We start from the raw sequence: 288,358 nt of genomic DNA on the forward strand, positions 1-288,358 counted from the left end.
ATAATATACGCCGCAATAAGGGCAAATAAAATGTGAATTTAAACTTAATAGTCCTTATATATACATATGTATACGTACATTTTAGTATATGTATAACGCAGAATTATGTTTACGTTAAGAATTTAAAGCGATTGTTATAATATTACAGCAGCATGGTGTGAAAACTAGCTTGACAGTTTTATAAAATATTGCATGTGACAAAAAAAAATTAATTGTGCAAACATTTGTGAATCAGAAATATTTTTAAATTTATACTTTTTCCCACACATACATAAATATTCGTATACAAATACATATACAGCTATCGGTTTTTCGTGTGCAAGATTTGTGCAAAATTAAATTTTTTGTAGAGCTGAATTAGGTTCGCATCACTTTAATTTAACCATCCCATCTTTAAATTTTTAGGCGCAAACAAAAAAACAAAAGGGAAATAAGAGCTTTGGGAAAATGCCTGCTTTCTGCGCTTCCTTTGTAGTGTTTTATTTACAAAAACACTTTTTCAATTATATACAATACTATTTTTTTTAAATTCAAAAAATTTAGTGTGTCGTTTAGATGACCAACCAGAAAGTCAGAAGTAGGAATTTCAGCGATTTTTTTTCTACTTTGAAAATTCAAGTTTGAATTTGCTATGACAATTTTAAGGACTTTTGAAACAGTTGGCGCAAATCAATCTAGTTTAATGAATTTTTACATTATTGACTTTCTCATGCAAAAGTACTAATGAGATAAGTGAAACAAACATTCAAAATTTTTTCAAATTGATTCCTTTTTTTTTAAATTTGTACTTTGAGTTTATAGACTTTGCAAAAAGTGCTTATTAATTTTACTCTTTTCGTTTTTCCGTTCATCTGCAAGATCGTCTTTAAATCTGTCCATTTATTAAATCACTATACTCTTTGAGATCGAAAGCCGAAATTTAAATACAAATACATCTTTGGAAAAAAACCTGTCCCTTCAAATTCTTTTCTCTACCTTTTTCCCGTCTTACTCTCCCTCTTCATATATAGACCCTCTGTGTGTATTGACAACGAAGAACGCCTTCTAAAAGTCATTTAAACTTCCTGTATTTCTCCTCGAGTTGAAATCTCTTTTTCTTTATGTTCTCCTTCATCTGAGCTTGCGTCCAACGTTATTCCCAGGTACTTCGCCGTGCTTGCGAAGGCCAATTATCCGAACCGAAAATGAATTGTCAATTTTCCTATCGGAGAAATTCACGTGTACTGATTTCACCTCGTTCAGTTTTATATTCCGCTTTCAATTCTATATTATATTCCATTTTGAGATCATCACTGGCCTTCTGTAATTTTTGTGTAGATTCATCTTTTCATTTCGTCCTATTGCGATAACTGCTGTATCATCAGGAAATGTAGCTCTTCTCACTCCTTCCGATTCAGTAATATCGCACATGTATGGCGAATGTAATATCGGGCGCAATATACTCCCTTGATGAACGTAGCAAAATTAGTTTTTGAGTTATCTTTTGGGATGGACAGACAGTCAGACATGCTTAAATCGACTCAGAATTCGGAGCTAATCAAAAACATACACTTATGTCTATATCTCGTACCGTTATTTTTTAGCGTTACAAACGGTAAGGCAAATTTAGTATACCCTTCGAACATACATAATTAACAAAATTGTTAGTGTAAAAGCTTTTTTAAAATAAAAGAGACTATTGAAATATATGAAAGTCTTCAAAATATCATTTTTCCAAAGTCATGCATTATTTCACTGCTTTATAGCATATATGTAATGCAGAGTTATGCCATTTTTCTCTCAAAATATTAATAAAATATCATCCAGGATATTACTTAATATTGGTCAACTTTTGGATATGTCAGTACCCAGCAAGTTTATTACGGGCTAGCTTTACGTTTTTAACCATTTATAAGAAAATAATTAACAAATTTTTTGAAAATTTTAAACTCATTATATTAATAACTCACACGCTTGGCTTTTTAAAAAATTGCAAAGAAATAGAGGAAACTTTACAAACAAGTTTACAGAAGTATGTACAAAAATATAAGAGATAAAGAGCAACATGTAATTTTGTTTAATAAAACCATAAAAGTTCTTAAGAAAATCAAAGTACTAAGGACCGACTATACATTTTGCATCAAATGTGAGGAATAATTAATGAAATTTCATGAAATTTAATTATTGACAGAGCTCAATTGTTAGCGAAATTAACTCAAACATTTTTCACGGGAATCCAATTATATAGGAAATGAGTTAAGATCCAAAATTACATTTTTGGTGGCACATTAACGTTACTTATTAATTAAAACTGGAAGTTAGTGTTTAAAGGACAGTCCCAGAATCTTGTGCAAAGTTGTCCTTCCAAATAATAAGTGTTGATGGGTACGTTATTTCTTAATATTATTCAGAAAATATGAATTACTAACGGTTATGTGCTGGTGACATCAGATTTTTTTTCTTAATGTAAGGTTTAGCAAAAATATAAATATTACGTATGACGCATAGAAACTCTACCCCATTTTCCTTTAATGCTGCAAGACCTAAAAAACAAATTTTTATAGCATCTTCTTCTGTAATTTTTGAAAAAAAAAAGTTTCATATGAGTTTACCGGGCATATAAGAAAAATACAACTGATTTGAGGATTACTCTTAAATTTATTACCGATGAATTTCGTTTTCCTTACTTTTATTAAAAGAAAATTTTAATGAAAAAACCATGTATCGACATAGTACACGTAGAATTCAAATAGGTATTAATAAATTTTGCCAAAAGACGTAAGAGAATGATCTCATATGTCCAGTTTGTATTGTTATATAATATGAATTTTATACTAAACAAAACTTTAAAAAAAGTTTTTGAATATCATAATGTGTTTTGCAAAGTTTTGGAGAGATAATATGATAGAATCACATACATACAAACATACTTGAATTAAATTTATGGCGAGTTTTAAAATTATTTACAGAAGACTGGTTAGAAAAATGTCAGCTGGGACATTACTTTTATACACATAAAGTAATTAAAATTAATTATGTGGCATATTTACGACTCTGAAAATTGTTATTATTAATTATTTTCAAAATTGGTTTAAAAGTTTTTCATAATAAAAGCATAATAATAAATAAAAAAAGTTTTACTCAAGAAAGTTCTAAAAAGAAAGTACATAATTAGAGATGACTTTCTTTTGGTCTCCCTTTTTAAATAACATTTCTTAAGTATATTTGTATGTGTATGTATTACACAAAGGTAAAATATTCCTTTTAGATAACGTTGTCTAAAGAAAACTTCTCTTAGTTTAGCTGCTGCTTGCGTATATTCATGATGCATATGTATATATATAAGCCTTCATAAGCAATCTGTGTATTGTGGTCTCTTTAAAAGAAAAAGAAAATATTTTGTTAGTAAAAAAATTGTAGAATTAAATTTGTAAATGTATAAAAGATAAAATGAGAAAAGATATAGTTGACCGTGCCAACTTTTTGATACGTACAAAAGCTTTACTAGAGTTATTTGACATCTGACAGAAGAGTTTATAGAGTGTAAACATTTTTTGAGAATAGGACGCTTCTTTCTTTTCGCAACACGATTATGAAAATTTGAGTACTGTATATATGTAATGCCTAGTTTCTGAGATATGACCAAATTATTTTTAGAGTTATTATAGCAGCTATTGTTAAATTTTTACAATCACAATCAAACTTGAACTAGTGCATTAATACTTTTTAGCACTTTTCCAAAAAATTTTTGAAAAAAAGTGCTTATTAGTTTCACTCCATCCGTCCGTCCGTCCGTCTGTCCGTGTGTCTGTTTACAAAACTTCTACACCCTTGAAGATAGAAAGCTGAAATTTTGTACGTACATAGATCTTTACTAGAAACTTATTTCCGTAGAACAAACATTTTACCTATCTCCCCCCCTGTAGAAGTTATACCTCCCCAAAACCCTAAAAATGGCCTTTTTTAACTATTTGTTGCATTGAAACCGTAAGCATTTGTAAAACTTTGCGAACGCAAAAAGGCAGTGGCTTGCTTCCCCTAGCGCGGTATACTATAGTTAAACTTTAGAAAAACAAAATGGCCGTTCAAATTTACCGTTATCTAAAGTCCCTTTTTTCCAAATTTTTTATTTCGTTTTTCTTCTAGACCCCAGCCTGTAGAAGCTTGAAATTTTAGGTACTTTTAGACATTAATAAATAGTTTATTTCGTTAGAAGAAAATTTTTTTGCATCTCCATCCCCTCTCAAGTTATTGCCTCTTGAAATTCGTAAAATTTGAATTTTTGACACCTTATAGTTCCGAAACCGCAAGCTTTTTGAAATTTCTATAAACACAAAAAGCTAACGGTAAATTCCATGACATTAAAAAATGTAATTATTTTTCTTAACTCACACAATTAACCCTTAAAATCGAGCATTATGTTAACCCCTCTTTATATTAATTTTTGCTTTATTTCAAAGAAGTATGCATCATCCTGAATATATGCAATCCTAGAAAGAGTTTTGTATATGAATGAAAATAATTTAAATAGTGTGATAGGTATACATAGACTGTATTTAAAAGCAGAATTTTCACTTGTTAAAGGGAAAAGTGCTACAATACAAACCATTGGTTTGACCCAACTTTTTATTGATTGACGTATAATTTTTTGTTTCCAAGATACGAGTAAACTATTTTTCATAGTTTTGTGGCAATAATACTCAAACCAATGCTTCGATCAAATCCAAATTAAATCAGGTTCATGCATTAATATTTTGAAGTGTTATATGAAAATTTGTTAATCGTGGCTTAATTTCTTTTTAAGTAATCGTTGTGACGGGCGAAAAAAAAATTCAAATTCGACTCATAGTTCGACATTGAGCTAAAATTTATATATATCTGCATCTCAGATGTCAATTTCATAGCGTTATAAGCGTCGAGGTAAAATTGTAATACCTTTCGAATATTCATTTGTACGAATATAAAAGAATCAGCGCGAAACTGTTCAGAGGACCAAAGTGGTGAGAGGTAGATTGGTAAAATAACAGAATACATTTGGTACGACAGAATTAATATATTTATGATAATTTCTTTTTGTTTAGAATTTGAAACAAATTACATACATCCATATTTATTTCAAGAGTTTTTTCTTAACAATGGCGACCAAATTCAAACAAAGTGATGTGTTTTTCTTCTTGTTTGCAGTCAGTCAATTTCTTGCATAGAATATTCAAAGAAACTGGTTAGTATGAGAAAACTAATATATAAACCGATTAGAAATAATAAATAAATTGAAAATTAGCATTGTTCGACAAAAACAATGCGCGTGTTTTAATTTGGTTAATAGCATTATTAATTTGTGGATGTTGGATATTAATTAAGAATTTTTAGCCCTTTATTACTTTAACACATGTGTGTGGATTATGTTCAACTTACTTTAAAAAATGAAGTGATCCACATATGTATGCACAAGAAATTTTTTTGTTATCTTTAAAACCGATTGAATTGTATGTTACAAGGGAGGTTGTGCCACAACACCAAATTTCATAAGTAGGAATTTTGGTGCAAATGCCTTTCTTTATACTATGGAAGCGTAAATAAACCGCTTTTAGAAAGATGACAAATCCTAAGCGAGAGTTTATACATGTCTAACTGAAAATGGGATCTGAAAATCGGATAATGAATCTCTACCAAGAACCAAATTTATGCTTTTATATTTATATAAAGTAAATGCTATTTTGTGTCCTTCATGGAATTTGAAATAATTATTAAAACTACATTTCTACATTATGAATTTTCTAATACAACATTGTAATTGAGAAATTAATAAGTAATGTGCTTATTACACTAATAATGTAAAGAAATACTTAGTAATCATGTGGATTACAGTATAAAGCAATGTAAAGAACATTTCTTCGGCAATTTTGTTCATACCTCTGTAGCTCAGTTGGTGGAGCGTCCGCCTAGAAAGCGGTAGGTCACTGGTTCGAGTCCATTTCGAGGAGAAAAATTTTTTAATTATTTTTTCTTTTTTTTACTTCATCCATCTGTTCTGCAGTTGTATGAAGAAATTTCCATTAAGTTGAAATTTCCATTAAGTTAAAAAAAGACATTTTTACAATTTTATGCATTATTTTAATTAATTTTGAAATACAGTGGAGTATGAGCACTTCAGAATAATATACATTTTCTATTATATTTAAATTATATTTTTATTCAATTTTTATTCAATTTTATGTATGAAATTTTTGGCAAGAAAAATGTTTAAGTTTTAATAATTTCTGTATTTTACAAGATGTTTGTATGGCTACAATATTTGCATTAAGCAAAAAGAAAAGATATATTTTAGGTAAACGATGTAAAAGAAATGGAAGATTTAATAAAATATGTTTAGAGTTACTCTTGGATTTTCGAAAACTGAATAAAAGCAATCTTACTGACTTGCAACACATTGAAATTTATTTTGTTAAAGAAACAGCTAAACCGTAACTAAAATATCATTGCTATTGATCAGTAGAAACTTAAATATAGGGTAATATCACTAAAGTATAGGGTAATTTCATCATTTTATCTTGTCATAAATTAAATCATTTAAGGAAACCTTACAGAAAATCCAAGTTGAAAAAAGATTTTCGGTTAAGTTCTTGAGTTTTCTTTCGATTAATTTCTTTGAAACTACTCTGATATAGAAAAATATCCATCAAAAATGCTTCAATAACAATTTTTTGTTAAATGAAATTAATATTTTCATAAATTTTCCAAATATTTTCGAAACATATTAAATTTCAATAAAATTAAATGGAAATTTTTTAATAGAAAATTCTTCCATTTTAAAATTTTGAAACATCAATAAATGCAGAAACTTTATTATAATTTTACCTTATACATTATATTTAAATAAATTACTTGTTTTTCCTTGTACAAAATAAAAATTTTAAAATTTTATAGATAAACTTAACCTACTTATTCATGTGCATGTGTCTATATATTCGTACATGTATATGTATTCATGTACACGCAAGTATTTACATGTAAATGCAGGATAAAAAGTGAAACTAAAAAGAAGAAACCTTTTATCGTTTATTATGTAAAATTTCATTATTCTTTTTTTATTAGAGCATTAAGAATTTTCTCAAAATGGATTCCAAATTTACCATTTTCTTATGTTTTAAATTTTTTTTTTGTTTTTTTCTTTAAAAGGCTTCTTCAAATGCGAATTTTTAATGAAAAAAAAAAACGACAAGAAGAAATTAATGTGAAATAAAACTTGACAGAAATCTGCTTACTTTAAAAGACATTTTGGATCTAAAGTTAAAATAAAAAAAAATTAAAAAAAAAAAACAATCTATATGAAAGAAAATGAAAGAAAAAATAGAATTTAAAAGACAAAAGCTTGAAAAATCAACTAAAAGAATAAAAAACTAATAAAATTTTAATAAACACGTATACATACGTTCAAACATACATATGTACGTACATTTGTATTTACAAAAATTTAAGTATAAGGTATGTATGTATAAATACATGGGTTTGTATATGCATACCAAAAAAATATAAACAATAAAGAAAATAAGAAAAAAAGACGCATGCGATAAAAAAAAGAGTAAATTAACCAAAAAGAAGTCCTTAAGTTCAAAAGGAAAATGTTAAACCAAAAAAAAGAGAACGCTAATAAGTTAAATAAATCGAAAAGGAATCAAATAAAAATAAAGGAACGTTTGAAAATTATACTAAAAATAAAATAAAAAAAAAACACAAAAAAAAAAAAGAAATAGAAAACAAAAAAAGAACAGTGTGAATGTTTTAAGATCAAACAACGAAGAATTTCAAATTTTATTATTATTACCGTTATAATTTAACTTGTGCTATATATACAATTTAAATGATTATACATGTAACAGTATAACGACCATCATTAAGCACCACAAACAAAGAATAAAAAAGGAAAACAGTAAAGAGAAGAAAAACGATCATAGACAAAAAATAATAAAAAAAAAAAACCTAAAAAATACAATATGCTTATATCGGCGTAGTGTTCGTATTTAAACACACATATACATAGATATATGAACAGTTAATTCCTTATATGTAGTACTAACCACAAAACAAATAAGGCAATGTTAAAGAAATACAATAACAATAACAAAGAAACAATAAAAAATTAAATATAATAAGGATAAAAGAAGAAAAAAATTAACAGAGCCTTAATATTTTGGAACTAATACAAGTCTTCTATAACAAGAAAATTGGGCATTATAAAATAAATAAAATAAATGGTGAGTTTAAAATCGGGGTAAAGAACAATAAAAATGAAAACTTCTAACCGTAAAAAATAATAAAAATCATAAAATAAAATTAAAGCCAATAACCTAACCTTAAACTTAACTAACTTGAAAAAATAATTTTGGGGAAAATAAAATGAAAAAAAAAAACCGAATTTTCCTAAATTCATAGATAAAATTAACGGTTCTTTGAAGTTTCTATTACAAAATTGTTTTTTTTTTTTGTACCGTGATTTTCTTAAAAAACAAAAAGAAAACACTTTTTTTCCTTATTTGGTTTGAGTTTTAAAATTTTTACGATTCCTATCGAAAAATCCTTTTTGAAAAAAAATATTCTTATTTCATCAATTTTTACTATTTTAACAGATTTTGCTGTTAAATACGTACACAAAATTGTATTTGTTTGAGGGAAAGTTTCAATTTTTTTTATTTTCATTCTAAATGTCAAAGTTGTTGGTTTCGTTCTGTAATTTACCTTTTATCGAAATTATTTTCGGTTAGAAGAAGCTTCATTTTTAATAATTATTTTTAGAATCAAATTCATTTTATATGGGAGCGCTTAACAATAACATCGAGGAGGACACTAAATTTTTCAAAAAATTTTAAATTTCTATTATATTCTTAAAACCTGCTGTAACTTTAGAGTTTCATAAAACTTGAACACTTAGCAAAATTATTGTCTTTTGCCGTTTGATGGATTTTTAGGTATTCATTCTATTAAATTGGAAAAAATTTTTGATTTTAAAAACAACAACCATAAAAATTTTTAAAAATATTTCCAAATTTCTCTGTAATTATTAAAGTTTTGCTGTTCAGAAGAAAATATGTTATAAACTAAGCGAGTAAAGTATTTTCTTAGGTCCCCCAAATATTTTAGGTTTGGGGATTTTAAATTGCTTCTTCAGTTCATGTGCATTATCAACTCCTACTTGAAGTTGTTTGTTCATGCTATTTTTAGAAATTTCGATCTTTTCTTATTAGTGAATGCATTGCATACAACAACGGAGGTTATGTTATAGAACTAAAATTTCGGATGTCGAACTTTCGATGTGAATGCACTTCTCCATGATAGGGAAGCGTAAATAAACTATTTTAAAAGTGATGTCGCTCAATGTGTCGGTCTGCCTGTATGTCTGTCAGTTTACGGGTCTGTCGGCTTGTTAGTCTATGTGTACGCCTGTATCCCGAGTTTGGTTGAACCGATTTTGGTAAAATTTTATATTTAAGTTTATTTCGGCTATATGGCGAATTGATCAACTGTTGGTTCATAATATGTTTCGGGAACTGCATCTTTTTGTGGGTCAATTTTTCATTTTTGCGCATATAAAGAGAAATCTTCAAACAACTTCCCTAAAATTTAATATTTCCATTCGGGGGTTCCGGAGATATTGTAAAAAATGTAAAATCGACTCATATTTAAAATTTTTAACCATGTCTCCGGAATTAATTGATGGGATTTTCTGAAATTTAATATTTGAGTTTTGGTTATTAACAAAACTACCTGGCGAACTTTTCAGGGAGTCGGGATGGCACAAAGCGAAACTCTACTAATAGTCAAATTTACTTTTTTTGAGCAATGTTTACTAAAAGCTTATTGGTATCCTTAAAATTCTAAAGTAAGTTGTTTGATAATCTTCTCTAAAAGTTTCGCTAAAATATATATTGCGTTTAGTTAAGGGCTGATCGCATCGTATCTTTTTCTTTAAATAAAATGTAATTGTCGTGTTGCCAATATTTTCAAATAACAACAAAAAAAGGTTTTTCAAAATTAATTAAAATAGAAATAAAATAATAGAATGCATTTTTCAAATTCACTTTCAATTTTATTATTCAAATACATTGCAAAATATATTTTTTATTTTAGGAATGTACTTTACATTTCATAAAAACAAATTGTTGAAAAATACAACGCCTTTGTAAGATGGTGAAATTTATTTACAATTTACATAAGAATTTACATGAATAAATTTCAAGAATAATGAAATATAAAAAATATTTAATTAGCTTTAATAAATTAAAAATTTTTGTAAAAGAATAAAATAAAAAAACAAAATGTACTTAAGTGAATGTAAAGAAATTAGTTTGAGTTCTACTCTAATTAAAATAATTTGTAACAGTTTACTGATGCTCTTAAAAGTAAACATAAACAAAATAATTCTTTAATATGATAATGAAAAATAAAACATGTTAATAAATTATTGTATGTTAAAATAAAAAAAATAAAGTGAAAAATATATAGAAAAATAATTTAAATACATCATAAATAATGAGCGGTTGTGTGGGAAGAGTACGTTTTTCAAGGATATACAACAATTTACTAAGAACATTTACATTGATCGCATTTGGATTTGCTAATATAAATAATGGTACGTATACATTTTAATTTAAATTAAAAGAAACATACATGCATAAATATTTTTAGAAGCGTGTAAAACTAAATCATTACATACATACATATGCACATCATAAATATGTATGCTAATTGGCAATAACAACAAATTTTAATATTTTTAAGGTATTCTCATACCCTTTAGAAAAGTAGGGCAATCACAGTAATCAGAAAATTTCTCATCATTATTAAAAATTTTTTAAAAAAAAATTATGTAAAACATTCTGACATAAATCTGACATTGACTAGTTCGCGTTTATTACATTTTTCTGTTCTCTGACAAAATTTTTAATTTAAATTTTCTTATTTTCGGTTCTTACAAAAATGTCGCTTCCCTAAATTTACTTCATAAAATTAATTGCTTTTCAATAAGCTGTGGTAAATTGATCACTCGGTGAAGTGATTGTCGATAAATTGATCGTCACACAATTCAGTATTACAAAGATTTTTGATTTTATATGGAAATGTATTTTATCTGCTATTTAATCGCGAGTAATTAACTCTGTTCCTGTAATTGAATTTCATTATAACTACAATTTTTATGAAAAAACAACTACATATTTAATGCAGCCTTTCATATATACCTAATTATTTTTAACTTACTTTAATTAACTATATGGATGCTTTGTAGAACCTATTTATGAGAAAAATAATTTTACATCACTAAAAATTGAATGAGATGATATTGTCATTCGGCATTGTAGTAAAAAACAAAAAAACGGTTCAGAAATTTGAAATTATTATTCTTTTTTCGAGGAAAATTGATATTCTTTGAAAAAAACCGAATTACAATTTTTTGTAAACAAAGTTTCGTGTTCATTCATTTTCTTCTTGGAATATATCGTTTTTTTAAATATAAATAAAGTTGGGTCAAAGCAATGCTTTGTAACGTAGCATTTTTCCCTTCAATAAGTGCAAATATTTCATTTGAAAACACTCTTTGAACTACATTACTAAACGAGAAAAAATAGAGTGAACCCGTGTCAACTCTGCGATACCCGTACGAATTTGTTATTTTTTGTGCGAGTTATGAATATCCCTTAGCTGACTATGGCACAGGCTACGACTTTAAGTTGCCATATTTGCATATTATTTTATGCAAAATTTCAGTACTGTATACTTTTTGTGTACAAAATTTCAGTACTTTTCAATATTTTCTACTGAATATGGCCAAACTACTATTGTACTGAATTAGATATGGCAAACTACTTTTGAACTTGTATAGCACCTACTTCGGGGAGTAAAGATAATTTCGACGATTTCTATCCCACATAACAGCCCTAATAATACACTTGTTTTCACGAGATTTCTGTATTATAATTCCAATAATTTGTAAGATAATGCCAAATAATTTTTGGAGTTGTATGATAGCTACCAGAACGAGCGTAGCAATTTCAACAAATTTTATCAAGCATATTGGCCCTGTTAATGTATTCGTTTGTGTGAAATTCCAATTCCACAGCTTTTATATTTTCTGAGTTATAACCAAATAAATTGAAGAAGAAAAAGAAGTTGTATGGCAGGTACCCGAACCTGTGCCACGATCATAACCAATTTTAATAAGGTGTTGGCATTTACTAAAATAAATCATTTGTGCGGATTTGGTGAACTTAGCTTAATTAATTTTTGAGTTACCGTCAAGACAAAGCTAAATCGACTCAGAATTCGACGCTGGTCAAAAACATATTATACTTGATTCTAAATCTCAGACCATTATTTCTTAGCATTATAAACAGTAAGGCAAATTTAGTATACCCTTCGAACATATGTTCGTATGGGTATAAAACCTTCATGTAGGAGAATATATTTAAAAAATTGCATACATTTTGGATGATAAATCTATGTAATCTTTTAAAATAAAGCAAAAAAAATTTATAGAGGCGTAACATAATGCTAGAATTTATGGGCTTATTGCGCGAGATAGGCAAAAATTTAAAAAATGCTTATGGTTTTCCTGCAATAAATGGTCTTTTAGGAGTCTATTTAGGTCTTTGACGGGTTATAACTTATGTTGGTGGGAGAGGAAATATGGATAGGAAACTTATTCTGCGGAAATAAGTTTGGAGTAAAGATCTATGTGTAAAAAAAATTTCGGATTTCTATCTTGAAGGGTGTAGAAGATTTTAAACATGTTCAAGGATGGACGGACAGAGTGAAACTAATCAGCAGTCTCTCTCAAAAATTTTTTGGAAATATGCAACAAATAGCTTTCCAAGTAAACAAAAGAAAAATGAAATTAATTTACTTTTAAAACTGCTTATATTAAAAATTTTGGCTCTCATTTTGTTTTGTAGAAGATTTTGTGTTTTGAAAACTTGCTCCCTAAATACCGGAGAACGTGAATATACATAATTTTTTTTATTTTGCACAACTGTTAAATTTTTATGTCACAAAGGGTATTACAATATTGTTTTTTATATTTTGGAAAAAAGTGGTGTGTTTTACTTATTTTTGTAGAATAGCATTTGAGTAAATATACATTAATAAACATATAAACATACTCACATATATACATAAAAAATATTGGTGCAAACATGAAAATATTTACTATGAAAATAATGTGCCATGAAGAAAATATACTTTTACCGTGTATTTAATTTGAAAATACAAATACGGGCCCATTTGTAGTGCATTTCAAAACGGTTTCTGCTTATTAGTTCAAATTCATTTGTCTGTTAATTGCAAAAAAAATTTTTAAATTATTTATTTCCGCAAGAGTAATTTTAAACTGGGTGTGTTGGGAACGTAGTTTTGACTAAGAAATACATGGATTGATAATAAAACTTTTAGGTTGTTTGTGTTGAAAATATTCTTAAATCCAGGAATTGTAAAAATTAACTACAAGCGATAATAAAACATGCACTTGCTTGCACATGTAAAATTCTAATTTTCAGAAATGTAAGTGAAGGTAAAGGGTTTCGCGATTTCAGCAAACTGTCAGGTTTGATGAAGAGTTTTTTATTACTTCATTTTTATTGATTTCCATTTTTGAAAATGTAAATTTTCCAATTTCACTTAATCCATATAACGGTAATAAATTTTTGCTTAAAATCTAGCCCACAAGGTTTTTAAAAATAATAAAAAAATTTTCAGTTCATTAAGAACTGAACAAATTTTCATTAAGAATATTATACACTACGTTTTGAATAATATTTCTTATACCTGTTACTCTGATTGGTATAAGAAATATTATTCTTACCTATCACTCTGATAACTTAAAAATGCCAATAGGCAAATTGAATTTTCACAAACTGCTTTTGAAATTTTAAAGTTTACTGGTCGAATTTTAAATACTGAATGGTAGTTATAATTAAGGCCCACAAATTAAATCTGCTGGTATAATCTCTGACAATAGCTATGGCGGAAGACTTAAAAAATACTTTCTTAAAATCTTGAAAAGTTTCACAAAAATTTTAACAAAATTATTTGGTAACGTTTTTCGGAATCGAACTACCCACATTCTACACAATATCGTGTATAAAAAAATCTATACAATAATTAAATAGTTAATACTGAGCAGCAGAAAATTTATTTTTAAGTAAAAACACTAGTATCTGCAAAGAGATATGCTCCAAGGATATATAAATTATTAGCGATTACAATTTTTTATAAACAGTTAAGTTAATGCTTATAATAATGTTTTTTTTCTGAATTTCATTAAGTTTAAAAAAAATGCCATTTAATTTGATTTAAAGGAAAATTTACATGAGGCAAAGCAATAAGCGGTTATGCTGTAAAGCCATTTTATTAGTTGTATTGAAACAATGTTTAAAAATTATAAATTTTCATTTAATCGTTATGGTCGTTATTTAATGCTTTAATAATTTATTTATTTTTTCTATTGTTTAAATTTTATAAATTTTGTTATATAAAAAGAATAGTCTGAATTAATAATTGAAGTAAGTCTTTATTGAATTGTTAATGTGCCATTATTTTTCTCAATTATTTTATGTGTTATTGTTTAAATTCATTTAATTTTACAAAGGATGGTTAATAAATAATTGTGCTATTTTGTGACACAATAATTTTACTTTTTGTTTTATTTTATTCAATAGCAATTTCACATTGTACTCGTAACGGTGTCACAAACTTTTCTACGTCACCAAAATTAATCGTAACCCAAGTTGACCGTACTTTAAAAAATTAATTAAAAAATGAGTATTTCTAAAAACCAAAATGTTATTATAGAGATCACTTAAAAAATAAGTTTTTCAAAGAATTACACTCAAAAATTTTTTAAGAATTTTGCTCAAAATTTTTACTTTTAAGAAAACGGACAAAGGAAAACATTAAAAGAAACTGAGCACAGTCACTCGAAAGATTTCATTCAAAATTGTTACTTAAAATTTTCCACTCATAAGAACATTACCAACGAGAAAAAAAATAGAGTTGACCTTGTCAACTCTGTGATACCCGTACGAATTTGTTATCCTATGTACGAATAACTAATATGCCATAACTAACTATGGGGCAGACTATGAATTTAAGTTGCCGTATTACCATATTAATTTATGCAAAATTTCAGTACTATGTGTTTTTCAAAATACTGGTTGTGCCAAACTACTATTAAAGTTGTATGGCAGCTACCAGAAAGAGCCAAGAAATTTTAGCGAATTTTATCAAGCACATCGGCCCTACTAATATATTCACTTGTGTGAAATCTCAATACCACAACTTTTATAGTTTCTGAGATATAGCCAAATAAATTTTGAAATTGTATGGCAGCTACCCGAACCGGTACCCCGATCATGTCCAATTTAAATAGGGTTCTGGGACTTACTACAATAAATCATTTGTGAAAATTTGGTGAACTTAGCTCAATTAGTTTTTGAGTTACCGTTCGGACGGGCGGACGGACAGACAAAGCTAAATCAACTCAGAATTTGACGCTGATCAAAAACATACACTTGAGTCTATATCTAACACTGTTATTTCTTAGCGTTACAAACGGTAAGGCAAATTTAGTATACCCTTCGAACATACGTTCGTACGGGTATAAAAAGACATCACTCAGGAATCCCTCTAAAAAATCATCCAAAAAATAGGAAGTAAGAAGAAGTTAATGTTCAAAAATTCATTTTTTTGATATTAATAAAATAATATTTCAACTAAGCTTCTAAATAAAATATTTTTGTCTCTTTATCAACAACTTATTCTGTAAATGACAACATTTAAGATCTCTAAAATTGAAAACTGGGTAGTTGATCCTTAAGTTTTGAAGACAGTGTACACATAGATTAAGAGCATTTAATAATATTTGAATAATTTCCAATTTTCCTTAATTTTATTCAAATATTTCAATTAAATTTCTTTTATAATTAATTTCATTACAAGTTATTCAATTTCAAAAATTGATTTTAATTCAAATTATGTAATTGTTTTGTATTTGTAATGATTGAAGAATAATAAAAGAAAACTCTACATTAATTAGTATTTGAAACATTCAAATCAAAACTAATTATTAATAACGAGAGAAATAATTTTAAAGAACCTTAAGGAATTAACATATTTTCGTAAATTAAACTTTAATGAATCTCTAAGTAAAATTAATTTACAAATGAGGAAAATGTGTATAAAAGAAAACTTAATTTACGAAAATGTACTTTGTTAATATTAAATAAAATACTTTCAATATATAAAATTTAATTACCAGTTATTGTAATTTTGTCCTATTAATATTTATAATTTATGTGGGCGTACCGGTAGAAATTTTTGAAGTGAATTATAAACTGACCATTTTGTTTATGACCATTTATTTATTTGGATTCATCCAAAGCTGTATTTCGAGTAATTACATGCAGCAGAATACTCGACTGAAAACTATCTTCGTTGACGGTGCATTATTCAATAATAAAATTCCTTTCCTGGCAACCGGACTGAAGCATTTAAATTTAGATGGCGGGTTTTTGATTTACACTTGAGTATCGTCTTACATGACATATTTTTGAAAGTATGTTACTGAGTGCATCAAAGTCTGCTTGACCTTTTTACTTTTTGGTTCCTTCGAACCAATGCGGTATTGAAACTTTTATTTTACGAGAGTTGGACTACTCCGTCTTTTTTTTGGAAAAATTTTAATTTATGTTTCAATGGATTCGAAAGGATTTCAACGAGAGTAAAGTTTGGAAAGAAGTTTTATTTTCTAACCCATCTCTAGTATGCTGTTTTAGTGTGTGTATCTTCCACTACTTAATCATTTTGGCAAGCTACTCGGTAGAAGCGAAGCGATTTTATGTTGCCCTTTTAAAATTATAAAAAAATATAATATATTTTTAAGAAACTTCCCAATCAGAAGATGTAACTACAGTATATTTGTCATTTTTGATTTAGGCAAGTTTATTAGAAGGTTTAAATTTCAATTACAATATTTAATTTCCCTAAAATTACTTTCTCATATCTCGTTTCTAATATAATAATCATTTACCAGATTTTAAGTCTTATGTACTATATTCATTCAACTATTACATATTTTCATAAATGTGAAATTTTGTCAACTTTTTGTTATTTTTCTAGTGCTAAATACCGTGTAAGCTATACAGTGGCATTGTTTTTAAAAACCAATTGAATTTTTAAGAGCATTTATTTTTAAAAGTGAGCAACACTAGAAAAGTTATTTTGCCACATTTTGTTGTCGAATCGTTCAGTTGTAATTATAAAAGAAGATTATATTTTGAAACAATAGGCTGTTACTCAAATATTTTGTAGAGTAATTGTCTGAATGATTGTAAATACATTCATCTTTAGAAAAGTGTCAGTTAAATCACCTACTTATTTCAACTTTGTTATTCAAAGCATCAATATTTCATAAAGACAATTTATTAATTTCATGTACAACACAGAAAATAACGAAATCTTTTACTGTCGTCAGAAACTATTTCTCGGATTTTTTATACAATTTTGATTTCAACCAACCAACCAATTTTCATATAATCGATTTAATAAGTTCCAATATTTTTTGTTAAACAATACCAGATTGTATAGTTGAAACAATTTAAAATTTATTATTTATTTAATAATAATGTTACTATATATCATACTAATAAATGGTATTCGATAAAATATATCAAAATGTAATAATGTTAAGCAATACATGTAATAATAAATAATTTTTTTTTATTTGAATAAGGCAATGTGTATTTTGGTTTAAGATTAAAATTAAAATGAATTGGTTGAATACTCGTATATTTCTTTATTTTTTATTATTTTATAATATTATTTCATTTTTTGTTTCGATATTATATAATAATATAGAATAAGAATACTAAAGCTGATGAATATTGAAAATTAACATGAAGATTTGCGTTCATATTGAATATTAAAACTAATGAATAATTGATGTTATGACAATGATTCTATGATAAAAAATAAAGAATATTTTTAGGTCGTGAGGTTACATGTTTCATAGGAATAAAATTAAATTGATTTCATAAACAATGTTTCAAGTATTATATAAATATGTACATTTGAAAATAAATTTTCTGGATATGTGTCAATAGTTTGAAATTAGCATATTCAATTGGAAAAATTGCAGTATAAATAAAAAAACGATACTCTATTTTATATTTGTTTCTATTCTAAATAACAATTAAATCTTTACATTTGTATTCTTTAAATTATTCCAGTTATAGGTTCCTAACTTAGAGCATTTGTTTTTACCGACCGTATTGTGTAAACAATAGGTAGGTTATGTGATGGCAACAAATTTTGCATATCGAGTTTTCGGTGGGAACGTACTTCTCCATAGTAGGGAAGTGTAAATAAACTATTTTTAGCAACCTGTCGGTCTGTCGGTCTGTCGGTCTGTCGGTCTGTCCGTCTGTCGGTCTGTGTGTGCACGCGTGTATCTCAAGTTCGGCTGAACCGATTTTGATGAAATTTTATATGTAAGTTTGTTTCCACCATGGCACGGATCGATCAACTTTTGGTATATATCAGGCCTCGGGAACTGCACTTTTTAGCGGGCCTGTTTTACATTTTTGAACATTTTGAAGAAAATATTCAACCGATTTACTTGAAATTTTATATGTAAGCTCAGCTCGATCGTCCGCAAAAATTCGTATGTTTTGGAAGAAATCAGGCATCGGCAACTAGACGTTTACTACGGGCCAAATATACATTTTTGTGTATATAAAGAGAAATAATCAACCGATTTCATTGAAATTTAATATATGAACTCCTCGTATTAAAACAATGAACATATAAATTTTTTGGAAAGATCAGGGCTCGAAAACGGATTTGCGGGCCGATTTTACATTTTTCACCATTTTGAAGAAAGTATTCAACCAATTTACTTAAAATTTCATATATAAGCTTTGCTCGATCATACGCAAAAATTCCTAACTTTTGGAAGAAATCAGGCATCAGCAACTGGGCGTTTACTACGGGCCAAATATACATTTTTGTGTATATAAAGAGAAATAATCAACCGATTTCATTGAAATTTAATATATGAATTCCCCGTATTAAAACAATGAACATGTAAATTTTTTGGAAAGATCAGGCATCGGCAACTAGACGTTTACTACGGGCCAAACATACACTTTTGTGTATATAAAAAGAAATAATCAACCGATTTCATTGAAATTTAATATATGAATTCCTCATATTAAAGCAATGAACATATAACTTTTTTGGAAAGATCAGGGCTCAAGAACTGATTTGCGGGCCGATTTTACATTTTTCACCATATCCACAGAACAAATTGATGGAATTTCTTGAAATTTGATATTTGAGTTCTGGTTGTTACCGAAACTAACTGGCGAGCATTTCAGGGAATTCGGGTAGCACAAAGCGAAACTCTACTAAGAGCCAAATTTACATTTTTCTAAGTATGTTACTAATGTCCTAAAAATTGGAAAGAAGTATTAAACAGACATTTTTATAATATTCTGTAACACTTTCATTTAACTAGACAATACACAATGCGGTCGGTTATGTGCTGACCACATCAGATTTTTTTGATATTTAAAACAAGTAGAAATAGTAGTTAGATGATTCATAAAGAAATTGCCACTATCTATTGCCTATAACTTCTAATAAAGGATTTGATATCTATTTTCATTGTTAAAAAAAAGAAAGTCGTTCATTGGAGTAATAACTTTTACACATATTCTTTAACTTTTCAGCAAATCTTTTCAATTGAAAATATTTGAAAAAATAAAAAATATTTTGACTAGTATCATTCTACCCGTTTGTCAGCATATTCGTCCGATTGTTTCAGTTCAAAGCAAGAAGATTTGAAAATGAATAGAAATTTTCTTTTATTTAAAATTTTGTTAAAAAAAATTTATCGTTATCTCGAAATGTTCTATCATTTTCTTAATATTCTGCTATACGGTAACTCTAACCAGTCTCGAATCAAAAAGGTCAATGGATATCGACTTAATGTTTCACTTTACTAGAATAAAATTTCTTTATAGTGCCTCTTCACTCTCAAAGTCTGCTTGAAAGTTTTGCAAAAAATTATGTTTAGTTCCTAAATTTTTTGACACTATATGATTTGACAAATTTCTATAAATGCAACAATATCATAGTAATTGTCTTCTTCACTCAACTAAATTACTTAGCAATAAATTTCAGTTTCAGTACGAGTATAAAATTTTTGAAAATTGTTACTCAAATATTATTCCTTTTGAGTTTGTAGAAAATTATATAGTAATAGGAGAGTTGTCCCGTTGAATAACGAAACATAATCTTAATATCTAAATTATTATGGGAAAATGCGATATTTTATAAACCATGGGTTTAAATGACTATAAATCAAAATTTTGTGTGATTTTCAATTAATTTTGTTCAACTTTTGTATAATTTTTATTGTTTTTTATTGAGAATTAATGCATGGCAAATGTACCTAAAGTAGTTGTCTAGGCTATAATTATGGTAAAGTATCTTGATTCAAACTATACTTAACTCAGACTTCTTTGTCTTTCTTAAAAATTACTTGTGTTAACCCGTCCTTATGTTACTTCAAATCCAATACTAGAAAGCAAAACTAACATTTAGAAAATTCACTTGTCTAATAATTCTACTCACTTATAAATTAATAAATTTTATGCTATTTTGTACTTTAACCAAGATCATAACGTAATAATGGTTAACGTTCGTTTTGCTCTATTCGCATTGGTCTATTCAATTGTGATAATAGTACATGATTGTATGTAAGGTTGGCGTAAGCTGTTTCATCTAATTTTTGCAAATCTTTAAAATAGTAAACTTATTTATAACATCCTACGATAAGGGAAGATACTCGTAGGGTTTCTATCTTTACTTTTTTGAGTAATATAGAAAATGATTATTCCACAGATGTTTTAATTACACGCATATTCTTTATAGCCTTCATATTACGTAATTATTGTACCAGTATATAAAAAAATATATCAACATCATTACATCGAATGATAAAGTATAAGAAGTATAATGGAAAAGAATAAAGTAACAATGAACGCCTAAAACTTTTTCATTATAAATATTTTACAGTTAAGCTTTACAAGTAATTTGTGTACAGATCATAATTATGTTGATCATCAATATTGTCACATTGTTGACGGGAAAATAATTAATTAATTTCATAACGCTTGAATAAATATTTATTTTGTGAAATAAAACAAAAATAAAATTTACAAGAAAAACTTATTTTATTCTTGAAATCCATTAAATGCTATAGAAATCTTTAATGGAGGAAATGAGTGAGTTTTTAAATATTTTTCTCTTCGATGTTACATTTAAAGAGGTAAATATTTAAATTTTAATATTTCAAGGCGTATTTTTTGAATCAAAAAAAGTTTTTTGAAATACAATTGAAAAATTTAGAAATTTTCGGTTATAACGGTCATTATGTCAATTTCTGTCAATAACGGGCAATATTATTTCTTTGAAATAATACTTGACGATTATTTTAATACATGAAATCAATTGATTCCTGATGCAAACTTATTCCGGTTAATTTAAAAATTTAAGAATATTTTGACGAGGCATCCAAAATCGGTTTAATTGTCGACATCAAATAGTTATTGCTTAAACATTAAAATTTAATTAACTAAAATTTAAATAATTAATACCAAGTATAAAGTGTAAAGAACTACCAAATGCTACAATTATGATCTAGCCTCACAAAGATTGGCCGGACATCAATTTTTGTAAAGTAAAACTTATCATAAAAATTTTATTTTTGCAAACAAATTTCTTGTAGACAAAATTGATACTCTACTAAAGTAGGATCTCATTTTCCTTTTGTTGGTAAAAAAAATTATGATTAACTTTTGTTAAAGAAAGACTGTTCCAATTTTAATAAAGTCAGAAATTCGGGAAAACAGATCTGAATTGGTTTGCTTTTTATTGGAATAAAATATAAAATAACGAAAATTAAAATTGTAGAATAAATAATACAAAAAAGTGTCAAATTCCTTATTAGTAGTTTTTCGAAAACGGTAAGCGGAAATTTTTCAAACTCTCAAATCTCCATTTTCCGTTGAAATTTTAGTAAATAGCAATAATGGTAAAAAAAATTAGTATTCTTTATTAGAAACGTGCTCATATTGGTAAATATGAGCACTGTAAACTTATGTTATTAATCATGTCCAGTTAGCACAATGATACTCTTACATATTACCACGCTATTCACACAATTTTTTTTATGCAGAAATTTAGGCGGAAAATATAATTTCATAATGTTTACAAACTGAAAATCCGCAGAAAAAAGCAGAGAATGTCTCGCAGAAAATATGGATGGTTTTTTATTAGCATTTAGAATGTAGTGTTAGAAATTAGAGATTTAAGTGCATTTTACTTATTAGCACTTTTCTAAAAAATTTTTGAAAAAAAGTGCTTATTAGTTTCACTCTGTCCGTCCGTCCGTCCGTCTGTCCGTGTGTCTGTTTACAAAACTTCTACACCCTTGAAGATAGAAAGCTGAAATTTTGTACGTACATAGATCTTTACTAAAAACTTATTTCCGTAGAACACAATTTTTACCTATCTCCCCCCCCCCCCCCCCCCCCTCTAAAAGTTATACTCCCCAAAACCATAAGCATTTTTGAAATTTTGCAAACGCAGAAAGGCAGTGGCTTGCTTCCCCTAGCGCGGTATACTATAGTTAAACTTTAAGAAAACAAAATGGCCGTTCAAATTTACCGTTATCTAAAGTCCTTTTTTTCCAAATTTTTGATGTCGTTTTTCTTCTAGACCCCAGCCTGTAGAAGCTTGAAATTTTAGGAGCTTTTAGACATTAATAATTAGTTCATTTCGTTAGAAGAAAATTTTTTTCCATTTCCCCCCCCTGTCAAGTTATCGCCTCTTGAAATTTGTAAAATTTGAATTTGTGACACCTTATATTTCCGAAACCACAAGCTTTTTCAAATATCTAACAGTAAATTCCATGACATTAAAAAGTATAATTATTTTTCTTAACTCACATAATTAAACCTTAAAATCGAACATTATGTTTATCCCACTTTTTATTAATTTTTGCTTTATTTCAAAGACTGCATGTATGCATCATCCTAAATATATGCAATCCTAGAAATAGCTTTGTATATGAATGAAAATTATTTTAATAGTGTGATAGATATACATAGACCGTATTTAAAAGCAGAATATTATCTTGAAGCAGAATATACACTTGTTGAAGGGAAATGTGCTACAATACAAACCATTGGTTTGACCCAACTTCATTTTATATAATTTAGCCAAAATCTGCTTATTTTTAACTTTTTGTGTTATTTTTTTCATAAATTGTAATAAAGTTGGTAGATCTTGAAGCAAGTTGTCAAATGTTAAAATTATACGCGATTATCGAAACATATAGACGGTTTCGATAATTTAGATTCATTCCGTGATGTAAACACAAATAACTCCGTAAATACTTTCCGTTGTAGCACATAACTAGAATTGACGCCGGTTTAATTTTTTACAATGTGAGAGGCAGATAATTTTGTGAAAATTTTAAATTTTTTTTAAGAAAAATATTTTACTTTCATAGTATTCAATAAAGAAATGTTTTATACCCCACTCCCATCAAATGTTATGGTACTGCCATTTATTTCAGTCAACCTTAGTTTGTAAGATCTTTTGAAATTCCGCTTGAGTACGTACAAAGTACACAGCTTGAATAATAAGTTACAGTTATTCTTGCAATATTTTAAAACTTTCTAACTTATAGATTTGCGAATTTGAGAGTGTTGTAAAGACAATATTTCGTATGAGTATTTGCGGATGAGCACATACGTATGTTTCCGATTTCGATCAAAAAGAAATGAATAAAGAATAATTTTATTTATAGATCATAAAGTACAAAAACAGCTATGAACAAATTCTTGCTCTAACCATAAAGCGTCTGCATACTCTTATCGAATCTTAACGCTTTTGTAAATTGTATTGAATATTTTTATTAATTTGAAGCGTAAAATTGTTCTTTTATACGTACATATGTAGGTGCATACATACGTAATGGAAAACATGTTATTGAAAATATTATTTTAATTAATATTTCTACATACATAAACATATGTACATATGTGTAAATATATGCTTGAATTTAAAAATATTAAATTTATATCCTGCATAAAATAACGCTGATGAAAAAAATATTACATAAAATCCTACAGGTCTGCCAATATTTATCAATTCTTTAAAGTGAAAGTCAGAACACGCAAATGCACAACATACGTTTTCCTCTTTCCAATTTTAATTATGTTCATTTCATTTAATTCATATTATAATAATTAAAAATTGTAAAAGACATGGAAGTGTCAAAATACTTGTTAACCAATCAAAAAAGATTCAAGAGATAATTTTCTTTTTCCAATTTTTAACATTTTCAATCACACTTTTAGTAAATATTTATAATTGGCAATTTTTTTTAACCTCTTTTTAATAAACAAATAACACGTACTCGTATGACACAAATTTGATATTGAAAAAAGTAAAAAAAATGTCTTTGATTAATTCTTGTATTTAAAAAGAAATTTATATTTTGCTTAATATGAGGGAAAATAAAGTCAGATTATAATTATTATTGAACTTGTTCAGTAAAATTTTTTTCCCCACTTAATATAAATATTACCGTTCTCAATATAAGCGTAAATGTATATACAAGTGTGTGAACATAAATATTTTCTCAATATTTTCCTAAAAGGCAAAAAACAAACATTTCAACGAATATTTATTTTAATTTGCGGTTAACCTCATCTGAAAAGTGACACGCAGGAGCGATAAAAAATAAAACAGGGGAGGAAAAAACCAACGGCGGTCTTTAAATAAATCTGTCATAAAATTGTATTCTAATTGTATCCTTTATTATTATATTTTTCAAACAAGAGTAAACACCAACTTAGTTTGTAAAAAAATTTCTAATAGAACTTGTCCATACAATTAAAGGCGAGGTTGAGTCCTATGTTTACACTTCCTCGAAGAAGTTTCCTTATAAAACAATCACAATATAATTTAAAAATTCCATTTGATTAATTTGCATTAAAATATGTCTGGATAACTTTGATTTCAAAGTGCAACCCTTCTTATATTTTTAAAATATTTGTTTAATTATTCGATCTGACTTTTCATACTGTGCCGGAACACAATATTTGTGTCTGAATATTGTGTTGAATATTTTACAAATTAAGAACAGAAACCATTTCTTGAAGCACGTACTAGTATTTGCATGTAACGTTTAAATGGTCAATTTAATGTGATTAAAGAATTGCTGAGACAACATTTATAATATTTTTTTGTTGCTCAATTTCGTTCTACAGAATCTTCTCTGCTCTATTTTCATTTTACAATATTATGCGTGTCACTAAATACGTGGAAATCTTTTTAATTAAGATTTTAAATTAAAATTTGTTTTAATACAAAATTTTCAGAAAACATGTACCAAATATAAAGTTAAAGACCACATTAAAATAATTATCGAAAAAAGTATCAGTAAAATAATTGTTAAAAGTTGAAAGTAGTGTACTATTATACATAATTAAGACATTTTGAAAATCATTCGTACATACGTAATAATTTGAATCATGTTTTTCTAGGAAAATATAAAAGAAGTTGACTATTAGAATTTTAGTTTGATGTCGAGTTTCAATTGTTGTTTTTGTTGAAATACAAGAATACAGTTACAAAATCTCAAACATTGTTGTTGACTTCCAAAATAACTCCGTAGCTTTATCAATTGACTAACAAATTTATAATACAATTTATTATTGATATTCTCTTTTGAAAATTTAGTAAAAGTTTTTTAAGAAATTTGAAAACTCAATCTATATATGATAAATTTGAGTTCATGTTTCATTACAATTTTTGGATTTTAGAAGTTTTTGAATTCCAAAGAATTTAAACTGTTGTGAAAATAAATAAAAGCGCAAAGCAGTTTTCTCAATAAAACTTGATTTATTTTTTGTGAAAGACAATAGCCTTTGATTTTAGGTAACGATTGTTTTAATTGTCATTTGGTTTCTGTAAAGTTCAAATATGTTATTCCACAATTTTTTAAGAAGTTCGGCCACTACTTTTATGCGTTCGCAGAATTTAAAAAACGTTTCTGGTATTGCTACAATAAAAACTTAAAAAATGGCAATTTTGTGGTTTTTGGCGAACTATAACTTTTAAAAGGAGGGAGATAGGTAATAATTTAAGGAGATAGTTTCTAGTAAAGATCTATGTACTTCAAATTTGAGCTCTCTATTTTCAAGATTATCAAGGACGGTGTGAAACTAATAAGCATTTTTTTTCAAAAATTTTTTTTGCTAAAATGCTAAAAACAGTTTCTGTTCCAAATGAATTATGACTGCGAACTTCTTTAAAACTTTTGATTAATTTTCTGACTTAAACAGACTTTAACAGAACCAGTTTTGCTTTTTCTCGTGATTTCGTTATTAGTGTTGATTTCATTTCTATAAACCACTCTTTATGGCAATTTTGTATCAGAGCCGGCATTTTAACCGAAAGCAACTTAAAAAAGCAAATGGAAATAGTGTTAAATATTTACTAGTTTTATTTTCTATAAAGTTTTCATAAGAAACTTATAAAATTTATATCGAAAGTAATTCGAATCAATTTACAATATCGAAGTTGTGATTTATATATGCATAAGTATGTGTTTTTTAAATGCAAATATTATAATATCTGGATTCTAATAAAAGTTGACTTACGTCATTTTTAAAATAAACTTTATATCTACTTTATTTTTCTTTTTGTACATTATTAAAGTCTAGGAAAATTTTCAATCTAGACGTTAAGTATTTTATTTGCTAAAATCTTTAAGTCAAAAGAATATTATGATGATGCAAGGTTTGCAAACCAAAAAAAAAAAAAAATACAAAAAGGATATTTTGCTTAGAACAATATCCTTTTATTGTGAATATGTATTTAATGTATACATATGTGTGCACAAAAATAATAATATCAAATTTTTATTCTGTTTGTATAGCGATAAGCGTTTTTCACAAAAAAAAAAAACAAAAATACAAAAGAAACACAATTTTTTTAAAAAAATTTTACAAAGAATTTTCTTTTTATATAAATATACATATATACATGTGAATATGCATATATAAATTTAAAATGGCGATAAAATTCAAATAAATTGTAATTTTATTGTAAATACTATTTTTCCCTTTGTTTTCCTTTTCTGTTATTTATATTTGTTATATAGTCTTTAAATATTTGATATTTAGATTTTCCAGAGAAACTATGTATTTAAATAGAAACAATTTAAAATACAACCTGAAAACAATCTTCTATACTATTATTTACGTATACAGATATTATATGAGTATATTTTTCATATAATTTTCATAGACGAAGGAGCAATGGCAAGGATAAAGTAGTTGGTTATGTAAAGGATATTATACATAGTGTATATGTGTGCTCATTATAATATACATTTTTTATTGAGAAATATCAGATACTCATAAGTACATATATGAGCATTTTCCATTTTCTCCTGTCTATAGTTCTTGTTATTTTCCATTTTCATTTGATATTTACCTACTGAATTTAATATATTATGTATGTAAGTGTATGTTATATGCATATATATAATGTATTTTAAGTTCAATTTTATTATTTTTGTCATTTTCTTGAATCGTTGTTGCTTTTTTTTATGTTTTTCGTAAATGAATTTTTAATGCGAATGAAGTTTTATTGAATGTAAATAATAATGATTGCAATAAAAATTCTTGAAATATAAGTACTTTACTCCCCCGCTTTAAAGTAAGGAAAATATTAAATAACTAAGAATTTATCGAATAAAAAGTAATAACTTCTATAATAATTATAGTTAGATTATTGTAAAAGAATAAAATTTATTACTTGGTTTTTAATTGAATATAAACTACTTAATATATTTTATTGATTTCATTATTTTTAAATTTGGTATACTCGAATGTATGTATGTGTGTGTATTGTGAACTTAAATATTTTTAAATCCTTATTAATTTTTATTCCCGTTTCTTAAGTTTTCTATTCTTTTTCTAATAAATTACTGGATTTTCAGAAAATTTATTTTTTTTTATTCTATAAAAAACAACTGAAGTAAGTAATAAAGTAATACCAATACATATGTACATAGATTCTATAAGGATTTTTTATTTGTATGTCAAAAAATCGATTTGGTTCTCTCTTATATGTAGAAATCGTTCAACTTTGAAAGAAATTCTTTTGAATTTGACTGACATTTTAATTTGAAAATTCGTTACACTTTTTAGCTTTCTGTCAAAAGCTCAAAGGTAAATGTTTTGCTCCAAAAAAAAAAAAAAATAAAAATTGATATAGGCAAAAAATGTTTTTTTAAACTAAAATAAAAAGTAAATTAAAATTTATTATGAAAATATTTGAACGCTTCTACTGTATAGAACAGAGTGTGCCCATAATGCATGTACCATAGATAACAGAAGATTTTAGTGGCCGCACTTTTAAACGTATAATTTTTTTATTACTTAAAAAGGAACTCCACAATTCGAATTTAAAAATAAAATAAAGTTTAGAAGAAGTTCGAGTATAACAATTAAAATAGAAATATTTTAGCCAATAAAAGTCAATGATGTTTAGAATGAATTTTCTCTATTACGAGTACAGGGTTTTTAAAATGTTAATAAAGAAGAGCGATAGAAAATTCTTTATATTTATACTAGAAATATTTGTTAAAAACCTACATATTCTTAAAATTAAATTCGACCAGCGACGGTCGCGTACTTGTTTTTGATGGTGACTTACAAGCTTGTAAGAAAAGGAGAAAAATAAAAAAAAATTTTTGTAATCAAAAAAAACTTCGTTATTTCGGAAATACAGAAAGCTATATTATTCTTTTGTAAAGTAATAAAGGAAAACATCGGTTATGATCGGAAATTTTTTTTGGATACTTTCAAAGTTATATGTTTTTTTTTGTGTATATTTTGAAAAGGTTTTGTTCAGAAAGTATTAAAATTAGTGCCAATTGCAAATCTATTAAATAAAAAAATTTTTAAATTTCAATTAAGTTTTGAAAATTTTAATACAATGAAATACAATTTTATCAAAAAATAATTAACTTACAAAGAATAAATTACTTATGTATTTATTTCTCAGCTTTCATTTGAAAAACTTTGATTCACAGCTGATTTAATATGATATGCATACGATGCGATTTTTTGACACCAATTTTTGTAAGCGTTGTCATACATGATTTTTAGATGAATTTACATCGAAACTACAGCGATAAATTTCCGATGATCCCCATCACAATGACAAAAAGGTCATTGAATATAACTAGAATTCACTAGAAACTTTTCCTATAAAAGTAGCGATAAAATGTCTTTTAAGCATATGCATCAGTTATGTTTCAAATTTAATCAAAAAAAACTGACGTAATTAAATTCTATGCGATTTTTTTGTCACCTATTAGACGAGAAATTTCGTTTTTTTTACATATTACTTTAAATTGAATCGACCCTGTACATAGCTTCAACAGCAATTAAATGAGCAAAAAAAAAGCATTAAAAATTTAAAATACTTAAGCGCTTTTTATGATAAATCCGTTCAATATATCATTCACAAAAGAATATAAGAACAGAAAGCCAATAATGAGGGAAAAAATCATCTAGACCACTTATTTTTGTGTACATGCATTGAAAGTGCTCATAAATTTTACAATCAAATAGAAGAATAGAAACAATGAATGTAATGATTAATTGAGTCAAAGAGCACAGATTAGAAAAATAAAAAAGAAGAAGAAAAAAATAAATGAAAGCAAGAACACTTGAAATCAACTGCAGTCTAAAATACTGCCGACAGTCGTATTGTGTACGTTTTAACTTTATGTTGAAAAAGGTTTTCTTTTCGTTTTGACAAAATTGTTAAAACAAAATTTTTACATGACAAAGGGAATTATTCATTAGTGTTGTCTTAATTGTTGCAGGAGTTGCAGCCGAAAGGTACTCTCTATTTTTTAATAATAAAATTGGTTATTTATTTAAAAAAAGGCTGAACTCAAGTGAATATCAGGATAATGAGCCTTTCATAAATTTCAATAATGTGTAAAAATAAATTGAGAAATATTATGTCTTTGATGGAAATAAGATTACTCTGGAATTTTATATGAACTGTTTATTTTCCCATACTTCTACAGATTACCCTTTGTAAACTTATGCCAAGCAGTTGCAGTTGCATGCTGTTGCTCTTTGTTAATTTTTTTATAAAAATTTGATTTTATAAATTTTGCTTTTTAAATTAAATATATAAAACAGAAACTGAACCAATTGAACCAAAGAATTCCTCGGCTCGAATATTGTTCCTTGGAGAGATCAAACATTTGGTAAGCAGGTTACTCAGCGTTAAAAATCTAAATTTATCTAAAATGTTAAAAAAAACTTTTCAATAACTAATTTTATTTTTACATGTTACTTGCTATTTTTCATTTTCGTGGAAATCTTGAACCTCAACTATGGCAATCGTTTGCTTTGTTTATAAAGAAACGTGTTTCTTTATGTTTTTAATCAATATTTGCTTTAATTCTAATTAAAAAAATCTTAATTGCATTGACCTGGAAAAGTAAATTATTATTCATTATGTTATAAAATTTGATGATTCTTCTACAGTTATTTTAGTTTTCTTAAATTTGCTGCATTTTATGAGTATTTCAAGTTTTGTAAAGTATTCACAAAGTCTTAGAGATTATGATAAAAATGATGCAATATCAATTGTCATATATAATGGAAACCTTAATAATAAATTAGATAATTTAATCTTTTCTAACACAATTATTTGTCTATTAAAAAAATTTTGAATGAATAAAATATCAAGGTTTAAGATTTTAAAATAAACAAAGGCTACAATTAGAACAAGAATCTAAAGAAGTATTGTAGATAGTCATGTATGTACATAATGTACGTTTTCTATGCAAAAAAAAAATCTATAATAAATAAACGTGTTAATTAGACAGCAATCAGGGAAAATGTAATTATGAAATACTTAAGAGTATTTTTGTTGAAGATGCTGCAGCAAAATTCTTATTAGTTTGTGTATAAATTTGGGAAAACTTTATGTCTACCTGTGTTGTATGCCATATCATGGTATTTTAATAAAATTGGATGACACTAATCGTTTGTAAAGAAGCACTTTCAGCCGAAAACATGAAAATCCTCCCTTTTTGTTTTAATTCTACAAACTTTTTAAGTTTGGAAATTGGATAAGTGATTGAGTTGAGATAAATACTTAATTAAATTTTTTGATGGCATTGCGTTTTAGCTTTAGCAGTTTAGTTTTTTGCAAATTTGGAAAAACGTGAAGTTTCGGAAATATGTGGTGCCTAACATTCGAATTTTTAAAATTTCGAGAGGTGATAACTTGAGAGGAGATGCAGGTGGAAAAACATTTTCTTCTGTCCGTCCGTTCGTTCGTCCGTTCGTCCGTGGACATATTTGCAAAATTTCTATATCCTTGAAGATAGAAAGCTGAAATTTAATTTGTACATCTTTATTAAAAACTTATTTCCGTAGGAGAAAATTTTTACCTATCTCCCCCCCTACAAGTTATAACCCTCAAAACGCTAAAAGTGTCATTTATTAACTATATATAATGCAGTGAAACCATAAACATTTTTCAAATTTTGCAAACACAGAAATATAGCGGCTGGCTTCTTCTACCACGGTATATCATACTTGAATTTTATAAAAACAAAATGGCCGTTGAAATTTACCGTTATATAAAATATGTTTTTTCCAAATTTTTGATATGTTTTTTCGTCTAGACACCAGGTTGTTGGTTCCTGAAATTTTAGCAGCTTTTAGAAACTGAGAAATAGTTTATTTCGTTAGAAGAAAATTTTTGTTCATCTCCACCACCTCTCAAGTTATCGCCTCTTGAAATTTGTAAAATTTGAATTTTTGGCGCTTTATATTTCCGAAACCGAAAGTTCTTTCAAATTTGCGAAATTCCAAACCATTAAAAACTATAATTATTTTTCTTAACTCACGCAATTCTTAACTCACTCATAATGCTCGATTTTAAGGGTTAATTGAATATTATGTTAACCCCTCTGTAAATTAATTTTGCTTCATTTCAAAGACTGCATAAATTGTTCACCCTAAATATATGCAATCCTAGAAGTAGTTTCGTATATGAATTAAAATAATTTTAATAGTGTGGTAGGTATACATCGATTGTTTTTAAAAGCAGTATTTTGAAGGGAAACGTGCTACAAATGAAACTATTGATTTGACCAAACTTACTCTAATTTTATTAAAAAAAATCATTTCACCACAGTGCTACTACGATGAAAATTAAATGTATATGATTGAATGTAAGGAAATATTTGGTGGTTTAAAGCATTTTTTTAAATTATTTCAACTTCCTACTGTTCAACTTTAAATTATTTACATGGTCTTTGAAAAAAAAATTTTCCTTATTGTTTCAATTTCTGACATATTCTCTATACTTGTTTTTGAATTTTGAGCTTGGAAATTCTTTGTTCGTTGGAAATTTTATTTTTAAAATATAGGTAAGATAACAAATCAAATTAGGGGAAAACAATAGATGGAGAAAAAAAACAGACAGTTTGCGATGACAAAAAAGTAATAGAAATACTGCTAAAGCCGCATAACGGGAAGACCAAAATCCTAGATAATACCAAAACAATGATGTGTAAATATTCAAATGTGTCAAAGACATCTCCTATTTCCATACTTGTTTTGTTTGCCATTTCAATTCAAATTTGATTAATTAACATTCTTACACAAGTCTTGTATAGCTCAAATTGTCCTCAGATAAGTAATAAAACAATATAAGATGATATTTTCTCTCCTTTTTCGAAATTATTATAACAGTAGTTGTAATCAGAAGTTTCTATAATGCACAATGATATAGAACATTTTGCCACATTAAGAACGACTTAGGCTAATTTTTTAAAACTCCCGCGGTTTTGCATAATACCTATGAAAAGAACTGTGATCCTAGAATTAAAAAATGTGAACGAATTTAATTTTATATACTCACAAGCATAAAAGTTGAAATATGCAACTAAATGTTGCAAGTTATAATTGCACATAAAATGACAAAAAAAAATGGCCGACAATAGATTAAATGCATGATTTTGTTTTGCATAAAAATTTTCTGTTATCTCACTCAAGTTGAAAATTATTAAAATTTTTTTTTCATGGCGAATTTTATTTACATTGACGTTTCCTTTTCACTGCAATCAAAATTTAAAATGAACACTTTAATATTACATTCATAATGATTTTTTATTACCAAAAACTAAAATGATCGTCGTTAATCTATTTCCTTCCTTTTTCAACACATTTTGCCCATTTTAAAACTTTTTTCAACTTTTTATAAGCTAACCAAAAAAAAAAAAACCTTTTATTTTTTTTCCCCTTTGGTTTTATTTTTAAAATTTTCGATTCGCAATTCTGTGTATGTGTACTGTAGCATTATAGCAAAATTTCATAATTTTGGTCTCTTCTAAGCGCACAATGAATAAAAGAAACATTCAATATCGTCAATGGAAGAAAAACAGTAAAATGGAAATATGAAAATGTAGGGAATTTTAAAAATATTAGTGAATATCCTTTTTTGTTCCTTTTTAATATTATCAAAAATTGCATGATGTTGAACAATTTTCAATTTTGATGAATAGAAGTACAAAATTCTTTTTCCAGTGTGAATGTCAGACAATAAATCGTAACACATTGCGTTCATAAAAAGGCTCAAGAATATCGAAGTGATTTTATGTTGCTCATAAGAACTGGAAGGTTCGAAAAACAAACTTTGCGATATTGAGGACAATATTGACAACCGTTTTCCAATAGTTATGTAATAACAACGATTTTCACCCTTTCAACCCTTGGCTCCCTTCATCATTAAGCTATACAACAAAATTTGTTTTATAAGTTCGTAACATAAATAATAATCCTAGCACATTTCTGAGTCTTACGTTCCGCAAATGGTTTACTCAATATAAGATAAGCTCCCTCACATTTTAATTAAATATTATTTTAATAATAATAAATTAAAGTTAGATATTTTTTGTATAGTTTCCATATAAAAAACTGAAGGGCGAGAGCAGGCTTCGGTTTAATACTTTTTAATTAAATAATAAAATAATTTGGCTAAATTTTTTTTCAAAAAACGATAACAAAATATGAATTGTTTCATTTTGGGAACCCACCTATAGTTGCTTTAACAAAATTTATTTTACTCATTTATTTTTATTGAAATAATATCTCTAAAATAAATTTGATTTTCATCAACTCAATTTTTTTTAACTCATTTTTTGTTCGACCTTACAATATTCATAAAAAATTTTTTTTATTATATGAAAATTCTGAAATTGCTAACAAAAAAAAAGAAAAGCTCTATTATGGCGAAAATGATAAAAAAGGACAAGAGAAAGAAAAAAAAAGGAACTAAATATTCTGGAAATAGAGTGAAAAAAAGGAGAATACACACACATTTACTCACTACATTGAACGAGGAAAAAAAGGAATTATAATAAAACGAAAATATAATATGAAACTAGGAAATTCCTATAACAGGAAATTGTCATTGCTCAGCAATTTTTGCCTTAACAAAAAAAAATTTAAAAGAAAAATATACGAAAAAACGGAAATTGCAACAGCGCATTTTGAGGCAACGTAATATTTTATATTAACCAACTTGATTTAATCTTCTTCCCTCTATTTTGCTTTCATAAATAAACATTACTGAACAAATTAATAACGACATTGCATTACTTTCCCGATTGATTAATATTTTATTGGTTTCTTCATATCGCATAGAATAGATGGACTAGTTTTCTAAATTTATTTTTTTATATAAAAAAAAAACAAGAAAAGGAAAAAACTTATTTTAATTGGTAGCGAACAGCTCAATAAGCAATGCTGGTTTATCAAGCAAGACCTCCCAAGTTTGATTAAAGCAGACAATTCTTTTATTAGTGTGCAATCCACAACGTCAGTTTTTTGTAAATTTACTGATTAGAGTGACATCAGAATTTTGTACTACATATAGATATTCTTGGGCTTACTTATACTGTAAGGACGAAAATAGTTTTCAAAAATAAATTTTTAATCAGTCTGTAAAAAGCTGCACTTAATGTACTTTTTTCGAAGTTTAACTATTTTCTTAAATAGTGCTTTTTTTGTTAGCTAAATAGCCTTATTTATCAGATCTCATTTAACACGAAAACCTAGAAAATCACTTTCTTAAGATTTATCTGTAAAAATATAAGTACAAGACAGTTTTAATTTTATAGCTGCCAATCATTCGGGAACTTTTGCCTGCAAAACTCTAAATTTTGAAAGAAGTCTCTTTTGAACTGAACTAATGAATAAGAAAAAATAATGTCAGCAATTTCAAAATTGAAGAATCAAGTGTGTTACTCTTGTATATAGTATCGAAAGTATGATATAAATCAATTCACATTAATTTGCCTCCGAAACTACAAGTCGAAACTCTATCTTAATAAAACACAATAGAAACTTATAAATCTTCGAACTTTACAATCACTTTAATTTGTTTAATTCAAGATGAATTGAAATAAAATTTAGATTCGGAAATTTCGAGCCTTAAAAATTTTTATTGGCAAGCGCAAGTTTGGGTTCATCATATTATACTTTAGCGGTTCGAATTTCGGGTTTTAGCTGAAAAATTCGTTTAAAAATTAAACTTTCTATTATGAATACACAATTATGATTACACATATGTGCAATAAAATTGGAATTAATAAAAATTACCAAAGCAATCAGATATAAAATAAAGTAAAATTGGAAAGGATTACAACTTGTAATAATCCTTTTAATGATAATATTTGAAGTTTGAAGCACCACACGCTTAGATTATAATGATTCCAGTTAAATTGAATTTCCTTCAATAGTTCGTTCCTTTAATAATTAAAGTGTTTTAAATTGAATATATCAACACTACTTCGATTCAAATATTCCATTTCTCGAGAGGGAATGAAACGAAAAGGACTTATTGAAATGAAAAGAGAAAATTTTCATTATAAAGAATAAGTCTTTTATTTTTATAACAAAATTCGAAATGCAGCTTTGTAAATATTTAGTTCCTTATAATAATGTTGATTTTATCGAGCAGATTTTCAACATAACATTCGTTTTCCTGTAATCGGTTAAAAAATTAAATAAGTTGGTTTTGTGAAATTTTACATGACCTTATTTTATCTAACCTGAATAAAATTTCAATGAGAATTTTTAAGAATTTAGTTTAAAATTTTAAAAAGGAAGTTGGAAATAATAGGACTTTGACTTTATATTGAGGTGAATCTTACTACCCGACCTCGTTATTAAACAGTTGTTTGGTAACGAATCTGGTTTGAAAAATAAAAATGACTTTAAGGTGAACATTTTTGAGAAAATCTATAGAATTTATTGTGCACTAAAAAAACGATATTCGAAAAGTGAAAGGATTATTACTTTTCGCTTACTTGGAAATACCAAAATACTTTTTCTCTAATCTTACTTTATATTAAGTATATTATAAAAATTCCTTCGCTTAACACTTTGTAAAATGAAAATATAATGTGCTTAGAAAGAAATAGCTATCATAATTTCAAATTAGATAAAAGTTTTTAATAAGTTGGTATAACGATCTTAATCTGATATACAATCTCTACGATTATAAATCCAATTTAGTTCCTAATTTTATGCTTTTTCAACGTTGTTGTTTCTATAAATAATATGAATGCTCATTGTGCCGGTATCCTTTTTATAATAATAATATTGTATCATTTAAGAATTTCTAAGGTGTGCACAAGAATAAAGTAAATATAGTGTATAAAACTGGAAAATATAAATTACAAAAAATAATACAGAAATATAAGACTAAACGACGTCTGAAATCAGGTGAATAATTTTTAATACTATAATGTTAGACATTAAAGGGAAGCGAAATAAATATTTTGAAATAGGTGCTCAGTTGGTTTCTCTAAGTTTTGGATTATCGAAATGAAGCAAAGACCTGGAATAAATTTAGGAAATCGATCAAAAAATGGTTTTTTCTTTGAAAAAACGAAATAAAAATGATAGTGTTATTAAAAAATGTTCCCGACCTACACAACTAGCTGTTGAATTGTTTAAGTTTTAAAAGAGATCCCCTTTAATAAATGTGGAATTTCAATCCAAATATGGCTGAAAATAAAAGAAATAACCTTTCTGAAGAAAATTTATTTTTCCTATTGTTGTGATGACCGAAGTTCTGTTAATGCTTTTATTCCTGTGAGACCTTGGCAAGGCATGTGAAATTCTTTGCATTCTAAATATTCTATTGGTGTTATATTGGATTTTTAATGTATTTATTTCTTTTGGCCACTGGTTCCAATTGATTAACCCTGAAATCGCTCGTAATTTAAGTTCGAAATATTTTATTTTAAGTTATATTCTTCGTATTGTTGTTGTTTTTGTCCTTGTGCTCAGTACCGTTTAATAGTGACTTTAACAAATAATTGATCCTTTAGCTTTTTTAATCGTGACACTCTTACAAGTGTTCTCATTCTTAATACACGTTTTCATTCGGAATATATTTTTCCATTTACTTAACATAACTACAATTTTTTGAAACTTCCTACAAAACCATTTTTTATTTTCCTAGTTAGATTACCCGTAGCGTACAACTCGATGACACATGATTCTATTTACAGCACTGACTTAAATCTATATTTAAGTCCGCTAGGAAGCATGATCACAGAGACCCATCCGAAGCACTTTAGCCTTAAGATATCTAAAAAAATTTGCTGTCTTATCAATTTGGCCGAACTAAATCAAATATAATTTTTGATGCAATTTCTAACTAAGATACAGGAGTGCCGATATCTTGTTTCTTTGTGATTTTTCTATTAAAGCGAATGTCCTTTTTTAAACCAGAAATCGGAAATTTTGTGTGATCAGAATATTTCCCTTATATTGATGCGATATTTGAAAATAAATTGTCTAGATAAATAACATTATGAAGATTTATGTAACTAAAAAAAAAAATTACTTATGTCTTACAGTCTCCAAGATACGGAAATAGAATGCAGGCCTATACATTCTATTTATGTATGTATCTACGTTGATTTCCATATATCCATAGGCTTACCATAATATATTCCTAGGCTTATTTAAAGAATAGAATTTTTTTTGGTGTTGTCTATTTTCCATTTCTTATGTCGAACTATTATTTCCCAGAAGAAGTGGTACATCCATTAAAAAAAATATTTCTTAAAATAATATTTTATTATTGATGTTAGTTTTGAATAATATTTATCTTACTAAAATAGCAATAAAATTGATAAATATAGGATGAGTAACCTTTCCCTTATAAATCTACCTCTTATAATATTTTTTTGAAAATGATGTGTATATATACAAGGTATGCTGTACTATTATATATGATTTATATTTCCTTTATTTTTTTAAATATGAAATTTTAAATAGGAACTTTTTCCTCTATAGTAAACCAAACTACTTTTTTAAATGAGTTTGGAATTTCTAAATCTATAAAATGTACGACAACCTCATAAATTAATAAAATTTTTCCGAATTTCGGTTTTTTTTTATTTTTCTCATCATTTAATTTTTTGTTTATAGAATTCCATTGCTCTTTCATTTAAATTCTAGTCATTTGAACTTTTTTATTGCACGTGTTTAAACATAGAATGTTTGAATATAATTTTAGCTTGATCAGGTTAAATAAATGGTGTATATACTTTAGGTAACATAGTTGCATCAAATACAACCATGCTAACAGATTTTTCTAAAACTCTAGAACTGACTTTAAATTAATGATTTGCCTGTCAAGCTAAATTAAAATTACTCGCTTTTTCCGACTTTTCCAAGCTCAAAATGTATGTATGTGAAGCTCAATATGTATTTTGAATTGTCAAGTGAGTATTGTTAAATTAAATTTCTAATACATTCTAAATTGTACTTTTTCTAGTTCTCTTTCCATTCTTTTAGACTCGGTTACAAAAACCTGAGACTTAGGTAGCTAGGAACTAAAAATCCAAGATATTATAATGAATGCTAAAATTTTCAAGTTTTGTTTTAATCAGTTGATTCAACTTTATATATTTATGATGAAATTTTTATTCTCATGCATAATCTTTGATATAATCACATGTTAAGTGCACACGAAAGTATATTTTTTTTATAATTTTTGATATAAATTTTATCAATTTATAATTGAAAAATTTTCCATAGTTTTTTTTTGATCCCATATTAGTAATAGCACAATGCTAATTTGTAACAGTTGCTAAGTCCTTTTCATTATCAAATCTATTTTTTATATTGTAGAACGCGGTGCAATAATTATTTTGATATCAGCAATTTGAGTTTTGATGCCTTCCTACATCAATTTTTGTTTTTGCTGGGAAAATTAGGATCAGCATTTTTCTAACCATTATTTAATGTGTACAGTATTTTTGTACGTATGTGTGTGGCACTTACATAAACCAAACTTATTAACTTTATGGCGAGCGATAATTAATTTTAAATCTCCTCTCATTATCTAAATGCAAGCAAAAAAATGTTGTGTCATTTTAAAATCGTTGCAATGAGGTTTTGTAGTTAAATGAATGTTAATCTAATTAAAATAAAATAAATTTTTGCCAACTATGATTTATTAGAAAGCAAAATGGGAGGCAAGGTAAAAAATTTTAAATATAATTGAAAAGGGATTTGGAGTTTTTTTTTTCAAAATAATAGAAGCCGGAAAAATTTTTAACCGTGGAATACTTATATGAGTAGGAATTATTAAAGTAGGTAGATGTTCGACCATATACCGATTCTATGAATGTGCATATAATGGACCGGCTGTTTATTAGGTATTTGTGTATAGATGTGAATATTTATTCTAAAATTGAATGTTATTCAAAAAACACAAAAAAATTTTGTATTTGGTTACACGTACATACACATATATAGGTTGGATATCGATATTAATAACTAAACAATTAGATTTACATTACGTGGGTTTTAGAATTCAACATTATATGTATTCTTTTATATAATAAATTATTTTACTCTTAATGTAGGCAGTGAATCTGTTCACTTTTTTTATTATACTAATACATATATGTACATACTTAAATTGCATAAATTATTCAAGTACCATGAAAATTATGAGATTAACTTTAATTTGTGTATTTGGTACGTTAAAAGCATAAAAATAACTTAGTTCATATATGTATAACAAAATATGATATAAATAAATCGCACCCTTAGTGTAATACCACAATAATTCCCAACAATCCATTAGTCTATTTTCAAAATAGAATTAATTTTTTCTTTATTTAAGTTTTACCAGTAACATTTCGGTTTGAATAAAAATTTAAAGAAAAATCGGGTTTCGTTTAAATAAAAATCAAAAAAAAAAATTAAGTAAAAAAATAACAAATGGTCTGCAATGTAGCACTTTTCGAAAAAATTTAAATTTTACAAATTTCGAATGACAGTAACTTGATAGAGTGTGGAGGTGGACAAAAATTTTCGTCTAACAAAATGAACTATTTATTAAAGCCAAAAAGATGTTAAAATTTCGGGCTCCTATGGTCTAGAAGAAAAACGATATCAAAAAATTGAAAAAAAAAAAACGAATTTTAGATAACGGTAAATTTTAACAACCATTTTGTTTTTGTAAAAGTTCAAATTTGATATGCCGCAGTAGAAGACGCCAGTCACTACATTTTTTGCATTTACAAATTGGAAAAGTACTTATGGTTTTGCTACAATGAATAGTCACAATATGGCATTTTGGGTTTTCGAAGGGGTATAACTTTTAAATTTTCTTCTACGGAAATAGGTTTCGAATAAAGATTTATGCACGTATGAAATTTCAGCATTCTATATTCAAAGGTGTGGTGTTTTGTAAAATTTTCCCATATATTTTGTAGCCAAATTCAAAATATTTTTCAAGGAATTATGAAAAATGTATAGCCCATTAAAAATAAATTCTTTCTCAATTGAGAATATTTCTGTTTGGATACCGATAAACTTCTGCCCATCAAAACATTTTTTATTCTTCTTCATTTCGGAAAGCAAAAAAAGGGCTATTGCAAAAAGAACTATTTAAATACCTTCACATATCACAATTGGATTATCTACGAAATTGCTATATTTTTTTATCCCTCTTAGTTTTATTTTATCCTTTATTTCTGCTTAAAATAGTTGTAACAAAAATTTCCATTGAAATATCAACTATCATGAAATTGCGATTAGGAGTAGCAACGTCAATTCTCACCATTGTCATTTAAACAAAAACTGTGAACATTGTAAAAAAAAATTTCTTATTTGAATTTTTATGCCTTCCTACAATACTTTCATTTTATTTTGAAAATAATAATTATAAATTAATTTTTGGTTTTTTCTTGACCGCAATGTTGAATTAAATTTAAAATGATGTTCAAATTTCAAATTTAATTCTCTTTTTTCTCTAATAATATAATCTTCTTTAACATTTGCTCTAATCAATGTAACAGGATCAACAACAAGTGAAAGTATATTTTTGATATTCTGATAAATCAGAAAAATCTGTCACTGTGTATAACTGTGATTTATTTTACATTTTTTTATATCTAAATGACAACTTTACGTAAATTAATTAACTCATTATTTAAAATTTCATTTGAAATTTCATTACCTTTAATTGATAGTTTTTACCAATTTTATTTCATAAAATAAGAAGGTATTGAAATCGAACAAAAAATCTGGTTATCGACTATTTGGCTATCGACTTGGCTATCGACGGATTGTTCCGGTTTCGAGAAAAGTTAAATGAGCGACTGAACTTTTACTGCTTCTCGATCTTACATTTTTAATCATAAAGCATTTTTGCTATTATTTATATTTAAACTCTGTCCAACAAATCGACAAAGTTTTCATCAAAATCACTTACTGTACTCCGGTGTTTATTAAAGTACAAATATAGTTTTTTGTACTTCAGAAAATGGTTAGTTTAAAAGTCTTATATTTCAGCTGGTTATCAAACGAAAGAACCGAAGAATTTGTAAATATTTTGCTCATGAAAAGAATCAAGTTAACTGGATTCCAAAAATTGAACTTCCACTTTTTTGTAGATATATCAGATATAAAACGTTGCTTCTACCAACTTTTATTTTTTTTTCTTTACATGATCTTGTGCATCGCTTTTGTTAATCTAATATATCTGATGTGGCGTGTCATGTGTTGATCCTATCAAATTTTTTAATAATTGCTGACATTTTGCAGCAAGTTTTTTTTGTTAAACAAATCTTTAAAGCTATTATTGTACTAAATTTTGAGTATTGGCCTTTGGAGTTTATTAAAACATTTTTGGTTACAATCTTTTAAATTTTTCGTAGAATAATGACTTGAACATAAAAACGAGTTTTTTAAAATGGTTTTGTATTTTCTTATAGCAGAATAAAATATTTTAGTGTAAACTGTAATAAAAATAAAGTATTCTGTATTTAATTACTTGCATTTAGTTTAATACAATAACATAATATCAAGTTAAGGGGTCCCAGAATTTACAAAATTCGAATTCTCGGCAGCTTGTATTTCCGAAACTTCAAGCTGTTCCAAATTTCAGAAAGCTAACCGTAAATGCCATCCAATTAAAATATGTAATAATTATTTTTCTTAACTAATGCAAGTAACCCTCAACATTCGAGCATTATGTTACGCCTCTTTCAATTTTGTTTTTCGTTTCATTTCAAAGATTGCATACATTGCTCGATCAGAATGTTTGCAATCTTTGAAATATATTCGTACATGTATAATTGTTTTTAAAAGCAGTATTTTCATTTGCTAAAGCAAAAGTGCTACAATAAAAACCATTGGTTTGACTTTTTTTTATTATTAAGCTTCATGTTTTTACTATATCTTAATAAAATTTATGAGTAGGGCGGATTCACTTTGGTGTTTTTCTTTATATTCTCATATTCCAGGTATACCGGTTTTCAATAAATTTTTGCTCCTTTTTCAATAAATTTATTTTATTTTCTGTTGAATAAAAAAATTTTCGATTTTAATTATATTTACCTACCGTGATATAAAGGACCACGTGTGTAGCACAAAATGTGTGATATATTTAATCAATTCTCTTTAACAAAATATTTGAAATGTTATTTAATAGAAATGGAAAATGTATGAAAAGAAAAATTAAAAAATGAAAATTGTTGGAAAAATATGTTGACAACAGAAATTTCATATGGCGTTTTAAGACTGATAGGGGCTTTTTTTTAGTAAATGTAATCAATGTAAATAGCCCTTTAATCCTATTCTACCTTTATTAACTGAAACGTTATTTTTAATTTTTAATTTTAACGATTTCTCTGAAAGGTGGTAAAAAAAAAAATCATAAAACAAAGGTTGAAAAATTATTTGCGTATACTTGTAGTATGAGCAACACAAAAAAAAACGAACCAAAAATAAAAAAAATCATCAATTATGAAGCGAAACCACCTGCTTTTTTCCAGTTTCTTTTTTGCTCACTTTTATTTTCCACCTTTCCAATGTATTTTTAATTCGCTGTATAAAGTGGTTTAAATTAAATTATTGCCATGATAAAAACATAAGCTTCAGGGATCGGGTATTGTAGGCTCATTTATTTTTTCTCTCTTATTTTCGTTTTGCCTTCCTTGCCCCTCTTAGTTCAATTAAAAATAACCAAGTTGGAAACTTGGCAATAGAATTTTTTAAAAGAAACAATATGTACCTAGTTAACGGTGGATTAAAAAAATTGTAGGGATGATTTTCATTTTTGTTTTCTATTTTTTTCTTGTTCTTTTTTTCTTAATTTAGTAACTTACGTAATCTTTTGTATTAAGGTTCTATTTAAAGCAAGCTATACCTTATAACCACACTCTAAAACAATGGACCGTATACTGGTTTTGTTTTGGTATAGAAATAAAATATGAAAGTTCATTATTTTTTTTAGCAATTTAGGTTATTTTGTGTTTTTGTTTTAATATTTGTCTTGCTTTTATATGGTTGTATTGTTTTATTTTGGGAAAAAATAAAATAGTTTGAGATAAAAACGAGATAGAGGATATAATATCCTTCTCATAATAATAATAATATTCTGAAATAGCACTACGCAATACAACCGAGTTATGTTGTTAATAAATCTACTCTGATAAAACTAAAAATATACAACGTAAAAATTATTAAAAGTTATTGTCTAAAGAATTTTCACAATAGTAGATTTTTTCTTAAAAATTTGTAGGAGTATTAATTTCGAATGAAGTCCATTAATTTAATATTGAATAACACAATATTAGAGAGAAAATTAACTCGTGAAATTTTAATTTTTTATACTATTTTTTTAAGTGTGAATTTTGAAGTACATACTCGTGTATATATACATTTTATTTTTGTATTATAAAAATACAAGTATTATGCAAGTGCTTGCGAATCTGTGAAATTAGTGAATTACAGGTTAGTACATTTGATAAACCGTACAGTATATATGTATATTGACAATGAGAACACATAAAAACATATTTTTCAAAATTTGCAACTATATTGATAGTCTAAATACAGGAACCAATTTCAATCAGTTACGATTTTTGAGTTTAATTATATTGCAAGTGTAACGATTCAGAATCAAAAATTTATTGAAATTTTGTTGTTTTGTACATAATTTAGAAATCAGCTTAGGCATAAATGCTGTAAATAACAATTGAACAAGATATCAAACCAATGCAATCCAAAATGAAATCATTTGGCCTGAATTGATATAGATCCGATAAGGAAACAATTATTAGCAAATTTTACCTTATGGTGTTGGAACAACGGTCCTCAAAATTGTTATTAGTTAATTTAACTTACCTGAAATGTTTTAACTATACCCAGCGAAATTTTAAATATTTAATTTTTCTATTAAAAAATTCTTTTTAAATTTTCATATAAAAGAAAATTTTAAAACATTGCCTACATTTTCCTTAAAGATTTATAATAATATGCAAATAAATTAATTGCACACTATCGTACAAAGCTTGCTAAGTATATACAAAGTAAAGGGGGAGGGGCACAGGGAACAAATATGAGAGAACCATCAAACAAAAAAAATTTGTATTATCTACTCTTTTCATTAAAATAATAACTAAAGTGATTCGGTTTTGATTCTCATAAAGGTTAAATTGGTTGAAAAACAAAATTGTATAAGGTCTTGGAGTAATTACTGAACAAACACGTAACTTCCCGTGAAAATTCAAAATTTATCTACATAATCTTGAATTTTCATATTAAGCGCGTTTTTAGCTCTTAATGAAAATTTTGATGAGGATATTTTGATTCACGAGCTAAAGGCATGAAAATCTTACAGTTTTGTTACTTTTCAAGTACTATTTTTCAAACGAAATTATCTTCAGCGATGAGACACACTTTTATCTTGATGTCTTTGTTAATTGATAAAACTGTCGCATTTGGGGTTTGGAAAATCGACGAGTGATTGTTGGGAAACAAATGCACCCACAACTTGTCAGTGTTTGATGCGGATTTTGGGTTCGAGACATCATTGGACCATTTTTCTTCGAAAATGCAGCTGGTCAGAAAATAACGTTTAATGGAGCTCGTAATCCTGTGTTTTCTATTAAAATTACTTTTTGCGTGAATTTTGGTACACAAAAAGGACACAAAAACATTCATAAGCAAATACGATGTTGCTGAATTGAACACCCAGTTTAACCATTATTTCCAACAAAATAACAATTAATCCCACTTGGAGGAAGCTTGAGACAATTAATCTGTTGTAAAGATATTGATAAATATTTTATTTTACCGGAACAAAGTTTCTTTTTAATTTTAACAAAGTTAAAATTATTGCAAATTATATATTAGGCGGTAATCAAAATTTTTGATAATATGCAAAATTTTGGGAATAAATAATATGGAATATTATAGCAATGCTAATAATAGAGAATATTACTAGCATTGCTCCCGTCTTGAAATTGATATTTTCGTTTTTCTTGTGAAAATTTTATAGTATTACTACAAATTTCATAGTTCTTGATCTCATATTTTATTAAATAATGATAATAAACGCTAGTATTGATATTATGTAAGCCAAATCCGATGGCGAAACCATCGTTTTTTCTCGTTTATATTCTACATCCTTGGAAAAATAACACACAAAAAAAAAGAAAAGAAATAACAAATTATTCTTTATTCTCCTAATAGATAAGATCAGAGATGGAAATTCAAAGTATTTTACAATAAAGTACCAATTTAAGTTTTTTGAGCGTACCAAACTAGAACTCAGAGCACCACTTTATTAATCTGTGAAATATCTGTTTTCAACTTTAAAGAAGTTAACAAACTTTTAGCTAGCATATCTAGAAAAGTGCGTAAATTTGGCTCTTAGTTGAATTTCGCTTTGTGCCACCTAAATTCTCTGAAAACCAGTTAGATTCGGTAACAACCAGAACTCAAATATAAAATTTCAAGAAATTACATCAATGCGTTTCGTAGATATGGTAAAAATGTAATATCAGCACGCAAATCAGTTTCCAAGCCCTGATCTTTCCAAAAAATTTATAGATTCATTGTTTTAACACCTCGAATTTAAATATTAAATTTCAAGAAAATTGGTTGATTGTTCTCTTAATATAAAATTTGAACGCAGAAAATTTCAGTTCCCGAAATATGATATACCCTAAAGGTTCATCAATCGCTGCCATAGCCAAAACAAACTCACACGTAAAATTTAGCCAAAAGCCAAACGAAAGCCAAACATCCAGAATTTTGTGCTATCACACAACTTACCATATCCTATACAATGCGTTCTCAGATAATTCGCAGATTTCATAAGGTTTTTTTTTTGTAAAAAAATTTCATATGTGCTTATTTATTTCTGCATTTAGTCATTATCATAGATGAATGTGGAAAAGATAAAATTTCTTGTGCTATTCGAAAAATATTGGTAAACAAGTTTTCGTTTAATTCATTTTTTGCTTATTTCCAACCAAAAAACTGAAAGATTTAAATTTCTTAATTATTGAAGATGATCAAATTCTGCTAGTGCTCTACAGTAAGCGTTTATTATTGACATTTTTTAACTCATGGTCTGGAAATATATTTAGCAAAATATTAGATATACTATTAGTTTTTCCTCACGAGACTAGTGATGACTTTCAAATTTTTCTCGTCTATTGCTGATAATTTAATATATCTTTCCATTTCAATACCGCAAAACATATCAGCATCTTATAGAGTATTTTCGTTCAAATTACAAAATTTTACAGCGACTGAATGTAAATATTTTTTGTTAAGGTCGTTTCTGTCATTTTACCTGAACAAAAATTTTAGCCATGGCAAAAATACCTACATTCTTGGATCTTCTGATTACATTTATAAATTTACACAGTTAATGATTTTCACATAGCTAATGATTAAAATGTACGATAAAAGTAAAAAGCAATTTGTTTGCACATATACAATTTACAATAAAAGCTCTATTTTCATTGCCATAATTAGCTTTAAAAACATTCAAAGTAAAATAGTAAGTAAGTGAACTCCACTGTTCAATTATAAGATCGACCTCATCTATTTCTGCATGTTCATTTCCGAACGTCAGCGGTCATGTGCATGACTCTTAAAATTTCGCAACAACCAAATCCTCATATACGTTTCGATCCATCGCTGCAAGAACCAAATTTTCAACATTTGGTACAACAGACCAATTTCCAATATTACGCAACTAAGATATCTGCTTGCGCTCAACATCTCTCCTCCGTTTGTTATGTGATCTACCTAAGATATTTTCAGCATTCTCCGCAATGTCCACTCTCAAGTTTGTTTATGTCTTTAATTTTTAATGTCCACGCTTCTACGCCATATACTAGTATTGACATTTTAAAAATCGCAAGCATCTTTCTGTGTTTGATAAAAAGGCTCCTTGCCATTTCCATGGGGCTTTTGATTTCTTTTTCGCAATTTCAATCTTCGCGCAACAGGCACCCAAGAAAAGTTTTCTCATAAACAACAAAAAAAAGAAAAACCTTTTTTATAAAAAACAATCGTCTTCAGACTTCAATAACTACTTAATTAATTTTAAAGTTACTAAACAAATTTATAAAAAAAAATTTACTTCCTTACGGTTAAAAGTTTAAAATATTTTAAAACAACTAAATATCGAATAAGAGTAGAATCGTGTTTTCAAAAATTAAAAATACTTTCTAGAACTGTTGAGCATTTAAAGATGATACAGCATTAAAGATTTCTTATTAATTTTCTCAGATATTTCAACTGATCACAGCCTATAGATACCAGAACGTACCCTATATCTATAAAAAAAAATTAAAATTTTGTGGCGTTCACCCATCTAAAAAATTTTACAGACTTTTTCTGGATAATTAAAACGTTGCAATAATGTGTGATTGCAGAATACATGTATAAAAAGCATGTATATGTGACGAGTCTTGGGTGTAACATTTATTTTTTCAAATAAACTCTGAGTATGAATAAAAAAAGTTTAAGAGAGAATCTCTATAATAATAATTTATAGTTAAATATACGTTTACGCTCATAAAAACTTTCGATGTTTCTACTTTATAAGGTTTGTTGAAATTTTTTGCAGAATTGTAAGTGGAAGTGTCCTTCTGGGAAAACAAGGAAAAACTATTTTTGATGATGCCTTTTAATTTAATTATTTTATGAAAGGTGCACGATGATTTATTAATGAATTTCCAGAAAAAAAAAACAAAAATTTTCATTTTGTTTTAGTGACAATTTTGAAAAATTTTACTTTTTAGCAATCACTAAATTTATTATGAGAGAAAAAATAAGTTTTTCATTTTGCAAAACGACTGAATATTTTGAAAAATAAAAAATTGAAATATTTAAAAAAGTTTTATTTTTCTCAATCAATTTATTAAAAGTTTTATCAAATATTATGGAAGTAATCAAAATCTAATTATAGAAAAATGATGTGCGGTGTTGGCGGCGGAGTTTGCAATATTGTTCGTCTTTACTGTACAGAATTTTATATCAAATAAATAAAAGTCACTGGTGATAATTTAAATGTCAATGATTTGTTCAAAGAAAAAATATTTGTTTTTGTGTAAAAATACGAGTATGTCTTCTATATTAAAGTTGCGAAAATAAGTAAGGACTGATAGTTGTTTAAAGCAGTTTTTTTATTAAGTGTGTTTTGTATTCTAGTTCTGATAACTATTTGACTTTTACCACTTTTCTAAAAAAATTTTGAAAAAAGGGGTTATTAATTTCACTTTGTCCGTCCGTGTGTCTGTTTACAAATTTTCTACAGCCTTGAAGATAAAAAGCTGAAATTTTATATATACATAAGTCTTTACTAGAAACATACTTCTCTCAAAAATTTATACTCTCATAAAACCTTAAAAATGGCATTTTTTAACTATTTATTGCAATAAAACTATAGGAATTTTTCAAATTTCGCAAATCCAGAAAAGCAGTGGGTTGCTTCTTTTATCGTGGCATACCATACTTAAACTTTAAAAAACCAAAATCGACATTAAAATTTGCCGTTACCTAAAAACCATTTTTTCATAATTTTTGATATCAGGTTTCTTCTAGACCTCAGGTGGTAGGAGCCTGAAATTTTTGCGCCTTCTAGGTGCTAATTAATGGTTCATTTCGCTAGAATAAAATTTTTTTCATGCCATCAAAAAATATACTTATTTTCCTTAACTCACACAATTAACAACGGGAATTATGTTAACCCTTCTTTAAATTAATTTTTGCTTTATTTCAAAGACTGCGTGAATCGTTCATCCTAAATATATGCAATCCTAGAAATAGTTTCGTATATGAATTGAAATAATTTTAATAGAATAGTTGGTATACATAGATTGTTTTTAAAAACAGTATTTTCACTCGTTGAAGGGAAAAGTGCTACAATACAAACCATTGGTTTGATCCAACTATATTTATTTTTATATCAAAATCCAATTTTTTAAACTTTTATTTTTGAAAAAAATATATTCGAGATTTATTAGTATTTGAAAAACCGGCTGAAATGTGTGTTTAACCATAAAATTTTGAAAAAAAATTATTCTAATTGAATGAAAGAAATGTGCAAGGTTTTCAAATTATTAAAATGTTAATTTGCAATTAATCGGTTGATTATTTCTCTAAATATAAAAGCAAAAAAGTAAATTTAGGCTGTAGTAAAGGTCCAGTTGCTGAGGCAAATCCCAAAAGTTGATCAATCCATGACATGACTAAAAAAAAACTCATACATAAATTTTCAACAAAATTCGGTTCATTCGAAATTGTGATGCAGAAGAGTGTAAGACAGTAGAAATAGTTTATTTACGTTTAGGATAGACAAAAGTTCATTTTCGCCGACAACGACTTGCAAAATTTGGTGCCATCAAATTATTTCCTTCTTATATGCAATGCGGCCAATAATAGTAACTGCAATTAAAATATGTATAAAGGCAAATAAAGTTACTGACCTTAAAATAAAATAAAGAAAATAACCTTTAAGATTTAACATTTGTTTAAGATTTCAATTGATTTTCGCAATCATACGCAAATTATTGAGGAATTATATTATAATGTATGTATGTATGTATATGCATGTATGTGTATTAGCAAATTTTCATAATTAAATAATTATCAAAGCGAACGTGATTAGCCTGAACTCTTTTAATCAACACTCTTGTTTTTTGGCAAATTCAATTGAAAACTGAGAAAGTAAAAGTGTTTTCAACATTTTTGCCACCTTATATGCCACTTTATATTTTTTATGTTGAAGTTAATTATTCCTCTCATCACATTATTATTCTAAACATATTGGTTTTCGCTAAATTCTTTAGGGCTTTTATTTTATTATACGCATGTATGAATGTGTAATATAATTTAATATGTACACAAGCACATTATAATACACATACATACTCGTACATATATATTTTAATAATATGAATAACAAAATGTTTTTGAAAATATTATTTTATCTACATACGTTACGTTGCCAATCGCAATGTTTGCTAACTTTAGAATAGCTGAAGTCATTTCACTGAAACGCGTTGAAACATGATATAAATTTATTCTAGTCTATTTGAAACTGCTTTATATTTTGTATTTGTGTGTGAGTTTGTATATGTACCATATTTTGTATTATTTTTCTATCAAGACGACGCCACATAAATTTTGCAAATAATATGGAATTCTTCTTTCTCTTTTACTCCATTTTATAATTTTCTTCTCCTAGAAGACATAAATTTTCTAAAAAAATTTTCTTTTTGTATATGTTATTTATTTTTCGTTTAAAAACGTTTAAAGCTGATAATAAATGTTAGTCCTTTTAAAATATCCAGACTTTCTACTTAAAAAATTAAAAAAAAAAATAAGTGGAATAAAAGTAATAAAAATATATTTTTCTTTCGTTATTTGAAATTTTTTTTTATTTAACCCAAGAGAATGATAGACTATGTACATTATGAGATACTAGATATTTCTATTAAATTTAATAGAAAGTGAAAGATGATTAGAGGAAGACTGTAAACTGTGTGATGAGAATAAACATGATTTTAGTAACTAAACGCCTTTGAAATTTCAAATTGATTTTTATATTAAATAAGAAAATTTTAATTTGGTCCATCTGCCTTTAGGATCATTTAGGAAAAAAATAAGCAAGTTTTAGAAACTTATACAAGCATGTGTCCGTTTTTGAATTATTGTCACCTATGAAAACTGTGATTTGTTATACAATTATTGTAGTTACCGATATCTATGTGCTTATTAATTATAATGTGTTCATAAAATTATTTATTAACAGAAAATAACTTAGTCTGAGTTCAAATTCCTTAAACAAGTATAACAATACTTTAGTCTAAAAAGTGGTTTTTTCTTAACTTGAAAAAAAAAGGTATTTTTAAAATTTAATGTAAAATTTTGATTCGTAGAACAAATTAAAATTTATAAATTATACTGAATGCGGATACAGGTGATGCTTTGATTTCCATTTTAAGGTTAAATGTCCTCTTCTTTTCCTAAATCATTCTTGAATTCGCTCTGTTCCAAATACATAACGTAGCTTATGTTTTCTGCTTACGATAAATTATAGCTCAAATAAAAAATTTTGAATAAGATCTTATTAAACATAAATTGGTCAGTTATGTTATAAAATGTCACATGTAAATCTCTTTATTATTCAAAAAACAAAACTGTAAAAGTTTTTGGTCGAATCAAAATTTGGTCTTTGTGATTTTTTCTTTTTGATGAAAACAATAAATATGCTAAAATGTCCTCTGTGTAAATAGTTAAGTCAAATTTAGAAAAATTTCAAACATAATTTCTTATTTCTCTCGAAAACTTATACTCACCATTTTTTTCTCTATATCATAACAACGTTTTCTATTGACATTTAAATATTTGGTTAAATAATAAGTTTTGATAGTAGAACTTTTATGTTATGAGTATTCTATCTTTACTATATAATTTTCTATTAAAATTTTCTAAAAAGTTTTGACATTGATGTCGGTAGCATAAAAATTTGTCTATAAATTTTTCATCTCTAAAGACCTTTCTGGCTGTGATATCATGTCGTTGATTTCATTATCGTAATGGTTAAAGTTGTCATATTTCCTTTTTCTGTGAAAGTTTTGTGACATTTTTGATATAATTAAATCGAAAATCAAGGCGTCTTTAATTTTTATACCCTACATTTAAGTTCATTACTGTAAATAATTAATGTGCGTTATGGAATTTGAAATGATCATCTATTATTCTATACGAGTATGAAAATGATATCAGATATGCGGAAAATGAATCAACCGATCGGGGACAAAATTTTTGAGTTATCTTTGTTTTTCTCTAAGTATGCCTGCTATTAATTTAGACTTTAAGAGCAGTAAGGTTAATTGTCTTAAATGGTTATGAACATTGGAAAAATTTAAGTTACATTACTGTGTATATGTGTATGTATATGTATATCATATATTAAATATTTCTATTTGCTCGGATTTGGTATTGCAAGTAGTTTCCATTGAAGCTACCAATGTTTAAAAATTTTAAATTTAAGTTGCAATTTCGTTATGACATTTACATAATTTAATTTTTCGTAAAAGTTATTTAATGCTTATCAAATCCTTTAATCAACAAAATAATTTTTACATTCCTGTATCTTCTTGAGAACATAGGTGTTTTTGTCTAAAAACGTGCTTAAATTTTTTTGAAAGAATTATTTTCTTTCCAAATACTTCAAGCGGCAAGTTTTGATGTTTGGATGTTACTTTGAAATTTCCTGTATAAACTTCGCCTACTCTTCTTTGTTTTAGTCGATAAGTTGTTTGGGTTTTACTTCTTTTGTAATTTTTATTTTGGTTGCAACTAAAAATAAAAAAAACAATGCGATTAAACCTTGTCATTAACAACTTCATTTTTAACTTTTAGTTTGAATTTTTAGCACTTTTCCAAAAAAATTTTTGAAAAAAGTGCATATTAGTTTCACTCTGTCCGTCCGTCCGTCCGTCCGTCCGTCCGTCCGTCCGTCCGTGGACACTTTTTTTGTTTACAAAACTTCTACACCCTTTAAGATAGAAAGCTGAAATTTCATACGTACATAGATCTTCACTAGAAACTTATTTCCGTAGAACAAAATTTTTACCTATCTCCCCCCCTCTAGAAGTTATACCCCCCCAAATCCCTAAAAATGGCCTTTTTTAAATATTTGTTGCAATGAAACCATAAGCATTTTTGAAATTTTGCAAACGCAGAAAGGCAGTGGCTTGCTTCCCCTAGCGCGGTATACTATAGTTAAACTTTAGAAAAACAAAATGGCCGTTCAAATTTACCGTTATCTAAAGTCCTTTTTTTCCAAATTTTTGATGTCATTTTTCTTCTAGACCCCAGCCTGTAGAAGCTTGAAATTTTAGGGGCTTTTAGACATTGACAAATAGTTCATTTTGTTAGAAGAAAATTTTTTTCCATCTCCACCCCCTCTCAAGTTATCACCTCTTGAAATTTGTAAAATTTGAATTTTTGACACCTTATATTTCCGAAACCGCAAGCTTTTCCAAATTTTTATAAACGCAAAAAGTTAACGGTGAATTCCATGAAATTAAAAAATATAATTATTTCTCTTAACTCACACAATTAACCCTTAAAATCGAGCATTATGTTAACCCCTTTTTATATTAATTTTTGCTTTATTTCAAACACTGCATATATGCGTCATCCTAAATATATGCAATTCTAGAAATAGTTTTGTATATGAATGAAAATAATTTTAATAGTTTGATAGGTATACATAGACTGTATTTAAAAGCAGAATTTTCACTTGTTGAAGGGAAAAGTGCTACAATACAAACCATTGGTTTGACCCAACTTTATTTTTCTTTTTCGGGCGCTTGTTCTTCCTGTAACATTTTCAATACTAGGAAATACAACAACAATTTTTTAATGAATACAAACTTGTTTTTAAAATTATCCGTTTTCAAATTAATCATTTTTTTCCTGTAACGTGCAATGTAATGTACACGTTTTTGGCTCTTCAGGCAAATTTGTTTTTTTCGAATATTTGTAAGTTTTACGTTATATTATAGCATAAATGGCAACTGCATGAAAAACAAACCGAAAAATTATCCAGTTTTTAAATTTTATAATATTGACTAAAGAGGAAACATCTCATTTTATTAATTTCTTTTCACTTAAATTAAATTATTCATATGCATGTATATTTTTAATTTAAAAGAAACTATAAATTATACAAAAGATGTAAATGCAACATACTGGATTGAATAATGCAAACATTCATGATTCATTTTAAGGCGAAGTTTTACAGATTATTGTTGAACTGTTTGTTTTAGGAGAATAATAATAAGATTATTACTTCATAGGTATGCAAATATTAAATTAATTTAAGATTAATAAATAGAACCAATATTACTTTGTGCATTTTAAAACAATAATCGAAAATTTTTTAGACTACATATGAAGTATGTTAAACATATTGCAGTAAATACGATTTATAACTGAAATTGCACTTGCATTCCCTTGCTTTCAAGATAGTGCCATAACTACAACAAAATATTTTATTCTTAAAAAATCATGTATTTTCGTTTTTTACTGATTTCTATTGTAGATTTCTGCAAAATTGTCATATGTGGTCCTTTGCAATTAAGAAACGTAATTTCTAAAACGAAATTTCGCTGCAAGGAATTTTCATGTAAGATCAAACTAAATTAATGTAATTAGTTGACAATATTAAATTACTAAGAATGAAATTATTTATTCTAAATTTCAATTCAATGGCCATATATTCTTGTTTTGAGTAAAGGAGAACCTCAATTTGCTGTTAGTTATTGCATTTAGAAAATTAAATACGTCCGAATAAAAATTCTGTAATTATTTTGAAACAGTCGTATTTCCTTCATCAATGTAAGCTCAAAACACGTGCACATGCATGCATATTACGTTCAATACCTAAATATTTTTGTTACTACAGAGAAAGAGTGTTATAAATAGAATTGCAAATTTCTTATATCTTTCCTATCAAATACATTGGTATATAGTGTATACCTTTTATTATGTTGAATAAAGTAGATTAATTTCCAATTTCAAATACCTTATCAATGATTTTATTGCTGATATTTTTTCATTCGATATCAATAAATGAGTTTTCATTTTGATTGAAAATTTTAAATATGATTTTGAGTACAGTTTTTTTTATTACTTTAATATTCTCGCAAAAAAATTTTTGAATATGGTATAACGAATCCAAGATTTGGTATATAATCTAGCAAAATTTTAATATAAGCATAATTTACATTACTTTCACTCTGTTTGTTTGTATCTTGTAAATTCTGAAATTAAAGGAATTCCAAAAACTAAAGATTTTGTTTTATCGCAGACTTAATTTTTTTGACAGCTCGCAAAGAGAATCAGCCATATGTTTTTAACATTACTAACTGGATTTGAACAAGTGAGTGGAAGTAATTTTGCTTTCTATTTACAGTTTTTCTGTAAAATCAAAAAGTAATGATCTAGGTTAGATTTTGACCCGATCTACCTTTGTTGCAGCAAAGCCAAATAAAAACAGTTGTTCTTGAATTTGTTCCTTAAATGAGTATCTTAAAGTTTAAGGTAAAAAATATAACGTTGTTTTTCTTTTGAGTTTTACTTGAAATTTTCACTTTCCATTATTAAGAAAATTCTTTTAATGGAGAAAAGAAGAGACTTTTTAAATGTTAATTTTACATTGAATAAAAAAGAATAGAGATACAGAAAGCAGATACAGAAGTGATAAAAAAAGGTGGAAACAAAAGTAAGAAAAAAAGAACGACAGCAAAGTAGTCATCAGTTTCCAAAGGAAATATATCAATTCCAAATTAATTCATTTTCGTTGCCATTTTATACAGTTTTCTTTACCATTTCCGTGTTGTGTCAACATGAGGCGTCGGCTTCCTTTTCCTTCATTATCTTAGTTTTTATTTTATATCTGAGAAGAAGACAAAATATTTAAAAAAAAATTAAATTTAAGTGAAAAATTTATTTTATGAATTGATTTTTTGAGAACTTAATTTTCTTTTTTTATTTTAGAAACTTATTTTCAAATAAATTTTTCAATAATACAAAAGCAAAACATCAAGTTATTAGAATTTTCTTAAAAATGGAATGATGCCCAAAACTTTATATTAGCAATTGGTTTTGTGTTGACTTAGCACGATACACTTAAAAGAGGAATGAAAATTGATTAGGAATAAAAAGTGTATAAAAATCCAGCACGTTGAAATATAATGAAATCATTTTCTAAAAACTTTTTTGTTGTCGGTATAACCTTGTTTTCTTGAGGAAGATTATGATTAACCTTCCACAAATTCTGTTGAAATTCGATTTAATTACTAATTATTAAATTGATAAAATTTCACTGCAAAAAAAAACAGACAAAAAAAATTAAAATTTATGTACACTAGAAAGAATATTATTCTCACGGCATCTTTTGAAAGGACGACCTTAAGAAACCTTAATGAAAAGATAAACCTTCTTAATAAAAATATCAAGTTTAATTGAAAATGAATCTCAGTAAGGAAAAATAGTTTATAGGATATTAAATTCCGTTTCAGAGGATATTTTTTTTACAAGAAATGAATTTTCTTAAGCGTCTCGTATTTTGCATGTGCACATAACACCAAATAAAGCAATGGTTTTTAATATAGGTGTGAATTTATAAGAATAGCTATGTTTTAATTTATTTTTAAAAATATGTATTTATGTGCTTATACAGGGTGTCAAATGCTTGACAGTACTATAGGAATAGAAGTAGGGGCGTCAGGAACTGAATGGAATGGAAATTAAAGAAAAGTTATTAAGGGCTTTTTTGTTTTTTTCGCTCTCCTTTTCGAGTTCAGAGCTCTCCTTTAAATTAAAAGTTGATTTATGGGTTTAAAGTTTGGTCATTTTAAAACTTAAGATTTTTTTAGTTTACATAATATTTAAGTCTAACAACTTTTCAATTCACCATTGTAAACTCATAAATAGACGTTATTAATTTATATAATTTGTGTTCAGAATCATAGCAATAAGCTATGAAACGAATACCTGAGCTATCGTAAATTGTGTTTCGGATATTGATCAAAAAGACGAATACCTATATACCCTATATTTCTACTGTCACTCCCGCTTTCAACAATCGAAAAATACCATTAATTTTACTGTTTAACTAAAAATTTAAAAAAATTTCCGCAGTTCAGAAGAAAACCAATGCATTTTGCTAACGTTTAGAACATTAAATTTAAAAAAATGCCATTCAAATATAAAAGCTAAACAAAGTTATTAATTTAAAAATAAAAACGATACTCTATTGAACATCTCATTGTAGAGGTTCGTTTTGGGAATAGCTCATTTCGTGGAATCGCTCTGATAAAATTTCTTTTAAAGTAATTATGCTTTCTAATACTTTATCCTTGAATTTATTAATATAAGTAACACTAAGTAATATAAGTAATTCTTTATATTAATAAAGAATTAAGAATAAACTAAATTTCATAATTCAACCCAATCCTAACCAAAAACAAATTAAAATCTGGCAGATTAACAATGAAAATTTTAAACTCATTCCACAGAAAAAAATACATGCTTTGCAGATTAGTTTCCATTCTTATACATAAAAATTGTGCAACAAATCATTTAGTGAAACATTCATGAAGTATCGAAGTTTCAAAAAATCACGGAAGACATGAGAACTACAATACTGTCATTCGCGTAAAAAGTATATGAAGGCGTACGTTTTTGTGTAAAGCATGGTATATAATAAAATAAACTCTTAAACAAAAAGAAAATTAAAATGATGAAGCAAATTTAATAAACAAAAACGTTAAATAACTACAAATTTAACCAAATCCAAAAAGTAAAACTTTATGTCTTCGTATAACATTGTTGGTTAGAAGTATTACGCGTGTGGGGTTAGAAACTATAAAAGTTTTGATTTGTTGCTATAATGCTTTTATATACTTGGTTTTGGAGTTGTTGAGCGTCTGTTTTCATTTTTATTACTAAATAAATTAGCATATTTCAGTTTTTTCAACATACTGTTTGTTCCATAAAAAGTAATGAGAAAAAATAATAATGTAGTTATCCGTAGGACATATTTTCTACACATGTGCTTATATTTTTGATAAAAAGAGAAAATTTTTATTTTCGCAAAAATATTATTGCAATAAACTAATATGGTAGTAGCTTATCTTTAATAAAGGATATAAAATATGTAGATTTTGATATACGAATACAAAATAAAAGCGGAATGACAAGGATAAAAATTTAAATATCTACCAATGTTATGATTTTCTCCAAAAATATTTTTTACCATATTTGACAAACAAAAATACATATATCTTATATTTGACACCTTTTATCAATATTTGGGTTTTGACTTTTCTTGTTTTGCTTATTTTCAGTGACTGTTGAACAAACTGTTCCTAATTCCGCTGATTAGAAAATCCAATCAATAAAATAATTCAATAAATGTATTTTTTTTTCTGAATTTCATTATTTTCCTCTTTAAAATAATTTAAATTTTTTCTTTGATGAAATTACTGAATTCAAGAATTCGCGGTTACAAGACCCGATTATTTCACAAGATAAAATAAATTTAAAGAATCACCAAACTTCACTTGTCAAATTTTTAATGAAACTGCAGCATTTCTCTAAAAGTACAAAAATTAACTATTTTTAGAGAAATTCGGATTTGTTTTCGTACTTATCTATTTCCATTTTTAATTAATTTTGAAGGAAATTTATATTTGAGTTTAGTTTGGAAATTAGGTTGAACATTTAAATTCGGGGGGTATATTAGACCTCAGAAAGTTTTTTAACTGAACTTATTATTCTTATTTCGTAAAAACGAAATTGGTTTATTATTTTCTAAAATTTTTGCGAATAAGGAATGAAAACCTAAATGTTAATTAGAAATTGATAATTGAATTAAACCAGATTAATAAATAGTGGGTACACTATTGACCAAGAGCTAGTTACTACTAATTATGTTAAGATAAAATTTTTCTGTATATGAGGGCTAATTGATATGAAAGAAAAATATTTTCAATAAACTTAATTTTTGATTGAATCAATTTTACTAAAAAAAATATTTAAAATTTTTGAATTTATCAAAGCATCTATAAACTCAAAACATAACATACGTCATATAATTACTTCGGCAAAATACAGTACAAGAACTATATTTTTCAATACTGATCCGAAACCGTTACTTAGGCAGAAGTATTAAGACTTTCAAAAGCCATGTTATGAAAACAAGTTCAATAAATTAATAGATCAATGGTTGGTTGGTATACAAATTATCAGTAATTATGATTACATCTAGCATAAAAAATTTTTATTGTTAAATAGCTTTGAGCAGAAAGAGCAGATGTTAATGGCAATAGTTTAAGTAGAAGATTGTTTTTAAAAAAAGTATTTTCACTTATTTATCCAAAATATTTTTTTTTTAATTTTCAAATCGAAGTAAAAAAATTTCTAATTACATCATAAAATTTATAATTATACAAATTGTTTTTACGTGCTGTGAACTCGATAATTATTGTGCCAGTTTTCATTGCGCCAAAGTGTAAAATACTATTTTTAACTTTTCTGTTTATTTGAAAAAAAACATCCCATTATTGAACTTTTATATGAATTGAACATTTTGTTTAGCTTTTTAAACCAGCGTATTCCATTCAGTATAAGTTTTCAACCATAATTCGTTTATGTTCCCTTAATTTTTTGCAATAATTTGTTGGAGTGTTGGTTTTGGTTGTATATGTCTAATATAATATAACTCACTTATATTTATGCTTTTTATGGCGCTATGAAATTGTAGATTTTTTGCCAAAAACAAAAAACTAAGGAAAAAACGATAAAGCAGGCAAAAGAAACGTTATTTTTTTCTTCATATTTACTTAAGAATCTAAAATTTTTCCAGCAGGAAAATGAAGAAAAATTTTATTATAATCTCTTCTTTTTTCTTATACATATACATATACATATACATATACATAATATATATATATATTTTTTTTTTTTTAATTTTTCCATTGTTATTGCTCTTGTTATTTTATTTTTTGTATTTTAATTTTATTTTTTTATATATTTTTCCCTCTTGTGAATAAATCTTGTGACGATGTTTTATGACGTCCTATATGTGTAAGGATATACGGCTAAAGAATAAGAAAAATACTAAGAAAGTTTTTCTTTATTTATTCCTTTATTCATTCTTTGTTTAATACACACATACATTCATATATAAATCTTTACTATAAACATATTTCAAAGTTACAACAATTGAGGCCCTACTAAATAAAAAAAATAAAATCTGTGGGAGATTTTTGTTTTTATTGAAGAAATCTAAAAAAAATAAAAAAAATGTGTATTATGAGAGAAAATCTAGAACTAATATTGTAAGAGATTGTTTAAAAAACAACGAAAGAAAATATGATAAGATTTGAAATAAGTTGTATATAATATTTACTCTCCAGAGAATGAGTAGGGGCAAAATTTAAAGTAAAATTTTCATCTTTTCTAATATTACAGACGATGGTATTTCTCGTAACAATTTATGCACATTCTTTGAAAATTTTCAAATTCTACCGGGTCAATTAAAGAATTTTTGTACGTTCTTGAATTTCGTAAAATATGTGTTAATTTATACATAATTTATTGTGAAGTCACTGCAATATTTATGATATGGAGGTAAATGAAAAACTTCGTTAACTTATTCCATTGAAAAAGTTTTGGCAATTTAATGAAATTCAAAAATTTAGGTTATAGAGATTCTGCTACTGGATTTTATTTATTGCATAGCTGCAACAATAAAAAGTTAATTCGGCGATTATCTTGTTTTTTAAAGAAAAAAATCTTATTTTAAATTCTAATGAAGCCGTCCATTCTAATGAAGAAAAATGTCTTAACACATCATAAAGGAGTCTACATTCAGGTAACACTGTTGTTAGCTTATAACATTATAAGGTTGTGGAAGTAAACAAGTTAAAATTTGAAGGTGTTCTAGGTTTTACCATGAATCTTGCTTTGCGAGATAATGAAAATAGATACTATTCTAATGATCAAGCCACATTTATTAAGACTGTAAATTTCTGGGTGTGACAAAAGCTAAATTCACGCATATCCGCACATAGTTTTTTATAAGAGAATCCGTGATATAAAAATTTAGAATAGAATAGCTCTCGTCTTGTCGCTTAAAAATGAACTCTGACGTAATAATCATTTGAATTCAAATCATTTGAATTGAAATCACCGAAAATTTTCACATACACATTTAGGTTTAAATGCATTTATTAAGGAAAGTTAAAGGTAAATTTGATCGCTATCGGTCAATTGAATTAAATTCATAAGTGTGACTACTCGGTTATTAATTTTTTTTAACCAAAAACATGCTTACATCGTCGGTAATAATAAATAAATTTTCAATTCCACAATCAATGGTTTGATTTATTATTTCCTCTATATTACTGATCCCAACATAATATTAAAAAAAAATAAACCTTACAAAAAATTTAAACAAGTTGGGCACCTCTAAAATTTTATCTACAGATCTGTATATATGTCCAATTATAAAATTTAATATCATAATCAAAAGTTCACAGCAACAGAAATTCAACTATTTTTAATAATATGTAAATATTATTAAAAATGTATCATCCGTAGGGTCACAGTTTTGCTATAGTGACATGAAATATTTTACTGTATTTACATGGTTTGTTTTCGAAAATGATTTTCGATATTACTTTTCTCGTAATATTAACGCTTGAACAGATTTTCCATGTTGTGAGTTTATTTGCATTTTGTTATGATTTTGATTTCCATATCATAATAGATACATTGTATGTGTATAAATATTATATAAACGAGTATACATCCATACCAACTACCTTTTATAAGTTATATTTAAAAATAAAGAAATTTCTGATGAAATTTATCCTAAAAAAAAGATTGATGTATAAACCAAAATTGCCTTAATAGAACGGTAAGTTTTTTTTTTCCTGGAAATGTCTTTTATGAATCAATAGTTTAAAGTAACTTTTTCCTTTTAGGAAAAATAGCTCTCTCTAAATAGACCAATTTTTTAGTGAGTTTGAATTATGCTATCAACTTTATGGGCAATTCAGGTTACAGAAATGGAGCCTTGGTGGGATAAATGTTGCATTTTGAATTATGCTTGAGAAAATGATCAACCAATTTCTTTTAATTTTAGTAAAATTTCAGTTCTCTTTAACACTTACAAGGTTTTGAATAATATTGAATCGAAAATGTTACAAAAACCACATTAATAGTTTAGGATAAAGTAAAGCATTGCTGATTATTCAGAAGGATATTGTACGTATTACGGGACATAATTGTACGTAAATATTGTAAGCACTTCTGTCAAAATGCACATTTAAAATAAGTTTTATTTTTCAAAAAACGTGCTTGCGCAGATTTTCGTCACGAAATAAGTGAGAATTTTGGCTTTTGTCTAAAAATTTCATGTTGAAATTTAGAGCAATATCATTTCAAAATCATATTTTCTTGCTGTTTAAATAAAGTTATTAACATTTTATAATAACTAATTACAAATACAATGCGTAGTTGTTTATATTAATTATTAATTCTTATAACAATAGCTAATGGACAGTTTTCCAGTCGAGGAAAAGAAATTTTTTAATTTTTCTGTTTTGACTCGTTCCTTTGATTACGTCAACCATCTGTTGTGCAGCTGTATGAAGAAATTTTCGTTAGCTACTCTTATTAAAATTTGCTTTTGTCTTTGAACGAAAAACTTTGAGTAATTTTCTATTAGAAAGGAAAACTTGATAATTTTATTGGGCTTCTAAAAAACACTATTTTTTTCCAATATATTTACCAATCCAATTGCATGCAATAAGGGAGATGTTGTAATGGCACCAAATTTTACAAATTTCTTTGTAATACGAGTAGGAAAACATAAAAAATTTATTTTTTAACGAGATCTTGGTTTGATTGTCTGTCTGTTCATAGATTCTAGGTTCTGCTCGCCAATAAAACTAACTTAAAACTTTTCACTTGAGTGGGATTAGAAAGAGAATTTTTACTTTCAGCCAAATTTACATATTTCTAGGGATATATCTATTAAAAAACTGCTATCTTTAATTTAATTTAAACTTAAGGACATTTTCATAATTTTGGGGAGCACTTTCAATAAAATACAAACAAGGTTATTGGAACTTTATTATTCAGAAAATATATGTATAATGTGGTCGGTTATGTGTTGCTCACATAATTTTTTTTTCACAGTTGGTAAACATACATACATTAAATAAAAAAAGTGTCTTTGCAGATGAAAAAATATCACAAAGTTCTTTGTACCAGAAAATGTGAACGTTGTGAGGTGAAAGTGAAATCAAGTAAAAAACTAAAAATATTTGAATGTTGAATTTAACAGATGTAAAATATGCATTCATCCATGTAAATTAGTTTTGATAATTATTGAAGATGAAATATTCATAATATTTAAAAATATTTTGTTATAAAATATTCTTAGTTTATACTAAAAATAGTTAAATTATAGGATACAGAAAAGGAACAGCGATTTCACTAGAAGTCCGTCTAGATTCATTTAACCGAGTGAGCCTTTGCACAACAAAGAGTTTGTAGATATTGAGGTTTGCGGTGATTCTTTACAAGAAAATCCACCTCAATCAATGTACATCGCCTAGGCCTTTAGGGGCAAGTCTCATTTCGTTTAATAACTTTGACGATTCGAATAATTCGGACGATTTAAACGTTTTTGTAGCCTTTTGCCAAAAATCTATTTGTTTTTGCTTAATATAATTACATTTATTGTTTTCGTGAGGGAAAGACAGACCATTGTGAGTTTTGTCAGTATAAGTTGGCAAATATGTTGCGATAGTACAACCTTTCTGGATAGCAATATTTTGATTAAAATTAATTTAAAATTACATAAATGGTAAATGGAAATTTTTCTCTTATCTCTGATTGCTTAAATTTTTACATTGGCTGAAGTCATGTAACACTCACTCATGTAACATCTAGTAAATATCTTGCCATTTGCTTAATAAATCTTTTATGATGTTGCCATATTGTACCTTTATTCACACAATTCTCATATTTCACTATATTAAAAATTGCAAATATGCAATGCCGACTGCGGTTGCGACGTACAAGATGCGAATGCACAAATGTACCATTTACATATTACGTGTAATTAAGTAGTGTCGACGGATTCGTTAAACTTAAATTACAGCATTGGTATCATACAATCAGTGCATTAAACAACGGAGTAAAAAGACAGACTGTAAGAATTATTAAAATTTAATAATAATTTATTTAATAAAAAATTCTAAATTTCGAGAACTAGTAATTAACACAGTAACTTGTTTTATACTTTAATTTCTTGATTAAATACTTAAATATTCAAACGAAAATACTAATAATGGATTTTTGTTTAACGGAATAAACTTAATATTTATATATGTTGTATACCTACATACATTTTGAACACATAAATATTGTCTTAAGGCTAAAAGCTAAATCTCCAGAAGTATTCAATTGTTTCATAATCCAGTAGGCAGTTTTATAATTTACATTTTTTATTGCTGAATAAATTCTTAAGCAAACTTAAAACAACTTAAATTTTGGAAATTTATTTCACGAGATTAAGTACATACAAACTAAAATTATGTATTCGAATTAAATGTATTGTTTATGTTCGTCTCTATATAAGTATAGCATCACGGAATATTATGATGAATACCATATCAAAACCCACATGCAACGTATGTACATATGCATTAATATGTACGCATATATTATATTATTATTATATGACATACACACACTAAGGTTATATGCTTCCAGTTCACTAATTTACTTTGAAACTAAAAGTTGAAATAAAGTTTTTAAAATATTTGACGGGATTATTGCTTATGACAAAAGTATTTTCTTCAATTAACAATTCACCAGTTATCTGCGAGTACTTATTAAGTTTAATATTTATAATATGTATGTATGTGTTTCTTATTATTATATTATTATAATTTATCACCTTACACTTACCTCTCTTTTTGACATTGTTCTTGATTTATTACGCATAACGATGTAAATTTTGAACCATAAAATAATGAACCAAAATTAGCTCTAAGGAAAAAAGAAAGAAATGGGTGGATGAGGGAAAAAATCTTCAAGTATTATCAGAAATATGCTTCACATGTTCTAATACCATGAAAAATTCATTAATGAATTCATTTCCCCTGTGATCTTATTACATCTACATTAAAAGTATAGGCATGTATTAAATTTTCAAAGTTTTTTTATTGTTCTTTGCAATGTTATTGCCGTTGTTGTAAATCCTGAGAGATATAATAATAGCTTTTTACAAGTAATTGTATGTATTGCCATAAAAAAATAAATTTTTATAAACCAGAGTGTTACCAAATTTATGGTGAACAAAGCACAAAATATTTATAATATTTTATTGTAACTTTTTGAAGTTATGTACCTTCTATTTCTTCTCAACTAATAAAATAATTTGTAGTCAATTACAGGTTTATAAAAATATTGGGCTGAAATTATTTCTCAAGGCATGCAACGAAATAATTTCCTTTTGTTAATGATTTGAATTTTATGATTTTTTTGGGTGGTTTCGTTTCGTAGAACTATTCGACTTTTGTATAGCATATAACCTCAATACTAAATTCGTTGACTCTTAGTTTTGGTGCAAGATTTTACGAAAAATATGCTGGCAAAAAAATTAATGAAGAAGTATTAAATTATATTTGAAATTTTTAGATGAAACGTTAATCTTTCATGTAACTTAATCTGTCAATATATTTAAAATACAGTTGAGTCAAACAAATTTGTTTGTAAAGTAGCACTTTTCCCTTCAACAAGTGAGAATACTGCTTTTAAAAACAATCTGTTACTTATAAATATTTAAAAAAATTGCATACATTTAGGATGAGACAGGAAAAAAAAATTAAAAGAAGGGTTAACATAACGCTCGAATTAAAGGGTTAGTTACGTGACTTCAAAAAGATAATTATGTTTCTTAATCCCATGTTTCCCGTTTGCACATATAAAAATTTGGAAACGCTTGCAATTTCGGAAATATAAGGTTGTCCGTTACCCACTAAACTAAACACTAAAGGTCAAAATCACTAAAGAAAACTGAAAACAATCAATGCCTGGAAATGAATTTTATTGCATCAGAGTAATGTGTGCAAGGGTGTGAGATAGAGTCAGCAAAAAAAATTTAGGCTCTTTGGAAGTGAAAAATAAAAATTTTAATAACTTTTTTTTCTGGAGCCAACCACATGCCCCTATATTGAAAAAACCAATGTTCTTCAAAATTTTTGCAAAAATACATGTGTAAGAGCTTGGTTAGTATTGAACGTTTTATTTAAACTGCCTGCCAAAAATTTTTTGATTTTGAGAAAAGTTAAACTTTTTAAGTCTAAAAAATTGAATTCTGATTTTTCAAATAAAAATTGGATTCAATTTGAAGTTACAATTTTTTGAATCAATAACGTCTTACAGAATTGTTACAATTGATGAGTACAGCGGCTTTGATGATTTTATTACAAATTGGATTTTGTAAATGGCGTTGTTATGTTAAAAACGAATGAAAACTTTCGTGTAAATTTTTCTAGATATGAAAACAGTTGTACCAAAATACATGTAATCCTCAGCTTAGTACAAAAACTCTGATGAAAATTTAAAATAAAAATAATTTGTTTTGAAAATTGTAATTTAGATAAAAAGTAAATTTTTTTGATTTATATTCGGTGCTAGGACTTCCTGTTAGAAAGGAATCAGTTTCACATAAAAATTGTTCACAAATAAGGAACGAAACCTCAAATAGAAAAAAACCCTGAACAAAATAAAATTATAATTTGTATTCAAGAAGGATCCAAATTGGTTAACAGAATTTTTCATCTTAAAGTTTCTTAATTCGTTATTATTTTAATTAATTTAATTTGTTCTCGTTCCTGGTAATGTTTAATTTATTTGTAAACTTCTGCGACTACTTGCACATAATTTCACCTTTAATAGGAGACACTTTAACATTATTGGTGTTTGTTTAGTCTTTGTTTATACACTTTATGGGCTAAAAAATGTTTTATTTTCTCTGCTATAAAAAATATTTTTTTTTATCGGATTTAAGATTTTATTGACGTAAAATCACATAAATTTTACTATTATGAATTTTTATTATTTTTTAATTTGTACAAGTGCATGTACGCTTTTGAACATTAGTGTATCTAAGGATATAAAATTCCAAAAATACTTCATATTTCGAAATCGAGCAATTATAAGAAGAAACCCACGGTAAACAAGTATTAAGAGTTTTCGGTTTGAGTGTAGTGAAAGTATAATAAAGAAAAATCGTTTTCTTTTCTTTGTTTTCCTTTTTTTATGGTTATTTTCTTTTATAATTTTTGTATTCTCTTTAGATTATCCTGGATAAGAAGATGACTAAATCCTAATTCGAACAAACCTAATTTTTGGTTTCCAATTTTTTGTCTCATATATTTTTTTTTTTGACGAAAATCAAAGAAAGACAAAAATATATTTAAAGTTTTTGAAAAATTATGTAATAAAAATGTCAAAGCTTTTCCTTAATAAATAGATTAATAAAAATATAACGGTGAGTATTAAAGCTAAGGCGATTTATCCTGTACGACCAAATTTAATTCGCAGATATTATTCCTTTTATTTTAAGAATTTTAAATTTGTTTTGAAGTTTTAAATTTTGTACTTGTATACGAAATATTTAAAATGTTTTGAAAATTTTGTGTAAAGTTTGATATTCGGAAAAGTTATTGATGAGTACGATAATGAGTCGTTAAATTTATTTACATCTGAACTCAATCGGGGAAAAGTAAGACAGTATTTGAAAAAAAAATTCTCACGTTCCGAGTTTTCTTTAACGTTTTCAATTTTCTGTAAAAATCGTTTATAAAATATTGGTATAGAAGCAATCAATTATGATGTTAAAGCTAAAAATATTTGGATAGTTTTAAGTAAAGGAATATTTTAAACTCATTCTAAGCGAGTTTTGTACACTAGAAAATTTGAAATATACCGGCACATGTCATTACAAATATGTATGAGCGGTTTCTGTCCAGTTTTTTTAATTGAAAACGAAGCATTTTTTTGTTTTTTATTTCAATGTAATTTATCTATTCCAGGCTCAGCTTGAACGAATGAATTCTTTGCAAGGAGTTTTTAAAGATACTTCCTATGCTAGATTCCCTTATTTACGAATTGTCTCTTAGAAAGAAAAAGTACTTGCCTTAAGCAACCTTGATTTTGTTATAAAAGCGAAATGGCAATAAAAAAGGTGTTTAAACGATGCTGTTGATCCGTTGCCCCTTCAACTAACTTGATTGGGTACGAAAATTTATAAAATTTAGATGATATACTTATGCATATATATTGAGCTGACCTAATCTGGTAAGTTTATGCATGTATCTAAGCGGGTATAAAATAAAATTAATTATAAAAGCTTTGTAAATTTAATCCTGTTTAATTCTTCAACGAATTTAATAACATAAGCAAATGCAATATGGCATTTGTTTTTTTTTTGACAAAATTTTTCCTACATTGCGCTAAATCATAAAACCATGCAGTTTATGGTTTATTTTCATATTATTATAGTCTTAGAGTGGACAACGATAATGAGACGATGTGAGTGTCCCTCTTCTCAATATTATTCATTCCTTTTATAAATGCATGGTTCTTGTGGTTACTGTTAAGCGTATAGTTTAATAAATAATCTAGTAGTGTGACAAAAATTATGATGTTACATGAATTTTTTTATAAAAAAAAAAAAGCTGTAGAATTTGGGTCATACTAATTTGGAAAGCCTATTAATGTTTAACATTTGAGCTTGAAGTGACATTTATCGTTTATGTATGTAATTTAATTTATATAATTTTGTTTGGACTTTTATTGCAAATTTTCGTTAGATCATGTTAATTCTAGTTTTGCTTACACAATTATTTAAATGAATCAATATTTTTGATTGTATTAAAAACCCTTAAATGAATTGACTGAAGTGCTTTCAATTCTAGGTTGGGTATTAAGGGAAACGGAGAGCCATTTTCTATTGCATTTAATTTTCCTTTTATAATTTAATAATATGATTTTCTTTCAATAATTGCTGAATTGAGAAGGAAATTTTGCTCCTTCAGAAGGAAAATCATAATTTAAAGTAAAATCAATACAAAGTAGTTTATTTCATATTGAAATGTGTGTGCTCTTGCGTTATTTTTTGATATTCATTTATGCATGTCAAGCCACTAACTGGAAACAATAATCTTTGAAAGAAAATTTTGTATAAAATTACAAAATTTCAAGAAAATTTACTTTTAAAATTTATTTTGCGAATAATTCATACATACTACGTATATTTTAAATGTTTTAATTATTAATAGCAAGCAAGTTATTTTTCACGGTTATGATTTCTTTTGGTTTTCTTGTTACAGACATCAACTTTAATTTAGTGGTAAAATTCATAATCTTTTTCAAGCTCTCGACAAACTGTTTAAAATAAAATTAACGAAACAGCTGTCAATCGATGTTTCAAAAGAATTTTATTCCTTTATGTATTTGCTTTTGCTTTACCTTAACAATAAACAAAGCTAAAGGAAAAACTATTTACACTCATGTAAGAAAAACAAACAAGTAAGAAAATTTTACAAAATTTTGTACAAAATTATTATTTGTTATTCTTAAACTATATAAGTATTTAAAATTGTACGTATAACAAAATTATTTTTCAAAACATCCTTCTGTGGTTCTAAATTTTTTTCTTTTTTTTTAATTTCAGGTGAGTGAAACGTGGAATCATGTAGCAGAATAGGTAGAGTAAAAAGATTAAATTTAGACACATATAACCAGGCTGTAAATTCTTATTCTGGAAGTTTACAGAATCTTTTATAAAAATTTTTTGTTTATAAGTAGGTGAGTAATTTATAATTAGAAGTTACGGCGAGATAACCGTTCCTAAAATATCGTAATATAGAAATTCACATACATAAACTTTAAAGTGATTGTATTTGGTCTTTTAAATAGCATTTAATAAAAAAGATCAAAGCACAATATTAATAAAATCAAACTAGCGCTCGTGTAAACTGCAAGTTTTAGTTTACCGTAACAAATTTAATTTAAGATACAATGTTATACTAGAATGAAGATTCAGTCCTTCTTGGTCAAAGAAAAGCATGTAAATATTAAGTTCTCTGCTAAGTTCTAAAGTATAATTTCTTTTAAGCATTAATTTGAAATTTTAAAAGCTATGAATGCTGATTAATGATTTTTCTTGCTTGAACAAAATTTTTTTCTCATCCCTTCCTTGTATATCTTTCAGCTATTACCTTTCAAATTTTGTAAATTATCAGTTTTCTGTCATCCAATTCTTGAAATTTTGAAGTCTTCACTTCTATAAAAATAATATCGTTCTCTTGTCAAACAACTCTTGTGATAAACTAAACAATTAGCAATTCAATCTAACTTTATAGAAGCAAAAGTTTTTCGAAAGAGATCAATATTGATACAGAGTTTTCCCCTACATTTATGCAAAATTTACTTTATGTTATTACGTTACTGCATGTAAACTCATTACATTTACATTACATATTCAATGTAATGTAAATTTGTCAGATTTTATGTTAATTGTAAATAAGTGCCATTTTGTAAACCATTTTTTAATTCTAAATTTATTCAGACAAGTTGTTTTCAGATAATTATTTTAGATAATAATTAACGCGTGGCATATATACTGAATCTTACTGCACAATTTTATCTTAAATATGAAAAATTTTACAATAAAAAGCAACAGCATATTGGACAAAATTTTCCTCAAATAGAATAGTGTAGGTACTTAGTTTTTCTTCAAGTGATTAATGCCATACTTTTACGTTTCCTATTATCTACGTTTGTTTTCTTAAATTTTACTGGAATTGGAAACAGTTTTAAAAATGCAGCAGTTCTCATTCATAGTTATTATGTAAATTTTATTCACTAAAGTAAAAATAAAACAGAAATTTTTGTTTTAATAATTAATTAATATTACTTTCAATTTATTTTAAAATTCTCAATATTAAAAGTCGACAGAGTGACCAAAAATACAGGCATTATGTCATTCAAATGTACTGTGCATGCAAAAAATGTTTACGTAGGCGTTCAAAACTACAAAATTTTAGTTTCCTTTATTTCAATAGAATTTAAAAGTAAGTGATATTTGTAGCATCCTTTGTATGAAATTAATATTTAACGTCATCATTTGATGAAAATTTATTGTATGAACAGACCTATGTTCTTACCAAATATATTAAGTTTTCATAGAAAATGTTTTATGGAGAGTCTTAACTTAAGTCAAATGGCCTGAATCGAGATTACCCACGCCACACTCAGGTTTTGGGTTATTTGATCCAAGAAAATATATCGAAAACCTTCAAATTTATAGTAGATAATGCTCATGTCAAGCCCTAGTGTGCACCGTTGAAAAAGTAAACAACTTCGACTAACAAACCAAAGATACTCATAATAGTTATTTCAAACCACTAAAGAAGCTTCCTAAAGAGTTTCTTCTTTTATATTAGAAACGGATAGATTAACAGAATACGTTCAATGTCAAAAACCTTGCTTTAAGTTCTCGGATAAATTTACATTGAAATCAATTAGTAAAAAGTAAAATGGCAAGACATCATACTTTTCGTACAATATTTTTTGTTACGTTATGAATTTGGGGAGGAGTGGTTTTTTTACAATTTAAATAAACAATAATATTGCTATTTATTAAAAAAGCTGGTAATAACTACTCCAAGTTTAGTTTTTTTTTATTAAACAATAAAAATTTTCAGTTCAAAAATTTTTTCGAAACAATTCAATTTTTTTTTCTCTTTTTTTTTTGTTTTTCTTTATAATTTTACTTTTAAAATTTTTTAAAGAGTTCGAAAAGTTCTGAGCTTCTGATTTTTATATTTCTAACATATTTACATACATACCCAAGGAAATATGTATATAATGTATAAAAAAACAAAATGAAAACAAATCAAAAGTTTTCGCCAAATTTGCTTTTTGAATTTTGGGGAAAAAATGTTAAAAGAATACTAAAATTTCTTTTTTTTATTTTTGAAAAAATTCTTTTTGAATCCTTTTCATAAAGATTAAAAAAATGCCAGAGATATTTAAAAAAAAAAAGCAACAAGAAAAAAAAAGCAAAAATTGATTCATTCTTACAAATAATTAGGAAAGTTTTTTTGCAAAAATACTTTTCAAACTTACTTTAACTCTTGCCTTTTTCCCACAAATTGTTAAGAATTACAGTAACAAATTAAAAAGTTTTAGACAAATAAATTTTGGTTTTTTTTTTATAATTCTGGGCCCTACAGTATTTTTTTTTTAATATTTAAAGTGATTCCAGTTTTCGTTTTTTCTTCATTCAAAAGAAAAGATAATTTTGTTTTCATATTTAATTTATAAAATTAGCTTCAAATTAAATTAGTGTTTAGTAAATTTATTCTTAAATATCAAGTTGTACTACACGTATTTGTTGTTTAACATCAAAAACTTGATTGTATCCAAAAATTATTTAAGATATTAAAGTTTGTATGTATGTACAGTAAAGTATGAATTTAAAATATTGCGTCCAACTTTTTGTTTTTTAGATGCAGATTTTTTTTTTTATTAATTTTTAATAGTTTATTTGGGGTGACAAGCACCTATAATTCCATGTATTTGGGTAAACTGTATAAATCTGTTGTGCCTTGGAAAAGCCATTAAATTAAAAAGCGACTCTAAAACCCTTATTACCTTTGAAGTTTTTTTATCCGAATGTTCAAATTTTGCATAGAAATTTCTACATTTGAAAAATTTTTAAAAAAGGTGCCCGATAATTACAATTTGCCTGATTATTCCTGAGTTTATTCGTGTGGTCATCTGCTTGTACATAACGTCTGTATTATTCAAGATAAAAGAATGAAATATTGCTCGCATATATATGTAGATTCTTGTAAAGGCGTGATTTCTTTGGAGTAATTTCAAATATATGTCCTTAAAGCCGTGCAGATGTAAGTTTACATACAAATAAATAAATATACGACTTGGACACTGGGTAAATATCTAAAACCATTTACAAATCTGTAAGCGCAGAAACGTCAAGGTTTCGGTCTTTTATCATACAAAACTCTAAAATAATGTCAGACTGTTAAAATGAATCTTCCAGAGCGACACGGATGTGTCTCAAATGTTAACATTTTATAAAAATCTGTAAATGTTTAATTTTCGAATTATTATATGTTAAAATTTGTAATATGAAAATTTTTGGTCCCCTATATATCCTGAACGATGTAAGCACCACCGAACTTCTGTAATAATAAAATTATGGTAATCGGCTTCTTTTAACAATACTTTAGGACAAATTTCCTTTCCAATTTAAAATAAATTTAATGGAAATGTTGTTATTTCTTTCAGCCACGTCAAATATAACCTAACAGATTTTTTATCTGCTGACTTGGACTTCCTAAATTTTATAATAGATTGTATGTTGAATTTAAAATATACTTTTGCATTTATATTCCCTTAGTGATTTGCATTTATTGGTCGAAATTTCAGGCTAAAAACTTAGAATGCAAAATAAGTTTTAAGTTAAGCGAAGGGTAATATTAAGGAACATTTAAGTTAACTAAATAATAAATATAAGTGAACAAGAAATTTTTTCTATTTTGTTTTTCATATTTATGAATTAGATTTCTCACTTTTAGGTGGGTATTTTGTTGTAGTAACAAGCAATGTTTGTAGCAAAATGTTCTATACTATTAACAATTTAGAAGAATTTTGTATATTTTGCAAAAAGCAATTCATCTAAAAAATTATTAAAAATAAATTTTCAGTTAAAGTTAGGTTACATTAGAAACGTTTAGAAACAAGTTTAACATAATTCTATTCAGAAAAAATTAACTATGACAACTTAGTTTTTTAGTCAGTACTCAGCAGATTGCAGATTATAAACATTTTTATATTTCATTTTACTTTAGTAAAAGTTAATTTTATAATTTATGTACAATTATTTTATTAAAATTAGCACTTTCCTACAGTCGTACAGTGTACTATACATTTTATTTACAAAATATCAAAATTGTAATAAACGTATTAAAAAAATCGTAAAATTATTTTAGTCAAACGCAAATTACATATAGAAAGGCTGATGGATATTTATGTAAATGTTTGTACGTATACGCACACATCATAATAAATTACTAGGAAAATTTAAACGCTGACTGTCCTTAAAAATAAGCTGATAATGAAATTTTACATTCATTTAAACCTATTATACAGTTCTTTTTGTGAAAAACAAGAAGAAAGAAAAAAACACTTTGTGTTTGTCATGTATGTCATGTACATCGTAACAACTAACAAGAAGAAAATTATTTCCAAATTTTTACGTCTTTGTACTTTATTTTTTATTACAAGGCTTTTCTTTAGAGCGCGTAAAATATTTTTTATTTAAAAAATTTCGCGGCATGAACTTTAAATTTTATGAAACAAAATAAGACTAAAAAAAAAGAATGAAAAAAATAAGTACGAGGAAAAAAAAAATTAAATTATAATTCCGGAATTCGCTTTAATTTTAAATAGTCGTAAAATTCAAAACTCACAAATGAGAAAACAACAAAGCAAACGAGACAGGAAAAATGAGAAAAAAAATTTATTGAAAAGATGAAGAAAACTAATTATGAATTCAAAGGACGTCAAAAACTGTGGTTCTACATCACTCCTTTAATATTCTTGTTGTAAGGTATTTTCTTCTTTGTTTTGCAAATCTCTTATTGTTGTTTTTGTTTTAGGAACTAATGTCTTATTATTTTATTTTCCATGAGGTTGATGGTAACCATTTTTTTTTTAAATACTGTGTATTCAAGAAGAATGAGAAAAAAATATATTAAATTTTTCGCTTGACGTTTCATATCTTTTTCTGGTTCTTTGGTTTGTAATGGTTTTGGAGTATTTTCTGAAAGTAGGGTATTGTTTTATTTATCGAAAATGAAAAATTATGTCAGACTTTGTTATGTAAGTCAGTATTTCATTCGGTAATATCGAATTTTTAAATGTTTCTTTTTGATTTTCAAAAAATTTAAACAAACTTTGCATGCCTTTGTTCTTTGTTCTCAATACAAACAAGGATTTGAGTTATGAAATTATGCAAACCAGTTGCCCATATGCTTATGATTTTACATGTGAATATAATTTTGAAAACTCGCAGTAATTACTAAGATGAGAAGATTATTAGTATTGTCCTTTCACCCTTGCAACTCTTCTGTAGTTTTAGATTAGAAAAATTTTTACAACTATTTTTTGACTTTTGTATTGATGCAAACAGGTTATATGAAATGAACTTTAGAATAGTGAATTAGCTGCTCCTAAGAGGATTTTATAAATACTTTGTATACTTACTGACTAATTATTTTGTTCGTATATCTATGAAATTTTTAAACCGTGAACTTATGCACTTTTGCATTGATTTCCTCGAACAGAAGCTTCAGAGCTATCCAATATCCTTTGGATGGTATGGCGCATAATTATATTTTTCTTATTTTTTTCCAAAACGTTTTTGAATCTTTCTTGGCATCTGCAGACTCACAGAACCGATTTTGGAGAAATTCCAGAACAAAGCGTGAAATCTTACCTCTCGTACCCCATATGAGAGTCTTTGGCAAATTTCTAATTTTTCCGAAAAGCGTTGGATGACCCTGAAAAAAGCAAATGTATAATTTCTATATGCCTAAGCTTTATTTAAATTGGGTCTAGGTAGCTGTCATTTAATTTCAAAAGTTATTCGACAATCTTTGAAATAATGAAAGCTATATGAAAATTCTATCATGCACGATAGAAGCTGTTGAAATTGAGTGACTTATTGTGAACGTTGCCAGACAAGTTTGAAGTTGTTTGGTTATATCTTTGGAACTATTAAAACTACTGCACTGAAATTTTGAACAAATTAATTTACTTGTATGGCCATTATTTTCGGTGAAAGACTTTGAGATTGCATGGATTTCTATAAACTCTACCCAATCTCGTTTTAGTTTAATTTTATTTTTTAAAGACACATGATTACCAAACTTTTGTCTAAAGTTTTTATTTCGGAATAAAATGCAATATACACATATGACACTTACATATCTGAAAATATAAGAATAATTACACTTTTTTTTATAAGATACTAAATTTTATTTAACTTGGTATTAACTGAACTTTTAGGCTGATTGGAAATTGGTTTTAGTTACATAACACAAAACTTAAATCCGAAAATGAGAATTAAAATACAAAAGTAGCTATATTCTGGCATGCGGTAATAGACAGAAGAGGTAATATAAAATATTACCTAAGTATTAATAATTTGGAAGTGTTCTTCTCCCCAATTATTAATATTTAGGCTCCGTGGTAAATTAGCAAACGAAAGTTGATTTGATTTGAGGTTGACAATCGTAATCACTGTAATTACCACATTCGCGTTTAATAATCATTAAAATTTAAATAACTTTGTATATTGTAAATTTTCTGCGTTCGCCAGTTATACTATGAAATATTGATTTTATATAGAAAAATTTCAGCTACACATGTAGGTACTATACACGTTTTTTTCCCATTTTATCAAAATTTTTTGTCCATATTTAAAAATTTGTACATAATTTTATGTCAAACGTGCCAAGAATAAACTTTATCAACCGTGTTTTAAAAAAGTTGTCAAAAAAATTTCTTCCTTTTTTTGTAAATTTTTGTTCAAATTTTATCCTGATCCAATTTTTCCCCTATTTCATCTACATTTTTAATAACCTAGTCAGTTTTGTTTATTAACAAAAATGTTTAAAAAAGAAAAACAGAAAAATGTTACAAAAATAAATGGTAAAAAATATTGGAATTCATAAATGTATATGAATGTACATTGTGTATATGTCGATACTGTAGATTTGTATGTTTCTCAGTTGTGTCCGGGGATGATCAGGTGTCCAAGCTTCCATATGAAGTTAGTTTTTTGCTTGTCGAAACAGATGTCACTTAACAAACAAAAAAAAATTTTCTTACTTCGTATGAAATTCTGCACGTGAAGTGTGCTAAATATACTATTATACGGCTGCAGACAATGATAACATGTAACAGTTAAACTTAAAAAATAAAAAAACTGGGAAAAATCAAAAATGAAATCAAGCTTCCTGTATAAATATGAAATTACAATAAAATAAAGGAGTCACAATTTTTCATAGGTATTCGTATGAATGCTATTTGAATATTGTGTAGTTTTGAAAAGATAGATGGGCTGTGATATTTTCTTGTGAATTAAGGTAAAATTGATGGGAAAATAGCTTTAAGCTTGTAATTCAATAATAATTTTTTTTTGGTCAGGTGCAATATTAACGCAATCAACTTTATTCAACAATGATTTTTATATAAAGAAAACAAAACTCGTAGTATAAGAAAAGTGTTGCCGTAATTGTGGATTGTTCCTTAAATATTTAAATATCAACAGAGATATCACAGGATTGAATTGAAATCATAAAACTGAATTAAGTTGAATTGCGTTATTTCCAGGATTGATAATCACATTTAAAAAATTATTGTAGTTCTTGTTAATTAAAAGGGTTTCAATTGTAATCAATAGGATTGAGGCGGCAGCAAAAGATTCAATTGTGCCTTTATTTTAAATGGTTATCATAGTTGATATTTATTGAGACAAAACAACAAGGTACAAAAATCATATATTGCCAGTTTCTTAGAGTTACACTTATAATTTTTTTTTTCTACTCTCCCGATCGAAGATTTTGCACGATTTAAATTATTTTAAAAAAGTCGGATATTTTCGAAGAAAAATAGGTTGCTATATAGGAGTAATGAAACATCATTTTGACATATAGGGTAACTGCTGATATTCTATTAATTCACTAACTTGCTTTTCTTATGGTTGTAGGCTTTCTACAAATTTGATTTTGCTGTAGCTTACAAAAATGTCAATGCGTTAATTAGTTCATGGTGTATAAGTGTTTGTTATTAACATATTACTGAATGGATCCAATAATAATAATATGAATACAGCAAGTAAAAACAATCTCTTTTGTCTACATACTACATCTTTCTTTATAAATATGCATACCTTAGTCCTTGACGTTATTTCTTGAATTTTGAGTAAGCGGGATTGTTTTCAGTGCTGTATACTGAATTATAAAAACCCATCTGAAATAAAGCGAATTTCTTATAGTATGTTTAGAGTACAATGCAGAGGGTATATAATTTTTTACATCGTTTCAAATTTTCTATCTACTAATTGGAAAAATAAGTTTAAGTTAAAAAAGTGGGTTTGTTTAGCAATAAAAAGTTTAAATATTTGAAAAGATTACAAAAAATTTAATTTAATCTATTGCTTGCAGTTTAATTGTCTTTCTTCAATCAACATTTTCAATGTTTTATTGAGTAATTGTTATTCTCCTTAAGCATTATAAAATTAATTGAGCAACGCTCATTTATCTTATAAAATCCTGTTTTAATCCTTTTTTATTTTCTCAAATATATGATATAGATGTATAATATATACATATATATATATGTATATGTATTACTGGGATATAATATTTTTGCTACATGCTACAAGTATGTAGCAAAAATAGTTGAATATTGAATATTTTGTATTATAAATTTCTGCTCTGTAGATCCGCTAAAGATAATGTTCTGTTAATATTATTTATTATAACAAGGTAGACAGTATTATGACTTAGTATAGGTGTATATAATAAAATGTATAGTGCACATTATATATTACCATTATATTACTTTAAAAAAAATAACGAAATTCAGATAGTTCAGTTAAAATAGATTTTGAACACTTAAATCTTGGATAGGCCACAATACACATTGGTTTCTTTGGATTTTGATATGAAAATAAAAAATATGCATGCTGTAACATCAAGAAGTTAGGCCATATCAAAAAGATTAAGTATTAAGGTAAACAATTTAACACTACTGTGCCAGGAGATCTTTTGCACTGACAGATACAAAAGTGTATGATTAAATGTGCCTGATTAGTAGACTGTTCTTACAGCCAAGTCTGCTAGCAATTAAGTGTCTTTAGAGATTTACGAATGAATTTTAATATTTATGGCAGAAAATTAAGATTTTTCGCAAGTACAAAAGTACTCGCGAAATATCTTTATAGTTTCGAAAAACTAATACAAGATAAGCTACTTTTAAATTCGTTAACGTAGCTCGCAAATCGTACTTTTTGCCTAACCTATATTGAATTACTTAATTGATAAACTCGCATCAAACAAATGGTTTGTAAATTAGCACATTTCCCTGGTACAATTGCAAAAAATTTTTGTCTTAACACAATTATCTACTACACATTACTACTCATTAATAATCCAAAATATTATACAATGAATTGCATATTTTTACGATAAGAACCAAAATAAATGCGTTAATTAAAATAATTTTTGTTTTTACATGGTAAGATATTTTAACGTAAAATTTGTTTTTATGCAAATTTAGGAAGCCTTTAGGAAAATAATTCGGAAAATAGGAAGTTGAAATCGGAAATGCAAGTCATTTTAAGTGAAAAAAACCTTATTAAAAAAAAGGCGATTTCTTATTTTCAAAAATATTGTGCAGCACGGAGGGTGCGACAAACAGAAGGAACATAATAAGCAAATTTTCTATTTTAAATTATTGTAAATATGGTAAAAAGTGGGTTACAGAGATTCAAAATGGATAAACAGAAAAAAAATTATGTGGTCAGAGGTTGATTGAGATGGAAGTTTAAAAACATAGAATTTCAAAGAAAAAGGATTCGCTTGTTTATTATTCATATTTCTATACTTTTGTTATTCACACTCCAATGAAATTCTTCTACGAAAAAATTTCCTTTTAGCCGACACAAGCGAAATAATTATAATTAAAAAGTTTATACATTATAGCAAAAAAAAAAATTTACGGCACATGCAGGTGTAGGCAAATCAATATTTGGACAAAGTATTTTTATTTCATATTTATTTGAAGAAATTCATGCGAAAGACATCAGCCATTTTTTTATTCCTAAATATAGATTAATTTATAAAATATTCAATTGACAAGGTTGTGAAAATATTTCAAATTCCAATTGTATCTGTTATGACTCTAAATCATTCCATCCAAAAAATTGACTGTATTCAATTAAATTCAAATTTGGAGTTCGAATTCAAGACAACAATTAATACTGGAAAATTTAGATAAATATTTTTTTCTTTCCAAATGTTCATAAATTTGAAAGACTCTTTACTACTTAATTAAAAAAATTTAACTCGGTTGTTTTACCAAAATTTGGCCTTGATTATTTATGGAATATTGTGTATGCCCTGATTTCATCTAACGTAAAGATGAAGTAATTTCATAGAAATGTATTTAAAGTCAAGTATATGAATAGAATAACAACGCTTATTATAACTTGTTATTAAAAAAACAAAAAAAGGGTTTTCATTATTTTCAAAGAGTTTAGAAGGATGAGACAGAAGAAAATTATTAACTGAAAATAAAATAAATTTCAATAATAAATTCCGTTGAAAATGAAATTAATGTTGAAAAAGTCTGGTATTAATAAAATTTTATAGTTGATATCCAGAGGGAATGCTAAACGAATTTAAACAACCTTTTTTTTGGTTAACTTCTATGAAATGTTTTGGATTCTTTTTTTCTCTCAAGAAGATATAATATTTTACTTAATAAGAGCTTAAAAAGTTTGAATTTAATTAATATTTAGCTTCATTAGCCTAGAAAAACGATATTTTCTCTTTATAATGTTTTAAAAGAAAAAAACTCATCCATTTGTAAAATTGTTTTTATGTATTGTTGGTAAAAAAGATAATGTATAATCAGAAATTATGAGTTTTTTTGGTAATTTAGTTTTAATAATAAATTAATTATTATGTGATTCGGTAATAATTCACTTAGAAAAACCTTAAAGACTTTTCTTAGATTTTTATCAACCGTTGGTTATAAAATCCTATATAATTAATTCAAAATGTTCTAATAAAAATTCGATTGAATTCGAATTTGTTTTTATTTAATGAAATTTTTATTGAATTTCGAAATATCTACGTTCTTAAACGTATGAACAGTGAACGGTTAAGCAGATAGCTGTGATAAATGTTTAGCAAAAGTGAAGCTTTTCTGTATATTGCTAAGTCAATAAAATTTTGCTATTAATGGCAGAAAACACAAAAAGTTGAATAAAATTGAAAATTTTAATAATGGTGCTTTGATACACTGCTTTTGTAACTGAAACTCCGAATCGCAAACGATTTATTTGAGCGGAATATCGTATTTTTTTTCACATCATATTATCGTAAATATTTACTATCTATACCTACACTAAAAATATCATATTATTTTCGTATAACAGAAGTTATTCAGAAGAGAATCAACCCAATAAACTTCAAAAATAATCATTCTTTTCAAAGTTTCGGTTACTACAACTTTTGAAAGCATGTAATGATAATGAAAAACTTTGTCAACACTTTGTGTCTCTAATAAACTTTTTTTTTTGAGATTTTGGAATATTGGACAATATCTATCTATTTTGAGAAAACAGAATTTTCCTTTAATAGTTCGTAAGGAAAGTAGTCTTCCTGTGTATTCCCCTTCAATATTTTGGTGTGGTACACTCTTTCAGAAAATTTTTCGTTTTTAAATTTAAGCTTTCTTCTATATAGATTGAATATTTTGTTCGTATACATTCGTTCTTAAAGCCGACTTTTCTAATTTCTATAATTTGGTTTAAATTAAAAAAATATTTTTACAACTAATTTCTGAAAATTATAAAAACATTATATTATATTTAAAAATGAACAACTTCACCAGAAATCGAGCTTCACATTTTTCAAAATTTATTTTTTATTTGGATTTAGATTTCTATTTCTAATCGACTTGATTTTCTGCCCCTATTTATTAAAACCGAATTTCGATATCAACATTATCATTACAAATTTAGAAGACTAGTGTTAGAAACTTTAAGAAGAAAATTTAATAAATCGCAAAAATTTTTGACGCTGTAGTATTTACGATATAACTAAAATTTATGATTTTGCGGTTTAAAACACTACGGTTTAACAAACTGATTTAATTGTCTAACATAGCCATTGAAATTATTAGTGCTAGAGATTATGATGAATAGTTGACTTAAATATAATAGGGAAAATTTTCATTCCGAGAATGGTAATAAAAGGAAACTTTTATAATTAAGTATAAATAAGAAGACGACGATTGATGGATTAAAATATTTATACTTGTGTACAATCTTCCATGTAAAATAAATTGTTTAGAAAACACATTTATTATAATTCCTGTTAGCGGAAAATATTTTATAAGTTGGTTTTCTATCTTAAAGCTCTAAAAGTTCTATTATATATAGAGCTAATTCCTTTGTTTAATATCATGTAATTTATGTAGTCGTTTCGGATATCAACTTTTGCTAGATTATTTTTTATATTGCAGAATTACTGTTCCAGAAAAAGAATTTTAAGAAAGGATTTTTTTTTGTTCCACAGTTTTTCAGAAAGGATATTTATAGTTTCCTTCCTTTATTTTAGAAAGTAAAAAAAAAAAAAATGGAATATTCTTTTTCTTCTTCTCTTGAGGGATTTCAATCAACAAATTTTTTGTCTCGTTTTAAAAAAGAAAAAATAAAACAAAAACTTTATTAGTACTGCATTATCATGGAGCAATAAACTTTATAGGAAAAATTAAACAAGATCATGATTGCGATGATAAAACGTTATTATGTGAAAGATTTAAAAAAGGATAAGGATCATTGCATTATTAAAAAATTGCTATATGTTTATTTAAAAAAAAAAAAATACATTGTGCAAAAAAAAAATTTATTTTTAAATTATGCGGTCGGTAAATCCTAAGTTTATTGATAAACTTTTCGGATGAATGCACACGAACGTTCCATATAGTCATTTTATATTATTTTATGCAGAATATATGGTTGATGCAACGTTCTGCTTGGTATATTAACATTTGATGTTTCTAAAAATTATAGGTTTAAAATATGTATATATGTAAATGCTTTACTAATAGTGTGTATATCCGAGGTTTGAATAATCTTTGGTCATGTTATTGGATGGACGATTTATAATAAAACAATTGAATGAAAATAAAAAAATTTCTATTCTTTTCTCTTGCATATTTTAAAATTTATTTTAACAAACTGAAATGGATGCTGAAAATATTTAAAATGAAATTTAAATGAAAGTTTTCACAACCTTATACTTTAAAGCGTATCTTTATGTCTATGTGGTGAATGTATACGTTTATTATTAAGCGTAAGATCGATTAAATAAATAAATTTAATCTTGATTTGGTTTTTTCAGTACACAACTTCTCAAAGTCAAGGAATTATTAACTGTAATTGATTATTGTTAATGAACGGTTTTTTAAGCTTTTGCTTTATAGACTTCAAAAATGACCCACTACAATAGAAACGAAAATTCTATTACAGCGTGAAGTAAATTATTTTTAAGTGCATTTCTACCTATCTGTTTTCATATTTAACATTAATGTGCACAAGTTATGATAAAAAATCATATGTTATGCACATCATATGTTATGTAATCAAAAAACCTAAAGTTCGGTGACGACAACAGCTCCTCAAGTATATACTCCAGATGGTTGGAAGCTGTGCGATCGCGCTTGTGAAGCTGGTGCCAGCTATGCCCTGGCAAATGAACTTAAAAATTATCAAATCATAAATTATGAAATGTTTCTCTTCAGCAATTAAAAAGGAGCAAGAAATATATTACAGCCAAATTGCACCGAAATTTTGGAGGACTGCAGGATGTACCCTTTTCAGATAAATATTAAAAGAGCTATTAACCTAGCTAGAAGCAATATTATTATTAAAAATCCATAAAATTTTTTTATTTAAATCTTTGTGGAAACGGTTTCCATACAACTATTCAAAATAATTTCCATTTCAAAAATTTTTTAACAACAATTGTATGACTGCTTCCTTTAACGATTATATAGCGATACTCAATCCAGTAAAATCAATAACATTGTCATATATTTTAACTAAAGCAATACGATATCCATTTTATCTAATAATTTTCATTTTATCTAATTATCTTGTAATTGAAATCGCAACTTGTGTCAAAAATATAACAGTTTAACATAAAAATAAAAATTGACACGTAATTTTTGGAAAAAAAGTTCAAAATCAGATGCCTTCATTTTTGTCAAATTAAATTAAAATAAAATCACCAGTAGGGGGAAACAAGCAGAATATTATAGATGAATTAAATGTAAATATAAATTTAAACTTAGAAATTAGTTTTATTCGTCAAAATTATTTTCAGTCACGTACTAGTTACTTTACGATTTATCTCTTTCTTCACAATTAAATTATCAGGGTATTATACTTGGTAAAAGTAAAAAACGAGTGCTTTTAAATAAAAATGTTTGTAAACAATATTTTTGTTAATTTTTGACTTCCATTAAAGATAGAGACTTAAAGTTTTGGGACATTAACTATAAATACAGTATGTGATTTTAAAAAATTATGATAGTGTAATTTAATTATCATCATGTTATTCCATTAATTTTTTGAATCTCTAGTTTCTTCATATATGTACATATCTACATAATTTTAAAATTTTTCCAGTACATTCTAAAATTTTGTCTAGTTTTTGCAAATAAGTTAATTTTAAACTGAATTGTACTATTCTTGAAGTTGTGTGGGGGTTATTCGGAGACATCTTATAATCTAACAATAACAGACGAAAGGAAAGCAAACGAACCTCGAATCAGAATTCGATACTTAGAATATTTATATAAGACTACGAAGAATACATGTATGTTATATGCATGTGCAAATTACCATATACCACACCATTATTTTTGAGCGTTATAAACAAAGTACTTAACTGAGAAAATTTTCAATTTTTCGGGAAATTCAAAATCGTTGCTACATTTACATATGAATAATGAAGTTTTGTTTCAATAGTTTTCTCTATATTTATGTATAATATAAAGGTGCTGAGTGACATATATAATTCCAACTGAGTCATGATATCTATACAGTACAATTATGTCTAAAAATATATTTTATTTGAAAAATCATTCAGCTTTAAACCATTTCATATACTTACATAATATATCATTATGTAAAAATGTTTTCATTTTATTTTAATTATGGCTACCCATTTGTTTACGAGTTAAAAAGTTTTATTACAATTTTAAAAAAAGAGTTAAATATAAATGTCAGTTATGTTAAATTATATTCTTACTTTTCTAGTGCTTTAACTTTAAATAGTTTGATCCTTTTTATACCCTGCACTTCGTGAAGGGTATATTAACTTTGGTATGGAGTTTGTAACTACTTGAAGGAGTCATCTGCGGTATGGACATATATATATATTCTTGCTCAGCGTAAAATTCTGCGTTGATTTAGACATGTCCGTCCGTCCGTCCGTCCGTCCGTCCGTCCGTCCGTCCGTCCGTCCGTCCGATCGCACGATAACTCAAAAACGAATAATGCAATCGACACCAAACTTTCACAAGTTGCTTCTTTTCTGCCAAGGACGAACCCTATTGTTATTGGACCAATTCGGACAACGGGTTCGGGTAGCTGCCATACAACTCAAAGAGTTTATTTTAATTATTTCAAAAACTAATAAAGGTACAAATATAAAATTTTGTATACATGTGTCCAATTATATTCTACATATGCTCTAAAAATTTTAATGAGATAGCTGCACTGGTTCGGGTGGCTGCCATACAACTCCAAAAGAAAATTTTTTATATTCGGCAAAATAATAAAGTCAGATTCATGAAACTTGGCAGTCGTGTGTCCAATTATAGGCCAAAGATATTTCTGAAGTTTTTGTGGAATTGCTTGACAGGTTCGAGTGGCTCCCATACAAGTCCAAAAGCTTATTTTAAGTATTTGGAAAAATAATAAAGTCAGATTCATGAAACTTGGCAGTTGTGTGTCCAATTATAGGTCAAAGATATTTCTGAAGTTTTGGTGGAATTGCTTGACAGGTTCGAGTAGCTCCCATACAAGTCCAAAAGCTTACTTTAAATATTTGAAAAAATAAAAAAGTTAGATTCGTGAAATTTGGCAGTTGTGTGTCCAATTATAGATCAGATATACCTGCGAAGTTTTATTGGAATTGCTTGACAGGTTCGGGTACCTGCCATACAACTCCAAAAGCTAATTTTAAATATTTGAAAAAGTAATAAAGTCAAATTCATGAAACTTGGCAGTTGTGTGTCCAATTATAGATCAGATATATTTGCGAAGTTTTAGTGAAATTGCTTGGCAGGTTCGGGTACCTGCCATACAACTCCAAAAGCTAATTTTAAATATTTGAAAAAATAATAAAGCCAAATTCACGAAACTTGGCAGTTGTGTGTCCAATTATAGATCAGATATATTTGCGAAGTTTTAGTGAAATTGCTTTGCAGGTTCGGGTACCTGCCATACAACTCGAAAAGCTAATTTTAAATATTGGGAAAAATAATAAAGACAGATTCATGAAACTTGGCAGTTGTGTGTTCAGTTATAGGTCTGACATATCCGTGAAGTTTCTATAGAATGGTTTCACAGGTTTGAGTAATTGCTATACAACAATGAAAGGTGCAGGGTATAATTCAATCGGTTTATACCGACTGAAACGTTTTTACTTGTTTTCATTTTGTTTTGGAAAAACCAAACATTGATTACAATTTAGAGTGAAGGGTTATGGTCAGTATATAGTGAACATTTATTAATTAAAATAGAAAAACTGAACTATAGCATTGAATTAACACTTTGAATAAAGTTTTATTTGATAAATTTTGTTATTACTATAGGATCTCATAGCACATGGCTATTATGCTTGTTAACAATTCCATCACATAATACAATTTTAATATCTGTAGAGATTAATGGTCGAAAGATTTTGTAAACTTATCGCCAAATTTATAACGATAAAAAATTAACATTTACAGTAGCAATCACGTTAAAACCAGAGAGATCGGGTAAGGAAATTTTTTACGAATTACTTAGAGTTGCCACCGATCCAACGAGAAACATTTACTCGAGCAACAGTTACTCAACTTTCAAAAGAGTTCATCCATTCTTTGGAAACGTTAAATTTATATCTATCAAATTTAGTGAAAACGTGTTTGATATTTGGCCCTTATTCCGATAAAATTTAGTTGTGCTTGCTCTGTCTTTATAGAAGAGAGTCATACGACCTCAACAATGATTTTAGAATATCTCCGTTTTAATTATTACTATATTAACTTAACACGAATAATTTTGGTTAAAAGGCAACTATTATGTAAAATTTATTAGAAGACTGTATGGATCATTTTGCCAGCTGTCGTAACTCTTGGTAAACATTCATATTAATATCAGAGAGTTGACATGATCAACTCTTTGATATCCATATGCATGAACCCATTATATTTAACTTTTGTGTGTACATATTCATATTTCATTTAATTATTTGTAAGGTTATTTGTGATAAATTAAGTTCAGGTGTTCTTATCACTCCTCCAGAGACCATTAAAATGCACATAATGATTATGGAAAAGGATTTTGTTATGAAATATTGCATTCTCATGTAACTTTAAATACAGATACCATTTAATGCATTTTTTAATACGTGCAATAATAAATAAAAACATTTCGGCAGAACAAGTTTTGAAATAAATCAAAATATAATTTAAAATCTAAAAAAAAATGTTATAGATGATAAGTAAAAGAAAAAATAAATCACAAAAATTTGCAAAGACGATGCAAAGTACTGTTTAAAAATACTTACGACAAGTATTTTTAAAATGAATGTGCCTACATCGAATTGAAATAATCTAGGAACTTAGACTTTACATCGAAATTTAACAATTTAAGACGAACATTATAACCATCAGTAAAAAAATTAGCTCCTCGCTGTTTAAAACTTCGGCAAAAAATTAAAGGTCGGCATTATTATTATATGACATTTATATTTAATAAATTAAAGCGACGACAATTTAATTAAGAGTAATTTCTGCTATTTGCTGTCAGATAAAGACAAAATCTAGACTAAATCTCGAATTAATTTAAAATTAGTTAGATTATGTTTTTTTTTTTAATTTGAGTTTTTTTTGTCATATAACTAAAATTCAAGGTCAAACCTTAACTCAAAATTCGAATGATCAATTAGTTAAACAATAATATCGATTTGAATTGTTGGGTATCGATAAAAATATCATAAACACTAGAATAAAATATTAGGGCAGCTGGAATGAGCTAGATCGTACAAAAAAGTACGTAAATGAATTTCAAGTTCATCAATCTTTCATATTTCTCATAGCGTTGTGTAAAATTTTAATTCGGATTACACTTTAAAAAAACATACTTAAAGTCATGTGTCAGCCATAAATTTGAAGTTTCCCAACAAAATTTAAAAATTTAAAGTATTTTTCATGTATAAGTCTGTGTATTCAAAATTTTTTTTTTCATCAAATAGACATACATAGGTTCACAATGTCTTTAATTAAATATTTTTTCTCTGTTATTCTATTTTTTGCCGAACCTTAATTAAAAGAGCTGTTTACAAAAAATAAAAAAAAATCTTTTTCTAAATATTGCCACTTATATATGATAAATTTTCAGAGCATGAAAATCCTTTCTCTATAATTGTGAATTTTGTAAGTAAACCAGTTGTGATAGAAAAATATGTAACAAATTTTACGTCATCAAAGCATCATGAAACAACCAAAATATCTAATTTAAACTTTTGCTTTTAAAAATTGTGTTTTCTAAATTTCTAAGTATTTTTTAAATATTTATTAGTACCTTTTACATTTTTTGTGTCAATAAAATAGTGTTAACATTTTCATTAAAGAAATGAGAAAATTTATTATTTAAGATGAGCAAACTATGGGATATTCATTTAAATTTAAATGTTCATACAACAATATAAAGTAATTGTAGAGTAACTATTTGTCAACATATTTGAACAAAATATATTCCATGGCAAGCAAGAGAACACATATTGCTATATTAGACCAATAGTTAAACTATATGGACGTTGGTCCAATATAAGATTCAGTATAGGCTTGATGGGTTTCTCCTGAAATCTCATCTTACAGTGTGCAGATAAATATGTTAAACGATGTATTATCAATAGGTACGCTATTTATCCCAATTTATTATTAACGTAAGCTGTTTATATATTTCGGTCATGTAAAGAACCTAGTTCTACATTATTTTCATTTTATCTACGTAGATTTTATGATTTTGCGTTTTACAACAAAGACATCGAAATTATCTAAATTAGTACCCAATTCTTGAATGGTTTGATTCAACTATCTAAGATAAAAATAATCCTGATGAAATTTTCCTTCTCGCCATTATAAATGAAAAACAACAAAATGGTTATATAACATTAATTAGATTCATACATTCAGTTATACAATAAAAACGACATATAGGCAATAAAATATACAAAAGGCACAATAATAATAAAAAAGAAAACTTTTGATTACTTGAAAATATTCTGCCTTCTTTTGCGTTACTACTGTACCGTATCACGTTAATTGAAAATTTTTTGAACTTAAAACCATAACAAAATAACACAACAATAAATTTAGTGTATTATAAAGCTTTATTTAAATGATTCTCTTTTATATAACCGCAACTCTGACTGAACTATTCAAAAAGGATGTCAAATAAAATAAACGAGATACAAAACAAAAAAAAAAGTTCTATACGAATATACGTACAAAAAAAAATATTATAAAGGAAAACCAAAAATATATAACTAGGATAATTCTCAATATCCACACATACATACAAACAAACGTTCATAAAATAAAAGAAAGAGAAATTCTTTTGTTTTCGGTTACAGTGAATCCAAAATTAATGGTAGATTAACAAAAACTAAGTGAAATTAAAATTTTGAAATTTTAGTAGAGCATAAGACTTTGAATACGGAAAAATCTCTTAAAATTTTATTTATTTTCAAGTTTTTATATTTTTTAATTGGTTCGTTATATTTTCAATAACAGGACAAATCACTATTTCTACCATTCTTATTTTTGTTTTACTTATTCATGAGATATAGCAAATCGGATATTTTGATTCAACTTTGTGCTGTTGTTTAGAATTAGATCAATAGATGATAATATGAACGTCTTTGCATTGCAATACTAAACGAAGTTCCGAAAGAAATACAGATTTGTTAATATGGGTGCAATACGTCATTGAACTTAATTCATTTTCTTTTTGTTAAAGGGATTGTTTTGAACGATGCATACATATTTTGAATAGATATTAATTAAAAAGTAATGACATTAGAATAGCATATCCTAATCCATAAGAAAAAATCAAAACAAGCAAGAAAAAAATTCAATGCTCTAAAATTTTTGCAAAATTCACGTTGACGTAAATTTTTGAGAGGCAACATAGTCTTTCAAAGAACTCACCTTTATATTTGCTGTTTTTTAAAAGATATTATTCATACTGAAGTTTACCAAATGATTAAGAATTAAATAAAAATTAAGAAATCTGATGTGATCAGCACGTAATCGACCGCAATGTATGCCTAGTTTAGTAAAAGTGTTAGTTTTCTGCGTAAGTTAACAAGCTTCTAGCTAACATACTTAAAAAACTGTAAATTTGGCCGTTAGTGGAAATTCGCTTTGTGTCATCCGAATTCCCTGAAAAGTTCACCAGAAAATTTCGGTAACAACCAGAACTCAAATATCAAATTCCAAGAAATTCCATTAATCCGTTCCGTAGATATGACAAAAAATGTAAAATCCACCCCAGTTCGGCCCGTTTTTTCCAAAATAATTACAAGTTCATTGTCATTCTGACAACCCGAATTTAAATATTAAATTTCGAGGGGTTCATTATTTCTCTTTATATACGCAAATATGCAAAATTGGTAGACAAAAAGGTTCAGTTCCCGAAGTCTGATTCCCTATCATGGAGAATTGCGTTCCACCGAAAACTTGAAATTTTTGAATCCAAAATTTGTGGTCGGTAAAAATATAAATAGGCATAAATTGTAAGAAAAAAATTTGGCTGCTAAACACAATAATTTTGCATATTTAAAAATATTTTGGCCTACAATATATGAATGACTTCTATAATAGTAGCCACAAGATTCATTTGAAAGACCTTCCAAGAAAGATTATCATTTTCGGCTTCTTCGAAGAACTTTTGCAAATATTTTTAAGAAAAACATTTAATAAGTTATTTTATCTAAAAAACTCCCAGGTCAGCCCAATTAGGAATTCATTTGGAGTATTTTTACATGAAATTAGTTGAAACTTCAGTTTTTTGACAATTAACATTCAAAATTGGAATGACTAAAGTTTCCTGCTTTCGAGTTTACTAGTTATTTTCATAAATTTTTTTTGAAAACGTGCCTTTAAAGAAAAATAACTTTTTTCATATGTAAATAGTCTTGTTTTATGCAATTGTGTTCCCATACAGACAAAACTGATGATTTGAATAATACGTGATACTAGAACTAAAATTATAATAATTGAATTATATGCAATTCTTTCATAGACAGTTGAAACTCATGGAAAAACATTTCTTATCGATATTACTGTAAAATTAAAAAAATCATTATACTTTTTTAGTACCTATTGCTATGCCAAAATAACGAGATTTTACTGTGCTAGTGTGCGTTTTAAATATTGCTTTAATAATTAATAACTCCAGCGTCGGCTATAATGTAAATAAGAATTGAACTTATTTGTAGTCAATTAAAAACTGAATAATTATTTATTAATTTTTTGGTATTCAATATTAGATTATTGTACTAGTTAATATTGAAATTTTCAATTATTCTGTATAGTGCCAACAATATAACCCATCAAAGTTTTTTTTTAGCATTTAGGGGTTATTATATTTTTTAGGTGTTCTACTAATAATCGAAAACATAAAAATTATAAGATTGTACTGTACTCGAATTTATATTGAATACTGAAAACTTTGAATACCAAGACGAAAATAAACGGTATAAGATATTATTTAAAATAAACATAATAAATTTTAACATTGTATAGAAATTATCCTTTTGTAGTAGTTACCTTTTCATTTAACGATTGTTATGGTTATATATGTGTTCATATTGTTTATATTATTTTAAATACAGTTACGATAAATATATTATACACTATACACGCGTGTTATTTTTATATTTATATAAATATGTATGTGTAGATACGTAAATATGTTTGATTTATTTTAGACAAATTTCTTCACCTGTTCAGTGGAAAAGAATTTTTTTATTCGGTACTGGGTGTTCATATTGAAAGCACTTATATGCAAAATTAAAAATCTGCATATGTGCTTTCAACTTTTGAGAAAAAATTGCTTTCAAGTAGATCTTAGAGCAAATTTAATTTTTTATATAGAGAAGAGCTTCAATTTAGCTTAATTTTGCATACTTTGTTAAACTTACTTTAAGATTTTTCAGTAGTAAATATAAAATTTTTGCTAATGACATTCAAATGCTTCCACAAATTTACGATTTTTGCTAAGCAAATCACGACTTTTTCTTACGACTACATTAGAAAATCGAAGAAAATTTACTTTTTGAATCATTCATTTTAAACGTAACTTTCTAATGGATCATTTAAAATAAACTTATTTCACAAAAAAGAAAAAATTAACAAAAAACATACGCTTTACGCTGATAAATTTGTACGTGTTCGTACCGGAGTCTTGAATAATTTTTTGACTAGTTTTACTTTTTGTAATATTAAAAGTCATAATAATACTCCTATATACTGCGAATTCTATATATTAGAATAGTCTGAAATTAATAGTAACGAGTGTCAAAATAAACGGTACACCTTGTACAGATTTATACTCACCGTAAAAAAAAAGTGTTGATATATACACGAGAAATAAATAAAACTGAATTTAGTATGAAAAATAAACTGAAAAGCTTAAAATTTACTTTTTCTATTTTATTATTATTTCGTCACATTTTTCTTATTTTAATTTTAGTTTACTTTACGGAAAAAGGAAAGTATTTATTATTTTCTTTTATTCAAATAAAATATAAAAAACCTAATATAGTTAGAGAAATATTAAGGTAAAGAAAAAGTGGTTTAACGTTGCATTTTAATAATATTATGTCAGTGGCAATACTTTTAAGATGATGTCAGTGTTCGGTGAATTCTAAACAAATTCTTCTATACACTAAAATCTTTATTTTTTTAAAACATTAAAAATATATAATTGAAAAATAAGACACCTTACAAGCATGATTTGCTGATTTGAAGTATAAGAACTTCATTTTTATTATTTATAAATTTCGATTTAGTTTACTTTGGAAAAATTGGTACCAAATCCAAAGCATTCAAAGACATTTTTCTAAAAATCTAACAAAATCACATAATAACTGTAATTGGCACAAAATGTTATTCTTCCAGTAATTCAATATTGGAGGCTGTTCTTATGTTAATTATTTAATATTAATTGCAATCTTGAAAAGACTCTTGTAGACTCGTATAAACGAGACAACAGTGCACCGTGACCACTATAAGAGTCTATGTTATGACATCCCTGAGTGCAGCGCATGCCTTGAAACACACACTCGAGTACACACTCCTAATGAAGTCAAGCAACTTATGGGCCCCGCAATCAAAGTCCACAATTCCGCCGCCGCATCACGATTATTAAAATTGTCTTAAACGTTTTATTCTCTTCAAGTAACTTAAATACCTAATCTTCATCTTTATAGCTGAAATGATTTTACTTCCAATTTTGCAGAATAAGCAAAGTTTTGTAATAATAAACTAAGCATCATACGTTTTCTATGCGCTTCTTGAAAGATGCTTCCGTGTGTAACAAAACACAAACGTATGCCTATCTATCGATCAGCGTAATATTTTCTCTTTCTTTTGCGAATATCATGAAATGGCAAATTTTTGCTAATATTATTACTGTTAACAAAAAGTCTGCCGAGAAAATTGCATAAGAAGGTGCAAATATTTAATTCAGCTTTATTGTGAATTTCAGCAATTTTTTTGGTTTATTGCGCAAAATATATTTAAAAACTTTAAGTTTATCATTACTAAAAGTCCGGCCTCTTTTTTCTTTGTTTCAGCAATAAAATTTCGAGAAATTTTACTAATAATATAATAATAGGTAAAACCACTAACAAGGCATAAAACAGGCTTTGAGTTTTCACTGAAAAATATTACTTTCGCGTTTCTTCAATCCTTAGACGTAAATTTCCGTTGAAAACTCGACATGTGAAATTCGACAATGTGATCACAATTTTCTGCTGTTAAAAAGTAATTTCGAATGAATTATATATATGTATGTACATATGTATAATCTACATAACTTTAAAAATATTAAACATTAATAAATTTTCAATGAATAATGCATGTAGTCTATATATACATTTAAAATTTTAGATTAAAATGTTAAACTGTAAGATTAAAAATTATCCAAATACATCAAATAAAACGTACTTTGTAAAAAAAAAAATCCAATTTGTCTATCCTTCGGAATTTTATATTGGGATCAAATTTTTTTTTTCAATTTAAAATGTTTTATAAAATCAAATATGAACTTTCACTGAAAAATAATATCTCTTAAAAGAAAGATAGAAATATTTATGTATAGCTTGTAGAAAAAGAAATAGAGAAAAAGAAATCAAAGTCCTTATTAAATTCTTTTTTTTTTCTCTTTGTTTTTTAACCCCTTTTATTATGCAATAAGAAAAATTGCGTTATTTTTGTGCACAATTTTCAAATTGAAAATTAAAAATAAATTGACAAAAATCGTTGTCAGGGTTCGACTCTGAATTCTTAACAACTGAAAATTTATATTCGTACTTGTATACGAATTTATGTATGTATGATTATTACAACAATATTATAGATACGTACATTATTAAAGTTACTATATATTTGCTGTGTGTGTACATATATTTAGCTACATACAAATACTTATATTTCAAATACAAAGCGTGTATTATTATCATTGTTAAGGTTATTTTCTTCACAAGAAAAGGAAAAGATGATAACAAAAGCATAAGAAACCAAAAAAAAAGAGAGAAAAGAACGAAAAATGAAATAAAATCACAAAAAAAATATCCGCCCACTTGAATTTGTTCTATAAAGCTAGTTTTGCGTTTCGCATTTTGAATTTCCTTGATTTCTTCAAAATTTTCTTCTTTTGTTTTATGTTATTATATTAAAAGTATGCTCTATATTTGCACATTCCTATATCGGTATATATGTATGTGTATATATCATAATGAATAAAATATTATATATGTATGTACATTGTAACTTTATATTTGCACATTCAAAAAAATAAAAAATAATCTAAAGATAAAATAAAGAAATTTTTAGAGGGGAACGAATAATTTTTATTTAAGAAAAAATTTTATTTACTCCACTTCAAATTAAATGTGTAAATATGTATGTACGCATATTTCTTACATATTATTACTTTTTCATATTATTATGCATTATATACATATGTATAATATGTCGGTATGTATGTATATTATAATTTATAACTTTTAATAAATTTTTCTATTTTATTGTTTTATGTATAGGGTGTTTTTTTTTTGTAATCAAGTAATTTTTGTATTTTGTTTTTTCCATTATTAACAAATTTCGATAATCTAATAAAAAATCACAATTATTTAAAATTTGTAGCTTTCTTTTAGCACATATCTGGGAACTTTAAGCAATAGAGTGACGATGTGGCGTTTCAAATTCATGATTCCTCCCTAGTGCCTCAAGTGCAAGTACGAAACAAAAATTTTTTCTTTCTGAATTGTGAAGTATTCTGAATTGTACCCGTATTACATTGAAATGAAGTATTCTGAATTGTACCCGTATTCTCTTCTTGTACCATAATATATTATTTAATCCTTAATTTTTAAATACTAAATATTTCGTTCATCCGCATTATTTAAAAAAAAAACTGATTAAACTAAATTTAAGCTGGGAAATAGAAATTTAACTCAAGAGGAATCATTACGTTTTGAAGTATAAAGTAAAAATTTTAATATCTTTTTATTTTTAAGGAATGTAACACATGTTTTTGCCCGAAATAAATGCAATTTTCAATATAGATTTAAAAAGCTGAATTTGATTTTATTTTCTGTAGTGAATGGTTCGAAGTTATGCGTATATTTTTTGTTTGTTAACAAAAACGCACAGCTTCTGGAAATATAATTAATTGTAGAAACACCATGTTTTTAATGAAACACCACGTTCTTTTTGTTGAAAACTTTAAGAACCGCGCTTAGTATATACGATTTGATTTTTTTTTGTTTATTTAAATAAACCATTTTCTTTTCTTTAATAATGAAAAAGTTTAGTTACAAGATTGCGTTACATTGACGGTTTTCACAGAATCACATTTTCGTTTGTTAAATAATTTCGATATCGAATTTATGTCTATTTGTATATATAAGAGAGAATCACTCTATTTCCTATATAAAGCAATATTTGCACATCAATGCATTCATATTTGAGGTAGAATTGTAATGATACAGCATATAATACCGCTATATTCTGAATTATCATATTACGTTGCGTACTTTAAAAACTGTAAAAAATAAAATTTAAATTCTCTAAATAATTTTAAAACTCGTTTATTTTAAAAGATTTATGAAGTAGAAAGTTATTATTAACATGATTAAATTAAGCAGATATTCAAAGCAGAATATGTCATGAATTTTATTTTAATATAATGGAAAAATTAAAATAACTAGCTTAGGAAATTGAATAGAATTTTTTTTAAATCAAATAAAACCACATTATTGTCACTAACAAATAAACTTATGATTAAAATAATGTTATTTGTTTGATAAGAAAAACACCTTTTGTCTCATACATTCAAACATACACTTACAACTAAGGTATTATTTTAGTAAATACATATGTGAATGTCAACATTCTAAATCGATTCTAACGGTAATATTATGAAAGCAAACTACAAGAAGAAAAGAGTTTCATTTTTAATTTTATCCTTTAACTTAACAATGTTGATTTTTGACCTGAAAACAGTTTAAGTCAAAAAAGGAAAACTCAAAAATATTATTTATGCAGAAAAATACAAAATAAAAATATAAATAATAGGCCTTAAAATAAAATTTTGTGTTGTCCACAGTTGCTGCTTAATGGGCATACGCATCATTAATTTTATTAAATAAAAGTTTTATTCATTGTTTGTGTTAAGCAAATATAAACATGCCTTAACAAACGACTTGTACAATAATAATATGTTGTTTGAAAAAATGTTGGACATAAATTGTTGAAAGTGAATTAAAAATTTACTTTAGGCAAACTACACATACGAAATAAAATATTTTTACATAAACTGTAATAGTAATCTTATAAGTCTTAGAGAATTTTTGAGCCTCCTAGAATAAATTTCCAAAAATGTTGTGAAACAAAATTTTTACATTGCAAAGCTCTTTTTGCGGTATGCTGTTTGTGTAAATTTTGGTTAACTTTTATAAAACCTTTCTTAAAATTTTCTTCGTGTCCGTATCTTAATTGTAGAAACAATTGCCGGGCCACGTTTGCAGATCGTTTTATGAGCACTACTTTTTCATCCATTTTTCATCCATTCATTTAATTGAAATACAGTTAGAACATTGCTTCAGAAGCAAGATTAAAAAGTTACCAAAAGTAGTTTTTTATAATTTTGGAAACTAGCTATTGTCATTCAGCAGTCCTTAACACTATTACTGTTGTGCCAATTAAAACAGTTTTAATTTGTTTATCTTACTTCGGCTAAATGAGATCTTACAACAAGTTACGATACAAATATATTTGTATGTAAATCAAATTTTGAAGTAAAATTAATCGATTTTTTAAAATAATGGAAGATCAAAACCATATTGCGGTAATCATTTTTTATACTAGCAAGAAATATTGTTTTAATGAGTTCATTAGAAAAAGTAAAAAATTGTTCGGCTCATAGGGTCCTGATTCCTACCTAAAACTTATTCGTTATTTCGATTAAATATTCATTAATTAAAATAACGAATAAGTTACCCTATTCGATTGGAACAAAAAATTTAAGTTTAATTTCTGGCAGCTATACCAACTGCTTGTCAGATCTCAACAACTTTTATAAAACGCAATAACCCACCAATTTATTTGTTTGTGTGAATTTTCAATACCATGGTTCTATAATTTCTGAGATATAGCTAAATAAATTTTGAACTAGTATAGCAAGTACCCGAATCAGTAACTCGATTACTAAAATTTGATGACAAATCAAAACTGAATTCCTTCTTGATTTGTCGCTGGGACGGACGGACAAACATGGTCAAATTGACTCAGAATTCGATACTGAATAAAAACATTTACTTATGTCTATATCTCACATCATTATTTTTAAGCGCTACAAACGGTTAAGTAAATTTAGTGTACCTTTATCGGTATAATGAACGGTTTTACATTTACTATAGATTATTTTGTTTTTAACGGTTTTTGTATGAATCTTGAATTCGACAATATTATGTTAAAACTTCCTCAAAACTTTTTTTTTCCTCCTCCTAAACGTATGCAAGGATTTTATATATTGTATATTAACGAAAGTAATTAAAGTAATGCAGTATCTAGATTGTCACAAACCATTGATTTGACTCAACTTTATTTATTGCATGTCTCATGTAAAATACTTGTATAGAAATACCACAAAACTTATAACTTTAAACAATCGCAAAGCATATGCAAAGCATAGTGAGGTTAAATTAGACATAATACTTACAAAATACATGAAAATTGAAGCTTATACTTATTTAAAGATTTAAAGATTTAATAAATTCGAAATCATATTATTATTAGAACGAATTATCTTTGTAAATTCCAAATTGAAAACTGATTAGTGAATGTATTCTCCAAACACTTATATTTTAACATTCTAAACGAAGTCATAAATTATAAAGTGCCCTATACTAAAAATAGAGCTGCCAAAATTTTATAATTAAAGTATTTTTTGTCAAAATTTATTAAAAAATTCAATATTATTGTACATGTTTATGTTCAATAAGATTTCAATGATTATAGGTATTTTATCACATTTTGATTGATTTTGTTTCAATTTAAGAAGATGTCGAAATTCAATAAGATAATAAAAAAATTCATTTATTTCGCATTATCACAAATTTATCAAAAAATGTTCACAAGCCCATTTCATGTTGATGTCAACAAAAAATCACAGATACAGAAGAAATATTGGGGCGCATAAAATATTTTACGAATGTTTGAATAAATTATAACATATTCGTACTTTACAAGCATACGACTACAATCTATTAAGGGAGACGAAAACTTAAAACTTTGAGTTAAAATAAATTTTAATATTTTAAGCGATAAAACTTTATTCAAGCAATTGCAGTGAATTATACAAGAATTGAGAAATCATATTAACGATAAAGTAGACTGCACACAATTTTTAAAACAAAAATTTAAGGACGTTTTATAATTAATTAAAATTTTATTCAAAACTTTTATTAGAAACAAAGAATTAAATTTAATTGAAGATTAAATCTCATTTGCAAAAATTAAAACTTTGTTTCGAAACTTTTGAAGGAAAGTTTGTATAATACAATGAATATATTTTTTAAATAATAAATTTAGAAATTTGATATTTTTTACTATTTCACCTTATTTTTGGGAAATGTGTATTATTCGAACTAGTTGAATATTAAAGTTTTGCAAAATAACACTTTATTAGCTTTCATTTCCCAGGAGTAAATCACTGTGTGAAGTAAATTTTCAGCTGAAAGAATAATTTGAAATTTTTCTAATTTGTAAAAACGTAACTGAAACAAGATTTTTGATCAAAGTTATTGGAAGAGAGCAAAGCAAGACGAAATAAGATTCTATATTTTTTAAGATTCTGCCCAGGACCTCCACCTAAGACTAGGGCTACAATAAATGAATAATCACATGCACATTTGTAAATTTAAGCTCTTGCCTGAAGACAACTAACTTCTGTTTATTCCACTTTTTTAATCGTTTGAAATGATCCGCAATTTCGACCTTCATAATCGAGAAGAAAGTAACAAAATACCAAACGATATAGCGAATATAGATGTTAATTTACGCCAGCAGGTCAATGGTAAATGTAAGTAGGTCTGTACATCTAACCGCCTTTAGATACTATAGATAAAATCTTTTTCGTCTATGAATTTAATAATTTAAAAGAAAAATTCTTCACTAGAAGTTAATTAAAATGTTATTTTTTTTAGGGATTTATAAGAAAAAAAAACATTTTTCTTTAGCGGATAGAGTTATCCCACTCTTTTACCGTTATTGGCTTTCTTTTTACTTAAAAATTTTCTTAAAATAAAAATTAAATTTTGCAATTTTTTTTTTTTTTTGCTTCCTTTGTATAATGTTGGAAGATTTAAGAAAGAATTTTTTTTATTCCTTGAGAAATTTTTTAATAAATTAACTTTTCTAAAGTTAAATATCAATTTTAATTGTCTATTCTTCGTAACTTCAAAAACACATAGTCAAAGAAAATAAAAAAGCATTTCGCGTATCATATTTTATGTTAGTACGCATATTCGTAATTCAATACAACGAATATAGGAAATTTAATAGAGTGGAGTAAGAAAGGAAAAGAGTCAAGCAACCAAAAAGGAAATAAAATTATACTTAATAATATTTTCTAATATAACATTATGTTGTGTATGTGTATACAAGAAAAATGTGAACAAGATAGAAGAGTGTAGGCTTTGTAAATATGTCAAAGTAAATAGAGTCTGTTGACTCTCTTGACTTTGTTTGTTGACAAAATAAAAGGAAGAAGCAAGAAAAAATTGAGAAAAGAATAACGGAATAACATGTACAAGTTTTTCTTCTTCTTCTCAAGTATTTCTTCAATAATAAATTATAAGCAAATTTCCAATTTTCCATTATCACTCAGACAGAATGAATTTAATTTTTTTATATGTAGATACATAAGTACAATATAGACTTACTTCTTTTCGTTCCTTCTTAGTTATTCTTCCATTTATATTGAATTCTGTATTAGATGTATCAAGAATTTGAATGCAATAAGAACCAACTTTATAATAAGCGCTAAAGATAGGTGACATAGATTTGGTATATAAAGAAAAATACAGAAAAAATGTTTGCCACTAGCTTTTTTAATATGATTTCAAGTAAATGTTTAGGCTAAACGTTTGAGATTCACCATTTGAAGCTTTCACTTTTGATAAAATAATATTAGCATGCTTAGAATCATTTTCCAAAACCAACAATCCGATGTACTGAATGGTCATACGCTAAATGATCAATAAATTTTCAAAGTTTCTGTTGCCCCAATACAATTTTTAAAACGTTGTAAAGTGAAAGTAAAACATGTTTGGTGCAAGAGATCCAAGCAGACGCATTAAATTTTTTCAATAGTTCAATAATTTGAAAGCACTTTTAGAACCTAGATTTCTACGTAATGCACAAAAAACCGAATAGTGGATCGGTTCTAGTGGCGTCGTTTCTAACTATTAAGGATTTATTATTTAAAAGAAAGACACCCCTTTTATTTTGTATAATAGTATAAAGTACCATTAGATATGCTGAAACTCAATTGAAGATATACTTGAGCGCATACTAGTTAGGATGGTCTTAAATTTTTCGGGAAGAGGTGTACTAATTTGGACAGGTATTAACTTGGGTCTTTTATAACAAAAAATTACTCTTTATTAATCACAAATCAAGGTGCACTATATCTATAAAACTAAACTATAAATTTATCATAACCGTTACCTTAGTTATCGTTGTAACGTTGCAGTATATAGTTTGTTCATGCTATACTGTAGTGGTGTATATCCCTTAAATTACATGAAATTTTTCTGAAAGTTCTGTAAGAAAGAAATATAAAAAGAATTTTTTTCAGTTCTTAAATCCATTCAAATCACCTACAAGCAAAAACTTTGTAGAAAAGAAACAGCCTTAAAAAAGAAAACGGAATTTTAGTATACCTTACTGAGTTTTCTGAGTTATCTATCTATACGTTACATATAAAATCCGATATACTGAAATGTATGAACAGTATTTCATACATGAAATACAAATAATCAGATAAGTTTGTTCTTCGATTAGTCTTGTACGTATAACAAAATTTATGTCCTTTTAAATAATATACATATGTATATACGTATGTATTCATATAAGCAACAGAGTGAACGTTTGATTTTAAATGTTTTTATACCCGTACGAATGTATGTTCGAAGGATATACTAAATTTGTCTTACCGTTTGGAACGCTAAGAAATAATAGCCTGAAATATAGACTCTAGTATATGTTCTTGATCAGCTTCAAATTCTGAGTCGATTTAGCTTTGTCCGTCCGTCTGTCCGTCCCAATGATAACTGAAAAACTGATTGAGCTAAGTTCACCAAATTTTCACAAACCATTTATTATAGCAAATTCCAGAACTCTATTTAAATTGGTTATGATCGAGGTACTGATTTGGGTAGCTGTCATGCAACTTTAAAATTTATTTGTCTATATCACAGAAACTATAAAAGCTGTGGCATTGAAATTTTGCACAAATGAATATATTATTGTGTTTAATAAAAGTCATTGAAGTTCCTTGTCTTCTTCTGGTAGCTGCCGTACAACTTGAAAAGTTATTTGGCATTATCCCAAAAATTATTGGAACTAGAACATAGAATTTTCGTGAAAACAATTAATGTATTCTAAGTGCTATTATATGTGATAAAAATCGTTCTTGACTCCTTGTGGTAGCTGCCACACAACTTCAATAGTAGTTGGGCCATATCATAGAAAATATTTAAATCACAGTACTAAAATTTCGCATAAATTAATAATACGGCAACTAAATGTCGTAGTCTGCCCATAGTCAGAAATGGCATATGTACTTGCATATAGGGTAATAAATTCGTACGGGTATCACAGACTCGTTTTTTCTCGTTTAACATATTAATTTGCTTGAGACTTTTTTGATGAAATTTTTAAGATTCCAACACAATTTTATAAGTTTAACAGAGGGAAAATGACACATATATATGTATGTTGTATACATGTTATTTGCGATCACATGTCATATAATAAAGCATGTATTGTTATCCTGCCAATTTTCACCTGTCAATACTTTAAATGTATTTTTTAGTGTTAAACACAATTATTTTTAAATTCGTTTTATGAATTGTGAATTCATAAACTTTCAGGGCAAAAATCTGGGCAATTATATATTTTTTTTTTTTTCAAAATTTAAAACATATGCACAGGTAAGACATATTTAAAACCTTGCACGACATTCCTGCCAAATTAAAACTGAACAAAAATTTAATAGAATATTTTAATTTCATACAAAAAGTACACTTCATACAGCAGTCGGTTATGTACTGATCACATCAGATTTTTACCGAGCGCATTGCATACAGTATTGGAGGTTATGTGATAGTAGCGAATTTCGGATGTCGAGTTTTTGGTGGTAACACACTCCATTATAGAAAAGCGTAAATAAACTATTTATAGGGAGATCTCGGTCTGTCGGTGTGCAGATTTGTGTGTGCACGCGTGTGTCTCAGGTTCGGCTGAAGCGATTTTGATTATATTTTATATGTGAGTTTATTTCGGCACAAATTGAAACTCTTTTAAGACCCAAATAAGCATTTTTTAGGTTACGAGTATCCTCAAAATTGTAAAGAAATGTTCATAATCTTCTGTAACATGTTAATTAAATCAGACAAATACACGTAGTGGTTGATTATCAGTTCCGATGTTTTTATGTTGATTATTTTTATTAAGAGACATCAGTCTATTCAATATTTGATTTAAATATGTTGTAAACAACAAATTAGAACGCTTTTTAATTGTATTGCGAATTAAGATTAAGATTTTAATAAACCTTTAATTGAAAATAAATAATTTTAATGACTAATCGAAGTAAAAAATAATACATTTGATCAAATACATTTTTAGTTTAGTAAAATAGCACATTTCTCACAATTTATTTTATTTTATGTTACGTATGGGGTGAATTTAATCAGCACCTCCGTCATACAGGGCTTTTGTGCATCCCCGGGCCAGATCATTAGAACTCAAGATTAAGGCTCCCGATAAATTTTAACAGGTCCGCAATGCACAACGATTCATGAGAATCCAAGTCCCAGGCTCCGAGAAATCTGTATTTAGAGCGGGCCAAGCTATCACATGCAAATAGGCCATAAGTGGAGTCCTCCGGGCCCCGGTCGTCCGTGTCTACATCGCTGCGTGCTTGACCTGCAAATTTTTTGTAAATATGAGTCAAAGAGCTCGTGCCCAGTGACAAACCACGATAGAGCCCTCATTGAAGAGCTGCTCCGCCTTACAATGTCAGGAATTTAAGTGGAGAGATTATTTAAGAGATTGTCTAATGGCTCAGGCAGACATAAAATTATTAGTTTTGCAATTACTACTTGATTGTAAAATCGTTTCACGCACATCTATGGAACTAGACTATTGCCTTAACTAAAATTTGCAATCAGGTTGTTGTAGGTGTGTAAGTAATGAACACGATCTAATTTTGCATATATTTACGAGAAATTTTAGACATTAATTTTCGACAGATCTTACTTATACAAAGCTTGAATTTTATTATATTACAAATTAATGCAGTTAGCCCTTAAAGATAAGCGACATAAAGATTAAGTGGTAGGGGGAGGGTTGTTGTTACTTTGTTTTATAAAAGTATGGAATTTAGGTAGTGTTATTAGTTTTTTAGCATAAGAAAAGTATTTCACGACCTCTTAACCGTTATCTGAGATTCTTTGTTTTTTTTTTTTTCAAATACTTGATGTCGATTTTCTTAATTATGTTAAACGTCAAGTAGTAGGAACGGACAATTTTTGTAATTTTTAGACAATAGTAAATACATAGTTTATACCTTTCTCCCCTCTCAAGTTATCAGTTTTAGAAATTTGTAAAATATGAATTTTCGATAACGACAAATGCCTTGTTTAATTACCTGTAATTAACCATTGCGTTAATTACTTCTTTTTTCATCCTAAATTTGATTTTTTTTAGTACATTAATGCAAACAGCTTAAATAACGATTGGCTTCAAAGAAAACTTTTCAGTTGTTGCGAAAAGTGCTTCCTTACTTATCATTGGTTTGATTCAGTTTTATTCTTGTAGATGGTAATTTATAGGAATCTGACATTGTAGTATTTTTGAACCATGAAAATACCGGGCAAAAGCAAGGCTATAAACAGAAAAATTGAATCAGGTATGAATATGTAAAAGTTATTCAGCTGCGAGTATTAATTCCACACAAAAGTTTTAGCCTGGAATTCGGTTTCTACAAATACATGACCATAAACTTAGAAGCCGAAAATCTTGTTTAAAAAAAAATATTCGCAAGTACAAATGTAAATTAAGAGAAACCCAGTGATCGTGAAAGTTATTATAATATATAGTTAATGGAAATTGCAATTTCACTTCAAATACAATGATACGAGTATAATAATTCCACCTTATAGTGGCAAAACTATTCACCTGATTCAAACGTTGCTGGCATAACATTTTGTAGTTTGTATTGTAAAATTAGTGCCCTTCATTTGAGCAATCATTTTTTGTAAATTGCGTTTTATTTATTATACCCTGCACTTCGTGAAGGGTATATTAACTTTGGTATGGAGTTTGTAACTACTTGAAGGAGTCATCTGGGGTATGGACATATATATATATTCTTGCTCAGCGTAAAATTCTGCGTTGATTTAGACATGTCCGTCCGTCCGTCCGTCCGTCCGTCCGTCCGTCCGTCCGTCCGTCCGTCCGTCCGTCCGTCCGTCCGTCCGATCGCACGATAACTCAAAAACGAATAATGCAATCGACACCAAACTTTCACAAGTTGCTTCTTTTGCGCCAAGGACGAACCCTATTGTTATTGGACCAATTCGGACAACGGGTTCGGGTAGCTGCCATACAACTCAAAGAGTTTATTTTAATTATTTCAAAAACTAATAAAGGTACAAATATAAAATTTTGTATACATGTGTCCAATTATATTCTACATATGCTCTAAAAATTTTAATGAGATAGCTGCACCGGTTCGGGTGGCTGCCATACAACTCCAAAAGCAAATTTTTTATATTCGGCAAAATAATAAAGTCAGATTCATGAAACTTGGCAGTCGTGTGTCCAATTATAGGTCAAATATATTTCTGAAGTTTTGATGGAATTGCTTGACAGGTTCGGGTACCTGCCATACAACTCCAGAAGCTAATTTTAAATATTCGGCAAAATAATAAAGTCAGATTCATGAAACTTGGCAGTGGTGTGTCCAATTATAGGTCAAATATATTTCTGAAGTTTTGATGGAATTGCTTGACAGGTTCGAGTAGCTCCCATACAAGTCTAAAAGCTTATTTTAAATATTTGGAAGAATAATAAAGTCAGATTAATGAAACTTGGCAGTTGTGTGTCCAATTATAGGTCAAAGATATTTCTGAAGTTTTGGTGGAATTGTTTGACAGGTTCGAGTGGCTCCCATACAAGTCCAAAAGCTTATTTTAAATATTTGGAAAAGTAATAAAGACAGATTCATGAAACTTGGCAGTTGTGTGTCCAATTATAGGTCAAAAATATTTCTGAAGTTTTGGTGGAATTGCTTGACAGGTTCGAGTGGCTCCCATACAAATCCAAAAGCTTATTTTAAATATTTGGAAAAGTAATAAAGACAGATTCATGAAACTTGGCAGTTGTGTGTCCAATTATAGGTCAAAGATATTTCTGAAGTTTTGGTGGAATTGCTTGACAGGTTCGAGTGGCTCCCATACAAGTCCAAAAGCTTATTTTAAATATTTGGAAAAGTAATAAAGTTAGATTCATGAAACTTGGCAGTTGTGTGTCCAATTATAGATCAGATATATTAGCGAAGTTTTAGTGGAATTGCTTGGCAGGTTCGGGTACCTGCCATACAACTCCAAAAGCTAATTTTAAATATTTGGAAAAATAATAAAGTCAGATTCACGAAACTTGGTAGTTGTGTGTTCAGTTATAGATCAGACATATCCGTGAAGTTTCTATAGAATGGTTTCACAGGTTTGAGTAATTGCTATACAACAATGAAACTGAAACGTTTTTACTTGTTTTCTCTTTGTACAGTTAAGTATATTTTAACCAATGATTCCATTGTTTGTTTCATTGCAAATTGTGTGTTATTCGTTCCATTCTAGGGAATATCTTTTGCTTGACGCTGAATTTGATTTACACAATATTGAGTTTATTTTTCCTAACATTAAATTTAAACCACACACATTCAATGCCATATTAGTATGATATAAAAGTTGTTTTATTGTTCACTAAGGACGCTAAATTCGGAATAAGTTAATAATAAATGTATGTTATTTTTTAAATACATACAAACACATAAATTTATCGCGGCAAAAGACATTCATGTAGGCGTCGTAATTTTGGAAAACCATGTACTTTGATATCACAAAATAAATATTCTAAAATTTTGAGTTTTGTTAGAGTTCATTAAAGTATAAAATAAAAAGTTTTTTTCGATCTTTTTTTTAGTTCGGGGCCTCTTTATTCAATATTTATTTACATACATACATACATAATATTATTAATAAGGTACATTTGTTTTGGAAATTTATTCCTTACAATATGTACATGTATGTTTTATAGCATGTGTACTCTATGCGTATAAACATACACATTTGCATAATTTTAATACTCGTATATACTTTTGAGGTCCAGATTAATGACTTAAAGTTCTAAATATTTTTGTATATGTATATTTTGCAAAATCATCGGAACATAAATTATTATTATTCAAAGGTTATAATTTTTAGTATTTAAAGATTTTGAACTAGAAATTTCCCTCAAGCCTTAAATTTGTTTGGGAAATTACAAAAAAGCTTCTTGAAAATTACTACTGTTATAGTTTTCTAAGAAACAAAGTCAATAAAACTTTATAATTAGCCGTTTGTTATAACTTTAAAAACATGTGCAGACAGTTAAATCTATTTATTATAAATCTCTCAAAAGATTATTCCTATTCCATTTTGATTTTGAATATACCTAATAATCATAATTATGTAAGTATCCGCCCACACATCCACGTTACAGTTTCTGCTGGTAAAACCGAAATAAAAATGTTTTTGAATTAACTAGAAACACGATAGTAAATATTTAAAAAATATGAGCTCAAAATTTATACATATAAATTTATACAACTATGTTTACATTTTTGCATATTAAATTGTGATTTCACAGTTATTTACGAAAAATTTATTTAAATTTTTTAGCTTTTTACCGAACACGTTGCTTACATTAAGGGAATTTATGTCATGTGGCCAAATATCCGATGTCGATTTTTCGACAGAAAGTAGTAAAAATGCAAGGAGAGCATATATACACTATTTTTAGAGAGATATTCGTTTGTTCGGGCACTGGATTTTTACTGTGGGTCAATTTTACTTTTTTGATTGTTTTTAAGCAAATAGTCAACGAATTTTGCTAAAACTTACAATGCAAAAAGTTAACTGACTTTTTGAGGAAATCAAATATTAGCAAGTGTTCTTTTACTACGGGCTTTTTTTTTATTACTGGAGTGATCAACTAATTTCCTTGAAATTTAAATCACTTTAATCCTGGTTATCAAATCTCCGAATAAGAGCTTTTAAGTAATTGACTGAAATATCTTAGAAATTTCTTAAAATTCAATATTTGAGCACGTATTATTTATGAAAAAATAACTTAGGCAACTGGACCAAATTAACATTTTGCTTGGTACATAAACTAAAGTCTACACTTTATATCTTTTATATAATTTGTAATAAATTTTTAAAAGTCATTTCCATAATCTTATGCAACAATATGCTTGGTTATATGGTAGTCCCATTCGCAAAAAAAAGGGGTAAATGTTGGGTGTAGATTGGCTTTTTAAGCGTAAAGTTTAATTTCTCTCTTATAAACAGAGTCTTTTCTCTTAATGTAATTTACAATTTTATTGTGATTAATAACAAAATTTGTAAATCTTCTAAAATATTATGTTATTGAAAATATAATATATTATTTTAAATTTTTAAGAAAAATTATTCTACTAGTTTATCTACGGTGTTTGCAGATTAAAGTTTGTGAGATTAAATGAATTTTCGTAAGTTATAAAAGGAATTTTGAAGTAGCTTAAATAAAAATTGTTTAATACACGTACACACACCACATACATACGTATGCGGTATAAGCGCATTTGGATGTGAATGTATTTCGCGAAACTTTCAAATTACACTACATTTATTTCCGTGATTTTCTTAATAATAGTTATTCTAGGAAATTAGCTTTAAATACGGGGTGATTCAGTAAAAAATACAATCTTACATATCACTGTTTGAGGCATCAAAAATGGTGTAATATCTCAAATTTTTCGAGATATAGCGATTATGAAGAAATTTTCGACAAATTTACTTATAACTTCTGTTCTCAAAAAGATAGTAAGCTGTTTTTGAAACGCCTAGTAAAGAGCTTGACAGTAACATATCAGTTTTTCTGCAATATATCATATATCATATTTTGTATTCTATGTACTTTTCTAATACCAAGCGTTGGAACTTAAAATCGAATTTTTCACTTATTTTAATTTTTTAGTTTTCTCTAATCCGATTTCCAACTAAATATTTTGAAAATTTGAAATTTTTTTCTTACAAATTTTGTCCAGTTACTCAAGCTTTAATTTAAGTCATTAAACGTTAAAAAATCTTTTACGGTACAGGCGATAGAGCACAAAAATCATCTTTATGCCAAGATTTTAGGTGCCCTAAAAAATTCTCACAATTTTTGATTTAATGGTACAATATAATATTGTACTCTTTACTAAATCACCCTGTATAGTTAATATAATAATTGAAATGCAACAATGAAGTTTGGTTTGCATACGTGTTATTTATAATTTTTTTTTTTATACTGTTTTTATAAATAAGTTAAAATTTTTCATAGCCAATTATAGCTTTCTATTCCATTGTTTCATGAAAGCTGTTAAACTCCAGCTGCAAAATTGAAAGTTTGTATATAAGCATATGTGCTGTTTCAACTAAAACCCAGATATTTTATGAAATAGAACAGAATTGTTGCTAAAATGTTAAATTTCAAGTTCCTTTGTTATGAAAAAATCAAAATTTTAAATAAATTTTCATGAAAGATTATTACGTGACATAATGTTTCTCAAATAGTTCCTACATTCAAATACGTTGATCGTTTTGAAGTCATGTCGCTAACGTACACATATTATAAGTTTTGCTGGTCATAAATAGTGTTTAGCATTGGCGTTCTGCTCATTTCAATTCGACTTTTAAGCAAACAATTTACTGTTTCATTTAGTTAAAACGAAAATTAATGTTTTAAATTTTCAATCCCCATAGTCTATACGAGTGTCATATAGCACCCAATCACGTATGAACATCCTTATGTGTTAAATCTTTATTTTAAAATTTAAAATTTTTGTATAATTTTTGCATTGAGTATCTTGAATTATAATATACTTACATTTTGCAAACCGGAGAAAATTAAAAAGCATTAAGATTAAGTGAGCAAATAGCTGGTTTCAATTAGCAATCCAACAGCTATGCCAAAAATTATTTAAATAAGGTGATTTTAAGTGATTGTTTTTCGCACAGATCGCAACATTTAAATTGAATTGTTGACAATATTGAAAAAAAGAAAATTTATAAGAGTTATTGTGTTTGCTTTAGCGTTTAAAATAGTGAGAGGAATATTTTGTTCAAAGTTCGTCTTAAATCACTTAATGTTAACAATGAATGGGTTCGCAGAGTTTATAGTGCATTAGTTTTAAGAAAAATTTAGAAATTTAACTTGATAGAAATTTCTTTGAAAATTATCTTCAATTTATGAATTTTAATATGATGGACACCTGTTTTTAGCACTTTTCCAAAAATTTTTTGAAAAAAAGTGCTTATTAGTTTCACTCTGTCCGTCCGTCCGTCCGTCCGTCCGTCCGTCCGTCCGTCCGTCTGTCCGTGTGTCTGTTTACAAAACTTCTACACCCTTGAAGATAGAAAGCTGAAATTTTATATGTACATAGATCTTTACTAGAAACTTATTTCTGTAGAACAAAATTTTTACCTATCTCCTCCCCTCTAGAAGTTATACCCCCCCAAAACCCTAAAAATGGCCTTTTTTAACTATTTGTTGCAATGAAACCATAAGCATTTTTGAAATTTTGCAAACGCAGAAAAGCAGCGGCTTGCTTCCCCTAGCGCGGCATACTATATTTGAACTTTAGAAAAACAAAATGGCCGTTCAAATTTACCGTTATCTAAAGTCCTTTTTTTGCAAATTTTTGATGTCGTTTTTTTTCCAAACTACAGCCTGTAGAAGCTTGAAATTTTAGGAGCTTTTAGACATTATCAAATAGTTCATTTCGCTAGAAGAAAATTTTTTTCCATCTCCACCCCCTCTCAAGTTATCGCCTCTTGAAATTTGTAAAATTTGAATTTTTGACACCTTATATTTCCGAAACCGCATACATAAATACGAAAGACTGCATAAATCATTCATCCTAAATATATGCAACCCTAGAAATAGTTTTGTATATGAATGAAAATAATTTTAATAGTGTGATAGGTACATAGACTACATAGACTGTATTTAAAAGCAAAATTTTCATTTGTTGAAGGGAAAAGTGCTACAATACAAACCATTGGTTTGACCCAACTTTATTATTAAACTTAATTACGCCCCTTAAGTCATTTTGTTCAGTTGTACGATAGCTATTACAACAACTTAAAAAAATCGAAAATTTTTAATGTGTTTCAAAACACTTTTTCTCCAGATCTGAATCAGGTTGTTTAGAAAATGAAGGAAAGATTAAAATTTTAAGCCGTGAAAAAATTTACAATGCAATATTTTCAACTTTTAAAATAATTTTTCTAAAAAAAGTATCTAAAAAACAATACCTAATTGAACAAATTTGCCTCAAAACAAGGTGTAAGTTTAATTTCGATTTTTTACAGATTGCTTTGAATGGAGCAGATTGCTCTTGGTAGGCAACTAGGATTTTAATGGATGGTTAATAAGATAAACTGTAGGATAACATCTTCGTTGAAAATTTTGGCCAAAGAAATCTCATAACACTGGCTGGCCACACAGAAATATTTCAAATAGAAGCTTAGATAAATGATAAAATGTTAAAAACATTTATAAAAATACACTCACTATGTTCTGTAAGACTTATAGTTTAAACACAATCAATTTAACTCTTTATTTAACTTTGCAACTTAAAATTTATTGAATTTTCTTCAAAGTTCTCAAGGTTTTTAAGAGCAATGGACGTATAATTCGGAAATCTTAGAGTGACAGATTTAAATACAAAAACTCTTTATATATGTGTGATTGGATTTGAAATATGGTATACATTGCCAGCAAAAATGTACAATAAAAATGTGGGCAATTCTGTTTGCAAAATTTTAAAACTTGCCTTTAAGTTTGGCATCTAAACGAAATAAAATTAAAAAAAAGTAGCATAATTGCACAGAATTGGGTTTCGAAACTTTGTTCATGAAAATCGTAGCTTATTGTCCCGGTTTGATTGAGAAAATACCAGAAATTAACGTGTAGTAAAAATATTTAAGTTGTTTTGGGAATTTCATACTAGTATTCAATACATATTTAAAAAAAAAAGAGAGATTTAATAGGAAACCAGAACTGCGTCTTTCAAAATGCTACATTCAGAGTCACGCGTTCTGGTCTAGTTCATGAAAATCCAGGGAGTCAAAGTTTTTTTCTGGGATTGGGCGTCAACGATCAAAATTTTTTGTTCTATAATCCGGACTGGTCTAAAAAATAAACGTGTGTAAAGCGTGTGTCGCAAAATTATTCTGTTTTTTAGCACTTTTCCAAAAAATTTTTGAAAAAAAGTGCTTATTAGTTTCACTCTGTCCGTCCGTCCGTCCGTCCGTCCGTCTGTCCGTGTGTCTGTTTACAAAACTTCTACACCCTTGAAGATAGAAAGCTGAAATTTTGCATGTAAATAGGTCTTTACTAGAAATTTATTTCCGTGGAACAAAATTTTTACCTATCTCCCCTCCTCTAGAAGTTATACCCCCCCAACACCCTAAAAATGGCCCTTTTTAACTATTTGTTGCAAAGAAACCATAAGCATTTTTAAAATTTTGCAAACGCAGAAAGGCAGTGGCTTGCTTCTCCTATCGTGGCATACTGTAGTTAAACTTCAGAAAAACAAAATGGCCGTTCAAATTTACCGTTATCTAAAGTCTTTTTTTTCCAAATTTTTGATTTCGTTTTTCTTCTAGACCCCAGCCTGTAGAAGCTTAAAATTTTAGGTGCTTTTAGACGATAACTAATAGTTCGTTTCGTTGGAAGAACATTTTTTTCCATCTCCACCCCCTCTCAAGTTATCGCCTCTTGAAATTTGTAAAATTTGAATTTTTGACACCTTATATTTCCGAAACCGCAAGCTTTTTCAAATTTCTATAAATGCAAAAAGCTAGCGGTAAATTCCGTGACATTAAAAAATATAATTATTTTTCTTAACTCACACAATTAAACCTTAAAATCGAGCATTATGTTAACCCCTCTTTATATTAATTTTTGCTCTATTTCAAAGACTACATGTATGCATCATCCTAAATATATGCAATCTTAGAAATAGTTTTGTATATGAATGAAAATAATTTTAATAGTGTGATAGGTATACATAGACTGTATTTAAAAACAGAATTTTGAAGGGAAAAGTGTTACAATAGAAACCATTGTTGAAGGTAAAAGTGCTACAATACAAACCATTGGTTTGACCCAACTTTATTAATAGGTTGTAAGAGAAAATTACTTTTCCATATTTTTGCACGTTTTGAGTGTATTCTGCGTAGCTTGTTGTGTTGGTTAAAATTGCGTGCGAAATATTCACTGATTTTTAAAAATAAAATTATTCAGGATAATTTTTTTAATTATTATTAATTTCCTTACAGAAGTTAAAAACAGTTTTTTTAGTTTCCTTACATAAATTTCGTTCAACTGAGAAATGAATTCCATACTAGTAATGTAAATTTTATGAAGTGTGCACGTTATGTATGTAATATGTTTTAAAAATTTTGAATATTATAAAATCAGCATTATGTAGTTAGTAAGGCAAATATCATAAAATTATTTATGAGTGTATGTAGATATATTATTTTTTTGTTTAATTAGTGGGATTGGTGCCGAAACACATTCTTATGAATAAACTAAAAACGGATTTTTTAATTCATTTTTTTCAAAAATGAATTCAAGCGTTCTTAACTTTTAAGAGCAAAGATAACATGAGTGTTTTTGAATAACTAAATGTACATATGAAACATTCAGCGTGTGGTGTGGTTGTTTGCACACTCCAACTTGCCCAAATTAGTTACTTTATAATATTGCTTAAGGGATTAATAAAAACAATATTTGAAATTTCAAATATTAATTTGGGTTTCCATTTGGTTTGCTGATGGTGTTATATAAGTGAAATTGAAGGATTTTTTTTTGTTAAAGAAAAATATTGCTTCTTGTTTACACAACTAAAACCTTTATTTTTTACGGTTTTTATGTTCTTTAGCTACTCATAAATCTGATTTAAAAGTAAATTTTACATAATTGCTTTTTAGGAATATATTAAACAATAATTCTTGAAATTTCACAATATTATAAGATTCGTCAAACAATGTGACCACAATTTAATTCTTGAAAGTAGGTTTTTTATCGAATTAATGGTTACAATCTCTAATTTTAGTTGATACTGAAACCAAGAAATTGATTTTTGAAAATATTACTCTAAAGGATACTTGGTATTGTATTGTCTTCTCTATAATCCATTACTCTGTATGTTGATTCCTTACAACATCGCAATATTTTTTTTTTTAATGAAATTATGATTAGTACATTTCTCAGACAATAAACTCATAAAGTTTTCTTAACTTAACCGAAATGATATTAGTTTTACCTTGTGCTTCTTTGCATAAATGAGTGATGTGATTACACGATGAATAATTGAAGCACCTTAAAAGTAGGTGACATCTTTTTTATATTTGATAAATGTGTATTGGAAATTTCAGTCTAATATTTTACGATTTCATTAATTTTTTTTTTCATGAGGACACTGTGCCTTTTTTAATCTTTTTATTTTAATACAAAATAATTGAAAATGTTACTTATTGCAAATTTTTGATTAGTGCAGGTACACTATAAAACAAGTATAATAGGTTTTTGCGTATGCACTGTTGATGGTATGTAACATTTACCGCTATTAGCACTTTTCCGAAAAAGTAAAAAAAATGAAGAAAAAATGCTTATTTTAACCGTCACTTCTCTTATTAGTTTCTGCTCACCCTAAATGTATGCGATAATTTCATGTATATATGAATGAAAGTAATTTAAATAATGTTTTCAAAAACAATATTTTCACTTGATTTAGGCAAAAATGCTACTTCAAAAAACATTGGCTCTGCAACTTTGTTATTGTTCCTTTTGAAGCCAAATTGAAGAGCGAAAAAATCCCAAGTCGATCAACTGTCTCTTAAATTTTGAGCATCAAACTTGATATAAAATTTTACCGACATATACCGATTTACAGTATATAAATTTTATTTCAATTGATCTAGTAATTGTAACGGGGAATTGAAAAATCCTTTATGCCTTCATCAAAAGAACGCATAATTTCAGAATCTTATTTTATTCAAGAAACTACTGAAAATTGTGGGCATATGAAGCTTCAGAAATTTTTTAATTTGAATAAAGAACTTTCTTAAATTTTAATTATTGAAAAATTTTTTACTGCTATTATTAAAATCCGTATTGTACTTGAAGTACTGAACAGGTCCAAATAATTTAATTAAAAACATATAGATTGTTCATTTAATAACACCTATGTCTTTGACGCAATTTAATTTTGAGACATTACACTTGGTACATTTCCGGAATAATTTTCTTCATATGACGTGGTAAGGATTTACTGCTGCTGTGATGAAAATAGTTAATGAGTTTTATAAAATTCAATCAACCCAACTTTTCTCTTGTACACTTTTTTTTATTTTCACTGATAGATAATGATTGAAAATGTAAAATTTAAAATGAAAAAAAAAAAGAGCAGCAACTGGTATTTAAGCGAAAAAGTAATAAAAATGTTAAAAAAGCGATTATCTCTGAAAATGAAAATTTCATCCTTTTGATTTGGAAAGTATCTAACATCAATGTAATGACAATAATAATGACTGGTATTTATCTATGTATATGATATTTAATTTTCAAAATACATTATAAAGCAGAATAAGCCATCAGTAAAATACTTGTCAAATCATCGTCACCGATGTCTGTGATCGGCATCATAATCATCTTCACAAACATTACAGTATCTATGTATATTCAAGTGGATTTATAACTTGAGAATAGAAAAACTACAAAATTGCTTTTATAGTAAAACAATTTTTTATATAAGTATGTATGCGTATTTACAATTTTATATATACTTATGTGCGTCTAAATGTATTTACAAACAGTGGCGTCTTTCCAGTTGTTAGAAGGTAAAATTTTTTTTTGTAAATTACCGAAAGTCTTGAAACATTTCTGCTTGCTTCTACGTGAAAAACTACAGCTTTTAAGGAAAAAAGCCGAGAAACTTATTTTTCTAGAAAAGATTTTGTCTGTTTGCTATAAAAATTTACGCACCTAATAATTCTAATAATGCTGATTTTTGTAAGGGTTTTATTTTGTCGAAACCACAAAATAAGGAAAATTTTTTTTCGTTTATCTGCAATAATCATTTCGAAAAGTCACAAAATTTATTTATTTTTATCCCAAATTTATGCAATATTCCAATAGATTCATATCAGTATTTATTTTCAAATGAGTATAAGACAAATAAAGAAAATAGGAACCAAAGAACGTATATTTCCGAAGATACTATTTAAAAAAGACATCCATAGTTTAATGTGACCTGCATTTGCGAAAAGTGAGTTATTAAATAATAAGTTAGTATTAATTTTGCATACGGTTAAACTCTGCTATTCATTTGCAAACGTGCTCTGGAAATTCCATTATATGATAGACACGTTAGGGAATATGAATAGTTAGTAATGAGCTGAGTTAAAACTTTACTTCCGATAATGGGGAGAAAATTTAAAAAACAAATGCAAAATGTGACTGCATTGGTATTGCAAGAATTTGTCATTGTCTCTCTCTGTAAGCTTTGTTGAGAAGTATACACCTTTTTATAGTGGACTACAACATCTTTAAACATTAGAAAACCCCTTTTAAGCAACGCAGCATACCAAAATTAATGTTGATAAAAAAAGAATAATATCAACAAAAACAAAATAAATTTTTTATATTTTCTTCACAGTCATATTGTATATATTTTTAATATTGTTTATATATTTATATATATCAATACGGGTAGTCCTGGTAGACATCTGGTTGATGGATGAATTAGAAAAGAGAGAGAAAAAAAAGAAATGAAGTCAAAATTAAACAGAATTTAAGTACAAAAGAAAACAACGGTAAAAGAATGTAGGTTTGCACTAAGAAAAAAATCCTTTTAAAGCACGTTTTAAATTTTTGTTTTCTTTTGTCAAAATCTCTTTAGTATTTTTAGATCCTTATTTCGTGCGACTTGAAACACTATAAGAACTTAAAGAAAACCGTAAAATTTTCAAAGCAAAGCATAATTATACTGGTTTATCTTAGGTTAGATTCTAATGTTTGCATCTATTTTCATCTTCAGAAATGATGTTATTTAAATCTTAATATAACGTTTGTCATGTTGCAACAAAGAAATCTGATTTATGTTAGAGGTATTTGAGAGTGTATAGTTAAAATGTCGCAAACGATACGATGTGATTATATTCATGAATTTAAGGTTAATTTAAAAAAAATTTAATTGTATTACAATGACATAATTGCGGCTGTTATGGAACGTTATTAGAAGTAGCTACAGTTTCTTAGAAAAATTAATGTTGACTTGCTAGTATTGCACATTTTATGGATCATAGAACTATTGACTCACATTTTTTGTTACATAAATAATTGAAAATGAATGTAAATCAATCAAAAATAAAATTTTCTATAGAAACATTATACGTTTTAAAGTGCACCCTTATAGTAGCTAAGAATAAACACATTTACGGCATTCTGATATAAAAGTATTCTAAATGGACATTAAGTTGATTTTGATTTTCCTACGAAAGGAAAAATACAATGTAAGTACTATAAAGTTCTAAAGAAATTATCATAAAGTTCCCTAAGATTTCATCGCGTTTCTTATAATATCTATATTTTGCGATAATTATTTTTATCAATCTTTGTCATTTACATATTTGATTTATGAGCATTTACTCCGATTATTGTTAATTAGATTTAGTATATTGGCAATAGTTCAGAATTCCAAACTAATATGAAAAAACAGAATTTTCTCATAAAATCTCAACTAAACTAGTAAAATTTGGATTTATATTTCTTTAAACTTTTATATTATAATAAGTTTTGTGAGGGAAGTGTTGAGTGGAGTATTGTCTGTATGACATCAAAAGAATCTCTTTTCTTTACAATTTTGATGAAAGTAAATGAAAATTACTTTAAAAACAAAAATGCTCCAGAAAAACCAATGTTTGCAAAATAGAATATTTTCCAACTAAAGTTCCAACCACTCGTTATCTCAATACTCATTACTTCGGAAATTCGATGTAATTGGTTCCTCGTAAATCAAGAACATTCTTTACTCAATTCTAGCACATAATCTTTCATATTGTCACATCATGTAACTCGTATTAACTAGTGTTATTTTTGTTATATGTTTTTAAGAATCGTACAAGAATTGGTTCATGTGTTGTTGTTGTATAGGTGCAGTTATTAAATGTGATGTTTAATACGTTAAAATATTGTGTGTAAATGTAAGTGTAACTTTAAAATTAATTTAGTGTTAACGTTACTTTAATATTATAATTATGATTCAAAAACCGTATTATTGGACTTTGATAAAGAACTTCAATATGTTCTTATTAAAGAGGTTCTGATATTTTTGGAATCATAATCCGTAGTTCCTATCGATTTAATTCAGAAAATCTACTCCCTGATTCTGCAATAGAAGCTAAAAATGCAACAAAAAATTAAAAAAATTCCAAAAAGTGGCACAATTTATTTTGTATGCTATTTTTTGGGGAAAGTCGAGCAGCTTTACTTTACAATTTTTTTTTTTTGCAAATTGATGTTCTTTTTCAAAATCCAGAAATACGTTTTCTAAATAACATCTGTCCGCGTTCCGATTCCCAAGACATCAAACTTCATTACAGAGCCTTAAATGTATTCGTTATACTAGAATAATAAGTCAGATCAGTTTTTAGAAGAAATTCCATCTGATGAAAATGTTTTTTAATCTGAAAGACCTGATTTCAATATAAATACGCTAAATCATTTTATAATTTTTCAATTTAGAAATGTCGAAATAGTATATGACTTTTATAAATTTTAATAGTTTGTCCGTGTACGTGTATGAACTAAATTGATACGGAAAATATAAATAGGAGAAAATTTAATATACAAAAATTAATTGAAAATATGCCGAACTTATTTAGACCACAATAGTAACACCTAAAATACCGCAGAGTTCCAGAAAATTCAAAATTTTAAAAATTGAATAATAAAGTTTTAGTTTTAAAACGACAAAAAATCAATTGCTTTAAATTTTTAAAGCACGATTTTTGCATGCTACTATGTCTGACTAAATTTTAAAATTAATTACTGCACAACTGTAAGACTGTTCATGTATAGTATTGTACATTGGTATAAAATCTAAATAATAATTAAAATGTGTAATTAAATAATTTATGTCTGTAGTAATTTTAATATTACATTAGTAATTTACCTATTATAAAAATTTATTTCATTTTAATTTATTGCAAAAACAAACATTTTTATTAAGTTATCCATTTAATTTATTTTCGAACTAACACACTCAGTTACCAACGTAATGTTGTAAAATAAAAATCTAATAAAAATATTTTGAATTCTAAATATAGTGTGTCAAAAAATTTTCATGATCCAACAACAATGATGCGCATTTATTTTACAAAAATAACTATTAAGTTCGAAAACTATGTTGTAAGAACCATGGAGTACAATGAAAATTTAATATACTTCAGTTTCATTATGTTTTTAATTAGAATTAAAAACGCCCATGAATTTTTTGAACTATAAGAGCAATAGATTATTGTTTCATATATGTTCCTATATTGACGTATGTATGTATGTATAGGCAATTTCAATTAAAATGTTTTTATGTTTCAAATTGCGATTAATGTGAGTACACTACACACATTTTAACCCAAATGCAAACTACCGCTATGATTGTTATACAAAATATTGGAAGTATATGCTACAGAACATGTACGTGTCTACATTTTTGCAATATTTATGGAAAAAAAATTTATTTTCGGTCTAAAATAATAATTACTGCACATATTTATTAAATATTGTGGTTGGTAATTTATGTTATGTCCAAGCAAATAAATTTCGAAAGGTACCTATTACAAATTTTTTGGTTCATTTACTATGTTCGGTAAACAAGAAGGACAAAATTCACTAAAATTATTTATAGTGTAATATTTATGATTATTTTTTAGTTTTCATATAGATTCGCTAATAGACTCGTAAAATACTACTTATTAATTATTGATGATTGCGTTTCGATGTTTTATTGATCCTTTTTAATAAGTTTTAAAATTAAAATATTGAACTTAAATAACTTGAATATTGAAATAAAATTGAAAAATATTTGAAAAGAGTAAATTGAAATTAAATTGATAGAACAAAAATAGAAAATAGTAAATCTGCGACAAAATTTCAAATGGTAGTTACATAATGTTAAGCTGAAGATATGAAATGTGAAAAAGGAAGAGAAAAAGTAGTTAACTTCATAAATGAATTAAAATCATCATAGTTGATAAATTGCAAACATGGAAAATAATATTGCAAAGGGTTGATAATGTAAAATTGTGGTGGAGGACTACGCATACTATAGATACTATCGAAAATTTTCTAATATAACGCAGTTTCACTGTTTTGGTAATTTCAAAAGTCGATATAACACTATCGTTAAATAAACTATTAAAAATCTCTAGATTTAGATTTGAGAAGTCTATTCATTCTTCATCATCCCTTTCATTCTTCCTTCTGAATGAATAAAAGGAAAGATTTGTTAATAGTCAGGTCAGTATTTAAAATTGGAATATAACACTCTTTGTCACTTGTGCACTGAGAAATTTCACATTCAAAAAATCCAGTTTGTCTTTGAATATTTCATGTCAACGCTTTATATTAGTAGTTCTTCAACACTAATGCAAAGTAACGCAGGAGCTTTTCGAAGATTTATTTCTTAATATTCACCGAAATTTTGGGGGTTCATATCGCATGAAATCTTAAAATTTGAGCAAATGTTATTGAAACTAACTTTTAGAACTTTTGTCGTGTACACTGCGTTAAATTCTGTAATGAGATATTTTTATAAAAGACATTTACGAAATAGGTTCCAAAATCGTTCTGTTACAATTCAATATAGAGTTAAGAGTTTAGATGCAATTTACAAAAAATAAACTTAAGCTTTTTGTAACTTCACTTATCATTGTGAAATTAAATATATATATGTACATTATTCAAATTTAACCACCATAGTTAAAATCTAATAGGTAATAAGTAATAAACTAAAGAATCCGATTTTTACACAAAAATTAAAAACCGCATAACTTGACTAAAACAGTTTTATTTATAGCCGCAAATATTGATCAAATTCAAATCAGCTCATTTACCCAGAAACAAAAAATCATAAAGTTACAATAGTTTTCACTTTTCATAAGACGCAAAAGAATATTCATAATTTACAATAGATTCGAAATGGTTGGTATAAAATTGTATAACTTATTGGAAAAATTTCCTCAATGAAATTTTCGATAAACGGAAACACAAAAGAAACTTTTATGTCGTTTGTTTGCAAATTGTTTAAGGTATAATGCTTTTTCTTGAAAATAACGAAGAAATTTCAAAAGGAAAAAGTTTAGCATCTTGTTGACAAATTTGTTCTTTTCAAAAAATATTTTCAATTTTCAAATTCAATGCTTCATTATAATTCTGCTCGTTCTGATACCTACGGCATTGAAAATCGTTAATCAACAATATTCATTGCAATTTGCGTATCAAAAGTTTTAAAAATTGAAGCTTTAAGAAGTTTGATCTATTAAATCTTAAATAATTAATTGTTCTATGCAACAAATTTTAACATTTCTAGCTTTCAACTTTCCACTGAATTTACAAATTTTTAAAAAGTCCTTATATAGTTTTTTGATAATCTTAGGAACAGTAAAGTTTAATGTTTTCGTCTTGTTCTCGGTCTTTACGGAGCACTTACTTCGATTGAATATCAGACATTATCAGATATTATTAGAGCCAAGAAATTTTGGCTCTAATAATATTTGATTTGAAATTTTTCGAAAATTTCCGATTTTTCATTTAAATATACTTACTGAATTTTCAGTTTCAATTCAATTGGATTAAAGTATTATCATAAGCTTCAAATTACAATTTGATTTATTTTATTTTTATAAAAAATATTGCTTATTAAAATTTGGATACTTATAACCTGCAATAAATAAATTGTAATAGCCAAATTCCTACTCAAAATGTTTTTCTAATTGTTTGATGATCGAGTAAATCGCTTGTAAAAAATATATATATGTATGTCCTGCAATCATGAGCTTGGGGTACAACTTGGTTATAGTTTCTTTAGTTAATGGGGAATCCATCTAGTAAGGGATAGATCAATGGCACAACTTCAGTTTAAGCAAAAAATTTCTTTGATTTTTCTGCCTTGACTTGTTCCGTTAGCCACATCATCCATTTGCAGTTGTGTAAAGAAGCTTTCTGTGTTTGCTTCATTAGGGATTATAGATTTAGATTTTGTAAATGAAAACAAAGAGATGGAACATACTTTTTATAAATAAAAGCCTTTAGTTGTAAATTCTGTCATTTATGTTTTAAATTTTACAGGTAGTGTTTACAACTACTGCTTACGAGTATTCAGAGTTTAAAATACAATATGTACGTTGACAACTGAGTTTAAATTTGTAAGCAAAATTCATCGGCTTTCATTAAACAAGTTGAACCAAATATGTACTCTATAATTTTTGTGATTGATTATTATTCTTAATTTAAAAAATTTACTACTATTTGTATTGTTTATAAAGTATTGTGTATACATTATTAATGTACATAAAAATTTTAATTCATAATTGTATGTATACACAAACAAACATAAATAAGTACATAAAATGAAATGACCTAGTTTTTCGTTTTCTTTATTTTTACTTTATTATAGCTATTAAGCCATAGCAATATTCTTATTATTCCCTAGTATTAAAAAAAATTCAATTCATCATTATTAGATCAATAATAAAAATCGTTTTCTTTTTTTTTTTGTACTAACCAGTAAAGCCACACTTTTTGTATTTTCCCTCTTCGAAAAAGGAGAAAACAAAGCACGAAACAACAAAAATTATCCTTTATTTTTAATAATAACTCTAATGAAGCATGAAAAAATTTCGTTTAAGTCCACAAAATAAAAACAAATTAAAAATATGGAATAAATAATATGCTATAAATTTGCAAATACACATTATTATATACTTGCATACTTACACAATATGTTAATCTTGAACAAAGTATATAATATACGAAGAATGTAGTTGGTACCACTGTATACACACATATACGAGTACATATGATATGTATAGAGGAAATTTATATAATTTAAAAACTAGAGAAGAAAAGTGCTTCAAGGAAAAACAAACCCAGTTGAAATAGAGTTAAACGTTTCACTGAGTTTTCGGATAGTTAAAAGTGCATATCTAGTTTAAATTTGTTTTTGGCCAAATTAAAATAGTATGCTGAAGATGAGAAGAAGAGAAGAAGACAAAAATTTTGTGCAAGTAAATTGAAGGTCAAAATTTTTATTTATTTATTTGTAAACATTAATTACAATCAATATCCGATAAAGCACTAACTACCAAGGCTATTGACTAAGGTCAAAATATCTGACTATTACGAGTATTTTTAATTGGAAAAATTTTAAATTTTCATGTGTTTGAACAAACTAAGGTGGTGTTAATGAAAGCAATGAAATGTTTGACCTATGAGAAACCATTTGGAGTTGGTATGATTTAAATTTTTTAGTTTATCGTAAAGACACTATAATAAACGTTTGTTGCTATTTCTTACTTCACCATTTTGAAAAAAGAAATATTTTGTATGGAAATTTCTGATTTTGTTAGGACATTGTCCAACTCAATTGTATGAAATATAGTAAAAAATAAATCCAATATAAATGAACATTCGCGTATTGTATGAAGTTGAAGAAGTTAGCCTAAAAGCTTTCAAAGAAACTTGGGTCAATGTTTTAGTGATAAATTTCAGTATATATGATAAAAAATTTTTTTATAAATGTAATTTTTGTTAACTAACAGGAAACGGAAAGAACCAATATGTTTTGCATATAAAATAATTTTTTTGAAGAAATATTCACTATGCATGCAAATAAAATTTTTAAACAACAGAAAGACAGTGAAAAACTAATAATCATGTTTTCTTATTTCCATAATATAATAAAAATATTTCAGGGTAAAAGGCAACCCAGAAAAATATGAAAACAACAATAACACTAAGCATTAAATCATTTAAAGTATTTATTAAAAATGAGAGAAAAAAAAATGTTTATTTCATTTTTGGGGATGTAGAAAACCATGTACGTAATTTCCCCTTTATAATAATATACTCACTGTATTAGTGGTGAAATATAACACCCTCTGAGTGGCACCAACGAAATTTTACTAAAAAATAAAATATTAATAACTAAGGAAAGTATAATATAATATTAGTGAAGACATAAACCAAATAAAATTTGCACATCGGATTATCAAGCGAAAAACATAAAGTTAATCAGTTTGGAAAATTATTTTACAAAAATAATATGCGCTTATATATACATATATAGCAATGTATATACAAACATATGTACATGGGTTTTATATTTATTTAGGAGGCTTACATGGAAGCTTTGTTAATATTTTCAAAGAAAAATTAATTTCATAATTTTGTTATTGTTTTAATAAAAAACGTACAACAGAAAACTCAAGTAATCTTACACGAGCACAAAAAATTCATGTTTATGGCGCAGATTTGATTTCAAACAAATAAATACCTGTACACATTAAATAATGACGTTAGGCATCAACAAAGATTTCATCATTGATTTAGAATTACATAGTTCTATTATAGTAGAGTTATTTAGTTCTATTTATATATTATATTGAACAACAAAGGTGGATGTTATATTGGCATATTTCTTAAAAATTTTAGAACACAAATATTCAAATATTTCTAAATGAAAACATTTATTTCTCTTAAATAACATATTTAAGGTTTTTCCCCCTAAGGTCGCGAATTGATTTTCAAATACCGTCATTTACATTTTCCATGAAATTACAAAAATTCAAATAATTGAGAAGGACAAGAAACTTTATAAAACGATGTGATACTCTGACTGACACGATGACTTAAAAATCTAACACAATTACTTAATAGCAACTTTTATGCTAAACAGATTCGATATAAAAGAGTAGATTAAAATATGCATAAATTTGAATTCAACAGCGTTTGGAAAGCCTTAAGTAGAATCGGAGGTCTTTTACGATTTCATAGAAATTGGAATACTGATTTCGAGATAACCCGGATGATTTTGTGTTTCAAGATACCAGAGTAAGTTACAACGTAGAAATTACTTTATGGAACAGGTTTTCTTGTTTTTACTCAAACTATTTAATTTAATATCTAACTGGCCAATACTAAACTTTAGGAAAATTGCGGCTTTGATGACTGCAAATTAATTTAATTTTTATCAATTATGCATATGTATGTATGTACACAAATAATATTAAATGAATTACTTTTAAATTGCAAGTTATTTGACTTTTATTAAAAAAATTTTTCATTTAAAATCTTATAACACTTACAGAAGATTATAATAAGTAAAATACCGTTTTAAGTCAAAAGAAAAAGTTTAAAAATACTGAAAAAAAAATGTGTCGCAAACGTTTTGTCTACAAGTTTTTTTTTAAAGAAAATTATTTTTATTTTTCTTTTGAATATTTGTGACAGTTCAAGAACATTTTGGTTTTTTAGAGTGTGGTAACAATTTATGGTTTTAATTTAAAATTTTAACGCTCTGCCGACGATAATGACACTTTTACAAAATGGTTTATATCAAAAAAAAAAAAATTTATGTAAAATGAAGTTATATTCCCTAATTTTTTAGGAAAAATTGGTAGTCTACCTCATTCTCTCACAAACAATTTTTTGTAGAGTTATACTGAAGAAATTCGATAACTGGTGGAAACTCCAAATATAATTATATTTTGATTTCCAGAATGTCTTGGGATACTATTCGTTACTTGGACAGTATTATAAAACCTTATTAAATAACATAAACTTTTTTTGTACTTGTAGTTGTGTATGTGATTTTGTATATTATTATTTATTTAATGCATTATTTTGCCATCGGAAAAGGAAAAAATGCAGCGGCCTTCGTGTGCTTATTCGTCCATAGTTGGCCTCAATACCCTTTAGAGGGATTATTTATAAACCCTCATTAAGGCTCTAAAACAAATTAAGAAATGGTGTGCCATATTGCACGGATATGAAATTTTAGTCCGCGTACTAAAATTTATGAATTTATCAAATATTTTTAAAGCTTTTCATGACCGTTTCGACAATACGACCATACAACATTTTCTCGTAACATGCTTATAGAGTTGTTGAATTTTCTTGAAAGCTCTCTCCGAGCCTAATTGATTCATCTTCGTTAAAGTTCTTAAACTCCTCTAGACCAGTATAACTTTTGTATGGCGAATCAAAAAAAAAACAGAAATGGGAAACAACAGGCATTAAATTTTCTATAAAACATCCGAAAAACGCAATTTACTTTTTAGACGTAAAAGAATAGTTGTAGCGATTAAGGCATTGGCTATATACGCAAGCTCATTTTATGTAATTGAAACATCAAGTTAAAATTTAAAGATTTTTTTCACCTATTTTTCAATAGTAACTGAAAATACCTCCATGTAATTGAACGAATGAATTTCCAAATTTAATTTATTCCTGTTTTTTATTCTTCAAGCAGTTGCATAAATCTTGATGATGTAACAAAAAAAGGTATTTTCATTTCCAATTAAATTTTTCAGTTGAGGCTAGCAAAATATCGTTTACTTTAGAACAAAACCTTTCTCAAAATCGCATAAAAAAAACCAAAGTCCTTATGTAAAATCACCATATATTAAGTCCATCATGAAAAGAGTAGAATATTAATTTCGAAAAATGTTGCATTCATATTTGCACAAACTGAAAACAAAGAGCTGTTATAAATTAAAAAAACAAAAGCACATATGCAGTATTATAAATAAAACAATAAGCAACTGTTATTATAAAATCGTATAAAAAAAAATCCACTTTATAAATTCAAAGTGATCCGAGGTACTAACTTAACCGTATTATATAAAATGACCTTATCCGATGAATAGAACAATGCATAACATTAGTTTTATTTTATTATTCATTTTTCAAGAAAAGGCGTGTATAGAAAAGTTTTAAAGCAGGCTACTGCTATTTATGCTTATGCATGAATATAAATATTTTCAATAAAATTACAATGCAATTTATAATATACAAGTATACACATATAATATATATGTACATATATGTTTTAAACAAATGAATAGTAACTCTTATGAAACAAAAAATAAAGTCCATTGTTCAAATATAAATTAACGTCAAATTTAATACCTCTTGATTATGATTTTGAAAATAATTTAATTCTAGGTTTTATAAAATTTTGCTTTTCTCATTTTTATGGAATCGAAAAACTGAATTAAATAGTTGTTTTTTTGTCAGTGTATTCGCAATTTCATTCGCTGTGCTAGGCGAATCAAAATTTTTCACAGGAAGAATACAGGAAGAATACCTATTTCTTTCTTTTAACAAATCTAAGATCTAAAAAATTTTTTGAATTTCTTTAAAATTACTCAAGTTATCTCAGAAAATTCTAGAACGCAACTTAAATTTCTTTGGTTAAATCCATGAAGTATTTTATATATTATCCTACTTGTGTCGCATTGTCTGATTGCTGCCTCATCATTATGATATTTTTAATCGATTACTTTCATAAAATGAACCGTAATTTTTAAAGAATTATAATATAAAATTAGGTTTGTCAGGCAATCATACTAAGTTACTTTATTCAATTAGTTTTGGAAACGATAAAATCAAAAGTGTTTTATTGAAATGTTTTGAGTTTTGTCGTTGAATTCGCCTGAATTATTATAAATCTTGCTTAAATGTCTGCTACGTAATACTTCAGACATATTTTTTAGTGAGCTGTAAAATTTAATTAAAAATCACGTGTCGTAGTTACGTAAAGAGGGATTTTGTACATGGAAATATACTGGAAAACCTTTTACATAAACTAAAAAGTAATGAAAGTATAAATAAATAATACATTATTTACATAATATTATAAAATGAAATACATATTTGACATTCATAAATTTCATGAGATAATATCTCATATGTTTTCTTGCTTATATCATATTAATGTACCATATAATATGTATATTCCACATTGTACAGATGCTAAAACGAATTGGTGGAAAACCAACGGTTTATAAGGCAGCACATTTGACATTGATGATTTTTCGTATTCAAGTAATAAAATCGAAAATATTCATAAGAGTCAAAAACTTTATAATCTTGTGGTATTCTTTGGAAATTGAACGTATATTAGAAATTGAATATACTTAGACTTACATACTTATGGATTTCAAGAAATTTAATCTATAGAAAATGGTAAAAATTTCTATAAGGGAGGTACGAAATTCTCAAAAAGGACAGAAACAGTTTCAGTTTTTTCTACAGTTTCTAGCGAATTCTAATAATTTCAGAGTAATAAGCTTGCAATAATCTACCTTTCTATGACGATGTAGGGTTTTACCATTTCCTAGCAAATTAAAAAAAACCATTCAAGGAGTAAGTATTTCTGGCTGATATTAATAAACAGACAGACGTTCGTATATAGTGGAAAAAATTATTTTTTTTTAATTTTGTTTTTACATAATATATGAAATAGGTAAGGGATGAGAAAAAAATCAATGAATTTCTACGTTTGTGTGTATGTGCTTGTAATGATACACAAAAAATAAGTAAAGACAAAACAAATTTAAAAAATTCAAAAAATACAAAAAAAAAATTTTTATATTTATTTTTAGCACTTTTCCAAAAAAATTTTTGAAAAAAGTGCTTATTAGTTTCACTCTGTCCGTCCGTCCGTCCGTCCGTCCGTCCGTGTGTCTGTTTACAAAACTTCTACACCCTTGAAGATAGAAAGCTGAAATTTTATATATACATAGATCTTTACTAGAAACTTATTTTCGTAGAACAAAATTTTTACCTATCTCCCCCCCTCTAGAAGTTATACCCCCCCAAAACCTTAAAAATGGCCTTTTTTAAATATTTGTTGCAATGAAACCATAAGCATTTTTGAAATTTTGCAAAGGCAGAAAGGCAGCGGCTTGATTCCCCTAGCGCGGTATACTATAGTTAAACTTTAGAAAAACAAAATGGCCGTTGAAATTTACCGTTATCTAAAGTCCTTTTTTTCAAAATTTTTGATGTCGTTTTTCTTCTAGATCCTATATTCTAGAACTTTGAAATTTTAGGGGCTCTTAGACATTAACAAATAGTTCATTTCGTTTGAAGAAATTTTTTTTCCATCTCCACCCCCTCTCAAGTTATCACCTCTTGAAATTCGTAAAATTTGAATTTTTGACACCCAATATTTCCGAAACCGCAAGCTTTTCCAAATTTTTATAAACTCAAAAAGCTAACGGTAAATTCCATGACACTAAAAAATATAATTATTTTTCTTAACTCACACAATTAACCTTTAAAATCGAGCATTATGTTAACCCCTTTTGATGTTAATTTTTGCTTTATTTCAAAGACTGCATATATGCGTCATCCTAAATATATGCAATCCAAAAAGTAGTTTTTGTATATGAATGAAAATAATTTTTATAGTGTGATAGGTATACATAGACTGTATTTAAAAGCAGAATTTTCACTTGTTGAAGGGAAAAGTGCTACAATACAAACCATTGGTTTGACCCAACTTTATTTTTTTTCGCATTTATTCGATTTATCATCAAACCAATAAAAATGGCAATATCTTCGTCAAAGGACAATGCAAGAATATGAAAAAGGAATGTGGATTTAACTGTATCATTATGCTGATTTCTCTATCACTTGTGTAATAAAAATGAATATGTTTCAAATTATTACTTAACTTAGAAAAATAATAAATAGTAATAATATAAAATAAAATTGAGTCATTCATACTCGTAGTAAGTTAGTTGGGCCACCATTAGAATAGTGACTGACGAAAGTATTATTTTTTGTGCTGCTTTTGAAATTTTTTATAGTTGCTTTATGCGTCGTTATTTAAAATTATTAAACCAAATTCGTTTTAGAAAAATTTCAAATAAAAGAAAATATATAAATAGTTTTTATAAACTTATTAAAAGGATTAATGTGAGTGAGAGTTGCAGTAAATTCTTAAATAATTTAAAACAGAACAATGGATAGTATCAAACATAACGAGATTGTTCAGTAGATACTTAACCTTAAATACGTATCCAGTGCAATGCGACTTGTGACTACACTATAATTGAATTAGACCTTGTCTACATTTCGATTATCAAGTTGATGAAGGCAACGACAAACAAATGTTCCAAAGGCATTGTAGATTTGTCACTTCGCTTATAACGTTACCAAAATATGTATGCAGGGTACTCGATTTCTGTATATATGGGGTACTGTTATGACAGTGAACACATATGAAGAAGTGAAATTAAATGCACTTAATCTACGCAGCCAAGTTTTTTTCAAATCTTGAAATCATAACAAAATGATTTGACATTTGAAAACTTTTTAATGTAATATTACCACTTTCTCTAATTGCATTTTTTATCCCTGCAAACATAGCCTTAATTAGGTATGTTAACCTTTTTTCTGTTCATTTTGGTTATGTCGATTTTTTGTCCTATATAAAATTTTTTAAGGCAACTTCCATTTTTTTCAAATCTACCTTATGTTGTGCGGCGTTTTAAAGAAATAATTTTGAAAGTTAAAGTTGCAAAGATTTTCATGCTACTTGCTTTAACTAAAAGTAGAATTTTCAAACCTTCGCAATTCTCTTAGAGGAATTGTTTTACAATTTTAAAGTATTTTACATGTCTGTCGTCGTTATGAAAAAACAAAATTCCCCGTCCTGTTCTGTCAGCTCAACTGTCGTTCCGATCTGACTTTAAAGTTTCAAAAACTTTCACACAACTTTCACATGCAAGTCAACACTCCTTTTATTATTATTCGTACATAAATCGTAATTAAAACTATTTACATTTATGCTATTTTTTACATTTTCAAAATAAATTATTTTATTTTAAATTCATTTCTGTTGAGTATCCTTTATATCACAATATTATGCGTATGGTATGCATGTTCATTATAGTGGTAGTGCTTAAAACCTTATCAGTTGAAACGAAACAAAATCAAATGCAATTTGGATAAAAATATTTATGGTATGCAACCATGTATGTAATTATAATGCAACTCCGGTGATATTAATTTTGTAATGCACATACTATATGTACATAAAGAACAAAAATTTTACGGTATTATTTACGGTATTAAAGGCGTTTAGTAATTAAATATTAAAAACTAGGATGTAGGTGTATCCAAGCGCATTTTGTAGGAGGCAGAATAACATATTAATATAGAAATGTTTCATTTAGATTCATTAGTTTTTGGTTAAAATTAATATTTTATTTGGTTTATACATTTAATATTAATGAGAATTGTTATTACCTACCATAAATTATGATTTCAAAAAGTCCTTATCAAAATTATTTTGAATTGGCATTTGAAAAAGAATATTTCCTTTTAATAATCCTTTTGAACAAATATTGTACATTGGAAATATAATATTTCGGTTTACATTTAATTACCGCGATTGTGAGGCTTAAATTAAAATCACTAATTTTATAAGTATAAAATTTTGTGAAGAAGACTGATAAAGTATTATTAATGAAAATTGAATAAAAACCTAATTAATGTTGAACACGTTATAAAACAGTATTGCGATTGAGGACCAGGTTTGAAAGTCTTTGCAAAACTCTTCAAAAGTTCTTTGTTAAAGAATTTCGCGATAATTTGCCCATTATTTCAAAATAGCTTAAAGTTTCAACTTGTTTTATTTTAAATGTTGCTTTACAAACCAGAACTTTCTTTTGGAATTCTGTAATACTGACGCACCTGAATGACTTTGTTTTTTCATTTCAAAATAATCAATATAATGATTTATAAAGTAACAGGTCGCTTCTTTGCATATATTTACATATAATATTATGTTTGTATATATAAAACACAAGGTGTTTAAGGTACAATAGTAGTATCAAAGCAAGGCAATAGAATGATTGGGCCTAGGTGAATAAAATTTTCTTTTTTCACCCTTCTCAAGTTACTGTGGTTTGAAATTAAGCTTCATATAAAACCGATAATTGCACTTTACTATATATGTACGCTTTTAGTTTTTTTAATGTTAATCCGATATTTTAATTTTTATTAAACACGACTAGTGAGAAACAATTACAGGGCAAATATGTCTATACGAAGCGACAACCAGAGGTCAAGTCACGGAATATTCGTTGTTTTTGACGGTTATGTTTATACAAATGAAAAGTATATTTATACAATTCACTGGGTCTAAGCTATAATCAATTCATACTTTGGTTTTTTTGAAATTTACGAATATTTTTGTTGCCACATTTTAACCCAAATGCTATAACTTGAGATCTAAATTTCTCTATATGGGAGAATCACGATGCATGACATACAATTGCCTTTTACATCATCATACCAAACAAAATTTATATTTTACATGCATGATTCTTGAACATACATTGCATATAGATATAACAATTAATTTACCGTGCCATAATTCATAATAAATGCAATACAATTAATTAAATTTAATTTATTAATTTCAGGTTCATTAATTAAATATTAACATAATATTTAAATTAATTTTTATTAAATTAAAAATAGATAAAGTTAAAAAAATGTAATTAATAATAAAATTAAATTAAAAAGATTATTAATAAAATATGAAGCTAAAAATAGAAAAAAAAAACTTTGTGAAAAAAATTATATTTGAATAATTTTTGAACAACATTTTTGAAATAAAATTGATGCTTTACATTTTATCTTCACCCCTTTGAATTTTATTCTATAGGGTTTTAGAATTTTCTATATGCAATTTTGTAACATGTTTTGTACTCTCTTATCCTTATGGTGCGCCGCCGACTTCTTAATAAGGCATGATGTCTGTTAAAAGAAAAACTGTTTTTCTTTTTCTTCTGTACATCTTCTTTGTAACGAGGTTAAGTATTGTATGAGTATCTGTTTCCTCAAACTGCAACATCATAATTATTATGTATTTAAAGACAGAAGTGTATACATATACTTATTTATTTTTTATTTTAATTGGAATCACACTTGTTTTTTTCCCTTCATTATGATTTATGTTATATGATATGATATAGGTCCTTAGAGTACCTCTGTATACATCCTGGTAATGATAGTAATTTTTATATAATAAGATAAACTTTAAGAAACTTTAAGATCAAAAGTGTTTGGTTCATACAAGAACCCAAAATAATATATGTACGTTTTAAATACTTTTTAGATAAATTGTATTTAATTTGGAATTAAAATTAATTGGTACAGGAACAAGTACAACTGTCCTTTTTTAATAATGTTTCCAATAATTTAAATGGTTTTGATATCTTATTACTTTGACAAAATTATTATTACTTTGTTTAAGTTTTCGTTTGTTTCCAAACCATATTAGGAATGAAATACGTAACGCTGCATCCATTTGCAGTTAAATTCCCGTATTGGTTCGACTTTATACTATTAAATTTTGATTAAATAAACTTCTTTCTAGTAAAAACTTCTTCCTTTCTAGTAAAAAAATAATCAACGAAAATCCATGAATAATTTTATGAGGTGCAGGCTTTAATTAATATTACTTGAATGAATTTACTTCTAGCCGCCGAAAATTTAAGAATTCAGTCGTTTAATGAAAAAATGTGGGCTATTTTGTAGCTTTAATGGTAATTAATTCATTATCACTGTACATATGAAATTTAGTGGCGTGTGACGCAATTTTATGTATGTACGTGCAAATACAAATTTGAACCACAATTGTTTGTTTAACGCTAATTATTACACAGCTATATTTTTCGAGATCTGAATTCGCCCTCATAATTTAATTTTTTTTTAAATCGTATGGCACCGAATTCAGATAAAGTTTCGTCGAATATTATACTTTTTCAAGATAACTGTTGTAATATAATTTTTCTTGGAATAAAAAAGTTTGTTCCTTTTACGTTTGTGGCTTTACGTTAAAACCGGTCGAAAGTCACAAATTTTAACAAAATTCATATTTCAGAAAGAAGAAGATAAAAAGTTTTTGGAGGATTGTTTTCTGACGAAAATCCAAAATTACTACTTTATTTCCTAAAGGGAGTTATAAAAAAAAACATGTGGAGGCACATAGAACTTTCTGATTGCGAGCTTTTGTTTGTCAAAATATCTAAAATGAACGTATAAAAACCAATCTGACGGTTTCTTATATCAACAATTTTTTTATTTATCTTAACTGGCCGAATACGACTTCTATTAATGCTTCTCTTATTTTATATACCCTACAAGTATGCAGTGTTAAAAAATATTAAGAGATAGGGCAAATAAAATATGCTTTTTCATTTTGTCAAAAGAAAAAAAATTTTGGCTTGTTTTAGGACGGAATATTGTTTTAGACTTTTAATTTATTTGTTGTAACTTGAAATAAATACACTGATGTTCTTAAAGTCCTCTTATCATTTCGTCCTACTGGTCAGTTCCCCAGGTAATGATCCGTCGGGAAATTTGATAGTATCTCTTTGGACTAGCCGGATGTTATATTTTATCTATTTGTTTTTTTTTTTTTTTTGCGATGCACAATGTTTTTTTTGTATATTATCCATTTGACATCCGAATTATATAAATATAAAGTTCTTTAATTATGTATGTATATGTATAGCTTTCTCTTAAAATAATTAATGGTTTCTTTTATATCTTTATGTGTATATAAAAAATAATTTATTTGTTAAATATTTTATTCTACATTGTTTTCTTTTGTTTCCAGTGTGAATATTATATTATACGTTACTAATGTACATACATACATAGATATGGAGAAGTAGTATATTATGTGCATGAATCAATCTTTGCTTGCTTTGCACGTATACATTTACATACGTTAATGTTTGGATGCTTCATACACGTAGGGTTTTTCGTATATAATGTAAGATCATATCTAGGGTAGACAGAATCTGCTAAAGGCTTCAATAATCTTGTATGAAAGCTACTTCCAATTGTTGTTTGAAAAAAAAGACTTTTAACAAGCCTTTTTGGAATATATTGTATTTCTACAGTTGTTCGATAATTTTATTGTTTTAAAAAAGCAACTCAACCTATGATTTTTGGAATATAATTATTATTTGCTCAAAGGCTGTCAATGTTTAATGCTATTTCGTTTTCAGACAGTAATAGAAGTCTGTGAAGTTTTTAGATGAGGTTCCTTTCAAATTTAATTAATAGAATATTTTTACAAATGGACAATCACCTATAGTTAATAAACGACTCTCTATAATCTGAAGTAAAATCTTGGCGCAATTATATTGTTCAAACCTTAATAAACTGTTACTGAGGGAATTTGAATGATCAACGGTATTGAATTCTTAGTCCAAGTGAATTGTGATGTTTCTATCACCCTGTATTTGAACAATTCTGTATATATATACGTGTATGCTTGTATGTATGTTTGTATTTCACATTTTTACTTTATTGATAAGATTTCAGCTGAATTTTTCTTTAGCTTTATATTTTATTTTACAATACATAAACTTCGTAATAAAGTGTACATGTATCTGGAAAAGGGAAAAAATGTGAAAATATTTGAGATGTCGTTAATCTTAAAATAAAACCGGATGTGAGAAATTGATAAATTATTGATAATAATAAGAAAATAGTTTAATAAATAAATATTTATGTATGCTTTTTTCCGTTCTATTACATTTTGCCAATGTGAAGGAAGACACACAAATTTGAAAGGAAAAAAAAAGTTTATATTACTTAAATTTGCTTGCCCATATTTCTATTTTGACTTCATTACATTTTAGGATTAAGAAATATATAGCATTATATTTACTTGAAAATTTTGAAACATTAACGAAAAATACAACAGCCTTCAATTTAATAAAACGTTGTTAAACATTATTTTCTTTGTGTATTTCTATAGAACTTTTGATTTCGATAAAAAATTAAGATTCTTATGAATTCTCAACAATCTGTGTATCTGTGCATCTCTAAGAAGTAACCTTAAAAAAGAACCTTCAAAATAAAATTAGTTAGTACACGGAATTTGACACTTGAATCCCAAAAAAATAACATTACGTTTTGAGTTCAAAATTTTCATTTCGATAATGACCTATCCTATGAAATAAACCGTAATTTACACTTAAACCCTCCGTTGCTAATAAGCCTTTCTCGAGTTCAATAGTTTCGGTCTTGTAAAAAATTATCAAATCTAGTTTAACATTGCAATTCAACGAAAATCAGAGTAACACTCTGTTCGTAATATTGACCAGCATAGTATGAAATAGACTATATGGTCAATATAACAGGGATGCGTAAATAAAATATTTTTAGCTAGGTGTTGGTCGGTCTTTCAGTCTGCTATTCTGTGTGTGAACTCGTTCAGCTCAATTTTCCTAATTATGAAAAAAATAACTATAATTATTGCTTTGAGTTTTTTTTAAGTTATTAAATGCAGTCTCTGTAACTCAATATCCACTATCCTTCCAAATATATCTGTCACTAATGCCAAATATAATTATTACACCCCACCAAGCTCAGAGAGTAAATTAAAAAAATGTCCGAATTTGTATGAAAATCACAAGAGTTACTTGGAATTGTTTGTGTAATATTTTTAACTCCGCTGGTTCACTTTAAAGAAAAGTGGATTTGAGAAAAAAAAAGTAATTGGAAATTTCAACGTATCAAACTTTTCCTGACTTTTAAACAGAAGGGTACTGAATTACAGAGAAAAAAAATTTCCAACAACCATGTGTTTTAGTACAAATTTCGAAATTATTTTTGATTTCCTCTCTGAGCTTGGTACCCTTATTAATATAAACTATTAGGATAATGCTTGCAGTGACTTAACTGAAAATTTAAAAATCTTTCAATACTAATTTGTTTTATTTTGTACCACAAACAAAATACTAATTTTTGAATATTAATCTCTCGGATTAATGTTTACAGAATTAGAACGTAATAAGTAAGCTCCAAGTTACCGTTAATTCTCATTCAATTTCCTATGTTTATGCAGCCGTATTTTTACCTTTAAATTTTCTTAATCTTTTCATTAAAATTTAAGACATTATTGAAAGCACTCAAATTTGCGTGCCTTGATTATTTCTTAAACGTAAACCGACCCTTTTAGTGAAAAATATTTTTCTAATTTTGTTCCACATTTACATACAAAGCATTTTAAATTAAGTATGCTGTATGAGTAATAACATAAAATATATATAGATAAAGGTTTATATATTTACATATGTATGTATGTAAACTAAAAGAAAAATGTAGTATTCTCCGCTACTTGAACATGATTATTTACTTACAAAGTTATGTTAAGACTTAAAAAAAAAGTAATAATAATAGATTAAGCGATTTATTATCAGTCAATCAAAAGATGAAAAAATTCAAACCAAAGCCTTCTAAAGGTTCCCCTTGCTAAAAGAATAAAATACTTATGGTTTAGTTGAAATTTTATATTATAAATAAATTTCCTGTAAACGTTTAATAAAAGTATAGCATTTCACCTTAGAACTAAAATTGAAAATTTCAATAATTTTTTTGTATCACATGTCATAAAAGGATATAATGTGAACGTTCCTCGTGGTAGAAACAAAACATCAGTGTATGCATATATAAAATATACTTGAGGACTTAGATTTTATCTTCTTGCTAGGTTGGTTTTTCGAAAAATAAAATTTCGATTGGCTTAAATAGGCTTTAAAATTAAACATGTAAGATTTTATAATTAGATGATTATATAGATCTACAAACTTAAAAATGCTTGTCAATTTACATCCTTACAATCTACTGATGATGATGCTTTTGTTAACATACAGCAAGGTACATGCAGATTTTATTAGAAAGAGGAGAATGTCTTCCAGGTCTGAAATTAAATTGAAATTCATCAACATCGCAATACAAAATTGATAGCACTTTTTTCTGTATCTCAAAAGCTGGTAGTTTGCTTGGTTTATTTGTATCACATATGAAGTATGATTAGACAAAAATATGATACTGCTTCGAATGATAAAGAAATATCTTAGAATTATATAGAATTTTCGTACATTTTAATGTATTTCACACAATAAGAGAGGTTACGTGATGGCACCAAATTGCGCATGTTCAGCTTTTGGGTTTAAAAACACTTCTTTCTAGTAAGGAAGCGTAAATAAACTATATTTAGCAAAAGGTCGATTTTTGTGGTCTGTGTGTGCACGCGTGTGATTCAATTTCGGGTGAACCGATTTTGAAAAAAATTGATATCTGAATTTGCTCTTACTATGCCACGGGTTGATTAACTTTTGATATACGTCAAGTAAAAATCAAAATATTTTCTTGAAATTTGTATTCAGAATGTTGAAGCAAAGAAATTTCACAAGAAGCTGATCTTACATTTTTCAAATTTCTTGAAATTTAATACAAGAGTTCTGATTACTACAGGAACCAACTTTCGATATTTACTTTTTTCCATATTTGTTAACTAAAAACATCCTAGTGTTGCTAAAATCTCAAGGTGTAAGAAGGAAATTTTCATATTCTTGTACAATACTTTCGCCAGTTTAAAAAATACACTTTGCCGTCGCTTATGTGCGAACCATATCAGATTTATTTTTACTCTTATTTGCGCCAGTTTGTTTTTTTAACTCAAGTATGTGCTTTTACAAGGAAATTTGTTTTTCTTTCAGAGATTGTTATTATCAAAGTTAGCGCATTTATTACTGAATACAAGGTAAAAATCCATTAATATTAAATTATTGTTTTTCTTTCAAATTTAGCAAAAAAAAAATAAACGTGTATCGTCCTACTTTATTGATCATTTTGAAAAATTGAAAATTAGAAAAGTTAAAAAAAAAAGAAAGTTCATTCTTTCGAAAACGAGATGATTAAAATTATTTTGCTTTGTGTTTTTTTTTTGTTTTTTTTTAATATGTAACATGTAAGTAAATATAATTTTAAATATATAATTACAGAGCATGTGCACATATATTTAAGTAAATACTGTACAATATGTTATACATAAGTAATGTAGAATCCTTACAAGAAAAAAGAAAACTTACCATCCGTGAAATTGGGTTTTGAGTTATTATTACTATATGATTACCAAATGATTCATTTTAATTCGTATGTGTATATCTAAATACACACACAACAACAAGTGAACAAATAAACTGAATTTTGTAATATTGAAAAACAAATTTGGTAATATTCATTAAATTTTGTGTATGTATGTATGTATACATTTATGTAGATTGTCCCTTACATGCATACGTATAATGTTATCATTTATTAAATTTACTAATTATTGTACCTATGATAAATTTTATCTTTATTTCAGCAATATACTTATAGTTTTGTATACAAAATTTTAAATATGTATAAAATTTTTGAAAACCTCATTTCAATCATATAAGCTGTTTTCTAATTAATATTAAATATTGATATTGTATTAAAATAAGGGATAAATGTACGTGGGTTTTACAAATTAAGTTTTACTAAACTAATCTGAAAGGAATATAATTTTGAAAGCAGGAAATTATAACAAAATCTTAATAAATACAGGAATGTAATTTTGAATGGTAACCACAATTTCTTAAAGTAAAGAATATAAAAGATAATTATATTTTCTTTTAAAGCAAAGTCTAAAATTTATTGAAAATGGGAGATAATAAGTGCTTCCCACCCCAATGGAACAATTATAATTATGTTGAAAATTAAAGTAGGGATTAAAGAAGAAAGGGTTGTAGCCAAGCAGGTTGTTTGCACAGCTGCTTTTTGTGTTGTTTTCTAACAGAATAATTTATGAATTGATTTTACTTATAACAATGAAGCGTTCCAAGTTTGTACTTACTTAATTTATTTAATTATAATTGAAAATTATTTTTACAATAATTATTCTACAAGGCAATAATTAATTAAAATTATTTCTTTGCAGGACTAACATCACATGTAGGCAAAGAAGCACCAAATATATCAGCAGCACCATCACCATTATATGGAACTGATCATCTAAGAGGTTTGCAAATGCAACATTTAACTTTACAGCAGCAACAACAACTTCAACTACAATTAAAACAACAACATAGTATATTAAATAAACATATGGCAATGTCACATACATCAGTAATAGATCAAATACCTAAACTTAGGCAATTAAAATCAAAAGCCTCAATAGATTTAGTTAATTATAATAATGGTATTGTTGATAATGGTGAAAATGACAATATCAATGTTGGTACAAATATACGAACTAGCTATGATGTAAACAATGATAAAAATAATGATATTAATAATTTATTAAGTAGTGATAGTTTAACGAGCGAAAGCGATACTAGTTTAATATTAAGTGATAAAAGTGATAATGGTAATTTGAAATCATTATCAATATTTAGTAATAATGAACTTAGCAGTAGTAATAAAATTTATGGTGAAAGTTTAGTTAATAATATTAGTAGTCCAATAGACAATGCTCTTGAAAATTCCGATAGTAATAATAACAATAATAATAATCTTGTTAATAATAATAGTAATAATGTAAATAAACAACAACAGCAACAAACAGATGCTTCACTATTAGATGAAATGTATAATACACCAATGTATTTTGGTACTGAGAATAATACAGTTATAACAACACAAATTGGAGCAACAGCACATATGCCATGCGCAATACATCACATTGGTGATGGAGTGGTAAGTTTTTTTTTTTAAATTTAAATATTTTCGGAAAAAATTTGGTAATGTTAGTTTTAAATGTTTTCGAATTTTCTCAAAATCTTTATCCAATTTTGTTATCTAGTTGTATGTATATTGAACAAAAGAGTCAATTTTCGTGAAATTTAGGCTAAGGCTAAAATATCATCATTTCTTGGTAGAAATTTTAATCTGACATATTATTTAATTGCCATTATTTGATCACAATTATTTCGAGATTCTCATTGAAAAATTTCGAAACTCTTAATATTATACGAGTACATAATATTGCATTTTAGTCTTACAAACGACTCAACACAATAATTATATATTTTTGAAAAGTATGTCGGAACCAACATAGACTTTTAATGTACATAAGTATGTGCACGTCAAGTACGTCAAGTATAAGAATTTAAAGAAGAAAAAGTATAAGAATAAGAACAGATCTGATAAAAAAAATTATCAAAACCTTTAATTTAGATGTTTTAGTTTAAAATGTAAAATGTTCACATAAGTGAATTTATGTATCTGTATATGCTTATGTCAATGAATGGAAAATTACACACGTCTAAATAAAATTATGCTGATATTCTTATTTTTTTGAGAGTGTGTATAATAAATTTAGTATTGCATTTGTAACAAAAGAAACTGGATTTCGAGGAGCAAAAGTTTATAATTATTAGATTGTCGGTTATTGCACCATTCTACACAAGAAAATGTAAAGCCCTCAAATATTATGTTGTCCATCAGTCTCTCCATATACTAGCGTTAATATACAAGTTTTATGGTAAGATTTCAGCTATTATAAAAAGTCTGTACGTTATCCGTTATAGACAGTTTTAAGCCGCCGCCCGGTATTGAGAATGAGTTATATCGAAATTTTATTTGGAAATTTAAGAGTTGAAATATCTGTTACATATTGAGCTGAAAAAAGAAAAAACAGATTTGAGCATATTTACATACCGTAATCTCCATATCACGCATGTATATGGATTATACCTCAATTTTTTATAGCGGTGAAACACAAATTTCAAAATTAATTGAAGGTCATTTACTTTTTATGTGAAGAGGTAATGTTTTTTTCGTAAAATTGCTTGTTAGTGTTGCAATTTAATATGTGTTTATCCTTTCCATACAATAATGGATTCTTCATAATATGAAATTTACGTATCCTAGGAATGTGTTGGCCAATTATAAAAATTTCTTCAATTTTTCTTTTTTGTTTTTTTTTGGCAGCAAATTGGTCTGTATCAATCAACTTGTAGCTGTATATAATAAATTACAATGGAAATTACCATGGAAAACTCGTAGAAAATTTATATAAATTTATTTGAAATAAAACAATACAATAAAAATGTATGTGATATGATAAAAAAAAATTATATGGAATCAGAAAAATGTAAAAGCATGTGAAATTAATAGCCAGAAATTTGTAAAAATTTAAGATTTTTCTTTACTAATTTTTTTTGCTTTTTTTTCTTGTAAACAATTTATTAACGAATTGAAAAAAGAAAAGGAATATTTTTCTTCCATTTTATTTTAATATTTTATACGTATATTACGTTATTTTAGAATAAAAATCTCATAAATATATAAAAACGATTTTAGGATATTCTGAGCCGAAATCATTTACCAAATTGAATGTAGATACAATGGCAGAAAAGGATATAAAAGGAAAAATATATGGGAAATGATTTTAATTTTAATTAAATTTAGCGATAGAAATTTATGAGGTTTTTACATAAAATTAAATAAAATTGCTTTTTTAAGATAAAAATCCAATAATTTCTATCTCTTCGAAGCACTTATATAAATTGAATTTTCATATGAGATAATTAACATAATCAATTGTACGTGTCATTTTCTTGAAAATTAAATTGAGCAAATGTCAAAAGTGTATTCGTTTAGCGTAAGACATAATAAGGCATACATAGCTTCATATATAATTGTATTATTGAAATTTTATTTAGATATATATGTACATACTATTGTGAATTTTTTGAATTTATAAGATTGTTGTACACTTACTGCAAAAAACTATACTAAACTGAGTTAGTAATAATCGAATGTGAATATTTCTTATAATATTTCAAGAAAAAATTGGGCTTTGAGAAATTACATCAATTAAAATTTTGGAAAAAATTCATTAATTAAAGAGAAAAAAATCCAATATTAATATAGGTAACTAAAGATAAAATTCAATTTAACTTTGAAAGCACGACACTGTGAAGAAAACTATTGGTATATGGAGTATTAATAAAGAATATGATGGTGTCAACTTTGTGATACTCGTACGAATAAGATGACTTTAAAAATTTTGTATGACAATTGCCACAATCCTTTATTTCTTATAAAATGCTTTTTTATACAGAGAGGGTAGTTACCACACAAATTCATTAAGTTTATATTTAGATCATTTATGTTATTTACTTAACCATTTGTGAAAATTTGCTGAACTTAATTCAATTAGTTCATAATATACTGAGAGTTCGACTCTAATTAAAAACATATGCTTATGTTTACACCTTAAATTGTTGCTTCCTAGTGTTAGAAACTAAGTGTAAATTTATAACACCCTTCCAGCATACGTTCTTACGGGAATGAAAATAAAAAAATCTTTCTAAAAAATCTAAAGCTTGAATTTAATTTTCTCGAAACACCTTTTTCTACTTAACAAGATTTTTCTTAAATACGTAGTATTATTTTATGTGCTGTTTAGGTGCTCAACATTTACTTGTTTCTCAATTAGTTATCAAAATAGATTATACATGTACTATTTTTGTATAAAATTTAATTAAAACAAAATATTGTTCTTTAGTTGAATTTTTATTCTAAATTTAACCTCATCTAAAAAAAATTTAATGAAATAATTACCGTTTTTATACCCTGCACCTTCGTGAAGGATATGTTAGCTTTGATATAAAGTTTGTAATCACCTCAAGGAGTCGTCTTCGGTATGGACATGAATATAATGTTCTTGCTCAGCGTAAAATTCTCAGCGCCCGATCGCACGATAACTCAAAAACGAATAATGCAATCGGTACCAAACTTTCATAAGGTGTTTCTTTTATGCCAAAGACGGACCTTATTGTAGTTGGACCAATTCGGCCAAAGGGTTCGCGTAACTGCCATACAACACAAAGAGTTTATTTTAAATATCTGAAAAAATAATATCAGATTCATGAAACTTGGCAGTCGTGTGCCCAATTATAGGTCAGACATATCCGTGAAGTTTCTATACGGTATAATTCAATCGGTTTATACCGACTGAAACGTTTTTACTTGTTTTGATATAGTTTTGAAAATTTCTTCTTTCGTAATTTGGTTGTACTATTACTTGGGGTACAAATAGTGGTCCCTTCTTCCACCCATTATTTTTTCAATCGCAGAACCAGCAGTTCTAGTTTCAGTAGTTCGTTTTGGTAATGATTTAATTCACTTTAATCCGACCTTTAAGGTTAACTTTCTTTGTCTTTTTCTTTAATTTCGGCTGCTAATAGTGCTAATTTTGTTAGAGTTTTTAATTAAATTTTTTTTGTTCTTCATAAAAATATAGTTCAAGCATCTTTCACAAGTCTCTACACACTTCGTTATTATGCTCTAAATCCCTGGAATAGAAAATTATTTTATAATCACTGTTTTAATTTAATAACTACTTTAAATTTAACTTTGCATACCTAAAATATTTCAACACCACAATATATAAACATCAATACCATATGATATGAAACAACTATCTCTATATACGCTTATTTTTCCAAAAATTTGAAGATGGCGAATCAAAAAATAAACATAAAATTTACGTTCATTTTCGTTGGTTAGTATTTTATTTGATAAATTCATAGATACATATTGTATTTATTATAATTTATTGCACATTTACTATTCAATCAATGTTATTAATGTTACGCTATTTGTTTTTTGAAGCATACGCTTGCATTTAATTCAATTTTTAAACCAAAATTTTCTCGTTTTGCATTATTATTATATACATACATAATATACTTGTGGTACTTACTTGTATATCAATATTTTCATTCGCTCATTATGATGAAGATATTTTTGTGTTGCAAGAAAATAACTCGCATTTGGTATAAAATTATTAGATATAATATAAAAATAAAATGGAGAAAACAGATGCGAATATTAAAATTTCAAAAGGAAACAAAAAATAAATTAATTACAAAATAAACAATGATATTGCGGGGGCTTTCCTTATTTTTGAGCTCGTACAAGTTATACAACATTTTTTAAGGAAATTAGTTTCTAGTGCAAAAAATAAATTTGAAGAAGTGTGCAAATTGTTTGTTTACCAATTTAAGAAAGACAAATAAGAATATATGCAATAAATTTGTCAACTACTGAAAAATTCTAATGTGACATTTTATGATTTTACATTGACGCATTTTTGAGTGATTTTATTAAAAAATTAATTTCCCAAAAAAACACATGAAATGCGTCAATTTAAATATTTTAAATTTTGAAGAATAATTTATTATCCTTGTATTTTCAATTCATACTAATTGCGGGTTAAAAATTGGATTTATTTCTTCTGAATTCCCGCTTGGCATTTTTGTTTTTATAAATATTAAGTTACTTTTTCAGTACCGGTATTCAATAAGAGCTAATGCTAAGATTATTGCATATAACACTTCTGCTTACACATAATTTGGTTCTGACACTAGCTGTGTTCACTCTAACTAAAGTATCAAATCAAAAACTAGCAAATACCATACATTACCATAAAAATACCACACAATCATTATTATTATTATACGAAAACACTGTGTACTCTGATGAATTAAAATTTCACTGTATGATGAATTTTAAATGTACTTCCAATCTAAATTTATAAGAATGTGTTTCGTTGTCGAAGAAAGTTAAACAACTAATAATAGATTTAGTTCAATTAAAAGTTTTGTATTTAATTAAAATGTAACTAAGCAATCAAATACTAATTTTTCATTTGTGCAGCATAATAGCCAGCTAATATTTCCAAAAATATAATAATGTTATATGGCATTCTTCTAGTTCATTCAAGTAAAGTCCATAAGTAAATTTATTTGCACATTTTGTTATTAACGTTTGTAATATTTGAAAAATGAAATCTCATTGATTTTCTCAAAATTAGATTCAATAGAACAGGATTTAATAGAAATTTTTTAAAGATTTCTTCGTTATTGCGTTATAATAGAGAAATAATAAATATATAATATCTTCTGTTGACTTTTAATATTTTTTATAGCTTCCAGTTCTCTATAAAGAAAATATTGAAATGTATAAATAAGCACATAATAAAACATGGCCTTAATATAAAATCCTTGTTCAATAAAAAACTTTTAAATGGCATTAAAAAAAAATGATTTGAACACCACGAAATTTATGCCATAAAAATATTCTTTTATTCACTTATTATATAAATATTGAATTTTATGTTTGACCTTTACGATTGGTTATAAAAAATACTTAAAAGATCGAAAAACACTCAGCAAAGTTCAATAATATTTTTAAGTTAAAATTTAATTAAAAATTCAATTTAATAGGTTAAGTTAATTACATAAAAAAAATTTACATTAGCAAAATGAAATTTTATGTCAAACTCTTACAAAATTGATCCACCATTTAGGGTTCAAGAATACGCAATACAAAAATTTTGCAGTTTTTATTCATTTGAAATTAAATTTCTTAGGTTTTAAAATTTAGTTTTCATTGTATTTTGAAATAGAAGTGTTTTGATGAAATCTCGAAAATACCATCCGTTTTATAGTGCACAAACTTTTTTTACAATGTTTGTTATCAATCGGACACGAAGAAATGAAATTTAATGAAAAAATGTAGTCAACCAAAGCTGTAGTTTGTTAAGTAGACACATAAAAATTTAAATCCAGATATTTTGTAGTTGCGTGAAAAGAATTATCTGAAAAAAATTGTTTTATGTAATCTTGCATGGGTAAGAATATTTTCGAAAAATTTATGGAAAGCATTGTATTATATTGATTTAGTTGAGGTATAAGGATTCTTTTGATAAGAGGACTATTACCGTTACATTTTTGCCTTTAAAAAGGTTGAATAGTACATTTGTAATATCGACGAAATGGGGACGAGAATAGGAGAAAATAATACTTGTAGAGAAAGTTTGTTTCAATCAAATTAATATTGATATACTCAAAATATTAACTCATAAAATTTGAGATAAATCCGAATTTGAGGTAAAAAATCATGTAGGAGAAAATTGCTGCGAAATATATAAATAACCGTTAATTTGAAGAATCAATTCGATTGCCTGATATTTTGCTAAAACTTGGGTTTCCATAATTTCGTCTTTTCTTATTGTGAACATAAGTATATCTTATAGTGAGTAGGCAACTTTGGACCAGCATTTCAATCATTCGATCTTTCATCTCAGCAAGCCAAATTAAATTTTATAGTTATTCGATCTACAACTTTACTCCATATTATTTGAAAATACTAAAAGATACTTACTCGTAATATTGGGAGTTGTATGAATTGAAAAATGAAGTCTGTATTCAAAAACATGTATTACGTATTAGAAGATGAATTTAAGATCAAAATTAAAATTAAACTAAGAAAGGAATGCTACATGTAATTCACTTTTGAATTCATTTATGCAATAAAATTTTTATATGATAAAAAAAAATACTGACTTTTAAGAGCTAAAATGATTTTAAGCAATGAGAACCTTTTATTAAATGTTATTAAAGCCTATGGCTGTTTTTAATTAAATTTAAAAACTTTTATGGTTTATAAAAGCAAAGGGCAATAATTCTTACCATATTATATAGGTACTCAATAAACCAATAGTTCCCAATATGTAATCAAAATTAATTTGATTTTTTAGTTTTTTTTTCTCAAAACTGTTAATAATATTTGAATAACAATATGAAAAAAAAAGTAATGGACCCAAAATTTTTTTTGATAATATTTAATAAAAATTTAATAATAAAATAATTTAATAAAAAATTTTTCAATTCTTGCTTTGTCAGCTCAAATTAATAAAAAAAAAAAAAATAATTCAAAAATGGTCAAAAAAGATATAGGTAAGATCTAGCTTCTCTTACTCAATTCAGAATTTATGTGCATACATACTTTTGTACTCTTAATGTGTGTCTCTATACGAGTAAAGAAAAAAAAACGGATGATATTAAAAGAGGATTTATGAATTTTATATCATGATCCTTTTAATTTTCTTTTTTTGCTTTTTTAAAGAAAATATTTTTTTTTTAGCATTTTTCTTTTATTTTTTACACAAAACATTATATGCGTTTTTTACCTACCGACCGTATTGTGTGTATAATAGTTAGGTTGTGTGATGGCAAAAAATTTTGCATATCGAGTTTTCGGTGGGAATGCACTTCTCCATAGTAGGGAAGTGTAAATAAACTATTTTTAGCAACCTGTCGGTCTGTCGGTCTGTGTGTGCACGCTTGTATCTCAAGTTCTACTGAACCGATTTTTATGAAATTTTATATGGAAGTTTATTTCCACCATGGCACGGATTGATCAACTTTTGGGATATATCAGGCTTCGGGAACTGCACTTTTTAGCGGGCCTGTTTTACATTTTTGACCATTTTGAAGAAACTATTCAACCGATTTGCTTGAAATTTCATATATAAGCTTCGCTCGACCGGCCCCAAAACCTCCTAACTTTTGGAAAAAATCAGGCGTCAGCAACTAGACGTTTACTATGGGCCAAATATACATTTTTGCGTATATAAAGAGAAATAATCAACCGATTTCATTGAAATTTAATATATGAATTTCTCGTATTAAAACAATGAAAATGTAAATTTTTTGGAAAGATCAGGGCTCGAAAACTGATCTGCGGGCCGATTTTACATTTTTCACCATATCTACGGAACTAATTGATAGAATTTCTTGAAATTTGATATTTGAGTTCTGGTTGTTACCGAAACTAACTGACGAGCATTTCAGGGAATTCGGGTGGCACGAAGTGAAACTCTATTAAGAGCCAAATTTACCTTTTTCTAGGTATGTTAACTATAAGCTTACTAATGTCCTAAAAATTGGAAAGAGGTAATTAACAGGCATTTTTATAATATTCTGTAACACTTTCACTTAACTAGACAATGCACAATGCGGTCGGTTATGTGCTGACCACATTAGATTTTTTTATAATAAATTCAATATTCTCTGATTATTCGTGAATATTGAATGTAATAAAAAAGCAAAGGAAAACAAGTAAAAACGTTTCAGTCGGTATGAACCGATTGAATTATACCCTGCACCTTTCGTTGTTGTATAGCAATTACTCAAACCTGTGAAACCATTCTATAGAAACTTCACGGATATGTCTGACCCATAACTGAACACACAACTACCAAGTTTCATGAATCTGACTTTATTATTTTTCCAAATATTTAAAATTAGCTTTTGGAGTTGTATGGCACGTACCCGAACCTGCCAAGCAATTCCACTAAAACTTCGCTAATATATCTGATCTATAATTAGACACACAACTGCCAAGTTTCATGAATCTAACTTTATTTCTTTTCCAAATATTTAAAATAGGCTTTTGGACTTGTATGGGAGCCACTCGAACCTGTAGAGCAATTCCACCAAAACTTCAGAAATATCTTTGACCTATAATTGGACACACAACTGCCAAGTTTCATGAATCTGTCTTTATTATTTTTCCAAATATTTAAAATTAGCTTTTGGAGATGTATGGCAGGTACCCGAACCTGCCAAGCAACTCCACTGAAACTTCGCAAATATATCTGATCTATAATTGGACACACAACTGCCAAGTTTCATAAATTTGACTTTATTATTTTTCCAAATATTTAAAATTAGCTTTTGGAGTTGTATGGCAGGCACCCGAACCTGTCAAGCAATTCCACTAAAACTTCGCAGGTATATCTGATCTGTAATTGGACACACAACTGCCAAGTTTCATTAATCTAACTTTATTACTTTTCCAAATATTTAAAATAAGCTTTTGGACTTGTATGGAAGCCACTTGAACCTGTCAAGTAATTCCACCAAAACTTCAGAAATATCTTTGACCTATAATTGGACACACAACTGCCAAGTTTCATGAATCTAACTTTATTTCTTTTCCAAATATTTAAAATAAGCTTTTGGACTCGTATGGGATCCACTCGAACCTGTAGAGCAATTTCACCAAAACTTCAGAAATATCTTTGACCTATAATTGGACACACAACTGCCAAGTTTCATGAATCTGTCTTTATTATTTTTCCAAATATTTAAAATTAGCTTTTGGAGTTGTATGGCAGGTACCCGAACCTGCCAAGCAACTCCACTGAAACTTCGCAAATATATCTGATCTATAATTGGACACACAACTGCCAAGTTACATAAATTTAACTTTATTATTTTTCCAAATATTTAAAATTAGCTTTTGGAGTTGTATGGCAGGCACCCGAACCTGTCAAGCAATTCCACTAAAACTTCGCAGGTATATCTGATCTATAATTGGACACACAACTGCCAAGTTTCATGAATCTAATTTTATTATATATCTGACCTATAATTGGACACATGACTGTCAAGTTTCATGAATCTGACTTAATTATTTTGCTGAATATAAAAAATTTGCTTTTGGAGTTGTATGGCAGCCACCCGAACCGGTGCAGCTGCCTCATTAAAATTTTTAGAAAATATGTAGAATATAATTGGACACATGTATACAAAATTTCATATTTGTACCTTTATTAGTTTTTGAAATATTTAAAATAAACTCTTTGAGTTGTATGGCAGCTACCCGAACCCGTTCTCCGAATTGGTCCAAAAACAATAGGGTTCGTCCTTGGCACAAAAGAAACAACTTGTGAAAGTTTTGTGTCGATTGCATTATTCGTTTTCCAGAAGCTAATTTTAAATATTTGGAAAAATAATAAAATCAGATTCATGAAACTTGGCAGTTATGTGTCCAATTATGGCTCAAATATATTTCTGAAGTTTTGGTGGAATTGCTCGACAGGTTCGAGTAGCTCCCATACAAGTCTAAAAGCTTATTTTAAATATTTGGAAAAATAATGAAGTCAAATTCATTAGACTTGGCAGTCGTGTGTCCAATTATAGGTCACATATATTTCTAAAGTTTTGGTGCGATTGCTTGACAGGTTCGGGTACTTGCCATACAACTCCAAAAGCTTATTCTTAATATTTGGAAAAATAATAAAGTCAGATTCATGAAACTTGGCAGTTGTGTGTCCGATTATAGATCAGATATATTTGTGAAGTTTTAGTAGAATTGCTTGACAGGTTCAGGTACTTACCATACAACTCCAAAAGTTAATTTTAAATATTTTGAAAAATTATAAGGTCAGATTCATGAAACTGGGCAGTCGGATGTCCAATTATAGGTCAGACACGTCCGAGAAGTTTCTATAGAATGATTTCAGAGGTTCAAGTAATTGCTACACAATAACGAAAAGTGCAGGGTATAATTCAATCGGTTTATACCGACTGAAACGTTTTTACTTGTTAAATTATCCGATCGGACAGATGGACATACTAACGAAAAAACATTTCTAAATCAATGGAGATTTATGCTGAGGCAAAGATGGATACACAGGTTAATACCGCAACTTGTTCAAATAGTTAATCCATAAAACTGTTAATATCCTTCAGTTAGTCTTCACACTAATTTTATTACTTTGACATTTATGTAATTTTAAAACTTTTGCGTTTTTGACAAAACTACGAGTATTAAAATATTGATTTTTTGAAGGCCACAGCTAAATTTTTAGTTGACAATCTTAGAGGATTTTATCTTTAAGTTCAAGATATTCCACTTTTTCCGAAACACCTAAAAATGTTTAAAAGTTTAATGTACTGTTTTCAAATGAAACATTTAAAATTTAATGATTTTCTAGTTTATATTATGAACTTATGCACAATGGTATACAAAGACTGTTTTTTATACCCTGCACTTCGTGAAGGGTATATTAATTTTGGTATGGAGTTTGTAACTACTTGAAGGAGTCATCTGCGGTATGGACATATATATATATACTTGCTCAGCGTAAAATTCTGCGTCGATTTAGATATGTCCGTCCGTCCGTTCGTCCGTTCGTCCGTCCGTCCGTCCGTCCGATCGCACGATAACTCAAAAACGAATAATGCAATCGACACCAAACTTTCACAAGTTTTTTCTTTTGTGCCAAGGACGAACCCTATTGTTATTGGACTAAGTCGGACAACGGGTTCCGGTAGCTGCCATACAACTCCAAGAGTTTATTTAAAATATTTCAAAAACTAATAAAGCTATAAATATAAAATTTTGTATACAAGTGTCCAATTATATTCTACACATGCTCTAAAAATTATAATGGGATAGCTGCACCGGTTCGGGTGGCTGCCATACAACTCCAACAGCAAATTTTTTATATTCGGCAAAATAATAAAGTCAGATTCATAAAAACTTGGCAGTCATGTGTCCAATTATAGGTCAAATATATTTCTGAAGTTTTGGAGGAATTGCTTGACAGGTTCGGGTACATGCCATACAACTCCAGAAGCTAATTTTAAATATTTGGAAAAATAATAAAGTCAGATTCATGAAACTTGGCAGTTGTGTGTCAAGTTATAGGTCAGATATATTTCTGAAGTTTTGGTGGAATTGCTTGACAGGTTCGAGTAGCTCCCATACAAGTCTAAAAGCTTATTTTAAATATTTGGAAAAATAATAAAGTCAAATTCATGAGACTTGGCAGTCATGTGTCCAATTATGGGTCAAATATATTTCTGCAGTTTTGGTGGAATTGCTTGACAGGTTCGAGTAGCTTCCATACAAGTCTAAAAGCTTATTTTAAATATTTGGAAAAATAATAAAGTCAAATTCATGAGACTTGGCAGTCGTGTGTCCAATTATAGGTCAGACATATTTCTAAGGTTTTGGTGCGATTGCTTAACAGGTTCGAGTAGCTTCCATTCAAGTCTAAAAGCTTATTTTTAATATTTGGAAAAATAATAAAGTCAGTTTCATGAAACTTGGCAGTTGTGTGTCCGATTATAGATCAGATATATTTGTGAAGTTTTGATGGAATTGCTTGACAGTTTTAGGTACTTACCATACAGCTCAAAAAGCTAATTTTAAATATTTTGAAAAATTATAAGGTCAGATTCATGAAACTTGGCAGTCGGATGTCCAATTATAGGTCAGACATGTCCGTGAAGTTTCTATAGAATGATTTCACAGGTTCGAGTAATTGCTACACAATAACGAAAGGTGCAGGGTATAATTCAATCGGTTTATACCGACTGAAACGTTTTTACTTGTTTATATCTACTTTATCTATTTATCCAGCTAACCCGCTATGAATGCAAATTTTCATGCGTTTAAAAGCTTCATTTACAATCTATTTGCAACGTTGTTTGCAAAATATTGTATGTTTTATATATTAGTATCTATATACATATACGTTTTATATATATTTTAAATACATTATTATATTATAATAGCATTATATTTAATTCTTAAATTTTTGTTCATTTTGTTTTTATGAACATAAAGAAAATGTAGGTTCTGCAAACCACTTTAGATCCTTACTTGTTTTTAATTAGTTTTATTCTTTTTGTGCATTTCTTCTATAAAGAATGAGATAAAACAGATTCTGCATATTAGTATGTTTGCATTGGATTTATTGCAAAAGTATGTTTGTATACGTATGTATATACATATATACATATACAACGTTAAAATACAGCTATTCATTCTAAGAACAACTTTGTCTCTATTCAAAATATAACTTAAATGAAATGTATATAAAGATGGGGTAATAAGAAAGAGGACAAGTAGATGAGGAATAAATAAAAAGGACAAAATAATTTCTTATATAGCAAAGAATTTTTCTTGAACAATACGAACAATAATAGTAGTAACGGGGATAGAGAGATTTTAAATGTATAGACATATGGGTATATGCATAGATAGAAATGTATACAATGTTTTATTTATATTTTTTTGCCAACCTATATAATATTTCTATTATGAACAAAAGTATTTTTTGCGAAAAGTGAAAATAAACATAAAATAATAATTGAAATGACCATTTAATTTAATTTCTATACGGTCCTTTTAGCAGTCAACTATTGTACAAATTATTTCAACTTTAGCAAAGAAACTAGAAACGCTGCAAGTACACGAAACATAATATTCAGATAGAAAATTATTTTAATGAAAAAAAATTTTACAATTTCAAAATTTTCCCAGCAAATCCATTCGTTGAGCTTTAAAATCCTTGACAATGTTTTCACGGCTTATTCTGGATATTTTTCTTCTTAATCTAATATGCGCAGTTGAATAAAAACGCACCAAAGCTTTATAACATCTATCGACTTTGCAAAATATTGTATAGCAAAGTTCCATTGAGTTACCGCCAAAGTTTTGGAAACAATTTAAAGCTTTTTATAAATATTTGTTTCCATTTTGTTTTCCATTTATTTTATATCATAAATTATGAGTATCCGTGTCTTCAATAATGCGTTTACGGCGTAAACTTTACAAAGTAACACATTCCAAAAAGTTTAGTAAAAGCTCTTGACATTGTACACTTTTCCTAAATGCGTTCTATACGAGTACTTAGTGGATGCGCAAAATAAAAGTAAATTGGGTATCGAAAAAATCGGGCACGCTTTTCTTGTACGTGTCATAAAAATGTTGCCAGAAATAACCAAATAAATAAACTAGCATATATTTTCAGCAATAAAGTGCTAGTTATTAAGTTGTTTTCCTAAACTGCAGCGTAAAAATGCTATGTTGTTAATGATATGGTAAGGTTTGTTGAAAATGAACATTTGCACAGAACTTTTAATTGAATTTTTCGAACAAGCGTCAAAGTAGGTATTAGTTTATTATTCCAAAATGTATCAAAAACTTTAGGAGTTGTTTTTACAATGTTAAGGTATTGAAAGCTCTGAGGCGGTACTACAATCGAATTAATATCGTACATAAACTTTTTATAAAGCATTATTGAAGTCACGGGATTTTATTGTATTGCCATATAAAATATTGAAAATTTTTCAAGAGGTCTGTCAATTTTGTTAAGAATAACATAATTTTAGGGAGTACTATTGTTATATGACACCTTTTGCAATTTAAAGAAAGGGTACCTAATTATGGGTTGCGATTTTAAAAGAAAATTATTTTAATAAATACGCATATACATATATTCTCAGGAATTTTCAAATCTCTCCTGCCTTTAAGGTATTATTTCTCGATCTCATTTTGTTCGTACATATATACATGCTTTTATGTGATCCACTTGGTATATAATAAAATTATTGACAGTTATATACATTCATACATTAATTTCTTAATAAATATTAATTTTAAAATGGGCTGGTGAAATGGTTAATTTTAATTATACTGTTTTATTCGAATGTTGTTTAAATGTGAAACCTTAAACTAAAGTCACATTGAGGTATTCGATATAAAGCTTTATACACCAAAATTAAATTGCCGTCAGCTACAAGTAGGATAGCATTAGTAGCACTACTCAAAGACAATTGAATGGATTATGTCATATGTAAGAATATTCATTTTTGCCTCTCGTTAATTTAGATGTTTGTGGTGACATTGACAGTTGTGCCATAGTATTTTAAAGTTTTAAGCGTACCAGTTAATAATGAAAATTTCTGTAAAATTTCAATAATGAAATTTTTTACAAGAACCGCAACATTAAGTAACACTATTTTACTATTTAGTATCAGAACTTAGTATCAGTTATTCACTTACACTTGGAAAAAAATCTAATTTCAGTTGCTTTAGGAAAAATTGACAATAGATGTGTTTAATTTTATGGTACGAATTGAATTTTATTAAAATTTCTAGAGTTTTTATTCAACAAACACAATATTTTGTGCCTTACCTTATTCTGTTCTTTCATATAGCGCCTATGTTAAAAAGTTTTCCACTTTTAGGTCCTTATGATTAATACACATATTTATAGAATTTTTTAATAAAGTTTTTTCATTTTCAAACTTAAATGTGTACCTAAATATTTTCATTTTCAAAAGGTAAAAATAAAATAATTTTGTTTAAATGGCTTTAGAAAACATAAATTATGGTTATAATTGTATAAAAAGTGTCATGGTGTAAAAGTTAATCGAACCGAAAAATCAAACACATGATCCTTAATAGAATGAATGAAAAAACTTGACCATTCCAGAAATATTTATACTAAAAATGATATACAATTAATATTTTTGAAGTCTTTTATAGTCTATTTCATACAATGGGGTGGTCCTTTTACAAAAGCGTTCACGCTCAAATATTAAATATTTTCATAAATTTGTGTGCAAGAGATGCAGTGTTTTCAGTTTCACCCGGTTTATAATTGGATCGAAGTGTTTTAAAGAAAGTGTTATGCCTTTAGTTTTTTTAAAATAAATGTTTATGCTACAATAAAGCGTGACTTGATTTGGGTGAAATTAATGTTGACATCTTTTGGGGTTTTGTATAAAAAAAATGGAATACAATCACATGCCATATGGATAGAATTGATAATCATAATTATGAATTTAAAATGAAATAAGTATTTTCAATTAATACAACAATAGCAAATTTTAATAAAACTTAGAACTAAATTTCCTCATTCCTTCTTTCTGCTCGAGTTATGAGTTTGTTAAAAAAACTGTACTATTATATTGAACAAAAATTTATGTTAGCAACACGCAACCAAACACAATTAGTCTATTTTATCTTTATTTTTCTAAATCTAAAAAATTTATTCTTTTTATGTGGGCAAAGGAGTAGCACGAGAAATGTCCTTCAAAAAAATTATTGCAAATCCTGCAAAAACTATAGTAACATTTTGTTTAATTTTATTAGAGGTTCAATTCCTGAAATCTGGTTTCTTTGAAAAGTCAATCAGTGTCTTTGATAAAAATACCCCAAATATCATTATTAAGGAATTTCGTGAATCGTTCGAAAAGTTTATTAATTATTTAATCTCCAAAAAACTTAGACATAAGTACATAATGTGAGATTTTTACAAATGTGGTTCCGAAAAAATTTCAAATCGAAACATAGTTAGGCCGACATACTGCATAGTTTATTCGCATTTCATTATATCACGAAAAGATAAAATTTCACTCAAAACTTGTTATGAGAAATTTAGGGTCACCAATATACTTCTATTGTTGAATGAAATGCTTTAGTTGAAAAATTTACAAGAAACAAAAAAAAAGTTTTTTCTTATACTCTTAGTGATTAATAAGACATACTTACCTTTTCATTATAATTATTTGTTAAAGCAATCAAAAATGTCAAATGTCATATATTTTGATGATGGTCCGTCGGTCAGTTCGTTTATCGGTCGTTCAGTAATTGTTTTCTTACTCAGTTTTATTTTGATTTGCTGTATTGTGCAATTGTAATAAAAATATTATCCATATTCTAGCATACATGAATATCAAACCTAAAAATTCTTCAATTAATTCCAAAAAATCTTCGAAAGACACTGATTTAGATTCTGATATTAACTTATATTAAACATAAAACTTTTCCAGAACCCTATGTCTATCGGGTTAATTGAATTCTTCTAAACTACTTCAATTTTCTGAAAAAAGAATATTTTTGAATTTTTGTTAATTATTCCAAATTTATACAATCCTCATGAAGTGTAATTAACTTTGAGGATAACATTTGCATTCTAAGAAGTTTTCAATTTACAGAATGAATATTTCATCTTCCTCATTAAACTACAATTTACATACGCATACACATACATATATTATATACGTATAAATACTTACACATTTTTGTAAATGTGCATTAATAATGTGTTCTTTTAAGATTCATGTATCAAATCTTAAAGTCATAACATTATCTTTTGTTAGAAGAGATCATGACTGTAAAGATTTTCTGAGAATTATTTTAGAAATGTAACAATATTTACTTTGATTCTTCAATACTCCCTTCCTTACTGTATTATAGATTTGTTTTATTTAATATTTTTATATTTTTTCTTTTTGTTTTTTTTTCAGGTGTCATGGATTAGAAGAAAAGATTATCATTTACTGACAGTTGGTCTAACAACATACAATAGCGATGAAAGATTTAGTGCCACACATTTAAAGCATTCAGAGGTAAAAGTTTATTTAAATTCACTTCAATTTCTTGTACAATTTAAATTTTAGAATATATTTTATTTATAATTCCTACTTTATTTTGTATATTATTCTTTAATATCCTTCATGATTATTATGCATACAACGTAGTTGCATACTTAATCATAAAATAAACATTTCATACATAATTTATTACTTAGTCTTATTTATTTTATAAGTCGTCTGGTGAATGAACACTTGAATAATCTTATAATAATAAACTATTGTGAAGGAAGAGTCATAAAAGTAGAATTCTAAATCCTAGTAGGAAATTAGTAATTATAAAGAAAAATTAGATTTTTATTTATGTACATAAAATTAAATTGAATTTTTTTTTTTTTTGCAAAAAAATTCTCATTTCATAAAACACGTTTATTTTTCCATAAGGAAAACTTTGCAAAAATGAATAGGAAACCAGAACCAGACATGCCAAATAATCTAGAAAGAATAACATTGCTTAATAGGTCACTTAAGAATTTTATATGAAAGCAAAAGACATAATGTACCTACATTGTACTAAAGCACTTAAAAATGACACATAAAGCCCATTGTAAATAATGTATTTGATCTTCCTACGGTTGTTGCAATATATGACAATTTATAGTTAAAAGGAGATTGAGTTTAAAATGAAAGCATGAATATTTTTATTAAAATATGAAAATTATAAAAAGAAAAATGTTTATTCATTTTTTTTTCTAGCAAATTATTTATGTACATACTTTTAAGAAAAAAAAGAACTTTAATATTTTAATTCTTTGTGCCTAACATCAAAATGAAATGACAAAAGTAAACTTACATACATACATATATAGGTACATATATCAATTCTTTGACAGTGCAAAAAAATTTTTTTATGTCAAAATTAAAATTTTACCCTTTTATGGCTGATATTTTCTGACGCTTGTAATGTAATATGAGTGCGTATTCAAAAAAAAGAATATGCGTGCGTTTGGTTAAACATTTTTTGTACACGCTGTTGTAATAAGATTACGGGCTCAGCCGGTTTCTTCCACTTAAGCTAAATACTAATTTTGATTAAAAATTATTTCATTCGAACATGTATTGAAAATATATGTATCCATTTGACTTGGTTCAACGTGAGTTCGACTTAAATCGCACTAAATAGTTTGCAATAAAATTCGTTTCATAGTATTTCTTTAGTTTTAACAGCAAGAGTCATTGCAAATGATCAAAATTTATTTACCTGGGATTCCGAAAAAACTTTTGAAGCTTTGGCATATTTCCAAAAATTTTCGATAAAATAAAATATTTCTATCAGTTTTACTCTTTCTACTTCTAGAGATATGCCCGTGTTTAAGCTTGTCCGTCCTTTACTTGTTTACGAAACCTCGGCTCATTCTTCAAAATAGAACGACCACATTGCAAATAAAAATAGATAACAGCTAAGACTGTATTTTTCTCTAAAACAAATTTGTTCCATCTTCACTTCTCAAAGCCGTGAAAACACAAATTTCTGACAAACTACTATATCCGAAGTAAGAACTTAGATATTTTTGTTGATTATATAAATACAAAAAGCTCAGTAATTACTCGTATTAATCGTAAAGATTAATGCTTTCTCGAACTGATTTTTCAATCAATTCGATGCCTAAGAACATTTTCAAACAAAGCTATTTTAATCGGAAAATTTAATCGGTAGTATAATATGGTTTATATCTGCCATTAAGAACTTCGCTCTAGCGTGTCTCGATCGGATTATCATGGCATACCGCAAAATATACCTAGATTAATAAAACACCCATTTTATTTAAATGTTTCTTAGGTAAATATGTCCCGAAGAGGGTTAATTACTAGTGTTTTTTTTAGTATTTAATAGTTTTTGAATTCGATTTCTCAATTAGAAAGAAATTGTAATTTTATTCATGCTTTTAGCATTTTAATTTTAAAATAAAGCATTATTTTTTATCCCAAAAAGAACAGAATTTCAAAAATTGCATATTCAATATTCTTTGACCAGTCTTTTAGTTTTACACAACAAAAATTAAGCAAAAAACTAACAAAAAAATTAATATTATGCAAAACTAAAATGAAAAGCAATTTTAATCAATTGGGTTGCCTTAGGTTGTGTTTCATAAACATAGTGACGGTTTGTCGTATCCTTGTAGATTCTTAAATTAAAAGGTTTAAAAATGAAATAGCGTACCCATGCATGTAAATAAAAAACAAATTGATTTTGGAAAGCATTTTTAAATTCATTTTTTCATCAAAAATGTCATTTACTCTTATGCAATAAATTAGTTTTTTTTGTATTATTCTGGCGTGTCTTATTACAAGGCACTTTAAATTTTTTCAAACTAACTAGTTAAATAGATTTCTAAAATTTTGTTGGCTGACCGCAAATTGATTCGAATGTTTCTTTTATATATTAAATTTTTTTTCGCATTGTTTTTTTTTTAATTTGTAGTTACGCTAAGAAATACTCAAGTTGTTTCCCTTGAAGCTATATTGATTTTGTGTTCATTTTGCTCACAATATTTTTCTTATAGGAGGAAATACCTTACTCTTAATTTATTATACGTTTCCTCTATTTTGTTTATTAATTTTTAAATAACGGCAATTTATTTTAATTTCCAAGGTTCTCACCTTGGTTATACTTTTAAATTTGTTTAAGATTCACCTAACGAGTTTCTTGTAAAAAGTAAAAAAAATAGAATTTCATTAACGTGAAATTGAAAATACTCGTATAACAAAAACTTTTATGTTGGAACATTTTGAGAAATTTATCAAATATGGGAATGCTGAATGAACAGCAAAAATTACAGGAAAGTCGTTCAATATCCTTAGAGTAAGATTGTCGTTTGTTTAATACATTAAATCTAAAAGATCCCATGAGATCTCCAAAAATTTTTTTAATTGATTTAATAGGTTACTTTAAAATATTACAACATTTTTGTCGTAAAAGTATTTAGAGTAATTTTGTTATTAGTTTCGTAACAATATAACAGATTTAAAGTGCCTGAAAACAAATTCCGCTAAACGAATAGTAAGAAATAGCAAATACACTCTCACTGGCAATTTTATTAGTTTAAAAAGTTAATAGTAAAATTTGGAAAAAGTATTAAAAAACGAGAAAAAATAAAGTTGACCATGTAAACTCTGTGATGCCAGTACGAATTTGTTATCCTTTATGCGAATTAATATGCTACAGTTGACTATGGGACAGACTATGACTTTAGAGCTGTCGTATTACCATATTAATTTATGTGAAATTTCAGTACTGTCTTTATAATATTTTCTAAAATATTAAAGGCCAAACTACTGTTGAAGTTGCAGTTACCACAAGGAGTCAGGAAATTACAACGATTTTTGTCATACACATAACAGAGGCATGAATATACTTGTTTTCACGAAGCTACTATAGCTTTCATAGTTTGTGAAGATTTGTGAAAATTTGGTGAACTTAGCTCAATTGGTTTTTGGGACGGACGGACTTACAGAAAAAGCTAAATCGGCTCAGAATTTGACTCTCATCAAAAACATATACTTGAGCCATAATCTCAGACCATTTTTTCATAACGTTACAAACGGTAAAGCAAATTTAGTACACCCTTCGAAAATACTTTCGTATGGGTATAATAAAAAAATTCGAAATGCTATCTACAAATTTTTTCTAAATTTTTTGCCAAAAATTAAAAGTATTGACAGTAATATTTTTTCAATTAATCAATGCCTTATTTTTAAACTATTCAAAATTGGATTTTAAATTTTAAGTTTTAAGAGTCAGAGGAGTTATCCCTTACTTTATTCTTTTTTCAGTAAAACGAGAAATATTTAATGTAGGTACAATATTACCATAAAAATGTACTCATAATATTTTGAAAAATAAAAATTTTATTATTACGACATGAAATTATAGGAATATGAATTAATTTTAATTTCAGAATTTAATGAACATTTCGTTTTTCTATGAGCCGTATAAAAAAATATTTATAAAACGCTGAAGGGATTGCTGACGTCCTATTGAATAAGAAAAATGGGACATTATGAAATTATGGTTCCTATTTTTCTTGTTTTTGTTCTTAGAATTCCCACAGCAAATAAGTTAGAAAGTAATTTTTTTTTGTTTTAGCAAGTTTTATGTTGTTTTTATTTTTCTTCATGTCTTTGCCCGTTTTTTTCTATTTTAATACAAATTTTTCTATGGCTACGCGCCATAAAGTCTTATTAATGTTCAATTTGATCAGGTCTAACATTAGGCTTAATAAAAATTTTTAATTTAGGTTTAAACATGAAATTCATTAATAATAGCTGCTTGATCTTTGCCTATAACATATCAAATTTAGTTAGTACTCGCAACGAATTGAAATATTTGTTAGTATGCTGACAAAGTTATAAACAAATAACAGATACATTTTTCCACTGACTCGAAAACATTCAGTGTTCTTTAAGTATAAGTAGAATCATAAAGGTAAAAAAGATAAAAGTCGTTTGAATAAAACGTTTTGGGAATATTAAAAATCAAACCCAATCGAAATGTAAAATAAATTTATTCAAAAAATTTTAAGTGAATGTTGTAAGTGACCACAGATTTATTATTTTATTTGCTTGTAAAATGTTTTATTTTATTATTCCTCTAGCATTATACAGTTTTTTTGTGATACTTGCATGTTATTATTTTTGCTTATGGTTATTTTTCTCATTTTTTTCTTTTTAGGATTGGACATTGCAAATAAAATTTGTTCAACTACGTGATGCTGGCATTTATGAATGCCAAGTTTCAACCCATCCGCCCACATCGATATTTTTGAATTTAAATGTAGTTGGTAAGTGTCTAAATAACCTCCACTACTCATATTTTTAAATACTCTTTTTTTTTTGTCCAGTTCATACATTTTTCTATTAGTAATAATTTATCTTAGCTATATACATATGTACATACATAACATAATACAATGGTAAAGATTTTAGGACACCAGACAATTTAATGAAATTGTAATCGTAATGTTTTATTGTGTACATAATATAGTTGAATGTTTACGAATGTACATACATTTTGTAAATTTGCATGCATATAAATTACTCATCATATTGCGCATATGAATACGTTGTTGAAACTGCGAGTTTTCATTTGGAAAAATTGCAAGATATTGTAAAATATTCTAAAAAATTTATTACAATTTTAAACATATTTCAGGAACAGCTTGAAATGTATTTTTGAAAGTTGTTTTGCTTACCGCTTTTATTCATATGGCATTAACCTGTAAAAAAGTAGAAATAGTAAGCTCTTCAAGTTCATCGAGACTAAAACCAAATTAATAATCCAACCTTTGAATTACATTGATGACAATTTATATTTTGCGATTATGACAAATGAGTAAGTCTTGATTCTTCTGAAAGTATGTTCTTACAAAATTAACTTAAAATGTAATAGATGAAGAATAGACGAACAGAATAACAGCAAATACAAATATCTTAATCAAGCAAATGCAAAATGCTTAAAAGTTGAAAATATATCTGATGTGATCAACACATGGTTTAATAAAAGTGTCATAGAAGATTATGAAAATGTGGTTTAAAGACTTCTTTCAATTTTAAAGACATTAGTAAGCTTTTAGTTAACATTCTCCAAAAATGTGAATTTGGTTCTTAGTAAAGTTTCGCTTTGGGCCTTTCGTAAATATAGTTTCTTTAACAATCAAAACTCAAATATTAAATTTCAAGCAATTTCATCAGTATTAGTCCCGTGACCTGATCCTTCCTCGAATTTAAATATTAAATTTCAAATAAATTTGAATGATTATTTTTCTTTATATGCGCAAAAATTAAAAATCGGCCTACAATAAGGTGAACTTAGCCGAAATAAATTCACATATAAAATTTCATCAAAATCGGTTAATCCGAATTTGAAATAGACGCGTGCATGCATACACCGACAAACCGACGTTTCTATAAAAATAGCTTATTTCCGCTGCCCTACCATGGAGACATACGAAACTAAGTGCCATGACATAACCTTCCTTATTGTATGTAATGCGGTCGGTAAAAATTTGTTGTTGAAAAGGATATATTGAAGTTTGAGTTTGTAATTAGAAAGAAAAAAAGAATAAATTCAGTTTAATGTTTAACTTTGTCCTCATAAATATGAAAAACCAAACAAATGCTTGATAGTTTTGTTGAGTTTTGAATAAAATTTTTATAAAAAAAAATTAATAAGTACTTTTTTATTTAAGGGGACTTTTGTTTTATTTCTCTATTTCTGAGCTCTAATCTGAATAGAAATATTTTAACAATATGTTGCAACTTATATTAACACTGCATGTCTATATCCACCAGTATAGTGCAACAACTATTGTTTTAAAAAATAATTATTTTAAACACAAAACAAAAAAAAACTGCACCAGCCTGCAAATTTTACTTGAATGACGTTTTTCAAGTATAACGTGTCATTTTGCTTTATTAATGAGCATAGTTACATGCCACCACACCATGCGTTTAGTGATGTTGAAAAAATCTGTAGAAAGAACAGTTATGTTGTATTATAAATTGTATGAAATTTTTATTTCTCACTTTTTCTGCATTTATGATGAACTAATCATAAACTGAAATCAATATTTTGCGACTTCACATAAATTAACAAGTAAAAACGTTTCAATGGACCTTAATGGTCTCAACTGTATTTTATATTACACCGTAAAAATTTTATTATTAAATAACAGTTTTTGTAAAATTAGCTTTTAGGGTTGCATTGTAATTTTACCCGAATCTGTCAAGCTATTCAATTAAAACTTCTGAAATATGTCTGGGCCATAAGTGGGCATATGACTGCTTAAAGTCATACAAGTAGCTCTACTTTTTTTCAATTATTTAAAATTAGGTTTTTGGGTGGTGCAACAGCTACTCGAACCAGTATTGCAATTATATTAAAACTTTCAGGATATGCCAGATATAATTGGAAACATTAATTTACAAAATTTCATCTTAATATCTTCATTGCGTTTCGAAATACATATTTAAAATAATCTCTTTCGGAAGATGGTAGGTATTCGAATCATCAAGCAAAAAAAAACGTCTGAAAGTATGGTGTTATTACGTCTTCCTTTTTGAGTTAGAGCGTAATCGGTTAGTGGCAAAGAGAAGGCTACACATGTCTAAATCAACACAAAATTTTATAAGCTGACCTGGTGTAGACACACATTTATGTTCTTACCGAAGATGACCATACGTTAAGGTAGGGTGTAAAAATTGAAGACTGTTATAGCAATTGAATTAAATAAAATAACTGAATTTATAATTGTAAAAGCGGAACAGTTGATTTTCACGGTTGGCAGCGTTTTAAAAAAAAAAAAGCAATAGTAATAATTTTTAAGAAATGAGCTCATTTATTTCTAAATTTTGAGTGTACGAATTTATATGTTTAAAAATATGTAAAAAAAGAGAAAAATGAAAAGAAATATGAAAATTAAATGCTATTTACCTATTCTTATACGAATTTGTAATTCAGTAATATCAGTGGAAAAAGAAAAAATTTGTTTTCCACTGAATTGGAATTTCATTCTACCTACAGTTTGACTCAGCAAAATTGGAATAGAAAACTTATACATAATTTGCAATAATTGAATTTTCTAAATTAATTCCACCGTTTAACCGTTACACAATTCATTACTCACACCGCCGGAAAACTTTTTATAAATGTTAATTATTTATTTTAATATTTTTATGAATTAAATTGCTTAAATGAGATTTGCTTTTTAAAAAACCTTCCAGTCAAACCAACCTTATTTTTAATATCTCTTAAATTTGATTTCTCTTTCTTTAAATAAGAGCCGGAAATTTTTAATTATACGCATGTATGTCATTAAGTATGTTGTGAGATTACTTACAATCAAATATAATGTTGTTGAGTGGGCTATAAACAGGTTGGTTAAAATAAAATTGGAACGGTTTTTATGTGTTTTAAAAATAAAGTACTATAAACTGTTTGAATATCTATACCTTAATTAAATTTAATTGAATTTCTTTTTATATGAAAAAACAAAGAATTTTATTTCCATCTTTTATTACATTTCTGGTTATAATGAGTTCAAGATATGTGCATAAGGAATAGCCTTAATTCATTATGGTTGGAAAAAAAAATCTTTAGTCTAAACGAATACATAAAAACTTTTTGCAAAGTCCTTGGGCTTGTAAGTTTTGTAGAACTTGTGTTTTCTTTATATTTTTAATTTCCTTTTTTTAATCTTCTAGATAAATAAAATAAGTTTTTATGAAAAAAATAAATATTTCTCTTTCTCAATGAAAAGTTCTAGATAGGACATGATAATTGTGGTGAAATTTATAATAAAACACATATTCATCTATAATTAAAATAAATTTAACGATTTATTTAAAATTATTAAAAAGTTAAGATTCTTAAAATCAAACATGTTGGATACAATATTCTCCATTTTATTGATTTTCAATTAATGACGTTTTATATGATGTCCCGTCAAATGTAAACCTAAAAAGCACTGTATAGTTTAAAAATATTAATGGTCATAGCTTGTTTTCTCGCACGATTATGCCTGATACCTAACATAATACCGATATGTGCGTATGTATATCAATTTTTCATTTCAATCGTAGAATTCAACTCTTTCTTTAAAAAAAATTAAATTCCTTTAAGACAGGATTTGTTTATAAAATGAAGTTGACGTTCTACAATTTTATTGGATTTCGGCTAATCATGCGATAGCAAAGCATTAATATACAACATGATAATCTTTGATTCATGATATTTCTGCATAAGTATGTATATGTGACGATGACATATGTTGTATAGTCTTATTTTAAATAACCGCGGAGATCGTTCGATTACCAATGATTCCCTTTTTGGTTAAAATCAGTTTTGTCAGTAAATGAACCTTCGTCATAAGGAAAAATTTCCTTAGTTTAGTTGAAATTTTCCTAGTCTAATTGAAGTTTTTTAATTTGTCCTGCAACAGCTCTATTGTGAGGTACTTAAGCTTAAGATGGTTTTCGTTTATATCTTTTGTAAATTTATATAAAAATTTAAAATAAATAAATTAATAAAATAAACTAACTTCCAAATTGTTCAAATTCATCTTTACCAAAAATAACATATTTTTCTCATAATAACGGAAAAGGGCAATTTTTTTGGTAACCCTTCTTAAATTAAAGCATTATAAATTAAGCCCCTCATTTGTTTTTCTTCGATTTTTTATGGAAAATTAAAAAGAAATGCGTAACAGATTTTATTGAATAGTTTTTAATCACTTTTAATACTTCATTCATTTTACTTAAAAGGGGTACTGCATGCCTTAAAACACGTGTACTATTAATAAGTTTTTTTTCCCTTTTCTGGGTCAAAACAAAAAATAAAATCTTTTTAAAGGAGAATTTCTTTTACTTCATTTTTTTTGGTGTACATAGAAATATTCTACGACTACATTCATACATATTTTACTTATATAAACAAACATTATGAAAACACTAAATTAAAACTCACCTTTTCATAAAGCATTTTTTTTTAATACGGTGAAAAATGATTCAACCTCATTTTTGACACCGGTTACAATCATTATTAACAAGACTCCTTTTTTATGTCTCTTCAGGGTAAATCTATTGCTTTAGTGTAAATCTGAGTGTATACATGCATTTATACATAATATAACAACGATCTTTATCAATATTTGTATAACATTTTCAAGTGAGTTTTTACAATAATTTTTATATACTGGTTTCATTTTTCTGAGCATAGAAAATTTAACATTTCGTTTATAAATTTTACTACTCTAACAGAATCCGGTTGATAGAGACTTCAAACAGGGGTCTTGAAATAAAATCAAAATTCACAAGAGCTTATTCTTTTCTAGATTTATTTGATTGAATGATGTATTAAAGAAAAATCATAATACGAGTATCTGATAATTTTTTTGCTAATTCATGAAATTATTTTGAAATTAATGCTGATGTATATAAGTTATATAACGTAAGGAACAGACATATGGGAAATTTATAATTGTTGTAGAAATGAAACATCCATAATGCAATTTAATTTTTGAATTCTTAAAAAAAGAGATGCCCAGGAGGCATTAAAAATATTTCTTAAACTGACAACACAAATAGTATACATATATATACAGTTTGTGTAAATAATTGTCTTGAAAATAAAAACTAATTTTATCAATTACTGCTATCTGAAGTCTATGTAAGGATCCCAAAGTTGTCAACTCAATTTTTGTTTATATTTTCATTCATTCTCTCGTATTTTAACATTTTTTATGGATGTATTCATTTTATTTTTATGCTTCCTTTTGTTTCTCATTTCTCCCATTTTTCTAAAGTCGTAAAATATTTACGTTTAATATTTTTATATAGATTCTAAGAATAATGGTCAAATACTTTACTTTATTTCAAAGACGTTTATGTATATATATATTTATATTTGGGGTTATAAATATTTCTACATAAGTATGAGAATGTTTTTAGGCGTTATGAATTTATATTGCAAATGAAAAATTTTCAGATGAAATTTTGAAGGTCATTGAAATAAAATTTTGATAAGTACTCTAATATGTTTGAGTATTTGAAAGGGAATATAAAAATGAAGATTGATTTTATGTTCAGGTTTTTTAATTTCCAGGAAAGTTTAACAAATAAAATTTTATCATAAATTTTTAAAATATAATACCTTATAAATTCTGTGATTTCACACACACTTACAAGTACATGTATGTATTTATCTGTTGAAGTATATGGGTTCATGTGAATTGAACATTACTGATGTAAAAATTACAAATAAAACAATTTTATTTTTTTGTGTTCCTTTAAAGATTTTTTTGTTTATTTTATACAACCCACATTCCTGCAATTGGAACTATAATAGAATGATCATAAAAAATTAAATTATATTTTGTAAGTGAAAAATTACCCAAAGAGTTAAAATAAATTAATGTTTATTTAAGGAAAAGCTCTGCATTACCTTGGATTAGCAGAAAATGACTTTTTCAAAGTCATACATTTATAAGTAAAAAAATGAAAAAAAAATTGCATAAATTTAGGGTATGTGTATTTTGTACACTATATTACAATTATTATAACAAAAAAGCGAAGTGTAATAATTCAAAGAACTGATTGCATTCGCTTTGTACAGTTTGTATAAAAATAATTTATAAAAATATGTATAAATATGAGTATGAATGTTTTTGTTGGGAGATATAGGAACATTTATGAGAAGCAGTTCCTTCTTGAATTGATTTTAACGAAATATATTTTCTCCTTCTGTTTTCCCTCATTTTTGCGTATGCTTAAAATTATTATCGAAAACATTATACTGTTATAACGTCGTCATTCTATTATAAAGTTATGACAAACAGTAATACTGTATAACCTAAATACTGTGATGCCAATAATAATGTTGCAATAATAAGTATTTGTACAAAGAGGAAAAGGAGAGGAAAATATTTACATGTATTTTGTTAGAAAGATGATGCTTTAAAATTTTTTCGATATTTGATTTACATACACAAATTTATGAAACATATTTTGATTTAAGTGTCAAAAAACAAAATTTCGGTACGTCAAAAAGGTTCTTTTACTTTTCAAAATTAAAATTTGATTTCTCGGTTTATCTTTTAAAACCATTGTTGTTGCTATCTTCTCTTCACATTTTACAAATAATTCATTTAAAAAATTCGAATTAATCTCGTCATTGTTTTTAATGTCAAATGTTTTTTAGAGAATTTTTGATTCTGCCTTACGATCGTGCATTTGAAATAGAGAAAAATTTATATTATCGATAAAAAAGTTATCGATATACTCTAAACCTATAACAATTCTATAAATAATTACGTCTCTAAACGAATACTTAGGAGGAAATAACTATTGCACATTATTTGGACAGTTTGACTCTATATTTTTGTATGGAAAATAATTATGAAATTTAAAATTTATTATCAAGTTTTAACTCCTGTATTTACAATTGATAAAACTGTCACGCAAAACGTTTAGTTTCTTGACACTAAGCCATAAGCAATCTGAAATGTTTGTATATCTTTAAAAAGAATAAAACCTATTTGTTTTTCCTAAACAATAATTTAAGAAGGTTTTCAAATTCTACTTTTTGTATAGGTCATTATTCTGTTCTTTTCTTCTTTTAAACTCTAAGGCAAACAATATTTCTATTACAAGATCATCATTAAACTAAAATTAAACTAAAACAATTTTTTCAAACTAAGAAAAAATAATAAATAACAAGTTTTTAAGACTTTTTGACACTCACACATGTATGTCAATTCTTTTTTGTTCTACTATGATGGAAAACAAAAACAAATCCTTAAACAAAATTATGAAAAAATCGATGTATTCCCAAGCAAGTAGGAAATATTCAATCTATATTTCTCTGGATTAAAGAAAAACAAGTTAGGATTGAATTTAGAAGATGTAAAAAAGGACCTTTATTTATAAAAACTCCCGGTAGATGAAAATGTAACAGAAAATTTAAAATGTTAAGTTCTTTACTATAACCAATTATTTGCCATTACCCAGTTAAAAACAAAATGTGTTGAATGACGATTCTGAAACATATCATTGGTTAACACAAGTTACTTGACCGAAACAATATTTCAAAGGTCGATGTTTACTCTTGTAATTTGTAACATTTGATCGATAATAATCAATAATTTACGTTTGCAAAGATCAATTCTTCATTTTATTTTGGTTGCCATATATTGTAAATTCACCCTAACAAAATTGTTTATAATATTCTATTTTCGTAAAAATATGTCTGTTTCGGCAAATCAATTAGTGGAGGTAGGTTTCTCCAAGTTATAATATAAGCATATTTTTCTGCTGTGTGTACATACTTACTGGGTAGACATGCCCAATACAAAAAAGGCAGGTTCTTGGACAATTATAAATTCTTGCCACCTTTTTTATAATATAATAGGTATATTATAATTATTATAAGTATTATTTACGATATTAGTAATATTTATTTCGTTTTTAACCATAGTAATGGCATATCACTGAAAAAAATATGTCGTTTATAAGCTGCGGCACATTTCTTAGAAAAGTGAAGAAAATTAAAAAGAAAAATTGAAATAAAATTAGAAAAATACGACAAATTTGTTTTTTTCGTATTTTCGACGTAAATGAACTTTATGGGACTTACGATTTTCTCATTAAATTTTTTTACTGTTCTATTTTTGTGTTTTGAACAGTATATTTCTAGTAAAGGTGAATGAATTTTTACGAATTAGAAAAGGATGATTTTTTTTTTCATAAAAGACGGCATTGCTATAATATGGGCTTTTATTTACATTTCTCAATTTTTTTGAATGAATTTCATTCACCGGTGTAATTTTAGTATTTTATTCCAATTTGAAACATTTAAAAGTGTTTGGAAAGGTTCTTAAGAATAGAGTAGGGTTGTTTGCACATATTTATTCGGGTAGAATTAAAATTATAAATAAATTTAACTAAAATTAAGCGAAGGTTGAAAAACCTGGTTCTTCATCAAATCCATATACAATTCTTTCTTCCAATTTTCTCAAATGAATTTATTCTAAATTTAATTGAACCACCATTCAGATAAAACTAACAGCTACTGGTTTCGTCAAATTTTAATCGAAGTATTCATATTTTAAATTAATCGTACAATTGTTGAAATTACTAGTTTTGGTCTATATCCAAGAATTATTTGATTATATTGAAAAATTGTTAAAATCGTACGCTACTGGTACCGTATTAAAAAAAAAAGCATCGAGGTATGTCAAAAATATAGTCTTTACAAAATAATCATGCACTCGCATCATGTTTTTCTTAGCATTTCCCAATTAATTGTTCTTTCATTGTGCACTGAACTTTCAAGACCATATTTTTTTGGTAATAATAAAATAGAAATAATATACATTCTGTTTTGTTTATGTTACATACCCGATTCCATTTCAAAATTGAAAATGGTTCATACATTATTTTATTTCGAATAGGTTCTCAATTTAGTTTTAGAATTGAGTTTTCGAACATACCCTTTTAAAAGAAAATTTTCCTTTTAAATGTATGTTAATCAAGTGAGAATAACACACAAAGTAAAACATTTTGAGTACGAGGTAATGTTTTTTTCTTAAATGTATTCTTTACTAAAACGCTCTACATCCGTCACTGTTTATAAACATGGAAATGTCTTAATATGAGGATAATATAAAAAGGTTCACTTACCACCATAAAGCATGGTTATAGTAAATCATATAAAAAATATATTTATCGAAAATATGGAAAAAAATGGGGAAATAAATAATGTAAGAAGCAAATACGTATTGCTGTGATTAGAATGTTACTATAAAAGGATTTTTAATATCATAAAAGAGCTTTCATGTCCCATGTTATAAAAGATATATACAAGAAAACAAAGGAAAAAGGGAAAAACAAAAAATAAATAAATAAAGGATAAAAATATTTCATTTTTTTCCCGTTATTATTTGGAACATAATACCTGAAATTCAAAAAAAAAAAAGTCCCAAAAAATCGAACCATTAAGAAAATGTTCAATAAACGAATAAGGAAAAAAAAGAGTAACGAATTATGATATCCTTTTTCATTTATGTTAAATACACACATATAGATGGCGTGCCTAGAATATGTAGTATTAATCGCTTGACATTTTGTTCTTTGTGTCGTTGGTGTTATTTTTTTTTTGAACATTTTAGAATTTTATTGCAAATATTATTTTGATATATGGAATAAATCATGAATAAATAACAGAAAAAATAAGGAAAGATTGAAAAATAATTGCTTTATATTTTATTGCTTTTCACATACATATATATTCCAAGTTATCCTTTTATTTTATTTTAAATGTTTGTAAAGCACATGTTTATTTTTCTTTAATATATTTTTAATATATTTTTATTTATTTGTTAATATTTTATTAAAACTTTTGAAGAAAATGTATTTTATTAACGCCGTCTGAAAATGTTGTTAAAAATTCGTGATTAGCTCGTCAAAGAGGGTAACTGAGGGTTCTTTTATTGAAAGGTTTTTTTTCGAATGTATTAAGGTAATCGGAAACTTGAAACTGAGTTTAATCCACATATACTTAACCAATTTGATTGCATATTATTCACCATAAATTTAAGGCTGACAAATAAAAACGTTTCACTCCTTGACCTTAACAATCTGAGGATAAAAATTTAAATATTTTTGAAAGCATTAGCTTTGATAGTTGTTTGGCAGCTAACCGAACCTTTCTATCTATTTCATAAATCTTGTAGGATATGTGTGATTTAGAAATGGACAAATGATTATCAAATTTTATGAATCCACCTTGACTACTTTTTCGAATATTTTGAATCTCTCGCCATCTGGCTTTCTTGCGGATATTGTTGAAAGGTTTTTGATTAATTGTAAAAGTTTAATTTTCCAGAAAATTTTTGAAGAAAATTATTGATTCTCTAGAACGATCGAAAACAAAAACACTTCATAAAAATTTAATTTTTGATAATATCCTTAAAATAGTGAGAAGTTAAAAACGATGTAGCATTGGAGTTTAAATCATGGTGCTGTAATACCATGGTGTAACTTATTAACTTGCCTTTTGCACTCTCATCAGTATTGGAAGGTACTTAATGTAATGAAAATAATCTTGATTTTTGTATTGATTTTAAATTAGTATTAATCCATGAAGGTGTAGGCCGAGAAATTCATTAATCCTTTCATGGGCATGCATTTACACGCGCTAACATTTTATGTTGAGTTAATTTTAGAGTATACAATTACTACTCTCTGCCAGAATATCGCTGTCAAGATATAAAAGGCTAGTTACTAATAAATTATCTTAATGATTCTATAATATTTCACACATAAGTTCTTGCGATATGCTTTTTACTTTTTGTTTCCATCAGTTATTCCTTTCTATTTCTATGTGTCGAGGCATTCAATTTTTCCATATGTTATTTTGTTAAATAATGACTGATAACTTTTTTCTTTATGCAAAAACTTTTATAAAGAAAACGCTTATGGAAAGTGAATGAAAATCTACTATGAAGAAAAAATTATTTCATAAAATTAAAATTATCAGAAAAATATTCATATAACAAAGTTTCATAGCCAATAATAAAATTTTGGAAAAAAATTATTTTGCAAACTAGATATTTTACGTAAAATATTTTAATTTTTAAGAATTTGTTTATAAGACCGAGAGTACCTACAATTTTCTAATTTTATTCAAAAAAATTTGCTAAAATCTAAAATATTTTCTAAAAATATCCCTTTGTATATAAACTAAATTACATAATTACAAAAACAATTTTTAAAGTCTCATTGTGAAAAAAGAAAAAAATTTAAAAATCTAGAAAAGCTAGTGTACATATTTCCTTTAATTTAATAAGCGGTTTCTTAGGTTATTTTTAACATCATAATTAGAATTACATTTTTAAAACTAATTACATAGTACTTATACTTCAATTAAAAATGTATACACTTACATGTACATGCATATTATGTACTCATATTGTGAAAAACTTATGCAAATATGTACACATTTTCATATACCCACCTATTCCTTTTATGAATAATAAAAAAACCTAAAAGTATATCGCAATCATTTAAAAAGCAAAGAAAACGAAAAACCAAAAACAAAACTGAAACACAAATCTATTTATTTAATGAAAATGTAGCACAGGTACTCATCTATGCATACATATGTTCGTGTGTTTGTATTCGTAAGTGAAAACTTATATCATGAACAATTTAGAAGCAACTCTATACAATAAATTAAAGAATTTTCTCATAAGTACTTATATAGACATTTAAAACACTTCATTTTAACAGTCAAAACAAGTCAGAGACTTCGCAGACATGTTTGTTTCATAAAAAATATTATTTCAAATTTAAAATTGTACATATACCATATAGGAAAGTGAATAATTTTTTTATAAACCTAGAAAAAAGTTCTAAAGATACTTTCTTAGTATGTTACCCATACTCTATATAAAATACAATTTTTCGTGTTCCATAAAAATGTAGGTATAACTACGTACATTAACATTACAGCATAATTGCATATACCGTATGTATGTATGTACTTAAAAATAAATGTTTGTATAGTGTTATGCTATGAGGTATATGAAAAAGCAAACAGAATGTTTAGTATAACGCGATGCAAAATGAAAAAAAAAGAGAAAAAATCTAAAATAAATTTAATTATTATATGGGAAGGAAAACTATACATTTGCGAAGAGTTCCGTATTTTTTAATTAATCGCATAAATTATTTTGAATTTTTTTTTATTTTTAAATTCTAAATTATTAATTGTCATTATACCCTAACTGAAGTTAAACAAATATAATTCGAAAATTTTGGAACTGCCTTTGAGTTTTTGGGGACGTTTTGAAATTGCATGAAGCAGCCGAATGTTTGTCTTAATATTTGATTTTAAAGTGTTCGAATATGTTAAGACTTTACGAGATTTTACAAAAATTTTTAATTTTTGGAAAACATCTTGACGTAAGTGATTCGGATTTTTATAGGTCAATTAACATTATTCTAGACCAATTTACACTAATATAAAATTGGCAAGCAATGTTGTAAATATAACTCTCATAATTTTGAATAATAATATTATTTTCCGATATTTTTGACACTGTTTAATTCTTTTTTAGATTAAATTCTATTTAGATCTAACATAATAGTCTAGAAACCTTTAAATTCATTAGAACAACTGCAATTTTCATATACTAATTTCTTTGATATACTATAAATGTAAAGCTTTTTAAAAATTATAATTAAAATGGATTTTATGAATTTAATGATAGAAGTAAGAGAAGTGAAAAAAAAATTAAAAAAGAAGCAGCATAAATAAATAATTAATGGTATTTTTAAAAACTTTTTTTGAAACAGATGTAAAGCGTTTGATAAAATAGGTCACAGCTTTTGTCAATTTTAATATGAATTAATAAATGGGTTTTGTGATTCAATATGTTATCAATTACGAAAAAAATTTTTACTTTAAAAAACTTGTGTCTCTAAATCTAGCCACACACTAGAAAAACACGCCTCAATTTAATAGATTATAGAAGCCATAAAAAAGGTAACAATAAAAATCAAAAATCACGATCACAACAAAGAAATAACGAGGAAAAAAAAACAAATAAAGATATGATCTAATCAAGGGTTAATAGGGAAGCACATTTCAAAAAATATGAGAGAAATAAACTTGGGAAACACTATAAGAAGTGTGATAAATTAAAGAAACCTTGGAAAGAAGCTGGACTCTTGTTTCTTATAACTGCTTTATTTGAATTTATTGTCCATTTAAGACCAAATTATGTTCTTCAAAATTATGCTCAGGGCGCATTGCGTATCGCTGAAACTTATATGAATTAAATGTATACAAAAAATTAAATGTATAATTGAAGAAATTCAGTGCTTAAAATTGACTTTCCGAAAATTTTATATAAGATCTGCATGTTAATATATCGTATAATTATTTAGAAACACTTCCATTCCAACCAATTTTAAAACCTATTATGTTTATTAAAAAATTTACAATAATTCTTGGTTCACTGAAAGTAAAACCGTGAAAGACGGAATTGATTGGAACTTTTTGTTGCAGATCACATTTTCGATACTGTTGTAAATGTTTTCAAAACTTACAATTAAATGAACAAAGTTAAATTATTATTACCGTATTTTTTAAAATTTCTCGTTTTTTGCTTTGGTTTTAATTTTTAAACCAAATTTATTAAAAACGAGAATAGGCGGAATTGACCTTGGAAACTCTATGAATCCAGTATGAACTATTAATTCTTCATAACTCAAAATAAGTATGTTAAATTAAAATTCTATGGCAGTTACGATAAACTGTAACCAATTTCCACTGAATAATGTCCATAATACTTATCTAATTTATACAACTACTAAAACTACTTAAAATTGTATTAGATTAGTTTATTTATGAAAGAGGTGAAAATTTTACCATATTCAACACCAACAGTTTTTAAGATATGGGTTAATCACTTGCACGGCAGATATTCAAATCTAAATTATATAGAATTCTCATAGCTTATTAATTATGAATTGGATTAATTGGACTTTAAATTTGATTCCGGTATGATAGGAATCGTTGGAGGATTGAAGTTTGGGGGAGAATGTTACAAATGAAACGATAAGTTTTTGATATTCTGTGAACACAATTCGAACAGTTATAGACATTGATGCAATACTATCATTTTCATATAAATATATATGTACATATATAATCTAAAAAAAAGGAGAGTGAGCAATTCATTCCCGGAAACCACAAATCTCAAAATGAATGTAAAAATTTTTCGTTGGTTTTTTCTTTTCAAATAATTTTTTTATCATATTTATCACTTTATATATTTTTTTTTACACTTAGTTTTTTATTAAATTTTTTACCCTTTCATTTTCTTCAAAAAAAAAAAAAAAAAAAAAAAAACAATTATTTATTACAAGGTTTTTTCTTTATTCTTTTACTTGCAATTCACACAGTTGTTTAACCTCTCACTTTCGGGATGCTACAAACCATTCTATGGCTTTACTTGTGGCCCAATTTAATTTTAAGGTATACGATATACTTTAAAAATCACATAAATTTCATGAAAATGCTGCAAACAGGCTGTTAACAAAAACAAGCAAAAAAAAAAAATAATAAAAAAAGGAAATAATTTTATGCCATTGATTTTTTTCTTTTTTTTTTTTGCTTTTTTTATTGTTTCGTAATACAAAATTTATATAAAAGGAATGTACCGTATGAATGAAGATTTTTCATTATAAAAAGCATCACTAAATCAAAGCAACTTGTTATAAATTATCATGAAGAAAGATAAGGAGAAAAAATTACAATTTGTTTTCTCTTTTTTCTTATAATTTTCTTATGTATGTGTGAATGTATGAAGAAGGAAGTTACCATTATAAAATTGTAGAATAAACTGAACAATATTCTGATAACTGAACGCGTATATAATAACAAAAAAGTGACCGGAGGCAAAAAGAACAATGAAGCTTGTGTTGTGTTTAAATGATATCAATCTTGTAACAGCTAGTATCAGAATATAAAAGAGGAAAAAAAAATTCTGTCGATAAAATTTTAAATGTTCCTAAGTTAAAAAAAAAAAACAGAAAAGTTAAATTATAGTCAATTTAATTTCAAACACCAATTTAAGCGTTGCCCAAAAATACAAAAAATTAATATTTAAGTAGAAATATAAGGGTGGGTTGTACTTGCGCTTTTAAGAATAGCGCATTTTATACAAAAATCAAAAAAAAATTGGCTTTATTATATAACCTCAAATTACGTAAGGAGAAATTCAATTTACCATGGCGCTTGTAATACCAAGAAGGAAAGATTGTCGAGCCCATAAATTATATACATTCTTGCTTCTGGCTCAATGTCAAAACATTAGCCGATCTAACAAGATTCGTGCCTGCATCCAGCCGCAATTTGTTAAAGCGTTCTCATTTGAGAACCCAAAGATCTAGAAACTTGAAATTCAGCACAGATTCCTGCACGCAGACCATCATGTCGCAAAATAAATTCACAAATTTAATTTTTTTAAAATCGGTTTTTCATAGTTCAAGATCTTGAACCAAGTCTTTTATGAAATTGGACTTGTATGATCATACTGCATATAGTTGCAAAAGTTTTGAAATTTCTGGAAGTCTTGTTGGACGATATTTTTGCAAATAGATTCAGTAAAGTATTTGGTTTCAGGAAAGATCCTGTAAAGGTTTTTTAAAAAATTCATGTCATATAATATGAACAACAAAATCCTTGTATCACCAAAAATGTTTAAAGTTCAGCTGATTTTCAATGCTCTAAAAAATGCTAGTCCTTCTAATAGTCCTTGTTAGTGAATCACCCTGTAAAGGTTTATCGAGAATGTAACAACTAGCTTAACAAATTTTTTATATTAAGCGTATTAATTTTAAATATTTTTTTTATTATAGCTGAATACGATTCATTCAGAGTTTAAAGCTTAAAATAAGATGACATTCAATTTCGCCAAAAACTAAAATTAACTTTTTTACTTGGTGCAGCTTAAAGTTTTTATTTGCCACTTTAATTTTTAAACAAATCTTTCTTAAATTCAGAATTTTTTTTCAAACATTGTTTGATCTCCAATAAGCCCTTCATGTCTACCGTATTTCATTTTGACAAACGAATTCTTTTTTTCACCAAAATTTTTTGTATTGCGATTAATTTTATTTCATTAAATGAAAATGTATGCTTGTACAGCTACATCATACAGCGTTGCGAAGAAAAAAATCTGAACTTGTGATGTATCCAATAATAAATATAAATATTTTGCTTAATTTAAAATTAAGTCAGTGATAAGACTGCAATTACTCACTTTCTGTTTTTTTTTTTATATTTTCGCCAATAAAATAAACGAATTTTGTCTTCCTTCTATTTTTCGTAGAATAAAAATTTCTTTAAAAACCAAAAAAAAAACATCTAACTTTTCTTTAAAGAGCACTTGAAATTGTGGTTTACATTGTATTCTTTTTATAAAAACTACATTATATACATAACATACATACACTTATGTACTTCCATATAGAACAGAAATTATATAAAAAACTGAAGAAAAACCCATATACGTATTACCGAAAATGCAACAAAAAAGGAGAGATGAGGCAACAAACTAATATTTATGATTAACGAGTTCCCACTACATTCACTTGTTTGAAAATTTGACATCTATTTTTATAAATTGGGAAAGTAAAGTTTTTGCTTTTATGGTTTTTTCTCCACTAAAAATTTTTTTTTGCAACTTTAAGAACATTTTTTCATTATTCTTTAAAATTTTAAATGCAGTTGTGGTTGCATCTTTATATAAGGTAACCACTCTGTTGCTGCATAAACAAAATGAATTATTGAAAAGAAAAACTTTGGAACTGTTAAAAGAAACTAACTAAAAGATTTCCTAACGTAGTCGAATGAGTGAACCTCGACAAAAGGTGAGAATTCTTATTAAGCGTCTGGCCAATCAATTAAGAAAACAAATGTTTAAATTTAAAACAAAAATTTATTTGAAGTAAACTGTTGTGGAAAATTTTAAAATATTTACAAACATTTTATTTAGAGCAACAAATTATTTTGTTTTTCAATAGCATTTTGTACAAAATTTTAAGTATTTGAGAATTTAACAAACTATTTATTAATTTATTTTTCTGAATTTTATTGCTTATCTTTTAACTATCACTGAAATACAATCGTTAATAATTGTCGATGGGAAATTTATCACTCCGCTCCACTTCGAGGTTTATTATACTTTCTTCACGAAGGTGATTAGGTAAACTTGAAAGGACATTATGACACTAACCTACTTTGTAATTGTACTTCTTTCTGTTATGCGTAAAAAGTGGATGCATTTGAATTTCTCCGTCATGTGTCTATAGTATCGGCATTCGGAAATAAATCGATAATCCAGTCGCTAGAGTTACTATATTAACTGAACTTCCTCTCCGATCCGATTTACTTTTCGTAGCATGCAGATCTTCATCCCTTTCACTTTTGACCGCCGTACCTTTGAAGCTCCATGACGCAAGCGTAACATTCCGCTTATAATATTGTTGAATTTGTACTTACCCTTTCGCTTATAATACTGTTGTTGAACAGCTTTTGAAAATTTTTGATTTTTCGAAATTAGAAAATAAATGACAGAACTAAACCAAGTTTTACCTCCTACCATATTTGCATACCCAAAATGCTCATATTTCAAAAATTTTTATTAAAAATAAAATTACTAAAGTTTATCCTTTTTTAATTTCCGTTTTTCATACATTAACCATCAATGAAATCAATTTACTTGACACAACAACAGAAGCACGTGCTGAAATATCGGGACCTTCGATAAGATATTTAACACCTGGATCTACATTAAGGCTTCAATGTCATGTTTTACAAAATACTCAGCCTTCGGAATTTATATTTTGGTATCATGATAATAGAATGATTAATTATGATATTGATCGTGGAATAAATGTGTCAACAGAAGCTGGTAAGTTTATTAGATTTAAAAATCTTCAACATATACATGATTAGTTTTTAGTTTATTAGTTCGAAATTTTGAATAGATTCACTAACAGAAGTTTCTCAATCATGGGCTATTACCCATATTGACTCTATTAGAGCCAGTTCATTCACAGAAATATACTTAAATTAAATTTCCATTGAAGAAGCTATAGACAATTTTAACAACTTCTGAGTTTATTTATTATTTGCACACAAAATAATTTCATTATTTTTCATGTTTATAAATCCATTAGCATACTATAAAAATAAAAACAACATTTTTTAATTAACGTATATTTTTTTTTGAAAAGATTTTCAGTCATCAGAACTTGTCATTCAACGGACTAGAAGGGAACATTCTGGAAATTTCACATGTTTGGCGAGCAATGCTCAACCAGCTAGTGTATTGGTTCATATTTTCAAAGGTAAATGTAATTATATATTTAAATATTTATAAATGTGGTAATTGTAACGTTACAGCAGAAAAATGTAAGCCTATAAAATTAATTGTCTTAAAATTAAGCATTTATTTAAATGAACCAATATTTTTACCGGCCCATTGCATACAGTAAGAGAGGTCGTGTGATGGTAACAAATTGATGATACGGATGTTGAGCTTTCGGTGGGAACGCACTTCTCCATGGCAGAGAAGTGTGAAAAATCTATATTTAGAGAAATATCGGTCTATCTGTTGGTCTTTCTGCCTGTCTATGTGTGCACGTGTGTAATGTGTGTACTATCACGGATTGATCAACTTTTGGGATATATCAGGATTTGGGAACGGGACTTTTTGAGGAACGATTTAACATTTTTGCGCACATTAAGAGAATTAAATTTCCTTGAAATTTAATATTTTTCCTAGGTATCAATTTACATTTTTTATCATATCTACGGAACTAATTGATGGAATTTCTTGTAACTTGACTTCTGATTGTTACCGAAACTAAATCCGAAAGCGAAACTCTACTAAGAGCCGAATTTACATTTTTCAAGTAATGTTAACTAAAAGCCTACTAGCGTCCTTAGACTGGAGCATTTTCATACTCAGCTGTAAAAAATTCGCTAAACTAGAAAATACGGACTTTGCGGTCGATCGTGTGCTCACCACATTCGGTTTTTTCAAAATTTTTATGGCATTTTTAGTTAAATTACAAAATGATGTAAAACTTCAAACACAAACTCCGTTTTAAAAAAAATATCTGGTTAAGCCATTCAAGTACATTTAGTTTGTAGAAATTCGTGAACGACTTTTTAAACTTCCTCTGTACTCTCCTCTGAGTAGTCTTTTCAAACAGTGATGTAAACGAAATCTTCTTGGAAAACATCATTTCTATAGATTTTCAATGTGCACCATACATTCAACAATATAAAAACGTGTCATAGCAAGAACACCCCTTCGTACTTCTTTCAACTTCATTGAAATCGAAAAGAAGTCATTTTTAAGTATTAGTTACGCGGCTTGAAAAGGCCTTTATGCCTAATGCCTTTTAGTTGAAAAAATTGGGAACATTGACTAGTTCAATTTAAATTTGAAATAATTTTGGTTTTACAATTTTGAAACGGTCATGTCAATTAAATTTATAAATGCGATTTAATTATAACATAAACGTAAGTACTAAAATATTGTCTTCAGAAACTTCATATTTATACTTATAAATAGTTTTCCTTGCAATGCTTTTTCTACTAACAGGATAATATTGTTCTCATATGTATTTTAATGCTGGCCGTAATCGTTCTGCATCAACTTTCTAAAAAGAATACTTGTTTCTAAAAAAAATTGTTAATATCTGGAATCACTAGAGAATTTTATCAGAATTCCCTTTTTAAACTGTTGAGGACAATTTAGTTTAAAATATCATATTTCTCTTCTGTATTTTAAGGATCATAAATGCATGTACTTATGTATTCTCAGTGTCCAGACTGTTATTCATAAAAGTAGCAATCGAAATAATTGATTGAGTTACAAGAATTTTATTTAGTTTTGTTGTTGCTTAAGTTGGAAATATCTAAATATGTGTAAGGTAAAATATAAAAAAATTTGTGTTTGTATACACTTTCATATTCCATAAAGGTATTTATAGTTATGTAAGTTCTTTAACGATGGCACTATCGATAGTTTTCAGATATCGATGATTTCAAAGTCGATATAATACTGTCATTAAACGAAGTACATGTTTAGAACCTTGCTAAGGTATCACAATTTTTTTTTAATGGAAAATTTGAAAGGCAAGAACGTGTAAATATTTTATTAAATTTTACGAATTCTATAATATACGTAGTGATTCTGTTTTCCGCTTTAGTTAAAGAAATTTAATTTTTTTGTTTTTTTTTTTCCTGTTATGTTCGTTTATCCTACTCACTTTTAATATTCTGCGAAGCTGTCATTGACTGTTCTTTTTAGTCCCTTCCCTCTTTGGAATGAAGAAACGAAAACATACAATAAACAGTCATGTCAAAAATGAAAAGTCAGTTTGTGTTTTGAAGTTTCAAAACTAATTTTCATGGCCCTTGAAATTTTCGATTTATCGCTTTGTAACGATGTATGACAAATAAGCACTTATGCATATTAATAGTATATTTCCCGTATTTGTATAGATCTAATAATATTGAAAATAATTTATTGAAAAAATTTTTATTACCATATAGTTTTCAATAAATTTAGAAAAAAATGCCTGAGCTGTAAATCATTCAGTTTAAAAATAAGGGTGTACTGTTGAGTAAGAGTAAAATTGCGGGATACTTTATTATGACATTTCGTTGTGAGTTTTATCGAACAATCGCTTTTGTTTTTGTTAAAGCGTTTTTAACTTCAGTTTTGTCTTTTATGTACATATCGCGGCTGAGCGTTATTCGGTACAATGCAATTTTTCACATTTTTAAGCTGGCTACATAAGGCAATATGTTTGTAAACACGCTATTTTCAAATCTGCAATCGTTCTTTTCCTATTATATGTTACCGTTTTCAAGATGTAGGACTTCAGTTACCACCATATCCACCTATTGGCTTTATTACAATATGGCAGAGCAATCTGAAAAATTTTGTGCCATTGCAATATACGTTACCTTCTTTATTTACTAATTTATTAATATGTATGTAAAATAATAAATAAGAAAAAAAAGTCGATTTCGGTCTTGGTCAAAATTCGATATCTGCCTATTTTAAGTTTAGCGAGATTTTTTTCGTTAGGTTTTTCAAGATCTTTCAAATGACAAAGACGGTATAACCTTTCTAGCTTAATTTCTAATCAACCTCAGTTGATTACGCGTTTGGAAGTTCAGAACAAATCTAATGAAACAGTTAATAAAGTTGGAAGTTCAAACCAATGGTTTGTGTTGTAGCACTTTTCCCTTCAACAAGTGAAAATTCTGCTTTTAAATACAGTCTATGTGTACCTACCACACTATCAAAATTATTTTCATTCATATATAAAACTATTTCTAGGATTGCATATATTTAGGATGACACATATATGCAGTCTTTGAAATAAAGCAAAAATTAATATAAAAAGGGGTTAACATAATGCTCGATTTTAAGGGTTAATTGTGTGAGTTAAGAAAAATAATTATATTTTTTAATTTCATGGAATTTACCGTTAGCTTTTTGCGTTTATAAAAATTTGAAAAAGCTTGCGGTTTCGGAAACATAAGGTGTCAAAAATTCAAATTTTACTAATTTCAAGAGGCGATAACTTGAGAGGGGGTGGAGATGGAAAAAAATTTTCTTCTAACGAAATGAACTATTTGTTAATGTCTAAAAGCCCCTAAATTTCAAAGTTCTACATTATGGGGTCTAGAAGAAAAACGACATCAAATATTTGGAAAAAAAGAACTTTAGATAACGGTAAATTTGAACGGCCATTTTGTGTTTCTAAAATTTAACTATAGTATACCGCGCTAGGGGAAGGCAGCCACTGCCTTTCTGCATTTGAAAAATTTCAAAAATGCTTATGGTTTCATTGCAACAAATATTTAAAAAGGCCATTTTTAGGGTTTTGGGGGGTATAACTTCTAGAGGGGGGGAGATAGGTAAAAATTTTGTTGTACGGAAATAAGTTTCTATTGAAGATCTATGTACATATGAAATTTCAGCTTTCTATCTTCAAGGGTGTAGAAGTTTTGTAAACAGAAAAAGTGTCCACGGACGGACCGACGGACGGACAGAGTGAAACTAATAAGCACTTTTTTCAAAGTTTTTTTTGGAAAAGTGCTAAAAAGCAATTTTTTTTTGTCTAGTTTTGTCTAAATGTGTTAATTGAATTAAATTTTCGAATTAGATGTTTGGAAACTGACTAAATAGCGTAATAAATGAAAAATAATACTCCTTCGACGATATTTATTGATGATTAAATATGTGTTCATTGTATTATTTTTTCTTGTTATGCTATGAAATTTATTACAGGTAATCTTAATTCTAAAATTTATTAAAAGCAATTTTACTACTAACTCAATACTTTCGTCCAGCCAATATAGCTTTTTATTTAAAGGAGGCTATATTAATGAAGATGAGGTGACCCATATTGCCAGGCCAAGTCATATTTATGGAACTAATCGTTGTATTTGAAGTAAATTTCTGGTGAAATGTCTATTTGATAAAGAAGTAACGTTATTTTCACTCCTTGGTTAAAATTTTTTTTTGTTTCTAAGTAACGTAATTTCTTACAACATCCGCTTGGAAAGTTCTACAATTTTATGTCGAGTCCAGTTCTATGAGATACATATATTTTTGAATCTTTCTAGCTTAAGAGTCGTTTTAGTGTCTATGACTTTCATTTGCACTGCGACTGAGTAAAGAAATTAACTAGCTTTTTGAAAAGGAATATAAGAATTTTATAATATAATTTTGTATTTATGAGACTTTGGCAAAGTTACTTTTCCAAATAAACTATTAAAATTTATTAAAATCGAAGGCTCAATATATTTAATGTGGTTATTTCTTAAGTTTCTATATACTATACAACAGATTGTATGACAAGAACAAACAAAATGTTTTTTATAAAGCACATAACCTCAATACAAAAAATAAAGCAAAAGTTTCGTAACTTGGAACACTAATTTTGAAAAAAAAATTTCCAAAACTTATACAATTTTCAAGAAATATGGCATGTATTAAACTATTTCCAAAGTGTTGTACCAATAAAACAACAGAAAATATTTTTCATGGCAAACTTAAGGCTTTAAGTAGAAAGCAATATTTAAAGTTATTTACTTTTTGTTTGGTTTTTTGTATTGTTCACTTTTTTAACGATTTTGTATTATAAAAGTTATACAATTAATTGTTGCATAGTGATTCCCATAAAACAACAAAGAGAACAAAACCAAGTTTTCGAATATTTTCAACTGCAATTCTACAAAATTGTAGTTTTGGAAAAAATGTTTTCTTTACTCTAAATGTTAAGGATTTTGGGAGTACACAATATTTTTACACCGCATTGAATTTGTTCCCCTCTATACAATGAAAAACTTTAATTTTACAAAAATTAAAGTATAAAATGCATTCTTCTTGTTCTTGTTTAAAAAAAAAAACTGCTTCTGATATTATTCAACTTATTTGTGAGCAGAATTTTCGATTCACGTTTTACATTAAATTTAAACTTTACTCTATGCATATGAAAAGGTAATTTGTAAAGCTCAAAGCAATTTATATAATCTGCGACTACGTAATATCTTATGAATACTCAATATTATTCATAAAGTTACATACATTTAAATTAAGATGAATTGATTTATTCAAAAAAGAAAAAAAAAATGAAAAAGAAAATCTCACATTTTTTTTATATTTATTTTTTTAAAGAATTTTTTACTTATGCAATATTGTTTTTATCCCCCCCTTCCCGCTTCCAATTTTTTTCGTTTTTATGATTGTGGTGTAAGAAAATCTTTTTGCTGCTTGTTTTGGTTTCGTTTTGTACTCTTTTCTCTTTGGGAAAGGAAATCTATTTATGCATGTAATATAAGATGGGTTAAAGCAATGAAGGTTTTTTCCTTTGAAAGAAGGACGACAGAAATAAGTAGGTACGTTTTAAATGCTTTTCCACTTGTTAAGCCAAAATAAAGAGAAAAGAAAAAAAGGGAATCCTTTTATCTTCTGTCATAAGTTCAATTTTTTTTGTATTTTTTCATTTTTACTCGTATCATTTGTTAGGTTTTCTTTTTTTTTTTATTAAAAATCGTGATCTACATTTAAAATAATTTTTATAATTCGTGATTCTATTTATTTGTCTATAATAAAAAAAAGGATGAGACTATTCAATGCCTTTTACAATATAATAAAAATGACCATATAAATTGATAAAGTATCATTAATATTTCATGACCGCTGAAGGATACAACATTAATTTGTATAAGCTTAAGTTTTCAAAATTTTCAAAAGTAAAATGAAAAATTGTTTTCCTACACTAATTGTAGAATTATACGATGGAGTGCCATTCAAATTAATTAACAATAATTTAAGTATAATTATTAAATTTATTATTATTGTTTTCTGCAAATGATTTTGAAGCTCTATATATGATAATTTACTTGAAATGAAATTCTTAGTATGATATAAGTAAAATAATAAATTATTCAGAAATTTCAAATGTTGAAATCACGTTTTCTCAATGGGCCGTACGAGTTAAATGTAATTCGAACTATACGGGTAGCCGCTACTTGGCGGAATGCATTACAAGCTGCAAATTAAGAAAGTATGGAAATTTCACTATGGATTTTTGATGATAAGAAAATTATTTTGCAGCAGGTACTTACGATAAATGTTGATAGTAAAGCCGAAGCCGTGATTTGAATTAATTTTATTGCAATTTTAATTTATTTTAGTCCAATTCAGAAAGAAGTATTTTTTTAGTTCCTATTCAGAGAATTATAACAACCGTTCTTTGATACACATTGTGAAATACATTTTGTTGCTGATGAAATTGTTTAAATAGTAAAATTATATTTTAGTCTGTATCTGAAAAATGCCCATCAGGCTTCAAAGTTTTAAAAATCTCGATTTTCAATATAAATGTATTTGTATATGCAAGTATATTGATTTATTTTTTTCCTGAGATTGAGTAAAAATATTGGCAAAGATTTTGAAAGGCACATTCTTTTCTTCGTTATAATAAAAAAAAATCATATTAAAAAATTTTGTTAAAATATTTCGGGCCCTGTTATATTAGCGCCCATTTTGAAGCAAAAATATTTTAATTAGTTTAATAATATTATTATTCATTAAAAATCGATCTGTGTTGATCACTCATAAAATATTCTTGTCACAAAAGAAATTACCATTCACAATTTTTCACTTAATTATTGTGTTTAACGTAGATAACCAGGGTTGCTCCAGTAAAATAATGCTAGAGCAACACACGTTACAGTTTCGTTCGGAAAAAAGGCATTTTTGAAATCAATTTATAAGATTTTCTTTTATAAAAAGTATAATAAATAAAATGTACCATAAAAAACTGAATGACAATACAAATTTGCTGAAGGGTATTACGTTTAAGTAATCGAAAAATCTTTCTTTATCAATATAAGATTGAAATAAAAATCTATAGATTTCACAAATAATTTATTTGCTCTAAATATGCGTTAACTTTTCGTTAGATTTGTTCGATTTATTTAAGGAAAGAACCTTGTTGTTGATGTGAATCACTTCACAGAAGGACAGACAGATTTTGAATATTTTCTATCTTTTACTCACAAATAAATGAATTAAATATCGCTTAATTAACTTTCTGTGGAATTTCATTAAATTTTTGTGATATTGCTAAAAAAATATTTTTCTTAATTATTCAGTGGAATTAATCAATTAGCGTGTGCTACAATTTGTGCGCGTGAAAAAAAATCTTTCAAGGAGTATTTTATTGATTCAATATTGTTTTTCCTTTTGCATGTTTAGTAGAAGGGATGCTCCCGTGAAAAAATTTGGGGCAAATTTATTTTAAATTTCAAAACTGGTAAGTTATTTCATCGTTTTATGGGTGGACCTTTAAATTAAATATACAAACTGGTAATTAATTTAGTGACTCATTCTTTATAAGGATTCGCCTATTCTAAAAGCATTTTGATATGATGCACTATCCTTATAAAAGGATCCAAATAAGAAAAAAGTCATAAGCTTTGCTTATGACTTCTTTCTTATTTGGATAAGCTTTTATAAGGATTGAAAATATTCCTTTGTATTAAAAAAGCGAAGCTCTTTGAAGTTAAAAAAAGCACTTTGTTTTTCAAGGAAATTTGTAAATTTTTCATAATTCTAAATTTTTCGAAAAATTATTTAATTATAAGAGTCAAATTTTAGTTTTCAACACTACACTAAGAAGCTGTCTTATTAACATATAAGAGTATTAAGAGTATCTTCAATTTTCCAAGACGTATTGTGTTACATGAAAGTAGAAACATTTTCAAACTTAAAAAACAATTGTGTTTTTGCTCAGAAATAATGAAATTTATTCTAGTCTATACATAGTCTGAGTCTATTTAACATTTCGTTTGAAAATTAAAAGAGCTACTCTATATCACTTAACGAAGATTCAAAAAAACTTGCTCACTGAAAACAGTCTTGAAGAAAATTGGAAAATATGCTCACATGAGCATATCTATAACTTAATTTACACGGTATAATTGCATAACTTTTGTGGGTACTACATCGGTTTTGGAAATATCTAAGGCCCATTTAAAATCTATTAAAGAAAAATAGCGAAAAGTGATCAACAATAGCTCATCTAAAAAAAATTTCACATTTTTTCCTAAATTCCATCTTTTAAACGCAATCTAAGCTCGAGAAAAGTTTTCAGATCTAGCTAAAAAGATTAAAATAATCTATTGATTATTTTTTGAAGCTTTGATTTTGAAGAAACTCTTTCAAACCAGTTATGAAATGATTTAATTTTGGTAAAATCCCGGCTAGGTTTTTGGTTACTACTACTTCGATTTACTTTGCATTACTCGCAAAAATTACAAACATTTTTGTTAAAACTGAACCAATAAAGTATTATTCTCAATCAACAGTATTTCTACACTAAATCTGTACTCTTGTGTTAGCTTTGAAATATTATTCATGGCTACAATGTAAAATGTCTGCACTTACTTTATGAATCATGTTATTTAAGGCAGTATACATATTATGTGTACATGTATGTATATAAAAATTTGATTTTTTTACGAACAATAACAAAAACTGGGTAACCCACAAAAATTTTTCTGCATAATTTCCCACTTGAAGAAAACGGGTTCTAAAATTTGTTTTTTGTTTTTACTTTTCACAAAATACACAATTTAAAAACAGTTATGAAAGAATGAAAATTTTAATCCGCTGGGACTTATAAATTTATTTCCATTCAGTTGCCAGTTTTTCATGAAACTTTTATGAGACATGAGGTTCATAATATAAATTATTGCTACGTATAGTGTTTATATGCAAAAGTTGGATATTATTTAGTTGGTCAAATTAAATTACGGTTTGTAAAGCAGGACATTTTCCTTTAACATTTCAAGCTTAGAACATGCGATTATATAGGTAGGTGTAAATAAAATTTAAAATATGAAGCAATAATTTTCAAAAAAACTTGTTCTACTTAGTGTGAAGCTTAAATATTGCGTTGCTAATTATTAGTAATTATAATAAGTATTTAAGACAAAAGGACACAGTATTTCGGCAAAAGACGATAACTGTACTATTTTTGATATTTTACAATTTCAATTGTTTAAAATGTCAAAGAAAAAAGGGCCTTTGCAATTAAAAAATTTTAATCACGAGTAAGAATCTCTTATTTTTAAGCCTTTTCATTTAGGCGCCTTTTTGCGTCTGGACAAGAAGCAATGTTTTGTTTCTTTTTTTCAACTAAAAATTCAAAATAAATAATTTTGGGTAATTTTCCATAAAATCATTTCTTTAAAAGCAACTACGTGATTCCATTCTTTCATTTTAGGTTATTATAATCTATTTTATTGTTTTATTGAATAATATAACATATAAAGTATAGTTAAATATACAGGGTGTTCCGGATAAGCTGGAAAATAATTTCAGGGAGGATTCTTTGGTCAATTTCCGGCAAAAAATTGTATCGGCCTGTTGAAAAAAAGGTACCAGATTTTTCCTATATATAAATGAATGCTTATAGCTTCCGAAGTTATAAGCATTTCCAAAGTTATAAGTATTTTTTATATATGCAGGAAAAAACTTATACCTCTTTCTTGAAAAGGCTGTAGCTCGAAAACGAATTTTGCTGAAAATTGATCAAAAAGTCATCGCTGAAATTATTAGTCAACTTATGCGATTTACCCTGTATAGTAGAATCAAGACAAATCAAATTATCAAGCATATTTTTTAAGCGTCGAATAGGTACATGATTTTCTTTGAAAGAAAAAAATTTATAAAGTGAAATTTATATGCATTCTAATAAAAAAATTAAGTCATACTCAAAATTCCAAAAAATTTTTAAAACATTTTTTCCAAGTAACTCGATTATTTTGTTACTACTTGTATTAATATTATATTTAAATTAAATTATAATTGTAAATCTACTTTTACAGCTTTATTTTGTATAAATAATACTATTTTTTCTAAATAATCTTATTGTTTCTGATAAAATATATGAATTTTTTTTAAATTAAAGTACTATATTAATTCAAACACACAAATATAGAATGTAAAGCGATTAAGCACATCTGGCTACTCTAATATTATATAAATTGAAATTTGGTATTTTAAATTTGATTTTGTTTTTTCATTATAAAACCATGATTGTGCATATTTTCATATGCATACACTTATATACATATACATATACCTAGATCCTTTTTAGGTTGCTGTATTATAAATATCCACTTCTATCAATTTCTATAAGAAAATATAGGTCGCAAATGTTAAATTATTTTAATATAAAACATGATAGCATATCACGTAAATTTTATTTGTAAATTTCGATTTCACATCATATAGAATTATGTACAATAATACATGATTACAAATACTTTTAGGTTTTAATAAAATTTGCATTTTACTTTCCAAATAATTTCAATGTTGCATGTTTTAAAAAGAGTTAAAACACAGAATATATAAATACAACAGTTGGTATAACAATTATTTATGTAAATACAAATTTGTTTCATTATATTGTGATTTGGGTTGAATGGTATGAAAAATTTATTTAGGGATTAGTAAAAACAAGAAAGAAAATTTAAATTTTGCAAATAATTTTTAAATAATTTTTGAATAATATTTTCATTGTAATGCTCATAATTCCTAAATTGTAACAAATAAACGTAGCAATCAATCAGTGCTCGACAATGAATCCAATAAAAAGGAGCGTTCGGCTGTAATCGAAATGTAACTCAAACATTAACCCAGTAAGTGCTGTTTTAAAACTATTTACAGCTGTAAAAATAGTAAATCTGTCGAACTTCAGAGGCGTCGTATTTTTAGGTGCTATTATTGTTATACAAGAGTTTCAGCTCTGATTTTGTTGAATTTGTACATTTTCATAAAATATAACAGACATTTAAAAGTGGAATTTCACTTAAATTGACATTTGTGACGTTCGCGTTCAATGTGTCGCAAATGAAATATTGTAATATTTCGTATAACTCGTTAGGTAAACTATACTATTCCAAAGTGTTTATTATAGTCTTAATTCTGTATAAAGGTAAGGTTCTTATAAATATGAAGTATTCTTATTATCGTTGTATTCAATCTTAAAGTTATGTATGTAATGTCAATATAATTTTATAAGCCTTGTATAAAATTATATTGGCTTAAGCCTTGTATGTAAAATTGTGTTATAAATGAACATGTAGTAAAAATACGAAAATATTTGGAAATATTTCTCATGAACGTGTACACGACATTGGACTGGTACGCAAAAACAAATCTTTTAAGCCATATTCTTAGGGTTTTGGAACAAATAAATTTTGTAAAGCTGCTAATAAAATTGAATCATATTTTTTTGTCAGTGGATTCCTTTCTAATCACAGTTATAATATTTTGGCATAATACAAATAAAAGCTTTCTAATTTTGAAATTGATTAAATTTCTTGCGACATTTTTACCCCAAAGTAATTCGAGCAGATTTATTAAGCTCCATTTCTTTCATATTTTTTCCTTCCTAATATTTTTTATTTATGAAATACGGTCTTTAATTACCACAACCACAAATAGTTTTATGTTCAAATTTTAAATTAGAACCATTTTCTATTAATTTTAAGAAAATAAGACACTTTATAATTATTTTTTCAAAAAAAAAAAACAAACATTTTCATTTTCATAATTTTCTTTCTTATTTTAGATTTATTTTCTCTAGCAAAAGTCTATGCATTTCTGAAAGTGAATCAAGGTTTTTAGTACTTTTTGATCTTTTTGTACTCATTTAACTTAAAAAATATTTATTAAATTGAGCGGAAAAATGTAAAGTTAAAAAGGGATAATGGAAAAATTTTATAAATTCTAAAGAAGACCATTTTAAAACATTTTTGTTAGATTCTTAGCAGGTCGCATTTATTCTTAAAAAAAAAATTTTTTAATGGTAAAAATAATTTTAATTTCCTATTAAATATTTTAATCTATAACCAGTTTAAAAGGAAAATAATTTACCCTCAATGTTAATTTTCAGAAAAATGATTTTTCATGCGTTGGACAACATTTAGTGTTCTGTCTGTTTTCTCTTTTTTGGTTGCTGTACACGCAAATCAAAAAAATTAAATGTCTACGTGTATTAAACGTAGAAATGTGCTTATTAGCGCACTCGGTTTGTCCGCATTTAATTTTAGATTTCATTTCAAAAATAAGTAAAATAAAGCGCCCTATTTATCTGTAAACTGACTATTTTTGTACCATGTGCAATAAAGTGTAACCGAATTATGTAAGTATCGCCAAAATTTATCGGTGCATCGTGGCAAAATGCGTCAAAAAATTTCAGTAAATAATTTAATGATTTTGAAGGTTAGATTCATTATTGAAATAGATTTCCGAATATTTCGAACATTTTTGACAAGATTTGTGAAATGTAATATTTTGTAATTTAAGTATAACATATAAAAATTTATAAAATTGGTTTTTAAAGGAATGTATTTTACCACGCCAGAGAAACGTAAATCAAATAACAAGATATTATGGTTAATCGATCCGTACTCGTATATTTCAGTTTCGACAAATCTGATTGTTTACCGAAAATTCATATTTATTTTGCTTTGTTAGGCTACTGAGTGATGTAAAAATTAATCAATTGAACCTTTATACGTTGTTGACATTTTTTAATCTTGATTTCAAGTTAAGATGAGTTGGAATATTCAGAGAAGCAGGGTGACAGATATCAATTTTTTTTTTATATTTATGTTTCGCTCCCCGTAGTTTTAGTAAAAAACTTATAAATTTCTCGCACGCAGAATCTTAAATCAAATTTGCACTATTTTTATACAAATAAATTTGCACGATTCTAGATTTTGGAAAAATTTTTTGAAGCTAGTAATAAGAATTTCACAAACTTGAACAACACTTTCACCTCGATTAGTAGGAAAAAGTTTATTTTAATTTGAGAATATTATTCAAAAGTATACGCTTTAGTCGTTTACGTGCTGACCACATCAGATTTTTGTTCAATTTATTAAATGCAAAATTTTATTACAATGTTTACAAATTAATGTAATTTCAAAAAAATTGGAATATTTTTAAATCTAGTAAAACTCGAGAAGTATTGTAAAAATTTTTTGCAACGAATATTTCATAAATTGTATTTCCCTTCATAATGTATTCTTATTAATTATACAATCTTGAAATATTTATTTTCCCTAACAGATTATTTATTTCTATTAGGTTAATAGGCAATAGGTTTTAATGATAAAGTATTTTGCTGGAATATTTTTATACGTCTATGGCTTTTATGCTGTAACCCTTTTCCCTTTGGAATTCTGTAACAATATTGATGTTTGATTAAATATGTAAAAGTCAATAATTCATTTAAAAAAGTTTACAATAATTTTATAGTTGACAATTTTTGTTTATTAGCTAAACATACATATACACACTAATATTTTAATTCTTTTCAATAAAATTCTAAAAAATAAATTTTGTCTTTTGTATTATTTCCAGGTGATAATCCAGCTGCAATGTATCATGGACATGTCGGATCATCAAATAAATCATATCAGAACCAATTTTTTGTAAATTTATTGTTAACAATTTCAATAGGCAAATCATTATTATATCATTCCTGTATAAAAGTTTTCCAATTTTTGTAAAAAAACAAAAAAAAAAAACTATCAAGTAAAATTTTCAAATTAAATTTTCTACTGAAATATTGGTCATCGCACCGAAAAAAAAAAAACTAAAAAAACAAAGAGGAAACCTTAAATTAAATTAATGCAACTACATGTATCTATATATACATATATGTATATGTATGTATGTACCATGTATAGTGAAAGTTATTGCAAAATTATGTTATTATGCTTCACGAATATAAAATTTTAACAAAAATTACAAAAAAAATAAGAGAAAAAAAAAGAAAAATGGAAAATTTCATTGATAAATTAAATTGGTTACTTGTTGACATAATTCGGAAAATATTTTTTGCACATTGATAATGAATATAGAAGTTAATATTTTTTTTTAATTTAATTTTCATCAGACTTAATTAAATTGGTTAACTTTTAATTGAAATATAGTGAAAATATTTAAATCCTTTTAAATTTTCATCATGCATTCAAAATAGATAAATGAACTTTATAATTTTTTTTTTTTTTTTGAAAAATTTCACTATTCACGAAATTTTAATGAAACTCCGGAAAAAAAGGGTAAATTTATGAAAGAGATTATTTTATTTAATTTAATAAGTTTAAAAATAAGTTGTTCCAGTGCACCTGTAATAAGGTTTCAATTACTTGTTCAATTGTTTCAATAATTTTGTTTCTGTGCAATTTTATAAAATATTTTTGTTATTTTGCTGATAGAAGATTCAAATATGAGATTTTAAAATGAAAGTAAAGAAATTCCTAATTAAACAAGGTATAGGTAAACAAAAATCGCTACCAGCAAGTCAAAACATCTTAACTCATTATGACTCACTTTTCAGTATGACGAAAATAAGGTTGCTTTCTTTATCTGGATGAATATAAAGAAAGAAAATGAAGGACCGCCTTGTTGTGTTAATATGCCGTTTCCTTAGCTTTATTGGATTTCGTTGAATTTAAGGACATAAGATGTTTTGCCTTGCTGGTAGCAAAAAAATGATCAACATTTTTCTCTTGGCCTGAAACACTCATGTCGTGCGATTAAAATCCGATTTCGAACAACTAACGTAAGGCAAATGATTGCAAATGAGTTATATTGCTTATTGCAATCAATTTGCCCTACATTAGTTGTTCGAAATCGGATTTTTATCATTTGCCATATTAATATAGCTGGTTTCTCTTTCGGTCAGAAATATATTGTTTAATAAATGGGATTAAAAAATAAACTTTACAAATTAATAATGCTCTGGTAACAATTTTTTACAATATGTATATGCAGATATGCTATGATGATCTCTGGAATATAAATAAAAAGTTCAAACGTAAATATTGCTGTCATACATAAATTATTGTGGGTCCCGGTTTTTTCGCCCCTTTTTAATTTATTACATATGGGAATTCGAAAACTTTCATTAAAATTTAAAAAAAAATTTTCAAAAATTTTGCCACTAATTTAACGAATATCAATTTTATATGCAATTACTTAAAAAACCCTATATCAAAAGTATATATTTATTTTTTGAAACTGTATATCGGAAATATTTAGCAATAAAACTAGGGAGGTTTTCTAAATTAATGTCTGTGGTTAGTAGTCACTTGTGGTTATAATAATTATTTATGCAATATTGTATACTTACAATTATCGCAGCAATTCTATTATTTCTACCCTGGAAGTAAATATTTCGTTAACTTTTCTGTGTACTCCAACAACAGCATAACGTTTCCGTTAAATAAAGCTGTCAAATTGAACACTTATATCCACTGTTGGACAATAATATACGAAAAATAAAAAAAAATAAATTAATTATATTCTGCATAAGCATATATTTGAAAAATATCAAAATACATAAATAAAATTAATTTACATAAAATGAGATTTAATGAATAAAAGAAACCACAATAATTTTTGTTTGCAAATTTACTTAAAATAAAATAAAGTTTGGGCAACTCAGTGCTTTTAAAAGAAACACTTTTTCCTCTAACAAGTGCAAATATTGCTTTTGTAAAACAATCTTTTACTTATATACCAAAATATTTCAAAGAGTGCATACATGTAGGATGAGACAAGAATTATTGAAAGAGACATTAATATTAATGCTCGAATTTAAGGGTTAATTGCCCCAAAAAAGAACTATATTTTTTAAAAACATGGCGTTAGTCGTTAACTTTCTTTTTTTTATATAAATTTGGAAAAGCTGTCGGTTTCGGAAATAAAAGTTGCCAAAAATTCAAATTTTTCAAATTGCAAAGATTTCAGACTCTTAAGCCTTTTGGTCTTGAAGAAATTCTTTGACAAAAAAAAACAGATTTTAGGTAAAGATCAATTTTATCTATCATTTAATCATTTTTATGCTCAACTAAGCTATGCTGCAGTAAAAGAAACCGCAGCCCCTACTTTTTTGCATTTTCAGAATTTAAAAAATGTTTGTGGTTTTGTTGCAATAAATAGTCAAAAAAAGTAATTTTTAAGACTTTCTCCTAAAAAAAGTAAAAATTTTCTTTCACAGAAATTAGTTTCTAGTAAAAATATATTTATATAAAAAATTCCAGCTTTTTATGGTAAAAGGTGTTGAAATTTTGTAAACAGACACACTGACGGACAGAGTGAAATTAATAAGCACTCTTTTTCAAATTTTTTTTGGAAAAGTGCTTAAAATAATCTAGAAAGTGAAAAAGATGGTCTAATAAAGAATAAAAAACAAAATCTAAATAAAAATCATAAAGAGTACCAAAAATTGCAGAATAAAAAGTTTGAAGATGGAACAATAGGGAAACCATCGGCTATATAAAAAGTAATACTCGTAATGGTAGAATGAAGGAACTGAAATTCAATTCAAGTAGAATTATAAATTTTGTAATAATTTGGTAACTTTGTATCGTTGTATTTTTTTTCATAAGCTTCAATTGTACTCAATTTTTTTTTATTCCAATATTCGTGCATGAGAACATTTTTTAAAGGATATTTTTTTTGGCAAACTCGTTTAAAAATTTTTCATTTTCATATGAAAAAAAAAAACAATAAACTTTTAAGTATTAAGTGCCAAAGGATTTAAATATTTATTTCAATTTCTATTCAATTAATTTCCGAAAAAAATTCCTCTTCAAAAATCTAAACCCATACCCAAAATATCCATACAATTTATTTTTAGTTAGAATAACAAAAAAAACAAAAACAAAGAATAAATAAAGCATTTAAAAAATGCAAACATATTCAAAACGAAATCAATAAAGGTTGAAAATATTTATGCATAGAAATTTAATATAAATGTAAATTGAATAAAAAAAAAATAAAATATAATATATAATATTATATGTATGTATAGAATTTAAACAATAAATCAAAACTACATAAAATAAATTGAAAAAGTTTTTAAAAACAAACAAAAAAAAAATTTATAGGATGACAATTAATTTATATATATAAATGTATATGTAAAAAAAAACAAATTTTTTTGAACAATTTAGTATTAAGGGTAAAAAAAAAACAAAAAAAAATAATAGAAAAAAATATTAAATAATAAATTTGACGATAATCGATTTGATTTTCAAAATCAATAAAAAAAAATTTAAAAAAAAAATAATAATTTTTGTTTTGGTGATGAAGCAAAAAAATAAAAAAAAAAAAATACAAAAAATAAATTTAAAAAATTAATAATAAAATAATTTTTACACACATACATAAATAAATAGCATAAACATATAAGATAAATTTTAAATTAATTAAAATTTAAACAAATATTTGAGGATATTAAAATCAAAAATATCTTTAAAAAAAAAAAATAAAATTAAAAAAAACCAAAATTTTTGAATTTTAGTGTAAAAAGTTAGAAAAATTAAATCAAAACTATACATGAGATTATAAAATAAAAAAAAAAATATTATCTAAATTAAATTATAAAAAAATAATAAATAAATTAATAAAATATTTTTAATTAAAATGCTTTTTTCATAGTCAAAATTGTTCAAACAAACAAATGAAAAATGCAAAAAAACAAGAAGGAAACAGAAAATTCAGAAGAAATTGCAACAAATTAATAAAAAATTAATAAACTAATTAAAAAAAAAGGAAAAGAATAAAAAGTAGTAATAATTCATAACTACACCTAACCCTTAATCACTATGCTTAAAAAATATTCCATAAATATTTTGGGAGATGAAGTAAAATTAACAATGTATAAGATGTGTGGCACACGTTAAACAAAATGGACCAACTGAAAATATTTTTGATTTTTTATTTTATATTTTTCATTTCATACTTATTTAATTTTATTTAAGAAAAGCAAAACTGTTAAAAATAAAGGAACTTATGTATTCACAATAAAATTCATAAATAAAATAGTTTTTTTCGTAATATAAAAATGACACAATTAATTTATTGTTATCGGACAGCATTGCATACAATAAAACAGGTTATAATATGATGGTCAAATTTTGCATGTCGAATTTTCGATTTCATTATAGGAAAACACAAATATGATGTTTCAGAAAAAAATTCATAAAATTTTGTACATAAATCTAGTCCGATGGTATAAGACACTTTTCGAGAAAATTTGTTGTCAGCAATTGAACTTTTACTACAGACCCAATTTACAATTTTGCGCAATATACAGAGAATCGTTTTTCTAATAATTAAAAAATTTTCTTAAAATTTAATATTTCAAATTGCTGGTTACAAAATAAGGAACCAGCAAATTTTTCAGGAATACAACTTTTTCATTAGGATTTTGAGGCTTGCATTTTTTATTGTGAATTGAATGAATTTCTTGATTTTTAGTATTGGAGTTTTGGCTTTCTACAAAATTAAATGTAAAACTTTTCAGGGATATCGGATTAGAAATAATGTACATCTGCTAATAGCCAAATTTACATTTTTCCAGCTAAATAAATTAAGAGACAATTTTCAAGCTTTTATTGAATTTGAAATAATAAGTGTTTAGAAGACATTTTCAGAATCTTATGGATGACTTTAACAATGCGGTTGATTATTTGCTGTTCTAATCATATTGTTCTTTTTTTAATATTTACGATATAAAAACAAAATAATTAAAAATTCATTTCGAACTTTAGTTTTTAATTAAAATTGTGAAACTTGGCTATTAACATCAAAAATCAGTAAAATTGAGTATGAAACTATGTGCTAATATTTAAAATAAATAAAAGAGGAGAAGACAATTAAATTTTTTTATGTACGTCTGTTAGACCGGAGCATAGTGATTAAGGGTTAATATATGCGCATAACATGTGTATATTTATGTTTAAATTATAGTTGTATATTTTAAGTAAAATAAAATTACATATGTAAAGAAAAACATATACATAAGTAAGATAAAAATTGTTATCATTATAAAACACAATACACACTTTATTAAAAATAAAAAAAAAAAAAACGAAAAAAAACCGGAAAAATGTGAAAAATCAAAATTTAAAATTTTGTATAAAATTAATTTTTAATTTTAATTCTTAAAATTAAATTTCTAATTTCAACACTTTTTTCTTAAAATTTTAGATTTTGCTATAAAAATTATGCTTTGCTTTTCTTTTCCAACAATACTTTTAAATTTCGTTAATAAAATTAGTGTACTTCGAAAATTTATTCACATGCGTTTAAAATTATAAAAGTGGTGGAATATAATCTAGAATTAGAATAGTTTAAAAATTAAATGTTATACATTGTTATGTTAGCACTTTTGTAACAACGAAAAAATCTTGCATTACTGAAACGAATTTGCGATTATTTTATTATGTTAAATAAGTTTATCCTGACCAGAAAATAATTTGCAACAGCAGATTGCAAATCGTTCTAATTAATTTTGAAAAGTTTATGGAAATCGTGAACCCGTAATTTTTAAAATGGTAAATTTGCACGTTAGAAAAAATTTATTTGACTAACGAAAAAATGTCTCGGTTTGACTAAAAAATATTCTAAAAAATTTGGAAACTTGGCAACAAAACGTTAATGATTGTTGTAATATAAAAATTTTTTATATTTTTAAGCTGATCATTTAAAATTTAGTAAGTTTTGTTGAATTATGGAGGAACTGTCTTCAACGATTTGAGTTTTTATTCAAGGGAAACGTTTGGCGTTAATTATTATAAAATTTGTTTGTAAAAGATTAACGACAAAATAATTTCATGTTTGCTCTTCATTATGAAACACGAAACTATAAAATTTTATTTGCCATAAAACTATTAAGATTCTTCAAAAATTAATTGTGTTATTCAAATAACAGAAAATATCAAAAATTTTGCCAAAATCACTTTAAAGGCAATAGGACTATGACAGTCTTCAGATTAAAACCAGCTGTGAAATAATGCTTAAAATTGCTTAGATTTTTTTAAAAAGTTTTGACATTTAAGGCCGAATGTAAAACACAAGGTGTTTGAATTTTACGTGAACTAAATGAGCACTAATTGTATTTATAGATTAACTTTCAAGCATTGCAGTATATTATTTCTGATCTTGTAACCAATCGTATTCGAGTGTACTTCATATAAATTTTATATCGTAATCAGAAACAAAAAAAATTTGTTTTTCCCGGAAAAATTGGCTTATACATGAAATGCTTCAATTATTATCTATGGCAAATCTACGTGAATTAATTAAGTTCAACGTTCCGTTTATTATTTATTTCCAATTATCTTCTAACAATTTCGGATTTATATTTTAAAATTCAATATAATATGCAATTAAACAAAATTTTATTAAATTTCCATATAAAAAAATAATAATGGCACAAACTATTGTTCCCTCATTTCTTTATTTAAATTTACAATACTTAATTAATTCGGAAAACAATTTACTCTATGTTGCTTAATAAAAATTATGGGTTTTAAATATGTTTTTCATTATTTAATTTTATAAATAATAATAAAAATGCACATGTATTTCATTAAATACACCGTGTATAAGATTATGTTGAGTCCTTAAATCGAACAATACTCTCATTGGTTGGTGTTTTGTTTTTAAATTTCCTGAATGAATGCCAATATTCGAATAATATATTGAAATGGTAATGAGAATTGTAAAATTTAATGATTTAGTTAAAATTATAGCTTTAGGAAAGAATTCATAATGCTAAAATTTCGATAGCATTACAAAATCATTTTAATATTCGGGAAATTATTGGTAAAAAATTAATGTAGTAATTTTATTATCATTTTCACAATTTCATTTGTATATTGTATAGGCCAAATAATTAGTAATCAAATTACAATATTGACAGTATTTTAAGAGAAAACTAATTTAAATTTTCAAAAATCAAAAATACAATGTCAAAATTTATAAAAATTACAAATTTGGAATGCGAATTTTAAAAATGAAAACGAGAAAAATTTTAAGAACTGAACTGGTCTTGAGAAGAAGAAGAATCAAATAGGTTAGTAAGCTTTTAAAACACAGTTTGTTAATCAATGAACGGAAAAAGATTGCCTATTATGAATGTATGGGCCTTTCCCAGTATGTCAAATGCATGCAACTGACGTTAGTCATGAATCCCAAGGCAACATGACGCTAGCGTCATAAATCCCAACATATGTTGCTAACGCAATTGATTGTCATTTTAGTTTTTTTTTCGCATGTTTTTAAAACTATGCTATGCTAATGCATAAGTGATTTGTTTGAAAATTGCTCAAATTACAGGTGATTGTCATTTGCTAAATCAAGCGATTGACGTGATTGACATGATCGTCAAATCTTTGACATACTGGGAAAGGGCCTATATTTGCATATGCTATATCGTATAAGGAAGCCCACGACAAACGACTTTTAATTTGTTTGCACAAAAATTTGATTTATTAGTCTAGGTTTAAGGTTATTTCGCCGACCAATGTTCAGCTTTTACATTCTTTGTTATTATAAATTTCTAAAATCATAAGTGGATTATGCTACTTCTTATTGGGTACAAAATACAATCCTCAAAAGAATCAAAATTTTAATTATGCAAGTAATAAAGCAATTTTTCTAGCCCAACAAGGCTCAATGCAATAATTGTTCTCTTAAGAGCTAATGAAATCACAATTGATTTTAATTAATCTTATTTTTTACAAATAAACAAGGTGTACATTTAAGTTCGTTAATTAAGTGTAGTTTATTTCAATTTTAAAATCAACGTATGTTCACATTTTTTTGATTTTTAAATAAAAAAAAATTTTCTTCTTTTGTAAAATATTTTCTGTATGTAAATATTTTTATACTAAGAAAATATGAAAAATTAAAAAAAAATAAAAATTATATTAAATAAAACAAAATTGATATTGTAAAAATTTATAAACAAAAATTTAAATTATAACAAAAATAAAGGACAGAAATAAAAAAATTAATTATTCATAATTAAATCTTTTATTTAAGCAGTGCGGTCAACATTGTCCAACTATCCTACATAATCTTGGGAAAATAATTTTAAAAATACGAATATAAAAAGAAAATCTGAATGGCTCTATTTAGATTAATTAAAAATGCTAAGTCATCAATTAATTCAACACACCAATTGATCAGACGACCAATTTTCCAAAACGCCAGGTCAGATATTATGTAAGAGAATAACAAAATATAACAATTTTCTTAAAATTTTCTACATAAACACCCTCTATTATATCAGGTGTCTCAAGAAGATCGGATTGTATAACGAGTGATTCAAAAATTAAGTTTTTACAAGATGACAATTTTGTATTCTTGACGAATTTTGTTGAAATTTAGTTTATGAGTCTTATTAGTCAACAAAATCATTTAATTAATTTTTCACGGAAATTTAATACCGGAAAGTGAATCTCTTCTAAGAACCATAATTAAATTTTTGGCTAAATATCATATAGGAGGATGCTCACTTTTTTAAAATTTAAAATAAGTGTGTATAACACAGTTCTTGCTCAACAACATGAGCTAAGATGAGATTTTTCTATTTACGAAAAAAGTTTTCCAGATCGTTCAGTGCATAAACAACAATTTTAATATTTATTTATTTTTAAATCGCGAATAGAGGTCCTAATGAAATTTGAAGCTACTAGTTTTGTAGACATGTGACGATCGCTAAAATTAAATAAAAATATGTTTTGGAAGTTCAAATACTTGCGAAATTCGAATTGGGTTTCTTTTAGTTCAACTCGTTTCGTTTAGTTCAACATGATTTTATATTTTAATTAATAAATTGTAAAATTAGTTATTTTAAAATATCGTTCTACTTAAGAGGCAGTCATACTCAAATTATGATTTCTTTGACAAATTTCATTTTATCGGAAAATGTAACAGAGATTTTAAATACTGTTGAAATTGTAACGTGTAAGTACCCTAACAGGCACCTGTTGTGATCAAATTTTTATAATTTACACAATCACAGTCTTTACGAACACAGCTAAATATAGAAATCACGTTTCTATTCCGGGTTTCAAAATTGTTATATAAGCACTGCAATAACCGAAAACAATATTTTGTTGTAAACCAATAAAAGTGTACATAAATATATTTTCAAATACAGTAGGTAGATGTATGTGTGTATACGAAAGTCTTGGTTCTTCGACTTCAACGAAATAAATTTTGCCATTTCCAATATAAAAAATAAAGGAAATACACGTAATGTTATAAAAAAGAAAATTTTGGCAGAGAAAATTTATTTATTGAAACAAAATGCATTGTTTAAATTTAACAAGAAATATAAATTTATCCTGAATTTTAGGTTATCCAACATATTAATGCTAATAAATATTGCTGAATTTTCAAAATATACAAAATATATTAAATGGAGGATGTTATAAAACAATAAATCTGAAAATTAAATGAAAAATTTAGACAAGTTAAAAAAATATTTTATTTTCTCTATAATTTCGTAAGAGAACTCATATTAAAAAAATTTTCCGCTATTTGTTCGAAATTTTTTGATTGGTTAAGACAATTAATTTGTATTCGGCAATATATATATATATATGTATATATACGAGTATCTATGATATTATTAAATTCAATGAAATTCTTATTGTCCTTTTAGATTGAAGAAAAAAACTTTCATATTACGAAAGGGAGGGAAAAGTCTTTTAAGAGTGCAATTAAGTCATGAGATCAAATTATTTACAAAATTTAGAGATTTAAACTATTTATTTGATCGCGAAATAGAAAAAGCAAAAAAATTAAATTTTGAAGTCAACTTCATCTTATAACGCAAGACTCTAAAATGTTTACATTCGGTAAACGTATTATGGTTTTATAAAACAAATACTTTGAAATTTAAACTGAAATTGAAATTAAAGAAATATTAAAATTCTGTTGAACTATCGGTTATTTGATAACTTTTAAAAACTTTGAAAACTGCAGTATTAATTACGTTGGAACAAAAGTGTAGAAAATTTGGAAGTCTTTTCCACAATATCCCGCATGACTATTCGGACCGGGATATTGTTTGGAAGGTAACACAGGTGCAATTTAGCTTATTTTCAATACTGATCTGGAATTATTGCTTCAGAAACAATCTAGGGGACAGAAATAACTTAATCGATTAAGCATTTCATCCTGAGCAAGAATATATAAACAAATTTCATGGATTATATAAATATATAAAATATAATATATATTTTACAAATTTATAATATTCCTCGCACATAAATATGTTGGAACAGGTATAAAAAAATAAATTTCAATTTATAAAGGGTGAATACTAAATTAGAATGTTGTTTACGCGAATCACTTATAGTAGCTTATAAAATTCACGTTATATAATAAATTGCCATGTATAAAACGTTTTTTCATAATTATGTAAAAAACAATTTGTACAAATTCAATTTATAATTTACAAATTGTTTCGCAATGCATATACACTTTACGAATAAGAATAAATAAATAATATTGCATATATTTAGGTGCACAACTAAATTTCTTTTAATTACACTACATTTTTAATTAGTATTCCAATTAATGTGATTTAAATCGTTGAAACACATCTGTAGAAAACAAACTATGTCAGGAGTAGCTCTCGAGAAAATACTCTAGATTTTATTAATTTATTTGATTTTTTTAAATAAGAGTAGCTATACACGTTATATGAGATTTTTAAATCCCATATAATAAACTTTAGTTTTCCCTTAAATTCTTCTATTTTCCACTGAATTACTGAATTTTCCTCACTATTTAAAAGAGTATAGAAAACTATCACTGCTAATGTGTGCCATATCTATATGCTGTTTATTAGTAATAAAATTATATTAACTTTTAAAAGAATTCCAAAGAACTTCATAAAAGGAATAATATTGCAAAAAAACAAAAAAAAAACACAAAAAATTTCATATTTTTTTATTAAATTTTCCAAAAATACTTCAAATATTTATGCAATCACTTATCTTATAAGGAATCCAAATAGACAAAAACAGAAATAAAAGTTACTAGGGAACATAAAAGATATGATTTTATGTGTCATACAATTTACAAACACATGTATATGCAGGGTGCTTCTTAATTGAATTTACCACTTTAAGGTTTACTATAATATGTACAAATCTGAGTAGATATAGATGAAATTGAAGTTTGAATAAAATTTGGAGTATTTCTTCAAAATGATTACATCGAAAATTTTAGGTATTTAAAAGAGAAATTTCTAAAGTTAATTTTTCTAATAATGTGCTTGACTTCCTCAAAATTTAAAATTTTTTTAGCAACGTTGTTTAATGACTGCAAATCTACGATTTCTCAATATTTTAAAAACTTCAAACATCAAATGAAATTTTATTCTTATATGGTTTTTGGAAAAATTACCAAACTTTAACATTACTTTTAATAAACTTTCATTAAAATTAGTTTAGTTTTAGGGTTTTGATAAAACAACAATATTTTTATAAAATTCAAAAAGTTTTATAAAATTTTGCATTGCCATTTATGGAACAGTAGTGGAACTTGTTATCCTCAATGTCATTTTATTATACTGTAAATTAGGGGGAAAAAGGCGCTCTATAGCTAACTGCACAGTTATTTTTTTTACATACGTCTTAAATATTTTTATAACATAGAAAATGATGACCAAAGGCAATGAAGTTTTTTATGTTTATTTATTTTTTTTATTAATCTTTTTCTTTTTATCAACCGGTAGCATTCAGAAAGCGAGGAGTTGTAATCTCATTAATATAAACATGCCAAATGCTATTATTCATACTGAGGCAACATAAAAACTTGTCTGTCGGTTAGTCCGAACCGATTTAAATGAACATGTGTATACTTAAGCTTCAACAATTTTACCATGATTACTACAAGGTAACATTTTTATTTTTAATAATATTTTTGACACATTTCCAAAAAACTTTGGATAAGTTTTGCTTATTAAACCCATTCTGTCCGCTTAAGAGAGAAAGAATAAATTTTGTGCACGACTACATCCTAGTGGATGTATTATTTTCTCTTAGTTGTTCCATTTTGTGTAGTTCTTTAACTTTGTTTCTTTTCTTATTATATTCAAAAAATATAGAATGTAATACATTTGATGTGATTGGTTATGTACTGACCATATCAGATTTATTTTCATGTTACATCAAAATTCTAAAAGCGATCAAAACTATAACGAGATAATAATTTTTTTGATTTATTTCAATCAATAATTCCATTACTTTTCTTCTAGATTTCCACTGACTTCATACCCCAGAATTTTTGATTATTAGCTAAGTTAAGAAAAAGCAGAAAACCAATAAAATTTTAAAGCCCAACATACAAGTAGCATTTTTTTGTAATATATATAAAACAAAGACCAATATGTCCAAATCTATAACATACAGGGTATTCTTATACTATATTAAGTTACTCATATCCCCGACGTTAAAGCAATTGTTGGAAAATTCTTTAATATGAACTTGAACGTATGCACAACTTTAAGACATTTTGAAAATGTTGTTACCTTTTCAGGACAAAGTAAGTTTTTTAAACTTATTCTATAAGTAAAAACCTTAAACTTTCAGTATGTAGGTTTTAATTACTGTTCTTTCATAATGGCATTAAATTGAAATTTTAAACGATTTTATTATTGAATTTTCTAACATCCATTACTCCAATATATATACATACTATACATTTGAATGTTAATTGCTTATATGTCAATTAAAATATGCATGCATTCCACGCATAAAAACAGTTAAACAGTTAAAATTTTCAAAATAGTGGTTCGCACATTACATAGCATTGTTTCATAAATATTTGCAATAAAAAATCAATCCGCTATCCTTATAGAAATTGCATTCGGTTTTTGCCAAAATTTTGTTTACGGTCTTACCATATTAGCGATATGATAAACAGAGGAGCACTATTAAACATTTAAAATTTCCATTATATTTTTTGCATAAAGTTAATGTATTCATGAATCATGACGTCATTGAATCACATAATAATAAATCCATATCAGATTTTGCACAATATCCAACAAAACAAAATAATGAGAAAAAATTACAGCACTATGAAAATATATGAGAAAATGTAAAAAATGTAGAATTTACATAAATTTGTTAAACATTATGGCAAGCGAACACAAGCTTATATGTATGCACATACATGAAAAAGCATATAGCTGTAGCTTTAACTTACCGAAAATGCAAATTTTATTAAAATACGAAAATATCGAAGATATAGTTTAAAAAATCAACTATTAAAAAATTAAGATTTCATAATGTCGGCAATACATTTCCGAAAAAAGTAGTTTTGTAGAAAATATTATTTCTCTAACAGCAACCAACAAAAATTTAAATTAACTAAGCACAAGCTCGGCAATATAAAAGCTTCTTACTAAATTTGTAATCCAGGAAAACTTGATTTAATTCGAAACATTCACACAAAAGCCACTGATTTAAAAAATATTGAATTGAATTCTAAGTTCTTGAAATATTTTTAACAATGTAGCTATAAATCTTTAATTTATTCAAAACAACTGACTCTGATTCACGACAACTTTTCTTATTACCAGAATTGATTATGTAATATTGATTGTGAGTCCTGTATTCATGGAAATGTCAGTTTAGAATGTACATATTCAGAAATGTCCGATTATCTTACTATAGATAATATGGAATAATACTTAAAAGTTGAAGTTCTAATAAAAAAAATTTATGCAAAAATACGTATACTTCCGTATCTTAAAATTGAAATTTCAGTTCAATAAAAATTGAGCTAAACGCACTTAACTGTATTCTAGCTTCGAAATGCAGGCCCTAGTATTTAAATTAATTTTACTGATTTAACCTCTTTTCTATATTCAAATTACAAACAGTGTTTCCTTATCAAAAGTTTTAAGGTTCTAAGTGTATAATATAATATTAATTGAAAGATGCAAAAAAGCATCCAGAAGGACTAGAACACACAGCAAATAAGCATTACAGTTAATTTTTTTTCTCTGATCTAGGAAAAATTTACTTCATAACTTCTGTGTAACCAAATATTTTATTTACCTTTTTGTGACATTATAAAGTACATTTTGTCTATTAGCCTGTTATGAATTATAATTAGATTAAGTGTCGTGTTTACATAAAACACCACTTATTCATATTTAAACATGAGTGTTTTTAAAATTAAACAATGTAATATTGGTATTTACACAGTCTATTAATGATGAACGTACGAATAATATTTTATTAAAACGACAAAATGTAAAAATGATAGTTAAATGTATAACCGATGTTATGTATGTATATAGGAATGTATGCTCTATATATAATTATCAAGCAGAAACACACAAACCGTATATTATTGGAAAATAATAAACTGTAGTATTTTATTAAGATATTGCATATAGGGAGTCCATTTGATTTTCCCTTTTTTTGTGTTTTCTTATACATGTATGAGGAACTGTTTACGCATATGCACATCATACGAGTATAGATTTGATTACCCTTTATAAAAATAAATAAATCTTCAATGTCCATTTCGTAACATTACGATTTCACAATAAAATTTTGCAGGCCTCATTATGGTGCATATAGATATTATAATAATGATTTGTATATAAAGAATATTGATGTACATAGATTTACTTTGCCGTCTAGATATTGAAATTAGGATGTGACATTTTTGTCGTTTTTAAGGGAAACGCGATTAAATTGTTATGTTTTAAATGACTAACTTTAAAACACAAAGTTTTCAGAATCACTTATAAAATAATGAAGATTTATTTTAGAAAGTAAATTAACGCTTGCATACAACAAATTGGGGAGTGTTTATTATTTAATGGCCTAGAATGGTCCTCCAAGTAATTGATTTTGTACATGATAGCTTTTAAAAATAAATATTTTAGGTTTTCTTATTTCAAAATTTAATGTGAAGAACTTATAAACTATTATTGTGGCTCATATGCGGATAACGTATAAGTAACTACACTCCTGCATTAGCTGATAGAGTTTTGCATTAATAAACCGTAATTCCATTTGTTTTATTCATTTATTATTGCAAGCATAATAGGAATAAGTATATATATTATGTGAAGGAGATAATCATATGGGAAACAATAATTAGTTCCCTTAATTTCATAAATTTACAAAAAAAATGGTTATGCTACTCATGTTAATAAATTTCTTAGAGAACTTTTAAGTAAACTTAAATTTTGATACATGCACTTAATGTCTTGTTAGCTTTAAAGTACATAAAATAATACGTTCAATATTACAAGTAAAGTGATTTCATTAGCACGGAAAATGTGACGTTAAGGATTTTCAAGTAGCCGTGCATCGATGTGAAATAAAATCTAAAAATTCTGTTTTGCGTGGATGACCTTTTGCAAAGTTTAAATTGCAAAGTAAGAAATTATAAATAATAGCAGTTAACCTTTGCAAGGGACTAGCAAATACACGTTAAGAGAGAGAAAAGTAAAGTTATTACTCTTCTTCATGAAGAGTTGTTTACCGTGAAAAACATTTGCAATATTTAAAATTTCATACTGATATATGTGGAGGAAGTATCGAATGCAATTACAAAAATCTAAGAGAATGGTTTAAAACTCAATTATTATTTATCATAAACTGCTTACAAAGTATATATAAAAATAAATGTGCGAAATTTAAATTAAACAACGATTGATAGCTCGTTTGGCAAATATAAACAAGTAAATAAAGTTGACATTATTGAAGTTATTGCAACCTAACATGTAACTTCCACTTATCATACCAACATAACAGCTTCTATTAATTACACCAGTTTCTATGACTATAATATATATTCAAAAGTCATTTACATTGAAATACTCTTCTGACAAAAAACCAACCCAAGCTTGTCCGTTCATTCCTATTTTATATTTTAATTTACAGAATTACGAAACACAAGAACCTGGCTCTGGAGAGAATATTCAAGCTTTATAACAACTATATACGCAAACGCAAGTAGATCTAATTATCCTTAAATCTTTTTACACTATGTAGTATAGATTTTATTCCCTTATTTTCTAAAGACCAGCCGCAAAGCATTTGTAACATTTTTAAAAGATAACATTAAAATATATTAAGGTTATAATGTTCCAAAAAAAGGATACTTTCAGTTCTGTTTTTTTTTTTGGGTTTTTAAGATTTTCAGTACGGCACGTACGTACATAGAAAAAGTTTTTATAAGTCACAAAATAATAATTCTTGCTATACTTATCGTTTGAACATAAATATTCACACTGCAGTATACACGTATACTTTTATTATAATGTAATAGTATATAGTGCCTAATATAGGACAGTATAATGACATATTTATAATAAAATATGTAAAAAGGAAAAGGAGGAAAAAAATTCCTTTTATTTAAGGATAACTTCTATGCGATGACATGTGATGAAAATTTATGAATATTCTTATATACTTTTTAAAACGTTATGGGATGCTTATGCGTACACCATAATGTTTAACAATTCTCGAATAATTGATGTATTATGTTATTTGATTTTCTTCGATTTTCTATTTATAATAATTTTCCAGTCTCGTAAAATTTTATAAGAACATCAAGAGTAATAAAATGGAAAGTTGTTCTTGTCTTATAAATTAATAGGGAATTTTCTGAGAAAACATTTGTTAAGATGTACATGTACGTGTTCTAAACTCACCTTCGACTTTTAAATATTTTTTTCTGTGTTAAGTTTAAATTTTCATAAGAGCAACTAGTATATTAATTTTGTATGATAAAATTTGTTAAAGATACAAAGTAATATTTGTTCAATTCATACTTATTTTCCTATTTTAGTATCAGAGCAAATTTATTCAGTGTTATTGTTCACACTCAAGCTAATAAATTTAAAATTTCATACATAATAAACATGCGAAAGTGCTTGTCTTCCTAGTAAACTTGGAGATCATTTTGTTAATTTCAAACTGGGGGAGCAATTATTTAATAATTTTTGGTTCCAATCAAGCTTAATCGTACTGAATGAAAAATCCTGTAAATTAACACCAAAGATATTACAATAAAAATGTAATCCTGTAAATAGAATATCAAAGTGAAATTCATGGGAAACAAATAAAAAACAAAGTCTAAGTGTGAAATATATGGTAGAAACAGGTTTTTCTTTAGTTGAACAAAAATCAACTAGGTTTTCAAAGTTTCTGTACATTTTACTCATAACAACGCGAATTTCAAAATAATTTTCTTTAAATCTTGTGTGTAGAAATGCCTAACGCCCTAACATCTTTACCTATTTATGCTTCGCTAATCTTTTTAGTTTTTGTTCCGCACTTTTTCACTTACCTGATGAAGCGCGGAACAAAAATTAAAAAGTTAAAAGTATTAAATTAATGTTCAAATTTTTTGTTCCTAAGAAGTTACATATGTTATAAAATGGCGGAGAAAATCCGATCTCTATACTTGAAATGTTGCGTCCTACTAAATTGTGTTTTCGAACATTAAAAGACATGGAATATTGGGATTTGATTAATAAATAAAAGAGTTTTAGTGTTAGAGTTGTATTTCAGATACAATATTACAGTATTTGTTCAATCTAATTAAATCAACAAGTATTGCTTATTTAAAGAATAAGTACGTTATTTAAAGGTGTTCCATTTAAGGAAAATATCAAAAACTTATAGTTCTGCTGAGAATTTTTAATGTGTTGATATACCATAGTTAGTATGGTAAAACCATTACTAATAAAGTTGGGTCAAACCAATGGTTTGTATTGTAGCACTTTTCCCTTCAACAAGTGAAAATACTTCTTTTAAAATACAGTCCATGTGTATCCACCATTAAAATTATTTTCAATCATGAACGAAACTATTTCTAGGATTGCATATATTTAGGATGAACGATTTATGCAGTCTTTGAAATAAAGCAAAAATTAATATAAAAAGGGGTTAACATAATGCTCGATTTTAAGGGTTAATTGCGTGAGTTAAGGAAAATAATTATATTTTTTAATGTCATGGAATTTACCGTTAGCTTTTTGCGTTTATAGAAATTTGAAAAAACGTACCATTTCGGAAATATAAGGTGTCAAAAATTCAAATTTTACAAATTTCAAGGGGCGATAACTTGAAAGGGAGTGGAGATGGAAAAAAATTTTCTTCTAACGAAATAAACTATTTTTAAATGTCTATAAGCCACTAAAATTTCAAGCTTCTACAGGCTGGGGTCTAGAAGAAAAATAACATCAAAAATTTGGAAAAAAAGGACTTTAGATAACGGTAAATTTGAACGGCCATTTTGTTTTTCTAAATTTTGACTATAGCATACCGCGCTAGGGGAAGCAAGCCACTGCCTTTCTGCGTTTGCAAAATTTCAAAAATGCTTATGGTTTCATTGCAACAAAAAGTTAAAAAAGGCCATTTTTAAGGTTTTGGGGGGGTATAACTTCTAGAGGGGGGGAGATAGGTAAAAATTTTGTTCTACGGAAGTAAGTTTCTAGTAAAGATCTATGTACATATAAAATTTCAGCCTTCTATCTTCAAGGGTGTAGAAGTTTTGTAAACAAAAAAAGTGTCCACGGACGGAAGGACGGACGGACGGACGGACGGACGGACAGAGTGAAACTAATAAGCACTTTTTTCAAAAATTTTTTTGGAAAAGTGCTAAAAACGTTCATTTTAGTAAGTAAACTTCAATTGTGTATTTCAAAATTTCACTATTGTCAATAAGTCTAAGGTTATTTTATTCCGCATTACGCATTAATATGTTTAATACTCTTACATTTACATATATTTACAAACATGCAAAGATGGAAGAAATTTTAAAGGAACATTTATAGGAAAAATTATTTTCAACTCTCTTAAAAATTGTTCTAGCATTTCTACTAGATCTTTTCTTCAAACATTGTGTAATGGAGGTTTCAAAGTTATGTCTTCGTATAAAATAATAATCGTTCGTTTTACTGCAGTTGTCAAAATATCAACGTATCTATAAAAATATAACACAGCATCTTGTCATACTATGTAAGTGTCTATGAATGTAAAATCGATCCAATCTATCATTTTACTTTATTTTTAGTTACGATAATGGCCAAAATTGCTAGGAATACTGGAATAATTATTAACAACGCTTACAGATAAAAAATTGTGAATTCTTGAATTAGCAAAGCATATTATTAAGACTTACAAAATAACTTTGAAAATTTTATTGCATCAAAATAACAGAATGTCAAAATTTATATTGGGCCACTGAAATTTTGGTGGTTTAATTTATTATTAAGTAAATTAGTATTAGTAATTATAATTACCTACATGTATACATATTGTGTGCATACATATAACAAGTAGTTTGAGTCTGTTAATGTCTTAATATAATACATACAACCCAATCACGAAATAATTCGTTTAAATTTGAAAAATTTAAACAAGATATTTGTGTCCAATTTATGTGCGAAAATAGGAAATTCAATATGATTTTTAAAGTTCAATTAAAATACTATACAAAACAGTGCAGTAATTCAGGCGAAAATAGATTTAGCAACAAAAACAAATCATAAACAAAAACAAAATTTCTGATCCACTCCAACTTGGAAGCAAAACAGTTCACCCCTTGAGAGTACTTCAATTATCTCAGTTGCCTCAATTAGTACGTTGAGCATTTGAGCTAGTATAGGTTATTTTAGTATTACTTAACCAAACAGGTTTTTATAAATGGCTATAAATTATAGCTTATTTCAATTTAGGTTTTGGAAAGAGCAATAATAATGGAAGAAATCTTTTGCATTCGGGCTAGTATACATAAGTACATATTACGCATACCTGTACAAGTACAATAATTACTTTTCTTTTGGGCCGTATTTTCTTACGAACTTTAGCAAAAAAAAAAACGTTAAGTTGATTTAAATGGAAAAGCAGGAATAACAAAAAGTACCATAATATTTCGGTAAATTTCAATGTGAATTTGTTTATCATTTTTATTATACATATAATATTTTGTTTTAACGACTACAGAAGTTGTTTTTCGTTATCTTTTTGTTGTTATCGATTAATTTCCTGAGTTTTCGTTTTTTATTACATGGTTCTTTTTTATATAACTTCATACCAATAGTATGAACAACTATATATTTTCTTTAAAGATTGATCCCTTTTCTTCACTGTTCTTAAATTTGTTTTTCTTTCCCCATCTCAAATTTTATTATTTTGCATAAAAAATTATTTACTTTATTATTGAAAATGAAATGAGAATAAGTAAAAATATGATTTATAGACGAACTTTATACTGTAAATAAAATTATATAAAAAATAGAGGAGTTCAGAGTCTTGCTGTAAAATTTATAAAGGGAAATATTTTATATTTTAGTTAAAATGCATGTAATTAAATCTATATCAATACTTATAGCACGTACAAATGTACGAGTATTATGTTTTTCGATTAAAATTATAAAAAACACAGTTGCCAATAAAAAGTAACCAAAAATGATTCCCAAAATTGGGGGAAAATTTATTGTTTTGTATCCCTTGAGACTTAGACGAAATCAACATAAATAAAATATTACCTTTAATGCATTTATTATAAAACAAAGGAGGAAATGTTCTTCAGAATGTTAAAATAGTGTTAATTCTTGTGAATGTAAATTACCCCAGTGTTAAACATTACCTAGTGAAAATGAAAATAATTTCGTCGGCAATTTTTCATTATTAAAGGTGAAATTATTCGATAATGATCAAAAAATATATTTTTTATTATTAAAATAAAATTTTGCAGATTTAATTTAGTTGTCAAATATTCTGTTATGAAACAATGCGGTTTTTTCAACAAAGAATTTGATATCTGTACATTTTCTATAACTAGAATTGCAAACTGTGTCCTCTTAAGGAAAATATACGACATTTATTATTTTAAAATGTAAATGTGTATCTGTATATGTTTTTCTTGTTATACGTAATATAGTTACAAGTAAATGTGCCGATACCATTAATAAGGGACATAATAACGATCGCCATAATGGCAAACTTGTTTGTGATCAGGTATTTGAGTGTTTAAAGATATAACTACGGGGCTTTTTTCCGATTACAAATAAAAGGTTATTTAGGACCTCATACATTTTAATAAACATATTCATTTTATATTGTTTAACAATGTTATGCAGCTATATTATTTAACAATATATTATACATATGTATAATAAGTACTCAATACGCATCTACATTATAATGAATTATTTTGAAATAGAACATTGAAAACCGAGAAAACCTCGACATTTAATGTTTGGATATGTTAAATTCGCGATCCAAGTACAGTTACAGGATATTTTTGGTTTTATTGAACTAGTAAAACTAAAATCAATTAAAATTTTGAAAAGTTTTCTGATTGTTTAAAAAGTGGAATCATCAAGTGTTTTAACCTTATAAAAATTTATATAAAATATTGTTAAAAGAGCAATATGCTCTTTATGTAAGCATTTTGTTGTTTTATTTATGGAAGCATATACCGTTTTGAGAACGAAATTTCAAAAATTTTTCATCATTTTGTAGCCATGTTCATTTACGTTATTGAAATTTTCTTTGAGAATGACCTCAAATTGATTTTCGTTTTTGTTCTTTCAACTTTAAAACAAAAATTTTTTTTAGTTCTAAATTTAAAGGGTATTGAAAATCTCTTTCAAGCAGGGACTTTTTTTTTATATTAAAAAGCTCTAAAATTTTTATTATAGAGTCAAACAAAAACATCAAAAGATCTTGCAAAATTGTAAATGTATAAAATTCAGGTTGAAAGCAAATAAAACGTTTGAGGGTTAAAAGTTAAAATGACTACAAAAGCTAGGAACATGAAATCAATTCACTGAAAATTTTATTGTTTTCATTTACGTATATTGTGATATTTTACGTTACGTCTATATAAACACTTTTACACGAATATTTAAAACTTATTCTAAATTTTGTTCCATATATGAGAGTGTAGTACGACTGTTATAACAATCGTTATATCTGGTCGAATATAAATGTGTACTGTAATTTGTCATTAAAATTATTAAAAAATCTTTAATTTTCATGTAAGAAAGTCTATACAACACGAAACTATAGTCAACACCCAATATGAACCAAACTAAATTCTCTCAAAACTTTGTATAATACTAAAAAAGGAAATTTAGTAAAATAAAAACAAAAGTAACGAAAACCAATGTATGCAATATTGACGAAAAAAATGAAATTGTAGTTACGTGGAAATTTTAACAATTTTGAAAAAATAGAATAATTGTATACGAATGCCTATTACAAATATGGATATTATTAAACACATATCGTCGACTGAGTGTTATTGTTGACCCATACGCCACTTTCGTGATTTTTAAATTAGACCATTTCCACTGGTTTTTGAGGATGGCCTTTCAAAATCTGTAATCCGTTTTTCGCTATCACTAATTTCACCTATTTTTAAACAAAAATTTAAGAAATACCATCTTTTAGTTTTGAAGTAAAATGTTTTTAAACTTTAAACGCGTTTTTCTCGATTAAAAAAACGCCTTTCAGAGAATATAGACGTAGAAACATAATAGAGCAAAAGAAATGGGTATAGTTTCTGAGGTAAATCCAAATAGATTTTGAAGTTGTATGACTACTCGAACCAGTACCTGGGTTATATTGAATTTAAGTAGGGTTCTGGAATTCTAAAAGTACTATAATAAATCATTTGTGGAAATTTGGTGAACTTAGCTCAATTAGTTTTTGAGTTATCGTTAGGACGGACCGACGAATAGATCTGGTTAAATAGACTCAGAATTCGACGCTGATCATCTATATCTCAGACATCTAGAGTTCGACGTCTATATCTCAGATCCTTATTTCTCAGCGTTACAAAGAGCAACGCAAATTTAGTATACTCCCCGGACAAACGTTCGTACGGATACTATTATGCATATCGGTGGCAAAATAATTTTGGCACGATTGGAAAACCTGGTACTATTAGTTGATAACTGGTACACTGTGTTTTTCGTAAAGCGACAATATGTAAATGGTCTACCAAATCTGACCATTATATTAGTGATTCCGTAAGAATATTTTTTTTCTTCTTGCAGTGCAATTATAAGTTTAATTTTAATTGACAGGACTAAGACCGTTTCCGAACCTATCATACTTTGTACTAAAATAGTAATTATTCCATTCTTGTGTTACAACTCCAAACAAAATAAAGCATTGCCGACCTATATTGGTATTTTAGGTGATCAATTTCAACAGAACAAGGGCGATTTTCCGCAGCGAAATATCAGAATTCATAAAGAAAACATATATATAAGTGGGACTGCAAAGAATAAAGCAAAATTAATTCACCGCGGACGGTGAAATATTTTAAATTTTCTATTTCACCGCTGAAAGTTTTTTTTGACATTTCTAAATAACAAATAATTTATGTTCTGGGTTCGGAAATCATCTTCCGTTCTCGCTCACTACTTTGGTTCTGTTTTTACAGTTAGCCAATAAGTTGGTAGTAAATTTTACACCTTCTGCTTTTTCTTTTGCGAACACTTGGTTGTAATTCTCTCTCATACTCTCGGATTCTCTGTACCACCAAACTGTTTATACTTTTGAATTTTCTTGAAAAAATAATAGGTACCTTACTGGTCTCCCAACCCTGACATCCCCAAAAAAAAAGTTTACTGCTTAATTGTTTTAGTAGTTAAATAGGTATATTATACATTTACTAATAAAATATTACACATAGGTATTGTAAATACATTATTTAACCTAGTAAATTAACCTATATACTAAAACCTAAATACTAAAACCTAAATACTAAAAGCTAAATACTAAAACCTAAATACTAAAACAACATAAAGGAAGTTGATTTTCCCTGTATGTAAGTTTTGTGCTTTGAGATAAAGCTAATTTTGACTCCCTGTACTTAGGATTGGAAAGCATTAGCGATTTAAAGTAAGATTATTGGTATAAATAGATTATTGGCTACGAATATGACAATTTAAAAATATAAACAAATAATTCTTTGGTTAAAATATCTGTCATCAAGTTTTGACTTCATTATAATGATTACAGACTCCATCTTCTGCTTATTGATAGTTGAGATCTTGCAAATTTTTAAGCTTCTCACTCATTTAGACTCAGTCTGCAAAATTTTTTACATAATTAATATAACAACAGCTCTATACTTATTTAATGAAATTAAGGTTAATTCATTTCAAGAAGATTTTCGAAGTTTTTGTATATTCTACGTAACGTATCCCGACCGAATGTAAATTTATATTTTTATAAATTTGACCTGTTTTCGAGAGTTCAAGTAATCACAAATTAAAAACATGTAAATTAGTGTTGCCTTCAAAGAAAAACAAAATGCTAATGTTCGAATAAATTTCAACAGTTAGATTACGTGTAGAAAAAATGTGTACAATATTTTATACACATGTACATATTATGTACATGTAATGTGTATAACACATTAGTTATGTGATTGTTTTTACATCTCTTATGGATGTACTAAGAAAAAAATTATATTGAGGAGAAATTTAGTCTTTTTCTAAGTTCCTTTTACTTTGATTTGCGAAAAAAGCAAAAGTAACACACCTTAAGATTATTTTTTCTCTTCAATGTAATCTTTAAAAGTAATTTATCATTATATTTTCTCGTCGTGATGTCAAATGTGATATATGGAGTTTCTTTTTATACATCAACAATATCACATTTTTTGTTGTTTGGCGTTTTTTTTCTCCAAATATTTAAGCAAATTTTTTAAAGGTGGCTGTAAAATTGTGTTACTTGCACATACGTTTATCCCTGCGGAAAAATGTAGCAGCATTTTTGTTTTTGTTTTGATACGATGGAGTATTATAGCATCGTACGGAAATGTTACTTAAACTTTGCCTATAACTCTGCATATGGCTATATTATGTTGTAATGATGCCGTTCATTCATTTGGAACACAAATTTAAATACATAATATGTTTTGGAAATGTATTTTAAAACGCAAATCGAACTGGAGAAAGCTGAAAGCCTCGAGGCGTAGCTATTGCTTTCGGAAAAGATTTTGTGAAATTTTTAGGTGAAGAACAGAAATTGAAAAAAATCGATATTATTAAAATTCCTGTCTTTTGTATCAATAACAAATGAAAAATTATAACCGAATCAGACAACATTTTTATGTTCCTTGCTATATAAAATTGTCAGTTCTGTTTAAAAACGAAAAAATGTAAATTTAAGATGCAAAATTCCTTGTGCTGTCTCTATAAAGTTAACATAGTTACAATTAAAAACTAAAGTCACATGAAAACAATTACTGAATGCTAAAATTTAAGAAAGGTATGTTAAAGAATTATAGCAAATTATCAAGGTTCTTTTTGGAAGAATTGTTTACACAGGTGGTGCATAGGTAAACGATTCTTCCTTTGTGCAAAAAGAGTTATCAATTAAAAGTAAAATAAATAATAGATATTTTGTGAACTTCCTTAATAATTCAACTAATTATGTTGTAAATGTTTGTACAACATAATTAGTTTCATTTAGAATAAGTTGGTTTGATCAACTTTTGGGATACGCATCGCGTCTCTGGAACTGGTTCTTTAGTACTGACTGATTTTAAGTTTTCCACTATTGAAAAATAGTTAAAATTTTATATATAAGCTCTGCTTGACAATTTAACAAGTGGCATAAATTTTAACAAATCATGCGTAAGCAGGAGGATTTTTGCTGTGGGCCAAACTTACGATTATACGCCTATGCAGAGAAATATTCAACCAGTGTCCTTTAAATTTAAACACAATGTGTCAAAAAAATCAACTTAGAAGTCTGGTTTTGGAATGTCAGGGCTCAGAAATCGAATTTTAATTAGCGGCCCATTTTACAGTTTTTATCAGACCTTAGTTCCTTAGGACGGAATTTCTTGAAATTTAATATTTAAGCTTTATTAGGTACCGGAAGTAACTGGCGAACTTTATTAAGAGAATGACGTAAAGTGAATCTATATTAAACGCCAAAATAGCCTTTTTTGGCATATTTATTGAAACCGTTCTTAAAATTTGACAGAAGTGTTTCAAGGTAACTTTCATAATCTTGTGTAACATTTTGGCTAAACCACACAATATACCTTACGGTCAGCTATGTTCTGACAACATCAGATTTTTGCGGGCTCTAATGACGATAAATGAACTGACCACTGCTGCAGTGGTTATTGTCCTGGTTCTTTAACCGGAAGGTCTGGGGTTCAAATCCTGGTCAGGTGGCTATAAAAATTATATTTAATATAATTACTAAGAAAAATAAACAATAAAAAAAATTAATAACCTTGAATACTTAATATAAAGAAAAAACTACGGCGGGGTAATCACCTATCTAGTTAAAACTCTATGAAACAATGAAACTGGAGCATGACCATCTATGGCGTCATGTACTAGCCCTATGCTCCTCCTAAGAGTGATGAAGGAAAAAATGATGATAGAATGATCGAGAATAAACAATATAATATCGTCGTTATTTATTATAGTGAAACTATCAGCATTTTTCAAATTTTTCAAACGCAGAAAAATAGTAACTGGCTTTTTCTACCACGTCATACCATATTTAAACTTTAAAAAACAAAATGGCCGTTAAAATTTACCTTACCAAAAAATCTAATACCAAAAAACTACCGTTTTTTCAAAATTTTTGGAATCGTTTTGAGACACTGACATCATTTCGTTAGTAGAAAATTTTGTTTTGCGTTCACCTCCTCTCGAGTTATTGTCTCTCGAAATTTATAAAATTTCAATTTTCGGCACCTTATATTTCCGAAACTGTAAGCTTTTCCAAATTTCTATAAACGCCGAAAGCTAACGATAAATTTCATGCCACTAGAAAATATAATTATTTTCCTTAACTCAAATAACCCTAAAATTCGAGCGTTATGTTAATGCCTCTTTAATTTTTTTTTGCTCTATTTCAAAGATTGAATAGATTGGTCATCCTAAATATTTGCAATTTTTGAAATATATTCATATATGAATAAAAGTAATTTTAATAATGTACTATACATAGCTTATTGTTCTGTACTGTAAAAGCAGTACTTTCACTTGTTGAAGGGAATAGTCCTAAATTAAAAAACATTGGTTTGATCCGACTTTATTGAACTTCGTTCTGTAAAGAAAAATGCGCGTCATGTCTTCCCCGTCGCTTTCTATTTCAGGAAATATAAAAACGTAAGTAAATGTAATTTATAACAAAAGTATTTTTTACATAAAAAAACTGTGCATGTCTATAACATTTGTAGTGTAAGCATACAAAAACATAACGAACTATAACCAATGTCATACAAGAACAAAATTTTTCATAAAGCACATTTTGAACCGTGCGGGGTGCGGCTTTATTTCACAAATTTTTGAGTTGAAACCGGGGAATTTGTTACACGCAGGTTAAATAAATTTCAAATATAAACTAATCAAATATTACCGAACACGTATTAAACGTCTAAACTTTGCATTTGTTTTTCTCGAAAAGTGCTAAATGGTGGGTAGACCAAAACAAGTATGGACAACGATATGTGAATGAAATTACTCTGCAAATATAATGTAGAGAACAAGTTGTTGATAATATTTTTACACCACTGTAAGTTAGTTAATAGATCAAAAGATTTTTTTTGAATTTTAGACTCAAAAACTGTTTTGCTCATTCATTTTATGCAGATGTACTGCAAAAGTACACTCTTTCTCTAATTATTTCAAATCTGACTTAAGGTTATAATGTTAAGGTAATGTTTGGCTTTTTCAACTTTGTATAACTCAAATTTTTTTCATTTTCAAGTTTTATGCATCTTCACTGGACATACAGCAATGTGTTTGATATTATTAACATTGTAAAACTCTTAACATTTTCTTCCACATCCCAATATTTTGTTTCTGATTACAACAACTGTATTCATAGGAAAGTTGTAAAGAGTAAATTAAAAGGATTTTTTGTAAAAAAACTGATTAAATTCATTTTCAGGTTGTTGCTTCTATTTATCGTTTTTTAGTTATCGAAAAGTGAAAGAAAAGTTTCATGGAAAAGGAGAAGAAAATTTTTATTATTACAAATTGTGGAATGCCAAGAATCACTTTAATATGAATTTACATCCTTTTGAAAATTAGGATTGGAATTTTTCAAAAGAAATATTTAAAAGAAAATACAAAGGTAAAAGGTACGCCAGTCGAAGTCGAAACTAATTACTTACTTAATCTACTGAATTTTTTAGCAATCGTAATGAACACATCGATTTGTTTGTTATTTTTTTGTTGTTGTTTGGATTAGCACAAATTTTTTTAAAACCATGATATGGTAAAGGTAAGAGACAAAGAAACAAAAATGACATTACTGTAAATTGGAAAATTATTCTTATTTGCTAGAGTGATTTTGTTTAAGGATGAAAGTACCGGATACCTTTCATAACCACATAAAAGTCAAAATAAAAGACACCGATTTTTCAAAGATTGCATAAAGATTTGTTTTGTAGGAGCTATTTTCCATTAAATGATAACTGTAATTAAAATGAAACTTTGAATAAAAGTTAGATTACTTTCAAATGTCCACAAAATTTTAATTCGAATTGTAGATGGTGTAATTCACAATATGGAACAGAAATCACAAATTGTACGTTATCTACTATGTGTCCATATATATAATTTGCGGTCTATTTGCCCATATTTTTTGATTACTTTAAAACTTGTTCTGTGTCTTAAATATATGCAAAAATTATATATTATCTCTTATTAATAAGAGAATGTTGTCTCAACACAATAACTTCTTTATTTTGTCCAAGTTTTCATATATAACCATATAATATTATGAATACACTCGCCGTTTACTTGTTAGAAGAGCGAAACTTTTAGAATCAATAGTTTTATAATATTTAACTATTTTATTTTCGTTACAATTTCAATCAGCTAGTGAAAGACTGCATAGACATTTGACGTTGAAATGGTTTTTTGGATAACGATTGTTTGCACTTTAAGATGACGTTTTTACGTTATTTGGAGGGAAAATATTTATACATATTTGCTTCACAATAAATTTGAAATTTTAAAATAAAAATTAAATACAAATAGGATAAACTATTTATAAATTTCTTATATGAGTTTAAGAACGTAAGAACTCGAGTCATACAAAAATTTTTCTAATATTTCAGACCTAAAGCTGTAAATCAGGCTGTAGGCTTTATTTTCGGTTATTTGCTAGTGCTGTTTTAAAAATGATGTGATCAAATCGCTGAAAAAGATTTCATGTAAAATTCTATTTTTTCGCTACCAGCAAGGCAAAACATCTGAAGTCGATTTAAGAATGTAAAATATTGTAAAACAAAAAAGGAAAAAACATCTTAAGTCGGGTAAAAACATCTTTAGTCAAAAAAAAATTTCAAAACCAATTTTAGCATAACATCTTAAGTCCTTAAATCTTTAATTCATCGAAAACCAGTGAAGCTAAAGAAACGGTTTATTAACCCAAAAAAGCGGTCCCCCATTTACTTTCTTTACATGTATTCAGAACTTCTTTAACCCTAAAGAATTCACGCAGCATCGAATTGAACCTTCTTTTCGTTATACTGAAAAGTGAGTAAAAAGCACTTAAGATGTTTTGCCTTCCTGGTAGCGGTTTGTTGATATTCATATGTTTCAATGCTTCTATTCTATAAATAAATTTCTGTGATATTATTAGATTAGAAGTTTGGTAGAATTACTAAATTTTAAAGTTTCAATAATTACAAAGTTAATCGCCAAGTTTTCTGAAATGTGATTTGAAAGTAAGTTTAAAAATGATTTTGTTTAATAACAGCAATAAAATATTTTTAAAGAAAGAAAAAAACTCATTCTCTTTATTTCGATTAGAAAAGTTCTGATAAAATTTATCTAATTATCAAATATTTTGGTTATAAATTTTGCTTCCTATATTTTAAGATTGATAATTACAAGCAACTCAATTATAAATGCGAAAATTTACTTGGGATTAAGAATATTTACATAAAATATTTAAGAAATGAGTTTTTTTTTTATTTTAAATTACTTTCATTTATCTTATGTTTAAAGCAAATTCTTCATGCTTAAGAGCTTCAGTGAGGTTTCGTGACTCGATTCGCATTATTTTTATTTTAGAAAACACAAAACAATTTCAAAATAGCCTCAAAAGTAATCTAATGTTTTTCCATTAATTTTAACAATTTTATTCTTTATTTTTATAATTTTGCTTTGATTTTAAGTTGAACAAATAAAACAGAAAAGTTGTGGTAAAAAACATCAGTAAATTTTCAGCTTTTAAGGATTTTTCTCCTGAGGAAATTATTTTTAAATTTTCATTACCGTGAATCATGATTTAAATCTTTTTTTTTTTATTTTTTTATACTTGATTTCATTTTATTTTTAATATCTGAACGAAAGTAGTTCAGGTTGCATATTGTAGTTTTTCTCCATTTATAATGGTGAAAATAAATTACACCCGAAGTAAAAAGAAAGTAAAGATAAGTAACAAATTTTGATGCATGCATAAATAACAAGTAATTCTTACCTTAATATTGACAAAATTCTTTCCGTGAATTACTTCAGACCGAACTCAGCACCTTGCATATCATGTTTGTTATTATGAACAGAAATTGTTGCAACACTTTATAAAAGATTTTCATCATTTTATGAAACTTGCGAAGTTGTTCTCCTTGCGTTGATATTACTTGAATTATTAAGATAATATCAGTTTTCCATTTAACAGAACTCTCGACTGCTTATATCCACCATCAATGGTTAATCGGAAATTCGAAAAAAAGCTAACATTTTGCATGGGTTTATTTTAGACTGTTGAAAATCAGTTTGACAATACATTTGAGGCGCTCAGCACTTTAGTGGCCTATTATGAGTTATTATATAGAGCTGGAATGGCCTAAAGAATTGTTCTATATTTTCAAAATAGTCAGTTAACTCCTCTTTTCACTCTATTTTGACACAAGTTCGCTTTTACCTTATAAAAATTTTCTCAAAAATTTAATGTGTGTTTCAACCGCAATTTATTCGAATTATCATTTTCGCAAGTAGTCCACTAATGTTCTGAGCGCCTCATTTCATATCACCATAATATTAATTTGGCAATTCTGTCCACTGTTTTGTGATATCTTAAAGCAAAATGTGGAAACTATTGTGTGACTTTTACTTTTAACATAGTTGAGTGCAGAAGACTGCTATGTTCCGGTGGAAAAACATTTTTCCATGAATTAAAAGTTGTGGTAAATACCCGTTGTTAAAAAGCTATAAATGTATTGCGAATAAAGGTACGGAAAAGCTAAAAATAAAAGTATGTATATGCGAGAAGATCCCATGAAATTTACCACCAATTTTCATCCATTTGCTTTGTTATTATTTTTAATCATTTAAGTAATAGAAATTTTTAAACAAAAGTAAAAGGATAATATTTTTTGAAGTTGTATCCTTATATTAACACTTAAAGAAGAAAATATTCCTGTATATCCTGTATATATTGTACGAGTATTACTTACATATAAAATTATAAAAATTAGAATGATAGGATAAATATAAGAAAAGGAAACACTAAATATGGTCTCGCAATGAAATTTAAAATAATGGAAAAGAAAAGTCATGTACAACACGTTCCTTTTTCTTTTTCAGGATAAATAGCAAAAATTTTTTGTTCTCTTTTTGCTTTGTGATATTTTTGTGGTCTAATAACAATGTTCTTATTCGGGGTCCTCCTTCATAAATAGAAATATTATAATTTATATTTGTTTGAAATCAGCTAAAGCATGGTTTTTACGTGTCTTAAATTAGAAAAAAATGTATTGCCTATAAATTTAAAAACTGTCACATAAATAAAATAGATAACATAATATTTCGTATACCTAGAAGAATGAAAAAACTTATGTTCACGTTTATGTGTTAATTTTTTTATTATAAGTGAAAAAAAACCGTATAAGTTTCGTGTGCAAAGCCACATTTTTGTGGTTTTTTTTCTAGAATTATTTTGATATTTACATTGAACGTAAACTCGTCTAGGGAACTGTTTTATTTTTTTTTGGCACCTTAAAATTTGAATTTTATATTTATTGAATCATGCAAGTTTTTAAGACTTTTAAATTAATACTGCCATAGACAACACCAAAATCAATACTTTTCTGCGAAAAAATTTTAACATGAATTTGATATTTTTATAGTATTAAAGGTATTAGTATTAGTCAAAAATTAAGAAGACCATTTGTCCAGATAAAACTTGTTAGAAATTCGTTAAAATCATATTTGATCAATTTCGGATTTAATTATTATTATATGGGACATAGCATTACAGTAATTGTATTTGAATTTGATATTGTTTTTCAAATTTTATTTGTATAGATCGTATTTCAGATTATGTGCTATTTTAGTTCATATAAGGACTAAAAAACGATTTGGGTCTCGTAATTTAACATTTATTTTGTAAGTTTTTAGAAATGAATCTGCAGTTCATGAATTATTTGTTTTTTGTTTTAATTATTGAATATCAACCATCATGATTTAGAAAAGTATGCAATGCACCGTAAGTAAGAGGATCAAAAATAGGTGAAAGTTTTTTCACGTAGTGAGAGCTAAGAAATTTCCGAAAATTTCGCATTATTAAATTTTTGCTTATTACTACCGTTCCAAAAAAAAGCTTCAAACAAACCATTTTTGGAAGGGCTAAGAAAGGACTCAATAAGATTATTTGGTTATTCTTGTACTTTAAAAAGTAAAAGCACTAAAATTTTAGGAAAATTCCAATTATGCCCGTCTTTATTTTAAATTTCATTTTACCCTTTTTACATAGATTACAAAGAACTTTTTTACATAAATTTCTGTCTCGTTACTTAAGCTTTAAATATAAGGAGGTACAGGGAAAAAACAGAGGTGATATCAGTAGCTTAAGGTCGGTCGAGCTCCGCATCATAGTACAGACTGTATGATACAGATGGGGTGCATGAGCCGGTTATGCCTATGTTGCGTGAAGATAACATATATTCATCTGGTTTTGTAAGAACAAAAGTAAGAGGGTGCTTAAGACCAGACTATACGGTAGCGTTGATTTTCTCGCCGTACAGTAGTTGCTTACATTTGGTTTTGGCTGTTTAATTTTTAATTTACTTATTAATATCAAATTAATACTATTAATTTTTTTTTTGTTCCTATTTTTCCTTTCCTTTTCCATCTGTAAATTATGACGATTTTAGTTATAGTTACTGATAGTGACGTTTGTTGATTAAGTGATGTTTATTTTACTATACTAAATGCAATCGTATGATATAATTGTCGCCATTTTCCTTCCTAGGTGCTGTATAATGAGCACTTATATATTGTTTTATACCCTTCTAAATCACCCTGTGCAGTATATTTTTTTTGATATCACAATTTAAGAACATTTAAACTATGTAATATTCAAATTCCTTGAGATAACCTACAAAACCTGCGAATCTTAACAGGAAAGAAGAGAGAAATTCTTAAGTTAGCGGCAACTATGTCTTTCAAAATTCTTTGGAACCATATTTTATTGATCCAAATGAATTTCTTTAAACATTTGAAAGCATAGGAAACTGTTTGAAATTTTTTGTTTTTTATTTAAGCCCATCGTCTGTTGAAGACTAGCTATGTTTTCTCTTCAAAATTTAAGCTAATAGCTTTAGGTCTAAGTAATAATGAGTAATTGAAAATAACTCATTGTTTTGCATAAAATTAATAAAAATCTTAAGCAGATAATTTTTAATAAATTAATATTAACTTGTTATAAAGATAATTGGCACATGAAATTTTGTACTCCATTTCTGATTGGCAAGAAAAAAAAATTATTGGAATCTGTATTACAGCTAGGGACCACTTTTACATCATAAATCATATTGAACATATACTCGTAGTTAATGGAAATTTCTAAAACTTTTACTTTTGTTTATCAACGAAAATCAACGTCTATAAGGCTATAATTAATTTTCTACAAAGTGTATAAAATATACTTTAAATAATCAATAAATATTTTTGTACATTTTCATAACTTTGTTCAACTGATAAGTATGAGTTTATTGGAATTTGAAAACGTAATCCAGAAAAAAATATTCGACGCCGGTTATTTACAGCAGATTTTTTGAAATCTACATTATGTTTGTGTAGTTATAGACTAGCAACTGTGTACAAGTAAAATGGACTGTTTCAGTTTGATTTATTTTTTGTTTTTCGAATAAAATTGTTGATAATTTATAAAATATTGATTTGTATTCTATAAAATTAAACATCGATGGAACGTCAATACTATTTCTGCGAAATATAAAGAGCGTATACACTAAAGGATTTAGAAAAGAAATATTCCTTCATTTATTTCTCGGTGAGTTTCATTTAAAATTATTTATGATTGTAATATAAAAGCAATTACATTAAAACAAAATATTCTGTTTATATGGAATGAGTGCACTCAATATAAAAGGACTGTAATCAATAAAATGCAACCTGTTTTTGTAAATGAGAGCAACTGAAAAATATCAAAAGGAAGACATGTTTTAAAATTCTTTGCATAATGTTAATAAATTAAGCGATGATGAAAATGTACTTTTAAATGAAATTAAAAAAAAATATTAAAATGTGAAAAATTTTTTAAAATTGTAAAATAAAATATCAGGAAAAAGCTATCGTGACAATATTGGTGTCACGCTTTTCAATTAATATATTGTAAATTATAAAAAATGATTCGTTCGTTGATGAATTTAAACAATATGGCGTAAGCCTCCGACGTCCGGCTTAAAGAATAATAGGATATATTTATTTATGAAATATTTTTATTAAAAAATTAAATACGCAAAATAATATGAAATTAAAAATTAAAAATTATTTTTAAATTAATGGAAAATCACTTCAACATTTACAAATAAAATCCAAGTTCTTGTTTCATGTCCTTTGCGAATCCGATAAATTATTTGGAAGCTGATTTTCGAATTTAAAATCGCTTACGAAATTGAGATACGTGTCTTTATAAATTTAAAAAAGCAATTTTTTCTTTCGGTTTTTCTCAATCAAAAATTTAAAATATGCTTCAAGAGTTTTAGTTTCCCAAAATTGGCTCTGTCAATTGCAGTTTTTTACACAATTCTTTGAAAAATAATTTTAAAATTTAAAAATTTTATCATCAAATCAACGTAATCAGATGAGGTAAACTTGAGGCAACACAAATTCTTACAAATGAATTTTTTTTGCAACTTACTGTTTGCTCATAGCGTACTCTTAAGCGATTTTCAAAATTTCAGAAATCTAGAAACTAGCGCAACCACTTTCTCGCACCGAAAAATTGCTAGGCCAATATTTAAAGAAACACAGATGCTAAAATTAATCTGCAATCAAGATTAATCTGCTTGTTTATTTTGAATTGTAGCATAATTTTTATTTTAGAGTAAATTGTAGAAATTTAAAATTTCAAAAGATTCCAGATGTTGAAAAATAATTTGTTTGGAATGGGCTCTTTTGCCACTTCCCTCTCTTCTTTTTACGTAATTCTTATTATGTAAACTTTTCCAATTTTCTCTAAAAGCAAATATGTAGCGATTATGTAAATAAAACAATATCATCCGAACTTTAAAAGCCGTCCCAATTTACACGAATTTATGACAATTAAGTATTAGGCGAGTATTTATGTCAACACAACAAGTCATACAAATATTATGTGCTCATATGAAAATTTTATAGTAGTATAGGTGAAATTATTTTAATTTAAAAAAGATTAAGGATTTATAGTTATTTTCGATAAAGTAAACAAAAGAACTGGGTAAGGCAATAAAACTTTATAAATCTGAATAAAATATAAAAGAAGAAATTTATGTTCTACGAAGTGGGTTTCCTTTGTTATAGTGTGCGTATTTCAAGCACAAAAAAAAAATTTCACTTTTTTATACCCTACACCTCAATGAAGAGAACATTAACTTTTGTATGGAATTTCCAACCACTTGAAGGAGTCTTGTGCAGAATGAGATTGTATTTATTTTCTTGCTCGTTCATCTGTCCGATTGCACGATAATCTGAATAAATGTTTTTAGATTGGTGTTATTGAAAACATTATTAATTGGATATTACTCGTAAATCAAAATTTTTTTGAAAATGGATGCAATGAATTAACAAGTAAGTAGCTATATCAATTAAAATTATAAAAATATAATATATTACAAATATTAAAAATAATTTAAAACTTCTTAATACGTTGTACGGAATACATTTGTATGCAAGTGTGTAACTTCCCTAGGTACGTATATCAGAAAATTTAAAGCACAAATTAATTATAAAAATTCTACTTAAATTGACTTAACTTTCAACAAGCTGCAAAATTATGTATGTACATATTATATTATACGAGAATATATCATGACTCACACATTATACACACACGTTCGTGCAATATTTATATATGTATGTATAAACTATGGAAATAAATTAAATGAGATTTACTTAAAATATAAATTCATTTAAACATATTGCATAAGTACTGTTCATAAAATATTTAAAATAAGAATATCTACATACATACATATGAATGTATGTATATATATATATAATTATAGGTGTTTAGTTAAATCCTATACATGAATCGTTTTGTATTCGATCCAACTTTCATTTTAAAAGCTCGTACTTATATAATATGGTTGTGTATAAAAAGAAAAAATAAATTTCTTGCCGACTAAAATATTATATTTTCTGCTCTTACATTTTTAAGGATCCCGTTAAAAAGAAAAACAAAAACAAAATAATATTCTTTAACAATCCGTTGAATTATTTTTAAAGAACAAGAAATAGAACCACAGAAACCGAATTTAAATTTTAATCTAAAAAAAATAATATAATACAGAAACGAAAAAGGGATTGTCAGAAATATTTACAGTATGTCAAATCCGTATTCGTACACCTCGTTTTTCTTTAAGTTCTCTTTAAATTTTGAGTGAAAAATTAAATTATGCTCAAAAAACGCAGTTTTTATAAAATAATATTAAAAATTATTTATTTTAAACAAAACAACAATTAATTTAATTTATTAACAAAAACAAAAATAAAATATAAAAATTTTCGGTGATGTCAAATTCGTATTCGTACACTTTTAGTTTTTCATGTGAACCACTTCCATCACTTAAAATTTTTGGCCGAATCCGTTAAAACGGTAAAATTGTTCCACAAAAAAAAGGTTTTTACCTTTTATGCTTCACTTTCTCTGAATTGTTTGTATTATTCATTTAGTTTTTATGCGTAACTGCCAAAATGGGTCGAAAATCTAGTGAGTTGTCGAACTCTAATAGAAAATTAATAGTTTCTTTATTTAATGAAGGACGTTCGTACACGGAAATAGCAGAAATTTTTAAAAGAAGCCACTCTACTATTCAGTACGTAATAAAAAAATATAAAGCTGAAGGAATTTCTGAAAAATCTAAGCGTAATAAAAAAAGATGTTTACTTAGTTCGCGCCATATTAGATTTATTACCCGAGAAATTCGAAAGGATCCGTTTATCAGTGCACCGAACCTAACTAATATGCTCAGAAAATACTATGGACTCAAAGTTTGTGCACAAACAGTACGTAATGCAATCAAGAAACGCAATTTTTCAAGTAGAATTGCATCAAGGAAGCCTTTTATTAGTAAAACCAATAGGTTAAAGCGTTTGTCATTTGCAAAAATGTATAAAAAAAAGAAATTTGGGTTTTGGAAGAAGGTTATATTTACTGATGAATGTAAATTTAACTTAAAAACATCCGATGGAAAGGTAAAAATATGGAGAGAAAAAAATACAAGATTGCATCCAAGAAATATGTTACCAACTTTCAAACATGGAGGGGGCTCTGTGATGGCATGGGGTTGTTTCAGTGCAGCAGGAGTAGGGAAATTAGTATTTATTGATGGAATTATGAATTCTACAAAATATATTAACATTTTAAAGAAAAATTTAAAAAAAAGTGCGAAGAAAATGGGTCTGAAAAAGAAGTTCATCTTTCAACAGGATAATGACCCAAAGCACACAGCGTTAAATACCAGACTTTGGCTTTTATATAACTGCCCCCGCTACCTTAAAACGCCACCACAGAGCCCTGACGTGAATCCTATAGAGAACCTATGGTCCATTTTCAAAAAAAAGCTCAAAAATTACAATATTAGAAACCCAAAAGACTTAAAAGAAGCCTTAAAAGCTGAATGGCGCAAAATTCCAACAAGTTTGACTACAAATCTTGTAAAATCAATGCCACGTCGTCTTGAAGCAATCGTACAGAGCAAAGGACACGCCACAAAATATTAGAAAAAAGTTTGAGACTCAAAGGATTACGAATTTATGAAAGTTGAATGATGTACGAATACGAATTTGACACCACCGAAAATTTTTATGTTTTATTTTTGTTTTTGTTAATAAAATGAATTGATTGTTGTTTTGTTTAAAATAAATTATTTTTAATATTATTTTATAAAAACTGCGTTTTTTTAACATAATTTAATTTTTCACTCAAAATTTAAAGAGAACTTAAAAAAAAACGAGGTGTACGAATACGGATTTGACATACTGTATTTCAGAAAATTTTAAATAATTTTTCACATTAGCGAGAAAGAAAATTTATTGTAATTTCTTTTTATTATTGTAATAATGAAAGTGTGTAAAATTATAGAGTAAATAATAAAATAAAAATTCAGATTTGGTGTTCTAAAAAATGGTTTTCTCCTTAAAAATAAAATTATGTTTGAATATTTGAATGTGTAAGTTGATACCGAATATACTGTACCAGGTTACAACAATATTCAGGGAGAATAAACTGTTAAACCCCATATTATATTGTGATTAATTTAAAAAAATGAAATGTGTGAATGAAAACGGTAATAAATAGGCATTTTCCAGCAGAAAAATATTGCAGTCCTTCTCTGTCCGTCCATCTGTCTATGTCTCTATTTACGAAAGTTCTTTAAGATAGAAAACTGGAATTTTGTATATAAATTGATCTTTACTAGAAACTTACTTCTCTAGAATAAAACTTTTTACTATCTAACTCAAAAAGCCTACAGCCTTCAAAGCTCAAAAAATTCCATTTTTTGATTATTTATTACAAACGCATAAAGAATAGCTACCGTTTACTAACTGTAACAGAAATTCGTTTTTTATAACGTTATATAGTAAATACCTGAACCTTATTTAAATTGGATTTGATCTAGGTAGTAGTGAGGGTAGCTGCACTACAAAATCTAATACTATTTCACTATATCTGAGAAATTATTGAAACTATAATACCGAAATTTTGCACAATACATATATTTTATTAGGACTCTTATATTTAATGAAACTAGTTTTAATTTCTTGACCTGTAGTGGTAGTTGCCACATCACTTCAAAGTCATTACAGTGCTGAAATCTTGCACAAATGAGTATGGTAATGTGGCCTTTATTTTCAATAAAATTTTCTTTGAGATAACATGGTAAACTAGCAAAGTAAAGCACGGTCAACTGTTCCCAATGTCGATTTTCTTAAAATAATAATTGGCATCGTGAAGAGCCGCACGGAAAATTACAAGAGTCTGCAACTTTAATGATAGTATAACTTACAAATTTAGTAGATTGTTTTCAATAGCAAAACTTTGTTTGGTAAAGACCAAAATTTACTTTTTTACAAGTAGGTTAGGTTAGACTAAGTTGCACGGCCCCCCAAAGGATACACCTAGGCTACCAAGGCCCGTTGTGATACCGCCGGATCAACCTGCTCTCCCTCATTAGAACCAGCCCAAGTTCCTCAGAAACCGGTCTAGATCCCTATCATTTAGATTCGCTAGGTCCGTAGCCCACCCAAAAAAGTCTGGAGCTCGCCAAAACCGGACACGAGCACAGCAGGTAGGTCACCGTTTCCTCCTTCCCCTCCTCGTCACAGCAGCACCTACATAAATCGTTTGAGTGGCAGCCCATCCTCCTGGCATGATCGCCAATTAAACAGTGTCCAGTTAATGATGAGGTAGATTATGTGATGGCACCAAGAGATGTCGGACTGTGTGTGCAAGCCTGTGTCTCAAGTTCAACTGAACCGATTTTGATGAAATTTTATACGCAAGTTTATTTAGACTATGGCAAGGATTGATCAACTTTTGTGATACATCAGGCCTTGGGAACTGAACTTTTTGTGGGCCATTTTTAGATTTTTGCCCATATAAAGAGAAATAATCAACCGATTTCCGTGAAATTAATATTTTGATTCGGAGTGATAAAAAAATGAATCTGTAAATTTTTTGGAAAGATTAGAGCTCGCACCGAATTGGGAGCCAATTTTACACTTTTTACCATATCTACGGAACGGAGTGATGTAATTTCTTGAAATTTAATATTTCAGTTCTATGGTTGATACCGAAACTAACTGGTGAACTTTTCAGGTGATTCTGGTGGCCCAAAGCTATATTTTGCACTTTGCAAGAGGCAAATTTACACTTTTTCAGGTATCTTACCTAAGAGCTTATTAACTTCTTTAAAATTGAAAGAAAGTGTTCAAAATTATTGAGTTCAAATTCTGCAGCACTTTCACTAGGCAATACACATTGGCGGTCGGTTATGTGCTTAGCACATCTTATTCTTTTTTTTATGACTTTTGTCAAATTATATACAAATGCGAAATTGCGTTGTGATAATTTTTTGAAATATACAATATTAAAAAAACTATTTGTGCTATATGGATTTTTAGGTTTATCTTTGAATTACAAATTTAAGATACTGTGAATATGGTAAATATATATATATATATAAATATTAATGTATCAATCATACATTAAACTAAAAGTAAAATAAATTTGCAATAATCAAAATTGTAAAATTATTTATCCTCCTAATAATATTAAAAATTTTTTCAAATCAAATAAAATTAAACCACCAGTTTTTGCTATTGCACTTACTTACATACTTTATGTGGTGTCCTTGCACCACATAAAGTAAACGAAAATAAGACCTAGGTTTATGATCTTCTTGCTTCTTTAAAAGGTTTCAAATTTTAATTAAGAGTTATTTTTTTATTAGTGGTAAAGAAGTGGAAAAAATATTTATAATTAATTCCTATCATTCAAGAATTTTGTAATTAATTGATTTCTGTCAACAGACCTAAAAAAGTAAAAATATGCAGGTACAAACATACTTACAAATGTATTTGAAATTTTTACAAGATGAAATAAAAAATTTTTTTTCAATGTCAATTTTCTTTTTAACCATTTTTAACCACTCTTCACCCTCCTACCTTTTTATTATATCAAAAAATCAAAACAAAAAAAAAATAAAAAACAGAAAGGAAACAAAATTTTAGAAAGCATCACTATGAAATATTAAGGACATTTTATTGCCTAATTGAATCAAAATTTCCTCTGTACATAGCATTTATTTTCTTTTATGTTTTCATAAAATAAATTTTTTACCATTCGTACAAAAAAACAAGTAAAAACGTTTCAGTCGGTATGAACCGATTGAATTATACCCTGCACCTTTCATTGTTGTATAGCAATTACTCAAACCTGTGAAACCATTCTATAGAAACTTCACGGATATGTCTGATCTATAACTGAACACACAACTACCAAGTTTCGTGAATCTGACTTTATTATTTTTCCAAATATTTAAAATTAGCTTTTGGAGTTGTATGGCAGGTACCCGAACCTGCCAAGCAATTCCACTAAAACTTCGCTAATATATCTGATCTATAATTGGACACACAACTGCCAAGTTTCATGAATCTAACTTTATTACTTTTCCAAATATTTAAAATAAGCTTTTGGACTTGTATGGGAGCCACTCGAACCTGTCAAGCAATTCCACCAAAACTTCAGAAATATCTTTGACCTATAATTGGACACACAACTGCTAAGTTTCATGAATCTGTCTTTATTACTTTTCCAAATATTTAAAATAAGCTTTTGGACTTGTATGGGAGCCACTCGAACCTGTCAAGCAATTCCACCAAAACTGCAGAAATATTTTTGACCTATAATTGGACACACAACTGCCAAGTTTCATTAATCTGACTTTATTATTTTGCCGAATATTTAAAATAAGCTTTTGGATTTGTATGGGAGCCACTCGAACCTGTCATGCAATTCCACCAAAACTTCAGAAATATTTTTGACCTATAATTGGACACACAACTGCCAAGTTTCATGAATCTGTCTTTATTACTTTTCCAAATATTTAAAATAAGCTTTTGGACTTGTATGGGAGCCACTCGAACCTGTCAAGCAATTCCACCAAAACTTCAGAAATATCTTTGACCTATAATTGGACACACAACTGCCAAGTTTCATTAATCTGACTTTATTATTTTGCCGAATATTTAAAATTAGTTTCTGGAGTTGTATGGCAGGTACCCGAACCTGTCAAGCAATTCCATCAAAACTTCAGAAATATATTTGACCTATAATTGGACACACGACTGCCAAGTTTCATGAATCTGACTTTATTATTTTGCCGAATATAAAAAATTTGCTTTTGGAGTTGTATGGCAGCCACCCTAACCGGTGCAGCTATCTCATTAAAATTTTTAGAGCATATGTAGAATATAATTGGACACATGTATACAAAATTTTATATTTGTACCTTTATTAGTTTTTGAAATAATTAAAATAAACTCTTTGAGTTGTATGGCAGCTACCCGAACCCGTTGTCCGAATTGGTCCAATAACAATAGGGTTCGTCCTTGGCACAAAAGAAGCAACTTGTGAAAGTTTGGTGTCGATTGCATTGTTCGTTTTTGAGTTATCGTGCGATCGGACGGACGGACGGACGGACGGACGGACGGACGGACGGACGGACGGACGGACGGACGGACATGTCTAAATCAACGCAGAATTTTACGCTGAGCAAGAATATATATATATGTCCATACCCCAGATGACTCCTTCAAGTAGTTACAAACTCCATACCAAAGTTAATATACCCTTCACGAAGTGCAGGGTATAAAAACTTGCGGATGCTTATTTTTTTATTTTTTTTTTTAATTAAAAAAATAATAAAAAGTATATTTGTAGAGCGGAAAAATTGCTTGAAGCCAAATTGTAGGTGGATATTAGGATTTTAATACACTGTACGTAAATATATATTTTTAGAAGAAAAAACATTTACTTTGAAAAAAAATTAGACATCCTTTGATCCCTAAGAAGACCCTGAAATTACAAAAAAGCAAAAAATTTTTATTATTGCGTTATTTTCTCATTTTTTATGTTTTTATAATTATTATTTGTAATAAAATATATGTATATAAATTTATAAATTCTACTAAAACTTAAATTACTTTTCAATAGAAACGAATATTAATGAGGGATCTCTGGTCCGAGTAAGAATGAAATAATTTAAATTACTCAACTTAAAAAGCAGCTCTTTTAAGAGTAAACTAAGAGTTTCGTATTTATAAGAAAATTGGAAGAGCTCTACAAAAGAAGTAGGAAGTTAAAATTTTCGGACTGATTGATGAAAACAGACTGCAAACAATAATGTAATGTACTTATTAGGATTTTCATCAGATATTAAATTGAATGTTTTCTTGAAACAAAACATAAAAGTAACTTAAAATTTGTACCCTTACTTTCATATGATGTTTTATATGGTACATTTACAATTATTTTAGGGAAATGTTATGTAACCATAACAAATTTCTATATTATTTAATATTCTCAGTATATTTCTTTTACTAAAAAATTTATGAAAGGGCACAAATTGCACGAGAAATACAAATTTAATTAAAATCATTTTGGAAACCTTGTATTATGTCAAAAATCAATTATGTACATATATACTCGTCCATAGACTACTCGTATGAGATGTTTTTGCTTTCAAGTCGAATTTTAAATGAGAAAATAGTAAATTCTATATCAATAATTTCTCTTTTTCTCTTTCGAACACTTTTCTTAATGAATATTTGCTTTGTTAAAAGAAATTGATAAATTTGTGAATGCAAGTTTGCGAATTCGAATTGCGAATTCATTTTATGCACTATAAGACTATTTATTTCTTTTATGTTTAGCTCAAACATTTTACATAACATAAAATGAAAGAATGCATATGCAGATACATATTTTTTAGATACAATGAAAAGCTAAAACAAGAATTTGTTAAAATTAAGCAAAGGGTTATACTTAACTCTAAGTAAATAGAAGTTTTTTCATCGTGTCTTTCCTCAGTGAAAAGTCAAGTCTGTGTTTGTGTTTGTTGCATAAAAGCAGCATTCTGCTGACACGTTCATGTTTCCCATAATTGGTCCTATGAAAAGGAACCATGAAAAGATCAGGAGAACGAGACCTAAAGTTAGAGTTAATCACAATTTTATTTAAAATGTTTCATAAGCTGAAAAATGAATTAAAATGTTTCATAAGCTCTTGCCAAATGTGGGTAGGTCAATTAATTTGAGCCTGTGCTTGGTTTACACTACTCAAATAAATGTTAAAGTAAATGTGAAATGTACTGAAATTGTTGAAGGCTAAGAAAAGAGATCCTACATATATATATGCATGTATGACAGGAGATTTATATTTTGAATAATTTTGCGCCTAAATTCAAAACAACGGTAACCAATTCAATTGTTTAGCTCCTACATACTCGTACTTATCTAGTATAATTACAAGAATTTTGTACTATCAGTTTTACCGTTTTTTTTCCATATTTCGACATTTTTTCGAATTAAACAAGAATTACCTATACCAATATTTTTCTAGTGACAAGTTATTGAAATAAACCAAAATTCGATTTCGTGTGAGAAAATTATATTACACTAATTTTTTATTTTTTTCCAAACCTCAATGAAAATCTGTTTTTCATAAATGAACTTGCAAATAAATTCTTGATAATTAGTAATTGGGTCAATATTATTTGTTTGCATTGTTACCTTATTGTAATCAATTTTGAATCTCAATGATTTTTTCACTCTCGTCTGAATTTATTACAACAATGAGAGAAAAAATTCAAATTTTTATGAATAATAAAATCTTTTGCTTTTTATATATCGGTATATTTTCAAGAATGCAATTAGTTTATTAAAAAAATTATTCAAAAGATAATTTTTTAACTTTAAATAATTCAAATTTAATTTTAAAAATCTTTTTAAAAAAAATTTTACTTCAAAACTTTCAGAAAGAAAATGTTAGTTTAAAATTTTGCAATTGCATAGAGTTATTTTAAAAAAGGGACCTCTCCCGCTTGAAATGTGTACATATGCAAATATGCTGAAAATAAAGTTGGGTCAAATCAATTGTTTGTAATGTAGCACTTTTTCCTTCAACAAGGGAAAAATAATGTTTCTAAAAACAATCTATGTAGCTACTATAATAAAAAAAATTACTTACTTACTTATTAGGCCTTACAGACTATGAAGATCCTAAGCCTGACTCAACATTTTCTTCCATTCATCGCGGTTCTGGCCGGTTCTCTTCCAGTTGAAGATACCCAATTTTTCCAAATCCGCCGTTGTTTTATCTCTCCAACGAAGGTGCGGTCTGCTTCGACGTTTTGTTCCCTCGTGTCTGAACTCGAAAACACTTCTTGCTGGGGTGTCTTCGGATATTCTTGCAACGTGGCCCAGCCAATATAGCCTCTTGATTTTGATTTTGCTGACTATATCCATGTCCTGGTACAGCTCGTAGAGTTCGGCGTTATATCTCGACCTACAGACCTCTTGCTCATTTACAGGACCAAATATGCGACGACAAATCTTCCGCTCAAAAACAACAAGGCACTGCTCACTTGTCCTAGACAGTGTTCAAGCTTGTTGTAGCTTAGTGCTTCTGGATAGGACTTTTGAACTCAGTTGGCTTCTCAGCCCGAAGTAGCAGCAGTTCGCCAGACCTATTATGGGTCGTACCTCCACACCGATGTCATTAGCAGAGTTTACAGTGGTTCCCACATAAATGAACTCCGTAACTACCTCAAAATTGTATGTTTCAATAGCTATGTTTTGGCCACTATGATGGGAAGTGGCGGGTTTGCTTGTTGACAGCTTATACTTCGTCTTGAATAAAAAAATTACTTTCTATTATATAAAAATAAATTTCAAAGATTGCATATATTCAGGATTAGACAAAAAAAATTACAAGAGGCGTTAACATAATGCTCGAATTCAAGGGTAAACTGCTTGATTTAACAAAAATAATTATATATTTTAATTTTATGGCATTTACAGTTAGTTTTCTGCATTTATAGAAATTTGGAAAAGCATGCACCTTCGCAAATATAAGGTGCTAAGAATTCAAATTTTACAAAATGCGAACTATAACTTTTGAAGAGTGAAAATATTTAAAGAGTTTCTTTTGTGGAAATTCAGCTTTCCATTCTCAAGGGTGTAGAAGTTTTGTAAACATTGCCACGGACAGACAGATGGATAGACAAAGTGAAACTAATGAAAATTTTTTCAAATTTTTTTGTTGGAAAAGTGCTAAAAAAGAACTGTAACAAACTAAAATCATAATTGGAAGAAAAGTCCTTGAAAATGTAACCAAAAATAAAATTGATTAAACATTATTATTTTAATCAACAAATTTTATTTAAATATCCCATCATTTTGAAATGGTCTTAAATTAGCTTCTAAAACTACATAATTAGTATATTATAGATGGGACAAACTTTTAAGATCGCGTTCTATGATAATATCTTTGAAACTGCAACTGAGATTTATTACCTGCACATCATAAGACCGTAATTTACGTTTTGAAAATAAAAATCTTTTTTAATAGGACTGCCTCTGTTTTATTTACAAAACCATTTTTTAAACAGAGTAATTTATTAAAAAACAATGTTTAATAAACTTCAAAAAATTTAATTTTCCATAAATGTTTGGAAAAACGTCTTCGATTCACAGCGCATCTCAACAAATTATTTTACAAGAACGGTTAAGTTTTTGAAAATTTCGAAGTAGCTATTTTATTTTATTTGATTTATAATTTTTTTTTTATTTTTTTTTAATTTTATTCTAAATTTCAAAAATAATAATATTAATAATCACTAATATTGCATTCTTAAAATTTTTGATGTTTAGAAGGTGTCTAATATGAAATCTGAAATTTTGAATTATTATTCACCAGCTTAAAAATGAGATAAATGATTCAACGGAAAATTTTATAATAAAGCAGGAAACGTTATATTGGACATGATATATTAAATAATATTTTCATTCATGCATGCGTTAATCGAAACATGAGTACTAAAAAATAAAATCCAAAATATTTGGAAAATTCTTGGACACTTATAAAATTTTGAACTTTATTCGCATAAGACGACATCAAAAGAATTACATGAGTACGTAGGTACATGCCTTCATGAATATTGAATAACAACAAAAGTAATCTGCTCTATGTTTATTAAAATATGATGTCCTTTATTGCTACACAACCGAATACTATTTAATGTCTTTAATATATTTATGAATAAAAGATTAATATTACACGAGAATATGTCTTGTCATATATAGGAAAAAGTAAAAGGAATAACAAAATAATAATAATAATAGTAGTGAGTACAGTATTAAACCAACAAAAATTTTCTGATGAAAAGTAATTACTTAAACTGAAGAATCCTTTCGATATCACGTATTTGAAAGAAAATTATTATTTTTTGTACGTGATTTTCAGTTTCTGTTATTCTGTTGTCAGGGAAAACATAATAAAAATAACTAAAAAAATATTATAAAAACATGAAAACTAAAATAATACAGAAAAGAGAAATAAAAATTCTTATATAATAGGAGAATTTAACAAAAAAAAAAAGGAAAAGTAAAATTCTTCATGCACAAGTTTCGTACGTACGTTTTCATATGTCAAAATAACCTTACATAAGAATGTATACCATGTTCAGCATACGGACGGCTTGATTTCTGTGTTGTATAACCAAATAAAATTATTTGATATATGATCTTGAAAAGTGCTACCATCGTAATTGATAAAGGTAAAAATATATTAATAAAAAAATTTTTTCACTATTGTAATCCTTATTATCTGTATATGGATATGAAAATATTTATATACGTATGATATTGTGTCTGTTTTCTATGAAATCTGGAACGAAATGTGCAGAAATATGAATTTTCACTATGACGAGGATAATATTTTAATTCAAACAAATTATACAAGAAATAATTCGGTTTCATATACTACAAAGTAACACTAAAAGGTCATATAAACTATTTTGTTGTTAATCTCTAAGGATTTACAAAAAAAATTATATCTGCTTATATAATAAGATAAAGTTCAGAGTTGAACTTAATGTTATAAAATTAACTCTTAAAGGTAAATAAATTTGAAAATTTCGAAATTGAAAATGGATTATGAAAAAGAAGTTAAAATCAAAGAAAATTGTAGAATATTTATTGGAAATCGAAAAATTTTCTTTTATAGTTAATGGAAAAAATATTTAAAATATAAATTATTTGGAAGGCATGGCGAATACTATTTTCTGATTTTTAAATGAATTTGTTACTTAGTTAGTAGAAACTTAAATATTGCAATAAAATTAACAGTTGTTCGAAGGAGTATATGTTCTACGAGTATCAATAGTAGGTGCTAAATGTATTTTCGAAATAATGGAGTAATAACAAAAACAACAAATACGTCAAAAATTTTACTAAATAACTTTTATTTCCTACTGGTCGATGAAAGTACGCATGTTGTTACCAAAAAAGATTAGTAGTGTCAGTTAGATTTAAAAATTCAATATCCAATAAAATTTAAGGTCACTTTTTAGGTCTCATTAAATTATCTGGAGGAGGTTTTTGACGCTGTTACAAAATTTTTAAAATCATGTTATATTTCTCTTAAAAACATAATAGATTTTTGAGTTGATAGCTGCAAAATCGATGAGCATTTATAACGGTGTCTGAAGAGAATGATCTGGGCAAATTTCAACTATATTTTGAAAAATCATAACAACAAATGTTGAACCTAGCTACAGATATGGTTTTCGTTGGTGGTAATATTTTATAACATATCTCAGACTTGTATTTATTAAAGTCTTATTAAAGCTTTTGAAGTTGTACATTATTGAAAAATGTATAGGTTGTATAGTTAGTACGAAAATAAAAACAGAGTATGTAGAGACAAAATTGCGCGGCATTTTCTATCTTAACTATACCCACTTTTATATAGATGTTATAAAAATGTAACTATAGTATTAAAAAAACATATTCCCCAGCTTATCAGTTTTCAAGTAAAATCGTCTTAAGATCGGTTCCCGCGCCCTGATATTATCGAAAAATTTATAAGTTCATTGTTTAAAAAATTTGAATTTGAAGACAATTTATAGATTATTTCTCTTTATATGCGCAAAAACGTAAAATTTGGCCCGTCCTAAAATTTCAGTTACTGACATTTGATTTTTATTCCTAGTTTCCTTATCGCCATGTCAGACAAGGCTCATATATAAAATTTTAAGTTAATCTGTTAAATACTCTTTTAAAAATAAACAGAAATATAAAATCGACGCGTAGTTAAGGTTCAGTTCCCGAAACCTGAACCTACAAAAAGGAAACTCAGATATAATTTTTTATTGAAAAATAGTTCAACAGACATTTAAATATAGATCTGCATAGACAGGCTGATATCTCTCTAAAAATAGGTTATTTATGCTTCTCTACCACGGAGAAGTAAGTTTCCTCAGTGTTTTTAATGCGGTGGGTTATTCAAAACAGGCTCATGCTTTTAACTTTCCTAAACTATTGTTAACTTTGGTAATGAAAACCAAAAGTTAAGAAAATGTCTTTTTGATTTTGAGGATTACTCGATTCCTCGTTGGTTGTTCAATAGCGTTTTTTTCTATAATTTTAATTAGTTCTTGCCTTAATTAGTAGTAATTGAAATTACTTTCTTGTATTCAAATTGAAATTTTGTTTTAAATGGAGAATTCCAAGTTTTAATAATTTTCTTTACATATTAATATTCAAACATTATTCTTGCTGTAAATTTCAGAAATAAAGATTTTGTAATATTTTAATTTTAATCTCGAAAATGCTTTAATTTCTGAATGCTATTTGATATCTTAAAAAAATATACATATATTCACTTTTGAAAACTAGTAAACGGTTAAATGTGTATACAGTGTCAAATTCGTATTCCAAAAGGTTGTAAAAGCTTGCGTAATTGTTATTCAATGTACTAGTATTAAAACCTTTGTGGAGGTAGTAATACTGTAAAGGCTATAGTAAACTGTATGAAAACTTTCAGTGCTGCAATGTTGAAGTTACGGTATGTAATACAACAATGAAGAGGACTGATATATTATTTCACAAACACAATTTTTAAAAATAATTTCAAAATGCAAAAACGAATTCATACTGACACTTATTGGAAAAGCAGATTAAGCTCTACTTCCTTTTTCTATCAACAAGGAATTCCAGAGTGAAAGCCAACAAGCATATTTTTAAGCTCATTAAAACCTTTTTACTTAACAAGAACATTCCGTATCAAGAAAGAAATCTAAACTTATAACCAAGTTGAAGTTGAAGTCAACGTCTTTCTCATCTGGGAAAACCTTTGTTGCAATTATTGTCGAAAACACTTTCTCAGCTACTAACCTCTTTTCAAGCAGCTGGCTTGGCTCCTGAACAACGTCCCCTTTAGGGTCGGTGTTGCAGTCTGCTCAAATCGTTTTCATGTTAGTCCATACTGTTCAGCTCGCTCTCGCTTAAACCCATACTCTTAATTTAGGCTCTATTTTTTACGGAAAATTTTATATACTTTCAAGTTAATCTTAGCTGAAATAACAATAAAACTGCAATTATTACAGAAACCGAGCAAACCACATTTTTGAGAAAATTGCATATCGTAAAGTTCCAACATCTTTTAAAATGAAATATTATGGAGTTAACAAGCAACTTTCGTTCAGTCTCAATTCTTAAATCTAAATTGTGATATTCTAAAATGATTCTAATATAAAAACAAATATTCATTAGCGATGGTAATTCTTGTCAGAATTAATATTTTCTCATATACATAAGTATGTAAACAAACATGTGTGTATGCAAACTCGTTTTTCGTATAATATATTTTTTCAATTACTTCCTACATATGTAATTCGTTGAATTTTTATGTACATACATATTTATATTTATCTTTATAGACAGTACACAATATATAAATCATAAGAACACACATATTTGAATGTGCCTATTTTCCGCCTGATGTGGCATTTATAAAAATAAAATTGTATGGCATTTTACATACAGTAAAACAATACACACACATACTGTGTATATAAAGTACAACCTCAATCATCAACACAAAAAATTTTCACATGTAAAATAAACTTAAATCATGTGCTTTTTGGTGCCGGAATATTAGCATTCATATTGCCAAGGACATAAAGATATTGAATAATATTCTCACTTACGTTATTTAGAATAAAAATATATAACGTTAAAAAAAATGAAGGACTAAAACAATTACATTTTAAGCGTTTCTTTTCATTGGAAAAAATCAAAGCTAAATTTTTCAATAATATGGGTTTGTTTATTTTATACAGTCACAAAATTCTAAAGTAAATCAATTTATTTGTATTGGAAAAGAGTTTCTGAAATTTTATTACCTATATAAATTTGAGAGAAAAGTCTTGTATTTCAATAGCAGAATATTTCTTGCATGTACGAATACGTCAAATTTGAAAAGTATGTAAAGAGTGCGTGTGCAAGCAAAGATTAAGAATCTATGATTCTTGCACTGCTCAGAGCAATATATTCACTCTTAAAATCCAAAATTATTCACATGCATATAATTCATTCCAATTTGCAAACTATATAAAATATAAACAGTGGGAAAGGGTTTTTGCTGAAAAAAGTGAAACCCCGAGAAGTTTGACTGATCAAAGCTTGTAACAATTTTACTTTTATAAAAAAATTATCTTTGAAATAACAAATATTCTTATGAAAAGTTGTTCAAAAGTGAATTTTGATGAGACCGTTAAAAAGTGGTTGAATAGTGATTGTCTAGGAGATTAGTTTCAATCTACACCCGGATAGATAAGTGGGAAAATAGATAAGTGGGTACATTAAAAATGTTTTGACAGAATTCTAATCAAAACCGTAAGAATTCTTTTAATTTACAACAAAAACTTAGACTAATAATAAAGCAGACACTGATCTTCATTCTGATCTGCTTTCTATTTAATAAAAACATAGATTTTGCGCATGTAGATCTAAACTAATGTGAATTTATAATTTTGTTGCAAATTATTTAATATAAGAGTTTGTTCTTTTAAAAATTTAATTAAATAACTTTAACAATACGTAATTATGTAAAAATATATTAATAACATTTGCAAAAGTAAATTTAATTACAGATAATTATATTGTGTATTCTTTGATATAAAATATATATGTATGCATGTAGTTAGAATCCACTAACTATTATGTATATATTTTAATAAATACAATACTGTTTTTGTGTTTTTTTTTATAATAAAACTTGAAAATATAATTTTACACACTATTACATTTTCATTCTAAATCAACTTTTTTAGCATATTCCCAATAAAGCTGAAAAAAATTTGTATATTTGTCTTACTCTTTTCGCCCATCCGTGTGTTTGTTAAAAAAACCTCTACCTTTTTAAAATATAAATCTGAAATTGTAATTAAAAGCATTCTTCTTAACTTCGAAGATATTTCTCTTCAAGGAAGTTTTTATATATGGACCCTCCCCTCCACACAGACCATCAAAAGAAAATATTTTATAATTTATTGTACCGCAAGCTTAAGTTCCGACCTAGAGTAAAAAATATTGCTCTAAGAAAAAATATATAAAATCAGTTGCAAATCAGTTTATTTTACGAACACTAAAATGAACAAATTGCAGCTGTAATTAATTGTTATATCTTAAATACGTTTTTCCTGGAATTTTTGATATCGTTCTTTTCTTATACAATATGCTATAATTATCGCACCCCAAATAACTAACAATATTCCGCAATTTATTTGATTGAAACTATAAGATTTATCTAAATTCTATAAAAATAAATAAAGTTTGTGTTATAAGAAAATATAATTAAATACTTCAAGTGACTCAATTTAACTTTACCCAAATTAAATACTTCAAGTGGCCCAAAACTTTAATATGTAGTCAATGTTTTATGTCTTGTTTCAATTTCGTTGAAACAAGACATAATTATTAAACAAGACTCGCCCTAATGCAATGATTATGACATATACATGATAGAAAGAGCTAATATTCTTTGTTAACTCATTATTACTAAAAACATGTTAATCTTCGCTTGGAAATGTGCTGTTTTGCAAACTATTACTTTAATTCAAATTTATTATTTATCCGCAAACCATTATTTGAAATTACAGTTTTTTCGCATTATTATTAATGGCAGTTATAATCTTGTGGTAGTATTGTGTAAGTAATAATTTATTGTATACCATAACACATTGTATAACAGATTATAGACAGTTCGAATAATAATAATTAATTTTAGTTTTGTGTGTCTATTTGTTTTTATATTTTGTTTTTTCTTTTAAATTGACACTGTGTGCCTGCTTGCAAACGAAATGTTTAAAATTTAATGTTGTAAATTAAAAATAATATTTGAGAAACGCAAAACTTGTTTGATTGTCCATCAATTATTTATTATCGTCGATTTGTTGTACTCACATTGCCTTACAACTTTATGCATTTAGTATTAGTGATTTTCTTTTACTTGAAATATTCAATAAACTCCGAAATTAGATTCTACAACCTATTCTACAACTGTTTCGAGTACTAGTTTACAACCAAATATCTACTACTTAATTTAAAAGGCTGTTTAGATCTCACTTATTAACTATTATAATTATCGTACAATATTTCGTTTAAATTTTCTACTAGTTTTGAAAGTATATTGAGCATCACATACAAGGAAATATAAGGAGTGCACTTTGCTATAACATAAATGACCATTACTTTAATGACATTATAGGCAAAATGCATAAAAAGATAAAATAAGTTAAAGTAAAACAAAAAATTGTATATTAAAGAGAGAAAGAACCCTTCTAAGTAACGTTTGAAAATTTCTGAATTCAATTCAAAAGAAAAATAAGCTATAAATATTTATAATACTATAAATAGCTGGAATCAAACATTGTAAGTAGCCAGAAAACTGAAAGACAAACATTTCATTTCGCAAAGTAAATTGTCAATATTAAAAATAACACAGAATATGAATTGAATAGGACTATTATTAATTTAATTGCTAAATACCTTTTATTATCCATATCTTTTATTGTTACACACTCTTACAATTAACCCTCGATTTTTGCAGTAATAAATTGAAATTTCTATAGTCGTTTTCTTTTAATTAATTTTTGTGTCTCTAATTAAAATTTTATACCCGTCTTACGAACATCTGTTCGAAGGGAATTACAAATTTGCCTTACCGTATGTAACGCTAATGAACAATGATCCGAGATGTTGACATAAGAGTATGTTTTGGTTCAGCGTTAAATTCAGAATCGAACTAACAATGTCTGATAACTCAAAATATGATTCAGATAGCTGCCTTGCCCTAAAATTTGAAGTTAACTATATCTCAGAAATTATTGAAGCTATAATATAGAAATTTCGCGCACACTAAGTATGTTATTGAGGCTCTTAACTTTATCTTTACTGGTACGGGTATCATAAATTTAACAGCGTCAGCCGTATACCTATGCTCGTTATACATTGTACTTTCTTACTTTGTTTAATTGGATAATTTTAAATATATATTTAATAACGAATTTATTTGTTTTTGTTTAAGTATGAAGAAGAGTTGAAAAACATAAAATAAAATTGCAAGGTTGGCATGTCCTATGCAATACTCATCTTTTCTCAATATACATACGATAATTCGCCCTCAACCCTCTTTCATGAGTTTATTTGAAATTTGGAATTGAAAGAATAAAAATATATAAATATATAACACGTATATAATATGCATGTACACTAGTATGAGTGTAGAAAATTATTATTGTACTGACGTTGTACCAACATGCATATTGATTTCACATAATGTAAAATACGAGTGTTACACATACTCACATGTACTTACATATGCATGATATCAATGATAATTTTAGCATCAACGTTAAACAACTTAAGATATTGCTATAATGAGATCATTTCTTTTTTTTTTTTTTTGAACAATATGGTTTTTACAAAAGTTATCAAACAAACAAAGTTAACCGATTTTCATTATTACTCTTCTGAAAAAAAACAAAAAAGAAAAATAATAATTTGAGGAACAAAAATTATATAAAAATCGAAAAGAAATAAAACATATTTTCAATAGCGTTTTGTGCTCTTCTTACTGTAGCAGCTGTTTCAAATTTGGTTGCTTAAAATGTTTATTTGAAAAAAAAATGAAAGGGAAAGAGAAAAAAATCATGATAATATTTTTACTTTCTCTTTTTTTTCCCCCATTGCTATCTATTTTTAACATCAGAATAACTTTTCCTGTAGACATGTGGTAAGGAAAAATTGGTTTTTTTATTAGTTGAAAGTTTCATTTAAGTTGTGGCGGCGTAAAGAACTTAAATTTTTGTTTTTATCAAATTTAGATAAAAATTTAATTTATAAAATTTAGAGAAATCATAACAAGTAAAGTAAATAATTGGTTTGTTGAGCATATAATTTAGTTAATCAAAATATTTTTTATTTGTAAAAAAATTTTTCTACGAAATTAGAAAAGTAATTTAAAAAAAATCAAACAAATAAATAAAGTAACATTAAGCGTGTAATTATTAAAAATTTAGGAATTTATAGTAGTCGATTAAATTTAATTTTGGAAAGATTAGCTTTAATTTTCAACTAGACTTTTTGTTGTAGATTTGAAATTTTTAAACCACTACTTTAGCTACATTCAAGTCTTGTTCACCTTTTTTTCTTTTAATCTGCGTAGTTCTTTAGTTGTTTCTGTAGAGAGCTATGGATCTCCAAAATTAAGTTAAAATTTGTTGACAAGTTGCTGTGTCCAAACTATTTTGTGAATTTTGGAAAAGTAAGCAACTGAAGATTTGCTATAAAAAAACTAACAGAAAATGTTAGATTATTAAAATAGTCCTTCAAAGTAGCCGTTATCTCCAGTTATTCTTGGAAATTTATGAAATGGTTTTTTTCAAACAGGAAAATTGGGATTAATTTTAAATTCCATCAAAAAATTAAAAATATGTCAGCTTTCGTTTCCTATATTTCTAATCAACTTCTATAAAAGTCACAGTAACAGTTTTTTTTTTGTGGAAAATATTCTCCTAACTAAATCAATTACCAATACCATTGAATCTTTATGAAAGTATGTTTTTTTTAAGTTAAGCATTTTCCGCTGCCCCTAAATTTATGCAATTTTATACTTTAGTTAACGTCTATCAAAATTTGTTTTAACAGCATGTTTTCATTATTATACCCGTACGAACGTATGTCCGAAGGGTATATTAAATTTGTCTTGTCGTTTGTAACGCTAGGAAATAACGGTCTGAGATGTAGACTCAAGGGTATGTCTTTGATCAGCATCGAATTCTGAATCTTCTAGGGCCAATGTGTTTGATAAAAGCCGATGAAATTTCTTGGCTATTTTTGGCAGCAGCCCTATATCTTCAATAGATGTTTGACTATATCTTAGAAAATATTGAAACCACAGTACTGAAATATTGCATAAATTAATATGGTAACACGACAACTTAAAGTCACACTCTGTCCCATAGTCTGCTAAGCATATTTATTAGCAAATACGATAACAAATTCGTCCGCGTGTCACAGAATTGACACGATCAACTCTATTTTTTCTCGTTTATATATTAAAAACTAATAATATAAAAGATAAGAATCTAGATTTTGCTTTATAGGTGGAAAAGATATTAGTTTATAAAGAATGGATTCAGCTGAATAACTCTCTTATATTTAAACCTTATAAAGTCTAAAACTACCAATTTCATTAGAATTCTCACAAAAAATTAGATACTTTAAAAACTGTTCATTTGGTAGATGTAGTTTTTTTTTCTAATTTCTTTAAACAACTTATATTTTCTCTGAAATATAATGAAACCTAATGTTGTTTCTCATAAAAACGTTATGAAAAGTATGCATATGTGAATACGAATTTGCATTGAATGGTATAAAATATGAAGCCTACTCATACTTGCCACTAATTTTAATTAAATTTGATTCTTTTATTCATACAATACAAATACTAAAGCACTCCTGAAATTATGAAACGGTTGTGTATATCAGCAATAAAGTATTGTAAACATTTTTTAATGAATTAAATTACCAACATTGTGGTTATAAGTAGAATAAATTTATTCTCAGATAGGATGCAGAATAAGAGCATGTGTAGAATATAAGTTCGTAATTTTCTTTTAAAACATGATTCTCCTTTAAAAATTAAATAAAAAGTGCAATAAAAAAATGCTTTAAATTTGAAAGACATCCTTGAAAATAAATTTTATTTATATTTTCAAAAACCCAAAATTATATTAAAAAGTAATAATGAAGGATCAATATTAGGTGTTCTATTTTGAATACAAAGGAAAAGAATCCTAACTTTATAATAGTTGTCCGGTTTTTATGGAATTTTATGCCTGGCATTTTAGTTAAATCTTTAGTATAGTCCTTCAATATACTCTCAATGCTTTTATTTATTTGAAATTCATATCAAGTTTCAATTATAACCATAAAAACAAACATGCACACACACATCATATGAAATTATAATAGGCATAATGTTGAATTCAATTCCATATATATGAAGTAATATACTTACTGAAGGAGGAAGGAAAAACGGCGAGAAAGGCAAAAAAAAAAAATATATATAATTTTTTTTTCCTCATGGCTACATTTTTATTTCATGAAGTACACGTGCATTAAATATAAAATATCCCAAAAACAAAACTTCTTTTCCGGTTTTGAAATAGAAAACGGATATAAAATAAGAATATAATGCTATGATAATATTAAAGCTTCTATGAAAAAATAAGAATTGTAACAGGGACGAAAAATGAAAAAAATTCGGATTGCCATCAACTTTATATTAAATTTCTTTGTGTTACGGAAAAAAAAAATTTTACCACATAAACTGTTAAAAGCAAAGTTAGGATTAAAGATTAAGTGTCATTATAGTGATTTAAGACGCTGTGCAAAAATTATTAACTTAGATTAGGTGAAATTATTTTTCCTGCCAAATAAAACTAATTGAACTTTAAGTCTTATTGATATTCAATCTATAACATTCGATTAAGTAGTACGTAGTATTTTTTCGTTTCTATTGTGTTTGAAAATCGAGTTAAGCCAAGTTAAAATTTAAAATGATAAACAAAAGTTTGCTAATTAGAACAATAGTAATATTTTAAGCGTTATAGTCATTTGTCGACATTACCATTTCTTAACTAATCTTTCACTTGTGATTAAGCTTATAATGGCAGACTCAGTTCAAACCTCAAATTGACTTTAACAATTGAATTTCTTCTTCTTGAATTTCTTTTAAATTTATGAATAAAACTTTAGTAAGATCTTTTAGGAATCCAACCAAAAGATATCCTGAGAAAAACAGAAAATTCCTATAAATTTGTATTTTATTAATTTTATTAATACTTACCGTAATATTTGAATCTTATTTAATTTTAATTTAAGAGTATCTATTTAAAATTTAATAGATTATAAAATCGATTAGAGCCCACAGCATAAGAGCTACGACTATAAAAATTTGAACTGTTTCAAATTTAAAGCCTAAACATAACATGACATTGTAAAAAAATATTAGTGACAATAATAATTATTTTTTTTAAATAAAGATTCAGTTACTTTTCGTGATTAAAGTTTATCTATGCAATCCTTTTAATCAGTACAATCTGTATCTATAAGATATTAAAACGCGTATAGACAAAAAAATCTATATTTACAATATTTACTCAAGTATAACAGCAGATATGTATAAAAACTTTCAATTCTTTTGTTGCACTTACACACATGAATGGTGACAACCCATATATCTATGTATGTATTATGTATAGTATGTGCATATCCATTGTCTGTAATAACATTTTGAAATAAAATAAAAAAAAAAGTTTTAATAGGGTAGATGTCGGTTCCTACTTTTGTAATAGCTGTGCAAATTACAAATATATATCGGGAATTCCTTGCTAGTCATCGGGACATTCGAATATGAGGAAATATTTTGTTGATATTAACTACGGATTTTGTTAATTCTAGTTTCTTTAAAATTTAGTTTTCTCGAAATCTGTTTCATTTAACATGGTCTTATAGAGCAACATTTTGTAAGTCCTTCGATACTGTTACAATTATTACTTTCGTTAATAGTAAAAAAAATAATTTGTTGCTCAAGAGTGTTAGTTTGTGTCATCGTTCGCTATATGTTTCTTCGCCTTTTAAGAGTCTTAAATTATTTTATTCTTAATTTAATTTTGTTTATATTTGGCTATCCAAAATTTGGGAACGTAAATCTTTCGTTTTTGTAGAAGAGACTAGTACTTACGCAACAGGTATTTAAAGTCATCATGACTATTAAAACAGCAAAATGGTTGACTATGTAAAAAGAGAAAATTATTATAAACGCATATAAGACAAAAGCCATTTATCTGCCGTCAGTTGTGTGGTTTTGTCAAATATCCTGTAATCATACTTAAGAGATTTAGCTTAAAATTACATACTACAATTCAATTTAGCTTAAAATTACATGCCACAAATACAAATGAGAAAATAAATCTGTAATCTGGCAATTTGTTAGTAAGTTGTTTACTTAAACAAATTACTTAATTCTTAATTCTTAACAGTTATTTTAAAATTAGAATAATTAAACTAGAAAATTGTAAAAATGGTTCTATTTCTCCAACTTCCACAAAAAATTTAGAAAAAATATTTGGAACTTACTTATGAAATTATATTACAAAATTATTTAATTGATTATTTAAGGATTATTTCAGCAATACAATAATGAAGATTAATTTTACTGTTTTAGCATAATAGAGTTTAAAAAATGACGGGGATTATGAATAAGCAAATATTTAGCTAAGTTTGACAAATAAAATTATGCATTGCAATATAGAACTATCATTAGAATTTTATTAAACCTGCAAACAATTACCATTTTTAGTCACCAAACACAAAAATGTTAATAATCGGGAACGTTACTATTTCTCATATTTTTTCGAATCAAAAATTTTAGTTCACAATAGGATCAAATAAGGTTTTAAATTCTCTATTAAATATTTACGATAGCTTTGAATCACAATGAAAAATTTTTAAAATTTGATTTCAGTTTTTATGGAATTCCCCGAGTAATGTAGTACAACAATATTATTATATGCGTAACTAACGCGGTTTAGGATATATGTAACTATACATGTAAGTATAACTACTAACATATACGCCCTTTAATCTTATATTAATATCCATCATGTGTATATAATTTTTTGCGAACTGTTGACAATGACATATGCTGTTGAACCTTTTCTATTTTGTTTTGTTTTTTTTTTTATTTTTATAAAATAAAAAGAGATAGAAAATAAGTAAATACCCTCATAAAAGTTATACCCCGAATAAAAGAAGCCATTGTCGATCCTCATTTTAATGTTTCCAACTTTCTTTATCTTAAGTATTTAATTGTTTTCATTTAAAACGCCTATGAAATATTCTAATTCATCGTCTGGCTGTTTTTTTTTCTTTTGGTAAAATTATGATTCAGAATTGAAGAAAGTTTTTTTTGGCATTGGTTGAGAATATTAATTTATTAATGTAATGGTTGAGAATACTAATTATTCATTAACTGGAATTTGCTCAAAAGTCATAAAATTATGTTGAAAAGTGAGGGTAGGTTGTAGATTTGTATAACCGGTTTAATGGTGCATCGCGACCGCATAAGGGCCTATTGTGAGGGTAAAGAGCATAATAAAATTTACAATCGAAATGTTTTGCTCTTCTAATTATCCCAGGAGTTCCAATCACAGGGATTGAAACGGGTAAAAAATCAAAGATAACGATAATCTACTTCTAATATAACAAACTTGCGAATAAAAGTGCTTTTCTAAAAACTATTTTTATTTTTTAATTTGTTTCTTTTTACCTACATGATTTTCTCCTTATATTTATTGAAATGTATGAGATGAGGGTGAAAAATTTAAAAAAAAAATGACGATAAAATTAAATAATTTTTTTTTCTCTTCCGTCATAACTCTTTTTGTTTGTTTGTTGATTTGAAGGATGTAAAATAAATTCTTTCATTGCTTCTGCTTTATGTTACGCATAATATTTTAATGACTTAACAATTTGCTTAATATAGTTACTACCTATTTAAATTTTCTTCATCACTTTCTAATTAAACACTGTATACCCACATACGCTCCTAAATTTTTCATTGAAACTTAGGAATCTTCTATGAATTTATGTATACGTACATATACAGTTCACCATTTCGAAATAACATTTTTCTTCGAAATGATGAACTATTGTAGCAGTTATTACAGAGGCTAAAGTACCTAAGTGAAATGAAGTTTAAATGATGAAGTGAGAAAACGACTAGATGATTTTCTTATTGAAAAAACTAAAGATGTATATGTATGTGTATATGCATATGTATGACAAAATTTTATTCTCTTATGAACTTATGGGAAATTTCTGTTCACGTCTATAGGATATTTTTTGAAAAAAAAAATATTTTTTTAAAATATTGTTAAAAACTGGAGAAAACAAAATTTTATCCGGTTGTTTGTAGCTCTGTAACTTTATGAGCTTATCAGGATGCATTTTTGTTAAGGGATATTGCATTATGCCATAACTTCTTGTCGTTTTTCGAGATGGTTAACATTATGGTTAATTTAAGTTGAGATAGTTAACTTTCGATTGCTTTTCCCGGGGTTAGAGTAAGAACGATTGGTAAAGTGAAGTTATTTTAAATTTCGCTAATTGAATATTTTTTATCATAAAAAGAATATAAACAAAAGTCACCTATTCTGCAAATAGCTACGTAAAGAGCACTCTTATAATTTTTAATATGAAAGTATGTGGAGAAATCGAATATATCGAATATTTAAAAATAGACATCTTCAATTCCTTCTGTATGAGAAAGTTATTTTAAGGTTTCTCCTAAAATTATGCAAAATTTTGTAAGGATAAGAGAATGTATAAATAAAAGTTAGAGATCTAAATTGTTAGCGTGTAATTTTTAAGAACCATGACAATTTAAATCGACTAAATTTTTTTCTTATATAATACAGTATGTTCGAATGTTCGTTTTAGAAGTCCCACATTTTAGAAATAAACATTGGTATTAAAAACATTCATATCGGTTGTCTGGCCGAAACCAATATTAAGCTTTTATTTCTATTTATTATTCTTTTTAGCACTTTTCCAAAAAATTTAAAAAAAAAAGTGTTTATTGGTTTCACTCTGTCCGTCCGTCCGTCCGTCCGACCGTCCGTCCGTCCGTGCGTCCGTCCGTCTGTCCGTGTGTCTGTTCACAAAACTTCTACACCCTTGAAGATAGAAAGCTGAAATTTTGTATGTACATAGATCTTTACTAAAAACTTATTTCCGTAGAACAAAATGTTTACCTATCTCCCCCCCTCTAGAAGTTATACCCCCCCCCCCCCAAACCTTAAAAATGGCCTTTTTTATCTATTTGTTGCAATGAAACCATAAGCATTTTTGAAATTTTGCAAACGCAGAAAGGCAGCGGCTTGCTTCCCCTAGCGCGATATACTATAGTTAAACTTTAGAAAAACAAAATGACCGTTCAAATTTACCGTTATCTAAAGTCTTTTTTTTGCAAATTTTTGATTTCGTTTTTCTTCTAGACCCCAGCCTATAGAAGCTTGAAATTTTAGGGGCTTATAGACATTAACAACTAGTTCATTTCGTTAGAAGAAAATTTTTTTCCATCTCCATCCTTTCTCAAGTTATCGCCATTGAAATTTGTAAAATTTGAATTTTTGGCGGCTTATATTTCCGAAACAGCAAACGTTTTCAAATTTCCTAACATTCACCCTAAATATATGCTATCCTAGAAATAGTTATATATGAATGAAAATAATTTTAATAGTGTGATAGGTATACATAGATTGTATTTAAAAGCAGAATTTTCACTTGTTGAAGGGAAAAGTGCTACAATACAAACCATTTGTTTGACCCAACTTTATATTATTTTCACCTTGAAATTGTAAGCTATTATTTCTATGGTTCCAACTTTAAAATGTCTCCATACAAAACTATAAAATTTATTTATCTTAAGTGTCAATATTTAAAGAAGAGTTTAAATAAAACACAATTTTGTCAAACAGTTTTTAAACAACTTAAATTAACTTGTTTACTTATGTTCATATATACAATCTTACATACAACATAAATTATTTAAGGAAAATCTGCTACTTTACAAGCCACTGTTTAGACCGAAGTTTAAATACGGAAATATCACGGTTTTATTTAAAAGCCTACACGTATAATAAAATAACTTGTTTCAAAATAATCAGTCTCTCATTCCCTGCAACATAAAAAACAAAATGGCTTTGAAATAACATGGTATCAAAGTTTAAAGGAGGAATCATTTGAACCGTATTAAAACAAAATTATTACAAAAGATACAAATCAGCGACAAGAAACATGAAACTTAACCTTACCATTAAAAAATTGACATTCAATTATCATTTAGTTTAACCCTTTCAATTCCAAAAGCTTTTCAAAATTTCATATAATTAATAAACTTTAAAAGAAAAACTCTAATTAAGATTTTCTATTTGATTTTCATGTGACTAGTTTTTTGAATTAAACAAGAAAATTAATTTTGAGATTTCCGTCAAATTGAAAAAGAAAGCAAGAAATTTACTGACTTTTATAAGAAGTTTAAGTGAAATTTTAACGTTTATATTAAATGGGTCTAATTTCTCTATTCAACGAAGTCCATTTCCAAGTCCGTTTCTAAGGGAAACAAATCTTTAAGCATCTGACATTTCAGTGTTTCCATTTATTTTAAAATTTTTAACAACACAACATTTCCATAACATCAAAAGGGTTAATGTGAATTTGTGAAAGGTTAAATTTTTTTTTTCCTCAATTCCTGAAATGTCATGTAATTCTTATTAGATCTGAAACGGAGAATAATTGAAAGAATTTCCTGTATACATGGGCGCAGTTATTTTCATGTTTTAAAATGTAAAAAAAAATAAAAGTACAAAAAGAACTTAAGAAAGACATGAACTTATTTTCATTGAAATGTTAACACTTTCAAAACAAGAAAAAAAAATTAAAGGAGAAAATTCTGCCTCCATATTCGTTTCTAATGAATTGTTACTATTTTTTAACACGGCTTTAAAGTATTTTTTACGTTGAATGCCGCGAATTTATTTCAATGTACTTCTTTTGATGAAAATTTAAAAATATTTTTTTGTAATTAATTTCTGAGATATTAAGAATTCTTGAAAGATTTGAAAAAGGAAGAGTTTGGATGGCGCAGTATGAAAACGAAAAAGTTTTCGTAATAAAAATTCTTTTTTTTCTTGTTGTTGTCTTTGTTTTTGTTCAAAACAAATGACAGTCATTATCTGTTAATTTAAAGAATCATTTACGTTATATTTCATGTTTTATTTTAAGATGTTTGAAGTTTCTAGAGCGTAAACAGATTTTATGTTCTTATAGTCTTTTAGATTGCTTTTTTCATTACATGCGTCGTAAACGTACTCTGTAAGTGTTAAATATAAAAGTACACATATTATTTTAATTCCTTTATATCTGTTAAATGGAAAAGCATGTTTTACACATGATACATTGAACTGAAGTTAAAATTAAACTAATAGAGAACTGGAAACTTGTTAAATTATAATTACAAGAAATGTTAGTGGAAGTCAAATACAATAGCAATATATAGAAACTAAAATAACATTTTTAAATTCTAAAGTGCCGTCTAAATATTTTAATAATCCAAATTTAGATAACTCTTCTTACCAGCTTAAGTTTATCTATAAAATGCCTGGCATATATCTGGCGCAGATATTCTGAAAATTATACGAATGAAGTAAAATTTAGTAGGAATTTCAATTATTTAAAATTTTGATCTAAAGTGTTGTTAGTTTTGAAGTAAAGTGTAAATTTGAGTTTTCGGTGTTATTAAAATATTCAAACTTGGTTTTTCTATTTTGTTTAATTTTGCATTAATTGAAATCGAAGAATTTGAAGGACAATTTGATGTCACTGCAAAAAATATAAGGTGCTGCTATGTATCAATTCAAGTATAATTAGCGTTGTAGTATATTTTTAATGAATTAAAAGTAGAAAAGGTCTACCTGGACATTGGGAATTCAAATTGAATTTGACTAGAAATATTTTTAGAATAAATATTTCTACTGATGGTTCCTTCTCATATAAGATATCATTCTGAGAAACATAAGTGCTGATCTGGATATTAAGTTTAACAATATCTTCGCGTTTTTCACTTTTTCAAAACATTTGCAAGTCAAACAAAAGCACACGTACACATATTCCAATTGTATTCTACAAACTTTTAGTGATTTTCCAAATATTTTACTTAAGATATACAGTTTGTAAAGTTAGGGCTGATAGAGACAGGAAGTACAGAGTTAAAACCTTGCATCTGCATGTGAAGACAGCATGAATTAGATCACTTCGATTTTGGAACATTTTACATGAAAATGTTCTTTGTGGGATTTTGCTTTTTTTGTTAGTTGCTAATAACAATATTTTCACCGATCATATAGTACACAAAAAGAAGGTTATGTGATCCTACCAAATTTGGCATACCGATTTTTCGGTGGAAACACACTTCCCGACAGTAGGGAAGCATAAATAAACTATTTTGAGAGAGATGACGTTGTGTTGGTCTCTATGTACACGTGTGTATCTTATTGACACGGATTGATCAACTTTTGGGATATGTCAGGGCTCAGGACCTGGACCTTTTTGTATTTTTGATTATTTTGAAGAAAATACCCAACAAATTGGCTTAAAATTTTATATCTAAGCTTCATTCGACAATACGTCAAACCAATTAATTTTTGGAAGAAATTAGGTGTCAGCAACTGGGCGTTTACCATGTACCACATATACATTTTTGGCCATAAAAAAAGAAGTATTCAACGGAAAATATACGAATTCAGGGTGTTAAAGCAATGAAAAATTTTTGGAAATATTTGAGCCCGAGAACCGAACTAAGGGCCGATTTTGCATAACTATCTGACCAAATTTGTTAAAATTCGATACTTGAGTTTATTTTGCTATCGCAAGCTTCTAATTAACGTTTTAGAGAATTCGGACAGCATTAAATGAAAATCTGCCAAGAGCGAAGGTCACCGTTTTCTAGTAAACTAAACTCTTAATAGCGTTCTTAAAATTTGAAGGAAGTATATTAAAGGCATTTTCATAATCTTATCAAACTTTTTCCCTTAATTTAAGGAGTTGGGGACACAATTTACAAGTTTAAGAACTCTTTAATTGTTTATGTACTGATACTAGCTTATATACAACATTTCTGCTTCCTAAAACTTCAAAAAGTATCAAAGAAATTTCGGAAATTCATCAGTTTAATGATTCAACTAGTTCAGAAATAGTGTAAATCCAAAATACATGAGGGTTCAAAACGACAACGAACTTCTTTGAGAAAAGATGGGTGATACACTTACACTTCCCTTTCGTTTGGCTTGAATTGGCGGTGGTGCGGTTCTGCGAATTTGTAATGTTTTCTTATTTGACAATATAAAAAAATTGTATTAAAATTGTAAAAGTATGTGTAGTGAATAAAACTCATTTTGAAATTGAATGCCAATTTTGTGTTTAAGCACCCTAAATATTCTTGCTGTTGTCACATTAATTTCTTAAATTTAGTGAATTTCTCCCTATGTCTACAAGTAACACAATTAAAAGTAAATTAATTTCACATTTCCACATTACATTACAAAATCAGAGATATTTTTTTTTAATTTTTAACTGTGGATTTGACATTTCCCGTTATTTCGGTATCATTGTATATAATATTATTTTGTTAGGAAAATTTCGTGCACAATGTAATGATTTTATCTTGATGTCGACCTCTATTACTTTATTATAACAGTTTAAAAGTTTAATTTTTGTATACTTATATAACATTAATATACGTTTTCATTAACATTTATACTTTAGTGGACAACTTGGAGAGCTACAAGAGCAACCAATAACAATTCATAAACTGATAAGCCTAAAAAGAAAAACCAGAACAATAAAAGGGAAACATTCAAAGATCCTTGATTGCGTATACATTGGAAAAATGTATATAAGAAAAACAATTTAAAAGATAAAAGGAAAATATTTAAACGAATATCCATAAAAATATAAAATGGTTTGTTTCTTCTGTTTGTTTTTACTTTTTGTCATATTTTACGAACTTTATATAAAAATTTTAATTTTTTGGCTTGTCAGGCTACTATTTCCTGATTTAACTATCTCAGTTCTTAATTTTAATTATTGTAAACTCGTTTTAATAATTATTAAAAAACCTCACCTTTATTAATGAAATGCTAACCTATAGTCCTGCGCTGACCATGTCGGTTTATTTAATTATTCCTTCTTTCTTTTACTCTGCATAATACTAATTTAGAGATGACTAAAGTTTGTTAATTCCATAAAAGTTGTTTGAGCGCTGAAATTTCGTTCATCATTACTAAAAAATGCTAGAGTTTCATTCAAAATTTAGAAAACAAGAGTTTTATAAATTTTGACTTCTTTACAAATAATTCACATTTAGTCCAATATTTCCTTATAAGTATCGCTGGATGTGTTCAAATATCGTTTAATGAAATACATATAAATGTATATGTAGAATCAAATGTAGAAATATATTGACTCTCATAATAAATTTTTGTGGTTCAATGTGATTTTGCTGAATAAAAATCACTTTATTTAAAAAAAAATCAATTTTAATTTTGAATTTTTTATTGGTACTTCTCATGCATTAGATTAGTATCAAATCACCATTATTCAATCTATTTCTTAAAAAATTTTAAATTCTGTTTCCAGAAGAATTAATTTTTTTTTTTCGTTCAAAATTAATATTATTTTTTTTAAACTTACAACATTTATATTTTCACATTTTAATTAATATTATCATTTCGAATTTTAGTTGATATTGTTCATGAGCAAGTAAATACTTTTAACATTGCAAACATTTTCCATGGACTAATTGAGTGAATCAATCAACAAAAAATAATAATAAAAATTACTCAGCAATACGAGTAGTAACTAGCGATATTATTTATGCCTAGAGAGAGAAATTTTCCAAATTTTAATTTGATTTTCTCTATTTTCTATCATATTGGGCCATGTCGATCGGTCAATGATCATCAATATTTTGAAATCTTTATTAAAAGTATGTATGTATATCTGAAAGCAAGCTGAAAATATTAGAAAATAATCTAACAAAGTTTAAAATTCGAAAATATTATAATCTTAAATGTTGCATCAATATATTGAAAATTTGAAATAACATTTTGTAATTGTTACCTGTGCGTTCGCAAAATACTTAAACTATAAATATGAAATTCAGGAAACTGCAACAGCAATTATATCGCCAAAAAAAATATGTAATAATTTTGCGTCCTTTCAAGTTGAATAAAATTAATCAAAATTTAATTTTAAATTCAGTAATCCATTTAAAAGGAAAAATGCTTCAAATTCAATATTTTATACAAAAAAAAAAAAGGAACTTTCGTTATTTTTGATAATTTTGTAATTGTATTAAAACTTTTTTTTCTTTGTTTTAATGTTGTTTTTTTAGCTTGAAGCTATTTGGAACAGCTTAATGTTTTACTTGGGTTGAATAATAACACATTTATGGTAAATTACAAAAACATTTTTCTAATTTAGTGGAGAAACAAAGTTCAAACGAAAGTGATGGAAAATTTCACAATATCAGCAATTTGATATATAAATAACCTGATTATTTTTGTTTTGATAAGTGGTTGAAAGATTGTATTTATACGCATTATTGTGTACCCAAAGGCTTGCCTTGAGAAATATTGGAAAAAAGTTTACCGATCGCCAAGTCACAATTTTTTTTTTTTTCGTTTTTTATTGTTCTATTATAACAATTATGCATAAATTTATTTATTCTTTTGTTATAAGCGTGTATAGGTCATTATATACTTTAATTACATACATTAAAGATTCAATGATTTTTAAGCACAGCGAAGGTTAGCGAGATCAAATACTGGGATTCTATAAAAATTTATTAACAAAATACGTACAAACTCAAAATTAATTGTATCGGCATTTAAAATGTTTATTAACAAATCCCAAAGATATTTTTTTGAATGAGCCAGTTATTACCGACCGTATCATATACACAAAAGGTAGGTTATGGGATGGCAACAAATTTTACATATCGAGTTTTCGGTGGGAATTCACTTCTCCATAAGTGAATAGTAAGTGTAAGTAGACTACTTTTAGCAACCTGTCGGTCTGTGTGTGAACGCGTGTATCTCAAGTACGGCTGAACCGATTTTGACTGAATTTTATATGAAAGTTTATTTCGACCATCGCACGGATTTCGACCATGGCAGCGGGCCTGTTTTACATTTTTGACCATTTTGAAGAAAATATTCAACCGATTTACTTGAAATTTCATATAAAAGATTGTTACCGAAACTAACTGGCGAGCATTGCAGGGAATTCGGGTAGCACAAAACGAAGCTCTACTAACAGCCAAATTTACATTTTTGTAGGTATGTTAATTATAAGCTTACTAATGTCCTAAAAATTGGAAAGAAGTATTTAACAGACATTTTTATAATATTCTGTAACACTTTCACTTAACTAGACAATGCACAATGCGGTCGGTTATGTGCTGACCACATCAGATTTTTTTTAAATATTGTGTACTTCAATTGGTTTTTATTACATTTTTAAACTTAAGTGTGCTGTTCAAAAGTGGGTATAGGAAAATTTTTAATGTAAAGTATAGCAAACAAGAAATTTTTCAAAATTACCAGACCAAATTTTATTATTGTGAAAATTCAGTTGATCATGAGTGTGGTTAGCAAAACCGCCAATTTTTTTATTAAATTTATGTAGCTATTAAAGTATAAGGTTCAGTTTCTCATTACCTAAATGTGGAAGTAATCTTAAAAAAATAAATTGAAAATGATTTGTGTAAGTATAAGAGTTAAATTCTATTGCAAATTTAAGTGCATACTTTTTGGTTATACAGGAGCTCAATCAAACTTATGTTGTTGAAAAAACACAGGGACATTTTCGAATTTTTGACAAAGAATCATTTTTGCACGTTAAAGAAACGCAATTAAATTATTTTTAATGATATACTATTGTATCTGTAAGTCTATCTTCCGATCAGATAATTACAGAAAACTTATTTCAACTATTGTTGAACCCAATGCAATTATTGCACTTATACCTATTTCAAAATTATAAAATTTAAGCTCTTCATGTTAAAACATTGAACTAACCAAATTTTGGCGATGTCAGAACTCAAACTGAAATTTCATATACTAATTTTAAAAGAGAAGTTTCTTAAATTTTAAAAGAAGTTTACAAAGAATATTTTGTATTCGTAAATTTTCCCTCGCTTTAACTTACAAAATAAATTTTTTATTGGAATTTCTAAATATTAAACAGAAAATACGCAATTTTGTTTTTAATTTAATTCTTAATAATACGAAAATTTTATTTTTCACCAGAAACTGTTTTGGAAAACACGTATGAGAGCGCAATATAATTCGAATTTCTTACTAAAAATGTGAAAGATTTCAAAAATATTAAATAATGTTCTTCTATATTTTCTGACTTAAAAATTGGAATTCAACTTAATTTAAATGCAAATTATTATTTATTTAAAAATTTAATTATTATGTAAATTTATATTTTATATGAAATTACCGAGTTCTTAGGATTTAATGCATTAAAAATGGAGTTTTTGAAATAGTATCATCAGCATTTTGCTGCCATTCTGTGTGTTTTGTTTGATTTTGGATTGGATTAAAATTTTTTCATTACTTGCATTTTATTTCCTTTCTTTTTGCGAAAATTGCCAATAATCAATTAATTTTATAAAATCAAGATACTTTATAAATTTAGAAAATGTTTTCTATATTACAAATTTAAAAAATATTGAGGCTTGTCTAGTTTAACACAAATCCGGTAATTTTTCGTAGAGCTGGTTTCAATGAAAATAGTAGATCGTACATTAATATAGAAGCTACTCAAATAAAAATTTATGATAATTCCGTAAAATCATACTGCGTTCTAATTTGAACATCCATAATATACAAATGTATGTATATGTTGCACATGCTTTAAGTAAATCTGAACAACTTCTTAAAAAATAACTTCAACAACATGTAACAAATATAGCTAAAATCAGACGGCAAACTCCATGAAGGTATTAAAAGAATATGCCATTTATAACGGACATCCGGTTGTTAAAACATGTATACCAATTCATAAAACAAATGTACATAAAATGCTTATTTATAATTTTTATTACTTGCTCTCATAATTGTATGCGTGTGTATGTATTCAGCAAAGATAATTTATTGATTTCCTACTAATTTAGTCTTACAAAAGTAATTGAAAATTAAAATTAAAAATTGAGCTCTAATTCAACGGGCGTTTTTCATTTTTATCTTTTCTTATTCAAGAAATAGTCATTTTCATTTAACGTCCAAACTGTGAATATAAAAGCAAGGTCGCAAAACAAAAAAACCCCTTAGAGTTATGTAAGAATTGATTTAAATTGTGTAAATTTTTTTTGTTTCTCTTTTGATTATATGGCAACTGGACGAGGCTATAAATCTAAAAGGCAATTTCTCATCTTAACGCCTCTATAATCATCAAGTTAAATTTTTCGTTTTTTAAATCCTTTTTTTTTAATACCATTAAAATTTTTTGTTAGCTAGTCTTTTGTATGCATTAATTTTGTGATATAGCTGTATATCTAGTATAATAATTTTTTCATATTCGGAATTTCTTAAAGAGGAATATTGTAAAAAACAAAATTGCTCAAAATGGAAAATCTCTGAAACATTTCATTTTCATTTCTTTTTTTTTTTGCCTCTTGACAGCTGAAAATAAAAAATAACAAAACAAAAAAATAAGACGTGGCAAATTATCTTATCATTGAAATAGAATTCTTTCCTTGTCATCCTTTTGCATGTACACATATATGCACGTTTGTATATGTATTATCCATTCACTCATACTTTAATAATAAAGAATATCTTATATCGTGTGTATTTTAAAAAAAGCATGAAAAGTTTCAAGGGAACAATAAATCAACACTTTTCCAGTTAACCAACCGACATTCAATTTGTTATTCTTTTGTTTCTGACAGCTTTACTTAACGGAGAAGGATAAAAAGAAAGCCGAAATAAAACACAACAAAAAAAATTAACAGAAAAAAGTTGATTTGGCGAACCATAGGAAGTCAAAAATATGATTAAGCACTTGTTATGGTCGCCAAATACCCGAAGAAATATTTTGTATGGTTTTCTAAACTTCTGATTTGCACACCAGTCAGAAAAGTGCAGTTTTTACTATCATAAAAGAATTGTTTTGCAGTGTTGTAGTGTTCAACCGATAGTTTCAAAGTTAAAATTTCTTCTAAAAGCTTTTCTGCCACGCATTTGAATAACGTACTTATGGGTTTAACGTAACTCAAAAGTGCGCATTTTCAAATTGAAGTATTATTTCAAATATAGCTCAAAATTTGTCAGATACCAAAATACAAAATTATTAGACATTACACAAGATAGCGAGGATAGGTAGTTTTAATTTGATAATTTAGTTTTGATTTCAGTTGTGTCATAAAATTTTAATACTCGTACTTATTTTTAATTTAAAACGAATTAACTAGTAAGACTAATAATGCAAAATTTCATATAACATTTCAAATTTGAGAAAAACTAAAATAAATTATGAAAATTTCATATCAGATGCTTTTATAATGCGATTCTGAATGATTTTAAGAATTATCTAGCGAAGCTACAATTTAGTTTATTGATGGACAATTTAAGAAACACACTGAATGTATTAACTTGGATACATTCTGTAAAAAATTATCAGATGAAACAAAAGAAATTTTGCTGCGGAAGGCAAAAAATATTAAAACTTTATTTATCCTTCTTTCAAAGCCTTTTAAAACATTTTGTACATCCTCATAAAGATTTTCTTATCTTTAAGGCGAAATGTCTAAGTACATACACATATGCTATACACAATCGGTATAAGTCCAATTCGAATTTTATTGGTTTGTTGCAGATTGTAACTCAAGGTCGTCTTTGATAATGGAATAACAAATTTAATATACCCTTCTTTACGCTATTTTAGTCAATTACAAAAATTTTAATATATCATAATACTGAAGGATGGACGCAGTGCTTATTCAAGCAAAATTCCATACTCAATGTAGTGCAAAATTAAAAAAGTCTTATGTGGTCAGCACATAACCGATTAAGTTGATAATTATCTGAATTATTTTATTAAAATTCATTAAATTTTTACTAACTTAGTAAAAGGATTAGATGTGATTGTAAAAGCAATGTAAACTACTTGGCAAAAGTACTTCGAAATTTTATGTAAATTTGGTTTTGAAAGAAACCAAATTTACATAAAATTTGGAATTGAATTTTAAGAAATCTTGCTAATTATGTAATTAATATTGAACAACCCCTAATAAAGGTTCAAGTTTTGACAACTGATTACCGGAAAAGCTAGTTGTATCATGGTATTTCTTGATACAAAATTCTTAAGCAAAATTCCTATGCACTACAAAAAATTTTATCAAAATCGTTACAGTCTGAATTGAGATGCAGTAGTAAACAGATAAGCCAACATCTAGTTAAAAATGGAGTTTTACGTTTTCTCTGACATATTATTTTTTAAAACCAAATGCATTTCCGTGAAAAACTCGACATGTAATATTTGATGTGATCACAATACTTACCTGATCGTATGCAATGCGCTCGGGAAAAAAATCTTATCTGATTACACTGCGATTACATTCGCTCGTTTCGATTTTAAAGAAAGTTTTCTCTGAAATTTAATAGCATTATTGAAGAAAATTGAAAATTCTGCTTTAATTCATGAAACAAATTGTGTCATTACCAATTTTCCTTAATTAATTTCTACATAAAAATTTATTGACAAAAGAAACTCGAAAAAGATTAAATGTGCCTAAACTTCTAGGTAAATAATTCGAATTTAAATTTTTAGCACTTTTCCAAAAATTTTTTGAAAAAAAGTGCTTATTAGTTTCACTCTGTCCGTCCGTCCGTCCGTCCGTGGACACTTTTTCTGTTTACAAAACTTCTACACCCTTGAAGATAGAAAGCTGAAATTTCATATGTACATAGATCTTCACTAGAAACTTATTTTCGTAGAACAAAATTCTTACCTATCTCCCCCCCTCTAGAAGTTATACCCCCCCAAAACCCTAAAAATGGCCTTTTTTAAATATTTGTTGCAATGAAACCATAAGTATTTTTGAAGTTTTGCAAACGCAGAAAGGCAATGCCTTGCTTCCCCTAGCGCGGTATACCGTAGTTTAACTTTAGAAAAATGGCCGTTCAAATGGCCGTTCAAATTTACCGTTATCTAAAGTCCTTTTTTTCCAAATTTTTGATGTCGTTTTTCTTCTAGACCCCATACTGTAGAACTTTGAAATTTTAGGGGCTTTTAGACATTAACAAATAGTTCATTTCGTTAGCAGAAAATTTTTTTTCATCTCCACCCCCCCTCAAGTTATCACCTCTTGAAATTCGTAAAATTTGAATTTTTGACACCTTATATTTCCGAAACCGCAAGCTTTTCCAAATTTTTATAAACGCAAAAAGCTAACGGTAAATTCCATGAAATTAAAAAATATAATTATTTTTCTTAACTCACAAAATTAACCCTTAAAATCGAGCATTATGTTAACCCCTTTTTATATTAATTTTTGCTTTATTTCAAACACTGCATATATGCGTCATCCTAAATATATGCAATCCTAGAAATAGTTTTGTATATGAATGAAAACAATTTTAATAGTGTGATAGGTATACATAGACTGTATTTAGAAGCAGAATTTTCACTTGTTGAAGGGAAATGTGCTGCAATACAAACCATTGGTTTAACCCAACTTTATTAATTTCATTTTTAACTAGGCAGTAGCATGTTTGCAACAAAGCAAATCAAATTGATTAATTTTTTAGAGAAAAATTCTTAAATTACAATAAAATTCTTACAAACAATTAAAGTTAAAATAAATTTTCATTTTAAGGAAGCACTTAACTTGGAAGCACTTTTCCAAGCAAAATCATGTTTCTAAAAGTGATTAAGTGGTCCTACATGCTCTTAATATATTATTTTACTAGTTATTGCATGCTTTCAATATTGTGTGACAAAATTACAAGAAGCCGTAAGAATTGGTTATTTAAAATATTTGATAATATTTTCTGATAAGGACGCAGCTACCGTTCTTTCGTTTTTATAGAAAGTTTATGAAGTTTTTGCTTTAAATTAATTTTTTACTAATTTTATTTAACACTTAATTTTCGGATAAAATGGTGTTTTCATTTGTTCTAGGAATATATTAAATCTTTCTAGTTAAGGAAAATAAAATTGCCTTAAAATTACATGTGAAAACTGGAAATATAAAACAATTACCCATATTTAATTCGTTAGAAATGTGGGGGAATTCGGTAAATCAGGAATCCAAAAAACCAACAGGAATTTAAATTTCATTACACAAGAACCAAAAATATTTGTTGAAGAAAAAGAAAATTCAAAATTAACTTTAAGTTATTTCCATCAAGAAACAAAGGAAATTTTAACAATATGACTTCTTTATAGAAACTCGAGTCGATTTTATGAAACTAAATTCTACTATTCATACCAATAAACCTTTCATTAAAATAACAAAATAATTTATTTGCAAAAAACATTAAACGAAAAACACACTAAAACAGATCTGTTAATAATTTCGAATATAAAACACTGCTTAAATATATTTGCATCAAAAATAAGCAGTATGTTTATAGTGTTACAATTTAGTAATACTTGGAAAGAAGTAAAAAAATTGTGAAAAAGTGCTAATGAGTTTCACTCTGCGCGGCCATCCGTCTATCTGTCTGTGTTACTATTTACAAATCTTTTACACTCTTGAACAAATGAAAATCTGAAATTTCATATGTAATATAGATCCTTACCGAAACTTATTTCCATAGAAGAAAAGTTTTACCTGTCCCATCAATCCTGTTAAAATTTAAAAATTAAATTTAAACAGGTTTGCTCTTACAATTTACCGTTATCTAAAATTATTTTTTTCCAAATTTTTGATATCATTTTTTTTATAGACCGTAAGTTGTAGGAGTCTGAAATTTTAAAAGATTTTAGACACTGATAAATAATTCATTTCACAAGAAGAGAATTTTTTTCCACCTCCACCAAAACTTGGAATATTACAAATTTCGCTTCTTGAATTTTTGGCACCTTATGTTTCCGAAACTATAAGTTTTCCCAGATTTTTATAAATACTGAAAAGTAACGGTAAAAACTATATTATTAAAAAATATAATAATTTCTGTTAACTTATGTAATAAACCCTTAAATTCAAGTATTTTACCAAAAATTTGCTTTCATTCAAAGCTGCTATAGCCTTCATTAATTTAGTAATGCTGTAAAAAATTAGAACTTATTCGCTCACTTTAATTCTCTTTTCTTTCTAATACAAATTTCTTTTTTTTATCTGAATAAATTAAATCACATACCTTTAAATTTTTCAAGACTGTTAACTCGTAATATTGTAAATATTAGAATTAATTTAAAATACAAAAAAATATTAAAAAAAAAACTGATGTGATCTGCACATAACCGACCGCATTGTGGTATTGTCTAGTTAAATGAAAGTGTTGCAGAATATTATAAAAATGTCTGTTAAATACTTCTTTCCAATTTTTAGGACATTAGTAAGCTTATAGTTAACATACTTAGAAAAATGTAAATTTGGCTCTTAGTAGAGTTTCGCTTTGTGCTACCCGAATTCCCTGAAATGCTCGCCAGTTAGTTTCGGTAACAACCAGAACTCAAATATCAAATTTCAAGAAATTCCATCAATTTGTTCTGTGGATATGGTGAAAAATGTAAAATCGGCCCGCAAATCAGTTCTTGAGCCCTGATCTTTCCAAAAAATTTATATGTTCATTGTTTTAATACGAGGAGTTCATATATTAAATTTCAATGAAATCGGTTGATTATTTCTGTTTATATACACAAAAATGTATATTTGACCCGTAGTAAACGTCTAGTTGCCGATGCCTGATTTCTTCCAAAACATACGAATTTTTGCGGACGGTCGAGCTGAGCTTATATATAAAATTTCAAGTAAATCGGTTGAATATTTTCTTCAAAATGTTCAAAAATGTAAAACAGGCCTGCTAAAAAGTGCAGTTCCCGAGGCCTGATATATACCAAAAGTTGATCGATCCGTGCCATGTTGGAAACAAACTTACATATAAAATTTCATCAAAATCGGTTCAGCCGAACTTGAGATACAAGCGTGCACACACAGACCGACAGACGGACAGACCGACAGACCGACAGACCGACAGACCGACAGGTTGCTAAAAATAGTTTATTTACACTTCCCTACTATGGAGAAGTACGTTCCCACCGAAAACTCGATATGCAAAATTTGTTGCCATCACATAACCTACCTATTGTTTACACAATACGGTCGGTAAAAAAGGTTTAATCTGGATCCCGGACTAGAAGATAACCAACTACTAGCCACAACCCTCGCGGTTAAATTCCAATTCAAGAAATCCAAATCGGAAAAATATTTTTAAAACCTTAACCTAACTTAATAACCAATTCATACCTCACCAATTTTCTCTACTACACTCGTTTCAAATTTAATATGAACAAGTTTCCAATATAAACCACCATACAAAATTATTTTTTTGCATTTTTTATGAAAATTAAAAATTGCAGTCAATTCAAAATCAAAGTATTGGAAATCAAAAAATTTTTCTTTCAATCAGAGCAACATTATGAATAAAAAAATATAGAAAGAATTAAAATTAAATTCAAAATATAAAATTAATAACAAAATGGATGAAAATAAATTAAATAATGTAGGAAATTTGAAGGAAATTTACTTAATAACAATCAATTTATGCAAGAGATGTGGAAGCAGTGAAAATTATTAAAGAAATTCGAACTATTTTGATGAATTTTTTAATTATGAATTTTTTAAGTATTATGTTGACGCCTCTTTCAATTTTTTTTTTCTATTTCAAAGACTGCATACAATTTTCATACTAAATGTATGCAATCTTTGAAATATATTCGCATATGAATGAAAGTAATTTTAATAATGTAGTACATAGCTAGATTTTGAAAAAAAAAAACAGTATTTTCTCTTGTTGAAAGGAAAAGTGTTACATTACAAACCATTGACTTGACCCAACTAAGACTGTAGAAATTTTCGCTGCAAAATGTTTCTACTTGATTGGAGCTACGATATTTTATACTACGTCAACTAGCGGGAATATTCTTCTTTCTTACTTAAGCACAATAATATTTCAATGATTAGCTTTGTGTATGCCATACTTTATATTATGCCACACTATTATAATCTGTTATGTCGAATGGTTCCAGTTACATATGATATAATCTTGCCTCAAAATTTTTCTGAAATCTGAAAAGGAAATATAAATGAAAATGTTATGAAAAATAAGTAAACAATAAAAGTGCGTGTCGCACTATTGTGCGCCGATAGTGTCTATTAGCGTAATATGTCAGAATATTAACATAATAATTATATTAAAAATTTTTATGTATGTTCAGTTATGGTCCATTAGAAGCTGCAATTATTGTTTTTGAAGTCTTCTTATTCAACAGCCAAAATTATCATTGTCTTCAGAAATTTATGAATGTTCATTTCTAACAAACTAAGTAATTTTCAAATTTTCCATCATTTAAAACTGTAAGGGTGGAAGATATTAACTTATTCTTAGAAAAATCTTTGCATAATTTCAGATTAATATCGACAGCAATTTCTGGATAATTTATCTTTGTTCCTCCCATAATTTTTTTAAAATTAGTTGCTATTTATTAGTTTAACTGCATTCGTTCATATATCTGTTCAAAAAACTTCTACCTGATTTGAGATAGGCCTGAAGTTTTAGAAGCCAGAACATTTTTTTTTCCATCTCAAGTTATCGTCACCTGAAATTTACAAAATTTGAATTTTCGGCACGTTACAGTTTTTAAACTACAAGCTCCTCCAAATTTATATAAAAGCAAAAAGCATTTAATTTTATGCAATTCAACCATTAAGTTGACGCCTCTTATAATTTTTCTTTTTGTCTCATCCCAAATATATGCAATCATTTAAAGTATTTTGGTATATGAATGAAAGTAATTTAAATCTATAATTATTTTCAATATTTTGAAGGAAAAATTGCTGCCTTGCTAACCATTAATAAATTATACTCACAAAAATGTTATAACCATCCCGTCTAGTCCAGTCTATTTAATAATACTAATCTTTAACATATCTGATAACTTATCATACTAAATTTATTTTTAGAACAAAAAAGATGATGCGCATTTGTAAACAATTCAAAAGTTCAAAGCCAATTTTACAATTTCATTAGGAAATCTACTTCCGGAAATCGCATTTAAATTATTAAGAAACTGATAAATCTCTGTGGCACCTTTTCATTTTTTTCTGACATTTCAAATTTTTCAATTTTTTAAATTATTTTTTTTCTATTATATTCTGACAGTTAATTATGTTAACTTTCTCTTTTCATTTTGCTCATGTATACGTTCAGGATATAAGTATATGCTCTTATAAAACGAAATCCCAAATGAATCTTCTTTGCGATTTGATTAGAAAAAATAAATACTTCCAATACATATTAATATTATTGTAGTATGCATATAACAGAAAGGTTTGGAAAATAAGAAAAGTGTGTAAAAATATGTCAAAGGTACTTGAACCATTTATCTTGTTCAATTCAATAGAAAATTTTAAAATACTTGAAAACATTTGACCAAATAAAATCGCATCTCAGATTATATTCAAATGGAAACCAAAGTCGTGTCTATACTCGAAATTTTCCTACATAAACGGAGAGCAATACTGATTTTTGTATAAAATTGTATAAAAGTCAATATATTTTGAATGTATTTCTCAATATTATTTGTGAAGATATTGCATTAGAACTATATTTCAGCTCTGCAAAGATGAAGTTTCTTTGTTAAGTTTTTCCTAGATAATGGTTTCAAATGAGCGATATTGTATAATAGAAGAAAGAATGCTACAAAAGCAAAATACTCTTAAAACTAAAATTTTTGCCTTGAGACCACAGAAGTTCGCAATATAATATTGTAAACGTATTGTATTGTATGTGGAAATTTATACATTCATAAGTTTCTGTCCAATGTTAAATAAGTTTTTAAATCAGTTTATTGAATTCATATATCACATAATGTCAAAACACATAATGTTCTATAAAAATTTCATGTCTATGGGTAAAATTAAAGAATCAAATGTATATTTTTCTAATTGAAGAAACTTGTTGCTATGAAAATCATCCATTTACCTTGTTTTACAAATTCATAAGATGACAAGCATAGAAATTTATTGTGTGTTACACTCAAATAAAATTGGTTCTTGTAAAAAACATAATCTCTTTGAAAAATCAGTAGTCAGATTTTGTGATGGATCTTTAGCAGTAAGTGTCAAAAATAAAAATGATGTACTTACAGCCTGTGCCGCGATATGTTACTTCCCAGATTTTATCATTAATTTTTTAAAAAATTTAAATAACGAAAATCCGGACAACTATAAAATACATTAAAAAGTAAAAACTCTGTATTCTACTTCCAATCAAAATTTCCATTAATTTTGATTATTAAACTGTGCTACTAATACACACATTTCATTTTAGTATTAATTGAAACAGAAGCTAATTTACGTTAGTAAAGAGTTAAAAGCTTCTACGAAAATTTAGCACTTATAATTTTATTGTAGATTTGCGGAATACTTTTATGATTTTATAATTATCTCGACTAACAAGTAGGTATATAATAATTATAAAAAATGTTGTTAAGTAGCATTACAAACACGAGGTTGAAACGTTTTTTCGGGCATTAGATTTGTACTCGTAAAAGACTTTTATATTATAATGTATTATATATGGAATATTCTAGTTGACCTGAAAAACTTACAGCGAAAAATTATTTTTCCAATCTTTATGTTGTTAGAGGTAATAACTCGGGATATTAACAAATTTATTAATTCAGATATTTTTCTTTCGATTCTACTAAATATAATTACCGACCGTATTGTGTAAACAATAGGTAGGTTATTTGATGGCAACAAATTTTGTATATCGAGTTTTCGGTGGGAATGCACTTCTCCATAGTAGGGAAGTGTAAGTAAACTATTTTTAGCAACCTGTCGGTCCATCGGTCTGTAGGTTTGTCGGTCTGTGTGTGCATGCGTGTATCTCAAGTTCTGCTGAACTGATTTTGATGAAATTTTATACGTAAGATTATTTCCACCATGGCACGGATTAATCAACTTTTGAGATATATCAGGCCTCGGGAACTGAACTTTTTAGCGGACCTGTTTTACATTTTTGAACATTTTGAACAGAACAGAATTCCTAACTTTTGGAAGAAATCAGGCATCAGCAACTTGACGTTTACTACGTGCCAAATATACATTTTTGCGTATATAAAGGGAAATAATTGACCGATTTCATTGAAATTTAATACTTGAATTCCTCGTATTAAAACAATGAACATATAAATTTTTTTGGAAAGATCAGGGCTCGAAAACTGATTTGCGGGCCGATTTTACATTTTTCAACATTTTGAAAAAAATGTTCAACCGATTTACTTGAAATTTCATATACTCGTATGGGCTTTGCTCGACCGTCCGCGAAATTGCTAACTTTTGAAAGAAATCAGGCAGCAGCAACTGCACGTTTACTACGGGCCAAATATACATTTTTGCGTATATAAAGAGAAGTAATTGACCGATTTAATTGAAATTTAATATTTGAATTCCTAAACTAAAATATGGTAAAAGAGTAGATACGTACATTTTAGCATACGTCCAACGAAATAAGAAATTTATTACACACCCTGCTACATAATATATATTATACGAGTATACCAAAGTCCAGGTTATTAAAGTTCTATGCGTAATATCTAAAATCATTTAAAACGTCAGTCAGTCTAGAAAAATAAGTTTAACATTTCGTTTCAATTTCGGAGAATTTTTTTATTTTAGATATTGTGGTAACTACGAGTACCCTATTATAAACTCTATATTATGCTTTTCAAAACAATTAGTTTTGCTTCATCCTTAAATCACTTGTGTTTATGTTATTCTTGTATATTACATATCCTCAGTATTTACTAGAAATTATTATTACAAATAGATATAGTTCTTGGAATTATTTAAAAATTCCGGATATTAATTTTGGTTTTTATTAGTTTCAGGTAAATTTAAATTTGCAAAGTTCTTTCTTCCTTAAGAACTACAAAAGTTTCAGTGCACATTTTTGATATTGAAAAATTTCCCAGTTTTTGTGAGGAATTTTTTACCACATAGACTATAATTTTATGGAAAATTTCAAAATTAATTCTTTTTAAAATATTTGAGATCTTTGATACACACACATATATACGCACATAATGTATTGTATCAAATACTTGCACAATTACTACGTTATATGTGCATTTCCATAACTTATAAATACGCATAACGTACATATGCATAATATCCATGAAAATATCTATAATATAGAGGAATAGAGAATAGAATATCTAATATAGAGAATAGAAAGCAATTTTAAATAATAATTTTTGTTTACGCTAACATTACTTCACTGACTAGTGCAAAAGGTCGTGTATCGATGTATTGATATGCCAGAGCAAAGCTCTACGCGGTTAAAACAATAATTAATATGAACAAAAAAATTTCACTATGTATAATACGTTTCCCCGAGAAAAAAGTGACACCTACTAAAAGTGTTATTTTAATTTGAGAAATAATTCGATTTTTTGTGTCGTATGTTGTTTATTAAATCTCAATTTGTTAATAACAAAAACAAATTTTCTTAAATATTTTCGAACTACAAAATAAAAAACATAATTATTGTCAATTTTTTGCAGTTTTGTATCGAAAATTTCCTTCTATTGTCGCTCAGTAGTTCGAGAAAAGGAATTTTTTTTTTCATTTTGCACTAATACATCGCAATAACTGAAAACCTCTTCCGTAAGTCAATGCAAGGACCGTGTGTATTACAAAATTTTAATTTAGACAAGAAATACGATAAGACGCCAAGCCCAATTAAATAATTGTCTTTTAATTTTTCTCTTATGCTTCGTCATATTATGAGTTTTCTTAAGAACTTCAACAAGTATTGCATACAACATACATTTTAACACATTCGTTATTTGATTGAGTAGGGAAAAACGTAATAAAAGTTTTAAACCGAGAAAATACTTATTTAGAAACTTTCAATCAACTTTTGAAGCATACCTTAGAAATTTTCCAAAATTCCTAAAAATTTTTTACTCAAAATCAGAAAATAAAGAGCTGAGAACACTTCTTTTAGCTTTAAAGTTCAATTCCTGATCACATCTGATACTGTTTCCTTTTTAAAATAAAATGGTACTTTGGTTATAGTTTCAAAGTGATATAATTTTCTGCGATTCAAGAGCAGGTAACTCTTTAACCAGAACCAAAACCTTCATTTGTTTTATTTATTTTAGGTAATGTGGATTATTTTTTTTTTGCTCATAGATGGGATATTATTGTTTTTATTGAAAAAGTTAAATTTAATAAAAATTTTTCCTAGAACATTAACTTTTTCATTTTGAACAGCTGCAAAGTAATGTGATAAGTTTTGTTTTAGAAAAATAATGAACAATGTTGCCATAACGAAAATTTTTCTGAAATACTAAGAATTTTGCACTGTAAGCAATTTATATACATTTATAAAAATTTATTTTGTACGGAAGGTATCGTGTTCAGGTTATTGCTCTGAAATCCTTTAAAGATTTTAAGTGAACAAAAGTTCCTTAATAAATACATACTTCTACCATTTTTATTAGAGACAACCAATTTTATCTGGTTTAATAAAGTTTCCTTTTTTTTCTCATAAACCAAAATGCCGGTAATGGGCTATTAAATTAGGCTCAGGTTTTGTAATAATCACCTAAGTAATTTATGTAAAACAGAAATATTTTAAAGGCCGTTTTTTATGAATTTGATTATGATGCACACTTGTTATTGTGGTCTTTTTGTAAAAGGTTCTAGATATAAAATAATATGCAACATGACAATTACGAGTAGTCCCACTAACGCGGTTTATACCAATATTTTTCTTCTAGGCCATGTAAATCCCTTTCTTTGTTACTTACTGCAAATACGCATACACTTTTTATTGTATGCCTACTTAAAAAATATCTGATAGGTTATGGACGCTCATTTTTGACATATTATACATATGCTTAGATTTTTAGATACTTTATTCAAGGTTTAGATATAGGTATTCTAGGATTTATTCTCATCAAATCAAAACATGTATTCGAAAACATGGCAAATGCAAGCATCGAAATGCCATTGAAATTGGTAAAATTTTACTTTAAGAAAATTGTTTATGTGTAAAATACAATATTAAATCATTTATGACAAAATGAAGGTTAAAAAATAAAACTTTTTTATGAAACATAACAAAAGTTTAAAACAAATTTGGGATAAATATTGAAATAACATAAATACAAAAAAAATTTATTGAAAATTTGATTTAAATTGTAAAATTTTCAAAGAGGCGTGAAGAAATTCTTTAATGGGTTTGGGTATAAAAATTTTGGAAAAATTCATGAATCATTGCTTTTTATAATCAAGATTTTAATTAAATATTGTTGTTTTTGAAATATTAAAATTATATTCAAAAACATTTTCGTTTATAATTTTTCATTCCATAAAAAGAAAAAGTTAAACCCAAATTGATTATTTTTTCATCTAAGAAAATTTAATATACTTACACATAATAATATGTGAAGGAATATTAAGAGATTTTAATCTGCTAACGGAAATTAAATCGATTAACTATAGATACACACAATTTGAAGAACAAAAAGGGAGCAGCGGTGTACAATAAATGAAAAAATAATTTCTTATACTATGACCTAATGGAAAATTTAAATTGCAAGATAAAAAATTAGATATGATTGCAATTTTAAGCTGGATCAAATAAATATTACAGTGGTTCCATTCCAGAAATGTCTACTGTCATTTCTAAAGAAAAGTATCAAAGAATTGTTGAAATAAATTGTGCACTAGGGTTTAGGTCGAGTACATTTTAATGTAGCAAAAAATATTGGCGCATATTTTTGAAACAGCAACAATATCTGTGACAAATTTAAGCAAAGGCACCGATGCTCTGATACTAGATTAATTTATATGATATCGTCAAGATCCATGATATAAAAAGTAATTTTTTTCACACTTTTATAAAAAATTTTTGAAAAAAGTTCTTATTAGTTTTACTCATCCAGTACACCAGGCTGTGGTCAAGTTTAAAAAATGTCTACACCCTTGAAGATAGAATGCTGAAATTTTATGTGTACACAGATCTTTACTAGAAACTCATTTCCGCAGAGGAAAATTTTCACCTATCTGTCCCCCGTCTACAAGTTATACCCCTCTAAAACACTAAAAATGCCATTTTTCAACTATTTATTGTAGTAGAACCATATGCATTTTTCAAATTTTGCAGTAATATAGTGGCTGGCTTCTTCTGTCGCTGCATACTATATTTGAATTTTATACCTCTTTAAATTTGTTTTTGGTTTATTTCAACGACGGCATAAATCATTTATCCTGAATGTATAATAAGTATACTAAATGTCTAATAAGTATACGTAGATTGTTTTTAACATAGTAATTATCTATCATATTCCACCGTACGAGTATTTATTAATACTACCATACTAAACAAAATTTGGTAAAATTTGGATATAAAAGAATTAAGGGTTTGTGTATTTTGGATATAAAATTATGTGTTTGTTAGTTTATCGTTTACGACCACCATGAAATTTTAGAAATACATATGTTTAGAAAACCTGTTAGCTTTGAAGCTTCATATCTTCGAGGGAAGTGCGTACACGAAAAAATTCCCAGTTTATTCACAACTTTTATTTTTAAACATTTCTAGAAATTAGCTCTTGTAATATTGCTATAAGGATCAGTGAAATTTCATTCAAATTTGATCGAGGCGACTCTTTAACTGAACGAGAAATTCAAAAAAATGTAACTACATATATTTTATGTAGAAATATTTATGTTCTATAATATGTATATATGTATGTTTATTATAAATGTAATATACTCTATGTAAAGCTATACATATTTTACGTACTAAAATTACTTCATAATTTATGTATACCTATTATAAAAGTCTTTAACAGTTCTAACTCATTAATTTTTACGATCTGAATTAATAATAACAATAATCATAATGCTTTATTTATAATAATAATGAAAAACAATAAAAGAAAAAAATATTTTTATGACTAAATTAACATCACATTTTGAGTTTCTCCTTCTTGAAATACACTCTTGAGTCCTAACAAAATAATGTAAAATACACAAACATACATTATTCTATTATTATGATTGGTGAGGTATACAGACTTTATAAATTTTACTGAAAGAATTTTCTATATTAACAAGAGAGTTAATATTAAACTAACAACATTTTATTGATTAAATTGCTTTGGAATCGTTTAATGGAATTGTTGAGGATATTGGATTAGGGTTCATTTCTTTTTAACTCTCATTTGTAGTGAAAATCATTTCTTCATCATTATTTATTTTGAATTTATTTTGATCAATAATAAATAGTAATACATTGGAATAGCATAACCTTTACATAGTGAATAGCATATAATAAACGTATATAGAATCTTGTATAAAATCAACAAATTATATTTTTTTGAACTAAAACATTTATGTTTTAGATCACTTTAAATATATAATTAACTATATAAATATATCTGATGTGGCCAGTATATAACCGAAAACATTTTCGAATGGTATTGCGAATTTAACTTATTTTAAGTACAGTTGAGGAATAAAAGAAAAAAGCAAATCTCGCTGAAATCCTTCACATATGAGAAAAATTTTCAATATATCCCTCTGTAAAAGTACAGAAACTGATTTCCATAAAAACTAATTGATTCAGGACATACATATAAAATGTCATTAAAATCTGGTAATTGCATTCTACAACAACAGGTAATTTGATTTAAAGGGGGCCTGTAGAAATACATCCACACAGTTCAATATAATTCCTATAATATAAAAAATAAATAATAAAAAGTTTGGGCAAATAGATAAAAAGTTTGGACCAAGATATAAATGTGTCCCGACAGATACTTTGATGAAAATATTTATTATTTTTTTTTAAGCTTCTATATGTGTAGGTGAAGTGGAAACATGTGTTTGCTAAAAAGAAGAAAATATCAATAATACACGTTAAGAAATTCTTTGAGGATATTGAGTATCCTTGTAAATTCATGATTCTCTTTTTTAAGTTTATGATATAATTGAATTGCAATCCTCCATTCATTTTATGTAAATTACAAAAAAAAAATATTTAATCTTAAAGTTGGCATATTTCACAAATCAAATTATTACGTTAGAAGTGCTACTGACATTAATAACACTTGCTCTGCTTTTATTTTTCAAAAAAATTTATAAATTCCATTGTATTTTCGATATTACGATATGAATTTCTCATGCTACATGTTTCGTTTTCTTTGGAAGTATTGTTTAGCGCAATTTGGAAATCGCAAATTGAAATATCGGGAATCTGATTTGTTGCTAACTACGACTTGTTGTTTTTGCACCTAAAATATGGTAGCTAAGCTTCATTTTAAACAACTTTACGATACATGAGTAACAAACTAAAACTTAATTAAAGTTATTAATATAATAAAAATAAAATTAAAATCTCCAAATCCATTATTGGAATATAAAAAGACATTACTCATACTTTAATCGGTACTCAACTACCGTTATAAAAGGTATTCCATATAAGCAACAGATTATTTTTATGAAAATCATATAAATATAAAATTTAATCCTTTTAAATCTACATAAAAAAATTTACTGCTATAATTGAAATCATTGTCTTAAGTGCATAATATGTACATATTATACTTATAACATTCTTACATAATATCCTATTGAATTTTTTCTTTTGTTTTACATTCTATTAAATTTTTTCAAAATATCTGTAATCGTGGTTAGACTTTGTCAATCTTTTCGATATTAACGTAATTATTAACTGTACACAAAATTTTGTTCCTTTTACCACATGAAAGGAAAAGTGAATCAGAAAATTTCTCTTTAGAATCAAAGTTATAATTTCTAGGGTCTGTTAAAGCTATTAATTTTCTATGTACGTTACATACATAGTTTAAGATGTATTCTAAGAATAAGAAATGTTGGTCTTTGAATACACGCGTGTATCTCACGTTCGACTAAATCAATTTTAATAAAAATTTATTAGATTTAAATTTACATCAAGATCGTTTCAGTCGAAGTTGAGATTTGCGATTCTTAGACAGGCAGACAGACACCAATATTTTATAAAAGAAAATTTTGAATTTGGTGTCCTGAAAAAATTGTACCCAATACGATCGGTAAATTTTGAGATTTCTGCTATAATTTAACCTTTTAATAGTTGAGATAAATCCAAAATCATAATTAGCAAAATATTTATAAATTAAGATTTTAATGTAGATTTCCTGTTCGGAATTCATATTGTTCTTTTATCAAGTTTTTAATTTTTTTCTTTTATTCTTCTATGAAGTTTTTTGCATTTTTTCAAAAAAGAATTGAAAAAAAAAACTTATTAGTTTCTCTCCGCCCGTGTGTCTGTTTACAAAATTTCTCACACTTAAAGATGGGAACTGGAACTTTACCTTTTTCACACCCCTTTCAAATTTACAGTCCTTTAGATTCCGAAAAAACGCTATTTTCAAATGTTTATTCTAACGAAATCATTTCAAAGTTTCACAAACACAGAAAAGTAGTGAAACTGCAATCGTTTTCAAATTTCTATACATGGTAATGGCTTAGCATGTATAGAAATTCGCTCCAGAAAATGCTAAGCCATTAGCAAACAAAATTATTTATCTTAACTCACGTAACTAACATTCGATCTCGACCATTATGTGAACGCCTCTTCTCTTTAAATTTTTTTCTTTTGCTCATCCTAAGTGTATGCAATGGTTTTTGTATATAAAAGTAATTTAAATAATCTTATATGTATATTAGCACAAAGCTATTGTTTTTAAAAAACAATAGAGAAAAGTACAACTTTATAGATCTTTGGTTCAACCCATTTCTCCATTTAGTGAATCTGCTTTTGCCGGTTTATGTGTTTTTTGTACAATAAAATATTTTTCTTTCCATAATTTCCCTAGTTCTCTATTTTTCCAGTTCTTAGAACAAGAAATAGCTTAAGGTTGTTATATGGTTCCTATTGTTCCATTCTACTTCTACAAAACCAAATTTAAAAAAACTGTGTAAAAATAAGACGTATAAAGAAGCCTCTGTATTTAGAACTTCTCGCTTTTTTCGTATTAAAAATATGAAAGTACGCCCTATAAAAGCGGCCAAATATACTAGCTAGTCTGATAACGCTTGGAAACAGAGCAAATATCGAAAAAAAAATGATTTCTTATAGTGTTTTAGTTCTGAAATTACTGTAATAACTAACTTTAAAATAAACTTTGCATTTACAGCGTTGTTAATTCAATTATTCGATTGGCATACTTTTCATTTTTACCACTTAAAAATTTTGTAATAAATTAGGGAACAATTCGGTCCAAACATGTACCAAATTGGAACAGACGTGGTGAAAAATAAAATAGTAAATAGACTTGGATGTCGAAACCGAAATACCGTAAATCGATGAAAAAAGTTGCATCTGCATCGAAAATACCGAAATTTTTCCATGTACATATTTTTTTTTGCAATAAAATCATGCACTTAAGCAACAAGATTAGCTTTGTAATTTTTTGCTCCCGAATAACTTTAATGCAAACACTTATTTAATATTTCAAATAATTGACTAAACTCTATAGAGGTCAAAGTTTTTTTTTTTTGTGAAGGAGTTGCGTAAATTAATGTATTATAGTTGAATTATTCCATAACAAGATATGTTAAACAAAAAAATTATACTCGCTCAAAATAAGGATATCATTTAAAATGTATAACATGTATGTATTCCATGCTATTACGCAACACGACAAGCGGCAAAGCAATATTTTTTATTTTCCTTCTTTGATGTAGTAAAATTGTGTTATTCATTTTTGCTCAGTTTAATATTATGAAAAGGGTTAATTGAACCTTCGAGAAAAATAATATTTCCCTTTTATGAATTTTTATTTGAAAATAAATTTTGAAAGTAAGTCATAAAAAGTAGAAATTTGACATAATCATTCATACTATGCTGAAAATTAACATGAATGTGTCATATCGTACGTTAGTACGAGTATATTATTATGGTTGAGTATATTTTGTTTAAATGTCAAAAAAACTTGCATTTGGTTTTTTTAATAGAAGCCTATAAAATCGTCCCTGAGCAAATATTTTTTTTAATCAGTGCCTTTTTTCCTTTAAGAACAGCATGTTACTGTTATTCACAATTTGGTTTTAAATACATGAGCTACCGAAGAAGAAAATTTAATAAAAGTAAAATTAAGTAATCAAAAATTTTTTCTAAGGAATTTTATCGTTATATTAAATTTATTGTAAAATTTTCCAAACAATTTAAATTAAATTAATACTTACACTAAGCAGAATTTTCAATCATTACCATTATTGAATTTGAGAAAATTTCATTAACTGTACTATTATTTTATAGATGTGTAATGCTTTGATGTTCTTTAAAATATTGAATTGATTCCAATACAGATTCAATATCACTTTTTTCAGATATATGATCATATAGGTATGCATATTAATCTATGTATGCATTAAAGATGTAGCACCTAATTGTGCAGTAAAATTTTTTCTTCGTATACTTACTAAATAATAGCACAGTTTCATAAAACTTATAAATTTTCTTACTATAATGCTCCTTTTATTTCAATGCCATGAGTATAAAAAAAACCTGATATTATGCTAGTAGCCTTAGGATTAAATTATACTATTATTCAATTTAAAAGCTATATGAAAGTGAAAGCACTTAAGTAATTTTCAAAGGAAGGAGTTAATGAAGATTTCAAAAGTAATATCAAGTAATTGAGTTATTGAAAGTTAAAATCCATGTTTTTTTAAACTTTGAAATAACGAAGTAATGTGTTTTTGCTTGCATAAGTACATTCATGTAGGTATACAAATATAATTGTTAGACAGTTCTCATTTCAGTATTACCTTTAATATCTTATCTTTCACATTACGGTTTTGATAGTGGAATCCGTAACCACATAAGACGAATAACTATGGTTCTCACAGGCTTTCATAAAGCAGCATTTTATAAATAGCCCATAATGAACAAAACTAAATCGCAATAAGCTTTTTTGTCACCCTCATTTGTTTAAAATGTTTTCTTTACCTTTTAAACTATTTTTTAAAATCAGCAAGACAATTTACATTATTGTATTACGAAGTATTCAACTAAAGAAATTTGTTGTTGGCCGCAAGATGTATTGCTTAGTTCAGTGAAAGTGTTGTACAAGATTAATTTTTTACTATCCAAATTTCCTGAAATGTTCATCAATTACTTCCGGTAGTAAACAGAACTCAAATATTAAATTTCAACAAATTCTTTCAATTAGTTCCTTAGATAAGAAAAAATATAAACATAT

General features: G+C 26.8%; 1 protein-coding gene across 1 annotated transcript; it reads left to right on the forward strand.

Annotated features, from left to right (window-relative positions):
* The first annotated feature begins 7,205 nt into the window (after positions 1-7,205).
* Positions 7,206-196,690, forward strand: LOC129610984 (myosin-G heavy chain). Its single transcript, XM_055523849.1, has 9 exons — positions 7,206-8,234; positions 10,105-10,606; positions 70,378-70,410; positions 141,136-141,893; positions 158,897-158,998; positions 163,695-163,803; positions 181,828-182,004; positions 182,330-182,443; positions 196,084-196,690. The coding sequence occupies exons 4-9, from the start codon at positions 141,225-141,227 to the stop codon at positions 196,230-196,232; spliced, it is 1,320 nt and encodes a 439-aa protein (XP_055379824.1). The 5' UTR covers positions 7,206-8,234; positions 10,105-10,606; positions 70,378-70,410; positions 141,136-141,224; the 3' UTR covers positions 196,233-196,690.
* The last annotated feature ends 91,668 nt before the right edge of the window (positions 196,691-288,358 follow it).

This window comes from Condylostylus longicornis, unplaced genomic scaffold (assembly GCF_029603195.1).
Source record: "Condylostylus longicornis isolate FDR11 unplaced genomic scaffold, ASM2960319v2 ptg000048l, whole genome shotgun sequence".
Taxonomy (NCBI): Eukaryota; Metazoa; Arthropoda; class Insecta; order Diptera; family Dolichopodidae; genus Condylostylus; species Condylostylus longicornis.

What these genes read in the sequence shown, in the direction of transcription:
- LOC129610984 (XM_055523849.1), top strand. Translation starts at nt 141,225, where the DNA reads ATGCAACATTTAACTTTACAGCAGCAACAACAACTTCAACTACAATTA. An exon ending in ATCACATTGGTGATGGAGTG is followed by an intron (nt 141,894 to 158,896) that starts GTAAGTTTTTTT and finishes TTTTTTTTTCAG; the next exon opens with GTGTCATGGATTAGAAGAAA. An exon ending in CACATTTAAAGCATTCAGAG is followed by an intron (nt 158,999 to 163,694) that starts GTAAAAGTTTAT and finishes TTTTCTTTTTAG; the next exon opens with GATTGGACATTGCAAATAAA.